At 37.4% G+C, this 227204-nt stretch overlaps 1 protein-coding gene and 1 pseudogene across 2 annotated transcripts; one reads left to right on the top strand and one right to left on the bottom strand.

Moving 5' to 3' along the window:
* The first annotated feature begins 51863 nt into the window (after window positions 1-51863).
* Window positions 51864-167478, top strand: C6 (complement C6). Of its 2 annotated transcripts, none has more exons than XM_003274387.3 (18): window positions 51864-52139; window positions 105376-105538; window positions 106916-107072; window positions 108895-109039; window positions 112853-112994; window positions 122538-122676; window positions 127196-127396; window positions 132036-132276; window positions 136421-136543; window positions 147429-147595; window positions 148938-149163; window positions 150056-150227; window positions 150524-150635; window positions 154155-154287; window positions 155277-155465; window positions 159581-159671; window positions 160124-160365; window positions 166617-167388. In XM_003274387.3, exons 1-18 carry the CDS (start codon window positions 52133-52135, stop codon window positions 166796-166798), a joined length of 2832 nt encoding a protein of 943 aa, XP_003274435.1. In that variant the 5' UTR covers window positions 51864-52132; the 3' UTR covers window positions 166799-167388. The 2 variants fall into 2 exon arrangements, with proteins under 2 accessions (XP_003274435.1, XP_003274434.1); XM_003274386.3 differs by lacking the exon at window positions 51864-52139 and adding an exon at window positions 95078-95233 and having other exon boundaries at window positions 166617-167478.
* A 43001-nt stretch (window positions 167479-210479) lies between these two features.
* On the bottom strand, window positions 210480-210623 carry LOC115835796 (annotated as a pseudogene).
* Between the last annotated feature and the right edge of the window lie 16581 nt (window positions 210624-227204).

The following is a 227204-nucleotide window of genomic DNA, read 5'->3' as shown; positions in this document are numbered from 1 at the left end:
TTATATTAGGGTTTCCACCATAAAAATATATATGTATATGATCTACCAATAAAGTCAATGCTGTGAGTCCTTCAATTATATAAAAGTTAGGTATCGGATGTCCAATACACTTCACTTCTGATATTATGAGAAAGGCCCATATCAATGTAGCAATATTATAGTAACATAGTATATTAATATAAAACACAATTTCTTTTCTTTTTTTTTTTTGTTAAAAGCTTTGGGTGAAGGAAATCTATCTACTTTTATTGAGCCTGCATGGTACCTAATACATGAGACATTATTTCAGAAGTGGAATTGCCTTTGTATTTCACCAAGTAAACCCCACCTGCTGGGGTTTAAATGATGCTTAAAACAAAATTTAAGCATTGTAATATTATTATAAAAATAGTCAAGCAAATAAATATGGTCCAAGATTATCTTTGGGGCTGAGCACGGACATAAATCCCCCCAAAGACTCTACTAATACACATTAGTAGATTCATGACACAGGAGGATTTCTATTTATAAAGCTGTAATGATTGCTGCATTCAAGAAGTAGTGTATGTCTGCAAATAATAATCCACATAACTATATTTGTGTGTCCTTAACATAATATTGTTATAGCTTCATCAGAGCTCTTATTCATTTATTTTGTCATTCAGCAAACATTTGCCTACTTTGTGGCAGCCTCCCCACTAAATACCATAAAACATTTCTAAAAAGTTTCCTAGGAAAATGGACAATGTACATCTTTGGTAGTCTCTCACTTGAGCTAACAAGTGGCACTATTTTTTCTCCAAGCAAAGCGTTCATTCTCAATGACATTTTCAAAGTAATATCCCCAGATAATAAAGTGGTTTGAACACAGTTATTCCTGAAAGCCTGAGAAGAAAGGGACAACTTCTAAAATAAGTATAATTGGAAATAGGTTGGTCATGACCACAGGCAATGAAGAGTAGACTCTTGTTCTCTCCCTGACACAAACTTTGCCACTATGTACAGGGCACTGTGTGCAAGCTGGTGGCCACTTCCTAGCTGTAGCTTTAAAACAGAAAAAGCAGAGCTCTATCCCTTTTCCTTTCTCCCTTCACCTCCAGACTTCAGAAGAAACTGCCTTTGCTCCACAGAAGAGGCTGATAGCACCACTGAGATACTAACAAGTAGGCTTCTGCATCTCAGGTAAGCTGACCCCATAAATAAAAGAGGTATCTCCTCCATGTAAGGTAAAAATATGCTTCCTACATCAAAGAGGTAAAAACATCATCTGGAATTGAAGGAGATAATTCTTTTCAGGAGGAAAAAAATACTGTAGCACAGTAAGAGGTTTCATCATCGGCTCTCGACGTGTGGTTCAATGTATGTTCTTAGCAATAAGCCATAATAATGGCTGCACTGGAATTAAGTAGCAAGAAGTGAATCTAAATGTGATGGGCACTGCTACCATATTCACTCTTCAATCCTGTGGACAGAATTATTCCTGGAAACATCTGGAGCTGTGAGGCAAAGGTGAACCACATTAAACTCTAACAAGTGGGCCTTAGTGCCATAGTGACAGGGAGAGGAGGTGTTTGAGAACACCAATGCTGGCAGCTCCCGAAGCACCTCTTGGCAGAACCCTTATTCTCTATTCGCACTTACTTCTTCACAGCTTGACCTCCTGGAGTTATACTGAGAAACAAGAAAAAATCTTTTGCCTCAACAAAACTACCCAGCTGTTATTAAATTGTGCTCTTTCATTTCAGAAAAAAAAAATGTGCCTGTAGACTGGTTTCTACATTGTATGGGGATAAGGCAGAACATTTTAATTTAGAACCAATAATCCTTTTCTCTTACGACTATAAGAATATTAGCCTTCGATTTAAGCACTGAAGGTAAAATATTCTTGTATTCCTAGGACATAGCAGGTATTAAAACATGTTTGGAAACAATGAAATCAAAGTGAGGCTGATTGTGACCCAATCAAACTGTGGACAGTTGCTTGATGAGGGTCACATACATGCTAAGTATTGATAGGTGGTAATGAGGGTTCCAAAAACCATAAGGCAGTATTCCTACCTCTTGTATTCCTCGGAGAAATACTGAGAAAATGAGGAGAATTTGGGGGAAAATACACTGCGTAGTGTTCTCTATAAGAGTAAAAGACCCTGTCTCTTAGGCTTTAAAGTGAACTCTAAATCTTTTTGAAGAATATTCAACCATGGGAACTTGGCTTATCTATTCTAAAAAGAGTGAAAAAGAGTTGGGGAGGAGGTTACATTTTGAGCTTCAACAAAATGTCCTGTTAAATTTTCCCAAAATCCCTATAAATTTTTCATTCACTCATACATACATGTGGAGTTGCATAAACTATTAACTAAAATTCCACAGATTCCTGCTCCCACAAAAGACTGCTGCTCACATACCCTTTTGGAAAACTACCTCTTACCCCATGCTCTTCTGAGTGCCCAGAAGATACTAGGTTGTTGCAAAAATAATTTCCATTTTTGCCATTATTTCCTGTTGGATTCATATTAAACTCCACTACTTCTGGCTACTGCCTGTGCTTCTTTCTCATCTTGATGCCCACTGCAGTCTCTGGTCTCTGCCTTTTCTCTGCCAGACCCAGCAATCTGCCCAGTTACCACTGCTTATCCACAGCTGGGCATCCTACAAAGGTGGAGTCTTCTGGGACTAAAGGGGTGGCTGGACTATGGCCAAGTAAAGCTAGGTGAGGAAATGCTTCTCCTCGCTTTATGTTACATTCTAACAGACGGGCTCAGATATAGGGCTCTTATGTTCTAATAATTACCCAAGATCAGAGGAGTGGAGGCTCCTTTCTTTTTTTTTTTTTGAGATGAGAGTCTCCATCTGTTCCTTAGGCTGGAGTCCAGTGCAGTGGTGCAATCATGGCTTACTGCAGCCTCAAGCCCCTGGGCTCAAGTGATCCTCCCACCTCGGCCTACCTAGTAGCTGGGACTGTAGGCATGCGCCACCATTCCCAGCTAATTTTTTTAAATTTTTGGTAGGGGCAGGGTCTCACTATGTTGCCCAGGCTGGTCTTGAACTCCTGGTCCCAAGTGATCCTCCTGCCTCACCTTTCCCAAGTGCTGGGATTGCAGGCATATCATTTTTACACCTGGTTCTCTCTCTCTCCCTCCCTCTCTCCCACTACCTATCCCCCTCCCCCTTCCCTCTCTCGCGACTATGGCGTGGAGACAGAAATGAATTCCAGTGACAACCACTGTGCTATTCTCAAAATTGCTACTCCCCTTTGAGGACCAGAGCTTTCTTCTTGGTCAAATTTATCTTCCTGGCTTCTCATTCTCTCAAGACATTATCCTAGTTGATTTCTTAATTTTTATAAAAATAGGGCTCTGAGAGACCCACCCTCCCAGCTCTGTTATTTAGAATCATTCTAGAACCCCATGTGTGTGTGGTCTAAAAGAACCAGCAGCTCCTGCTAGCAGCCATCTCCACACAGACAGGCAAACGATAAAATTGAGTAGCGGGCTTTGTGTTTGGGTTCCAAGTTTTTCCTTAGTAGAATTCTTCCTTCCCCTGTTTACCCCAAACAAAACTTATTCTCTCACACACACACACACACAAAATGATGAGTTCATTTACAATGAAGTATTTAATGTGGCTTAAAATAGCAGCTTTTCAATTTTTTTTTACTATAAAGGAGTGTTTACAGAAAAATGAAATCACAAAGCAATAGATTACAGGATGGCTGTCATAGAGGAAGGCCAGTGGCTTTGTGTGCCCTTTCCCTAGCTTTCCTGAGAGGCTCTATGGAAACTCCTAGGACTGTTCAGAGCAGCACTTCTCAAACTTTATTGTGCAAACAACTACATAGTGATCTTCATAAAGGATCAGATTCTGATTCAGCATGTCAGAGACCGGCCCCAGATTCTGCCTTTCTAACAAGGTCCCAATGATACTGAGGCTACTATCACAGGCATCCCACTGTCCGTAGCTAGGCTATGGAGTCCAGCTTCAAAAAACCTGCTTCATAATCTCAAATGTTCATGAGATTTGCTTTGCAGATGAATAAATGACCAGATCTCTAATTATAAAAGCAATTTGAATGCAAGAATTATTGTGGGGGAGAGAGCTATAATAATTAAAAACCCTTTTGTTTCCCAGTCCTAGTCAAACCAAAACCACCAGTAATTACTTGAAGTCTAACAAAATCAGGTTTATTTACCCACTGCAAAGTTCATCTCACCAAAGAAAAATATAGGTTGTTACAGAGTTCTGTGTAAGAGTGGAGTTTAGATGAAATTTAAACAAAACAGTATTTTGATAGACTCAAAGCAAAGTAGGGCTTTGTAAAGTCTAGTGGAGTCTAGACTGCAAAGCGGACTCAGAGTCCTGTTTCCTTTCACCCTACAAAGTGATATAGCTATGGAATGTTGTGTGCAGAAACTCATTATCGAAAGCTCTGCTCCTAGGCTGTGAATTGAGGCTGCTTCTCTGCGTCAAAGTGACTTAAATCCCACATGCACAAGTGCAATGCTTTACTTTTCCTGATAGAATTTAAAACAGCCATACTCATTCCAGAAGGGGGTTGTATTGACACCTTAGAGCTGCAGTGTGTCCTCGTGTGAGTGTCTCTTTCCTTGCAGGGTTGGCTTTATTTATATCTTTCTGTTATTCCAACCTGATAAATGGCCATGCAGATTATACTTTCTCAGTTCCAATCTAATTTTAACCTGATCACTTTGCAAATGACAGAAACCCAACTAAAATCATTTTAACCAAAAACATGAGGTAGGGAGACACTTTTCAAACTAATTGGAACTGAAAAAGCTTTGGGGATAACTGGATCTGGGGTCTCAAACAATATCATCCGGGCTTGAGTTTTCTCCATCTGTTTTATTTTCCTCTGTCTGCATTGACTATCCTTAAGGAGGATCTTTCCATACTGAGTCAAGATGACCAAAGATACGTTTTCCTAATAGTTTCAACCTAGAAACATACTGAGTTTCATTGATCTGATTTGGGCCTGAAGGCAATTGCCCAAACAAGCACAGGGTACGAGAATAGAATGAACTGATTGGCTGGGCCTTTGCCAGCCCCATCCTTATGAGTGAACTGCAAATGAGGAAGAGGGGGCTTAGAAGAAAAACCTAAGTTCTGCCACTACAAGCTGTTAGAAGGTGCTCTAGTCAGGCACAAATAGGAGATGTCATCTACATAAGTTTCCCAATACCTCTGAAACCATGCCATGTAGGTGGGCATTGCCTTTATTTACTCATTAGGGTGGCCTTGATGGTTTTGACTTCAGTTCCGAATCCCAGAGGAGATTAAAAAGTAAAAACTAACATTAAGTCGAATTTTAATTCTTACTTTTTGATTTTTTCTTTTGCTTTTTAATTTTAAATTATGTCAAACTTACAGAGAAGTTGCAAAAATATTAGAGAAAACATCCATATATATTTTCCTTGGAGTCACTTTTTAGTTAATATTTTTTCAATGTTAACTTATCATCTGGAAAATAGTGTGCTTTTAAGTAATTATTCACATTTCAGAAAGAAATTTTTAATTAAGAGGTCAGAATTGAAAAGTTTAAAAACGTATATCCCCACAGTCATTCATATAATAAAGTAGGTCTTCATTCAAAATTCACATTATACTAAATAAAGCACCACAGAGAATATAAAAATAAACCCAATGGTTTCTATAAAAAGAGGGGAAAAGAAAGTTTCTATGATGTATAATATGTGAGAAGGTATTAAGTGTGCTGTTTAGTCTGAATAAGATGCAGGCTAGAATTGTCACTGTGGAGGAAATAACAGGCAATTCTTCTGAGACAACTTTCAGAAGAAGGTGCTAATGTGGTCAAATTAATGGTTCAACAGTGGGGGAAAATTACAGCCGTGGTAGCACCAAATTATTTCCTCCCCAATCAATACAAGTTGCAGGAGATCCCAACGTGAACAGCTCAGTTCTTGGGGTCTGTATTAGTCTGTTTTCACATTGCTGATAAAGACATACCTGAGATCGGGTAATTTATACAGAAAAAGAGGTTTAACGGACTCAGTTCCACGTGGCTGGGGAGGCCTCACAATCATGGCAGAAGGTGAAAGGTATGTCTCACCTGACAGCAGACAAGAGAAGAGAGCTTGTGCAGGAAGACTCCCGTTTTTAAAACCATCAGGTCTCATGGGACTTACTTACTATCATGAGAATAGTATGGGAAAGACCTGCCCCCATGATTAAATTATCTCCACCGGGTTCCTCCCACAACACATGGGAATTGTGGAAGTTACAATGCAAGATGAATTTGTAACTCATTCACAGCCAAACCATGTCAGGGTCACTATTGACCTGATGAGTTACAAGAGAATTGTAACTCATTCACAGCCAAAACATATCAGGGTCACTATTAAAATAGTTAGCAGAACCACATCTACCTGATATCTGAGATAAGGTATATCTGAATTAGGAAAGTGGATGAAATATAGTGTGGGGTGTGTGTGTGTGTGGGTGTGTGTGTGTGTGTGTGTGTGTTAATATTTAGGTGCTTCATAGGATTTTCTGCAGGATTTTCTCTTAAAAGATACTTTTTTTAATCTAATTCAGATGCCCCCATCTAATAAGGCCTTCCACAAGGCCACATTCCCAAATTCTGGTCACTATTTCAGCAGTTACAATTTCTTATGGAGTTATAAGAAAAAGACCTTCTTAATCAAAAGTACATAATATAAGAATAAGTTTTTAAACTAATACTGAAAATTCAAAATAAGATCAGCAGCCCTATGAGAACAAGAATGTTCTTGTCTTATTTACCTGTGAATCCCCAATACTTCGTATGGTAATTGCACATTAGTTCCCCAAGGCTTCCATAACAAATTGGATAGTTTAAAAGAACAAAAACGTATTCTCTCACTGTCCTGAATACTGAAAGTCTGAAATCAAAGTGTCAACAGTACTGGTTATTTCTGGAGGCCCAAAGGAAGAAAACCATCCCATGCTTCTCCTCCAGCTTTTGGTGGTTGTTGGCAATTCTCAGCATCCCTTGGCTTGTCAATGCATAATTCCAATCTCTGCTGCCATCATTACATCATCCCCTTGGTGTTTATCTCTGTGTCCTCTAATTTTCTTATAAGGGCACCAGTCATTGGATATAGGGCCCACCCTAATGCAGTATGACTTCATCTTAACTAATTACATCTGTAAAAATCCTACAGTCCTCCCTTATTTACCATTTCACTTTCTGAGGTTTCAGTTACCCACAGTCAACTGTGGTCTGGAAATATTACACAGAAAATTCCAGAAATAAATAATTCATATGTTTTGAATTTCCTGCCATTCTGAGTAGCATAAGGAATCTCACTCTGTCCCAATCTGATCGGTTATCAGATCGACTTTCTCGGTATCACAGTGCTTATGTTCAAGTTATTTCTTGTTTTATTTAAAAATGGCCCCAAAGCACAAGCATAGGGATGCTGATGATTCATATATGCCAACGAGAAGCCATAAAGTGCTTCCTTTAAGCAAAAAGGAGAAAATTTTTAAGAAAAATAAGTTGTATGATGGGGTTGCTAAGATCTATGGCAAGAATGCATCTCCTATCCATGAAATCATAAAGAAGGAAAAATAAATTTATGTGTAGTATGTAGAGTGTTCAGTACTATTCCTGGTCTCAGGCATCCATTGGGTGTCTTGGAATATATCTCCCACGGGTAAGGGGAAACTACTGTATTTCCATACCAGGTCACATTCTGAGATTCAGGGTATGCAAGGATTTGGAGGGATACTGTTCAGACCACTAAAAATTGGTATACATCCTAAGGAAATGCTGAAATATTCACCACGTGTTACAAAATAATATATATATCATCCATCTTTCTTTTGATAGATCCTTCTACAATTCAGTAGGTTAGTTGTTCAGTGAACTTAATTTAAATCAAAATAGCATGAAATAGAATTTAAATTATTAGTACATAAAAATTCATTTGAAATATTTTTTCTTATAATGCTGACAATATAAAAAGAAATACAAGTCCTGGACTTCAGAAACATTCTCACATTTTTAAGTAACTTTAAAAAATAATGGTTTGGTATACTCTGCTCAAATAGTCTATTTTTTCTACAACTTCTCTTCATTGCATTTTTCCGTAGACCTCTTTTCAGGTAGAATGATTACATGATCAATAATCCTTCTTTAAATAAATTTTACCATTTTTCAAAACATTGCACTTCAAGAGATATAACAGAATGAACCCTGTGTTAACAAATTTAAAAGTGACATTTAAACAGAACATATTTGCTCTCTCATTGTCTCATATAGCACCAGATAGACTCTCTAGTGTTTCTGTTAGAAACAAACAGGAGACAGAAACCACACTAATTTGAACAGGTAAAGTTTAATATGTAATTATTAACTGTAACAGAGGATTGAAGAAATGGAATATTGGCTACTGTCGGGAACAGGCCCCCCAAAATCTGGCCTTAAACTGGCTCCAAAACTGGCCATAAACAAAATCTCTGCAGCACTGTGACATATTCATGATGGCCATGACAACCACGCTGAAAGGTTGTGGGTTTACTGGAATGACGGCAAGGAACACCTGGCCCACCCAGGGAAGAAAACCGCTTAAAGGCAGTCTTAAGCCACAAGCAATAGCATGAGCGATCTGTGCCTTAAGGACATGCTCCTGCTACAGAAAACTAGCCAAACCCCTCCCTTTATTTCGGCCCATCCCTTTATTTCCAATAAGGAATACTTTTAGTAAATCTATAATCTATAGAAACAATGCTTATTACTGGCTTGCTGTTAATAAATACTTGGGTAAATCTCTGTTCGAGGCTATCAGCTCTGAAAGCTGTGAGAACCCTGATTTCCCACTCCACACCCCTATATTTCTGTGTGTGTGTGCCTTTAATTCCTCTAGCGCCACTGGGTTAGGGTCTCCCTGACCGAGCTGGTCTCGGCAGGCTACCATGAAGTAAGGAGAACTATAAGGAATATAAAAATAGCAGAAATAAGGAGCAATACCCACCCTTAGGGCTTAAGTAGAGCATCCAAGTAAGAACTTCCCAAAGGGTTGAGATTCATACTTCACTGGGGAGGGCAAAACAATAGCTCACTGGATGTCAGAAAAGGTGCTGAGATGCTGTGCCATTGGAGCCTGATGGCAGTCTGCTCTCCAAAGAAAACCATCCAGAGGGAGAGGTAACGTCTCAGAATTTGTTGCAGTGTTGCACAAGAGGGTTCAGGGAAAACTGCGCACAGAGATGTGCCCCTTCACAAGTGCCTTGCTGAAAAAAACATCTAAGGGGCTCCATGGGGCAGCTGTTGGTCAATGAGTGCTTCTGGGCACCGTGTACTGCAGGAGCTGGGCACTGCAGGAGCTGGGCATTGAGAGGCCCAGTACTAGAGAAACCATGCTGCAGGATCCTGGCAGGAGGAACAAACTGGGACCAGGAAGAACATGACGCTTTCTTCCTCTAAACTCCCTCCAAGTCCTCCACTGGTAAAGCCTAACATGGAGCCAGATAACAAAAAAAAACCTATTTAAAGTCTATATTATCAGAAAGCAGGCACTAAAATACGAATTTGGAGCTGAGGCAATAAACTGATAATTGGCACATCTGGTTAACCAATTTTCTTACTTTGTAAACTGAGTTCAATCATGTATTGCTTAATGAGGTATTCTAGACCGCTAGGACACGAACTTTTGTGGAGACAAGAGAGTTTCTCTAAATTATACAAGTGCTAAGGGACCACTAAAATACTGGAGGCTAAATATGTCACCTGATATGTTCTATTTGTGTAACACTTAAACATAGTGACCTTCAATGCTTAGCCTGTTACAATGCTTTTTATGTTTATTATGAATAAAATTGAAACCATCATTACATAGAATTATTATTTTTATTTTAAAAGTCTTATTAATATTATATCTAAATTATTCTTTTTTACTTCATGCTTTTCCTGCCATTTATTTTTACATTGCTGTTTTCTGACAAACATTAACAGTAGAGGACCTAAACTCCAGGCAGAGTTTATCAAATATCTTTTATGTATTTGTGCTTTCCTTATATTTTCTAATTTATTTATCAAAAATTTACACTTTAAGCTTGAATATTATCATCTCTATGTTACAAATAAGGAAATCAAGACTTAGACAAGTTCAATAACTTGACCAAGTCCATACAAGCTAATAAATCATTGAATCAGGATGCGGGCATGTCTAGATCAATGACTCATCAGTACTCCATAATGGCCCCTGAAGAAAATAATGTCAATGATTAGAAGAAAATTATAAAGTAGCTGTGTCATTGCTACTATTTGCTTTCCTTCCCTTCCCTTCATTTATAATTGCAGAGGACATCATTACTTCTGGAATCATTAGAATAGCTAAGGAAGATCAATAATGACTATTTTTAATAACATATATCATAATTTATGATTCTTATGTAAGCTTATGGGATCTAATTTTACTCATTTTTTTCATTTCACCTTCTTGTTTCCACATTCCCTTTTGCTCAGAAAGCGATGTTAATAAGCCTTCTGCTATCACTATCTAACTCACAGGGACCCACTGTTAACATCCAAGAGAGGGAAGAACAAAGAATAAGTTTGTTGCCAACCCTTGTGGTTATTTCCATAGAGACTTAATAAACCGATCAATAAAAGGCAATTTAGAGAAATAAAGAAGCTGTGTAAACAAATGTCTTGTTGATCAGTGAACATTAATGTATCTTCTCATTCAATAATTTGCTTTAGAATCCACCTAAGAAATATTGCACCCTATCTTTTAATGCTTAGGATATTTGATTATTTGACAAAAGAAACACATAATCTATGCATTGGTTAACATGTTTCATATATCTAATTCAAAGTTTATCACAAAAGCTCACCACCTCAGTTTCAATAATTTCTATAAATAATCCACTAACAAAGTACTTATTTAATGTATTTATTTATGTGATAGGCTGGGGATACAACTATGAATAAGGCACACCAAACTCACAGCTCTCCTGCAGCTTAAAGTTTAGTGAAGGAGACAGGCAATAAACAAAATAAATAAGTAGATTTATGGCATTTTAGAAAGTGATATGGGAAAAATAAAGCAGTGAAAGGGGATAGGGAACTACAATTTTAAAAGAGAGTGAGAAAACATCTCACTGAGAAGATGGCATTTGAAAAAAGAACACCTTTGTTCAAAGCTGAAGTGAGCCATACCAACACCTGGAGAAGAACACTCCAGGGAGAGTTTATCCAACATCTCTTATATATCTCTGAGATCCCAATGTGTCTTGTTCCTGCTCTGTGTGGGCTCTGATTGATTTCACTTCTTTTATTCTGCCCCAGGGCTTCCCGTTGATACTACTATAGACTCGTGGGCACTTAAACCCACACGTGTGCAAGTTGGAAGGGCATGGAAGTGCAAGTTGGAAGTTTATCCACATGGATAAACTTCAACCAACGCAAGAGAAGATCATCTGGATAAGCTCTTCTTCCTTTGTGTTCCCCAGGAACACTCAAGGTTGCTCAAGAGTGTATTCCAGTGAACTGAGCAGCTAACTGCAGTAACTGGAAGCAGGCTCAATAACGTGTCCTTGCCCTGGTTCTTCCTCCTTCCCTGCATCACTCTTGTTGCCCTTCTCACCTGTGCCTTGGGATTGAACTCCCTGAAAACATCACATAAGCTCTATGCCTCCATTTCTGGGCAGCACATGCTGAGGCACAAATTGGAAAACAGGTGCAAAAGCCTCAGATGGATGTGTGTTTGGCACACTAAAGAACAGCAAGAAGGCCACTGTAGTAAGATCAAATGGAGCAAGGGGGTTGATATAATAGAATTTTGTCCAGAGGTGATGGAGGACCCATCATGTAGGGCCTTATAGACCTTAACAGAACTTTGTCTTTGGTTCTATTTGAGATGAGAAGTTGTTGACATCATCTGCATTATGATTTAACAGGATGACTCCGGGCACTGTGTTATCAAGAGACTGAAGGGGACAAGAGTAGAAACGGATAACCAGTTTGGAGTCTACTGTAGCAGTTCTGGTAACAGATGATGACGTCGGCCAGTAACAGCAGAAGTGAAAAGATGTGGTAGATTATGGGTATATTGTGAGGGTAAATCTATTTGAACTTTTTTATGGTGTGAGAAGGAAAGGAGAAGCATGGACGACTCTAAGGAAAACTTGATTTGATGTGAGCTAAAAGGGAGAAGAAAAGTAAAAAGCAGGTAAAGTTCAGAGACCCGCTCTAGACATGATAAATTAAATGTACCCATGAAACTCCAAGGGCAGATGTCAAGAGAGCAGTTGCATGTATGTGTCTGGATTTCATGAGAAAGATCCAGATTGATAATCATTAATGTGTTATTAGGATTTAAAACCAAGAGATTCAGTAAGATTACCAAGGAAATGAGTGTAACTACAGAAAAGAAGAAGATCATGTACTGAGCCGAGGAACACTCCAATATTAAAACGAGGGAGGTAGAGTGGAATCAGTAAAGACTAAGGAATGGTCAATAAGGAGGATGAAAACCAGGAGAGAGTGGTGTCTTGAAAGCCCAGTGAAAAAAGCACTTCAAAAAGAAAGTAAATATGTGATTTATCAGGTTGAATGCTGCTGAAAGGACAAATAAAATGAGGACTGAGAATTTGACCTTTGGCTTTAGTAACTTGAAATCATTGTTGACAAGAGCACCTTTACTAAAATGATAGAAACAGAGACATAATTTGAGTGGGTTTAAAAGAGAATGAGAAAGGAGGAACTAGAAGTACAGACTATATGCCATATTTTTGAGGGGTTTTGTGATAGAGGAGAGCAAAGAAATGGAGTGATAGGCTACAGGGAAAAATAGGGTAAAGAGAGGGTTTATTTGAGATTATTAAAATAATAGCATATACGTAGATGAGTGAAAATAATTCAACTGGAGAAAAAAATTGATGATGCAAGAGAGGAGCATTTCTGGGGTAATATTCCTGAGAATGTGAGAAGGCTGGAATCTGATAAACAATTGAAGAGGTTGTCCTTACTAGGAACACGGACACCTCATCTACAGCAAAAGGAAAGTGAGTATAAGGGTGAGGATGCCAGTTGGCGGATAGATGTGGTGTGAGAACTTGTGGACCTCTTCTGATTGCCACAGTTTGCTCAGTGAAATTAAAAGCAAATTTATCAGCTGAGAGGGGATGAGGGAATTGTTGCTGAAGGTAAGCAGAGGGCTAAAAGGGTATTAGTCATCTATCATCCTTTTTGTTTTCTAGTTTTCATTCATTCTAAGATACCTACCCCCATCTCATTTACCCCAATTACCGATGCTGAATGGTAACCAGAGTAGGAGAATTCAGGGAGTGATATCACAATGAATAGGACCTGGTTATGCAAATGACTGCCCAGTCAATTCTACTATGTCCCATGGGGCCACCCGGGATGGGGCTAAAAGTAGGCTCTGTTCCTTTCACTTAAAAGCTTTGTAGAAGATGGGCATAGTGGCCTATGCCTATAATACTGTAAGTCTGAGGCAGGTGGGTCACTTGAGCCCAGGAGTTTGAGACCAGCCTGGGCAACATAGCAAGACCCCATCTCAGAAAAAAAATCTTTGGGACCAGCTAATCCATCTTTTTGTCCAATCCCAGCAGCTCAATAGACACCAGATCAGGTCTACGGGTGAGGGGTGGGATGAGGCCTCTTTTGTTGCTTGGAATGTCTGCTTCAGAAAAAGCTGAACCAGTTTACTCTGGTAGGCATCCAGGAATTTCGGACACTGTGATGATGGAGGATGCATCCAAAGTCATCTTCCTTCCTTCCAAGCATCTACCAGATAAACATGAGTTAGAATATATATGCCCTAGGAAATTCTAAGAATTGAAAAAATATCGCTCGCTTTTTTCCCTTCCTCCGCCCTCTATTTTTTATTATATTCTTTCCCAGATACATAATCAGACTCTCCTTTGCATATGCAAGAAAAAGGCCTGAATTGGGAACTACACTTTACCTTCTGTTGTGAAAAAAGTAAATCATAGTATTTAGAATGCCTTCCCTATATAAAGTGTATAAATTTTATACATGCATTATTTCATTTAATAGTCACAAAAACTTTACCAAAATTGGACACTAGAACTGTAGCTAGTATCCAATTTTGGTAAAGTTTTTGTGACTATTAAATGAAATAATTGGATGTGTTATTTTGTATGACTGTTAACTAATTATTTTGTATAATTGTATACTAAGTATCCAATTTTATAAATAAAGAAACTGAGTTTTTGAGATTTTAAATTATCTATTCAAGTTTACATGAGCAAAAGATGGCTTTAACCCAGGATTTGACTACAGATCCCATGATCTTTGTACTAGACTCCATTATAATTGCCCATCTTTCTCTCAGCCATTTATCTCCCTCCCACTATATTAAATCAATAAGATTCTAGATGACCTTAGTTAACCTAAGCTTACAATATTGAACTAGAAATTGATCAACTGTGGCCATATAGCATATTAAAGAAGGATTCTAAAGCTTTTAGTCAGTCTAAACAGACTCTTCATCAGTAAAAATAGAGAAATAGTATTTTTTACTAGTTACTAATATGTTTAAAGAAGATTTAAATTTCCCTAAGTTATAGAATTCCGGAGAATCTGTAACCCAATATTCAAATAGAAAAGTAATTTCTTTAATTTCCAATACCTTAGAAATTAAAGAAGGTTACCAAGGGCCCCACAGACCAGAAAAACCAAGGTAAATGAGTTTAGGTAAAGAAAAAAGAAGTAAAAAAATCAAGGGATGGTGTGTGGAATGAGAAACTGACATTTATCAAGCTTTCTGGTTATTTTGAACACGTTATTTATTTCAACCTTGATAACCATGCAATAAAAGAAGCAAGGCCTCCTAAAGGATAACAATGTTCTCAGCATTACAAAATCTCTAAGTAGAATTTAAACCCAGGACTGCCTGACGCCAAAGCTCATGATCTTTACACTAAATATAGTAGTTGTAACAAAGAAAAAAAGTTATTTTATTTTTTCAAGACTCCTGAAATACTTACCAATAGCAAAATGGTTACAATAAATATATTTAAACCAAAAACACAAAGTGGCCTGAAACAGGTCAGACCATATGAAGTGTGTACCACCCTCTTTCTGCAACTGCTCTCAGCCATCTTTATTGATTTGATTTGATTGCTCTGCATTTTCCATTGAAGCTGCTTAGTGGTGGCTCTCAGTGATTAGCTAAAACATGTGTCTGCACAATAACATACAAACATAGTTACTGCAGCACCTAAACAAAAGGGCAAGGTACGACTTTTCAATGATATGCCAACCTCAGCAATTAACTAACACAAGTTCATAATCACAATATCTCTTCTTATTTTGAGAAAACCGTGATAGAACCTACTGTTTTCCTACACATGCTGTTTTCAAGTGTGAAGAGCTTTCACCAAGGCAAGCAAAAGGAAAGCAATTTTACCAAAAAGAATAACCTGTAATATGTTTTACCTGTTATTGATGGCAGCAGTGGCCCATCCAGAGTGGCTGCTGCAAAGATGCCGGCTGCAGCCATGTAGGTGCAGCTGGGGCTGCACATGCCACGGAGCTAGTGGGAGCCTCGCCCCTTACTGAGTTGGGGGGCAGGCGCCCCACACTCCTGGGAGCAACTGCAGCACCCAGCCGAGGCTCCGCATGGGGGCATTCTTGCCTTCTTGGGAGCTCAGGAAGCGCCCCTGTCCCCCACAGGCTCAGAAGTACCTGCTCCCACTCCTTGGCCTCTCCCTACTCCCAGCACCTGCTCCTGGGTGGAGCAAAGTTGTAGCTGAGCCCAGGTGTTGTCACTACCCGACTAGGTGTGTACACACTCCCAGTGGCACTGACAGGCCAGCCCCCTGCCACCTTGGCTCCCTCCAGACTTTGGGTGCTGATGAGCATGGCAGGGAGACTGAGCAGGGGTGAGGGTGGCTCAGCAAAAGCCCACAGGCACCCCTGAGCCACAAACAGCCTGGGCACTGTGACATTGTGATGATGTTGATGGCAGCAGGAGGCAGACAGGCTTCTCAGCAGAAAGGGGTGGGTCCGGGTGAAATTCCACTTTCTATTTAGAAACGTATTCATTTAGTCATTCATCCATCACATATTTATAGAGTATCTACCATATTCTAATCACTAGACTAAGTAGAAAATAGAAGGATAAATAAAGCATAGTTTCTGGCCTTGAGGAGTTGGAATTTAAGGGGAAAACAGGCTATATCATAACCAGAGATAATAAGATCTCAAGAGGTCAAAGATGTTTACTTCTTCTTTCTAGGTATAACTTTGAAATTAAATTCTTGAAGTCCTAAAAATGAATATTTCATAATAAATCTTGGAAAACCTATCTAAACTATAATGTGACAGAGCTCTAAAGGACAGTCCTCCTTTGCTTAGGTTACTTTGCCATTCAGATGGTACTCCCTTAATAAGTTATACCTCCTCGAGAAGAATCAAATAGACGCAATAAAAAATGATAAAGGGGATATCAGCACCGATCCCACAGAAATACAAAATACCATCAGAGAATACTACAAACACCTCTATGCAAATAAACTAGAAAATCTAGAACAAATGGATAAATTCCTCGACACATACACCCTTAAGACTAAACCAGGAAGAAGTTGAATCTCTGAATAGACCAATAACAGGCTCTGAAATTGTGGCAATAATCAATAGCTTACCAACCAAAAAGAGTCCAGGACCTGATGGATTCACAGCCGAATTCTACCAGAGGTACAAGGAGGAACTGGTACCATTCCTTCTGAAACTATTCCAATCGATAGAAAAAGAGGGAATCCTCCCTAACACATTTTATGAAGCCAGCATCGTCCTGATACCAAAACCTGGCAGAGACATAACCAAAAAAGAGAATTTCAGACCAATATCCTTGGTGAACATTGATGCAAAAATCCTCAATAAAATACTGGCAAACCGAATCCAGCAGCACATCAAAAAGCTTATCCACCATGATCAAGTGGGCTTCATCCCTGGGATGCAAGGCTGGTTCAACATACGCAAATCAATAAATGTAATCCAACATATAAACAGAACCAAAGACAAAAACCACATGATTATCTCAATAGATGCAGAAAAGGCCTTTGACAAAATTCAACAACCCTTCATGCTAAAAACTCTCAATAAATTAGGTATTGATGGGACGTATCTCAAAATAATAAGAGCTATCTACGACAAACCCACAGCCAATATCATACTGAATGGGCAAAAACTGGGATGCCCTCTCTCACCGCTCCTGTTCAACATAGTGCTGGAAGTTCTGGCCAGAGCAATCAGGCAGGAGAAGGAAATAAAAGGTATTCAATTAGGAAAAGAGGAAGTCAAATTGTCCCTGTTTGCAGATGACATGATTGTATATCTAGAAAACCCCATTGTCTCAGCCCAAAATCTCCTTAAGCTGATTAGCAACTTCAGCGAAGTCTCAGGATACCAAATTAATGTACAAAATCACAAGCATTCTTGTACACCAATAACAGACAAACAGAGAGCCAAATCATGAGTGAACTCCCATTCACAATTGCTTCAAAGAGAATAAAATACCTAGGAATCCAACTTACAAGGGATGTGAAGGACCTCTTCAAGGAGAACTACAAACCACTGCTCAATGAAATAAAAGAGGATACAAACAAATGGAAGAACATTCCATGCTCATGGGTTGGAAGAATCAATATCGTGAAAATGGCCATACTGCCCAAGGTAATTTATAGATTCAATGCCATCCCCATCAAGCTACCAATGACTTTCTTCACAGAATTGGAAAAAACTACTTAAAGTTCATATGGAACCAAAAAAGAGCCCGCATCGCCAAGTCAATCCTAAGCCAAAAGAACAAAGCTGGAGGCATCACGCTACCTGACTTTAAACTATACTACAAGGCTACAGTAACCAAAACAGCATGGTACTGGTACCACAACAGAGACATAGATCAATGGAACAGAACAGAGCCCTCAGAAATGATGCCGCATAGCTACAACTATCTGATCTTTGACAAACCTGACAAAAACAAGAAATGGGGAAAGGATTCCCTATTTAATAAATGGTGCTGGGAAAACTGGCTAGCCATATGTAGAAAGCTGCAACTGGATCCCTTCCTTACACCTTATACAAAAATTAATTCAAGATGGATTAAAGACTTATATGTTAGACCTAAAACCATTAAAATCCTACAAGAAAACCTAGGCAATACCATTCAGGACATAGGCGTGGGCAAGGACTTCATGTCTAAAACACCAAAAGCAATGGCAACAAAAGCCAAAATCGACAAATGGGATCTCATTAAAATAAAGAGCTTCTGCACAGCAAAAGAAACTATCATCAGAATGAACAGGCAACCTACAGAATGGGAGAAAATTTTTGCAACCTACTCATCTGACAAAGGGCTAATATCGAGAATCTATAATGAACTCAAACAAATTTACAAGAAAAAACAAACAACCCCATCAAAAAGTGGGCAGAGGACATGAACAGACACTTCTCAAAAGAAGACATGTATGCAGCCAGAAAACACATGAAGAAATGCTCATCATCACTGGCCATCAGAGAAATGCAAATCAAAACCACAGTGAGATACCATCTCACACCAGTTAGAATGGCCATCATTAAAAATCAGGAAACAACAGGTGCTGGAGAGGATGTGGAGAAATAGGAACACTTTTACACTGTTGGTGGACTGTAAACTAGTTCAACCATTGTGGAAGTCAGTGTGGCGATTCCTCAGGGATCTCGAACTAGAAATACCATTTGACCCAGCCATCCCATTACTGGGTATATACCAAAGGACTATAAATCATGCTGCTATAAAGACACATGCACACGTATGTTTATTGCGGCACTATTCACAATAGCAAAGAGTTGGAACCAACCCAAATGTCCAACAACGATAGACTGGATTAAGAAATGTGGCACATATACACATGGAATACTATGCAGCCATAAAAATGATGAGTTCGTGTCCTTTGTAGGACATGGATGAAACTGGAAACATCATTCTCAGTAAACTATCGCAAGGAAAAAAAAACACCGCATGTTCTCACTCATAGGTGGAATTGAACAATGAGAACTCATGGACACAGAAGGGAACATACATCCGGGACTGTTGTGGGGGGGGGAGGGGGAGGGACAGCATTAGGAGATACACTAATGCTAAATGACGATTAATGGTGCAGGAAATCAACATGGCACATGGATACATATGTAAAACCTGCACATTGTGCACATGTACCTAAAACCCTAAAGTATAATAAAAAAAATATATATATATATGTGAAAGTTATGAGTTGTAGGTGAATGCACATACAAAAGAAGTACCTAACTTAATCTAGGGGTCGTAATAGGTTTCTAGAAGAATTGGTGATTTAGTTGAGTTGTAGAGGATATGCAGGTACTGGCCAGGCAAAGAGGAAGGAAGGTTCAGGAAGAGCATGGGGAGCAGCCTAGATAGAGGCATGAAATGCTTGTATATCAGGAACAGTTTCAGTGAGGCTAATGAAAACAGAGGCTGGAGGAGGCTGAGATGAAACTGAAGAGGTTATGCAAAGTCATGTGGACTATGAGAAGCATTTTGGACTTTATTTTAAAGACAATCAGATGCCATTAAAGGATTTTAAGTAAGAGAGGGAAGCAATCATATTTGTTTGTTAAAAGATTTACTAGGATGCTATGTGGAGAATAAATTGGAGGAAGCAAATAAAAGGACTTTGCAAGAATTCAGGAGAGAGACAATGATGGTTTGGATTAGAATAATGACAATGGGGGTGAAGAAAAATGGATGGGTTTGAAAACACAGGATTTAATGGTAGACTGAATATCGGGGGGTGGTCACGAAGAAAAAGGATTTAAAGGTATTCTCAAGTTTCTAATTAGAAAAGAATCAAGAAATTGTTATGCTAAATATAAAAATGGAAGACATTCCAGAATACACACATTCAGAAAGACGGATCATTGGTTCACATTTTGAACATAATGAGTTTTAGATACTTGTGTGATGGGATAGTCTTGAGTAGGCAGCTGCGTGAACTGGCTGAAGACACAAATTGAAGAACAACATGAAAATCTCCAGATCTATTTAGAAACAGAGTCTGGATTGAAACAAAGCTATCTCTCAATTATTAAATGTTGAATTAAATGATGACTGCAGGACACAAACATGACCAAAGTAGGTATCATTACACATCTCCGTAGTAACAAATATTCTCCTTCAACTGGGCCTCCAGGTTAACTGGCCTAACAAACTTTAATCCTCCATCATCTAAGTGCCTTTCTAAGAAATGATAAAGGCTAAAATTTTAAGTTTGAAAGGAAATATTAATAAGTGAAAATATTATAATATAGGTAAAACAGAAATCAGAAGATAATATCAAAAAAGATAGTTCATCAAATGTAAATTCTGAACACTGACCAAGATAGTATACAGGTAATTAAAAATAATACCTGCAGCACATCATGCTCATGAGTAATCAAAGGCAATAATGCATAGATGACATACACTTAATTATTGGACAGTACAAGTAAAAAAAATCAAGATATGCTCAAATGCATGGTGTAGGTTATTTGTTCAATCAACAAACACTTTGTTGAGGAACGATCATTTGACAGACTCTGTTGTGTGCTGGGGATATAAAGATATACAACTTGATTTTCATTATGGAAAGTCAAGTTTTAGGGAAGAAAACAGATGAACATGAAGCTGTTACAAAGCACGTGTGCTAGAGATAAATATGCAGTTTCATGGGAACATATACATTGAATCAATTAAATTGGTTGGAGGTGATGACATTTAAGTTTGATACTCAATGATTAATGTGTCAAATAGAAAATAGTGGAAGTGTTTTCAAGATATGATATGACACAGCATGGCACAATGATGAAAGAATGAAAGATTGTGGTGGGCTATGTGGCTGCTATACAGGTGTATGGTAAGAATTGGTGGAAGGAGAGTCTGGAACGGTGGGTTGGGGTTTTGTGTATTGTGCCATGGGTTTTATTCTGCATGTAATGGGAGAGTACCTAATTCATTTCCAAGAAGGTGGTAAATCATGTTCCAGTGTAAGGCCCAGGTTTGGATACTGGTGAAGCAGAGTGGTTATCTGAGCATTCATAAGACTAGTAGAAACCATGTTTAAAAGAGAACACAACTGCCCAACCTTAAGATAGCTAAATCTGTCAAGGGTGAGGGATAAAAGGGAAGAGTATCACAAGGCAAATGGTTGCAGGAATGATTGGATAACAGAAGCAAGGGGAGAATAAAAATCAACAATTCTAAGGCCTAAAAGACCGAAGATTTGTTTAGTTGGCCTCTGGCTAGGATATGGATGAGTTGGCCTGGTTAAAAGACATAGAGGTAGGGGATCTCTCACACAGCGAGACATTGACAGTTGTCAAGCCAGGGGCTAACATAATCAGATTGGTATTTCAGAAATATTACAGCCAAGCATGGTGGCTCATGCCTGTAATCCCAGGATTTTGGGAGGCCGAGGCAAGTGGATCACTTGAGGTCAGGAGTTCGAGACCAGCCTGGCCAACATGGTGAAACCCCATCTCTATAAAAATAAAAATATCAGCCAGGTGTGGTGGTGCATGCCTGTAATTTCAGCTACTCGGGAGGCTGGCGCAGTAGAATCGCTTGAAACCGGGAGGTGGAGGTTGCAGTGGGCGGAGGTTGCACCACTGCACTCCAGCCTGGGTGACACAGCGAGACTCCGTCTCAAAAAAAAAAGAAAAATTGCAACTAAGGTATGTTGAAAGATGGCATGAACAGGGGTCAGGCAGGCATTCTTTTGGGAAAGTGCAATTAAGAGAGAGCTGATGACAGTTTCAGCTAGATCAATGACCAAGAACTGGAGTAGTCTGATGAGGAAGGGGAAAGATAATATGCCAGAGTGGTCAGGCAAGACTTGTTAGGGTTATTTGCAGAATCAAATTTAGCTTGATAGTGAGGAATGGGGAAGAGACTTCACACTGGAGGAAGGGCAGCAGAACGTTTTACAGAGTAACAGATTTGGCAGACTCATGAGCCTAACTCTGTCTGGCATTTTTATATTCATATCTGGTTCCTGGTGTAAGCTCCATATCCCGGAAAGATTTTGCAAGAGGACCGCAGCACTACATTGGTCACTATTAAGAGTCTAATGGCTTTCTGCATCAGTCACCTCTAGAAAAGCCCGTGGTGGAAGCTAATATAGTAAAAGTTAGTCTGTCAGATTACATAGGATTCTACTGAGAAATTTCCAAGGGTCCTCATGAATCCATTCCTAACATATCCACAGAATATGAATCATCCTCAAAGGTGGCTAACCTTTGACACAGAATTATGCACTATGTTGTAGTGAAAAGAGCTTGAACTTTGACCATATATTTGCTAAATGATTGATGAAAATTACCTTGTAATAGGAAAAGATGGCTGTTTGTCAAAAGGAAAAAATGGTATGGCTTAAGTATCTGCAGACTGAGCTGCACTAGCTTCAACCAAGACTTTCTGCAGACTGGTCACTGCTTTTTAATGTTTCCATTGACGTCAGATAATGTCTAGTGCAACCAGCTATTTTTATATATCAATTGTAAATGCAGCAGCTATCTCTCCTCTGAATTAGATCACAGAGCAGCAATGAAATGCATGCCTCAGTCATAAGGTAGATGAACAGGCACTTCTAGACTATATTAGAGAGAATATGAGTTCTCCTCACTCTGCCCTAGAGCAATGGTTGCAGTTGTCAATTGTACAAATCACTAGGTGCTTTTTCTTGCAGTGTTTGTAAGAAAGGAATAAAAGGAATATTTTGCTTTGTTGATCCAAGAGTAAGTGCAAGAATTCTGGGCACAGTACACGAAGCAAGCCAAACTTTGAGAGAGCAGCAGAATCGTCAATGCTAGACAAGGATAGAAATGAACATAAAATCATTGATGCCCATTTCCCAATCTTAATGCTGATTCCTTTGATGAAAAGGAAAGTGGATGACCAGATTCAAGGACAAGAGATCATCTGAGCACTCAGAGGCACCTTCTGTGACTTTTGAGACTGTAGTTGCTGAAGAATTTCTCCAACTGGTTATATTCTGATGCAAATGCTCCCAAAAATGCCTGCTAATGTTACCAGATAGGAATCCCTAACCAGTAAACCTTATGTATAAGCACATAGCAGCGTAAGAACTATTACACAGAATCTCCATAGTAGCGTTGAACATATTTTCATGTGCCTTCATATTTTGATAAGAAACAAAGCCAACAAATAGTCAAATACCACATGATCCATGTTTAAGAAAAGTATCTTAACCATGATGAGAAAAGTCATGTAGTGTATTTTTAGATCCACTATATAAAACCCCCTTCATAAATCCCCCTATATAAAATCAGGTTTTTTGTACATACAATTTTGTTTTTTGCAGAAGGTGGAAACTCACTTTTTTGTAGAAATTGGCGATGAGAAGAGTAGGAATAAACATTCAAATTCAAAACCATCAAGTTTTTGTGACTCGATGTTGTTTTCCCAGAGTACATACATTTCAATAAGACCCTTTGTTTGCTGGGCTATACGACTGCACTTTATCAATTCTGAACTTTAAATTGCAGACGATAATATCAGCTCCCAAATATCAGACATCATGATGAATTGGCTTTTCAACTTGTCAAGCCATTCCCTTTTCTTGCTTCCAAAATGTCAAACGCAAAGGTTCCTGATAACAAAGTTGTGCAAAGCATGTTTTTTGTTGTTGTTGTTGTTGTTTTAGCAATCATAATAATGGAAATTCTTTCAGAGTTTGTTTTATATGTAAAAGCTGTGTTTTTATTGATATTCTAATTGTGCAGATTCCCTCACCTTTTAAATAAATTAATTAAATTGAACCCCCCTCATACAGCACATTTGAAATGATTGATTTTATCACCCCTCTAGTGCTAAAATGTATGTTTAAAAAAATGTTAAGTGCTTAATTAATCTCTTTTTTTAAATTTGTCTTTTATTCCAGATACAGATATTTTGCCCTTTTGGAAACTGAAGATAAAATAGAACAAGAAAAGAATTTTAAGATATGTTAATCTAGCAAAACTAACATAAGAATGGCCACCTTGAATTTCATGAAATGTTGCCACAGAGCAATACTAAAAACTGAATGATTATGCCTTTTTCCGTATTTTAATTAAAGCTGAAATGAAAATACTCACTGTTGGAAAGTAAAGAAATTAAGCCATAGATTGATTGACGGCTTGGCTGATTATTTAGAAACGTATTCATTTAGTCATTCATCCATCACATATTTATAGAGTATCTACCATATTCTAATCACTAGACTAAGTAGAAAATAGAAGGATAAATAAAGCATAGTTTCTGGCCTTGAGGAGTTGGAATTTAAGGGGAAAACAGGCTATATCATAACCAGAGATAATAAGATCTCAAGAGGTCAAAGATGTTTACTTCTTCTTTCTAGGTATAACTTTGAAATTAAATTCTTGAAGTCCTAAAAATGAATATTTCATAATAAATCTTGGAAAACCTATCTAAACTATAATGTGACAGAGCTCTAAAGGACAGTCCTCCTTTGCTTAGGTTACTTTGCCATTCAGATGGTACTCCCTTAATAAGTTATACCTCCTCGAGAAGAATCAAATAGACGCAATAAAAAATGATAAAGGGGATATCAGTACCAATCCCACAGAAATACAAAATACCATCAGAGAATACTACAAACACCTCTATGCAAATAAACTAGAAAATCTAGAACAAATGGATAAATTCCTCGACACATACACCCTTAAGACTAAACCAGGAAGAAGTTGAATCTCTGAATAGACCAATAACAGGCTCTGAAATTGTGGCAATAATCAATAGCTTACCAACCAAAAAGAGTCCAGGACCTGATGGATTCACAGCTGAATTCTACCAGAGGTACAAGGAGGAACTGGTACCATTCCTTCTGAAACTATTCCAATCAATAGAAAAAGAGAGAATCCTCCCTAACTCATTTCATGAGGCCAGCATCATCCTGATATCAAAGCCGGGAAGAGACACAACCAAAAAAGAGAATTTTAGACCAATATCCTTGATGAACATTGATGCAAAAATCCTCAATAAAATACAGGCCAACCAAATCCAGCAGCACATCAAAAAGCTTATCCACCATGATCAAGTGGGCTTCATCCCTGGGATGCAAGGCTGGTTCAACATACGCAAATCAATAAATGTAATCCAGCATATAAACAGAACCAAAGACAAAAATCACATGATTATCTCAATAGATGCAGAAAAGGCCTTTGACAAAATTCAACAACACTTCATGCTAAAGACTCTCAATAAATTAGGTATTGATAGGACGTATCTCAAAATAATAAGAGCTATCTATGACAAACCCACAGCCAATATCATAATGAATGGGCAAAAACTGGAAGCATTCCCTTTGAAAACTGGCACAAGACAGGGATGCCCTCTCTCACCACTCCTATTCAACATAGTGTTGGAAGTTCTGGCCAGGGCAATCAGGCAGGAGAAGGAAATAAAGGGTATTCAATTAGGAAAAGAGGAAGTCAAATTGTCCCTGTTTGCAGATGACATGATTGTATATCTAGAAAACCCCATTGTCTCAGCCCAAAATCTCCTTAAGCTGATAAGCAACTTCAGCAAAGTCTCAGGATAAAAAATCAACGTACAAAAATCACAAGCATTCTTATACACCAATAACAGACAGAGAGTCAAATCATGAGTGAACTCCCATTCACAATTGCTTCAAAGAGAATAAAATTCCTAGGAATCCAACTTACAAGGGATGTGAAGGATCCCTTCAAGGAGAACTACAAACCACTGTTCAGTGAAATAAAAGAGGATGCAAACAAATAGAAGAACATTCCATGCTCATGAGTAGGAAAAATCAATATCATGAAAATGGTCATACTGCCCAAGGTAATTTATAGATTCAATGCCATCCCCATCAAGCTACCAATGACTTTCTTCACAGAATTGGAAAAAACTACTTTAAAGTTCATATGGAACCAAAAAAGAGCCCGCATCGGCAAGTCAATCCTAAGCCAAAAGAACAAAGCTGGAGGCATCACGCTACCTGACTTCAAACTATACTACAAGGCTACAGTACCCAAAACAGCATGATACTGGTACCAAAACAGAGATATAGATCAATGGAACAGAACAGAGCCCTCAGAAACAATGCCACATATCTACAACCAGCTGATCTTTGACAAACCTGACAAAAACAAGCAATGGGGAAAGGATTTCCTATTTAATAAATGGTGCTGGGAAAACTGGCTGGCCATATGTAGAAAGCTGAAACTGGATCCCTTCCTTACACCTTATACAAAAATTAATTCAATATGGATTAAAGACTTACATGTTAGACCTAAAACCATAAAAACTCCAGAAGAAAACCTAGGCAATACCATTCAGGACATAGGCATGGGAAAGGACTTCATATCTAAAACACCAAAAGCAATGGAAACCAAAGCCAAAATTGACAAATGGGATCTAATTAAACTAAAGAGCTTCTGCACAGCAAAAGAAACTGCCATCAGAGTGAACAGGCAACCTACAGAGTGGGAGAAAATTTTTGCAACCTACTCATCTGACAAAGGGCTAATATCCAGAATCTACAATGAACTCAAACAAATTTACAAGAAAAAAACAAACAACCCCATCAAAAAGTGGGTGAAGGACACGAACAGACACTTCTCAAAAGAAGACATTTATGCAGCCAAAAAACACATGAAAAAATGCTCATCGTCACTGGCCATCAGAGAAATGCAAATCAAAACCACAATGAGATACCATCTCACACCAGTTAGAATGGCCATCATTCAAAAGTCAGGAAACAACAGGTGCTGGAGAGGATGTGGAGAAATAGGAACACTTTTACACTGTTGGTGGGACTGTAAACTAGTTCAACCATTGTGGAAGTCAGTGTGGCGATTCCTCAGGGATCTAGAACTAGAAATACCATTTGACCCAGCCATCCCATTACTGGGTATATACCCAAAGGATTATAAACCATGCTGCTATAAAGACACATGCACACATATGTTTGTTGCTGCACTATTCACAATAGCAAAGACTTGGAACCAACCCAAATGTCCAACAACAATAGACTGGATTAAGAAAATGTGGCACATATACACCATGGAATACTATGCAGCCATAAAAAATGATGAGTTCATGTCCTTTGTAGGGACATGGATGAAACTGGAAAACATCATTCTCAGTAAACTATCGCAAGGACAAAAAACCAAACACCGCATGTTCTCACTCATAGGTGGGAATTGAACAATGAGAACACATGGACACAGGAAGGGGAACATCACACTCCAGGGACTGTTATCGGGTGGGGGGAGAGGGGAGGGATAGCATTAGGAGATATACCTAATGTTAAATGACGAGTTGCTGGGTGCAGCACACCAACATGGCACATGTATACATATGTAACAAACCTGTATATTGTGCACATGTACCCTAAAAAAGTATAATAATAAAGTAAAATTTAAAAAAAAATTAAAATTAAAATTAAAAAAAAGAATTAGTTGGCAAAAAAAAAGTTATACCTCCTGTATTTTAATGTATGTCTAGTAACACCAGGCAGGGCACAATACCCTAATATATTCCATAATACAAATAAATAGGGACATCTAACAGTCACCCTCATTCAAACTATTGTATGTATTGCTCCATTTTCAGCAGATTATTTTTCTGTTTTCTTTTTATCTCTCAAGAAAATGAGTTGGCATTCTGGCCAGTTCTAATGCTCTGGAGCTTCTCTCTTATTCAAAGCATGTAACTCTCAAAAATCTTTCCTCCGTATTGGCAAACGAAGAGAATAAATATAGTCATATTATACATGCATAAAACATCTTTGGAAGAACACACAAAAAAACTGGTAATATCAGTTGCCTCCAAGATTGGGATTGGGTGGTTTAAGAGGCAGTGATTATAGGAGCACTTTTATTGTGTATCTTTGTAAGTATTGAAAACATTTGAAAATATGCATTGATTACCATTTAAACACACACACACACACACACACGCTTCAAAATCAGAAACATCTCAGGCCCACTAAACAATAGATTCCCATTTAGTTTCAAGCTCCTTCATAGATCTAGCTCTCCCCTACACCAGAGGTCCTGAAATTCTCAGTTATTTTCTCTCTTTAGTCAAGCCAGTATTCTCTTCTTTACGCTATTTCATTCTACTGCACCATCTTTCTTAATGTGTCAAATGCCTATAATCTCTAGCTTTCCATTTGCCCCACCCCTACCAAACTCCCTCTCTCCTTACGCCCAAGGTAGTTCAAATGCTCTGGGAATCTGCCTTTTGTTAAGCAAATCAGGGAAGCACTATTTTTGAGAACTGCTGGTGATATATAAACAATGACTTCTCCTACCCTGTAATACTGCCCCTGCCCTCCATATAGAAATCAATTGCTCTTATAGAATAAATCGAAATCCAAGTGGACATATGAAAGACTTATTAAAGCTGATCTATCCTTATCTGGCTGTCTCCACACTGACCTGTGATCTCAGGTGAAGCCACATCTGTGAGTCTCTCAGGTGCAAGGATGAGTTAAAAACACATATCATCTTCAGGGTGAAAGTGGTCAGCCTCTCTCATCTACCCCCAAGATGTCAGTAAGGAAGGATGCTTTCTTCTTGCTAGTTAAGACTTCTTGAGGCTACATAATTTATTACCCATCCCAGAAAACCAGTGAGTAACCTAAGAAAGTATTTTTTTTCCCTTTCTTACATTAAAAAAAAAGTAGCTACTTTTTCTGTCTTGAGTTCCTTTTATAGAGAATCTGACTACCCTCGCCTAATTGAGACCAGGGACTTGACTATTACATCTAAAATGACATTTTAAATGAAACATTAGTCATATATATAAGGACAGAAGTGTCTTTCTTTTAAATGATACTCTATTTTGAGTGAGTGCCAGAGATAGTGAATCTAGAATATGGGGCAAAATCTACTGTAATAATCTTCAGAAAAGAGAAAATATCACTGCTTAATAGGACTTATGACTGTGCCACCCTTATAGATTTCATTCTAAAAGAAAATGAATCCATGTTTTGCTTTCCTTTTAAAGAGCACTGGGAAGTGCCTTTTATCATAATTTAGTCTGCTGTTAGGAAATTAGAGACAATATAACTGTATCACTAACCTGGGTCTGGCATATTTAAGATTTAAAACTCTTAACAGGACATACAGTAGGGAGTTTATATATAATGTCTTGAACCAGTATTTTAAATTGTGTAATGTGTATTTTATGTCTTGTTTTCCACATATACTACATGTTCCTTGAGGAAGGGAGCCAAATCTAATTTAATCTACAGCATCTGTCTCGGTGTCCAACATATAACAAATTTTCAAGAAATGGTGGTTAAATAATTTGAGAAACTATAGGGAGGTAACAAAACACAGCCTGGAGGAGAAATATTTGGACCCATTGGAATAAGCCATTTTCAATTAAGGAATAATATTGTACAAGGAAAATCAACTGAGTGCAAAAAATAACTAGGCAGTTTGCTTTATTTACAGAGGAAAATATTCAATCTACCTACTTTTAAAAGTGAAATTGGTCATTTATTGAATATGTGTAATAAATTCTAAGGAAAAGGAAAGTACTATAGTTCTTAAATCATAACTTAAAGCAAGGTATCTAAAGAGGCAGAAGAATAATAAAGGTAGAAGAGGGAGAAAAAGAAGGCGGGTTAAGAGAGGAAGTTAGTGAAGAGAGTAAAAGATGAGATTTGCAAGGCAGAAGTGAAGATACAGAGGGGAAGACATTTTCAAGATGTTGGCTGGTTGTAAGTTTTTATTGTTCATTTGGGTTGTGAAGCTCAGAATAAATTATCATTAGTCAGATCAGCTTAGTCAGATATTAGATACTTTAAAAGATAGTTATCACCTTTCCCTCTCGCTACATTAGTTAATTGACTGTGGTCAGTGCTCACCTGGCTGATTCTTAAATGGCTAGCTGCTGCATTTTCAAAACTGAATTACAGTAACAGAGAACTAGCTAGTCCAGTGTTCCTACAAAATCACCTCAAGAACTGACACGTCCTGAGAACCAGCCCACCATGACTCCTGACTTAGGCTCAGTCCAAATCCAGATTCTGGAGGTCTCTGTATTCAAATTAAAACTACTCTGCACCAGAAGAATAAACAGACTCAACATTTCTCTCAATGAGAAAAGCAGTATCGATTGAAGATTGTTTAATAACAATACCTAACACTTATTAAATAACTACCCTGCACTTATTTGCAGGCACTGTGATTTGTCTTTCACATTCATAATCTAATTTCAGCCTCCTAAGGGCTCTCATTTTCACTGCTAAAATCCGAAAAGCAGCCATAGATCAAAGGTAGTTCAATGTAGGAATGACATCAACAAAACCTGGCTGCCTGTGATAACAACAAAGGTTTAATTGACTCACAGTTTAGCATGGCTGGGGGGGACTCATAAAACTCACAATCATGGCGGAAGGGGAAGCGAACACGTCCTTCCTCACAGGCGGCAGCAAGAAGCGCCGAATAAGGTGGATGCGGGGAAGCCCCTTATAAAAACATCAGATCTCGTGAGAACTCACGATCAGAAGAACGGCAGCATCGGAGTAACTGCCCTCATGATCCAATTACTTCCCACAGGGTCCCTCTCACGACACGTGAGGATTTTATGGAAACTACAAGATGAGATTTGGATGGGGACACAGCCAAACCGTATAAGAAGGGATTAGTAAAAGCAGAAATGAGAATAAAGCTGCCAAGAAAATGTCTCCAATGGTGTGGTGGCTAAAGGACATTTTATCCAAAATGTGTCTACTGTTTAAAATTGTCCGTGTACATGTGATGTACTTTTCTACTCTGATCTATTTCAGGAAAGTCCTTGACCCACAGATTACCTTGTATGGAAGTTTTCTGGTTTTGTTATAGATTTTCTTTTGATTTGCATTTTTATGTGTATGGAAAATAAGAAAAATATCCAGGTCTTACCTCAGCCTCCACACAGTATGGAAGAAGAACAACATGAGCAAGTTAATTTATAAAAATAGACAACTTGGGCCAGGCATGGTGGCTCACCCCTGTAATCCCAGCACTTTGGGAGGACAAGGAGGGCAGATCACCTGAGGTCGGGAGTTCGAGACCAGCCTGACCAACATGGAGCAACCCTGTCTCTACTAAAAATACAAAATCAGCGAGGCGTAGTGGCACATGCCTGTAATCCCAGCTACTCGGGAGGCTGAGGCAGGAGAATCGCTTGAACCCGGGAGGCGGAGATTGCAGTGAGCTGAGATCACAACATTGTACTTCAGCCTGGGCGACAAGACTGAAACTCTGTCTCAAAAAAAAAAAATACAACAACAACAAAAAAAACAGACAATTTGTACAAGCAGGTGTTCAGAACCAGAGGTGACCATAAGAACCTGAGTCCCTCTGAAGCTCATGGTAATCTTGGAAAGGGCTCTGGTCTTCCGCAGTCCAGACAATGGGGCTCAAATCAATCTTCATTAGACCTAAAGGGTTAGGGGGAACTCCTGACATCTCGATTACCTATTTGCTTTGGACAAAGCACTTTCTCCACAATTAAATTATTACAGAAACCACAGGCAAAAGTTTTGTGTAGCTATTGCCTCTTAGAAGGCCAAAAGAATATAGGACTATGCATCAATTACATCTCATGGGTAAGAACTGGATTTATGTTTTCCTTATTAGAGCTTCATGTTTTAAAAGCTGGTTGGTCCCTAGGGAAGTGAACTAGAGCCAACGTGTTAAATATGTAATTATTTCTCTGGAGCTTCAGCATTTACTTCTCCTGGAGAAATGCCCAAGATCTGAGCTAAGTAAAATAGTATAGATGCACCAATATTTTGTGGCCACAGGACTCTGTTCTCTTGCCTCTGGTAACGCATTTCTATAAATACCATATTTGAATTTTCTGTAAAACTATCATTAAAGACATCCATTTTGTTATTCCCTGTCTGTGACTGTGACTACCAGTTGCTTCTGAAGTATTTTTACTATTACACATTACTATCCAGAAAAAGACTACTTTTCCCAGCCAAGCCTATACCCTTACATGATGTGGCCACATGACCAAATTCTAACTAATAAAATAGAAGCATAAGTGTTGCATACAACTCCTGGAAAATTTTCTTAAATGGGAAGGGACAAATAACTTTTGGAGTTTCCTTCCTCTTGCTGACCACCTGAAACTCAGATGTGATGGTCAGAATTCAGCAGCCATCTTGGACTGCTGGATACTGTGAGGATGAAAGCCACAAATCTTGAAGACGATGGATCCGAAAATAGGAGCCTGGGTCTGTGATGACACCATGAAGAATCCTGAGGCACACTGGGATTCCCTATATCTGACCTTCTTTTACATGAAGTAAATAGCTGCTACTTTGTTTAAATCATTTTTATTTGGGGTTTTCCTGTTATATGCAGCAAATTTAACATCTCTCTGTCTCTTATATAAGTTTCTTATAAGATTTAATAGTAGGAAAGAGAACGTTTTCCCTAATAGATTTATTTCATATCTCACTGCCTTTGGTTTTTTGGCCTTGTCTATGATGAAGAACAGAATTAAATATAGTGGTTGGCTGCATTAATGACACTTGCCCTAGTCTGCTGCTATAGTGATTTTCATCTCTTACCTCTACTGCCAGCCTGACTCACTTCCACATCTTCTGACAGTGTACTTTCACTTGAATAATCCAGTTACATATTTTATAAGCTTCCTGAAAAGTGTTTTTAAAAAATATCATCCCAGGATTTTGTATGATCTACTGGTTAGATGACTTATTGCATTTCAGAAAAAAAAAAATTATACAGGAAGAGGGAACAGTGATTTAAATCACTGATATTTAAATTCTAAAACAATTTGATTTTCCTCAGCTGAAAGATATATTCTCTCTGCCTACCAAACAAATCAAAGCCCAGCGAGACCCATCCACATTTACAAAAACAATTCAGACTATAAATAAATACAGTTCTTCTGCTATTGCTTCCTTTGTTTACACAGAACTTAGGAACCCGAGACTTGGCTATTTGCAGGTACTAAATTAATTGGTGTTGAATAATAAATTTTTATCATAACAACTACTAAGGGGCCGAGCTGGATCCAAATCGAGTCTATGTACATCCAAAGGCTCTGCTCTCTGTCCTGTACTGACTCATATCCACAGAAAATAATTATTTGTAAGGTAAGGTCTTGTAAGGTAAAGGGGGGCAATCTGCTAACAGTCACCGTCTACTTTACTTTTGAAAGATTTTTTTAATAGAAAGGGCAGATAATAGAAAATAAACCTATACACATTCCACAGGTGTGTCCCTGTATCTGGTCTGAGATTCTGGCATCTTGAAGCCATTGACTTCACAGCCACACCCCTTCTCCCTTTTCTCCTCTTGCTTCCTCTGAGATGCTATAGAAACATCTCAGATCCACAGGGACTTGCTACAGGTAAAAATACAAGGGAGAGAAGTGTGGAGTGATTTTCACCACATTATACAAGTAAATGCAGGAAACAGAAATTTCATTTTCACTGGAATATAGGTATGACTGACCTCTTTTGTGGGTAAAGTTGTGCTCACAGAATATGGTTTTGGTAAACCTGCCATCAATAGGAGGATAACGTTTTATTTCCTTCGGGCAATCTCCTATTTAAACATGAAAATTTTCTTAAGCAGATTATTTGGAAAAGATAACTCAGTAACAGCAACATTTGGGCCTATTTTTTTCCTAAGAAATATCCTGAAATAACCTTTTAAGAACCTAGACTGAAAGCTCAACTTCCCCCAGACACAGGTTCCTGTTTCCAGAATTGTATTGGTCCTCCTCTGTCCGCTCCTCTGCCAGCAAGTGCATTAGGGTAGTGATGTCGTATTTGTATTCATCATTATCCTCACTGTTGCCTCTTCGAGGGCAGGGAGGGTAGCACAGGGAAAGGAATACATATAATGGGATTCAATAAAGGCTGAAATGAGACAAGTTTCTAATCTAAGTTTTTGCCAGTTTCCTGTTCTTCACAGTATGAGAGACTTGCTCATACTCACAATCTATTCTTTTACTTGAAGATTTACAACACCCTTCTCTATTCTCTCCAGGTCACTCATGTGTGTTTAATTATGTTATTCTTTCATAGCTTGATGTGGTTCTTGGTCTCCTGTGCTGCTTTCCTTCCTTTGAATGACTGACAAACTAACTCACTCTTTCATTGACAAACTAAAAGCAATTCCAACAGCAATGAAAACGGGTCATGCAAATTAAAATGTCACGTAAGATTCAGTAGGCGGGCATGAACAGCCATCTCCCACAAGACCTGGTCTCATCACTGAATGCTCAGGACCTAAAAACTGACTCTACAATGAAGTTGACTTCCTGTTCCATGGCAAGTGTAAGGCATGAGTTTTTGTTAATCATTCTTATTAAGAAAGATTAATCTGTCTAATTGGTTCCTAAAAGAATTCAACACAATAAAATATAATAAATAGAAAAAAAAAACACTGGGCACATATTTCTTCAAACTCCAGAGAGTATTTCAAGATTGCAGGTAGAGTATTCTGCATAGCCCCTGGAGCATACTAGGTTCTCAACTTTAGGTGGAGTCACTTTCTATATGATAATGGAGTTGTTATATTTAGTCATTACAGTAAATAAAGAAGTATTGATGATAAAAAAAAAGTTATTTTATTTAACCAAGCTTGAAAAGTGGTTTTGATAGCATCTTAAAATCAGGTGGGATAAAAAAAAAGTTATAATACGGAAGGGCCAGGCTGAGGAGTAAGTTAAATTCAATTCTAAATTGAATAAGGCACAGCTAGGTAGATATCTATTTTTAAGAAACTTTACCTGATAACAATTTATCTATATTATACTATTTGGACATTCAAGGTACTGAGGTAGAAACTCTGTGGAAATGGTGAGGCATAAGATCTAGATTCTATTCTAAAAAATCTTGAGTTATAAGCTTCTTTAAAAAAAAAAACAATAAACCAGCAGTATAAGACAAAATATAAAAGCAAACTTGCGGGAAGAGTCACAGAGCTCTTTATTGGTCAGAAGCAGAAAAGGTTTCCTCTCACAGCAAAAACCTACAAATTACCTAGGAAGTTTAAATAATTCTACCTAACTTAAGCTAAAGCTTCTACGAATCCATCTATCCTCTGCCTCGTGTTTCAGTTCCTACTTCCATCCTCAAACCCAATCTTACTCCCTTGCCCCTCTTGCTGGACAAACCATATCTCCTCTTCCAATTTTACCATCCAGAAGTTAGTGGATAACAGAGTAAAAAAAAAATCCTATCTGAGACTAAATTTGCAGCCTAGTATAGAAGGTGTGTGTCACAGAATCTGAGACAGCACATGGAGATTAACATATGGGAAGTTTATTAGGGAATGTCCCCATGACCGATACCTGTGGGAAGGGAGAAGGAAGCACTATCGGACAGAGGGAGAACGTGGGCTGTGGTGTGTTCTAATGGAGACCCCAGCCAACCACGTGGGAAGCTCCACATTTAACTGATAATCCTTAAGAGTTGCCTCAAGCTGGGTCAAGAGGCCCAGGCTGTTACATGCTCAAGGCCACCTAGTCAGTAGAGCAACCTGACCTGAGAAAAGGATGTAACCTTGGGGGTGGTTAGCTCTCTTCAGCCAAGCAATCATAAAATATAACAGAGAGCACTCCATAACCAGGCGAATAAATTTTTCAGTGCTGGAAGGGAGATCAGTGTGGCAGTAACCAGCTTCCACCTCAGTTACACATTTTTTCCATTTAAGTTTTCCAAAGTCAGTTGGCATTTTTAGAGTTGTCCTTTCTCACTGTATGTACATACTCAACATGTCTCCTGATTAATATTATACTAGTCAATTGTAAGTTAAGAAAATTACTGTAACTTTGTAGATGATAAAACTTGAAAGCATCAAATTAGTCATTATGTTCATACATCTTCTTTTAAACAAAATAGCTCTCTCTTCCCTCTTGCCCAGCTGTTCTCAAGTAATTTGCAGTTCATAAAAGGTTAACGGAGATAAAAGAAAAAAACAATGCACAGATGTCTCTCTGATTTCCTTTATTGTGTTCCTCTGGGAAGTGTTATGGAAATCGCTCCTTAGCTTTGCCTGGGTTTGTTGAGGAAGTTGATAGTAATGGAAACAAACAGGTGTGTGCAGACAAAAAGCAATCCTATTCTTCTCGTCAAAGAAAGTGATTGGAGGTGCTACATGAAGATGCCATCAGAAGTTGGACTTCTGGAAAATGGTTTCACAGATCATTTAACTGGACCACATAAGCAACCATTTGTTTCACAGAACGTGCAAAAATATGATAGTAGCTGGCTGAGTTTCTCACTTGATAACTTTATTCATTCACCAGCAAACTTCTGCATACCCAGTAAGAATCTTGGAGATGAAGCAGTAAACATAACTGATTCAACTCCTGCTTTCTTGGAGAGTGCTGAAGAGTGAGGGTAAATAAACATTTTAAACAAGAAAACACAATAAATTGTAAAGTGTCACAGAAGAAAAAGCAGGGCTTCTAATATGAACTAATGTATCCCTATAGGTTTCTAATATGAACCAGTATGAACTAAGGAATTCTTGTAGGTTTCCAAAAGGAAGTGATGTTTAAGTTAAAACCCCAAAAATGAATAGTATTTAGACTTTCAAATGGGTCAGGGAAACAGATCTAAGTAAAGGGGACAACATGAGCAGAGGTCCAGAGGAAAAAATGTCATGCTTGAGAAAACAATCAAAAGAACATTGTATGTTAAAGAAAAATAGTAAGAGGGGAGGAGTTGAAGGTCAAGAAAGGGGATAGAAGGACCAAATCATGGAGGACAATATAAATCACATTCGAGAGCTTGGACTTTATTGTGATGGCACAGAAAACTCATTGAAAGAGTTAAAGCAGAGAAATAAATAATTTAATTTTATAAAAATGACTTTGGTGGCAATATAAAGAGTAGATTGAGGGGGAGCAAGACTTTGGGCAGTAACCAGGAAAAGAGGGAAGAGATGATGGACTTTACTAGGATAGCAGAAATGGACATGGAGTAATGGTTATATTTAAAAGATATTTAGCAACTAGAATCATCAAACCTTAATGACTGATTCAATGATGAAGGGAAAGGTAGGAGGAGTCAGGGAGCACTCCCGGGTCTCTGATTTGGGCAGTTTGAAACAGATTGTTGCCATTTACTGTGTCCAAAAAGGCTGGAAGGAGAAAAGAATCAGGATGCTGAAGAGTTCACTTTTGCACATTTGAGGTTGACATACCTTTGAGCCACCAGGGGATAAAAATTCAGTAGCAACTGGACTTTGTTTTGGGGGCTCCCGGGGCTACAGATGCACATTAAAGTCATGTGAAAGAATGAGATTGCCCAGGGAAAGTTTGAAGACCAAAAGGATTGGAGACTTAGGACAGAGCCATGAGGAAAATCCATGTTTCAGGGTTGGGTAGTGAAAAAAAGTCACAGATGCATCTGAGAAAGAGCATAAAAGAGGTAGAAAGAAACAAGGTGAATTTGTCTAGCAGAGATTGTTCACCGAGCACCAACGTGCTTACTTTTCTTTCTAGACTGTATTTCCCAGCCTCCCAGGCAGTCAGGTATTGCCATACAATTGAATCCTAACTAATGGAATGAGAGCAATAGTGATAAAAGCCACTCTCAAAGCTGATACGTAAGATCTTCCCATAACAATTTCTCTCTTCTCCATCTAGTCAGTTCATGTCAGCCTCCAAAAGAAGCCAGAAAACTTCCCCATCCCCTGGGGAAAAACAATATTGGACTTAACATCAGTGAGAAATTAACTTTTATTATGTTAAGCCAGCAAGTGCAGCCACCTTCACGTACACAATGTTAAATCACAGAAACCAAGAGAAGAGACTGTTTCAAAAAGGAGTATTCAGCAATGTCAAAAGTCTGCTTAGAAGTCAAACAACTGCTGAAAAGGGTCTCTTACACTTAGCATGGTCTTGCATGTATCAATATTTCATTCGGAGGTTTCCTCTTCTGCAACTAAAGAGTTTAGAATAAACCTAAACATTTCTACAATCTTGATGGTAGCGATTGTTTTAAGGCTCTTTCTGCACTCATAAATCAATTTGACTATCCTGACAAACTTTGGGTATAGGCTGTTTACAATGTCATTTTTCAGTCAAACAAGATCTCTGAGATTGGTTGCACAATTGGACTTTGATTTGTTGACTTGGTCCTCAGTCTTCAACTGACTAAGTAGATTATTTGACTCTCTTAATTTGTATTAAGAAACAAAGCCTGTCTAATCAGAAAAAAACTTGGGATCTATAGTAACTAATCAATCAATGGCTTTTTTTGCCTGGCTGCAACAACTATACCTATTGTAAATTCTCTGGATTTTCTCAATCAGTGATTTAGACCCAAATTTTTTTTTTTTTTTTTTTTTTTCGAGATGGAGTCTCGCTCTGTCGCCCAGGCTGGAGTGCAGTGGCGCAATCTCGGCTCACTGCAAGCTCCGCCTCCCGGGTTCACGCCATTCTCCTGCCTCAGCCTCTCCAAGTAGCTGGAACTACAGGCGCCCGCCACCATGCCCGGCTAATTTTTTTTTTGTATTTTTTAGTAGAGACGGAGTTTCACCGTGGTCTCAATCTCCTGACCTCGTGATCCACCCGCCTCAGCCTCCCAAAGTGCTGGGATTACAAGCGTGAGCCATTGCGCCCAGCCATGAAACCCAAATTTTACACACACAAAATTTTAGTGTCTGTAAAAGCCATAAGAACCTTGTAAAAAATGTTGAGGTAGGCCGAGCCTAGTGGCTCAGGCCTGTAATCCCAGGCGTGAGGATTACTTTGGGAGGCCGAGGCAGGCAGATCACAAGGTCAGGAGATCAAGACCATCCTGGCTAACACGGTGAAACCCCATCTCTACTAAAAATACAAAAAATTAGCCGGGCATGGTGGCATACGCCTGTGGTCCCAGCTACTTGGGAGACTGGGGCAAGAGAATTGCTTGAACTCGGGAGGCAGAAGGCAGAAGTTGCCGTGAGCCAAGATCACGCTACTGCATTCCAGCCTGGGTGACAGAGTGAGACTCCGTTTAAAAAAAAAAAAAAAAGTTCACATCTAGACCCCCACATCCAAATATTGTAATTTAGTAAATAGGACGGTGGTTTAAGAATTTATGTTTTTTAACAAGCACTTCAGGTGATTCTGATAGATATAATTCTTAGCCTACATTTTGCTAAACACTAATCTGTAACTACTGGGATGCCTTAAAGTCCAAATTTGTTCTCAAAAGAAGAGTGTAGCTAACCCTCAGGTTCTTGGCAGTATAACTAACACTCAGGTACTTGGCACCAAATGGAAAATTTAAAAATAAATCAAAAAAGCATTTTGTTACAAAGAATGGAAGGGGGAATTATAAAATACAATGTCATACTTTTCTTTCTTTATAAATTTACATGCATTATTTTCCTATTTTTATGTATTCTCACTTCATTATGAAATGTCAAATAAAATGGTAATTCAATGATGGAATTTTCTCTTTCCAGAGTCACAGAATACAATCAGAGTGATATGGTAAACTCTTGTCATTCTTTGTTGCATTATGAACTCATTATGGAAACAAGAATGGTTTTCAACAATCTTCAGATTCACAGAAAGGCAGCTGAGGATAATATAACCTACCACATTCTGCTTGCTGGTGTCTGAAGCTTGTACCATAGACAGCTCACACACAATGCTTATTTACCATTAAAATTTTATTTACTCACATTAAATCAATTTCTGAAAGAATTTCTTTATAAGCAGCAATTTCTCATGTAAAGAAGTAAGCAAGTGAGCCTTTTAGAAGCTTATATACAAGAGATTTATGCGGTCTCCATATTCCATGTCTGGCCTGACTTTGTGCTTAACCAATCTCAGTAGGTAATCTAACTTAGGAGTTAAAAAGGAAGGAAGAAAGGGAGGGAGGAAAGGGAGATGCAGTTAATAAACTTTAAGTTATCATAATAACCAGTTTTAGAGATATGAATTTGTGCAATCACTGTAGTTCATCACACATAGCATTACTTCATGTGGAATATCTACTGACAACTTGATGAAAAGTTTGAAAAGAGGAATATGTGGCCGGGCACGGTGGCTCACGCTTGTAATCCCAGCACTTTGGGAGGCCGAGGCGGGCGGATCACGAGGTTGGGAGATCGAGACCACGGTGAAACCCTGTCTCTACTAAAAATACAAAAAAATTAGCCGGGCGTGGTGGTGGGCGCCTGTAGTCCCAGCTACTCGGAGAGGCTGAGGCAGGAGAATGGCATGAACCTGGGAGGCGGGGCTTGCAGTGAGCCGAGATTGCACCACTGCACTCCAGCCTGGGCGACAGAGCGAGACTCCATCTCAAAAAAAAAAAAAAAAAAAGAAAAGAGGAATATGTGCCTCACTGAGTTAAAAACGAAATGGCTTGTGCATTTAAACACATGTGGCAAAGCTTAAAAACCAGTTTTCATCAAATGAGGTTGTATGCTACCTTCTACATAGCCTCATTCTTTTTTGTTGTTGTTGCTGTTGTTTCATATCCTTTTTTTTTTTTAATTATACTTTAGGTTTTAGGGTACATGTGCACAATGTGCAGGTTTGTTACATATGTATCCATGTGCCATGTTGGTTTGCTGCACCCATTAACTCGTCATTTAGCATTAGGTATATCTCCAGATGCTGTCCCTCCCCACTCCCCCCACCCCACAACAGTCCCTGGAGGGTGATGTTCCCCTTCCTGTGTCCATGAGTTCTCATTGTTCAATTCCCACCTATGAGTGAGAACATGCGGTGTTTGGTTTTTTGTCCTTGCGATAGTTTACTGAGAATGATGTTTTCCAGTTTCATCCATGTCCCTACAAAGGACATGAACTCATCATTTTTTATGGCTGCATAGTATTCCATGGTGTATATGTGCCACATTTTCTTAATCCAGTCTATCATTGTTGGACATTTGGGTTGGTTCCAAGTCTTTGCTATTGTGAATAGTGCCGCAACAAACATATGTGTGCATGTGTCTTTATAGCAGCATGATTTATAATCCTTTGGGTATATACCCAGTAATGGGATGGTTGAGTCAAATGGTATTTCTAGTTCTAGATCCCTGAGGAATCGCCACACTGACTTCCACAAAGGTTGAACATGTTTACAGTCCCACCAACAGTGTAAAAGTGTTCCTATTTCTCCACATCCTCTCCAGCACCTGTTGTGTCCTGACTTTTTAATGATGGCCATTCTAACTGGTGTGAGATGGTATCTCATTGTGGTTTTGATTTGCATTTCTCTGATGGCCAGTGATGATGAGCATTTTTTCATGTGTTTTTTGGCTGCATAAATGTCTTCTTTTGAGAAGTATCTGTTCATGTCCTTCGCCCACTTTTTGATGGGGTTGTTTGTTTTTTTCTTGTAAATTTGTTTGAGTTCATTGTAGATTCTGGATATTAGCCCTTTGTCAGATGAGTAGCTTGCAAAAATTTCCTCCCATTCTGTAGGTTGCCTGTCCACTCTGATGGTAGTTTCTTTTGCTGCGCAGAAGCTCTTTAGTTCAATTAGATCCCATTTGTCAATTTTAGCTTTTGTTGCCATTGCATAGCCTCATTCTAATGAAACCTTATTTCCCAGCAAACTCACCATTTAAGAGACCCCTCCCTTGGGCATAACTTAAAGAATAGGACCTCCTCCTCCTACCCATCCAGATTCACATTCTTTTAAAACATTCATCCTGTTGCTGTTCATTTATTCTCCCTTGCCTTATTTTGTCCATTTGTAAAAAAGAAGATAGTAATAGAACCAACCTCATTACGTTGTTCTGAGGATTAAATAGGTGAATGTATATAAAATATTTTGAAAAATGTCTGGCATTTAGTAAAGGTTAAGCAAATGTTTAAGAAAAATTCTTGACACAGGTGTTTCTGCCATATCACTATATATATATATGCATTCTCACATTTTTCAAAATCATACATTAAACATAATAGGGTTCATGGAGAAAAACAGTGTCAGAAACAGACCCCTCAAAACCTACAGCACTTTTTGACCAGGGCACTGACAAAAGCAGTAACAATCCTAAAGCGAATACTAGCAGAGTTAAATCTCCACTTGCCTTTGCCCTAGAACCTGAATCATTTTACCTTCCAGTGTCTAAAGCTTTCTTCTTGGAAATGGAGGGCTTTAAAAATAGTTGCTTTAATACAAGCCAGTTACATCCAAAATAAAAATGTGATTCAGGAATGTATTTTGTTGTTGTTGTCATTTTGTTTTAACACAGGGAAATGTCTTTCCAGGTTCTAATCTTCACTTACACTACCCTCAGATAGTTTAGCATAGTGGACAGCACAGCAGTTCTTAAGGCCATTAACCAGCTACTATCCTGGACTAAACAGAAGACATTTTGAGATTTTTCAACTATTTTTTTTAAGATCTGCAAATATCGTTACAGTTTTATTTTATTTAACTGTGAGGAAACTTACCCTTGATCATGTCAAATGATGGACATACTGGGAAAAATCATGTTTGGCTCAATTTGTCTGCCCTGTTGTGCTAACATAATTTGCCTAATTACCAATTGCATGTGAGTTAATTTTCATTTTAAAATACTTGTTGTAGCAAAGCAGACTGTAGATGTAATTTTAAAAATCCAGAGGATTTCAGAATTGTGGCTTGATAAACAGTATCTTATAGGTTCAATTCCCTCCAAATGGTCTTTTCAAAAGTCAGTAACTTTTGACTAGCCCAGTTATTAAAGGCTAACAAACCCTGATGAGTTAGAAGTTTGGAATACTGTGTGCACTGGTGCACCCTGGTGGTAAGCAAAGGGCAGTCAGACTCCAGGTACTCGGCTAATGTATGAACTAGGGAAAGTAACTCTGTGGTTTCAAGTGCTGTTATATCTCAGCCAGTAATAAACAAAACTCAACTCTGATCTTCCTCAAAGGACATTCTTTTGTTGTTGTTGTTTTCCTTCCTTTGGTCATTGCTCATTGCTTGATTTTTTTCCCCCTTTTCTAATTTCTTCTTCTAAACTGTATTGGAAAAGAAGTAAAGATTTCTACTGTTGCTCTAAAGTCAAGAACTGTTTTTCTCAAAGATTTTAGGCCTTGGATGCTTTGAAGGGTGGATGTGATATGACAACAGGCAGCGGGTCTCAAGCAGCTTTTGGACCCCCTTAAAGATACCTGCTGCTCCCATGGATTACTTGTTGCACCCGTTCTTCCTGCTATTCCGTATCACCAGAAAAAAGAGAATCCAAGGACAGCTGTGGATACGGTATCAACAGCTATCCCATCAACAAGGAAATTCTTGTTATATTTTAGGCATTTGTTCTACTAGATATACCACCACAGCCTACCTTAAGCACCCTCCAGAACCATAGTCTGAAGAGCCCAAGGGTAAGAAAATCACAATGCAAAACCTAGCTTACTTCACTCCAGCTTTCCACAGCCTCGTGCTACACTATTTTCTTTAAAAAAGTGAAGTGTTCTGAGGTCCCATGTCCAATATTTCAATGCATGAACACTACTTAGACTAAAGTGAGGACTTGCTGAGTTTTATTGGATTGTTTCTGTTTTTCGTTTTTAAATTAGAGATGAAATCTCACTATGTTGCCCAGGCTGGTCTTGAACTCCTGGCCTCAAGCAAGCCATTACACCCAGCCCTTGCTGAGTTTTAAGTAGATTAAGTCAATGGAACATTACCAGCATTAGCTGTGATCATGATAAAAGAGAAAGCAACACATCTCAGAAGAATGGAGAGCTCAAATCATTCCTCAAACTACGAGGACTTGAGTGGAAGAAAGGGAAAGCCAGCTCATCATAACATAGTTAGAGAGAGGTGGCCCATTTGAACGTGCTTTGAATTTCCTCATCCTTGCAACCATTCCCCATCACCTTAGTCAATAGGAAATCATCAGTATACATTATACTTTATTTGCCTTATTTCAGAGACACTCCATGTAGACTCAGAGCTCCTAATGATAGTGTCTGGATTCTGACATCAGGTTACCTGAGAAGCACTCTTTCTAAAGTCAGAAATAACTGTCAGAGCCAATGGATGAAACCAAGTCCCCATCTGGCTGATGTCTCTGCTACCTTTGGCCTGACTGTGTAATCTCACACCCTTCTCCCAGATATGATCTTCTTCTCATGGATCTTTTATTGGCTCTGTCTCACTCTAATGTTTACTCTGATCTCATGGTCCTTCATTTCTGCCTTTCTCAGCATGTCAGTTCCATTTTCCTATCCACAGACTCAGCAAGTCTATAGAGCTTCTGCTGCCCACTTGCTTGTGGTCCTGGCTTGCCATGACACCAGAACTGACCTCATGCCTACATAACCATTTAATTCAGCATACTCTATTACCAGGTACAGTCACTGACCTTATCTAGTAAGGCAAATGCCCGAGAAGGAGAAACTGCTTGGTCACATTCAAGCCAAAAGATGGACTAGCTGCAGGCCACGTCTAATCAGTTGGAGGTGGTGGTGGGCATGCTACCCACTTACTAGGCTCTGTAGGGAGCACTGGGTAAACATTAATTGACTGGCGGCTCATGGCATGCATTCTTCACTCTTCGCCCACAACTGTTGTAGTCCATTATTTATCTCTTATTATTCCCCTGCCCTCCTGTCAATTCTTTGCTATATTCACAATAGAAGTTTTGCCATTTTTGCCTTACTTTTTCATGCTTTTACAGATGTCATTCTCTCTGCCTGAAATGTCTCTATTGTTTTTTTGTCTGCGAAATTTATCTGGCAAGACCCAACTTTACCTTCTGTGGGATAACTTCCCCTACTGTTGTAGGCACTAAGTTCTCATTCACCTTTGCATTTACTTCAATTGTATACTTATTGTACCCTGGGGACACTGTGTATTAATATATTTTTCTTCTGTAATAGAATTCATATTCTTTGATGTACGTGAGTATCTCTTAGTAATCATACCCTTTTTTTCAGTGCCTAGGACTGTATCAGGAACGCAGGGATTCAATAAAGATTGCCTGAAAGAATCCATACACAAGTGAGTTAGGAGTTTAAAATGAAAATGGAAATATCAAATCAAGGATAAGGAAAAGGGGAAGAAAGGCACTGAAACAACTTACACACAACAGTCATTCTTTCAGGATTCTTTTGGCCAGATAAATGCCTGTACTAAGACAAATTGTTACTGCTTCAATTGGCTTCTCTGTAAAAGGTAGGGCTACATTTATGGGGAAAGAAATTGATACTGTAGCTTATGCACCATAAATCACATTACAATTAACTTCCTTTCTGTAAAATAAAGAAGCTAGCTATAGCTTTTCTTAATGCTGATATCCTGGACATATTCTTAACATAGCAAAGCTTGCAATTAGCATTATTAAATCTTTCTAACTTGTATTTATTTGGGATAAGAATAGGGGGTCAGCAAAATTTTACTTATAGAAAATTAGAATTATTTTCTAATTTCCTAATATAGAAAAATAGAAAAGTAAAATTATATACTTGTTCAATAAAGAAGTGTTCCAGTTATTTATTGTTTCATAATAAACTATCCCAAAAACTAAGTGATCTAAAACAATAATCTTTTATTATATCTCAATATTTTATCTGACTTTAATTCAAGTGGGACTCAGCTGTATAATTCTTCTGCTCCTTGAGGCGTTTGACTGTGGTCACTTTGTGATATTTAGCTAGATGCGCTGTTCTGGAGGGTTCGAGACAGGTTTCTTCGCATTCCAAGAGCCAGGGTGGGGGTGGCTGGAAGGTTGGGCTAAGATGGGCCTCTCTCTTCTCCATGTAGTCTAAGTACCTCTTCAGCACTGAAGGTGAACTTTATATATGGTGGCTCTGGCCTCCAAGAGACCAAGGTGAAAGCTGTTATACTCCCAAAGGTCAGGACCAGAACTGATATAGTGTCAGTACTCTATTGGTTAAAGCAGTGGCAGGGTGGGATTCAAGGATGTACCGGAATAAGCTTCATCTCTTGGTGAGGGAATAGCATGTAATATAGGCACAGGAGAAAGAAAGGCAGCCATCTTGGGATGGCTACCACGGAGATATAATTTTATTACTTTTAAGAAGATAAGAGTAATTTGATTCATGTTTCAATCAATCAATAAATAGTTACTAAATGTTTTTTGTGTGCCTTACTCTCTGCTCAGTTCTATTGGTCATGCCTTGAAGTCCTCAGAAGGCCTGTTTTTATAAGTAAATGTTATTACCGATGATACATTTTAGAAAACATCACAATTTGGCCTTAAGAAGAAATCAGCTGTCTCTGCATTGGGTATCAGAAGAGGGAGAAGTTTTATTCTAGCTATGTGTGTAACTTTGAGTAGTTTAGCAGATATTTTCAGGTTTCTGTTTATCTGCAAAATTTACTTAACTAATCTTTATTTAGTAAACACTCTATATCTTTACTGGTATAAGCACTGATGATACAAAGAAACATGGACTATTTATGTCCTCAAAAGCTTTCAAGGAAGGGACACATTCACAAATAATCTTGATATACAGCAATGTGCTGAACATTGAAGGTTTCTTTCATATCTAAAGTGATGTGACTATGAGTTTTAATTAGCTCATAAATAATTCATATTTAAATGAGTGTCTTTGAAGAACTTATTAATATTTTCTTAAGAATTTAAAATATGCATCCGTACAATTTGTTTATATTATTACTTTGACCACATTTTAATCTGTTCTTAAAGAGTCATAAAACTCTGGAACTGAAAGTGACTAGGAAGATAAGATAATCAACCCTTTTTTTATGGACAAGGAATCTGGGACACAAAGAGGCTAAGGGACTTGTTTACTTCACAGGGCAGGCCAGGCCAGCATGTTCTGCATCTCACAGATCTGCCTGCCTATGAAGACATTTTGGTACAGCATCTCTTTGCCCACTGAGGTGCTAAAACCCAGAGCCTTGTAAGTATTATTGTACTTTGTTTATCTTCTCCAAAATTCCTGTGCTATTTTAATGAAGAGAACATCTTAGTCTCTCTCCTTCACAAATTTTGGAAATTAAGCTGTGACATGTTGACATATACTTCTTTGGCCACGGAGAAAAGTCCCTAACTATATACATGCTAAGCATACCACCACAAATTCTATTTGTTCTGTAATTCCTAACTGGAGATTAGCATAGAAAACACAGTTGTTCACAAACCTAAAAATGTCTTCATTACTCAAACCACAGTATTATCTTTATTTTGTAATACCCATAAGCAACAGGACATGTACTAGAGACATGGTTTCTATGAGCCTCTCTTTTCTTTCTCTGAACTTTCAGGGAGAAATATAGATTTCCAAAATATTGGTATGGGGAGGAATCCTTAAATGCCTCTAAATTAATCTCCATGTTTTGCAGATATGGAAGCTGAAGCCAGACGATAGTTTTTTTTTCTAAGTTTCCATAGATAATGACCAGAGCTTAAATCAGAGTTCAGCTTTTTGGTTCCTAGGTAGTGCCCATGTCTAAATGAAAGAGCTTTGCTAGAGCATCCTAAGAAAACTGTATTCTCATTTTGGATGTATGCAAAAATGAGATTAAAGTCATTCTCTTCCAAAGGGAAGGAATGCTAGTATTTGCCATATATCAGGGAACAGCTTCCAATCCCTCTGTGCCTCTTATTTATAAGGACGTTTTCTTCTCGAGTGATTCACTTGGTTTACAAAGGTATGCTCTGGATAATAGGTAAACTTTCCACTTGTCTTAAAAAGGTAAGACAAAGGGAGTGAGATTTCCATTTTTGCTTCAATAATTTATTGCTGATATCAAAATTGTTTGCTCTAAAAGTTCCTTTAGCCATTGTTTTCTGCCCACAGATGATTTCCTCATATTTTTCCAAATTAAGGAATTGTTGATATTATCTTTTAATAATAAATATTTGTGCAAACCAGATCTTCCTTTAACTTCAGCCAAGACTAGTGTGGACATGCTGTAAACCAAAGCAAAAACTAGTGGGAGATAGCCACTCATTGCAGCAGTTGTGACTACGTTTGTGCTCAGTGGTTGCATATGTGGTCTTTCTGTTATTTCTCTTTATTTAGGTGTAAGAGACCATTACATCTTCCTAAGTCTTCTTCTCTTGTTCATTCTTCTTCCTAAACATTTAACTCTTATCTTACCGTGATCTTTCTGACATTTTGTTTCTTGCAAGTATCAGTACAAATCTATTAAAAGACAGAACAATATTTAGGCACCACAAATGTTTATAGGATAAAAACAAATCATCTAAGAGAAGAAGTAAATATTTCACTTTTATTCTCTATGTATTGATGTTATATAGACATAGCTTGACTCTGTGTATTTTGAGTTAGATAGAAAACATTTTATTATTTAAAACATAGGATCCCAGTGAGTAGAGCTGATCTCTTCTGACCTAATCATGAAGGAAACATCTACATGTTTTAAAAAATATCCTGATTCTGACTCTTAGACATAAATGCTCTTGGATGAAACCTGGCCATTGGGGCACAAACCCCTGAAGCTCTCACTCACTCTTGTTGGTGAGATTTTCCAAGATTTCCCTCTGTTACTAATGTAGCCTAAAGTCATATCTTTAAGACAGCTTTTAAAAAATTAAGCAAAAGGCTAGCCTAAAGAACATAGGCAAACAGAGGTCAGACTTAGCCTTTCGGCAGGCTGAGAAATCTCCATTTGGTTGTGGAAGCAGGCTTAATGAAAAGATAGCCATTAATTAAATAAACCAGACACTGCAGTTTGGCCAGAGGAGGCAATATAGGCACCAGCACACTAGCCAACTTTTAGACCTTCCTAGGACAGAATTACATATATTCTAATGACTTGGTTTGGTTGAACCTATGATAGGCACTTCCTGAGAAAGAACTTCAGAGTCTGTGCCCCTGAACCATCAATCTCATCCTGCTTTTTGGCTTTATCTAGGAGGCTGAAGCTTACTGTAACATCTTGGTTGCATCCTACTCTTCCACAGTAACATGAGGAAAGAAAGTACTATCCCAATCTCTAGGTTTTAGGAGATAAATAACACAGAACAGTTCTTTTGGCTCTTTTTTAAAATAACTTTTCTTGCTGGCTCCAACTCCAATCCCATCCCCAGTACCTCAATGCCAGCCCAGGGAAGTCAGGACCACGCCACTCTGGGTCCTGTCTTCTGTCCACTACCCTCTTCAAGGTATACATGGATACTATGAAAAGCTTTGAAAGCTGTTTTTTTTCTATTATCTCATCCCTAGCACAGCTGTGATATCTCACTGGACTCTGGCCTAATGGTTTTTATGGAGTCAGATAATTATTCATAGGACTTATCTTCATTGAACACATGCTGGGGAGAAAAATAATAGCAGCATACAGGAAACATTATCTGCTTCAGATTCAAAAATTGGCTTCCAACTATTTTATTCTGGTTCATGTTATGAAAGAGGAATAAATAGTTTGCTTTCTGTTGCTATTAATGCTTTTGCTGAACCCTATCCCATAACTTAACAATCATACATCAGAAAAAGCAGGTATTTCATGCTACTTATGGGTGATGGGAACCATCTATTAATATACTGCATCTGTTGGTCCTTATTGAGACCAGTGGCACCTATTTCTGCCATGATATTGAGGGAAGAGAGTACAGTCTATATTTGAGCTTAAGTGCTCTGGTTCCAGTGACCTCTATGAAAACATAAGAATGTCACCTAGATGGGGAGACACACACACCAACTTATTGATGCTCCCGAAGAGTACTTTAACAGGTTTTGTTAATATTTGGTAGACTGAATCTAAAGCCATAAAGAGAAGCAAGATTGTCTGACAGCGGAGGAAATCAGGAAAGATTTCTAAGCAGGTCAGATCTTGTATGTTGTAAAAATAAGGACACTATACACTCAACAGCTGTCATACATACTCTGAGTACTAAGGGGATGTTTAGAGAGAAACAACTGAGAGGTATAGGAGGAGGGGAACCCTAGGCAAAGTTGAGAGTGATGGCGGTGAGGAGAGATAAGGTAAGATGGGACCAAAAGCAAATCTTGGCTGAAGCTTAACCTTGTCTGACCTTGAATTTTGAGGAAATCAAATGACCTTAGGAAGGAGTAGACATTGTTCAAATAAATTACGTGAAATTTGTATTTACAGTTTTTTAAAAAGTCAAATAATCTTAAAAATAGCAATATCTTTCATCCAATCTACCTTAAGTTTTTATTCATCTTTCTCACATGGAACAGTGAACTATCTATCAGCCTATAAACTAGCTGCACGTGGTCACTTGTTCTATTGGTCACTGCAAAAACTGTAAATGTTGGGGAACAAATTCCATGAGATAGTCATGGCTTATTTCTAAGTTTGGTCACTTGACACCCTTGTAAATGACATCATGCTTCAATTCAATCCCAAAAACGAAGACAAAAAATTACCTTTTTTGTCTTTACATATACTCATGTTACAATAGCTTTCTTCCTTAGGTTTTAGTGAAGAAAAAATGAAAACACTTTAGTCAAAATAAAAAAATAAAACTAGTTATTTTACTACCTGATCTATGAGTAAAGAATCAAATACATTGAAAATCCCTCCGTTTGAAGGAACGCTTTTCAGATAGTGGGTAAAACTAATTTGTTTTGCAGCCTTCACCTTGTACTGGATGTTCAAACATATTACCTAGTTAATTAAATCTCTTCATAATATGATAATGCTTGTTTGCACACTGACTCCAAACAGCAGTCACGTATGAAGTTTGTCGTAACCAAATGGATTACAGAACACAGAAAAGCAAAATTTCTAATAATCTCAATTTTTCTAAATCAAAGAGTGCCTCTCCATGTTTTCTAAGTAATGGAAACAAAAGAAAAGGTTGAATTTCACCGCAAAATTGGGAAATCAGTTATACAAGCCCTATCCATACAGATATACACAGTCTTAAAAATGAGACTTTTAAGATATCTTTTGAGTTATCCCAGAAGACACAAACTTCCTGCTCACTATGCACACCTAAAGGACCTCAAAGAGGAAGAAATAGTGAGATAAAAAGTCCTTTCTGTGGAGGCAGGAAGGAGGAAGCAGCATGTACAATAAAAAGGCACAATGGTTTCAGGTGTTAAATTCCTCCTTGATCCTCATACCACAATACAAATCTGAGCTTTTGCTCCATTTTAAATTACTTAAAGCAGTGCCTACCATCTTGGAGTGTGACTGTAGCCTTTACAAATTGTTTGCTATAATTTTATCCCTCTTTATTTTATCTTTTTATTTTCCCTCTCCTCCCTGCCCACCTTAATTCTCAATTCCAGTTTTGTAGAAAATACTTTAGGAAAAGTGGATTTTGAGAGTAAAGAAGAAAGGAAAGAAGGAAAGAGACAGAAAAAGAAAGAAAAAGAAGAAAAAAGAGAAAGAATTTTCTTGCTCATTCATATATACACAGGATTTTTTTTTTGCCAGCAGTTTATTCTCCAAAGGAATGTGTCTTGCTTATTATATAATTCAGTATATTTTATTCAACAGAATGTTTTTTATTCATTTTCTGTGTAATCTAGAAACCTGTCAAAAACATAGAATTTGAAAGTATTTTGAAGGCAGAAAAAAATCACCAAATTCTGATGTACTGACATTGCTATTTAAAAAAGAAAATCAATCTCATTAAAAATGAAGTGAAAGATAATAATTTTGGATTGATAAGTGACAATTAAATAAGTTTTAAACTACTGTTTTTATTATTGGAAAATTTTAATTGTAAGATTGATTTTAAATATTTGAGATGCAACTCCAATCTTTCTGAATTTGTGATTTTTAAAAATTGAAATAGAAAGTTTTTGCAATGTTTAATTTGTGTAAAAAAGCACTAAAAGATAAAAATAAGCAGGAGATGGAGGTAAGAAGATAAAACAGAACAACACAGTTGTGTCTGGATTTGCATTGAGTCTCTATTGCAATTTCTTTTAAAAAGGAAACTAAAATGTAGAGATTCTCAATCCGGTTTAGCATACATAGGAGTTTCTCCGTCAGATATACTCGTCTCTCTTAATTTTGTATGTCGTCAACATAACATTCATTGAATTTTATTCTGAAACTGAGTCTTAAAAACTGAAATACTTCTAAAGAGAAATGTTTCTAGCTTAAATATTTTAGCATATAATAAGATTCCTGCTGAGAGCTCATAATAAAAATATGAAACTAGTTACTCTGGACTTGGATTTTGATATGCCAGAAGTATCTGCTGGTATTTCTTCAAGTCATAGATGCATAGTAAGTTTTCTACTTTTTTCTTCTTTTTTTTAATTGGTGGGCATGCATATGAGGTTGGTGCTTCTTGAAATGGCTGGTTAAAAGATTTCCAGATGAAAGTTTACAAAGGCAGTAGTTTAGTTTTATAGAGTATGGTTTTGGGGCCGGGCGCGGTGGCTCACGCCTGTAATCCCAGCACTTTGGAAGGCCGAGGCAGGCGGATCACGAGGTCAGGAGATCGAGACCATCCTGGCTAACACAGTGAAACCCTGTCTCTACTAAAAATACAAAAAAATTAGCCAGGCGCGGTGGCGGGCACCTGTAGTTCCAGCTATTTGGGAGGCTGAGGCAGGAGAATGGCGTGAACCCGGTAGGCGGAGCTTGCAGTGAGCCAAGATTGCGCCACTGCACTCCAGCCTGGGCGACAGAGCCAGACTCTGTCTCCAAAAAAAAAAAAAACAAACAAAAAAAAGAATATGACTTTGGGTACATTTGTGATGGTGCTTTTTATAATATGTGATTGCTGTGTTACAATGTCTTTGTGAAGTCAATGGAGATTTCACATTTGGAAAACAAACCTTTGTGTAGTATCTTGTCATTACTAATTGAAGTGTAATTTTGTCAAATCTAACTTGTTCATGTTTTCATTTTCATTCATTCTGTTTCTCCTTACTCACAGTATCCATCTATAGGACTGGTGTGTTTAAGACTAGAGAAGTTGCAGGCTTTTTTTTTTTTTTTTTTTTTGAGACGGAGTTTTGCTCTTGTTGCCCAGGCTGGAGTGCAATGGCGCCATCTCGGCTTACCACAACCTCCACCTCCCAGGTTCAAGTGATTCTCCTGCCTCAGACTCCTGAGTAGCTGGAATTTACAGGCATGTGCCACCATGCCCAGCTAATTTTTTTTTTTTTTTGTATTTTTAGTAGAGACGGGGTTTCTCCGTGTTGGTCAGGCTGGTCTCGAACTCCCAACCTCAGGTCATCCGCCCGCCTCGGCCTCTCAAAGTGCTGGGATTACAGGCATGAGCCACTGTGCCAGTAGTTGCAGCATTTTTATTTGTTTGTTTGTTTGGGAGGGGGTTTATTTGTTTGTTTTTACTGAACAATTCTGGATTTACTGAAGAGAAGGGATCTGAAAGCATTAATTACAAGTTTTGATATAATGTGTTTGAAACTCTGTGCCTCCAATATTTGCAGTATGTCCTTTTTCTGAAGAAAGTTATATAACTAAGTCACAAAGCTGGCGTGTGTGTGTGTGTGTGTGGTGTGTGTGTGTGTGTGTTCAAGTTACTACTTCATTTGCCCAGGCAAATGAAAATTTAAAAAATAATCAACTTGTGTTTTATACCTTATAATAAGCTTGTAGTGGACGAAAAGCAAAATATTCATCCGAATTACTTTTGAGGAAAAAAATTAAACTATAGGAAGCTTTGGCTGCAATTCATGAATAACCTAGAAATCATTATCCATAACTGGATAATAAGTAGATACATTGAATAAAATAGTTCTTCTCCTCAGAGGTGTTTAGATTTCCAGCTGGGAGTGGTTTGTTCTCTATAGGACATTTGCAAATGTGTGGGGACAGCCCAGGCTTTTAGTGGGTTCAGGCCAGACATGCCAAATAATCCTCAATTTCTATGAGACATTCTGGTTTAAGGAAGAACTGACGCATCATAATGCCAATAGCACCCCTATTGAAAGCTGATGGTGTCCCTATTCTTATTAGGTACAACATTTGGGAGATATTAGAAAAACATAATGGATAATTTTATTCCTTTTAAGTACAGCCTTAGGCCAATAAAATGAACTAATTAGGCAACAGAAACCTCCTCTTCCTAAAATTAGAGTTAAGGCCCACTTATAAGCAATTGGTAATTTAAATTCTCAATATTTATGCCAAGGGGTTACTGGGTTTTTTTAAGGTGGTAATGTGCCGAAAACAGTTTAAATCTTGTTGCAGGAAAATAGTGCTATTATCTCAGAAAACAAGAGGTTTTTTTTTTTTGTAATTTCAGGGGCTCAAAATTGGGACAACTATGCAGTTTTTAATGGCATTGGACCTGACCTGAAAAATAGAATTTAAAATTGAAATTAACATTTGTCAAGAGCCTGGACATCATTGCTTATATTAACAATGGAATAAAATACAAGATATTCTAGAAACCCATATACATTCACCAAGGAATACAAAGTAAAATAAGCCACGTATTTAGTTCACACTTTGCCAGCTATTTTTACTCTTTGCTTCTCCATTAAGAAGAACTAAGTTTAGATTTATACATTTTTTATAATTTCATCAAACATTTGATTTAATCATTTTGAATTTGAATAAGTAAATGTTTTCAAGTACATTAGAACAAGATCCCCTAAAGGCAACACCAATTTATTACATTCTCTTTTTTAAAGCTTTTAAAATGAAACTTCTCATCTGTGACAGTGACCCAGAGTACAGTTCATTATTAATGAACTTAAAACCCATAAACATGTTAGTTGATCTCACTGTATATGTGATATGGTTTGGTTCTGTGTCCCCACCCAAATCTCACCTTGAATTGTAATCCTCATAATCCCCACATGTCAAGGGTGGGACCAGATGAAGGTAATTGGACCATGGGGTGGTTCCCCAACGCTGTTCTCGTGATAATAAGTGAATCTCATGAGATCTGATGCTTTTGTAAGTGTCTGGCATTTCCCCTGCTTGCACTCATTCTCTCTCCTGCCACTCTGTGAAGAGGTGCTTTCCGCCATGATTGTTAAGTCTCCTAAGGTCTCCCCAGCTATGTGATACTGTGATTCAATTAACCTCTTTTCTTTATAAATTACCCAGTCTCAGGTATTTCTTCATAGCAGCGTGAGAATGGGCTAATACAATACGTATAGATGTGGTTACTTTCATTCAACAGGTCTTTCCCTCTAAGACCTGTTCAATATAAGTAAATTCTTTGAAGCTTTGAAAAATATTTTTTGGACTCAAACAGCATCAAAACACTTAAATGACTGGGTTCCAAGATCTGACATTTAGAAAAGGGCAGGTCTGCCTTCCAGTTGGAAACTTTTTCTGTTAACATATAACCTTCATATTTTCATTTAAATGTGGTTGTCTCATATTTCAGCTAATAAAATCATTAAACCAAATCATGAAATTACTACAGTGTAGATACTTCAGCCAAAAAAAAAAAAATTGAGTAAGTGTCAGAATCCTTCTTCACTTCATATAGAATAAAGAAGTTTATAAAATTTGACTTCACAAGTCACCTTGGATTTTCAGATCTGTATAGCAATGCAATAATAATGACTTTCAAATGTGTTTTATGTTTCCTTTCCTGATAATACATTAACAGGAGCCTTAAGTCAACATTTAGATAATACCAAGACTATGTTATCATAGAATAATAAGAAAAATTAAAGCAATTTAATTTTTGCTTGTGAAGACTGTGCCTGGTGGGTTTTTTCTTTGTTATTGTTTTTTTTTTTTCTTTCTTTTTTTATTTTTTTGAGATGGAGTCTCGCTCTGTCGCCCAGGCTGGAGTGCAGTGGTGCAATCTCAGCTCACTGCAAGCTCCGCCTCCCAGGTTCATGCCATTCTCCTGCCTCAGCCTCCCATGTTATTGTTTTTAAGTCGTAAAAAGTAAAGTTTTATGATTGGGTAGGAAAAAATGAGTTAATTATGTAAAAATATTTTTTTCTATGTGAAATTTTAAATTTGATTTAAAAAATTTATGCTGATGGTTGTTAAGCTTATTTCTTTCTTTTAAGTAAATAATATCAAATACATACATGTAGATGGGAACAATCCAGAAAAGCAAGAAAATTTGATAATTAGCCAAAAAATTAAAAGGAAATATGTCAGTGGTATCTTCCTAATTCAGCATGAGGGGGCTGAGAGGTAGTATATATGTCAGCCTTAGATGGGAGAATAGACTGTTAACAACAGGGAGGGCAGAGTATGTGCCTGCAAAAGCAGGTAGGTGAGTAGATGTGATATAGTTGTTTGTGGCTTTCTATTCTGATAGCTTCTATTTTCATAGTGGTAACCCTTCCTTAAACCTAAAGAAGCCTGAAGCCTACTCCCAAACACTTTACTCATCAAGTGCAGTAACCGTTCAACCCAGCAGTCCTATTGCTGGGTATGTACCCAAAAAAATATAAATAATTCTACCAGAAAGATACATGTACTCATATGTTCATCACAGCACTACTCATAATAGCAAGACATGGGATCTATCTAGATGCCCATTAACAGCGGACTGGATAAAGAAAATGTGGTATACATACACCACGGAAAGCTATGCAGCCATGAAAAAAATGAAATAATGTCCTTGGCAGCAACATGAATGCAGCTGGAGGTCATTATCCTAAGTGAATTAATGCAGGAACAGAAAACCAAATACTACATGTTTTGATTTATAAGTGGGAGCTAAACATTGCTTACACGTGGACACAAAGATGGGAACAATAGATACCAGGGCCTACTTGAGCAAGGAGGGTGGGAGGAGTGTAAAGGTCAAAAAACTACCTATGTTTACTACCTGGGTGACAAAATCATCTGTACACCGAACCCCTGTGAAATGCAATTTACCGATGTAACAAACCTGAACATGTAATCCCTGAACCTAAAATAAAAGTTGAAAAATAATAAATAAATAAATAAAACTTGGAAGTACTCTCTGTAGTTTTTTTAGTGTAAACAAAGATGAAAGCCTCATCCAAATAGCAGAAAGCCTACCTCATTCAGAAAACAAAACAACCCCACTGGACTTGGGGATGGGAAGTGGGTATGGGAACCTCCCACTGATACTGCACCATGAGGCAATTGTTCCTTTACCCATTTGTAAAATGTATTCCCTTTTATCAAGGACCTGGCTGGCCTTCAATCTCTCTAATAAGAGACTCAGCATGCTTGTAAGGTACAGATGTTCCAGAAAAAAAGAAGGTTGGCTTGGAATACGGTGCAGTTGGCAACATTACTGAGGTCATTAGAGGCAGGCTATAGTAACATAAAACCAGGCAAGCTTTTTTTTTTTTTTTTTTTTTTTTTTGAGACGGAGTCTCGCTCTGTCGCCAGGTGGAGTGCAGTGCACAATCCGCTCACTGCAACTCCGCCTCCCGGTCACGCCATCTCCTGCCTCAGCCTCTCCGATAGCTGGACTACAGCGCCCCCACCCCGGCTAATTTTTTTTTTTAGAGACGGTTTCACCATGTCTCATCTCCTGACCTCGTGATCCGCCCACCTCGCCTCCCAAGTCTGGATTACAACGTAGCCACCACCCCCAAAACCAGGCAAGCTTTATGCCAGAGAACTTAAATCCAACATTGAGAAACCTCTGTGTGATACAAAGATTAGCTGTTATCAAACCACAAAATTCTCTCAGCAGCAGGGCCCTCTGATTTCAGTAACTGAAAAGGTGACGTTAAGGGAAGCTTAGCAGTCTGGGTGGTGCAGTCCAGCCTGAGGCCTGTAGAATCTAAGACTCTTAACCCCAAATTACATCTAACATGACATTTGCTCTCACTGCACAGCAACCTTATGATACTAACTTGTCAAAAGTTGGGAATGTAACCCCATTCTTCCTTTCTGTTAGCACAACTCCACTCACAGATGCTTAGACATCTTTTCACAATGATTTTGCCTTACCTGGGAAGTACTCCCTCTGCAGAGGCTGAACTATAAAGATAGGCTCTTTACAGTAATATAATTTCCTCATTGGACCACAGGTCAACTCCTGACCAAGCTGGCCACTCCTATTCCCTTCTCTGGGAATTAAGAATTGGAACTGCCAATTTGTTTTTACTTTTGGCAGACCTATAGCATGTAAATTCAGTTGTGAAACATTGTCTTCCCTTCATAGACTACAAACATCGAAAGCCAATCAGAGCAGGTGCAAGAATGCATATGGTAGGCAGAGAGAAGTGGAGATGTGTTCAGGCTTCACAGTTTCCTATTTCCTGATTAGAGTCCCTTCCCGAGGCTTGGCTTCATGACTGTCATTGATTCCATATGACACACTTGTACTGCTATATACATATAAGTAATCCCTTGTCTCTGTTACTTGCAGCCCAAAGAGTCCAATTTCCCTTCTACCAAGAATATGAAAGAATGAAAGTGGATCTTGTGTAACCATGTTAAGACTCTTATCATTTTTTTTAACGGAATCTCACTCTGTCTCCCAGGCTGGAGTGCAGTGGCACAATCTCGGCTCACTGCAGCCTCCGCCTCCCAGGTTTAAGTAATTCTCATGCCTCAGTCTCCCAAGTAGCTGGGATTACAGGCACCCACCACCATGCCTGGCTAATTTTTGTATTTTTAGTAGAGACAGGGTTTCACCATGTTGGTCAGGCTGGTCTTGAACTTCTGCCTCAAGTGATCTGCCCACCTCGGCCTCCCAAAGTGCTGGAATTACAGAGATGAGCCACCATGCCTGGCCAAGACTCTTATCCTTTTTTAAAGGTAATTTCTAGTTGGCCCCTCAAAGCATTTATTCTCTGGGAAGTTGATGTGGATGACCAGGAATCAGACATGAGCACCTATGCATTATACTCTGAGTCTTCACCAGTTTCTTGCAAAATTAAAGTGACACAATCCCTCTATACCTGTCTACTCATTTGCAAAATTATCTAGGAAACTAAAACGCTTTCACTCAGATCCATAGTAGCAGAAGTCACATAAACTCTTGCAGGACTAGTCACTGTGTGCTTCCTGTAAATCTTGCTTTCTGGATTGCAACTGTTCCTCAGTTAAAATTCCATAAAGATAAAATGTTGTCAATTTGATTAAAGTCTATTCCAACACTGTATTATGATTTCCTTGCTATAGGGAATTACTTAACATTTACATTAAGCTGAAATGCACAGTGGTAATCTCTGATCTATCAGATAATAATTAGAATAATTGTGAAGGTTCTGTAAACGGAGTTATCAAGGTTCTCTTCACTCTCCACTTGGTAGCTATATAATGAGGCTGGTGATATAATCTATAAGTAATATTTTAATTAAACCTAAGAAATGGAGGCTATAGATGTAGGTACTTCTGTAGAAACTCTGTTTTACTAGCTAAGGAGAAGACAAAAATTATAAAACTATTCTTTCTCTTTTTTTTCTTTTTTGAGATGGAGTCTTGCTCTGTTGCCCAGGCTGGAGTACAGTGGTGCAATCTCAGCTCACTGCAAGCTCCACCTCCTGGGTTCACGCCATTCTCCTGCCTCAGCCTCCCAAGTAGTTGGGACTACAGGCACCCACCACCACACCCGGCTAATTTAATTTTTTGTATTTTAAGTAGAGATGGGGTTTCACCGTGTTAGCCAGGATGGTCTTGATCTCCTGACCTCGTGATCCACCTGCCTTGGCCTCCCAAAGTGCTGGGATTATAGGCGTGAGCCACCACGCCTGGCCAAAACTATTCTTTCTTTTCTATGTAATAATTGTTTCTTATATATATATATTGCAGTCAGGGACTTACTTTTATACATAAGTCATTCCTAGAAACATGTGCTATTAATAAATAAGGCCAACTGTGTGAAATTTGCCCATATTTGCAACTTTTAAGGTTGGGATCTATACTTAGAGAACTTGGAATGTTATAAAATCCTAAATTACACATTGCCTTTTGGGCATAATTATCAATATATTTTTTCACTGTTGCATACAATGTACTTTTTACAACTCAAAAATACCTTTAGGAAGCACTATCAATTTAATTACAACTTTGGAGAAATTACAATAAAAATACTGTATTTTTAAAAAACACTTTCTTTATTGTTGATGTTGATATAAACAATAGCACAAATTATCGGTACAATTACATTCCACTCTGGATCAAGAAAGCGTAACAAGGACGATCCAAAATAACCTAAAAACAAGCTAAATAAAACAATGGTTTTTCAGCCATTGGACCCTACACACTATAGAGCAGTGATTCCTGGGAGAGAGAAAACAAATTAGGTGGGTCCTACAATTGCCCTAGTTTACAGCCTTGATAAAATTTTTAGGCCTCTAGAAAAGGAGGAAAATCCCAAGTGAAGCCTGGGAGTCTCCCAGAGTTAAGAAAACAGAGTTGGGACTGTAAGGACATACAGCCAACTAGAGTTCACAGGGCAGGGAACAAAAAGGAGAGAGCTACACAGAGAGACAGTTACGAGATAAAAATTTGGTTAGGGCCCTCCTCCAGCCTCTGGGTGAATATCAGTCAGCTCACAGGTATGAGGAAACCATCTGAGGCCCAGCAAAGAACCACCCAAGAGGTTGGATTACAGGTTGGTTACAGAGCTCAAACAAGGTTGGAGATGTTTATATTCCTACCAGCCATAAAGGAAAAACCCCATGCATAACATAAATGAAGAAAAGTACACGAAGGGACTTCATAATCAAATGCTTAAAACAATTACCTGTCACTCTTAACATATAATCAGATTTCAGTTCAAGCCCATGCCTTCTTCCCCTCTTCAAAAATATTTGAAGAAGTTTATTCTAAGCCAAATATGACTCAAATATGACTGACCATGGCCTGGAACACAGCCTCAAGAAGTCCTTAGAACATACGCCCAAGGTGGTTGAGTTACAGCTTGGTTTTATACATTTTAAGGAAACAAAAGTTATAGGCAAAGACATAAATCAATAAATGTGAGGTATATATTGGTTCAGCCCACTCACATGCCAACGGTGGAGTCAAAGATTTTCTGACTGGCAATTGGTTGAAAAAGTTAAGATAAGGGGGGTTGTGGAAGCCAACGTTCTTGTTATGTAGATGAAACCTCCAGGTAGCAAGCTTCATAAAGAATAGATGGTAAATGTCTCTCATCAGAACTTAAAAAGTATCAAACTCTTAAATTTCCCCTGAATCAGGAAAAGACCTGGAAAGGGAAGGAGACTCTCTACAGAAGGTAAAATTCTCCCAAAAGAGATGGTTTTGCAGGGCCATTTCAAAATATATGAAAGAATTACATTTTGGGGTAAAATACTTTTCTTCAGGACCTACTATCTGTCATTAGATGCTATCTATATCAGAATCAGGTTGGAGTTGGGTATCTTACTGCTACAAAGAGTCTGTCTTGTAGGTCTTATGGTCTCTATTTTAATGTTAGTGCTGGTCAGTTGTGCCTCAACTCCAAAGGGAGGGGGTATAATGAGGCATATCTGACCTCCCCTCCCAACATGGCCTGAACTAATTTTTCTTTGAGATACTCTTGGCCAAGGAGGGGGCCATCCATGCAGACTGGTGGAAGGCTAAGAATTTAATTTTCGGCTTACATCTTGTTTCCGGAATCCCTACCAGCCAAATGAGGTTAACATATTTCTCTGAATACACAACGCTCATGCTTTCCAATGCTTTAGGGATGTCTATTTATATTAGTTAAAATAGGGCCAAATTTGAAAGTCAACCACAGAATATTTGCAAACCACCTTTAAATGGTCTTAGGTATCTGAATTTGCATATTACCTTAACAAATCTGTGCACACACATGTGGCCCAAGCATCTAGAAAAGACAGCCACACTATAAAATCTTTTGCCATAAGGTTTACTTAGGATATGGATTTAGCTTCTTGCCTCTCTCCTTGAGTTTCATGCATTTACAGCCCCTTTATTTCCCAAGCTCATCTTTTTCCTTAGCAGAGACTTTACTTGCTCTTTGCTTCACGTTTCTAACCACAGATAAAATTTGCATTTCCCATATACCCAGCCTTGATGCAGAGACTCCAGCACAGTAAAATCCCTAAACTACCTAGTATCCCAGAATGAAAGGAAGGCGCACACAGCCTAGTCTGTCCTACATTGCAGCTTCAAGAAGAGCATTTGCAAAAATATATTTTGTCTTTGCCTAGCATTTGTCATTGTTTTAGCTGTCTAGCATCAGAACCCTTTTCTTAACTTGGGAGAAACTTCTTAGTGTAAGCATAAAGCTGAAAATTCGAACACCTAGGTCCTTGACCTAAGATTCCGCTGTTCCAAACTTTTCTTCTAGGGCAAGGGACACAAAGAGGAGGATATCAGGAAGAATTCTCTTTGGTCATGACTACAGGGTTGGTGGCAACAAGATCAAGTTTTCAAGGACAATATGCCTGCCACACTAATAACAGCAATAGCATTCAATATCTAGTGCCAGTGGTGCCCGTGATCCAACCTATTGCATCTGGTACTTGGTAGAAAAAAATATATATATGGTTCTGGGATGATTTCGGGTAGAATTTCAGGCTGCCCCTTTCCAGATTTTTCAGCCCACCTGTTGTTTATTTGGACTACTCAACCTTTTCATAAATAAGTTCCTTTTGGCCTGAATCAGCTATTGTCAATTTATTTAAGAACTTGCATGTAAACCTGATTCAATACATAATAACTAAAATACTTATGCTAGAGGCAGGAGAATAATATACAAGACGGACCTAGAGTTTCAATTCAAAACTCAGAGGTTCTAAATTTTATTATGGTTCTCCCCACTCAAGATGGGTGATTTGTGGCCAGTAATAAATCATCTCTGAGCTTCAAGGTCTTCAGATATAAAGTAGAGAAGACAATCTGATCAAATGATTGACAAATAAAATAATGTGTCAAATTATTTTCTTTATACCAAATTGAGATCTTGAAAGGGTTTAAACATAGAATCTTTTCACGTTACACTAAAATTATTTCTGGGAAGGTGACATCTCTTTCCTACTAAATAATAAACTACTATATTAGTCAGCTTCTGAGGTAGCAAGAAAAAACTACACAATCTCAGTGGCTTACAACAGCAAATATTTGTTCCTTGCTCACAAGTCTGAAGGTTTACTGTGGCTTACCCGGGCTCACCTGGGGTCATCTGGGTTCAAGCTTGGGTATACTCTATGTGATCTCATGCTGGGTCCCAGCTAGAGGACCAGTGGCTCTCGGGGGCCACTTTGTATAGTGTGTATAGTGGATAATAGGAATGCGAGAAGCCAAATCAAACTCTGCCAGGACATTTAAATCCTGCTCATATATGATGTACTTCAGGTCAGTTCACATTCCATTGACTAGGCCCAACATGAATGGGACAGAGAAGATAAGAGACAATAACTTTCATTTTTTTCATCTCAGGGTCTAAAATATAACTGGGTACAAATTGAGTGTTTAAAGGATATTTGTGGAGTGGAATCATTAATTCTAGGACCACAGATAGACAACAGCTCTAAAAACGTTCTTAGAAATCATCCAATCCATGCAGGTAATTTTAAAGGATGGAAAGCTGAGACCCACAAGGTTATGTGACATACACAAATTCCTGCAGAGTTTGGTGCCACTATTGGGCAACATAACTTCAGGTTTCTCCTCAAGCCTAGGGTGAGAGTGGAGGTGGAATTTTCCATTCTGGAATATATAGTCTAGTCTGTTAAATAGGGTGTGATGCTGAAAAGCCGGAGCCACATATTAAATTCCCCCGATATCATTAACTATGGATAATTTGTCCCTGGTTAAAAGCTGTTGACCACAAGGTGAGAAGGAATTGACTCTGTGCATGCAGCTGAAAAAGTCCAAATCTAATCCCACCTAAAGAATGTGGAGCATATAATTATCTCCATTTAAGAGGGTAGTACATTATTTATGAAAAGCTGTCCATCCGTGTTTTTCTTTCTTCTTTCTTTTTCTTTTTTTAAACATGACTCTTTGAAACACATTTTTGTCAGTTTTCTTATGAGTACTCTTGTAAGTTAGTCATTCTGTCCATAGTATGGATTGGATCTGAAATGAGCCTATTTGCTCTAAGAACTCAAAGTTAATGAGGAATAATCAATATCCATGGCTTTATTCAGTTCTGACTCCTGGCTTTCAGATAAAATACACTTTTTACACAATGTAAAATTTCAGCTCATCAGCAAGGGAGAGCTCAAATAAAGCTGAAGGTATGATAGATTGAGCTATGAAAACAATTTAGCCAATATTCAAAACACATCTGGCTAACATTAATCCCTAACATTAATTGCTCTTATGCTTTGCTGGAGGTTATAGCAGAAAGATTATGGATGAAAGAAAATCTCCTCTGTGGCTCTCAAAATTAGAGCTTTAAAATTAAAGTTGATTTACTACATCAAAGTAAGGTAGAGGTTGGATATCTATAGGAGCAAATACAAATATAATAGTTCTACTATCATTTTCAGTATTTACAAGCATTTAAATTGTTATTATTTTAACTATTGGGAAAAAAAGAAATACTCAGGTATTATTGTTATGTTTTTAAAAACTTGAACTGACTTTTTTTAAAAAGTAATTTCAACTTGTATCTTAGATTCAGGGAAGGCATGTGCAGTTTTGTTACCTGGGTAAGGGGTACAATTGATCCCATCACCCAAGTACTGAGCATGGTACCAACAGTTTTTCAACCCTTGTCCTGCTACTTCCGTCTCCCTTCTAGTAGTTCCCCAGTGTCTATTATTTCCATCTTTATATAGGTAAGTACCCAATGATTAGCTACTACTTAGAAGTGAGAATATGCAGTATTTAGTTTTCTACTACTGCATTAAACTTCTTAGAATAATGACCTCTAGCTGTATCTATGTTGCTGAAAAGAATGTGATTTTGTTCTTTTTTATGGCTATATAGTATTCCACAGTGTATATATACCAATCCACCATTGATGACCACCTAGATTTGTTCCATATCTTTGCTATTGTGAACAGCACTGCAACAAACATGTGAGTACATGTGCCTTTTTAGTAGAATGATTTATCTTCTTTGGCTATATACCCAGTAATGGGATTGCTGGGTAATGGTAGTTCTGTTTTGAGTTCTTTGAGAAATCTCCAAACTGCTTTCCACTGTAGCTGAACTACTTACATTCCCACCAGTAGTGTATAAGCAACCACTTTCTCCACAGCTTCTCCAGCATCTGTTGATTTTTGATTTTTTAATAGTAACCATTTTGACTGGTATGAGATGGTATCTCACTGTGGTTTTGATTTGCATTTGTCTGATCATTAGTGATGTGGAACATTTTTTCATAAGTTTGTTGGCCACTTGCATGTCTTCTTTTGAGAAGTGTCTGTTCATGTTTTTGCCCATTTCTTAATGAGGTTATTTGTTCTTTGCTCCTTCAATTGTGTAAGTTCCTAATGGATTCTGGATATTACACCTTTGTCAGATGTGTAGTTTGCAAATACTTACTCCCATTCTGTAGATTATCTGGTTGCTCTGTTGATAGCTTCTTTTGCTGTGCAGAAGCTCTTTAGTTTAATTAAGTCCCATTTGTCAATTTTTGTTTCCGTTGCAATTGCTTTTGAGGGCTTAATCATAAATTCTTTCGCAAGGCTGATGTCCAGAATGGTATTTCCTAGGTTTTCTTCTAGGATTCTCACAGTTTGAGTTGTTACATTTAAAATTTTAATCTAACTTGAGTTAATTTTTGTGTATGGTGAAAGATACAGGTCCAGTTTCATTATTCTGCATATGCTAGCCAGCTTTCTCAGCATCATTTATTGAATAGGGAGTCCTTCCCTCATTGCTTATTTTTGTCAACATTGTTGAAGATTAAATAGCTATAGGCATGCAAGCTGGGTTCTCTGTTCTGTTCCATTGGTCTATGTGTCTGTTTTTGTACCAGTACCATGCTTTTCTGGTTACTGTAGGTTTATAGTATAATCTGAAGTTGGGTAATATAATACCTCCAGCTTTGTTCTTTTTGCTTATTCTGGCTCTTTTTTCATTTGAATATATGAGGATAAAATACTTGTACATTTGTTTGTGTCTTTGATCTCTTTCAGCAGTATTTTGTTTTCACTTGTACAAGTTTTCCTTGTAGAGATCTTTCACTTTCTTGGTTAGATATATTTTTTTTTTTTTTTTTGAGATGGAGTCTCACTCTGTCACCCAGGCTGGAGTACAGTAGCACGATCTCGGCTCACTGCAAGCTCCGCCTCCCAGGTTCATGCCATTCTCCTCCCTCAGCCTCCCAAGTAGCTGGGACTACAGGCACCCGCCACCACACACAGCTAATTTTTTTGTATTTTTATTAGAGACAGGGTTTCACCATGTTAGACAGAATGATCTCAATCTCCTGACCTCATGATCCACCCAAATTGGTCAGATATATTTCTAAATATTTTATTTTATTTTTACTTTTTTGTGGCTATTGTAAATTAGATTGCATTCTCGATTTTGTCCTCAGCTTGAACATTATTAATGTATAGTAATGTTATTTATTTTTGTACGTTGGTTGTGTACCCTAAAATTTTACTGACATCATTCCAGGAGACTTTTGGAGGAGTTGTTAGGGTTTTCTAGGTATAGAATCATATTGTCAATTAGGAGAGACAGTTTGACTTCTTCTTTTCCTATATGGATGCCTTTTGTTTTTTTTTCCTTTGCCTGATTGCTCTGGCTAGGACTTCCTTGAATTGGCTTATTTAGAGAGGTAGAATCACCATAAACATAGCATAATCTAGGCCTAATACTGTGCCCAGTCAGCCTAGTACTTTATATGGCATGTAGGCAGAAGGAAAGACATGTTTTCTCACATTTCATCTAAGTAATGATCAGAGTATAATATCTAACCAAAATTTTTATTATTAATACTTAACTGATATCTGTCATTATTGCACATATTTAACTCTTTCTGAATCTGATTTTATAAGCATATTAATTTATTATGTTACTTCTAGAGGTAAATTTTTTGGTTGAATTACTCCCCAGAAAGTAAAGACGGATTGCTCTTATTTATCTCAAATTTTCCTTTTCTAGCTCAAACATATAGTCATCATTTTAGTCCTCATCAAATAAGTTTGTTTGTCTTGTCCTCTTCTCAATCAAATAGGAATTGCATTTAGCTGCTGGGAGTAGACATCCAACAACAATAGTATAAACACATAAGAATGTCTTTTTCTCACAAAGAAACAGCCTAGAGTTAGGCTGCTCTGGACTGGTTTATGGGCTCCACAGCATCTCCAGGCTTTTTCAAAAACTCTTAGTTAGATGCACCCTGGCCCAATGAGTCACCTATGACTGAGCTGTCATGCTGATGCAGCTAATATTGCTTTAAGTGGTATGACTAATTTTTTTTTGCACCTGAAGATTACTTTGGACACTCTCTGCCTGCACATATGGCAGAGAAGCTTTTATCAGATCAGCACTCCCACTAAGAATAATTAGAATAGTTGGATGCAATTTCAAAAACATCTGTGTGAAGGCATCAGTGAGGACGTGAAAGACCAAGATCCTAGAGAGAAGCAAAGTACAGAAATGAGCCCAGCATTAGGCCTAGCTTTTAACCTGGAGGCATCTGTTGATTTACAAGCAATGGCCTAGAAACTGAGAGATCTAACAGCAAAGAAGCCAAGAGGCATGGAATCCAAGAGAAACGTAGTACCAAGATACTAAGAGAGTAGCAGACTTTTAGACCGGGACTAAAATTTGGAGTTCATGGCTTACCGAAAAGGAGGCCCTGGTAAACATCATAGGAGTCAGGTTTAACCTTGTCAAAGACTAATTCTTCAACTCATCTCTACCTTCGAGGGTATTAAGATGATCTACCTCTACTCTAAATGCCTTCCTAAAGGGAAGGAAACCTAAAGGGAAGGAAACCTTCTTCAGAGGGATAATTTCCTATTCATTTTAGGAGGCCAGAATAATTGTGACATCCAAACTAAAATGGCATTACTTTTAAAAAAGGAAAATCATAGGCCAACATCTCTCATGAATAAATATCTCAAAACTCCTAAAGAAAATATCATCAAACAAGGATTTTCAGTAGTTTAAAAAGATAATACATGACAACAAACCTGGGTTTACTCCAGGTTTCCAAGTTTTAAATTCCAAGATTTAAAAAAAAACAATCAATGTAATTTCCTATATTAATACAATAAAGAGACAACAATATGATTATCTCAACTGATGAAGGAAAAGCATTTGATAGAACTCAATAACTGATTGTGATTTTTTTTGAAAGCCACTTTGCAAATTAAGGTACAGAAATTGAAATGTTAACTAAAAACTTACCCATAGGAAAAAAATCTCAAGGCCCAGATGGCTTTACTAGTGAATCTTGTTAATTTTTTTTTTCTTTTTGAGATGGAACTCCACTCTTTTTGCCCAGGCTAGAGTGCAATGGTGCTATCTCAGCTCACTGCAGTCTCCACCCGTGAGTTCGAGTGATTCTCCTGCCTCAGCCTCCCAAGTAGCTGGGATTACAGGTGTCTGCCACCACACCCAGCTAATTTTGTATTTTTCATAGGAATGGGGTTTCACCATGTTAGTCAGGCTAATCACAAACTCCTGACCTCAGGTGATCTGCCCATCTCGGCCTCCCAAAGTGCTGGGATTACAGGCGTGAGCCACCACGCATGGCCATTAAATTTTTAAGGAAGAAAAAATGCCAATGTTACATGAACTCTTTCAGAAAAGTAGGGAAAGTGGAAAAACTTCACAACTTATTTTATGTGATCAGCATTACTGTGATACCAATATGAGAAAAGATACTGCAATAAAAGAAAATCACAGACCACTAATGAAAATAGATACAAAAATAATTATAAAAAATGTTAACAAATAGAATTCAGCAAAACACAAAAAGGAAAATAAACCATGACCAAGTGCAATAAATCCTAGGAATGTGAGGTTAGTTTGACATTATAAAATCAATCAACATGATTCACCATTTTAACTGAAAAAATGAGGACCATACAATCATTTCATTAGATGCAGACAAAGCACGTAGAAAAATTCATTGCTAATTCATAACTCATTCATGATTTAAAACTCTCAGAAAATTAAGAAGATAAGGTAATATCCTGAACCCTTTTTACATTCACTCATTGAATTTTGTGATATTAACTAAAGTGTAGTACGTAGAAGAGAATCATATTTAAAGGAAAAAAATGTGTTTGACTTTTAATACCTTGGCTTTGAAGTGCTCTTCCCCTGGGGACATCTAAGAACAATTTCCAAGGGGGACAGTGGTTGACAGTTCTGGAGGTCCTGGACAAGGCATAGATTAGAATTATAAATTTGGGAGCCATGTCTGTGCAGGTAGTTATTGAAGCAATAGTTGCAGATTAGGTTGCATAGAAGCTACATAGCAAGGTATTTATTAGTATAGGCTTTGAAATCTCACTGCTTGAGTTAGACCCAGTCTTTACCATTTGTGAGTTATGATCCTGGGCATGAAATTCAACTTATCACTTTTTCTCTGTATGCCTACCATTATGATACACCATAAAGATGTTATAAGAATTAACAGAATTTTATGCATAAAATATTTAGAGCATGTCCTGGAACTTACTAAACACCATAAAAATTTTAGCTTTTGCTGCTGTTATTGTTGTTTCGAAAGAAAGAAAGAAGAGAGGAACTTATACTAAGTTATTTAGTTTAGAACATTCATATTTACAATGTTGCTTTTGCAACTTTATTATAAAACTGTTTATTTTTCATACATTAAGTTCAAAAGTATCTTTTTCTATAGTTGTGACTTCCTGTTAATTTAGATTATGTTTTCTCAAAAGCAGGTCCTGAGTTAAAGAGATAAATGCAGTTTACATGGATAGTGATCCAAGAATCAATGGTATAGAATGGAAAGTGATAAGGCTGGGAAAGAAATGAAGACAATATTGTGTGTTATGACCTTGGTTTTTAGTGTAGGCAAATGTGACTTAATTCCACATTTAGAAGACAATGTAGAACACATCTCAGAGTTACTCCAACTGAGGAAAGAGAAAGTGAGAATATTTTTCTACCAACTCCCCAACTGTCCAAGTTTGAGTGCTACTGTAGCATCATTAACTCTCTGTTATTTCTGGATTGCCTTTTACCTATGCTAAGAGTTTCCCCAAGGCTATTAAAAAGCCCTCAGGCAGAGAGTAGCAGAGATTTCATTAAGTAGGCTTTGGTGTGTAGAAGTGAGAGCTAAGGAGATATGACAGACCACCTACAGCTATTGCTACATCCACACTCTAGGAAGGATATACTAAGTAATAACAGTCATGTCTAGTTTACTAACTAGTCTCATTGTTCCCAAAGAAACTTTATAAATCAAAAAGAACTTTAAAAAAATGTGTAAAGCAGCTAGATTCAAGAAATTCTGCTCAAAAAGCCTAATGTATTATTATGAAGCACTACACAAGCTTAAAGAGCCTAGAATAAAAATTTTTTAACATAACAAATCACTAAGTAAACAGTTACTTGCAATGCCTGTAATGGCACAAAATAATAGAAAACAATGTTCTCACAAATCATGAGATATATGTGTCAACATAAAAATCACACAATAAAAATGTTTAATTGATAATTTATAATGGTATAAATGTGTGCAGGTAAAGTGATGTTATGATTTATGAATACAATGTGGAACAATTAAATCAACCTAGTTAATCAATCTAGTTGACATGTCATCATCTCAAATAGTTAACTTTTTTTGTGATGAGAACATTTGAAACTTAGTCTCTTGGCAATTTTGGAATGCACAATACCCTATTATTCACTATATTCACCAAGCTGTACAATAGAACTCAAAAGAAAAGAACATTTCTCCCATCTGAGATGTTGTATACTTTACGCATTATCTTCCATTCCTCCTCCCATCCTCAGTCTCTGCAACCACCATTCTACTCTCTGCTTCTATGACTTCCATTGTTTTAGATTCCACATGTAAGTTAAACCACACAGTATTTTTTTTTTACTGTACTTGGCTTATTTCATTTAGCATAATGTTTTTCAATTCCGTTTATGTTGTAAATGATAGAATTTCCTTCTTTATTAAGGCTCAATAGTATTCCATTGAGTATACATACATTTTTTTAATCCATTCATCTGTTGACGTACCATTCTGGAGGTGACAGGAAAGCATAAATGTGGGATTTCTAAGGTTGTTGCAAACATGAGAGAATTGAAAGAAAAATTTTGGCTAGAAATTTATTTTGAAATGAAACATAATTTATATAAAGATGTTTGAAAACAATTTCTTAATTAAGAAAACATTCCCCTTATAAGTGTGTGCTAACTACAGAGAAATCAAAACTCAAATGTATTCTAAAATGTAACTTTTGCTAGAACTCAGATGTACCCTGTTTAGTCTGTTTTCATACTGCTATAAAGAACTGCCCAAGACTGGATAATTTATAAAGGAAAGAGGTTTAACTGACTCACAGTTCCACATTGCTGGGGAGGCCTCAGGAAACTTACAATCATGGCAGAAGGCAAAGAAGAGGCAGACACCTTCTTCACAGGACAGCAGGATGGAGTGAGTACAAGCAGGGAAAATGCCAGACACTTAGAAGATGATCAGATCTCGCGAGACCCATTCACTATCATGAGAACACGATGGGGGAAACCACCCCCATGAGCCAATTACCTCTACCCTTGGCCCAACCCTTGACACATGGGGATTATGGTGATTACAATTCAAGATGAGATTTTGGGTGGGAGGACACAGCCAAACCATATCATATTCCAAAAATGTAACTTTATTTTCTCCAAGTTTTTCTTTCCTTCCTGCTCCTATCCCAATTAATGAGGAAAAAAGTCTTAAACTTTTCAATTAATATTATTCAAGGTAACTACTTAATGAGCTCAAACGTAAGCTCCCTATTAGGACTATTTTTCTCTTGCTATAGGTTTTTTTATTTTACCTTCTCCTTTTCAAGATTCATCCAAATACTCATGGAAGAGGTATGATGGGGATACTGGTCCACCAGCTGTCGTTTCAAACTATGCTGGCTGCTATTGTGAATGTTCTGTCCTACCTAAGTACCAAGCATCCTCAAACAATATCCATCTTGAACCAGTCTTTCTATCTCGTCTTTTGAAGCTTTATATGTAGTAGCATCCACTTTGAAACCCATGTTTCCTATCATATCATCTAGTTAAGGTCTCTTCTGTTCCATGAATTTTCTCACAATTTTTTGCCACCCCATATAGCACACTGAGCTTGTGGAAACCACAAGTAGGCTTTATGAAGTTTAAAATATTACCCCATATCCTTTCACTTCCTCCAACATTGTTGCTTTCTTGCTCTCCAACCATGTTGCTTGTGGTGCCATTCTGAATTCATGGTTTCTCTGCAAGACCTGTAAACTCTTTATGTCCAGGGAATCACAGTTCAATGTACAATATTTTTTGATTCCTCCAAATTTATTTGGATAGGTTTTACTATCTCCCAGGGGCTCAACCCTGGTAAAGAGAATGAATCCAAGATCCAGTGGTGTGCTAGCACCAGCTTATATAAGCTCATAAAATTTTATTGTTAGAATCTTCCCACCCACTACCTGCTGTTATCACTGCCAGAAAGCTGTAGCATGAGCTCCACAGAGCCTGAGAGCCACTTGCCTAGATTGGCTGCCACTGGCAGAACCCCACCCCGCCTCTAGCAGCAAGGTTGCCACACACTTGCATACATGCTAAGGATAGCCTGCTGCTGCTGGGGCATGCCAACCAGGGCCTGGGAATTGCCCCAATTTGCCCACCACAGCCTATTCCTATGCATGCCACTGGGGGCCTCAGGACAGGCATACCTGGTCTGGCACCACCACCACTCCCGCAAGCATGCTGCCCAGGGACCTGGGGAGTTGTCCTGCCCTGTAAGTCACCCCCGGTGCACACACATAGCATCAGGGGCTCTAATTACAGCCCAGTAATGCCTGTCATCCAAGCACTCAATCTGGAGACCTAAGGACTTCCTTACTGTGCCCACTACACCTTACACCCATGCACACTATGGAGGGGGGACCTAAAGAGAAGCCCACCTCACCTGGTATTCCCTACCTAGCCACTAAGGGACCTGGGGTATCACCCCACCCCGTCGGTCACTCTGGGCACATGTGTGCACCACCAGGAGCCCTAACCACAAGCCCAGAAAACCTGCTGCTGGCACTCAAGCATGCTGCCTGAAAGCCTGAGGATTGCCTCACTCTGTCCACCACTGTCGGTATCTGTGTAGTCCTCCCAGGGGCCTGAAGATGGGTCAGCCCAGCCTGCTGCCACCACCAACATCAGCATTGATATGTGCCACCTGGGGGCATAGGGAATGGCCCACCTGGCCCATCACAGCCACCATTAATACCAGGGAATGCTGCCTGAAAGCCCAAGAGTTATCCCACCACCCTACTGCTGTGGCTCATACTGTGCATGCTGCTCAGGGGCCCAAGGACTCACCCATCTGCTTTATCCACAGCTGCTCCTACTGGCACCCAAGCAAGCCACCTGGAGGCTCAAGAATTGGCGTGCCTAAACCTGCTAACACCATTGGCTGTGTATACTGCTCAGGGGTCCAAGAACAGGCGCTCTTGGCCCACCAGTAGCACCTATGGGGCAACAAGACTGGACTGGTGTCCCTGTTTCGAGCAAAACCTCACCAGAGCTTCCACTAACAATGCAGCCTGACCAATGAAGATCCATGGCATAGAAAACCTATTTAACATAATAATAGCTAATAACCTCCTCAAGCCTAGCAAGAGATTTAGAAATCCAGATATAGGAAGCTCAAAGATCCTCCCTGACACATTATAGTCAAACTGTCAAAAGTCAAAGACGAAAAAAGAATTCTAAAAACATCAAGAGAAAAGTGTCTAGTCACATATAAGAGAACCCCCACAGACTAACAGCAGATTTCTCAACAGAAACCCTACAGGCCAGGAGAGAATGGGATGATATATACAAAGTGATGAAAGAAAAATTGCCACACAAGGACACTGTATCCAGCAAAGTTACCTTTCACAAATGAAAGAGAAATAAAGCCTTTCCTAGACAAGCAAAAACTGAGGGAATTTATCACCACTAAACCAGATCTGAAAGATATGCTTCAGGGAATCCAACACCCAGAAGTGAAAGGAAGATATCTGCTATTATCAAAACACAGAACAATAAAACGTACTGATATGTGGGAGCTAAAAATCATTAAACTTACAGAGAGACATAAAATAATGATAGCTACTAGAGGCTCAGAAAGGAGTGGAGGTGTTTTGAGCGGTGGGGGATGGGGAGAATGGGTATAGACATACAGTTAGATAGAATAAGTTCTAATGTTTGATAGCATAGTAGGGTGACTACAGTTAACAACAATGTATTGTGTATTTCAGAATAGTTAGAGGAGATTACTTGAAACGTTCCTAACACATAGAAATGATAAATGCTCAGCCAGGCACGGTGGCTCACGCCTGTAACCCCAGCACTTTGGGAGGCTGAGGCAGGTGGATCACCTGAGGTCAGGAGTTCAAGACCGGGCTGGCCAATATGGCAAAATCCCATCTCTACTAAAACTACAAAAATTAGCTGGGCATGGTGGCACGGGCCTGTAATCCCAGCTCATGGGGAGGCTGAAGCAGGAGAATCGCTTGAACCTGGGAGGCGGAGGTGCAGTGAGCCAAGATCGTGCCATTTGCACTCCAGCCTGAGCGACAGAGCAAGAATCCATCTCAAAAAAAAAAAGAAAAGAAAAGAAATTATAAATGAGCCAGATGATGAATATCCAAAATACCCTGACTTGATAATTACACATTCTATGCATGTAACAAAATGTTACATTTACCCCATAAGTATGTACAAACATTATGTATCAATAAAAATTCAAAGAAGTTGACTTTTAGATGTTTAGGAATGTTGTTAGCCTGCTGTTAAACACATAAGTTATTTTAAATTAAATTATATGAACGTACATTTAAATTAATTACATTAAAAACAAAGGTAACAAAAACTCTAATTCACCATATTCTAATAATTTTAATACATTTTTACTAATTTTTACTAACAAAATAGGTTTTACTAGTATCTATGCCCTTCAGGTTATTTGTGTATATTTTATCTTTCTAATTCTACATTCAATGACATCAGGCTGGTAACTTGAAATTATTCATGATGTGAGCTATTACACCATAAAAATTATCAAATGCTGCAATTGTTAATCATTTGTCAGCACAACACTGCTCATGTCTCACCTCTTCTCCATCACTTCCTGAACACTTTGTCTCTTCTCTTCCTCTTTTCTCCAGTGGTCTAAGGGTTTTATTACTTTTGCTTCTGGTGTGAATAGACTTGCCCCATATTCTCCTCTTCACCTGGGTTAAAAGAAGGCAATAATGCCATTTATTATTTATTAATAAAGAATGAGAATGTAGAACTTGGACTTTCAAAAATATTATCCTCATTGTTTGGCTGTTAACTTGCTTTCCAAATCTCATCTTCACAGTGAATAGAAGAACAAATCTCAGCCAAGATTCCAAATCATCTCAAACTCCAAATTAATAAAGTCTCATTAGTAAGGAATTATTATAGCAACAGGTAACAATAAATTATCTACCTCGTATTCTGAGTAATTCACATTTACAAATGTGCCTTCATATTTTATCACCTTGGCATTATTGGTTGCTCATAACTTTCTTAGTTTCTCATGATTATAAAGCTGATTTGATTTAACAAGTTACTAGTGAACATGACTAATTGTATTCCCTTATAGTCACCGTAGTACAGCAATCTCAAGGCAGAGGGTTTTCTGCTCTTCTGTTTTCCCAAACTGTACAGAGGAACTAGGCAATTGATTCATTAGTCATTAGTAATCATTTATAAAATTGGAGAAACTACAGAGCAATGATATTTTTATTTTTGTCCAGCTTCTACACTCAGTGCTAGTTCAATCACTTTCTAGATTAAATCTCTATTTTCTTACTCTATTGATTAAATGGCTACTTTGCCAGATAGGATTTACAAGACCAAGCATGTGGGAAATATATTTATTGCCAAATTATCTGACAAAATGATTTCCATTCCCTAAGTCATGCAACATCTTCCAAGCAAAAAAAACAGGTGGAATAACAAAGTATCCCACATTGGAATATTCTAGGATTTTCCCATGAACATTATTGGAAAGTGGAATTTCTATTATTGTTACAGGGAATTTGCTTCACCTGGAAGTTATTGATATTGATGCATTGCAATTACATAGTGTTTTCTACTTTTCTCCTTCAAAAGTAGTAATGTGAGATCCACCTGGAAAGAGTGATCCCTGCGGGAAAGAATTCTGTAGGTAATATTATATAACTTGTTTTGTAAATTCTGGCTACCAAAACCTTGACTACAGTTAAGCAAAGTTCACTCATCTAGGTATCATATATAGCAATACTTTGAAGGTTTTTATTTTAATATTAGAGATTTACTATGGAAACAGAAATAGTTGTGGAAATCATTTAAGCAATATTTGATACTATTAATGCTGTCATATATTTATTATGACCAAACGAAAATAATAAAAACTTTTATGAAAGAAATAAATAAACTGTAAATATAGAGATAGATGGAGTTCTCATATAGCCTGCCAATAATTTAACGTGGCTAGAGCAAATGATCAGGTCTCATTTGGATTTTGCTGTTTGTCTCAGTGTTCTTCTTTCTCTTTTTTTTTTTTTTTTTGTGAGACGGAGTCTCGCTCTGTCGCCCAGGCTGGAGTGCAGTGGCGCAAACTCGGCTCACTGCAAGCTCCGCCTCCCGGGTTCACGCCATTCTCCTGCCTCAGCCTCTCCGAGTAGCTGGGACCACAGGCGCCCGCCACCACGCCCAGCTAATTTTTTGTATTTTTAGTAGAGACGGGGTTTCACTGTGCTCTCAATCTCCTGACCTCGTGATCCGCCCGCCTCGGCCTCCCAAAGTGCTGGGATTACAAGCGTGAGCCACTGCGCCCGGCCTCTTCTTTCAAATCTTCTAAGATTGGATAGCTCTTTTTTATTCTCAGCTCTTATTAATAACTACAATTATTTTTTTGCTCATGCACTAACTTGCGGCAACTGAGTGCTTATTACAAGTCTACAAATGTGTCTGCCTCCTTCCAAAATGCTGTACAAAAAGCTTATTGCCTACTCTGCTGTTAATGAGAATAGCTGCATCTTGTTTTAGCTTTATTTTGTTTTCCTACACAATTGCTCCTGACAGTCTTCCCTTTGCCATCATGTAAATATTCTATATGTGAAGAGCCTCTCTTTCTATAGTGAAAAAGAATTATGCCTTCCTTAGAGTTCTAAAGTGAACATGGATTTTACATCATATAGCCCATTTACACTTTTTGTAGACTATCCATCAAGAAACAATGGTAACAATAGTTTAAGACATTATTGTTTAAACCATTTCATATCCTATATCTTTTGTGCCACAAGATCCATGAAGATCAGTGGTCTCATTTACTTTTGAAAATGACCAGAATGAGTAGTTAGAGCAGTTATCATTTCCCTATTTTACAGATAAGAAAACTGACTGCTAAAAATGTTAATTAAAATTTCCAAGATCAAATAATTGGTGACTGAGCTGATATTAGAAACAAAACCTTATATGAATAAATGTTTATAATATGTTGTCAAATTAATTTTTAAATACAGAAAATATAGTACACATGAAAATTATATACATAATAGAATATTAATTGAAAATATATGCATACAAAGCAGAAATAATGCTAATGCAGCAGATTCTATAAATATAAAATATCTGTTATGTTTAAGGCTGTAATAGATACTGGGTCTACAGAAAGAGTAGACATGGTCCTTGCCACAGTAAAACTAATAATGTAATGAGAGATATAAGTACTAATAAAATAAACACAAAAAGAAACATGACAACACAATATGAGAAAAAAGAACAAAAAATAAGGTGCTATGAATAGCATCAAATTAATATGAGAGTTGATTTGACTCTGAGGAAGTTAATTGAGACTGAAAACAGAAAAATAATCAGGAATTAATCAAGAGAGGATAATGAAGCAAAAAAGATCATGAATGACTTAAATTTTTTTTTTACTTTTCTGTGTTTCCAAGAAAATACACATAACTTTACTAACCAGAAACAATGCATAGCTGCATTTTAAAAAACAACCTTGACTTCTGATTCTGACAGGATACTTATTAGTACTAACAAACTTCCTAGCAAAAGCAACCATAAAAGCTAAAATTAAAAAGAGAATAGCCAAGGCAAAAATACTTTACTAATCAAGAAACCAGAGAAAGAAAAATCCATGTGGTTAAGACAAATTCTCTGCCACTTTTCTTTTAAGGGATTTACTAACTGATAATTGAAGTAGGCCAAAAGATTTAGCACAGAGCAGCAGATCAGAGCTTTCCACTATCTCAGAGTAGTGTAGTAGGAAACAGAAGTAAGTAAAGACTACTAAGTTGGCCACAACTCAAGGGACAGGCAGAGGGGGAAACATACAAAGAAGTAAACTCAATATTTGATTCAGCTTTTTATTGTCAAATATTTCCTCCTTCCTGAAGGGTTAAGAAACACTTAAGAAACAAAGCAGAAAACAATATATAACAAAGCTAAGAAGAATTTTTGAAAATCTCATAGTTCTAGGGATACAACAAAGATAGCTATGAATTAGGAGTCCTAACAAGATCGACAAACTTTTGAGATTCTTAAAAGGTAAAATCTGAAGAAGACAGAAAAAACAGATATAGTCATCTCCACAGACACTAAACTTCAGCACAAATTATCCCAATCACTGAGTAAAGCAGTATTATTATCTGTCACTACTCTAACTGTGCCAGAAAAAAAAAAAACTGTATTAAAGAAAGTGTATTAAAGAAATTCTTATATTAAAGGAATTTATTAATTAAGAACATGTGATTTTTTTCACGCACAATGTCTATCATTTTTTTAAAAATTACCAGGCAAGACAGGACACAGAACCAAATGTCAAACAAGAGGGAAATAACATGTTAGAAACAGAATCATAGGTACACCACTTACTTTAAAATAAGTCTGATTAGTACATTAAAAAAAAAAATGTCAAAATGGAGAATTTTACCAGAGGATCAGAATTTATTTTTAAAAAGAATAAAACAAACCCCAAAATGAAACATATAACCTATTAAAAACAAAGTAGATGGTTTTAACCGTATATTAGCTTAGATATTATATGTATTACGATTACACAAGATATATGGAAGAAGCAAAAGTGTAGTTTTTGTATTTGAACAAAGTTAAGCTGTTATCAGTTAAAAATGGACTGGTTTTAACTTTAAGACGAATTCTGTAACTTTAACTGTAACTGTTAAGATGAATTCTGTGAGCTTCATGGTAACCATAAAGCAAAGCCATATAGTATGTACATTAAAAAGAAATGAAACATGCCACCATAAAAAAATCATAAATATCACAAAGTAAGACAGTAAGAGAAAGAATGAAACAAAAAAACCCTACAAAATAAGAAGCAATTTTAAAAATGAAACAAGTAAGTCCTTATCTTTCAATAATTACTTTAAACACAAACGGATTAAATTCTTCAATTAAAAGATTAGCTAAGTGGATAAAAAATAAATACATTTTAAGAAAACAAGATCCAACTGTAGGCTGTCTACAAGAGAGTCACTTTAGCTTTAAAGATACGCATAGATTGAAAGTGAAAGAATAGAAAAAGATACTCCATGCAAATGGTAAACAAAAGAGAGCAGGAATGGCTATACTTAGATGAGACTAAATAGAATTTATTATATGATAAAGTTGTTAATCCATCAAAAAGATATAACAATAGTATATATATATATGGAAAGAATATTGGGGGAACCAGCCCCCAGTATTTCAATGTAGGTTCTTTTCTATTTTCCCTAAGTGTCGGCCGGTCTGAGAAATAAAGAGAAAGAGTACAAAGAGGGGAATTTTACAGCTAGGCCTCCAGGGGTGACATCACATATTGGTAGGACCATGATGACGATCCCGAGCCACAAAACCAGCAAGTTTTTATTAGGGATTTTAAAAGGGGAGGGGTTGTACAAACAGAAAGTAGGTCACAAGGATCACATGCTTCAAAGGGCAATAAAGATCACAAGGCAAAGGCAAAATTAGAATTACTGATGAGGGTCTATGTCCCGCTGTGCACATATTGTCTTGATAAACATTTTAACAAGAAACAGAGTTCGAGAGCAGAGAACCAGTCTGACTAGAATTTACCAGGCTGGAATTTCCCAATCCTAGTAAGCCTGAGGGTACTACAGGAGACCAGGGCATATTTAAGTCCTTATCTCAACCACATAAGATAGACGCTCCCAGAGTGGCCAATTATAGACTTCCCCCCAGGAATGCATTCCTTCCCCAGGGTATTAATTATTAATATTCCTTGCTGGGAAAAGAATTCAGTGATATCTCTCCTACTCACACGTCTGTTTATAGGCTCTCTGCAAGAAGAAAAATATTGCTCTATTCTGCCCAACCCCCCAGGCAGTCAGACCTTATGGTTATCTTCCGTGTTATTCTGTTCTTTTCAAGGTGCACTGATTTCATATTGTTCAAACATACATGTTTTACAATCAGTTTGTACAATAGTGGTCCTGAGGTGACGTACATTCTCAGATTATGAAGATAACGTGATTATGAGATTAAAGTAAAGACAGACATAAGAAATTGTAAGAGTATTATTAGGGAAGTCATAAATGTCCATGAAATCTTCACAATTTATGTTCAGAGATTGCAGTAAAGACAGGCATAAGAAATTATAAAAGTATTAATTTGGGGAACTGATGAAAGTCCATGAAACCTTCACAATTTATGTTCTTCTGCCTCGGCTCCAGCTGGTTCCTCCATTCGGGGTCCCTGACTTCCCACAACAAAAGAACATCGAGCACCAAAATATATCAAGCAAATATTAACAGAACTGAAAGAATAAACTGCAATTCAATAATAGTATTGAACTTTAATACCCCACTGTTAACAATAACTACATTATCCAGATAGAAAATCAATAAGGAAGCTGAAGATTTGAATAACACTACAGATTAAATGGACCTAAAAGGCATATACAAAACATTCCATCCAACAGCAACAAAATACACAGTCTTCTAAAGCAAACACTGAACGTTATTGAGAATAGATCACGTTAGGCCACAAAAAATAGTCTTATAACATTAAAAAAAAACTGAAATCAAATTGCACCATCTTTTCTGATCACAATAATATGAAACTAGAAATCAATAACAGGAGGAAAATTTGAAAATTTATAAATATGTGTAAATAAAACACAGTTCTGAACAACTGACAGGTCAAAGAAGAAATCAAAAAGAAAAGCTAAAAATATATTGACACAATGAGAATGGTAACATAACATACTGAAACTTATGGATGCAGCCAAAAAAAAGTTCTGAATGAAGTTTATAGAGATAAACACCTACATTAAAACAAAAAGAAAGATCACACATAAACAAACTCCACCTCAAGAAACAAGAAAAAGAAAAACTACACCCAAACTTAGCAGAAGAAAGAAAATAACAAATATCAGAGGAGAAATAAATGAAATAGAAAATAGAAAAAAAATTAACATGATCAATAAAATTAAGAGTTGATTTTTTTTTCTTTTTGATGGAGTCGTGCTCTGTCACCCAAGCTGGAGTGCAGTGGCACTATCTTGGCTCACTGCAACCTCCGCCTCCCGAGTTCAAGTGATTCTTCTGCCTCAGCCTCCCAAATAGCTGGGAATTCTCCCTGACTCATTCTACAATGTAGGCATTAGCCTAAGTGCAAAATCAGACAGACACAACAAAAAAAAGAAAACTACAGGCCAATATTCCTGTGGAACATAGGTGCAAAAGCCTTCCATAAAATACCTGCAAACTGAATTCAACAGTATGTTTAAACAATCATTCACCATGATCAAGTGGAAGTTATCCATGGGATGCGAGGATGATTTACCATATGGAAGTTAATAAATGTAAAATAAATGTACATTAACATAAGGAAAAACAAAAACCATATTATCATCTCAATAGATGCAGAAAAAAACATTTGTCAAAATTTAACATCTTTTCATGGTAAAAAGTGTCAATGAATTAGGTATATAAAGAATGCACCTCAACACAGTAAAGGCCATATGTGACAAACCCACAGCTAAAATCATACTCAACAGTGAAAGATTGAAAGCTTTTTCTCAACAATTAGGAATAAGACAGAAATGCCCACTTTCTTCTTCTATTCAGTGTAGTACTGGAAGTCTTAGCCAGAGCAATTAAGCAAGAGAAAGAAATAAGACATCCAAATGGGAAAGGAAGGTAAACTGTCTCTGCTTGCAGATGACACAATCTTATATGTAGAAAACCCTAAAGACTGCACTTAAAATATTATTAGAACTAATAAACAAATTTGGTGAAGTGGCAGGATATAAAATCAACATTTAAAATATCATAGTACTTCCATACACCAATGACAAATATCCAAAAAAGAAATCAAGAAAATAATCCCATTTACAAAAGCTACCACAAAAAAAGGAATGAAGTTAACCAAGGAGGTAAAAAAGCTGTATACTGTAAACTATACATTAATGCTGAAAAAATCGAAGAAGACACAAGTAAATGGAAATATATCCCATGTTATAAATTGGAAGAATTAATATTGTTAAAATGTCCATGCTGCCAAAATCGATCTACAGATTCAATGCAATCTGTATTAAAATCATAATGGCATTCTTCACAGAAAACAGTAAAAAAATCCTAAAATTTGTAAGGAACCAAAAACACCTCAAATAGCAAAGTAATCTTTAGCCAAAAGAGCAAAGCTGGAGGCATCACAGTACCTGACCTCAAAATACACTACAAAGTGATCGTATTTCAAACAGAATGGCACAAGCATAAAAACAAACCCATAGACCAATGGGACAAAATAGAGAACCTAGAAATAAATCCATACATTTGAGGTCAATTGATTTTCACAAAGATGCCAAGATCACACAATGGGGAAAGGACAGTCTCTTAAATAAATAGTGTTGGAAAAGATGGATATCCACATGAAAAGAAATAAATTAGACCCTTATCTCACATTGTATACAAAAATCAACTGAAAAGTTATCAAAGACACATAAGATTTAAAACTATTGGAAAAAAACTCTGAAAGTGTAAAACTACTGGAAGAAATCATGGGGTAAGTTCCATGACATTGGTCTGGGCAATGATTTTTTTGGATGTGACCCCAATAGCACAGGCAACAAAAGCAAAGATAGGTAAATGAGATTACATCCAACTATAAATCTCCTGCACAGTCAAGATAACAATCAATAGAGTGAACAGATAACCACAGAATTGGAGAAAGTATTTTTAAAACATACCTCTGATGAAGAGTTTATATGCAAAATGTATAAAAAACCTCAAACAACCCAATAGTTAGAAAAAAAAACAATTAAAAAATGGGCAAAAGATCTGAACAGACATTTCTCGAAAGAAGACATACAAATGACCAACAGGAATTTGAAAAACTGCCCAACATCACTAATCATTAGGGAAATACAAGTTAAAATCATCATGAGGTATCGCCACACACCTGTTAAATTGACGATTATCAAAAAGATAAAAGATGACAAGTTTTGATGAGAATATGGAGGAAAGAAAACTCTTACACACTGTCAGTGGGAATATTAATTAGTACAGACATTATAGAAAACAGTATGGAGGTTCTTCAAAGGATTAAAAATGGAAATCCATATGATCCAGCATTCTCATTATTGAGTATACATCCAAAGGAAATAAAATTAGTATGTCAAAGAGATATCTGTACTCCTATGTTCACTGTGGCATTATTTACAATAGCCAAGATATGGAATCAACCTAAGTGTCCATTGACAGATGAATGGATAAAGAAAATGTGGTATATATACACAAAGGAATACTATTTAGCCTTAAAACATGATCAAATCCCATCTTTTGAGGCAACATGGATGAACCTGGAGGACACTACACTAAATAAAATAAGACAGGCAAAGAAAGACAAACATTGTGTGATCTCACTTATGTGGGGAATCTAAAAAGGTAGAACCCATAGAAACAGCAACTAGAATGGTGGTTAGCAGGGGCTGCAGGAGAGAGGTGATAGGAATGGGGAGATGTTGTTCATGAGACATAAAATTTCAGCTAGACAGGAGGAATAAGTTCAGGAGATCTACTGTATAGCATGGAGACTATAGTTACTCACAATGTACTCTACAGTTGAAAACTGCTGAGAGCACATTTAGTGTTCTCACCGCAAAAAACAAAATGGTAAGTATGTGAGGTAATAGATATGTTAATTAGCTTGATTTAGCCATTGCACAATGTGTACATATATCAAAACATCATGTTGTGCACTACAAACATAGACAAATATGTACAATTTTTGTCAATTAAAGAAAATTATAATAAATTTATTGACATTATTTCCAGGTGTGATACTGACAAACCCAAAGTAAAGAATATTCTAAACATAATTTGCTTTTATTGTTCAAAACTGTCAATATCTAGAATGACAATGAAAATTTAGGCACTGCTGTCTATATGAAAGAGAGAGAGATATGACAACTAAATGAAATGTGATCTTGGGCTGGATCCTGTACTGGAGAAGGAAAATAAAGAATATTATTGAAACATTGTTGAAATATTAACAAAATAAACCTTATATTAAATAAAAGTACTGTATCTGTTGCCAACTTTTCTAAATTTGATTACTATACTTGGTTTAAAAGTAGATTGCATAAATAAACTGTGAATTTCCTTCAATGACATATATTTTTGCTGTCTTTCATACATCTAAGCCTAACGGAACAGTTTTTATTAAAATAAACTGCTTCTCATCCACCTCCAACTTAACCAGTTAGAAAAGATTAAGCCGATACAATCACACAAATGGCCAATTAAGCATATTCCATGATGACAAGAAAAGGTATTTCAATTTATCCTTTACTGTGGAGTAGGGTTATGAAGGTACCATGTCCAAGCCAGCTTGAGAGTTTTGCTTGGTACCCTGGGACCTGAGATTGCCCAGCCACCCAGCCTATTGTGTAATTGTTGTTCCCCATTGGTTTTCTCTTAAATTACTCCAGAGAGAAGAGCAGAAAAAGCATTTTTATTCAAGTACAGATTTATTCAACCATCTAGTCCTTGGAAAATAATGAAATCATCACAGTTTTGTTTCTCTAATTATCTGGTGCTTTCTTTGTTTCCTGCCTCCCCTGACATATATTGCCCCAGTGCCCAGTGTGGTAACAATACCTGTTAATCTCTAAATGTTAGCTATAGAAGAAACCATAGAAACCAAGCTTTTGTTTATTACAGTGGTACCTGAAGTAAGTTCAGCTCCAGGCTGAATACAAATCTATCCCTCACAATAACATAAATTACATAATTTAGATCTGTGATCAAAACAAATTGGAAGGTTTCATTTACAATAGAAATTCCAGAGAATTTAAGCATGTTAAAGTTTAAAATGGGAGAGGGGATAGAGAAAGTTTCTGGTTAAATGAACACAGCTAGGAGATTAAATTTATTCCCATTTAAAAGACCAAATGAATTTCTATTGAATGTAGTAATTAGCCATGTGGACTTATTTCATTACTCTTTCAATACAAGAGAAAAGAAATAAAATGCTATAAACCCGAAGGACAAGGAGAATAGAGGAGATCCCACTAAACATAATATTTTAACAAAATTTGGAAAACAGAAAGTAGTAAAAATACTACCTGACTCATAAGAGCAGGGGAAGCTATATGCAAAAAGGCATCAGAAATAGTAAATATATAGAGATTCATATAAATAAACTACTATTCTTTTAATTTCTTCAAAATAATGCAATAGTTTAAATTAAATCTTCAAGCTTTTTTCCATTATTTCCCCCCAAGGAAACTTGTTAGAAACCTTTCACTGTAATTATTCATTCCTTCCTTGACATTTTTATACCCAAGTTATGCTGTGCTCTTGTTTATATGTTATAGATGTATCTGTGCTTTATACATTAAAATAAAAAATATAAAACTTTTTTGTTTAATGCAAATTTCACAATGACTAAATTTTACAAGTTAAATGTAACATTTAAAAAATTAAAAAGCTATTAGCATATAACAACTTTGTAATTGCATGATTATTGCAAATTTTAATATAATTTATTTACTTATATAATTATGAAAGTTAGCAACATATATAAATACACAGTAATAATTTTCAAAACTACTAACTTTGAGCAAAAGTAAAATAATTACAAAATTACATTTCTTAAAGTTTATTTTTAGTGAACTTAACTTTTTATTTTTATTTTTTTTGAGATGGAGTCTCGCTCTGTCACCCAGGCAACAGAGCAATGGCATGATCTCGGCTCACTGCAACCTCTGCCTCCTGGGTTCAAGCAATTCTCCTGCCTCAGCCTCCCAAGTAACTGAGATTACAGGTGCCCACCACCATGCCCAGCTAATTGTTTTTTGTATTTTTTAGTAGAGACGGGGTTTCACCATGCTGGTCAGGCTGGTCTCGAACTCCTGACCTGAGGTGATCCACCTGCCTCGGCCTCCCAAAGTGCTGGGATTACAGGCGTGAGCCACCGCGCTGGCCAGTGAACTTAACTTTTAACTACTGCTTAATATAAGAAAATAACTTTTAACTTAACTAGATGCCAGATATCCATTTACATATTGTTGATACTTTTTTGTTTTCAGCACCTGTATAATGATGGATTGAATAACTTTTATAGACTTGAATAACTCTTTCGAATAACTATTGAATAATTATTCCAAATAACTATTGAATAACTATTAAAACACTATTTTTAGTTAATTCTCAAAGCCCTAGTCATACAACAAAACAATGAGGATCAAACATAAACAACATCCATAAGGTTGCCAATGGCAGCCAATAAACTTGAGTAGGCCACTTCTCGCAATCTATTAAGGAAAAAAAGCCATCTACTCTCTGTAGCACTGATCTTATATGCATTTTGTGTATCTTCCCTGAGCCCAATGTCAGTGCTGCTCATGGGATACCCACGAAAACGACACAGGAGAAATTAAATTCTAAAGAATGTGATTGCGTCAGATAGGGTGAGCTTTACAGGGCTATACACCATTGTAGTAACTGAGGATGTTTCACCAACCCCATGAACAATCAATTTTCATCCTTTTGGAGGGAAATATCATCCCTGTTGAGAATGTATAGCTTAAAGCAAAAATCATGACAGTGTATTGTAGAGTTTTCATGAAAACTATAGCATAAAGGCCTGGGGTCAGGATAAATGCAATTACATAATAGCAAGTACTATGAAATATGGAGATGAAAACCAACAACAGCAAAAAAATGAAACAGCTCTAATTTGAAAGTGACTGGTACTAGAAAGAAAACTGCAGGGCTGGGACAGGGTGGAGTAGTGGCTTTGGTTTGCTGCTTTAAGTCTTGTGTTTCTATTTTTTTTAGCTACATAAATAGATTAGTTTTAAAAGATAACATTTTAATGAAATATTAAAATTAAACTGCCAAGAATGTATGTTAGATACTTGCTCTTTTTTTTAAATCTGTTCATACATTGGGCACACATGGACATAAAGATGGGACATTGGGGCCTATTGGGTCGGGGAGAAGGAGTAGGGAAAGGGCTGGAAAACTACCCATTGAGTATTATGATCACTACCTAAATAATGAAATCATTTGTACCCCAAACCTCAATATTACAGAATATACATGTATACCCCCTGAATCTAAAATAAAAGTTGAAATCATTTTTTAAAAAATTAGCAATCCCAAGAATGTATATAAATGACCAACAGGCACATGAAAAGAGGCTCAACATCATTAATCACCAGAGAAATGTAAACCAAAATGAGATATGACTGCACCCTCACTCATATGGTTATAATAAAAAAGATGGGTGTAAAAATAAATAAATAAAAAATAAATCTGGTTTATATAAAGACCTTCTTTCTGATTACACACAAAACGTTAGTAAGTCTGTTGAAGGAAAGTAAGCAAAACAGGATGGTTCGAGGGAGCCAGGGAATACTGGAAGATAATAAAGAACAAGGTAAAGCAAGTTCCACCAGAGAGCAGAAGACCTCAAATTCCTCTCCTACCATTTATTTGTTGCATTAATTTGACTAATTGCTTAAGTACCCAGGCCTTAGATTCTCCTTTTTAAATAATACATTATCTGCATAAAAATGAGGGCTGTCCAGGGAAGTTTTCAAAGTCTTTTTAGGCTTGAAGAAAATAATTATTTAATTTCTACTCTTTACCTATTGGCCTCCACTCTACTTACTAAGCTCTTTTTTATCTAATAGATCTCAGCTTAGATGTTTGTACTCCATCCTTTCCTGACCTCCATGTCTATTCCATATACTTTCTCACAGTACTCTATAATTTTTATGGCACTTATCAAATTTGTTATTATATACTTTTTGTGTGTGTTTATTTAATAATGTCAGTTTTACCTAATATACTGTAACTACACTTATGAGAGGAAGGATTATATTTGTTTTATTCACAATTATATTAGGGTTTTGACTGAACCTAAAAAATAGGCTTTCAAAACACATCTAGTTTGAAGGTGGGTTGGGAAATAGTTTGGGTTCATTTTCAGCTCTCTTAAGTTCAAATTCTGACAGATTGGTAAGAAAAAGTAGCTTTTTATCATAAAAAGAATAAACACAGCTAAATGGCCAGGCTCATTTTTGCAAGTGTTTGAAAAACATGGCAAGAAATCAGGAAATCATTTGTCCTTGTATTACACACTACCCCAGGTCAGTAGATGTTGACATTTTGTTACTGTGAGACTATTTGTCGTCATCATTAATAAAAAATACAACTATTCATCAGTTTGATTATTTTAAAAAATGACCTCCTCAAACACTTTTCAATTTTTTCCTGCTCTTTCATTTCCCTCTTTACTTTGGCCACACTCCTGATAATATGTAGAAAGATGATTGGAAACTGCTGTCTTCCCATGCAGGATTCAATACACAGAGCATGTGATGTTAATGGGATTGTCAGGCGTTCAAGCATTTGACTGAGACAATCTTTCTCCTGGAAGAACTTTTAAAAATTGATATTTATTTGTGTGATTCATGTCTCAAAGAGTGGCCTGTTCTATCACTCACTGCCTTTCTCCCTTAGATGTTAAAACTTGGAGTTGCTTACATGGCAACACAGCATGTCTTTCTTTGCCTTGTAACTATGAACTTAGCTAAGATATCAATAACCTCTGACCTGGAATTATTTCTTCCTTCTTTTCATCATGCTTTAGGTATTGCCCTGTGCCCAGAGGATCACATCACTGCTATCATTAGTTTTTCAATAGTTTCCCACAACATCAGAACCCAGAATAAAAATTTTCCCTCAAAGCACTTTGTCAGAGTTATTTCAAGGACTTCACATGCTCCTTCATTGCTTGCATTGCCTCATTTATTAGCTACTTACACCCCAGAGAACAAAGGGTCCTCAATACAGCCCTCCCAAAGCTCTCTCAACAGCTTTATCTGACCACAGAAAGGCCTTTCTTTCTCAGTCTCCCCACTTCCATCCTACAGACAAATCTAGATGACCCTACCTAAAAGAAGATGTCCAGATTTGGAAGCATGATTTCCAGCTTCCTTTTTCTATACCACCCTAGGAGGTAAAGAATCTTGGTAAATATTCAACTAATTTATTAATTTCTAAAATTGCTGGAGATTGTGTAACGTAATTGTGCATCAGGCTCGGGGCTGACATCAGCCAGCACGCATGGCTTGAATAAACTGGACAGCATCCATTCTGATTAAGCAGTGCCACTTGTGAAATTGTTGGAGTATCTTTTTTGAAATTGTTTGCAATTGTTTGAAAATCATAAAATACATCCTAGTTAGGATAACTTCTTTGCAAGTAATAAAAATGTATTCAAAGTATAGTTTACTAGAAGGAAAAGGTGGACCTTATGAAATACAAGAGAAGGAAGTACAGCTGAGCTTCACAGGGACAGTATTTACATTCTCTAAGGCCCTATGTTCTCACGCTTACATTTCTTCAAGTCCTTACCTCATTCTTTTTTCTCTCTACAGAAGCATTCTCTTCTCCCTGCACGCGGCTTAAGCAAGCTTCACATTCTATTTAACTAGGATATCTAAGTCCCACTCCCCAACCCTGGCACATGAAATCCGAATGACCCATACCCAGTCCTGGCCTATCCCTTTTGTCCGAGGGGCAGAATCATGAGATCTGAAACCAGCTCAGTGGGTCCTACAGGATTAAATTTTCTGAGATCGGGCTGGACAGATTTTCTTCAAGAAAGCATAGACCCAGGAAAAAAAGAGGCAGAAAGAATGACCTGCATTTTAAGAAGACACAATAGTTGAATAAACATTAAAGAAATATTTCTTAAAAACCATATAACTCATTCATTTATTTTGTTTTCTCTTTCCTGTCTTTATGGAGATTGTAAATTTTACAAAGGAAGAGTTTTTTTTCTGTTTTGTTTACTGTTCGAGTGCCTAGAACAGTTCCTTGCAGTAAATTTTTGCAAAATTCGTGAATAAAAACCTTTGGATAATGACAACAGTGGTAATTACAGCGAATATGATGAAAAGATAAGAGAATAAATGACTGCATAAACAAGGGAAGTTACGATTTCTGTGAATAGATGGATTTCTTATAATTTTTAGTACTTCTTAACATTCTTTTTCTTTTCTATCCAACTGCTATTACTATGAGGTGAAGTTCTTGAATCTTGAAAGAACTAACCAAAAGTATTCATCTTTGTATCCTAAGTCCCAGCATAATGCCTGGTATATAATCAGTAAATATTTGTGAATTGAGTGAAATGGATGAATCAAGATACTGTTCCTCTTATGGCACTTTGAAGAGTGCTTTGCAAACCATAAAATGCTACCAAAATATTAGATTGTGATTTTCATTATAGTAGTGCTTTAGAAAAAGTATCTTAGTAACAGTATTCAAGATGTTTGGGACAACTGGAGGAAAATAAACAAACTAGAAAGCTGACCCAAGAGTCTAGGTACAATTTTTCTGACTTCAATAGGCTTTTTTTTTCTGCCTTTTCCCACAAACCTCTAAATTGGAATCCAACCTAAGTTTCTCTATAATCCTAGAAGGGGCAAAACTTGGCAGAAGTTTGGCTTTATTGTCTCAAACTAGATTTCTATTACTATGTTAGACCAATTTTAGATTTGGAGACTAAATCATAGCTCACTTTCTTTCCATTCCACAGAATCACCAAAGAGTTTATTCCGTTTTATATCATCATTATGCATTGTTCAACAATTCAACAAACACATAAATAAAAGCAATTCTTAGAGCATTTTGCTATATGAAAGATGGTTACCTCTTATTGCCAAACACATGAGAATCTACATAGCAGAATTTAGCTAAGGGCACATTTGTAGAGGCATATTCAGCAATTTTCTCACAAACTCGTTGTGTGTAGACAACTCAATTCAATCAACATTGATTTAACTTTTATGTTTATCAAATATAAAGATAAATATTATTCAGGCTCAGTATAAAGGAACTTTGAATCTATTAAGTGGACTAAGAGTGGGCAATAATAAAGCACACAATGATCATAATATCCGGCAATAGTAAGTGAGTTCCATATGAAAGGTAAAAAGAGATTCATACGTTTAAAGGGTGGAGGAATCATGTAGCATCTGATCTAAAGTGTGAAAATGATTGTGAAATATAGGAAAACTTTAAGAAGGAAATACATTTGGAATGGCCCCCAAAGAAGAGGTACACAATACACTACATTTGGGATTGGGGAAGAAAAAGTTTCAAGGGAAAAATATAAGAGCTAGAGAAACCATAGGCCATTTTGAGGATCAGCAAGTTATCCAATTTGGCTAGATGGTGGACTATGCAAAATGAAGGAGAGAAAATGAGTCTAAAGGGTAATATAGAATAAAGTTGCTTAAAGTTTCCAATATTAGGGACTGGGACTCTGTAGCTAATTTGGTGGTTTCCTTAAAAGAATAACACTGAGATTTTGAATAGGGTTGTGCTACTGACAGGTGAACTCTAGAATATCCTTGCAGAGTAGATTAGAAGAAATTACAAGAGAAGTTCTAAAGCTCAGAGACCAGCTAAGCCACTGATGCAATCTTCAAGGTATGGTTTCATAAGGGCTAGAAGTAGAACTGTAGCCATAGACATGATGGCAAGGTGGAAAAATGAGGAATGCATAGAAGAGATACTTCAAAGATAAAAGCTAAATAAAAGATAAAATTGCTTCATATATTTAGCATCTAAAAGGATAGGAGGAGTCAGGGAGTGAGGATGTGATCTCTGTGATATGATGTTTCTATTATCTGTGTGAACATTAGAATACTAAGACAGGTGGACTAGGAAGCAATCAATACAAAGGTGATCAATAACCCCATGGAAGTAGATGAAATCTCAAATGAAAGAAAAGGGGTGAGGATAAAATCCTAGTTAGGTGTAGGAAGAGAATCATAGAGGAAGACAGAAGAGAAATTTCCTAAGTGTTCAGAGAAATACATGTATTATATTTTGTCCAGGAAGCCAATAGTGGATTTAGAAGAGGTCATTCAGTTTGGTAATTAGGAGGTTAATGGTGGTCATTGAGAGAATAGTTGGTGTAGGTTGGTTGTAATTATCACATAGATTTCAAAGAGTGAAGTGAATGAGGAGTAGATGGCAAAACATCAAATGCAGTCAATTTAGACTATCTTTCTAATAATTTTAGTAGGAAAGAGAAGGCACAAAGAGTGTGGAAGCCTGAGGTCCAAAATACCTTCTGTTTCCTCCATATTTGAGAGTTTTGATCTATGATTCCCCAATTGAAATAGTTAAATTTGCCATTTCACTTTATCTACTCACATATTAACTGACAAAGCACACTCTGAAGAGTTTTTGAAATAGATGGGGTCATTAGCCTTGGTTCTAATGAGAAATTATAGTAGTTTTGCTATAATGATAAGTTGGCATGTGAATACTTAGCATGTGAAAAAGCCTTCAGATAGCAGCTTCCATTGTTCATTATTTTATATTTGTGGTTATTTTCTTGGCAGAAAATACCATTTGGCTATGAATCTATTATCATCAAAAGAGGAATAATGGTTTTTAATAGAATATATATTCTCCTTCTGGTAAAATGATAATTGCTCCATCGTAACTCTCCATGTCCTGGCCCTCATTTTCTCCTGCACCCTTCTGGTTTTCTACAATTATATGCTTTCTACTGGTCAGTCAATAGCAACTATCTACCTTATGAAAATAGGAGATTTTGTGTGAGAAGGTCTTCTGTGTCACCAGCCAAAACTTTGGAAGGCCTGCAGTTGCTGAAGCAACTCAGCCAGTGCCAGTAGACTTCATAGCAGACTTTGTTTTTCAGCAGCACACATCTATATTGTTTAGAGAACACCTATATTCTTTGCATGCAGAGTCAGACCTGAGCACAACTGCACACAAGTATTCAATTCCTAGCTCTGAAACAATCACCTACTCATCAGTCCCAAGTAGACTACTTCCACTTCCCAAAGCCACTGGACACTGTGTTGTATGTATCAGACCAGAAATATCTCCCTCTGGGTTGCAACTTTTCCTATAAGGGCCGGACGGTAAATATTTTAGGATTTCAGGCTAGAGAGTCTCTGTTGCCAGCTCCTTAACTCTACCATTGTAGCACAAAAGCAACCATAAACAATGGCCAATTGTGTGACTTTATTCCTATAAAATGTTATTTACAAAAACAGGCATCAGGCTAGTTTACCAATCCCTGGTCTAGAAAAAGGACTCATGAGTGGAATATGTCATTTAACCTTCCAAAAGAACCCAAGATGGAGAACCCAAGTACATTGTTGAAAAGATTCTAGATTCTTAGTTGGTGCTGGGTCAATTCTAGTGTTCGGATCACAGACATTTGCATTCCATCTCAAGGATTTCCCCTTACCATCCTTAACTCTCTCCACCTGTGTTTTTCCAGTGCCACAGCATACAATCTTACTTCTCTGTCCTCCTCATAGCCCACATCACAAATAAAGTCCTCTTTAAGCTCATCCTACTGGCACCTAACTTTGCATCTCTCTCTATTATGACTTCCAGTATTTGCCTTTAGCTCCAAACACCTTGAACTCAGGACAAATGAATTTTATTTTAGGGCCTCAAAGACCAATTAAAGAAAGAAGTATGCAAATTAAATGACATATATTCTTGTCCAGTCATATTTCTTTTCCTATTTATCTTCTCAGGTAATCAAGGGCGAAGCTGTTATCCCAGCCCCAAACTAGCTTCAACACTGGTCTGCAGCACACCACTCTACTTTCCTCTTTAGGCTCAAATTTCAATCTTTAAAATCTCAATATAGTATAAGAGAGAGAAAAAAGACTGGAAATCAGATCATCTGTATTCTGGTTCTGACTTACTCTGGCCTTGGGAAAGTTACTACCATGTATGTTAAACTATGTGACCTTTGAGTGGTGGGTTCCCAGCTGGGCTTCAAGTAATCTTTAGACTTGCTGAGATCATCATTTCCCACCATGCGATAAAAATTTTACCTGTCTAAAGAATATTTGTTTTAGTTGTTTTCTACTGCTTTGAAAAAAGTTTGAAAAACACTTGTTTTACAAATGAGGGACCAGTGTTCCAATGAGGTATAGTGATTTATTGAAGCTCACATAGCTGGTAGCTGCTTAGTGCAGAAATAAGACTAGAATATGTATCCCCATTCTCAGTCCCTATAGTTTTTTTCTTTTCTATTGCACTGTTTTGTTCTGCTTCACCTTAGGATGAAATCCATTTTAGTCAATCTCAAGTTAAATTGCAACCATTTCAGAGAAGCATAATCATCATTACATATAAAGAGCCCATTTCATCATTGCTATTTTAATTCTTTCCAAATTAAATTTTCTGTTTGGTTTTGCTGGTATATAGAAACACTTTTTCCTATAATAAACTTGTGTCAATAAATCATACTAAATTCATTTATTAATTCTAATGTTTGTAGATTCTTTTGAATTTTCTACATACACAATCACATTGTCTACAAATAACATTTCTTAAATAGTTACCAATAAATATTCTATAATCAAAAGCTAAGAATCTATACATTGCTAAGGGGGGCAGCAATTTTAAGCAATTAATCTAAAGCATTCTTTAAAATGGAAAGAGAGATTTCTATGCAGTAGCAATAGCTACTACAGTAGCCCTTGAATTGAAAACTCACTGAAAATTCCGGACTCTGTGTAACATCCAACACCCAGAGTTTCAGGGTTACTACTGATTGGTGTAATCATTTGCAAAGTTCAAGTTCCAGAGAACATTTACTTTGACAACACTCTAGGTGCTGCTAGGCTCTGGGATATGACAGCATTGCCCCGTGTTAGCTAGCAATAAGAAAAGAAGCTTTGTTTGGATTAACATATATACCCTCTTCATTGTGCATACCTATTTTTTCCTCAATAATTTGCAGGTTAGGTCCGAGGACACCACAAACTCTGCTTAAAGGTGAGTAATATGATGATTTCATTTTCAATCTTAATATTTCAAAATTGTTAATCATGTTTCCAACAAAATTACCATTTCATGCATAAAAATACGTAACTCAGACTATAACCATTTCTTTGATTTTCTTTTTTATAATTGCTTTGTTTAAATCTGAAAAGAACCAGAGGTCATGTTTTTTAAACAAATGTCATTCCAGAGGACATTTGAGATCAAGTTTCTCTATGAGTTAAATTAGTTAAAAGTAAAGCAAACATACTCTTTAGCCAAGGTCAGTCATGCACCTGGACTACCCAGCTTACCTTGCCGATATAAAGGTAGAAAGATAGAAAGGCTCATTTCTTCAGCCTCTGGGCATGCACAGAAAAAAATAATAAGAAATAAGAAATTCAGTAAGTTTACATGGAGATGTAAAGGAAGAACCTATAGCTGGGGATAAACTAGAGCATCCTCAGAAATCTTTTGGGTAAGAAATGCTGAACTGCCTTGCAGACAAATGGTTCATGTGAGTAAAATACATTAGAAAGTGACAGGTTAGAATAAGATGGGCTTCATTTTAATTGAAATTCTCTAAATGCTCATAAAGCTATCATCAATGGTTCAATGGGATCACTGATTTTCAGAAAACTCAAGAGGGGTTGGCAACTATGAGAAAACTGAAGAATTTCTGCTCTTCTACTATGGCACTGAAGTGGAAGATTTTTTATGTATCTTCCTCTATTCACCGAACATTCTTTTATTCTATGTTTGTATGAAAATTGTACAGTAATGGGTAAAATGCCTGCATGTAATTTTAGATACCTCCAGAATGCCTAGAGACGTGGAAATTAATAAATAAGAAACCTTATAATACGATATGCCAGGCCATCATAACAAAAAAATTCAGAGAAGTAATTATTTTTATTTGAATAAAAATTGTTGCTGGGTTGGTGGCTCATGCTTGTAATCCCAGCACTTCGGGAGGCCGAGGCAGGTGAATCACGAGGTCAGGAGTTCAAGACCAGCCTGGCCAAAATGGTGAAACCCCGAGTCCACTAAAAATACAAAAATTAGCTGGGTGTGGTGGCAGGCTCCTGTAATCCCAGCTACTCGGGAGGCTGAGGCAGAGAATTGCTTGAACCCAGGAGGCTGAGGTTATTGTGAGCTGAGATCCTGCCACTGCAGTCCAGCCTGGGTGACATAACGAAACTCTATCTCAAAAAAATAAATAAAAATAAAATTGTTTTAACATAAAACAATTTGTATTCCTAACAATAGAATATTAAAAAAGAAAAGCTACCAGTTAGCTCTTTCATCAGTACCTCATCAAATAAGTTTTAATGTTACCATCTTAATTCATATCAGGCTCCATATTGCCTCAGAACAGTTATAGCTTAAAGAGTGATCAGAATATTTTATAAGGGTTCTGTTTCTGCAGTTTTTGATGTTAATTGGAATAAAACTCACCCATACCTTTCAAGCTTTTGGAAGTTAAAAGATAGTGTCTGCTGAGAACTGAGAACTAGTAATCTTCTGCAATTTAACTTCTCCAAATTATTTACATGAAAATTTCACAGAAGCTTTAGGAATTTGTTTTCTCTACAATTGAGAGAAATATTCTGGAAGATATCTGTCTTGTCCAACATCTAATAAGGAAAAAAAATAAACAACAAAGTATCTATTTAGTTTTTCTTGCTGAAAAGATCCCTGTATGAGAAGATTCCAATTTTGGCAGTGGGGTGCAAGGGTGAAGGGTATAGGAGAGTGGCTTCTCTAGTCTATCTAGTAGTGGTTGAAAGGAAAGCTTCACATTATTTGGGAGCCTCAGTTCCCAAATGTTTGGGACTCACATTATATTATATGTCTGATCACAACTTAAATTCTATCTGGCTACTCTTGTCCCAATACCCTGTGGTTCTGTGTTGCTGAGGAAAACCAGGAAAAGCGAGTTACTTACAGACGAACTAGAATCAGCTTGCAAGTGGAGTGGTAAAAAAAAGCCCCTCATTTTTTTTATTATACTTTAAGTTCTAGGGTACATGTGCACAACATGCAGGTTTGTTACATATGTATACATGTGCCATGTTGGTGTGCTGCACCCATTAACTCGTCATTTAACATTGGGTATATCTCCTAATGCTTTCCCTCCCCCCTCTCCCCACCCCACAACAGGCCCCACTGTGTGATGTTCCCCACCCTGTGTCCAGGTGTTCTCATTGTTCAATTCCCACCTATGAGTGAGAACATGCCGTGTTTGGTTTTCAGTCCTTGCGATAGTTTGCTCAGAATGATGGTTTCCAGTTTCATCCATGTCCCTACAAAGGACATGAACTCATGATTTTTTATGGCTACATAGTATTCCATGGTGTATATGTGCCACATTGTCTTAATCCAGTCTATCATTGATGGACATTTGGGTTGGTTCCAAGTCTTTGCTATTGTGAATAGTGCTGCAATAAACATGTGTGTATGTGTCTTTATAGCAGCATAATTTATAATCCTTTGGGTATATACCCAGTAATGGGATGGCTGGGTCAGATTGTATTTCTAGTTCTAGATCCTGGAGGAATCACCACACTGTCTTCCACCATGGTTGAACTAGTTTACAGTCCCACCAACAGTGTAAAAGTGTTCCTATTTCTCCACATCCTCTCCAGCACCTGTTGTTTCCTGACTTTTTAATGATAGCTATTGTAACTGGTGTGAGATGGTGTCTCATTGTGGTTTTGACTGGCATTTCTCTGATGGCCAGCGATGATGAGCATTTTTTCATGTCTCTGTTGGCTGCATAAATATCTTCTTTTGAGAAGACATTTCTCAAATGTCAAGTGTCTGTTCATATCCTTTGCCCACTTTTTGATGGGGTTGTTTGATTTATTCTTGTAAATTTGAGTTCTTTGTAGATTCTGGATATTAGCCCTTTGTCAGATGGGTAGATTGTAAAGATTTTCTCCCATTCTGTAGTTTGCCTGTTCACTCTGATGGTAGTTTCTTTTGCTGTGCAGAAACTCTTTAGTTTAATTAGATCCCATTTGTCAATTTTGGCTTTTGTTGCCATTGTTTTTGGTGTTTTAGTCATGAAGTCCTTGCCCATGCCTATGGCCTGAATGGTATTGCCTAGGTTTTCTTCTAGGGTTTTTATGGTTTTAGGTTTAGCATTTAAGTCTTTAATCCATCTTGAAATAATTTTTGTATAAGGTTCAAGGAAGGGATCCAGTTTCAGCTTTCTACATATGGCTAGCCAGTTTTCCCAACATCATTTATTAAATAAAGAATCCTTTCCCCATTGCTTGTTTTTGTCAGATTTGTCAAAGATCAGATGGCTGTAGATGTGTGGTATTATTTCTGAGGGCTCTGTTCTGTTCCATTGTTCTATCTCTGTTTTGGTATCAGTACCATGCTGTTTTGGTTACTGTAGCCTTGTAGTATAGTTTGAAGTCAGGTAGCTTGATGCCTCCAGCTGTGTTCTTTTGGCTTTGGATTGTCTTGGCAATGTGGGTTCTTTTTGGTACCATATGAGCTTTAAAGTAGTTTTTTCCAATTCTGTGAAGAAAGTCATTGATAGCTTGATGGGGATGGCATTGAATCTATAAATTACCTTGTGCAGTATGGCCATTTTCACGATATTGATTCTTCCTATCCATGAGCATGGAATGTTCTTCCATTTGTTTGTGTCCTCTTTTATTTCATTGAGCAGTGGTTTGTAGTTCTCCTTGAAGAGATCCTTCACATCCCTTGTAAGTTGGATTCCTAGGTATTTTATTCTCTTTGAAGCAATTGTGAATGGGAGTTCACCATGATTTGGCTCTCTGTTTGTCTATTATTGGTGTATAGGAATGCTTGTGATTTTTGCACATTGATTTTGTATCCTGAGACTTTGCTGAAGTTGCTAATCAGCTTAAGGAGATTTGGGGCTGAGATGATGAGATTTTCTAAATATACAATCATGTCATCTGCAAACAGAGACACTTTCATTTCCTCTTTTCCTAATCGAATGACCTTTATTTCCTTCTCCTGCCTGATTGCCCTGGCCAGAACTTCCAACACGATGTTGAACAGGGGTGGTGATAGAGGGAATCCTTTTCTTGTGCCAGTTTTCAAAGGGAATGCTTCCAGTTTTTGCCCATTCAGTATGATACTGGCTGTGGATTTGTCATAAATAGCTCTTATTATTTTGAGACACATCCCATCAATACCTAGTTTATTGAGAGTTTTTAGCATGAAGGGCTGTTGAATTTTGTTGAAGGCCTTTTCTGCATCTATTGAGATAATCATGTGGTTTTTGTCTTTGGTTCTGTTTCTATGATGGATTACGTTTATTGGTTTGCATAAGTTGAACCAGACTTGCATCCCAGGGGTGAAGCCAACCTGATTGTGGTGGATAAGCTTTTTGATGTGCTGCTGGATTTGGTTTGCCAGTATTTTATTGAGGATTTTTGCATTGATGTTCATCAGGGATATTGGTCTAAAATTCTCTTTTTTTGTGTGTCTCTACCAGGCTTTGGTATCAAGATGATGCTGGGCTCATAAAATGAGTTAGGGAGGATTCCCTCTTTTTCTATTCATTGGAATAGTTTCAGAAGGAATGGTACCAGCTCCTCCTTGTACCTCTGGTAGAATTCGGCTGTGAACCCATCTGGTCCTGGACTTTTTTTGGTTGGTAAGCTATTAATTATTGCTGCAATTTCAGAGCCTGTTATTGGTTTATTCCGGGATTCAACTTCTTCCTGGTTTACTCTTGGGAGGGTGTATGTGTCCAGGAATTTATCCATTTCTTCTAGATTTTCTAGTTTATTTGTGTAGAGGTGTTTATAGTATTCCCTGATGGTAGTTTGTATTTCTGTGGGATTGGTGGTGATATCCCCTTCATCATTTTTTATTGCATCTATTTGATTATTCTCTCTTTTCTTCTTTATTAGTCTTGCTAGTGGTCTATCAGTTTTGTTGATCTTTTCAAAAAACCAGCTCCTGGATTCATTGATTTTTTGAAGGGCTTTTTTGTCTCTATATCCTTCAGTTCTGCTCTGATCTGAGTTATTTCTTGCCTTCTGCTAGCTTTTGAATGTGTTTGCTCTTGCTTCTCTGGGTCTTTTAATTGTGATGTTAAAGTGTCAATTTTAGATCTTTCCTGCTTCCTCTTGCGGGCATTTAGTGCTATAAATTTCCCTCTACACACTGCTTTGAATGTGTCCCAGAGATTCTTGTATGTTGTGTCTTTGCTCTCACTGGTTTCAAAGAACATCTTTATTTTTGCCTTCATTTCGTTATGTACCCAGTAGTCATTCAGGAGCAGGTTCTTCAGTTTCCATGTAGTTGAGCAGTTTTGAGTGAGTTTCTTAATCCTGAGTTCTAGTTTGATTGCACTGTGATCTGAGAGACAGTTTGTTATAATTTCTGTTCTTCTACATTTGCTGAGGAGTGCTTTACTTCCAACTATGTGGTCAATTTTGGAATAAGTGCAATGTGGTGCTGAGAAGAATGTATATTCTGTTGATTCGTGGTGGAGAGTTCTGTAGATGTCTATTAGGTCTGCTTGGTGCAGAGCTGAGTTCAATTCCTGGATATCCTTGTTAACTTTCTGTCTTGTTGATCTGTCTCATGTTGACAGTGGGATGTTAAAATCTCCCATTATTATTGTGTGGGAGTCTAAGTCTCTTTGTAAATATCTAAGGACTTGCTTTATGAAACTGAGTGCTCCTATATTGGGTGCATATATATTTAGGATAGTTAGTTCTTCTTGTTGAATTGATCCCTTTACCATTATGTAATGGCCTTCTTTGTCTCTTTTGATCTTTGTTGGTTTAAAGTCTGTTTTATCAGAGACTAGGACTGCAACCCCTGCCTTTTTTTGTTTTCTGTTTGCTTGATAGATCTTCCTCCATCCCTTTATTTTGAGCCTATGTGTGTCTCTGCATGTGAGATGGGTCTCCTGAATACAGCATGCTGATGGGTCTTGACTCTTTATCCAATTTGCCAGTCTATGTCTTTTAATTGGAGCATTTAGCCCATTTACATTTAAGGTTAATATTGTTATGTGTGAATTTGATCCTGTCATTATGATGTTAGCTGGTTTTTTTTCCCATTAGTTAATGCAGTTTCTTCCTAGCATCGATGGTCTTTACAATTTGGCATGTTTTTGCGGTGGCTGGTACCAGTTGTTCCTTTCTATGTTTAATGCTTCCTTCAGGAGCTCTTGTTAGGCAGGCCTGGTAGTGACAAACATCTCTCAGCATTTCCTTTTCTGTAAAGTATTTTATTTTTCCTTCACTTATGAAGCTTAGTTTGGCTGGATATGAAATTCTGGGTTGAAAATTCTTTTCTTTAAGAATGTTGAATATTGGCCCTTACTCTCTTCTGGCTTGTAGAGTTTCTGCTGAGAGATCTGCTGCTAGTCTGATGGGCTTCCCTTTGCGGGTAGCCTGACCTTTCTCTCTGGCTGCCCTTAACATTTTTTCCTTCATTTCAACTTTGGTGTATCTGACAATTATGTGTCTTGGAGTTGCTCTTCTCGAGGAGCATCTTTGTGGCATTCTCTGTATTTCCTGAAGTTGAATGTTGGCCTGCCTTTCTAGGTTGGGGAAGTTCTCCTGGATAATATCCTGCAGAGTGTTTTCCAACTTGGTTCCATTCTCCCTGTCACTTTCAGGTACACCAATCAGACGTAGATTTGGTCTTTTCATATAGTCCCATATTTCTTGGAGGCTTTGTTCATTTCTTTTTACTCTTTTTTCTCTAAACTTCTCTTCCCACTTCATTTCATTCATTTGATCTTCAATCACTGAAACCCTTTCTTCCATGTGATTGAATCGGCTACTGAAGCTTGTGCATGCGTCATGTAGTTCTCGTGCCATGGTTTTCAGCTCCATCAGGTCATTTAAGGTCTTCTCTATGCTGTTTATTCTAGTTAGCCATTCATCTAATCTTTTTTCAAGGTTTCTAGCCTCTTTGCAATGGATTCAAACATCCTCCTTTAGCTCAGAGAAGTCTGTTATTACCGATCATCTGAAGCCTTCTTCTCTCAGCTGGTCAAAGTCATTCTCTGTCCAGCTTTGTTCCGTTGCATGCAAGGAGCTGCATTCCTTTGGAGGAAAAGAGGTGTTCTGATTTTTAGAATTTTCAGCTTTTCTGCTCTGGTTTCTCCCCATCTTTGTGGTTTTATCTACCTTTGGTCTTTGATGTTGGTGACATACAGATGGGGTTTTGGTGTGGATGTCCTTTATGTTTGTTAGTTTTCTTTCTAACAGTCAGGACCCTCAGATGCAGGTCTGTTGGAGTTTGCTGGAGGTCCACTCCTGACCCTGTTTGCCTGAGTATTACCAGCGGAGGCTGTAGAACAGCACATACTGCAGAACAGCAAATGTTGCTGCCTGATCCTTCCTCTGGAAGCTTCGTCTCAGAGGGGCACCCAGCTGTATGAGGTGTCAATTGGCCCCTACTGGGAGGTGTCTCCCAGTTAGGCTACTCAGGGTTCAGGGACCCACTTGAGGAGGCAGTCTGTCCGTTCTCAGATCTCAAACTCCGTGCTGGGAGAACCACTACTCTTTTCAAGGCTGTCAGACAGGGACGTTTAGGTCTGCAGAAGTTTCTGCTGCCTTTTGGTCAGCTATGCCCTGCCCCCAGAGGTGGAGTCTACAAAGGCAGGCAGGCCTCCTTGAACTGTGGTGGGCTCCACCCAGTACGAGATTCCCGGCCCCTTTGTTTACCTACTCAAGCCTCAGCAAAGGTGGGCGCCCCTCCCCCAGCCTCACTGTGCCGTGCAGTTCGATCTCAGACTGCTGTGCTAGCAGTAAGAGCGGCTCCGTGGGTGTGGGACCCTCCGAGCCAGGCGCAGGATATAATCTCCTGGTGTGCCATTTGCTAAGACCGTTGGAAAAGCACCATATTAGGGTGGGAGTGTCCTGATTTTCCAGGTACTGTCTGTCATGGCTTCCCTTGGCTAGAAAAGGGAATTCCCCACTCCCTTGCACATCCCAGGTGAGGTGATGCCCCGCCCTTCTTCAGCTCACACTCCGTGGACTGCACCCACTGTCTGACAAGCCCCAGTGAGATGAACCCAGTACCTCAGTTGGAAATGCAGAAACCACCCATCTTCTGTGTCACTCACACTGGGAGCTGTAGACTGGAAATGTTCCTATTTGGCCATCTTGAATAATGCCCAAAAGCCCCTCATTTTTATGACTGAAATAGTCTAGGGCTGTAGTAGCATATCTATGAGTTGGAGTAAAAAGCTTGGGTAAAAAGCATAGGTAGTATTTTCAGTTTCTTTCTACCCTCCCAGACAGTGATAAAGGCTTCTATTTCTTTGTGTCTCATTCAATGCCTAGCAGCATACAATGAATACCCAAATGTGTGTTCATTCCATTTTAAATTGAAAGACATATTCAGCCATACGTCAATGGATTTGGTTACTTCTATTCTGGCATTTTTCTTTGAGCTTATAGAAGAGTTTAAAAAGCTTACTGATAATCCCAGCACTTTGGGAGGCCAAGGTGGCCTGATCACGAGGTCAGGAGATCGAGATCATCCTGGCTATCACAGTGAAACCCCGTCTCTACTAAAAATACAAAACATTAGCTGGGTGTGGTGGTGAGCACCTGTAGTCCCACCTCCTTGGGAGGCTGAGGCAGGAGAATGGCGTGAACCTGGGGGGCAGAGCTTGCAATGAGCTGAGATCACACCACTGCACTCCAGCCTGGGCGACAGAGTGAGGCTCCATTTCAAAAAAAAAAAAAAAAAAAAAAAAAAAAAAAAAAAAAGCTTACTGATTTATTAACAAGAAATACCCTAGTTTCTGAATATACTGAAGAAACAATTTTTATATCTGATCTCAAGCTCTTGGCTTAAACCAAGATTTATCAAATGATGAACCCCATTTATTTTTACTGAAGTAACTTTTTATCAAAACTAAGAAATGTAAACTAACCACATTGAAATATAATCAGAAACTCATCCTCTGAGACATGAGAGAGCCATATTTTAGCAGGGCAATTTGGAAATATCTATTAAAAATGTGTGACCAACAGCTACTGTTAAATTTGTAGCATTCTTAAAAGTTAATACTAATTTGAAAAGCTGGTATTTAGTAAGTGATGATTCTATGCCAATAATTGTTCTAAGCAGTTTTCATAAACCTTTTTACTGAATCCTAACAAAAGCTTTATGAGATAGGTATTACTCTTATTTTATAGATAGTGAAACTGAGACAGAAAAATTAGGTGAATGGCATTTAACTTTTTAAAGTAAAAGTTACTACTATATTAATTACAGCAGAATTATTGATATATACATATATTAATAATGTTGCATGTTTCATTAGGGATATAACGATCAAACTGGCAATAACAGGGGGTGGGTATGGTTTTGCAAATAACTCATGGATCTTCAAGACCATAAGTGGGAACCACTGGTCAAAGATTTTTCTGCTCAATCTGTTGTGGCCTGAGTGGTGGAGCTCCAGGCATCTTGATGCTCCAGTAACACAGTACTTAGGATTGTTAGAAACTCAGTGAAGGGCTACACCTCATTCAAGAACCAGGGTTCGTGAGCTCCTACTTGACCTGCAGCCTCAGCACTATTGCACTGCTTTGAGCCTCATTGTATCTCCATAAAATGAAGGAGTTTGACCTGGAGGTTTCAAAGATCCTTACCAGCTCTTATTTCTCTGACTTTATATGGAGTCAGTGAACGTTCTCTTTAGCAGGTTTCCAGCATGTCAGGAAATGAAAAAGAGCTTCCAGAAGAATGATCCAAACTTCTTTCCCAGTCCCAGAAAAGTAGGAACAGCTGAAATGTACTTGAGGCTATTGCTCACACAAAAGGAGCAGGTGTTTTGAGAAGGATAAGATTGTATAAGTCTAAAATACTTTTTGGAATGAAATGGATTACAAATACATGCTACATACTTTGTCTTGTAGCCTATCACTAACAGTTTGAAGAAACTTACTAGTACTGGAGGTTGTGCCTATGGTAATCTCCACCCTAAAAATCTTTAAAAATAGGATTTGTACTCATGAGCATGTGAATTTGTAGGTGTTGACTTGCCTTAAGGAAGGCAGAAAAATGCATATATTTTCTAAAATCACATTTGAATCTATGACTCAGGATGACTTGTGAAGGTTTACCCTCAAAAAAGCGTTTGATATGTGGTATATATTCTTTCATTTTAGGGCCTGGAGGCTCTCAAGGCATGGCCAGACGCTCCGTCTTGTACTTCATCCTGCTGAGTGCTCTGATCAACAAGGGCCAAGCCTGCTTCTGTGATCACTACCCATGGACTCAGTGGTCCAGCTGCTCAAAAACTTGCAATTCTGGAACCCAGAGCAGACACAGGTGGGTGTGAGCTTTGTGGCTTTTCTTTGTGCCCTGGAAGGATTCAAGGACGAAGTCAGCAACATCAGGAGTGCCACACTAAGCAATGGGAAAATATATATATATATCAAAGTAAGAACTTACAAATTTGGATGAAATTTGAAGTCTTTCTCTTATGAGGTTGAAAGGAAGTCTACTTTTGTTCTCTCTACAAGAACAAGAGGTTTCAAAGAAATTTAATTAAGAATCTGTGCAACACTTTCAGTTGACTATTTAACTTGCTTAGAATCACTACCCAAGCTTTTTTTCAATCAGCATACAACTCTGCTTGCCTACAGTTAGTTAATTATAGAGAATTTTCTACTCATTAAATCCAGTCTAACAGGACCTCAATTGAGCAGAACTGCTAGCTATTAGCTTGATTGTTGGCATATACAAAATGGCAACACAAAAACTGTTCTTTCTTGATAACATTTAATAATTCAGTCTTTTCACCACTTCAGACTTCTCGTCCCCCACAGTTTCTTTAACTCTGTTAAATGTTTCTGTACCATGGAAATGCTCACATGTTAGGGGAGAAAAGCATATATTTAATGTGTTTTAACCATTACAGAATTTTTTACGATCCTTATTTTAGAAAACTATGTTTACATATGTAGTGTGAATCTCATTAAAATTACCAATTGACTTCCCCAATAAACCATCTACTACATATGTGAAAACAGATTTGTTTACAATATTCCTCTAATCAAGAGTCCTTCAGTAGCTTCCTGCTGCCTACAAAGAACAGCAAATATTCCTGGCCAGTCACACAAGCTCCTGCCTGAAGAGCTACCTGGACATGCTCTCTTCTGCCTCAAATCTTTGCACATGTCGCTTCCTCCAAATTCCCTTCCCTCTGTTACCTGAAGAATTCATGTGAATTATTCGGGATGTTTCTCTCATGTCACTTTCTCTTTGAATCTTTAGCCCCACAGCACCCTGTGTTGTCCTCCTCCAAGTAATTTGCAGGATCTTTCTCTCCTTTCATCTTTCCTTGCCTTCCAGTCCATTCGAGGAGCTCCAGCATGGCTGGCTTCATGGTGTAACATGTGCAGTCACACAGGCCCCATACTTAGAAGGGCTTCATGCTTGGCTTAATGATCTGCCACTGCTGTCTTGAAGTTCTTAGTTTTGAGCAAGAGGTTTCCCATTTTCATTTTATGCTGAGCCTCACAAAGTATGTCCTGAGTTCTATTAAGTGGTGAGAACTGCATATATGCCAACCTGCCTAATTTTTCCATGAAAATTTTCTTTCTTTTCTATTTATTGTAGTTAATGCTCAATGATACTTTGATTATGGGGCAGGATGTATAGTGAATACACTCATTCTAAGCAACTTCTTCTTCATGGTTACAGACAAATAGTAGTAGATAAGTACTACCAGGAAAACTTTTGTGAACAGATTTGCAGCAAGCAGGAGACTAGAGAATGTAACTGGCAAAGATGCCCCATCAACTGCCTCCTGGGAGATTTTGGACCATGGTCAGACTGTGACCCTTGTGTTGAAAAACAGGTAGGCAACCATGGGCATTTCCAGGAAATACGAATCACAATAGAGGGCTCTGATTCCCTGACAGGCTTAACAGCATAGTAAAGCTGAATTACTTCAATTACTGAAAATCAACTGTCCCAGCTTCCAATGAGGGAAAATTCCATTTATCACTTTTGTTGGGGGGGAAAGGGGGTTTATTTTATGTATTTTACTGTCTTAAGAACACAAAAAGGAAATTTTGCTCCCATTATTGGTATTGTACTTACCCAGTTCTGAATTCCACTGCCTGGGCCTTCTGAGAATTCTGAAAGCAAAAGTGTATACAGATTGAGTAATCCTTATCCAAAATGTTGGAATCAGAAGTGTTTTGGATTTTGGATGTTCTGTGGATTCTGAAATATTTGCATACACATAATGTAGTAGCTTGGGGATGGGACACAGTCTAAACATGAAATTCTTTTATGTTTCATATACACCTTATACATATAGCCTGAAGATAATTTATACAATATTTTTAATAATTTTGTTCATGAAACAAATTTATGATAAGTATTTACATATACAGTACTCCACTGTGGCATCATGTTGGCACTCAAAATTTTTATTTTCTCTTTTTTTTTATTATTATACTTTAGGTTTTAGGGTACATGTGCACAATGTGCAGGTTTGTTACATATGTATCCATGTGCCATGTTGTTTTGCTGCACCCATTAACTCATCATTTAGCATTAGGTATATCTCCTAATGCTGTCCCTCCCCCTCCCCCCACCCCACAACAGTCCCCGGAGTGTGATGTTCCCCTTCCTGAAATTTTTAGATTTTGGAGCATTTTGGATTTTTGGTTTTCAAACTAGGTATGCTCAACTCTTACTAAAAAACAAACAAACAAACAAACAAAAAAACAGGGTTTCAGTCCAAGGTTGTAAACCAGACAGAAATGAGGGAAATGAATCAAAACCTTCACTCCTTCACTCCTTGCCCTTCCTCTACATTCCCTCTCCTCACGGCAGCCTCTCAATTTGTTTATTGTTCCCAGTTGGAATATTTACCCACCACAAACTCATTCCTGTAAGGGCATCGGCCAATGTGAACCACAGTCAGGGCCGGGCTGAGCATTCACACAGCAGGGAAGAAAAAGAAACTCATTTGTGGAACAGCTACTTTCTGAGGGGAAAGTCATCTTATTCAAACTTCACATCATATTGTGTTTCTCTACCCATTTTACAGATGAGAAAGTTATTGCTCATTTGGGGTTAAGTAATTTGCCCAAGAATACACCCATTAATTAATAAATTGAATTTTTCTGACTTCAAAGTCAGTACTTTTTAGTCCTACCATATTTCTATTCTCCCTTGACTCACCGTTTTACTACTCGCCATTTAAAATCTTTTTAAAGTGTAGACTACATTAGCATTGGTTTTCACAGGGACTGTCTTATGCAAAAGAACCTCAAAATTATTTCACATTTGTCCCTTCACACTATCTTTAAGATATAGAAAGGCTACTGTTATGGCCTGGAGGAATTTACTGTACTCAAGAGACTCTCAGCAAACATTTACACATTTTATTTTGAAAACGTATAAACCATATGGTTTCAGAGTTATAAGAAGCCTTAGAAACCTTTTTAACCCACTTCCTCATTTTGCTGGTTGGGAAACAGAGGCCTACAGAAGTGATTATTTCCCTAAGGGAGCATAAAAATGGAATTGGAAGAATCATTAGTAAAATTTAAGAAATATTACCATAGGAAAAAATCACTATTGTGATTGAGAAACCGTTTTCTTAGATACATTTTGACCTTGACCCTGCCTCAGAGTTATATTTTTCTCTTCTTTCCTTTCAGTCTAAAGTTAGATCTGTCTTGCGTCCCAGTCAGTTTGGGGGACAGCCATGCACTGAGCCTCTGGTAGCCTTTCAACCATGCATTCCATCTAAGCTCTGCAAAATTGAAGAGGCTGACTGCAAGAATAAATTTCGCTGTGACAGTGGTAATGTATTTTTGTAAAATGTTCAGTCCCCACTAAAAATAACCTGACTTGACTAAATCAAAGTTACTCCAATTGACTAACAGTAGAATCCATCACAGAGAAATCCCACCACATTTTAAGCAGAGTGGAATGGGAGTGTTATGCTGCCAGTTCCCAAGATATTCTACTGTAAAATTATGGCTTTTCAGTTATACCATTTTGACCACTTACCTGATCTGCACAAATCTATAATCAGGATAATTTTAAAAGAAATGACATATTTTAAAAAAAAGAGTAAACAAAAAAAAAAGATTTTTAATATAATTTATTATGACAAGAATATTAAGATACCATGTTGGAAGATGACTAGAGATGATGTAGAAAACTTTCTTGACCGGCTCTAAAATTAATTCCAAAAGAGTAAGTCAAAAGCACATGCACAAATGAGCATGGCTATGTTTCAATAAAATTTTCTTTACAAAAACAGGTGGCCATGGTTCAGGTCAGTTTTAGCCCACAGGCCATAGTTCATTGACCTCCTATCTAAACAGTCAACTTAAAGTTACAATAAAATTAAATTTCAGATGAATGAAGTCTCTATCATTTCTGTGAACTCTGACATATCCTGAAAAGTAAAGTATTTATAACTAGATAGCAAATTTCCAATTCCATAGAAAATTGACCCAAGACCTTGGAACCCAAGTTTTCCCCTCTTACTCCCTGCCTCCTGCCTTCAGCTTTGCCAGCTTTTTCTGAATGTCAGACAGGAATGCTGCGGTGAGGGTTTTCCCCTATCCACCTCCACCCCAAACCTGGAATATGAGAGCAGGATGTGGGTAGGAAGATATACTTTGTGTCTATATAAATAAGGTCGTGTCACAAATTGACAAAAGAGGGAATCAGAGCAAAATCCAAATGACAATGACTGAGGATAATACAGACCTGATCATTATATCCAGAGTATCAAAATCAAGATCTAGAACTGAAGTATAACTATTTGAAGCTTGAAAGATGGCTTTTACTACATATAAGCAAAAAAGACTCTTATTCAGTAGATGATAAATCTATGAAAAATTACAAAGGAGCTGCATTCAGGCCAAAAATACTCAAAGTTTGAGAAGCCTTGAGATGCATCCATTGGTCACCAATTTATAATGAACAATTTTAGAAAGGTTAGCAGTGTAAGCACAGCTGATCGCCAGTTCATCAACAGTTATGTCCATAACCATTGATTTTCAAATAACTGTATTATGAAGATGTGTCTATAATGGTTGGTAAGCGGCTGCTACTCCGTACTCCCTGAGTAACCCATGCCCTGCTTCCCAGAGCCCAAAATCCCTAGATCTTTTCATGATCCAGGAACTGATTGGTAAATCCTTGTCACAGATATAGTTGGTATCCATTCTGACTGAGTGATGCCATAGCCTTTTGGTTGTTAAATATTCCATTGAAGATGGTATACTATTTTGCTCTCCTAAAAGCATCTACTAATGCCACTGTCAATGGGAATAAGAGGTTTATGAATGATTGTTTTTCTGACTCAAGATGATACTTGGCCCTCAATTAACAAAGAACTATCTCTCCTAAAAAGATTGACCATCTTGCCTTTCCTCCATTATGACTGATGTTCAGAGTCTCCCAAGAGTCACCAAGACTAAATGGATTATTTTGATGTATACGTGGATTTTTAAGAATTACTCATTATGTTAATTCCCATGCAATATACCAACTCTTCTTTCAGAGTCCTAATTTTAAGCATAAAAGACTAGAGAATTTGCAGCTGGTTTTAAAAAATAATACAGTATTGCAGTGACATACATTGCTTCCAATGGATAGGAAAAATGTGCAATTTCTAAATGATTGCATGGTTCCAAGTGTAAATGTATGCATGCCTGTGCTGGCTAAGCCTGCTGACTTCTGCAAATCCTGCAACATTCAAACTGTCCTTTAATTTCTCATTCCTTCTTTGGTATAGAATATATTTATGGCTTACAATATCTTTCCCCTTATGCTTTCTATTCCACAGAGTTTTTATGGCCTGGAACCATTCTCACCCAAGTCACATCAGGCCTATTCCTAAACATCCCTCAAGAGGTATCCTCTTCCCTTCATCCCTGCCCTTGCTAATGGACTCTCTAAGATATCTCTATAAGTACGAAATGGATAGAATTTCTTGTATTCTCACAAATCTGGTACCCTGCTCACAAAGCTATGCTAATGAGGACTATACTCTACATGCGTATCCCTCCTTCTGTCTAATAAAGTGTGATTTTAGTGTATCCATATCAAAAATAAACCTTTGCTTAAATTTGTAAGTGCTAGGTTCAAAACTTTTAAAAAAATGTAATATGTATAGATTCATATTTTAATAAATAGCCTCTCTATTTCAAACTAAAATGCCCATTCTGTTCTGTCCTGAAAACAACACAAAACAAAAAAACTAGGAATGCACTGTTTAAAAATAGAGCATCTTTCAGGTTAAGTCATGGGATGAACAGACATTCAATTCAATCTGCATTTTCAGTCCTGTGTGATTATGGTGCTCGTAGCTATAATTCTTTATAATAATAGTCCTGACATAATGCAAGATGGAAGATGTAATTATTTTAATTACACTCTACCTTCTAAGTGAAGATTATTAACCAAAAAAGTTGAAACCAAGTGCTTTCTTGGGAACCCACTATTAATTAAAAAAAATTAATTCAACAGAATGCCCAATTTTCCCGAGAATTTCAGTCAAAACAGTCATGCATAATTGTAGTGAGATGCTAATCACATCTTAAAATAATCAAGTAAAACCTTTAGTCTTTGTCAGTTGGACCTGTACATACTGGTACAGATGCCAACATCATTGACTACAGGCAAGAAGGTAAAAGGCAGGAGAGGAGATATCTGTCATTGCACATAGGTATTTCAATTTCTATAATATATAGTTATACACTGATTCTAAGGATCCTTATGAAATTCAGTAAGTCAAAAACGGAAGGTAATTATTTGGGTACATGGAATTTGTACCATTTTCTAAATTTGCTCCCTCAACTTGCTACTGTAGTATCTAGACACTTGACTTGTCCAAAAAATAGATATAGCAAATTATATGCAGGAAAACAATTATATACAATAATTATATATAGTAAAATAGATAGTAGATATATTTAATAAAATCTGTACTAATTATATATGGTAAAATATATGATTCTAAGTGTGCAATTTTGCTTTCACAAATTATACAATCATGTAAACAACAGTATGTCAAGATATAGAAAATTCCCATGAACCCAAAAAGCTCCCTCCTTCTCCTTTCTAGTTAATTCCTCCTCCTTCTCCCTGGACATCATATAAAGGAATCACATGACATGACTCATGTGTCTGGCTTTTTTCACCCAACATAAAATTTGAGAGATCCAACCATGTTATTGTGTGTGACTATGCATCTGTGTGTGTGTCTATAAAGTTACAGGTTTTTAAATAAAAACAGTGACCTTGAGTCTCCCATCCTAGATCAAAACAAAATTCTGAACCTCCTGTTAATTTTCTCCTACTGAACATGATCTATATAGCGGCTCACTATAATGGGAGTGATATTCTAGGATTACTTCTCTTTTTAAAGACAATCAGCCCATGGCAACTAAATAATTCTGTGGTGACCCTTGTAATCTTACAAGTGGAAATTTATCAGTTTATCACTCCTACGTGCTCCTAAAACTCTGTCAAAAACAGTGAAGACTTGCCTTCAACTTTACCTTGAAATTTAAAGCATTTGTGTTTCAAATTAATAAATACTTTCTAAAATGATAATTTGTTGCATTGATGTTGTTTGCTTTTCTTGACTAGGCCGCTGCATTGCCACAAAGTTAGAATGCAATGGAGAAAATGACTGTGGAGACAATTCAGATGAAAGGGACTGTGGGAGGACAAAGGCAGTATGCGCACGGAAGTATAATCCCATCCCTAGTGTACAGTTGATGGGCAATGGGTATGTAACGTCTTTTTATCATCTTGGGGAGAACAGGTATCAGAACAAATGAGTCAGAAGGAGCATTGAGATGCATCATTGTCCATCTTCCTCATTAATTTCTTACTACTCCTACCAGCCCTATCTCTGATACTTAGCTACCATGTTCAGGAAGTATGTGGCCATGATCCTCACTCCTGAGAAGTAAAAGTTAGCATTTTCACATATAGTTTGTGCCAGGCAATGCTATGGGCCCTTCATAAACATGGCTCGTTTTATTTCTCATACATCTCTAAGAAAGTTTTGGAATGGATTAGAGTAGACTGGTCTAAGCCCATCAAGCTGGGAGGTGCCAGGGTGGGGTCCTGGAGGTAGGCCTTGAATGGGTGAGTAACCACTCAGAAATGTCAGGAGCAAATGGAGAAAGAGGATGTGATAAAAGTATGCCTCTGGGTGGGTTGAAAGCCAAAACACTAGAGAAAGAAAACCAGTCTTCCAGCATAAGAAGCAAACCCAGAGTCAACCAATGTGTGATAAAGCCAAAAGGAAAGTTAAGCAAATACAGAAAAAAAGGGAGGGCTAAGCAACAAGGGTGTGAAAACGTAAGCGAGTAAGAGGTGAAGTGAATATAGCTAGGTATTCTCTCCCATAGGCTGTGTGACGTGTGGGTAGGTCAGTAGAGCCTAATGGCAGAAGCCAGACCTATATTACCATCCAGTCTCAGCTTACAAACTGAGAAACGAGTCCCAGAAAGCTTAAATAACCTGACCAAGTCTACCAACTAGCAAATGGTGGAACCAGGATTCAAATCCAGACTTCAAAACCCAGGCTTTTTCCACGATTTCATGCTGATTCAAGACTATATCCACCTTACAAATGAGACACCCTGGAAGAAACCTCAGGCGATCACATGGCTCTTTCTTCTAGTGTTCTTACTACAGGAATACCCAATCATGAGCACACTGGGGGTTTTACCAGGGGTTCTAAATTCATTAGACTGAATCTGTGTTTTGGATGATGTTAGGAAATAAATATAAGAGAAGGCTATGAAAACAGAAAAACTGAGCCTTAATTTGAAGCATAAGAAAAATCAGTAAAGATAATCTCCTATACTCTCCCCTTTACATAATAAAGAAACCCCTCTTAAATTTGTGGCCAGAAGGCAGATAGTTTGCTATCAATTTCTATTGCTTCATATTGGACTTTAAAAAATTAGATTCTTCACTAAATGCTGCCAGAGTTGCATAATATGAAACCTCAAGGCACGAAAGACAAACAGCCACAATTGCAAATACAACCTTATCTGATTTAGAATAAAACCCAGAAAATATTGAACCAAACCCAAGGACACCAGTAAAATGGAAAAACCATTAGTCTGAAAGTAAGAGGAGCTGGGTTCTAAATAACTCAGCTGGTTCTAATGTAGAACCAGAACCAGTTCTACATTACCTCACTACACCACAGCTGAGTTATTTAACAACTCTGGGCCTCGGTTTCCTCATCTATATGTTGGATGACTATAAACTGATATGAGGTTCTGTCCTAAGAATTTCTAATTAGTGCTGATTTCGATGAAAGTGCTTCAACAACATGTTCTTATCCATGTGCAGAAATTGTTTCCTTCTCTTGGTTTGCCTACAAGAAAAAGTCAGCCAAAAACTCCCACTGATAATCACATTTTCTAATGTTCTGATTGATGAAGGGTGACATTACAAAATCACCTTTTGTTCAGTTGATCTAGACTCTAGAGTTACAGATGGGGAGGACCACATGCTATGTGTACTTTGGCGAAAGGACCATGTGGCCCTCTGCCAACCAGAGCTGTTGTCCCAATGATTCTGAGAAATGAGCAAAGCCCGCTGGCTGAGGACAACCAGTCCTCTCCTTGCCTCCCCAGGGACTGAGAGTTTTGAGAATTGCTTACTGTAATCTTGTTCTAATCTGCTGGCCTTAGAATCTCTGCCTCTCCTCTGTAACCTGCTACCCAACATATTTCTAACCACAAAAAAAAAAAAATAGCTTCTTGAGTGGCTGTCCTTCTTTTTAATAGATATTTCTCCAAGAAAAATTTTAACAAGAGATATAAAAATTTCTACATTGCCAACATCAGTCACTGGGTCCTAAATATGAAGCAAGAATCAGGCAATAATAGCATGCTATTTGCTTTTACTCAGGCTTATCTATACACACACAGTTGAAAGGACACATTCATCTATGTGGCAAAATAGTGAGATATGTGAGTAGGGATCACACACATATATATGTGAAAATTCATGCATACACACAAATATATATTTTTTATTTATATATTGCTAGTTATATTCAAAAAGTTACAAAGTATGACACATTAGATCAAAGCACTTTAGAAACAATGCTGTATGTGAAACACTAAACTATTTTAAGTCAATATCAACATCTGAGAGGGGGAAGGAAAGAATAGGACTGAAAATTTCTTCATAGCTGGCTTAGCTCCTAAAAGACTTCTCAGGCATGGTCTGCTGGAAATACCTCCATAAAATCCTATCTTCAGGTTCTCCACAAATAGCCGTCACCTTCACAGATTCCTCGTGACCTGAGAGCCACTTTTCTCAAGCCCTTTTTTGCTTGTGACAAACATAAGTACATAGTGTAAAGCAGTGTAAGGTCAATAGTTTTTTAGTCCTCACTGTTATGCTTTCAGCTATTTGAATATAATATGCATCTTAGACAACCCACAGAATTCACTCATTTTAAAAAACAGCCTTATTGAGATGTAATTTGCATGCCATACAATTCACCCATTGAAAGTGTCTAATTGAATCGTCTTTAGCATATTCACAGACTTATATAACCACCACCATGATATAATTTTAGAATGTTTTCAACACACCCAAAATAAAACCTTTGTACATATTAGATATCAAGCTTCATTTCTTTCCCCCTTCTACCTGACTCCTAACCCTAGGAAACCATTAATTCACTTTCTGTTCATGTAAATTTGTGTATTCTAGCCATTTCATAAAAATGAAATTCTACAATATGCAGCCTGTGTCTGCCTTTTTGCACTTAGCATAATGTTTCTAAGATTCATCCCAATACTCACAATTGGTACTACAGAAATACAAAGGATCGTTAAAGACTATTATAAACAGCAATATGCCAACAAACTTGAAAATCTAAAAGAAATGGATAAATTCCTGGATACAAAAAAAACTTACCAAGATTGAATCAAGAAGAAATAGAAAACAGACCAATTGTGAGTAATGAGATTAAATCAATAAAAAAAGTCTCCCAACAAAGAAAAGCCCAGGACCGGATGGCTTCACTGCTGAATTCTACCAAACTTTGTAAGAACTAATATCAATTATTATCAAGCTATCCCAAAAAATCGAAAGGAAACTTTTCCAAACTCATTCTACAAGACTACTATAACCCTGATACCAAAACCAGATAAAGATGAAACAACAACAACAACAAATCTACTACAGATCAATATCCCTGATGCAAAAATCCTCATCAAAATACTAGCAAACAGAACCCCACAGTACATCCCAGATATCTACTATAATTAAGTAGTATTTAATCCAAAGATGCAAGGATGGTTCAAAATACGCAAATCAATGTCATCACATCAACAGAGAGAACAAAACATATGATCACCTCAATAGTTGTGGAAAAAGTATTTGATAAAATTCAACATCCTTTCATGATAAAAACTCTCAAAAATTAGAAATAGAAGAAACTTAACACAAAAAAGGCCATATATGGCAAACCGACAGCTAGCATCATACTGGATAGAGAAAAGTTGAAAACTTTTCCTCCAAGGACTGGAATAAGACAAGGATACCTGCTCTCACCACTGTTATTCAGCATAGTACTGTAAGTCCTGGCTGGAGCAATAGGCAAGGAAAAGAAATAAATGGATCCAAACTGGAAAGGAGTAAGTCAAATTGTCACTGTTTGTAGATGACATTATCTTTCACAGAGCGAAACCTAAAGACTCCACCAAAAAAAAAGGCCCTAGAAATGATAAATGAATTCAGTAAAGTTGCAGGATACAAAATCAATATACAAAAATCTCTAGCATTTCTATATATTATCACGAGCTAGAGGGAAAAGAAATCAAGAGAGCTATCTATAAGAGCTACAAAAAAATACCTAGGAATAAATTTAACCAAGGAGATGAAAGATCTCTGCAAGGAAAACTATAAAACACTGACGAAAGAACTTGAAGAGGACACAAAAGAAATGGGAAGGCATCCTGTTTTTATGAATTGGAATATTACTGTTGTTAAAGTGACTCAGCTGCCCAAAGCAATCTACAAATTCAAGGTAATCCCTGTTAAAACACCAATAGCATGCTTTACAGAAATAGAAACAAAGCTCTAAAATTCATATGGAACCACAAAAAAACCTTAATAGCCAAAGCAATCTTGAGCAAAAAGAACAGGCCGGGAGTGCTGGCTCATGCCTGTGCCAGCACTTTGGGAGGCCAAGGCGGGTGGATCACGAGTTCAGGAATTCAAGACCAGTCTGGCCAACATAGTGAAACCGTATCTCTACTAAAAATACAAAAGTTAGCCAGGCGTGATGGTGGGCGCCTGTAGGCCCAGCTACTTGGGAGGCTGAGGCAAGAGAATCACTTGAACCCAGGAGGTGGAGGTTGCAGTGAGCAGAGATCGCGCCACTGCACTCCAGCCTGGGCAATACACTGAGACCCTGCAAAAAAAAAAAAAAAAAAAAAAAAAAGCCAAAGGCATCACACCACTACATTTCAAAATATACATGTTACATGTGTTACATGTTACAAAGCTATGGTAACCCAAGCAGCACATTATTGGCATAAAAACAGACACATAGACCAATGGAACCAAATACAGAACCCAGAAACAAAATCATGTATTTACAACCAACTGATTTTTGACAAAGGTGCCAAGATCATGCACTGGGGAAACAAGAGTCTCTTTAATTAATGGTGCTGGAAAAACTGGATATCCATATGCAGAAGAATGAAACTGGACCCCCACCACTCATGCTATACAAAAATCAACTCCAAATAGCTTAAAGACTTACATGTAAAATTCCAGAACTATTAAACTATTAGAGAAAAATATAGGGGAAAACCCTTAGAACGTTGATGTGAGAAAACATTTTATGAAAAAGACCTCAAAAGCAGAAGCAACAAAAGCAAAAATAGACAAATGGGATTATATCAAACTAAAAAGCTTTTTTGTACAGTAGAGAAAACAGTAACAGAGTGAAAAGACAACATACAGAGTGGAAAAAAAGTATTTGCCAACTATTCATCTGACAAGGAGTTAATATCCAGGATATATAAGGAACTCAACTCAACAGCAAAAATAAATAAATAATCCAATTTAACGGATTAAGCTCACCAGTGAACTTAATAAGACATTTACCAAAAGGAGACAACAAATATATTTTAAAATGTTCGACATCACTATTCATCGGGAAAATGAAAATCAAACTACACTGAGGTATCATCTCACCACAGTTGAAATGACTATTATCAAAAAGACAAAAAAATAACAAATGCTGGAAAGGATGTGGAGAAAAGGAAGCTCCTACACTGTTGGTGAGAATGTAAACTAATATAGCTCTTATGGAGACCAGTATGGAGATTCCTCAAAAAACTACAAACAGCACTGCCATATGATCCAGCAATCCCACTACTGAGCATACATCCAAAGCAAAAGAAATCGGTATACTGAACAGATATCTGCACCCCCATGTTTATTTGCAGCACTGTTCACAATAACCAAGATATGGAATCAGTCTGTGTCCATCAACAGATGAATGGATAAAGAAAACATGGTACACGTACAAAATGGAATACTATTCAGCCATAAAATAGAATGAAACCTTGTCACTGGAGAAACATGGATGAGCCTGGAGGATATTAAGTGAAATAAGCCAGAAACAAAAACATAAATACTACATGTTCTCACTCACATGCAGAAGCTTAAAAAGTTAATCTCATACAAGTAGAGTAGAATAAGGGTTACAAGAGACTGGAAAGAGTAGGGAAAGGGGAGGATAGGATGAGATTGGTTAAAGGTTACAAAATTACAGCTAGATAACAGGAATAAGTTCTAGTGTTCTATAGCATTGCGGGTCACTATAATTAACAATAATTTAGTACATATTTTCAAATACAAAGAAGAGAGAATTTTGAACGTTCCCAACATGTTTGAGGTGAGGAATATGCTAATTACCCTGATTTTATTACTATACATTGTATGTATCTAAACATCACTACGTACCCCATAAATATGTACAATTATGTGACAATTTTTAAAAACATAATTTTAAAAATCACCCATATAAAGCATATGTTAATACTTCATTCCATTGTATGAGAGAATAATAACCCATTGTATCATTCTATCACATTGTGTTGATTCATTCATCAGCTAATGAACATTTGGTTTGTTCCTACTTTGACCAGTATGAGTAATGCTGCTATGAACATTCATGTACAAGTTTTTGCATTGATACATATTTTCAATTCTCTTTCATATATACTTAGGAATGGAATTGCAGGATCTTATGGTAAATATATGTTTAATTTTTGAAGAACTCCCAACTATTTTTCAAAACAGCTGCACCATTTTTCATTTCCCCCAGTTACATATGATTGAAAATCAACTGCTCCACACCTTCATCAAAACTGTTTCTGTTCATCTTTTGGTTAAAGCTATTCTAATGGCTATGAACTGGTATCTCATTGCAGGTTTGATTTGTATTTCCTAATGAGTAATAACATTGAGCATTTTTTCACATGCTTATTAGTAATTTCCATATTTTTCTAAGAAATATATATTTAGATACTCAAATTATTTGCTCATTGTTTAATTGAGTAATTTGGTTTTTTTATTTAGTTCCAAGCATTTCTTGTATATTCTGGGTGTAAGTTCCTCATTAGATATGTGATTTCGAAATATTTTCTCCCATTATATGAGTTGTATTTTCACTTTTTTGTTGGTGTCCTTTAAAGCACTAAAGTTTTTAATTCTGGTGGAGTTCAATATATTTATTCCTTCTTTTGTTGAATGTGTTTTTAATGTCATATCTAAGAAGGCTTTACCTTACCAGAGTTCACAAATATTTAGTCCTATATTGTCTTCTAAAAGTTCTATAGTTTTCACTCTTAAATTTGGGTTCTATTATCTATTTTTATTAATTTTTTTGCATTATGTGAGAAAGGGGCCCAATTTCATTCATTTGCAGTATAACTATTAGGTCGTTACAGCACCATTCATTTAGGACTATTTTCCCCCATTGAACTGTCTTGGCACCCTTGTTGAAAATCAATTGACGATAGATGTACGGGTTTCTTTCTAGATGCATTTCTGTTCCATTGGTCTATATGTCTGTCTATCCTCATGCCACTACTACTACACTGTCTTGATTACCCTAATTTTGAAGTAAATTGTGTATCAGGAAGGTAATTCCTTGAACTTTGTCCTTCTTTCTCAAGATTTTCTTGGCCATTCTGGGTCTTTTGAATTTTAGAATTGGCTTGTGAATTTTTACCAAAAAAACGCAGCTGATATTTTGATAACGATAGTCTTGAATCTATAGATCAATTTGGGAAGTACTGCTATCTTAACAACACAAATTCTGCCAATCCATTAATATGGAATATCTTTCTATTCATTGAGATTTCACTTAATATCTTTCAACATTGTTTATACTTTTCAGTATATGAGTCTTAGACTTCTTCTGTTAAATAAATACCTGAGGATTTTATTCTTTGAGAGGCTATTGTAAATGGAATTGTTTCTTTAATTTTATTTTTGGATTGTTCATTGCTATTTGTATGGAAATACATTTGATTTTTGTTTGTTGATTTTGTTTCTGCAAGCAATTACTTTTGAACTTAGTATGCAATCTTTTAATAAAATTAAAATATACTTTCCCTGGTGGAAAAAATGGGAGAGTTAGTATGTATTGCTTCCTCTCATAGGGCAGGCCAGGCCTGTGCTAATCACTATTAATTTCCACAACTACTATAAAAAAGCAATTAGCTCCATTTTCAAGTGAAGAAACCATTTCAGAAACTGAAAAGCTGTGTGTGTGTGTGTCTGTGTACTTTTACATGAACACAATTTTATTGGTAGAGAATTGACAAGTATTTATATTAGCCTTACTTTCTTTTCAATATTCTAACATCACTTTACAACTTTCAAACTATCCTTGCTCCTCTTTGATCGAAAAATATTGTGTCCATCGGTTAGAAGTGCCTGAGTAATTGATCGAATTTTCTACTTTAAATCCAAATGTCTAATAGATCGCAAAAGCCTCGCATAGTGAACTGCTTCTTGATTCCCTCACAAATGAATGAGTCTATTTATCTTTTTTTCAGATCTTTGTGATAGTTACAAAACTTAATATTTCAGCTCTGGTAAAGGTGGTGCCTTTCAGGTACATTTTGTCTTGTGAGTTAATGCCATAGAAGTACAAGGGAAACAGACATGTAAGTGGTCGATGACATTCTTGAGGATGTTTAGAGCTCCCTTGAGCCCTCACAACTATCAGAAGGGATGGGTGTACTGAAGGGTCATGAGAAGGGAAGGGTATTGGTGCTATTCCTTCTGCTACATGGAATTTTCCAGTGATATTCTGTAGAACTACACTACATGTTCTATGAAAGACAAGGTTATTTGGTCAAATGTATTTGGAGACTGACAATTTATATTTTTAAGGCTGTGACATGACCTGTAGAAAACAATTTTTATAATCTATGTAATACAGCATTACCAAACTGTTTGACAAAAAGAAAACACTTTTTTCACAGAATACATATCAATATCTCTTAGAATTTGGAAAAGTATTAGCATCTTGGAGAAGTTTTTTTATCTATAACAAAATAACCTCTTAAATACTTGATTTATGCTAAGCTAATTTATCTCTATGTGCCTCAATGTCCTCATTTGTAAAACAGGTATAATAATTATATCTACATCATATGGTTATAATAAATATGTTACTATTAGTAAAGCACTTAACCAAGTTAATATTTGTAAATCACTTACTATTGCTTGGCTTATAGTAAGTAGTATATAAGCATTTGTTAAATAAAACATATTTTAAATATTATAGTCAGTTATTAGTAAAACTATAATATTATTACAATTGCATTAAAATATTGCTGTTACTATTTTATTATGAGCTATTAGAATTCCACTCAGAAAGAAGTGGACCTGGAATAGCATTTATTATATAATAACTTATTTCATAATCTGCTTCCAAACTTTGCACTGGCTTTGTAAGTCATAAAAAATTATAAATCCAGATTTTATTGTATGTTGAAAGCCAAGAACAATTAAGTAAGTGGAATAGGAGAACCTAATAGAGCCAGAGAAGCTGAGTTTGGGCTTTCCAGCTTCTTTGCATGCCTCACCATGGACTAGGAAAAAAAAGCGGAGGTGTGGGGGGTTCCTTCAAGTCATTTGTCTTGAGTCAAAAAGGTTTAGAAGAGGAATTCCTTTCATATAACTAAGGTAAATTTTCAAGATTGCTCTACATCTATTGAATTCCTGAAAATTACTTTGTTTCTAGGTTTCATCTTCTGGCAGGAGAGCCCAGAGGAGAAGTCCTTGATAACTCTTTCACTGGAGGAATATGTAAAACTGTCAAAAGCAGTAGGACAAGTAATCCATACCGTGTTCCGGCCAATCTGGAAAATGTCAGCTTTGAGGTATGACAGCCTAGCACGGTGGCAACTCCAGCACTGTCAGTGATTATAAGCTAAATTTCTCATGCAAAATTAGTGATGAATGAAGGGACAGAATGAAAAGGTGGTGAACAATTTTAATCACCTGTTATGTGTTTGTATTTTATCCATGCACACACAATGAGGCCAGTGTTATCATCAATTTACAGATGAAAAAACTAAAGTAACTAATTTTCCAGAAGTCAAACAGCTAGCAAGAAGTGAATTCAAGATTCAAGGCCAGGTTTTCCTGATTCGAGTCCATGCTTTCTCCAGTGAATATTCAGCTCTAAAATAGCTCCACAAAGATAAAGAGTTTGATTTCTTCAGAATTTTCTCCTAACCTAGTTAGTGCTCTTAGATAACCATGAAATATAGACTTTTTTTTAAAGTGCCAGGCTCATAAGAAAAATCATGATGAGTCAGTCTAATGAGATAGTTCTGCTTACTTTTCTTCCTATTTTATTAGTTGGTTTGGTTTATTTGTTTCTTTTAGTAAATTATAATAAGCAGCATACTACCTACTCTCAGAATGTAACCGATGCTTTATACATAAGTGTTCTACTCGTTGCACTAAAGTGAGTAATCTGCTTCTTTTAAATTGTGATAAGAACAGAAAATACACGGTTTTAATGGTGACGTTCATGCATAGAAATTTGACAAGCTAGAGAGAATTTCAGAGTTGTAATTATTTCTGAGAACCACTTTATGGGTAATATGAGTTCAGCAAAAAGTCATTTAATCCTTCCTTTAAAAAGACCTTTATATACATATAAATATAGGCATTTTCCAATTCGATTCACTCAATTTAAAACCATCTAATATATGCTAATAGGTGGGGAATGTCTTTGGGAACTAACCGTCAAATTTGAATACCTCTGGGAAGACTGATAATACTGCTCTTAAGATGTATTGTATTTGAACAGGCTTTGTAGACAGAGCTAAAACCTAAACATTTATATCGTTCTGATGGAAGTTGCTTTCCAGTTCCAAAACAACCAATCCACAAGTTTACTTTCAAAATACGGTCATTTCACAAAAGCATATTGCCTATATTTTCAGCAAACATCTATTTCATGTAGTTTTACAAGTAACAAATTAAAGGAAGTATATGAGACTGGAGCAAATTGAGGCTTAGATAACACTTCATACTTATACGATACTTTAGAGGCTTCAAAGTACTTTCGTATATTGCTTTACTTGATTCCCGTAACGACCTCCCCAGAAAGGTAGAAAATTGTTTACATCCACATTACTAACAGAAAATTTAGGCTTAGTAGGGTGTGGTGGCTCACATCTGTAATCTCAACACTTTGGGAGGCCAAGGGGGTGCAGATCACTTGGGTGTCAGGAGTTCAAGACCACTCGGCAACATGATGAAACCCTGTCTCTACTAAAAATACAAAACTTAGCTGGACGTGGTGGTGCACACCTGTAGTCCCAGCTACTCAGGAGTCTGAGGCATGAGAATTGCTTGAACCCAGGAGGTAGAGGCTGCAGTGAGCCGAGATCACACCACTGCACTCCAGCCTGGGCGACAGAGTGAGACTCTCTCTCAAAAAAAAAAAAAAAGAAAAGAAAATTTAGGCTTATTGAAGTTAAACAACTTTCTCAGAGTTATACAGCAAATAAATGGCACAGAAAAATAAGAACTCCTGGCTTCTGGCTCTTATAGTCGGGGGCGGCCTATGTTAGATGAGACATTTGTAGTTTATCAAGAAAGACAGTAAAAATCCAGGCAGTGGGTTAAAAGTCTGAGCACCTTCATAAACTATCAGTTAAAATGTATCCCCCATGAAGTTAGACAATGATGTGCTGGAGCCAGCTCTTTGAGTTCACAAGAGTCAACGGTTAACTTTTCAGGAAGTTTGGAATCCAATTGTGAAACACAGACTTTTTTTTTCTTTTTCAACTTTCATTTTAGATTCAGGGAATACATGTGCAAGTTTGTCACCTGGCTTTATTGTGTGATGCTGAGGTTGGGGGTACAAATGATCCCTTTACCCAGGTATTGAGCAGAGTACCCAACAGTTTTTCAACTTTTGCCCTTCTCCCTCCCTTCCCCCTCTAGTAGACCCCAGTGTCTGTTGTTGCCATCTTTACGTCCATGAGTACCCGATGTTTAGCTCTCACTTATAAGGGAAAACATGTAGTATTTGTTTTTCTGTTCCTGTGTTAATTTGCTTAGGATAATGGTCTCCAGCTGTATCCATGTTGCTGCAAAGGACATGATTTCATTCTTTTTTATGGCTGCTAGTATTCCATGGCACATATGTACCACATTATCTTTATCCAATCCACTGCTGATTGGCACCTAGGTTAATTCTATGTCTTTGCTATTGTGAATAGTACTGCGATAAACATGCAAGTGCATGTGTCTTTTTGGTAGAACAATTTGTTTTCTTTTGGATATGTACCCAGGAATGAGATTGCTGGGTCAAATGGTGGTTCTGTTTTAAGTTCTTTGAGAAATATCCAAACTGCTTTTCACAGTGGCTGAACTAATTTACATTCCCACCAACAGTGTATTAGCATTCCTTTTCTCCACAGCCTTGCCAACATCTGTTGTTTTTTTGACTTTTTAATACTAGTCATCCTGACTGGTGTGAGCTGGCATCTCATTGTGGCTTTGATTTGCATTTCTCTGATGATTATTGATGATGAGCATTTTTTCATATATTTGTTGGTCAAAACACAGCCATTATTAAATATCAAATATATTATCTCACAGGTAAACACATTAAAAACAAAGATTATAATTACTCAAAATTGGTCACTTTTCAATTATTTGGCTGCATTTTACCATTATCCATGCTTTTGGGGTTATTTACATCTATTGGATCTGCATTATGAAAATACTTTGTAATTTGCCACTGTGCATCTCTTCCCAATATGAATTCAGGGCATCACATAGGTAGCTTGAAATCAGCCATGGTAGGAATATATACACAGTGGAAAAGGAAAATGCTATAGTAAATCAGGGCTTTCTTCCCCTTCCCAGAGAGCTAGTTGTTAAACATTTACTAACAGATCACCGGGATAACCCACAAAGCTTGATAACGCAAGCCAGAATAACAAGTTATATGAGGAAATACAGCCTGAAAATTCTTTTACAGCAGATTAAACTCATTTCCTTATCAATGTAGCTCTAAGACTTGTCCAACCTTATGAAGCTACCTGAGCTAATCTTTAACTCTATGCCATAGTGGTATGGTTGAAGTCATAGTGATATATGGCTGAAGTCATAGTGATATTGCTGAAGAAGGTCATAGTGGTATCTCTTCAAACAAAAATTTGGGAATGACTAGAGTCGAGGTCACGAGCTATTGGTTTTCTTTTAACTGATCTCTGTATAACTTCATTCTTTAGGCATGCTTTTAGCAGACAGTTATGCAAACCTAAGCTATACCTTATTGAAAACAATAGAGGAGGAGAAATTCAGCAGGCATCTCGCTTCCCTTCTTTTGTAGTTTTGTAGCTTATGAAGATAGATGAAATAATGGGCTGGCTGGTACACAAAGATTAAAGAGGCTCATGAAGGGAAGAGAAGGCAACTGGGCAGGGAGTTAGAAGACCTTAGAAAAACTACAGGACAGATGATGGAATATAGACACCAGACATAGCATTTTAATCAAGACAAGGTAGGTTACACTGCAATATCAATACTAAGATATCAGTGTCTTAAAACAGTGTCACTCATACTGTACGTTCCACTGATAATAGTCACTTAGAAAGCAAGGGACTTAAGGGATTCTGCTCTGACACATCCTGACTGGTGTGATGATGAATTGCAAAAAAAAAAATAAAAAGCGGGGGGGAAGTGACATATTGCCCATCAACTCTTAAAGTGACAGATACCATTTATATTTACATTTTATTGGCCAAAGAGAGTAGGGAAATGCATGCTTTTTATGTGCCCAGAAAGAGACTAGAGTAGTTGTAAACAGCGTAATGACTAACACAAAGGTCAATCAAGAGTTGATCAGCACTGGGGGCTTGGTAGCAGGCAATGGGAACCCAACCTCAGAAACTGATCCTGAAGTCGGATTCATCTCTTGAAAAAGTATAAAACAAGGTGGGACTTGGTTATAAAGAACAAGCCCAGTTGTCAGAACTGAAAAGTATCTTAGACTGCACACTGCATCAAAATCACAGACATGCTAAAAATAACCTTCATTGTTTATCACCCTGTTAAGTCTCAGCTTAGGTGGCATTTCCTTGAGGGAGGGTTTCCTGATATTGCCTCTCAGGGTCTTATATTTCCTGTGGGATTCCACTGGTCACACAATACTTACCTCATTAAGTGTTGGTGATTATCTCTCTCTAACTAAACTATTAACCCCTCAGTGCAGGAAATGACACTATTCTTTGTTCTCTAGCAAAATGTGTCATCAATAAATACTGGCTGAGTGCATAAATAAATAAATCATCATTTCGTTAGATATCCACAAGTCACTCCAGTATTTCCTAAATAATGTTTTATTTTACATGGATTTTTCTCTAGGTACAAACTGCAGAAGATGACTTGAAAACAGATTTCTACAAGGATTTAACTTCTCTTGGACACAGTGAAAATCAACACGGTTCATACTCAAGTCAGGACGGGAGCTCTTTCAGCGTACCAATTTTTTATTCCTCAAAGAGAAGTGAAAATATCAACCATAATTCTGCCTTCAAACAAGCCATTCAAGCCTCTCACAAAAAGGTATCAAAAATGGTTTCCAACCTTTTATTCTTTCTTGAAAATTAACACTAATTCCAGTAATCATGCAATAAGAAGGGGAGAGTTTTGATATTGTACCAGTATGACTTCCAATACAGATTTAAATAATTTTCCTATTTTTGTTATATCTCACTTCAAAAGTTATAGAAATATTATGTATATTAATGGTTCCATTTTGCATGCATTTGACTGTTATTGTTATGTTTTTTATCTTCACTTTTTCATATTGTTTTAGGTGTGCTTCTTATAAACTCCATATAACAGAACTTTGGCCTTTCATGTAATATGACAATCTGTATTTTATATTTTTGTTATATTTTATATACATATTTGTACAGATGCATATATTTGTACACATATACAAATACATATATAAAATATAACAAAATGTGTATTTTGCTACATTTATGTAAACACACACACATTTACCTATCTCCATTTTTTTCCTCTTATATTCCTTTTCTTGAGATCCCTGTTCTCATTCAGTTGCCTTTTTTGTTTTTTTTTTTTATTTTCCTCATATAGGACACTTGCAAGGTAGATTTGCTAAATCTTTTGTATCTAACATTGACTGCCTTTTCCCTGAGCAATAAATATAAAGAATATCCTGACTGTATCATAATCTTCTTCTCTTGATAGTAGATGTTATTCAACTGTCTTCTAATTTCCATTGCTGTATAAGAAAAATCACATTCACAGCAAATTTTTTCATTTTCTTTTCCCTGCTTGAAAAGTTACAATTTTTTTTTGCACTTGGAACTTAGGGTATGTCTAAGTATTGGACTTTTCCTGTTAATCTTGCCAGGGACTTAGAGAACCCTTTTAATATACAAAGCTACAGCTTCCCCTGTTAATTATTCTTCGTATGTTCCTTTTTCTCCTATTGTTTTCATTTTAAATCTCTTAGATATGTCTCACAGTGCTTAAATGATTTAGAAGACAGATTTCTATCTGAAATTTTTAGACATTTACAAAGATATTTTAAAATACTCTCTATTGCTCACTACAACCACCACTCTAAGTAGCATTTGCTCTTTCCCAAGAGATGAATGAGGAGAATGAGCCCTGAATCATGGAACTACAGAGGGAGGAGATAGAGGTACCAATGTTAGAGTTAATGAGATCAGCAACTGGAGGCCACCATATTACGGTTGCTCCTACTTTTATCGTATTGCTCTTCTACTTTTATTTAGTCAACCATTTATGCACTTACATAAATATAAGACCTAAAGCACTGTATGGATAATTTTCCCAAGTATTTCATTTATCCTCAAAAAAATTGTAAGAGATTATCAGAGTCAATATTTAAACATCATTTTGCAGATGAATAGATTGAAATTCATATATGCATTGTTAATTCAATAAACATTTATCAAATACCTACCATGAGTCAGGCACTAACTAAAGTCCAAGAAGCTGAGTGACTTCCAGTGATCTTACAGTAAATAAATGCTAGAGTTGGGAACTGAAATCAGTTTGTCTTATTTTTGCTTACTTTTCTTATTCATTGCATAACACTTCAAGATATTCGACTCTTTATTCATTCATTTATTTATTCATAATTTTAGCAAAATACGGAAACAATACAGTTCTGGTGATATGGACATGTAAAAATGACAATGAAATAGATTCATTTTATGTGTAAATTATATATAACATATATATTTTATATATATATATAAAATTTAGTTTAGAATGGGCTGTGGGTCCTATAGTGCCCTCCAAACTTAACAAAATATCTTTGTAAGACAAGATAGTATCAGAATTTCTTGTAAGTAAAAATACACATCTCTAGCACTTTCCTTAATCTACTGATTCAGAATACCTGGGATTGGGCGTGGGAATATGGCCTTTATTATTTTTGGCTTCCTAGCTCAGTATAATATAGCATGCAGGATTGGAAATAACTGCTTATAAACATAGTCAAAGATGAATGGAGATAGACATGTTTGTATGAGACATAGGTACAGTCCTATGTCTTGCTTCACATATGTGATTTATATGTATTTCAAATATGCTAGAGAACATTTGTAAAACCCTTATATGTAGATAAACAGCTATTGTTTGATCTCCTAATAGTCTGTCCCAAAGTGAAAAAATTTAGAGCTATTTACAATATCAGGTTGGAACATATTAAACTACTGTTATTCAACCATTTTTGATTTACAAAATTTTTAGCATCGCCGGGGATGGTGGCTCATGCCTGTAATCCTAGCACTTTGGGAGGCCAAGGCGGGCAGATTGCCTGAGCTCAGGAGTTCAAGACTAGCCTGGGCAACACGGTGAAACTTCATCTCTACTAAAATACAAAAACTTAGCCAGGCGTGGCGATGTGTGCCTGTGATCCCAGCTACTCAGGAGGCTGACACAGGAGAATCACTTGAACCAGGGAGGCAGAGGTTGCAGTGAGCTGAGATCGCACCACTTTACTCCAGCCTGGGCGACAGAGCAACAACAACAACAAAAAAATTGTTAGCCTCATGTAGTTTAATCCAACATCATTACTGTCATCTTTGATTAGGTCTGAACAGAATTAAGGAATTTCAGTCTAAATAGGAAATGAGGCTGGGCGCAGTGGCTCATGCCTGTAATCCCAGTGCTTTGGGGGACTGAGGTAGGCAGATCACCTGAGGTCAGGAGTTTGAGGCCAGCCTGACCAACATAATGAAACCCTGTATCTACTAAAAATACAAAAATTTGCCAGATATGGTGGGGGCCTGTGGTCCCAGCTACTTGAGAGGCTGAGGCAGGAGAATCGCTTGAACCCAGGAGGCAAAAGTTGCAATGAGCCAAGATGGCACCACTGCACTCAAGCCTGGGTGACAGAGCTAGACTCCATCTCACAAAAAAAAAAAGAAAGAAAGAAAAAGAAAAAGAAAAAGAAAAAAGAAAATACTACCGAAGCCTCTCTTAGTCTTCAAGTAGAGAAAACAAGATACCACAAAACTGAAAATCAATCCAAGCCTTTCAGTAGAGCATAAAGCTTTAGTTGTTTCGTCAATCACAGATCAAACGAGACATTTGTTGGACAAACAGTCTGTTTCCAAGCAAAATACCAGGTAACTCAGTCAGGTTCAGTACTTTCCTGATATACTTTACAAAACTGAAACCACAACAATATTATTAAATAAAGCAAGACCTCACACATTGTTGAAATAGATTATATGTGGTTTAATAACCTATAGTAATGTATTTTTTAATCTAAAATAGCCAGTTTCAGGTATCATGAACCAGCAAGTAGAACACCATGGAGGTGATTGTGGTGCTAAGTTGAGCTACCAAAGTTTAACTTGTATTTTCCATGACTGAGAACTTAAAGCAACCTGGAAATTTTGAACCTTCCAGAACGGGCACTTCAGATACTCAGGGAGTGAGTGTGCTTTTTATTAAAAGTACAAGGGCTCTCCAACTTTTGAAAACTATGGTTCTATGACAAAATTCAAGTATTAAACTTAAAAATAGAATTAATGAGCACTTCCTAAAATGGAAGTTCCACAAAGGCACAAACTTTGTCTGCCTTCTTCACTTCTGTATCTACAGCATCTCAGATAGGTAGGCAATAAATGTATAGCAGGCCAGAAGGTAGAATGAAGGAAGAGAGGGACAGGGAAAAGGAAAGAGAGAAGGAAGATTAGTGCTGATTCTTTTTCAATCCTTGGGATTATTTTTTTTCTTTTGTGTCAGCAGCCACCTTGAGCCATACTTATAGCAAAGACGAATATGGTTAATAATTAACAGTTATAATACATTATTTTGCTAAAATATGGTCCTTACTCTGTTACTATTATTACAATTTGTTAAAATTTAGAGATCAGATAAAGTATATAAAAATTTTTTAAAACAATATACATAAATACACTTATAAACCTCAGTGGCTATGTAGAAAAATCATCTGAGGAAATGAGATTTTAAGCATAATATCGACCAGCTAATTCTCAATTAAACTGACACAAAAAGAAATGGTAAATAAATAAGTTTGTAAACAAAATAATCTCATATATTTCTGCATATGGGTAGAGGAGAGAGAATATAAATAATTTTACTTAATTTCACCCACTAAGTAATTTAGAATCAGCATTTTGGAGTTGAAAGGAGGTGTGAAGTGTTACCAGGTGCAAGCCCTCATCTTACCATTTGACAACTGAAGTCTAGAGAATCGAAACGCTTTTTCCAGAATGACAAAGCTGTAACTTGAATCTCACTTGCATAACCTCCATCTCAGTTGCATAACTTCCAGTTCAAAATGCACACAATTCTTTTTCAATTATTCACATTAGCAAATATTCTAAATAAAAACTCAGTAGAAATGCAGCCATGATTGGCAATCAGGAGAGAAAGATGACTTTTTTGATCACTGATTTCTTCTTTCTTAGAGAACACGTGTCCCCATTACACAGTTTACATTATTGAGATAATCTTATCTGTTTTGCACATTGGACATTGGTATTGGCAAGCAAAATGAAAATTATAATTTCGTATGTGAGAACATGCAATAGAGAGGGAGAATTATTGTAATACTATGGTGGGAATGAAACTAATGATAAATCAATGACATTTAAATGCTTGGTACTTCAAACTTTCATTACCTTTAATCATCTTTTTACTTCTTTCTTCCATTTAGGATTCTAGTTTTATTAGGATCCATAAAGTGATGAAAGTCTTAAACTTCACAACGAAAGCTAAAGATCTGCACCCTTCTGATGTCTTTTTGAAAGCGCTTAACCATTTGCCTCTAGAATACAACTCTGCTTTGTACAGCCGAATATTTGATGACTTTGGGACTCATTACTTCACCTCTGGCTCCCTGGGAGGAATGTATGACCTCCTTTATCAGTTTAGCAGTGAGGAACTAAAGAACTCAGGTAACTTTCTTCAGTCTTCACTCTTTTTAACTGGTATGATAGCATGTGGTACATTTTTCTCTTACTCTATCATTTTAATTATTCTGCTTTGACTTTATTTAGATCCTGCTTTATTTCCAAAATGATATGAAGAATGATAAAAAAACATACACATTCAAATAAATAAAACAAAAATAGAAAACTAAGACCAAAAAATAAAGAAAAATAAGTATGCTTAACCACTGTGACTTTAGGTATCATATTTGTCTCTAAATTTCCTAACATCTGGGAACATCATAAGCTTACACAGTAGTGGTTACCCAAAGAGGAAGATGCATGCCAATATCTCAAGGGAAACAAAAGTTTGTACTGGCACTAAATTCTAAAATATAATTTATGAATAACATTTTTATAGGATATAATTTCATAAAGCAATACCTTATAATGAATTAAATAGCAATTTTTTCTTGTAATAATTTTAACTAAAAGCCAAGATGAAACATATGATGAAAGAAAACTTAGAAACTTGACAAGCGACTAAGCTAGAGTGGGCCAGATGAGCACCTACTGGCAATGAAACCTGAAACTAAATGCAAAAGATTTGTGTTATTGTAGGCTTTCCACACTGCCTGCATGCTTTATGTTTCCTTTCAGTTATCTTTTCCACTGGAGCAACTCTTGCATGTGAATTTGATGTCTTCTGCTACTGCAAATACTATCAACACTAATGCTGAGCAAAAGTAATTAGGGGAAATCTCTGCTCTTTGACTTGGTTTTGTCTCACCCTCAGATGAAATTATTCTGGTCACTTCTGCTATAGCCCAGACAATAATTTCCCACTTGATGAGTATAATCCTCGTGCATTCAGAGCAGAGCCCCTAGATGCTTAGGGATCAGGTCAGTTAAGAACTGAGTGAATCTTTAATCAACTATTCATCCTTTAAAGAGTCAAAGCCCCATAACCAAAATGAAGAGTGATGAGTTATACTTTCCTACAGAAACCTTCTCACATTCCATCTCTTTCTCTGTAGAGGTGGAGACTGACAGTTACATATAACGAAGGAAGGAAAAGGAGTTTGGGATGTGATAGGAAATTCAAAATAAATACCCATGCATATCCATATATACATGCACGCACACAGTACATACATACACACACATACACTGTATATATGTATTGACAGTGTGTCTATATATGCATATGTATGTGTGTGTATATATTCAGTAAGATGTATTCTGGATGTGAGGATGATCTAGCTGTGACATCTGTCACTTCATTGATCGCCAGGGTTGATTTGGCTGATCTGGCTGGCTAGGTGGGTGTCCCCTTCCTCCCTCACCACTTTATGTGTGTCCCTCCAAAGCTGCATGCTCAGTCAAAGAGGATGACCACCTCCAACAGAGGAGGACTGGTCTTAGGTTAAGGGTATATGAGTAGCTGCACTCCCCCGCTGGAACATCCAAACAAGCTCTCAGTAAGATGTATTCGATATTCTTATACTCAATAAGTTTATATGTAATAATTTATCTGTAAAATTTTAATTGTGGTTAAAATGAAGCACACCCAGGCAGAAATGACTTCTCAAGAAAATGAAGTTCTCCAGTTCATGTGCTTACCTGGCTTTCCCAACTCTCTAGATAAATATATATTCTGGCCTCTTCCCTTTTCTTTCCTCCTATTCTGTCTCCCTTTACCTCAGCATAACATGAAACTGAAGTATAGATTTAATTTTTGTATGCTTTATCCAATAAGAATTATATCACCTGTTGTTAATTTCTGAAAAATGACTTGAATATTTCATAGTACTTTCTTTCCCTCAAGAAAAAGAAAACAAAATTAAATTGCCTTTTATTTGCATGCATTGATTTATTTCTCTATTGTTCAATGTCCCATAGTCAAGTTAAAACCTTGAATAAAAGTTGGCATTGCTTCAGTATGCAAGGTGAAAAGAGTTTCATAAACACAGTGAAAACATCAAACAATAAAAATATCATAATTTGCAAGAGGATAATTTTAAACTCCTTTTGTTGGGAAGTCATCTTCTACACTGAATTGGAGGTTAAAAATTATTCACCACACTACTTACTAATACGAAATTTTCAACTAACACTCTTGTCTTTTACGCATCAGGGTAGCTAAAGACATTACTGAAATACTCATTCCTGCACCCCACAGCAGAGGAACACTCAGGTTTAAGAGACTAGGTACTGCAGTATCAAGTAGCTTGTTAGTTCATATAGATAGAGGTCCAGCAGCAAAAAACTGGACATACTGCAGGGAAGAAAAAGGTTGCACAGAAATTCATTGATAAAGTCCAGATATTTTAATCACTGCATGACCAATGTCATAAAAAATATTCATCATTCAAATCTTCAAAGATTTCATCTGTAGCCCTCAAAAATGAAATTAAGTTTATAGTTAATTCATTATGTTATAGTTAATTAACTGGACACATCCAATTTAATTATTACTTATAAATAATAAGAACCTAAAGAATGATTAAGAAAAGGAGTCATGCACTATAAATACATTACCTTCCTAGTATGGCCTAAATATTTGACTAACCCACTTATAAAAACAATCCTACTAGAAGAAAAATGAATTATATTTGTTCAACCAGACTGAAACAACCATCTTTTTGTTAGGGTTGAATATGCAAACTAAACATGAGGGCTTCAAACCAAGAATTTTTTACTCCCAAATAACAATGCATCGCTTCAAAACTGTCACAAAAAATGAGGTAGACAGGCCCAGTTCACATCTACCCAGCCTATTTCTCAGCGATCTATGCCTTCAGATTTCCATTTCAATATCACACCTAATCAGAACCTCAAGCTCTAAAAACACCCATCCCTGCCTATTATGACCTGCAACTCCAAATACTAGTATTTGATAACGTACTTTGCTTTTAGGTGCTTAAGAGCTTATATTAACAGCTTTACTTCTCACGTGCTCGTATTCTGCAAGGCAAATTTTAACTAAACATCAAAAGACCTGGATTTTAGTTTTGATGTTTCCAGCAGTGAGTCAGGTGCCTTGGGAAGCTGTTAAGAAAAAGAAAATGTTGATTTCCCTCAATTACCCCAGTAGTACTCAGCCTACAAAAATACTAGATCTGTTTCCCTGCACTCTTCCACTAACACACAGATTCTGAGGCCATTGAGAATGATCACAGGACTGTGGTGGGAGTGGTTCAGATGCCCAAATCTTCAACAAATCATGCTAGAGAGTTTGATAAAGGAGAATAATGAGGACTAAAGGTATTAAAACCAGATGGCTGAGCCTCAGAGCATCAAGGTTTTCACAGGTTATAAGACCATGGGGAGTCATCCAATGAAAGCAGCAGTGAGAAACTAGGAAGATATCATTCCCAATTCCCATACATGAATGGGGTGAGAATATTGCCTTTTGAACTTCTGCTGGAGATGACAGTGGAAACAGTATCAAGTGCAGGCTTGAATTAACATGGAGAGATAGAATAGCCAAGGAGGAGTTTGAAAATAATTCATAGGTCAGGAAGTCAGAATTTCTGAGACTACAATAAAAAGGATTTGAAGGTAGGGGCTGAGTGCGCAGGTGAGTTAAGGAGAAGAAGCCCAGAGAGGTATGAGAATGAGTGTTCAGGGAAGAAGCATGGCCAAGAAGATTTGCATTTTAGGTGACAAACAGGGAAGCAATTGAAGTGGACTCAGGTCTCACAGAATCAGCAGTGGCCCAGAAAGTAGGTCTTAGAGTAGAGAACAGATCAGAGCATGTCATAATCTTTTGATTTGCAGGGCTACGCAGTGCAGTGGCCAATAGAAAGGGAAAGCCTAGAGCTCCATTGTGTTGAGTGGCAACAAGTGGCAGGCTACAGGGACAGGACATCACCATCCCCATGGGAAGGGCCACAATGGCTCATATGTGCTTCTGAGGGTCAGTGTTGAAAGGGGAGATGATGGGCACTCACGGGACTCTTCTTTTCAGGACCATCTCTGGGCCCATGCAGGATTGGTAAAGCTATAGGTAAAGCTAACTTGAGCTGTCACTTAAGTTTATGGGGATTGGGGAAGAGAGGGGCTAATATAAAGTATCTGTAGATCCAAAGTGACCAGAGCATCATGTTCCTTTTTGAATTGTCAATGGTGCATTCTCAGTGGTTTTTGTTTGCACTTCATCTCCTAGGTTTAACCGAGGAAGAAGCCAAACACTGTGTCCGGATTGAAACAAAGAAACGTGTTTTATTTGTTAAGAAAACAAAAGTGGAACATAGGTGCACCACCAACAAGCTGTCAGAGAAACATGAAGGTAACAGTACTCTCTCTTAGCAGCTTATCTGGTGTGCCCTGAGCCTGGCTGTCATTTACAGACCATATTGGATGTGACTGTGCTATTTTTAGCTTTTCATTTATTTCATTTCTCTGCCTTGGAACCCTGTGTGTTGGAAGAGGGGATACAAATAAAATACCGTTAGAATTACCTAAAAAGGAAATTGTTAAGGTTTTCTTTATCTCATACTTAGGTTGTTTAATGAATAATTTATTGATTTTGCTCATGGACAGAACTCAATATTAGGCATTGTGAAGTGCATACGGCTGTGAACCAGGACCTTACAAAGTAAAGAAACATATCAACATCTATTAAAAATACAGACTGGCAAGGGTGTAAGAGAGGTATAGTTTCTAAAAGGCTATAAAGGACTATGGGCAGAAGAAAATCCTGGGATTGAAATACATCAGATTTTGTGAAAAGAATTATTTTGGGGCCATGCATTAAAAATGGCTGAAGACTTTGGCAAATGGAAAGAGTGAGAAAGAAAATCTAGGCAAAAGAATACTGAAAAAAGAGGATACAAGTTATGTTTTGCAGAATGATCTTACTCCTTCCCAATTTTAGCCACTGCTTTCACTCTTCTATCCCAATCCCCAATCCCAATAGGCTTTCACTCTTCTATCCCAGTCCCCAGCCCAGACATCCCTTCTGAACTCCAGACACCTACTGTCCACTAAACATCTCTACCAGAAAGTCTCTAGGCAACAATGCTTCAGGTATTCTCTCCCTGCTGCTGTTGGTTCTCACTCATATCTAATAGCATAGCCTTTACTTTATAGCCTAATAGGACTGTTGTGAAGACTAAGTGACATGATGTTTATAAGGAGCCTTGCAGAGTGACCAGCAGTGGTTGGCTCCTTTCACCTTTCCTCTCCTTCAGCAGTCCCAGGCTTCATGATGGCATCACCATCAACTAAGTCAGCCAAGCGAGAAACCTGGCTGTTGTCTTGGATTCTACCCTTTTTCTATATCTAATAAGTAACCATGCACAATTCATTCTACCTCCTGAATGTCTCTGCAAGTTGTCTTCCTCTTTTTATTTCCATGGATATAAAACCTTCCATGGAAGGCAAAACCTCCATTCAGTATTTCCAACCTGGATTATTTCAAAAGCCCCCTAAGTGGTCTTCCTGCTTGTAGTCTGTTTTATTCCAGTCTACTCTACAAGTTTTAATGAGAGGAATCTTCTCTATGGAAAATCTTATTCATGAAACCTTCATACTTGGAACATGTCAGGTTTCACATGGCCTTAAGCATAAGTTCCTGTCCTTCTCTGCACAGCTAAACTTTATGCAGCCTCCTAAACAAGTCATGCTCTCTCCTATGCCTTGCCATTACAAATAACTCCTTCCTCTCTGTAAAATTCTGTTTCCTTATTTTGCTTGACTACTTAGAATAAAGGGAAGCAGAATCACAGACATTCCCAAATTTGAAGCTTACCTTCTCATGGAGAAGACAGACGAGAAACAAATAAAATATAATATTTACTATAATAATAAATAGACAATTTTAAATATAGTATCAGAACAGGTAGATGGTCTACATACACATGACTGTTATGCATAAGCAAATTGAGAAGAACCAGCTTGACAACTGCACATTCCTTATAGCAAAGAAGAAAAAGAGGGCACAAAGGCATATAGCATGCAAAGCAAATAATCTGGTAATATTAACCAAAATATAAATACAGATTCTATATCAGTTTATCACGTAGTAGAATAATTTAATAAGAATATGAGTTCAATAAATCAAGAACTCAGAGATAGACAGATTAAATACAAGAATTAATTAAAACAGATTTCAAAGCTATGGTACAAAAACAAACATTGAGAAACATAATCATTATAATTATAAATAAATTGTACAATGCAAGGACAAAATATAATTCTTTAAAAATAAAATTAATAAAATTAATCACATACAAGAAAGATATCAAGTAATCTCAACACGGAAAAACATTTAGATATTAAAGAAAATTTGATGGAAATGGAATGACAAATGTAATTTAATATGTGAAAATTAGTATCCGTGAAAAAGAGATCCCAGTAAATGAAATAGAAAAACTGTATTTTTAAAAAATGCTATATAAGAATATGTCTCTGAAATAAAGGAAGAATTTTTTCTAGATTATATACATTGGAAATATTGTTCAAATATGCAACTTCAAGACAAATTCTAGAAATACATTATTAAGTACTACTGGGAAAAAACTACTCAACTATAAAATCCATGCAACAAAGAGATGAATAAAAAGCCAATTGGAATAATTCAGATGTTCAAAGCTAGGATATTTTAATGGAACTTAACATAGCTTTCTGATACTGTTTGGATTTGTATCCCCTCCCATATCTCATTTCGAATTGTAATCCCCAATGTTGGAGGAGGGGTCTGGTGGGAGGTGACTGGATCACTGGGACAGACTTCTTCCCTGCTGTTCTCGTGATAATGAGTTCTTACGAGATCTGGTTGTTTAAAAGTATGCAGCACTTTCCCCTTCACCCTCCTCCTACTACTCCAGTCATGTAGGACGTGACTCCTTCCTCTTCCCCTTCTGCCATGATTGCAAGTTTCCTGAGGCCTCCCCTGCCAGGCTTCCTGTACAGCCTGTGGAATGGTGACCCAATTAAACCTCTTTTCTTTATAAATTACCCAGTCTCAGGTAGTTCTTTATTGCAATGAAAGAATGAACTAATATACTCTCAAATTCCTATTTCTTCTAAGTGGTAAAAAGTATAAAATTGCCAGTGTAATGTAACCCAGCCGTCTGGGTTTCAGCTTTCAATTTTCAGTCAAACTCAGGATTCCCTCAGCTTTCTCCTTTGCTGCTTGTCAGGGATAATTTAAGAGCGCATGTGTGTGTGTGCCTGTGTGTGGGGGGGGGTATGTGTGTGTGTACGCATGCACATGCATACGCATATGCATATGTGTTGGGGAAGTGTGGTCCGATAGTATCCTAGAGTCACAGGGAGAATGAGACCTTTGTTAGCATGTTTCTCTTTGCCTTGGCTAGCCTCATCTGATACGTCATTTGCCTCCTCTGGTTCTCACAATTATGCACTGGCACCTATTGCCAATGTCGATGGTCCTGCCTTGGCTTTTGGTTACTAGATCCGTATCCTTTGAATCTGCCTCACAAAAAGGCCAGGCTATTTTTTGTCTACCACTCTTTCTCAAGACTTCCTCACCTTCTTCAGGCTTTAGGGAACCCCTGTCTGTTTTCTCTACATCACAGTGAAATGTGAGGGCCTTGAGACTACTAAGGAACTACTTGCTTGGGTGCCATGTTGGATACAAAAGATTCTCTACAAGGCTTGCCATTCCCATCCTACTACTTGAGAAGATTAAATGTACATGACAGGACTTCAAAAAGTTCACAGGGAACTGGAAGCAAAAGATAAAAATAGAAAATACAAACTTTATTTATCAACATAAGTTTCATCAAGTTCAAGACACATTTGTTAGTGATGATGCCAGCCATTTAGTCCATCTGTAAAGAACTGAGGGTCCTAGGAATTTAACTGTGTCAATGCAATCTTCTTCACATTAATAACTGAAAAAAGGGTGCCCTTTAAAGATATTTTTAAGATTAGAAAACAAAGAAGTCGGAGTCAAAGAAAGACTGTAAGGTGAATAATAATTTCTCATCTAAAAAATTGCCCTTGTTTGATTAGAGGAATGAGTAGGAGCATTGTCACAGTAGAGAAGATGCCTCTGGTAAAGCTTTCCTGGGCATTTTTCTGCTAAAAGTTTGGCTGTCTCAAAATACTCTCATAAGAAGATGTTATTATTCTTTGACCCTCCAGAAAATCAACAAGCAAAATGCCTTGAGCATCCCACAAAACTATTTCCATGACCTTTGCTCTTGACTAGGTCATTTTTGCTCTGGCTGGCCCACTTCCACCTCTTGGTAGCCATTACTTTGATTGTGCTTTGTCTTCAGGACCATAGGAGTAAATCCATTTTTCATCTCCTGTGTACATTTCTTTTTTAAAAGTGCTTGAGGATCTGATCCTACATGTTTAAAATTTTTATTGAAAGCTCTGCTCTTGTCTGCAGCTGATCTGGAGACAATAGTTTTGGCAGCTATTGAGTGGAAAGTTTGCTCATCTTTAATTTTTCAGTTATGATTGTGTAAACTAAACTAATTAAGATTTCTACAGTTTTGGCTCTTGTTCCCACTGTTAATCATCAGTCCTCTTCAATTAGGGCAGGAATAAGGTAAATTTTTTCCTCACAAGTTCATGTAGATGGTCTACTGCTAGGAGTTTTCTCTTCAACATTATTTCTTCCCTTCCTAAAATGAGTTATGAATCTGTAAACTGATTATTGCCTTGAAGTATTGTCCCCATAAACTTTTCCTAAGGCATCAGTGATTTCACCATTCTTCCACCCAAGCTTTACCATAAATTTGATGTTTGGTCTTACTTCTATTTTAGCAAATTTCAAGTTGCTCTGATAGGGACTGTTTTCAAACTGATGTCTTATCCCTCTTTGTGCCTCAAACTTGATCCTATTCAGCTATGTTATGATAAGTTAGTATGAGTTTATTTTTGTGCAAAAATATTTGAAAGCCATGCATTGTTTTTTTCATAATACACATTTCCCATTAACTTATTGAAGAGCCTCTTATGAGCTTCTATCAAACTTCTACTTGTCAAACTATTATTTCCAAGATTTTCCCCAAAGTGGTAGAATCTTAGGCCTACACTAAGGAATCCATCAAGTCTATATTTTAGTTACCACATGTCCAATATTCCCCCATTCTCCCAGCTGCTCAAAATCTTTTCTACTTTTGAGAAGGAAAATGGCTATTGTATACATTTTTTATCATTCTGTGGTTGATGTTGTAAATTCTGTGATTCTGAATCCTAAAATGTTTGGCTCTTGATATTTTAGTTCAAGCATTAAGAACTCAAGAATTATTTTTCTCTCTCAAGAGCCTGGCCCTTGACATTAAAAACAGTAGCCTTCAAATCTATGATTTTTGCTAGATTTATAAAAGTATACTTGAGATCTCGAAGACAAAATTTTACTCTTTTTCTCTCTTGACTCTCTCCAGCCTGAGGCTGTATATATAGAAAGCCCATGATTCAGCTTCAATTATGAGGGAAATAATAGAGATAAATAAAATATAAAAACACATAAAAAATAATATTAAAACATTAATCCAACAGATAAATATAGAGCCCAGGAGTAAAGAAACAGTGAGCAAAGATGAAGCAACGAGAACTGGATTCATTTACTGTATAAAACTAAGACTACACTGACTTCCACAATGGTTGAACTAGTTTACAGTCCCACCAGCAGTGTAAAAGTGTTCCTATTTCTCCGCATCCTGCTATAAAGACACATGCACACGTATGTTTATTGCGGCACTATTCACAATAGCAAAGAGTTGGAACCAACCCAAATGTCCAACAATGATAGACTGGATTAAGAAAATGTGGCACATATACACCATGGAATACTATGCAGCCATAAAAAATGATGAGTTCATGTCCTTTGTAGGGACATGGATGAAACTGGAAAACATCATTCTCAGTAAACTATCGCAAGGACAAAAACCAAACACCGCATGTTCTCACTCATAGGTGGGAATTGAACAATGAGAACTCATGGACACAGGAAGGGGAACATCACACTCCGGGAACGGTTGTGGGGTTGGGGGAGGGGGGAGGGACAGCATTAGGAGATATACCTAATGCTAAATGACGAGTTAATGGGTGCAGGAAATCAACATGGCACATGGATACATATGTAACAAACCTGCACATTGTGCACATGTACCCTAAAACCTAAAGTATAATAAAAAAAAAAAACTAAGACTAAACAACAAGGGGAATAATTATTGTGTTTTTCTGCATTGCTTAAGTGTTTAATATGCTAAAGATGTAATAGCTATTTTGAAGCAACAAAATCTTGAAATTGTAATTTTTAGCAGATAGTCCAAGAAATCTTACCTGATTACCATCTCTATTGTTGTTCATAATTAAGGTTAGGTGCCCTCCTAGACGTACTCACTGCAACCTGCATTCACAACATCATAGCATTCATCACACTGTATTATGTTTACTTTCTATTTCCTCCACAGTATGCAAATTCAGGACAGTGACATGGTCTTTATGTCCTCAATACTTCGTACCATGTTTAGCACATTAGAAATGTTTAATGGATGTGCTCATTGAACACATGAATGCTTGCAAGAATAAATGAATGGGTAATTAACATTTATTGAACTCTTGCTATGCTCCAGGCACTGTCCTAAGTGTTTTGTGTGTGTTAACTTCTAATTCTCACAACAACTCCATGAGACTGGTACAATTATTACCCCCATTTTATAGATGAGGAAACAGAGGCATAGAGAGGAAAAGAATGAATGTGTAAATGAATAAATGAGCATTTCTATTTAGCTTGAGCATAAATTTGTGAAATGAAGCTGAGAATGTAGGTTTGGTCCATATAAAACAGGGCTTGTATGCCTTACTAAAAAAATTAGACTTAATCCTATTAAATATTGTCACTATCCCACATATGATCTACAGAATGTTAATAGGTGCTGCATGTGAAAAGGGAGTTCCATCTTTAAATTGAAAAACTTTTGAGTGTGACAGTGTTTAAGAGAAATTCTCAGCTTTTAAAATTATAAAGAACATTGTAATTTTTTAAGAAGCTGATATACTTTGCAGTTTTCCCCTAAAATACCTTGCCAAGAAATTCACAGACTTACTATCGAGCAGAACACTTTACTGGATTGATTCAGTGGGAAAGCAGTAAAAATTATTAAGTAGGAAAGTAAAATGTTATTTATAGAAATTATTTCTTGCTGTGATGTATTAAGTTCATTGCATGTCAACTGAGTTTTCAGGCTAGACTATATTCAAGTGTTGGCTCCACTGTTGATTGGCTATGTAATCAACATCAAGAGTTTAATCTTTCTTCTTGTAAGTAAAATAAAAATAATAATAGTATTTACTTATGCTTATTGTGAGAATTAAATAAATAATCCATATAAGTTGATGAGGACAAAGCCTAGGCTATACTAAAGATTCAACTCGTGTCTGCTATAATTATTTTGTAGTTGCAGAAGTGACATGTACTAAAGACATATAATATAGGAAAATTGTAGTTGAAATTGTAAAATAAGCAAAAATATAGAATAAGCACTTCACAAAAGAACATATTTTAAAAACAATAAACATGAAAAGATGATAAAGATGACTGGCAATCAAAAGGATAAAATTAAAATCATAAAATACCACCTCATGCAAATGGTGAAAAAATTTGAATTAACAAGTATCGGCAGCAGAACTTCACAACCTGCCATACACTGCTGGTGGGAGTACAAATGGGTAATATCATTTTGGAAACTATTTGGCAATATCTACTAAAGTGAAACATAAGTGCACACACACACATTTATGACTTAGGAACTCTACTAATAGGTATGCACCAACAAAAATATGCACAAACATGGAGCAAAAATAAGAAAAGCCGCATTGTTCATTTATTGGTTACAACTCAAATGTCTATCAAGAGTAAAATGAACAAATTATGATATGAATTAACTACTACTACAAACAAGATAGATGAATGTCACAAACATAAAACTGAGCAAAAGAAACCAGGCACAAAACAGTACATGTTTTATAACCTTACATATAAAGTTAAAAATATGTAAAGTTAATCTATAGCAATAATAACACAATTGGTGTTTGCATTTGGGGATGGAATAATGACTGGATAAAAGCATGAAGGAGGCTTTTGGGTGTTGCTAGAGTTCTATTTCTAGGAGCAGGCAGTGATTTTATGGGTGTGCTCACTTTTTACAAATTAATTGAGCTGTATGCTTAATGATTTTACTTCAGTATAAAAATTTACTTAAAATATGAGAAAATACTAGACTGGAATCAGGGCAAATTAGGAAACTGAGTTAATGTAGAGGAATTGACATGAGAAAATATCAAATATGGACCCCAGTTTTCAGCCTGTAGGAACAAGAGGACATTGCAAAGTTAAGAGACTACTGCAATAGGCTGCATACTGGTTTTTCAATTACCCACTGCTACCCAGATGACACAATACTGCTAATATTCCTAAATCATTTTAAATCCCCACCTCAAAACCTTGCATTGTTTCTAGGGAATGCAATTGTTTCTAAACCTGAAGAATGAAGTCTAATTTCCTTGACTTTACATCCAGACTCTCTCCGTTCTGCTGTTCTTCCCCCTCCCTGGACCTTCCACTTCAACTCAAACTGATGCCTATATGGGCTGTCTCCAGAGCATGGCACATCTGCCCTGACTCCAGGTCCTTGCCCATGGTGTGCCCATGGCTTAGAAGGCCATTGTCTCCCTAATATTAGGGCCATGATCTCCCTAATAGGTCTCACTTTTCCTTCCAGGAATATGTCAGTCTTCCTTCAGAGTGCCATCCTCCCTAATTGCCAAAGACGACAGAATTATTTCATTTTCCTAACTCAGTAATTGTTCATTGTTTTTACCATTGAGTAATACTCAGCAAAAACTCTTTTATTGGTCCTTTTAATTTCCTTTCTTTTCTTCCATTTTCCCTCCCTCTCTCCCTCCCTCCCCCCTTTCTACCTTCCTTCCTTTCTTCTTTTGTTATTTCTCCATAGTCTTGCTAGCATATTTATATAGCTATTCCATATACTCACTGAGAGTCTGAGTTCTTAACACGATATTTTATATTTATCTGGGCCTGACATACAGAAGATTCTCAACAAATGTTTATTGATGACAATTTGCCTAAAGTCAAAGACACAGACACATTGAAGAGCAAAACACATACAAGAACATAGATTTGCCTGTTTCTAACCCTGAACTATTTCAATTAAATCATTGGACTTCAGACTTCTCAAATCTGTAATTATATCATTAAAATTTTTGAGGATATATCACTAATATATATATGTTTACTAAAGAATTGTATAAATGTATTATTCAAAAATGTGCATTAAAATATGTAAATGTAAAAAATGGAAATTGTTTTTTAAATAGCGTATATGAAACAAACAGAACTTTTCTCTTCCTCATAGTAGTGGCTGCACACACTTAAAAACAAAGTTCAGGCCGGGCGCAGTGGCTCACGCCTGTAATCCCAGCACTTTGGGAGGCCAGGGCGGGCAGATCACAAGATTAGGAGACCAAGACCATCCTGGCCCACATGGTGAAACCCCGTCTCTACTGAAAATACAAAAATTAGCTGGGCCTGGTGGCGCATGCCTGTAATCCCATCTACTCGGGAGGCTGAGGCAGGAGAATCACTTGAACCCAGGAGGCAGAGGCTGCAGTGAGCTAAGATGGCGCCAATGCACTCCAGCCTTCCAGCCTGGGTGACAGAGCAAGACCTCTGTCTCAAAAAAAAAAAAAAAAAAAAAAAAAAAAAACAAAGTTCATTAATAAATTCATATATTAAAAAAGTTTCTTGAAATTTTTGACATGTTTTTGGTCAGCTTTGGTGTTCATCTTATGATGTGGCTTCTGAGAAGATTGTATAAGTAGAAATATTCATTCTGTCTTTTACTAGTTTTTTTTTCTTTTGTTTGCATTATTGGCATTATCTTCAATCTGCATTTTCTTTCTGGAATCTTTTTAAGGCACTTGTTCACTTGTAAGAGTAAGCTAATGGAACAGTAAACAGAGTTACTCTTTCTTCAGGAACCCATGCCCCTCACAGGTAACATTTACCAGTGTCAATCCATTTATGAAATACATGGTATCAATCTAAATATGAAATAACATGACAAAGCCACTGTCAGTCTGTACATGATATATTGGCAAACTCTAATTTGGCTTCTACTTTTCTATGAAAAATAAATACAGAAACCTCTAAAATTTTCATTGTATATCTTTGTATTGTTACGCCTTATACCTGTGTTTTGTTATGCACTTCACTCTAAAAGCAGCCATACTACTTTCTTCATGGGAAGACAATTTCATGCATTTCCTAATCATTCTAGACTATCTTACTATAGAATTTCTAAACAGTGGGGGCATAGCTAATTCTTACTGACAAACACCAAATTAATGCCACTAACTATCACTCATATCACTAGCCTTCTTTTTATTTGCTACTATTTCTTACGGCAATTCCTTATTACTAAGTCTCTATCCCTGTTAGTTAAAGTTACCACTTGGTTAGTGGAAATTGTCATGGAAATTTGTATGAAAGGGTTGTGCTATATATTTTAACAGTAAATCTCATTGTGTCTAAAGAAACATTGTGCCATCTCTTAACCTGATGGTTTTTTTTTTTTTCTGTGTTAGTTGTGCTTTCACCTCTGTCTTTAAATATAAAATCATTCCATCATTTTTTCCCCGTAATTGGAAGTTTCACCACGACAGTCAATTGACTGGCTATCAGAAGTCATGTGACTTATCTTAGTCTGGGCACCCAAAACATATGCTAACATAAATCAGAAGCAGGGCGGTTGACATTAAAGAGTAAGGTGCAGAGTAGTCAAGGACTGGGCTGTATTTGCATCCTAGTCCTGTCTCTTAGTAACCATGTGTTCCAGGACAAATTACTTTCGGCTTCAATGTTTATAATAACACCTACTTCTCAGGGTTGTCATGAGCATTATATAAGGTGTGTGTAAAGTGCCTGGCATCTACCAGATGCTTAATAAATGGTAGCTGTTAGTACTGTTATTATTATTTCTATTATTAAACTCCCTACAGAGAGGAGGAGTGTTCTCTTGCTTTTTCACTTAGCTTACTTAATGGAGCTACATACTGTACCATCTACTTCTCCCTTCTGTACAAATAGGCTGTTGTGTTTTTTTTTAGAATAGGAATTTGCAGTAAAATTAAATGGAGATTTTTATTGAAACACCTTGCAGGTTCATTTATACAGGGAGCAGAGAAATCCATATCCCTGATTCGAGGTGGAAGGAGTGAATATGCAGCAGCTTTGGCATGGGAGAAAGGGAGCTCTGGTCTGGAGGAGAAGACATTTTCTGAGTGGTTAGAATCAGTGAAGGAAAATCCTGCTGTGATTGACTTTGAGGTAAGAGTAAAAATTATTCCAGGTAAGAGATCTAAAGTAGTTCTCTAACAGCCCAAATTGCACATCACACAATTTATTTTCCACTTTCTTCTCAGACAATGAAAGAAATGCTTTTCTTTAGTATTCATGCACAATGTACCTTTTCTTAAATGTTAAATTGCATGTCTAATGCTTTTGCTATTCAAACAAGCATTCAACAGTACAGTATTTAGAATTCCTAGCATGCATGAAACACCAGGAAATGGAATTTAGTGAATAAAAATGCTCAAACTTGCCTTGAGTAGTACTTTTTATTTTTTCATGTATACAATAAATCTGGTTTTTGTGTTCTTCTTGCAACTCTTTATTTGATGAATACTCCTAAGTCTTCATTTGTAGCTCTGTGAGATAAATGAGATTTTAGATCCATTTGACTTCCTGTTTCTATTACTATTGATTGAATTTACCAGTTTTGTATTTGTTGTAATTACATTAAAAGGTGATATTTATTATTTATGGAATACTTTACCCACGTATCAGCCATATGCCATTTAGAACCTGTTTTCCCCCAAACATATCCATATTTTTAAAAGGCCTCCAAAGAAGCTATTATGTTCATTTCATTTAAATGAAGATAAAAGATTTCAATCATTATGAAAATAGAATCATTTGCATGCAGCGTGAAGATGTATTGAGCTCTACAAGTTATGGGAGAAAAATGAGACCCAGCTGCCCCTCCGGGTACTTCCAAGTCATATTGCACTAGATGGTTATTTCTTTGAGGTTTTATGATGTTAATAAAATGAGCACTGATTTATCATTAGCCTATTATTTGTTACTGTAATTCTTCCATTCACCCTACTGGCAAGTTTATTTCTTCATTTTCTCCCACTCCACATTTTCTCATCTAACTCCAACAAAAGCCAAAACAGTCCCTGGAAAAAAAGAACATGGAAAGCTTCTCTTACCCTCTCTAAATTTTTTGCTGCTTGAATCAAATTTAATGAGGTTTCAGCAGAGCAGTAAAGAGTTGCCTAACTCTTGGTCACCTATCTCAGTGCTTTGATGCATGCATAGAATACTTAATAAATAACGTGACATATAACTAAGTAAGCAACACCTCCCATGTGGCTTCCTTCACAGTAAAATTCTAGGGAAGGTAAGTGCTGTATATATTACACCTGTCCACAGGTAGAAGGCTTTTGCCTACTGGTTCAACAGGTGCAATACTATATTCTGCAATAATCCCTTTGAAGTGTAGAATTTTCGGGCTTTCTCTCTCATTTCATGAAAGCTGGGCAGTAACAGCAACCTATTACCAAAGGGGATGTGACTGGACCTCCTCTCTCCCATTTGCTCCTAGCTTGCCCCCATCACGGACTTGGTAAGAAACATCCCCTGTGCAGTGACAAAACGGAACAACCTCAGGAAAGCTTTCCAAGAGTATGCAGCCAAGTTCGATCCTTGTCAGTGTGCTCCATGCCCTAATAATGGCCGACCCACCCTCTCAGGGACTGAATGTCTGTGTGTATGTCAGAGTGGCACCTATGGTGAGAACTGTGAGAGACGGTCTCCAGATTATAAATCCAGTAAGTATCAGGAATCTATTGTGAGGTAGATAAGTTTTCCCCTCCAAAGAGTATTCTAAGTTGGTCAATTAAAAAGAAACAAAACTTCTATTAGCAGCCTCCACCTTGTACAGGCTCAGAGGGAAGATAAACCTGCAAAAAGTGTGAGTCTCAGCTGTAACCTACCAACTATGTGACCTTGGGAAAGTTACCCAGTTTCCCTATGCCTCAATCTGTTCATCCATAAAATGAAGATAACACCAGTATCTATCTAAGGAATATGAATATATTATATATGTATTTATATATCAAGAATACATGTACAATGCTCATAACATAAAAAATCAAACATAACATCAAATAAAATATACGATTCTGATATTATAAGCCTCTTATGTATTGTAATATAGAAGGAGGATGGCTTTGTAATAAAAAATAAATTAAGCCACAACCAAAGTTTTCATACAGGACTAAGTAATGTTCATAGTTACCTCAAATCCTCCTTAGAAACAGGGTAAGGCATGGGAGTAAGAATGTATCCTACTACCTTTAAAAATGTAATTTAATATGCATTCCGTTAAGAAGATGTTTATGTTTATACATATATGAGTGCACATTTTTAAAAGGCCTCCAAAGCCAAGAATACAGAGGCTTGTTAACAGTTTAAAATAATTCATAATTATTGCCATTTGTTGCCATTTTATTTAGGCTTATGGGAACAAAGTCTAAAAGGAAATCAGGCAATGTATCAGGCCCCTTGCACAGGTAATTTCTTTTAATCCTTAGAAGAACCCTATCATATCCCACAAAGGAAGTTACTCAGCAAAAAAGTGAGGAAACCAGGTTGGCCTCGCTTCAAAACCCAAATTCAGCTGCACCATGATCCACGGGAGTGAGTCTTCCTGTGTTCCAGATGCAGTAGATGGACACTGGGGTTGCTGGTCTTCCTGGAGTACCTGTGATGCTACTTATAAGAGATCGAGAACCCGAGAATGCAATAATCCTGCCCCCCAACAAGGAGGGAAACGCTGTGAGGGGGAGAAGCGACAAGAGGAAGACTGCACATTTTCAATCATGGAAAACAAGTAAGGCCGGGTTAGGGAAAAGAATGGGTCATTTTGCCCTAACTCTCAACAACATTGAGAGTTCAAATCGTTATTAGTCTACCGCTAAGTAACGAAATAATTAGAACTTTACCTATGCCAACACAGAATATTAATGAGCCACTGGGTCTACTGCTGTGCCTTTTTCTGTGTGCAATGTTTTCTATTTAATACATATATGTATGCAATGTGTACATATGTATACACATAAGCATATACACACATGTAAATGTGTGTACATACATACATATACACGCATATTTATGGTTCCCTTTTAGTGGACAACCATGTATCAATGATGACGAAGAAATGAAAGAGGTCGATCTTCCTGAGATGGAAGCAGATTCCGGGTGTCCTCAGCCAGTTCCTCCAGAAAATGGATTTATCCGGGTCAGCATCCCAAACCTCACTTTTGGTTTGTAGTTTTAAAAACCTCGAAAAGTATAGCTTGTCTTTTAATTAGAGTTACTGTTTTCCTATTCGAATAACCTCCTGTTGACTTTAAAAGTACAAAATAATATTTAGAAACACTTTGCCACTCTTTCATCTTGAATTTCCTGGAGATGTCTTCATAGCCAGTTGTTAGGCTAAAGGAGAGCAGATTACTTGGGTTTCTTGGAAAGATAATAGAACTTCAGTATAATATGAGATCGTATGACTTGTGAGAATTTGCAAGTAAGATCTGGCTATTTCAGAGTCTGAGCAAACTGATACCCTTACCTAAGGAATGTTTAGAGAAACACACTAGACTGGCTATAATCATGGAGGTGTTTATTCTGTATTGTTTTATTAGGTTAGAAACCTGTAGAACTCTTAAGCAGTCAAAACCATTTTCACATACTTTAAGTTTCAACTTTTTTTTACTAAGCCACAATATGTTTCTACGATTTTTTTAAAATCTGAATACTTTTTGTCAGACAGATCTATGCCTTTAGACATAAATTTTTCAGGTGATACATGATATCTAAAAGTGATCACAGAAGGCATGTTCCCTATTTCATTTTACGTTTCTTAAACTTAGTAATATCTTTACATTAATCTTTTCCCAACTGTATCACACTTATGATAAAAGATCAACAACACTCAATTCTCTAAGGCCAGCAAATAGTTTTATTCATGGAGTGTAGTCTGGGCTAATATATCTTCCATATTCACTTATCTTCTGCCCATGCATGAGGACTATACCTTAAAGTTTATGGGGAGGAAATATTTCAGAGGAAGGTAATTTTAATTAGTCTTTACTCTAGAAAATAGGTTCTCAAACTCAACAATGCGCCAAAGGACCTGTTAAAACACAGATCATTGGGTCTCACTTCTCGAGTTTCTGATCCAGAAGGTTTTGGGAAGGGCTCAGAAATATCCATTGCTAATACATTCCTAGGTAATATGGATGCGGCTGGTTTAGGAGCCACACTTTGGGAACCAATTCTCTTGAACAAGAGCCATCAATCTATGGCCCAAAGGCCAAATTTGACCTGCCACTTAAAAAAAATAAAGTTTTATTTTTATTGGAACACAACCACATTCATATGTTTACATATCATCTATGGCTACTTTCATACAATAATGGCAGAGGTGAATAATTTCAACAGACGCCATATGGCCTACATATGACTATCCAGGCCACTTATAGAAAAAGCTTGCTGGCCCCTGCCCTAGGACATTATCCTTAAAATCACATATTGGCAGATCCAGATACCAAAATAACTTTTAATCTATTTCTTCTGGCTGCATACAAAGACCATTAAAATTATTGACATTCTCATTTTAAAAACACACAAAGGCTTTCAACAGTGATGCATTATTCTTCTAACTCATTTTATAAGGTTAGATTATATATTCCCATTTTCATGGATAAATTCATTTCTTATTTTATTTTGCTCTTTACTAAAGGCCTGGTCTCTGTCTGGCAATAGTTTTTACTCAAATATAATAAAATTTTATTTTTTCCTAATAGGCATCTTCTGGAATTTCTAGTGGCAAAATGCCCCTTGTATAGATTCAAATAGAGGCAGATATGCCTAATTCCAGGCTACAGTAATGATGTTATCGCACACAAGTGTATTTATTTAATGAGTAACAGACAAGTCCAACCTCTGTAGGCAAGTGACAGGGACTTTTGGCAAGGTTTTTTTGTTTAGTCAGTCTACTAGATGTACTTCCCTAAGTTTGATTATTGCAACATACACTTATATGTTACAGATTCATAAGAAACAAGAAATACAAACAAAAGTTTAAGGCAATAACTTCTTTCAGAAGAAATGCAAGAAAAAATGTGCAGCCTTTGAATAAAACATCCAAATCATTAGTCCATTTCCCTTGGAAACAAAGCCTTATCAGTAATAACCAGTAGGATGGTAGTTTTTGTATCGAGAAAATTAAGAATCTTCTAGGAGACAAGTTTAACCATATGGCCAAGTAACAACATAAGCTGACAATTAAGCTTTCACCACTCTCAAAGTTCCCAACTTCAATTCTCAGAGAACAACTGCTTAGTCAATTCTTGGTACTCTTGCCCCTCTCGGTAAAGGAAAATTGTATTGCATTACTAGCTCCTTAAGAAGGATAATGTTTTGTATTCTTTCAGCAAAGAATTAAGGCCTGTGTAAAGATTTATGAGACAGAGATCTGGTTGCGGAGTTGCCACTAAAGGATCAGGGGTGGGGCTGATAAACGTGATAAACATTATAAAAATAGAGCTTTGCATGAGATTCCCTCAGAACTGAAAGGACGTTGTACCTCATGATACTAGGGAAATCAAAGATTTTTGCAAAGGATGTTCTATTTGAGCTGGGTCTTGGGAGAAGGGAAGAGAGAAGGTGTTGAGGATACAAGAAACAGCCAAGTGGAGACATGGAGGCATGAAAAAGAAGTTTATGTTCAAATGGCAAGGTTTTCTTTTGCTAGAGTATAGGTTTTATGGGAGGAAATGGCAGGAGGTGAGGGTGGTAAAGTAACTTAAAATAAATATTCCAAACTAAGAAGTGTAAGACCCACTTTACCTTGAAAATTGTAGTGAACCACCCCCACCCCCCAGCAACATGATAGTAGTTGTACAATCCATTAATTGGGAAAATATATAATGACCAATGGGTTACTAGGAATTGAGTAACATTTTTAAATGATCTGCACTCAGTCACAATAGCAACTGCATATGTTTGCATTATATGTAAGATATATTATTTATTCAGTTTATAGTCACTACATGGTGAGTATATGGTTTTTCTATTCTAGCAATAGTAGGACATCCCATATATAAAGTTTTTTGGTTTCTTCTATTTTTTTTTTGTTTTGGGTTTTTTTTGTTTGTTTTTTGGTTTTTGTTTTGAGACAGGATTTCACTCTGTTTCCCACGCTGAAGTACAATGGAACAATCATGGCTCACCACAGCGTCAACCTTCTGAGCTCAAGCAATCCTCCCATGTCAGCCTCCCAAGTAGCTGGAACCACAGGCCATGCCACCACTTCTGGCTACTTTTTTGTATTTTTGTGGAGACACGGTTTTGCCATGTTGCCCCAGCTGGTCTCGAACTCCTGGACTCAAGTGATCCACCTGCCTCAGCTTCTCAAAGTGTTGGGATTATAGTCATGAGCCACCATTCCCAGCAGGGGAGCAAGTTTTCAAGTTAAAAAAACAAACAAACAAAACCCTAATCAATTTAGGGAGATGGATTAGAAGAGTGACCAGTTATAAAGTTGCCCTAGTAAGAAACGATAAATATCATGAAGAAAAACAATGATGGCAACAGGAAGCAGAGAATTTTAACAGGTTTTTAGAAGTAGAAATTGAGAGGACTTGGTGACTGAGTAGATCCAGAAGTGAAGGATAGAAAGGATCAGTGTGAGTCTAAAGAGTTTAGAGAGTGTTATTCATAGCATTAATAATTTCTGGTTTCTGCTTTAATTAAGAATGAAAAGAAACTATACTCGGTTGGAGAAGATGTTGAAATTTCATGCCTTACTGGCTTTGAAACTGTTGGATACCAGTACTTCAGATGCTTACCAGACGGGACCTGGAGACAAGGGGATGTGGAATGCCAACGTGAGAACTGGGCAAACAATTTTGCTTGATTACTTTACAGAATGAATATGCCCAATATAAAAACAGTAAAATCACATCCTTTGATCAATACATTTTACTAGTTTTTAGTAACTCTGGTGAAAGATTTTGTGAAGCAGAAAATAAATAGAAGGGCTCATTTGCTAAAACTGGATTTCCAGATATCTCCATATTTCAGTGTTCCTGCTCCTACCTATTACTGTCACACACACAGGTCTGTGAAGTATGCACTTCAAAAGAAATCCAGGAAGTCTGCAAGCTGTATCTAACTACAGACATCTGCCTTGCCGAATGTTCAAATTGACACAAAATGCTGAGTCTCAAGAAGATGATATTTACACTCTTTATGTATCAGAAATGGGAATTTGTGTAAGATGGGATTTTGTGTAAGATGGGATTTTGTGTAAGATGTAGTTTTCACCAAGACACTACTCCTTGGCGCGTGTTCACATTCTTTGTTGAGAAAGAGCGAATGAGCTTTAGGCTCTGCACATATCTGTGCTAGAGTAAAGTAAAAAACAAGATTCAAATAAGGCTTGAATGGGACTCCAAAGACTTACTGTGGGAGACCATGAAGCAGAGTTGAGACCAGTGTCAATTAGAATGCCCATCACTCTGCATCACTCACAGCGTGGTAACTTCCATTTGGAGAAATCCACTAGGGATAAGAGAAAAGAAAGTGTTTCTTGAAAGGAAAAGGTCCCAATGATTTCATAAAAGTTAGATGTGTCTGGAACCAGTTCTTTAGCAAGGGAACCTCAGATAATGAAACTAAAGGGAATTTTTCAATGAAGGGTCTGAGGGAAAGCCCGGGATTCTTATCCCCCAGGTTTTCTGATCAAAAGGAGGCACCAAAGCTGAACAGATGCAGTAAATCTCATCAAAATCACCTCTTTGGTTGCATAAAATTTGCCTAAATTTGTTGTTTATTCTGCTCCACTAAACACATACGAAATATTGCTCTCTTGCAGGGACAGAGTGCATCAAGCCAGTTGTGCAGGAAGTCCTGACAATTACACCATTTCAAAGATTGTATAGAATTGGTGAATCCATTGAGCTAACTTGCCCTAAAGGCTTTGTTATTGCTGGGCCATCAAGGTACACATGCCAGGGGAATTCCTGGACACCACCCATTTCAAACTCTCTCACCTGTGAAAAAGGTGAGTAGCAGCTCAGTGTTCTGGGGTCTGATAGGTGGTGCACCCTGAGATTGGTAGTATAGCCTCTACAGCCATTCTATTTCTTAAGCACTGAGAGGCTAAAAAAGATGCAAGTTCAGACAGTGTGAGTCAAACAGGAACTATGCAATAGCTCTGCTAATTCCCTAAGCTCATTGCCATCCTGCCTCCTTTATTCTCTTCTGGGCTTTTATAACATGTGAAAGAAAGGGAGAAAGTTAACCTTTTGAATAACCTTAAATAAAATTATCAGTAAAGCGATCTCATGGAAATTAGTGACAACTTCAGGTAAGTATTGTGTCTTGGTTTCACTAGACTCCTGATCATAATAATAAATTACAAGGAACGTAAGAGTCAGTGGAATGAATGTATGTGGAAGCCGTAGACTTCAGAAAGTTAGGATCTTTTAGGCACCATAGGCAGTATCCTCATAAGGGCATTCGCATGCATGTGCACACACGTGCCCTTAGATTAGAAATTAAAATTATAATCCAAACTGAGAAATACAAAATGTTCCAAAGCTAGATAAAGGAAATACATAGCCTATTTCATATGCTTTCTCTCCAATAATATTGACAGAAAGACCAATTAGGGGAGTCACAGAAAGAGAAAGACAATCATAAATAAAACCCGACACTGTGAGGTAAAGACACTTTCAGGCAGGGAAACATTATTAATTCTTTCAATGTGAAAAAGTTCTGCTTCATGAAGATGTGAGATGCTACACAGTTACTTTTTTCTTTCCCCCCAGACCTGAACTCCTCCTTTTTAGCCCTTCAGAGGATCCTCTTGCCCTGAGCACTTTACAGACCGGAGTATTGTTGCTCCTGTGCTGGGAGGTGTGGGCAGCTGAGTCCCAGCACTGCTTCAACCTGAGGCTGATTGGAAGAGCAGATTCCTTGCATAAGATCATTGACAATTTCAAACCTGTAGTGATAGAGCAAGGCTCTGTGCCACTTGAAAACTGAATTGATTCGTTTTGGAAACAATGTATACCTTGCTGCTCCTCCCAGGCCTAAATGTAGAATTATAAAGGCGAAAGAGGCATAGGTAAACAATATCACCACAACGTAAACCATAGTAGCTAAAGCCTTACCGGAAGGATAGGTCTCCAAGTTCATGAGAGTTCTGGGCCAAGTTTCACCAGATAGAATGGCGGTAATAGAAAGAAATGAAAACAACTGTGAATAGGAAACCTAGGAATTTTTTACATCTTTATTTTTGCTTCTAACATGAGCCACCTTTCCTTATCAAACCTTCTACTTGATAAGCTAAGCGGAGGAAGAGTGAGCTGAGCCTCCAGTCCTGCCTTGACAATTAACTTGCTCACCAGGTCATTTTGGTTCTGGGGATGCCTGAATAGTCAGATCCGGATCAAAAAAGTGTGTTTCATTCAATAGACTGAGGAGTTCAGCTTCAGGTCCAGGTTCTCTAGGTGGGCCTCAACATGAGCAAAGAAACCAAGGTTCCCTCTTCCATAAATACACCCCCAGTGTCACTCCCTCTATTTTCATCCCCCTCCCTCGCTGACATGCTATTCAGTTCCTCATCTTGGTTCAAGTGTAATTTCCTTATGAATCCTTCCTTAATCTTCCCAGTTGGAGTCTTTATAGTATGTGGTCTCCTGAAACCATGTTCCCTTTCTTCAGAATACTTGTCTCAGTCCTTAATTCTAAATCCATTATTATAATTATTTGATTAACATCTGTTTTCTCTTTCTTTTTTCCTCTCCTTTCCTCTCCTCTCCTCCACCTTCTTCCTTCCGTCCTTCCCTTCTTTTTCTTTTCCCATCATAATGTTCTAGTGCCTAGAATGTCATGCAGGGATTAATACCTACATTTAGGAGCTGCATTTCTCCATTGATTCTTGTAAGAAAATCTGACTTTCAAGCCATTCACATCCATATTGCTAAATCTAATGGATTTTTTTTTTTTCCTTATCTTCTTTGGCCTCTCAGCAGCCTTCAGCAATGTTGACCTTCTGCACATATGTTCTTTCCTTGGCTTCATATTCTTGTTTAGCTCTGACATTTCTGGCTGTTGCCGTCTATTTTTGGTAGGCTCCTGCCAGTGCTTGGACATTAATCACTGGAGTTTCCCAAGTTTTGGACCTGTCCCCTCGCCTCACACTGCACTTTCCTACTGAAGAATCTTACCCACACGCATAGCTTCAGTGACTCCCCCATAGACTAATAACAGATTTAAGTCTTTAGCACAGACTTCGCCACTGAGATTTAGACATGAATATCTAAATTCCTATATATCTACGTTTTTCAGATGTCTTAAAGATACCATAAATTCAACATCTACAGAGGGGAACTCTTAATTCATCACCCTTCCTTCCTAAAACTAAGCATTTTCTAATATTTTCTATTTCAGGTAAGGCACCAATGTATATTCTTTTTTTTTTTTTTTTTTTTTGAGACGGAGTCTCGCTCTGTCACCCAGGCTGGAGTGCAGTGGCGCAATCTCGGCTCACTGCAAGCTCCGCCTCCCGGGTTCATGCTATTCTCCTGCCTCAGCCTCTCCGAGTAGCTGGGACTACAGGCGCCCACCACCAAGCCCGGCTAATTTTTTTTTTGTATTTTTAGTAGAGACGGGGTTTCACCGTGGTCTCGATCTCCTGACCTCGTGATCCGCCCCCCTCGGCCTCCCAAAGTGCTGGGATTACAAGCGTGAGCCACCGCGCCCAGCCATGTATATTCTTTTATGCAAATCAGAAGCCTAAGAATCATATAATTGACAGCTCTAATAACTTACGCATAATAGGTAATATCACTTGTTTTACCTGCTAGCTGTGTCTCAAGTTTATCCACTTTTCTCCATTTCCACCTCTGGAACCTTGGTCCAAATTATCATCCTCTTTCACCTGAACTACCACAATAACCTCATAGATTAGCTCCCTGGAGCCCTATTGACCACCATGCCTCTTCAAATCCATTCTCTGCACAGAAGCCAGAATTAATTTCTTTTTTTCAAAATCGAGGGCTGATTTTGTTACACCACTCCCTGCTTAAAACCCATCAGAGACTGTCTACTCTTTATAAAATGAAGACAAAACCCTTCAAAGACCCTATTAGTCCCCCATACAGCCTACCAGACACCTACCTCTCTGGCCACAGCTTGTTCCATCCTCTTGTTTTTCAGCACTTCAACCACACTGGGTTCTCTCAGTTCCAGGAAACTCTCATGCTGCCTCCGTTTTTTTTTTTTTTTAGATGGAGTCTCACTCTGTTGCCCAGGCTAGGATGCAGTGGCACAATCTCGGCTCACTGCAACCTCTGTCTCCCAGGTTCAAGTGACTCTTTTGCCTCAGCCTCCTGAGTAGCTGAGACTACAGGCGTGTGCCACCATGCCCCGCTGATTTTGGTATTTTTAGTATAGATGGGGTTTTGCCATATTGACCAGGCTTGTCTCAAACTCCTGACCTTGTGATCTGCCCGCCTCAGCCTCCCAAAGTGCTGGGATTACAAGCGTGAGCCACTATGCCCAGCCACTGCCTCCCATTTGAACTTTTCCATACCTTATGTTTCCTCTGCATTGAACAGCCTCACTTTTCTTTCTTCATTTTACCTTTTCTAATCTTTTAGCTACATCAATTTTTTATTATATGATCTCTTTAATAGCACTAAGAAAGGCAACAATTATATATATATTATATATATATATATATATATTAGTGTGCTCATTTGATTAATGTCTGTCTGCACCTATAAGACTATAAGCTTGGTGAGCACAGGATCTGGGTCAGTTTATGCTCAATCTACTGTCTCCAGAACCTTACAGAGTGATGGGAATATCATGCATACTCAATAAATATTTGAAAAACAAATGAACAAAAATTTCAACGGTTCCATTTTCTTTAGTTATCTGAACATAATAGCAATTTTAGGTTGGAAAATGATACCTCATGTGCACTGGAAAGGACCTTTCAGATGGAATATTTAATGACCATGTATTTAGAGAAGCCAAAATGAATGCTCTAACTCCAAGAGATAAATATGAATTCTTTACCACTGCCTCTTCTCTGAATTCAAGCTTGTCACTTAGAATCCATACTGTGCACTGTTCTTTTCTCCTTTTTTTCTTTTGTTTCAGATACTCTAACAAAATTAAAAGGCCATTGTCAGCCAGGACAGAAACAGTCAGGATCTGGATGCATTTGTATGTCTCCAGAAGAAGACTGTAGGTAAGAGATACCCTACAGACTGTGTCTGGAAATTGGGAAAACCAGTCTAGTGTAACCAACTTGATGGAAGAGCTGAGCTTTTTGAAGCACAGACATGAAATAAATGAATTTTCCACATAACTGACATTCCTGTGCTCTGCTGAATTCCTCCTTCCCCATTGGGTAGCAAGTTTCTTAATTATCTCTCAGCCCAGTTCCCTGTTTAAAATCAGATTGTTTATTAAAACAGCCTCATTTTGATTTTAAAGACTTAACTTCTGCACATGTAAAAACTTTAAACTCAGTTATATCAACAGCTTCCTTTTCCTCTTACTCAAGCCCAGGGCTTGGAGTGGGGTGGGGAAAACAGGCAAAAGAAAACTGGTTGGTGAGTGAACACGCTACATTGGCTACATGCCCCCTGTTTTTTTCTGATCTTCATGTGGAAATGCTTGCTTTCCCCTCTTGGGCAGCCATTATTCAGAAGATCTCTGTGTGTTTGACACAGACTCCAACGATTACTTTACTTCACCCGCCTGTAAGTTTCTGGCTGAGAAATGTTTAAATAATCAGCAACTCCATTTTCTACATATTGGTTCCTGCCAAGATGGCCGCCAGTTAGAATGGGGTCTTGAAAGGACAAGACTTTCATCCAACAGCACAAAGAAAGAATCCTGTGGCTATGACACCTGCTACGACTGGGAAAAGTGTTCAGGTAAGTTCCAGTGGTGACTATACTAAATGCTCTCACTTAACCTTCATCTCAGCTTGTACATCATCTTTCTTAAAAATAACCTATCCTTAATCAAAAATGATTTCATTGTAAAAAAAAATTTATAAAATGATTTAGACAGAAAGGAAAATTATAATCACCCACAAGTAGAAATAACTACTGTAGTAATGTGGGTGTATATCTTGCCAATCTTTTCTCTATGCATATGTAATCAGTACCACCCTTAGGCCCCAGTGGGAAGAGCACCTGTCCTGATCTCATGTTTCAGGCATCCCTCAGAGTCCCAGCTTTGGAAGGCCTTCACCAGAATTGTCTAAGTTTCCTTCTAGTGTTTGGGACTGTCTGAGGCCAATAGTGCTGTCCAGGTAGGACTGGATTTTGCATTGCCAAAGCATCTTCCTGAAATTTCTTTAAGTCTTCTTTCTGTGCCTGGGTCAAGCCAAGGCTGACAATACTATTCAAGTAGGACACCCTGAGCCCAGACAGCATCCCACATGAACGCAGGCACCGTTATACTTTCCAGCTCTGTACTGCTTCTCCACCCCACCACACATGGGGTCAGCCAGATGCCCCAAAGTGCTCTGGGGCTCATGCCTGTGGAGTCACCTCTGGCCCAGACTAGACCCTCATTCTCAGAAAACAGCTTGGTGAACAAATTGCTCCTGCTAGCCAGCAGGGCATTCTTGCTCAAGATTGCTTGAAATTAGAAAGCCAGTATGATGCTGACACTCTAATTTGGGGTGACTCCAATAGTTTATAGATAAGCACCCCATAAAAAAAATTTGCCCCTGGGTCTCAAACATCTCAGGAGTGGCCCTGCATATACCACAAATTTTTAAAATATAAAATTGGATCATACTCTACATGTTATTCTATATATTGCTGTTTTTTCACTTACTATGTCATGGAACTGTTTTCATATCAACATATATTATTCAGCCGCATAATTCTCAATGTCTGCAAAAGTCTATATGGGTATTCTAAGATTTATTTAACCAACCTCTGGTTAGGCATTTAAATTTTTTCTCCTGTATTTTGCTATCATAAATAGTGCCATCATACCTAAATCGATCACAAATAAATCTGTGATCTAAGATTACATCCTTCAGATATAGCTTAGAAAGGGACATTTCTAGGTAAATATTATTTTTAAATATTAATTTTTTATTGATACAATATGTTGGCTCCCTATCCAGAAATGTTTTTGCCATATTATATTTCCTAGAACATGTAGTAAAGACTGCTTCCCCACACTCTCACCAAACCTTGGAGTTATCACTCCTTTGTATCTCTGCCAATTTAATACTTAAGGAGTAGCATTCTATTTCCATTTTCCCTAAGTTTAGTGGCCATAGACATTACATTTGTGAATTATTTCGAGGCAGGGACTTCACAGCAGTACATTCGCTCCAAGATGAAGTTTGACCCTGAAATAACCCAACTAAGCTTTATATCTTTTTCAAAAGACGGATTGGAGATTACAACAGAACCCAAACAGTTAGAGCTATTTCCTTTGTGGAATATTTTCCAAAAAAATTATCTTAAATTGGAGCATAAAGTATGCAAAGGAATCTTTGCTGAAACCACCTTACTTTTGCAAAAAGAAAGACAAAACCATATTGTTCCTCTTGACTCTTTTTTGACTTTGTGGCCCAGTGTTCTTCAGCTCAGTCCTGGAAAGGGGAGAGGTCTTAATACTCAAAACCAGGTCTTTCCCAATCCACTTAAAGTTGATTATCAAGCTTCAGCTCCCTTGACAGGCCACAAGATTGAAACATGACAGAAGGTGGACATAGCTGGCATCTGATGGTGACAACTCAGGATGCCAGTATCTGGGGTTTTCAACTTTCATGCCATGTCTAAACAAGGCAATTCTATATAAGATACAGAAAACTAGGGCCTGATATGCACGTTGCTTAATTCTAATCACTATTAAATAACTTTCTAGGCAAAAACTCTACTATTCATTTTTTTTGATGCTTGATCAACACCATTACTCAACTGACGTCTCTTGCAAACAATAATTTGTGATAGAAAAGAGCTGAAAGTATTCTGCAACATCATTTTTATTTTAAATATAAACTTTTTATCTGAGAAATGTAGTGTAAGAACATTATTGTCAAAAATACATAGAGAAAATAAAATTTGGTCAGCAGGGAAGGTAAGAACTGTTCCCTGACTGTACTGTAATAGATAGGTCAGGCATTTGGGGCTGTATTTAGTGTTACCTTCCATTCTTCCTTATTTATCATAGAGAAGCAGTCTTCAGAGAACTCTTCTATTGGAAATAATGTATTTTTTTTGCTACCTTCCCTTTTTTTGCTATCTTCCCACAAATTTTTTTTTCAAATCTGCATGAGTGAAAAATAACAGTTTACAATTTTATCAAAATACCTGTCTTTACTATTACCCCTTTGCTGTACACATATCTAAATCCTCACATACTTGAGGAGTCTGTTTTTAAAAAAAAGTACTAAAAACTATGAAATTAACAGAATGCTCTGGGTAGTCAAACTAACACATGAACATTTCTTAATAGAAGATATATTTAGGCAATTTAAAATATTTTTTGGTTCTGCACACAATCAGGAAACTCAAAGCATTTTTTTCCTCTAAAGATATGATCTTTCTGTGCTAGCTTTCTTTAATTGGTGAGCAAAAGTAAATGTCACAGAGGGTTCTGTTTGGATTAGCACTATAGAAAAGTATCAATATACAAATGATAGCATTTATGAAGACAGAGAAAGCTAAAAATGTACTTTATACCCAGGCCACTCATGGGAAGTTGGAATATTAGTAATTTTCAGTTCAATTGAATGTCACTTTGATTAAACTGTGTTCTTGATTACATTGTGCTCTTAGTTACTCTTTTCCTTCTCTATCTAAAACGAAATTTTAAAAAACTTTAAAATAGAACTTCAAAGTAATATGAAGATCACCTTTCAAAAGTTACAACATGAGTGAAATCCCCCAGAAGCCTATTTTATAGATATTAAGTATTTTTCTGAATTTCAGAAATATCTACCACCAACCAACAGGAAGGGGAAATTTATTCAGCCAACATCCATTTAGCAGCCAATGTGTAAGTCACTGTTCAAGGCATAATGATGGTTTTAAGATGAGGCACCCTTTTTACCCCTCAAATTTTTGGAGGAGTAACATTAGACAATAATTACATGAATCACTTTAGTGCAAGTCAGGATGTGATAAGACCATTAAGAGAGAGAAATATCTTCTGGTCTGGAAGGGTTTCTTAAGCATAGAAGTGTGAAGACTGAGTGTTGAAGGACGAATTAGTAGAGGTGGTGGGAAGGGTCTTTTGGTGCTGGTAGTTCTGAAAATAATTAGGCAAAGAACATTTAAGCTATATCCATACTAAAAGGGTAATGACCATGGCCCTTCCAAAAACCTAAGGAACTGATGTCCTAACCAGAGGTGGAATAGTCCCCTGTCTTTCACCAAACTCCATCTCTTCCAACAATAGACAAGAACATTCTTTCCAACAATGAACAAGAATCTTCTCTAGCTGGTTGACAGAGAGCATAGTAAGGAAATGCATGCTTTTCCATAAAATGTTTCCTACCAAGGGCAAGATGCCCAGGCATGTGGTGCATATGAGTATCTCCCTACTTCCTTTCCCTATTTTTCACCATCAGTTGAGACACATGGGAAAGAATTGATATCTGCCTAAAATAAGCTATTCATTCATGACCTCATTGCTAATACTCACGCTGACTCAGGTATTTTGGCAACATGAATTATTCTAGATCCATTAAATAAATTTCTTTTTTGTACACTTATACCTGCACCCACAATTCGGAATTTCAAATCGGTTGATCCAGAAGAATTAATTGAGTGCCTTGTTAAAAGCTGATAGGACACATGAGCCACACTGCTCTCCAAAAAAGCACTTATCATTGTCTTGGGGAAAAGACATATGAAAAGCTAACTGATAAGAATGCATACAAAAATGTCAGATATGGTACTGACAAGTTTACACTACTAAAATTTGGCTAAATAAAAGATCTGCTTTAGTTAAACCGTCGTGGAAAGCAGTGTGGCGATTCCTCAAAGAACTTAAAACAGAATTCCTTGAAGGACTTAAAACATAATTACCATTTGACCCAGCAATCCCATTACTGGGTATATACCCAAAGGGATATAAATCATTCTATCATAGAGATACATACACATGTATTTTATTGTTGTACCATTTACATTATCAAAGGCATAGACTCAACCTAAATACCCATCAACGATAAACTGGATAAAGAAAATGTGGTGCAAATATATCATGGAATACTATGCAGCCATAAAAAACGATGAGATCATGTCCTTTGCAGCAACATGGATGGAGCTGGAGGCCATTATCCTAAGCAAACTAATACAAGAACAGAAAACCAAATACCACATGTTCTTACTTGTAAGCAGGGGCTAAACAACGAGAACATATGGACACAAAGAAATAACAGACACCAGAGCTGACTTGAGGGTGGATAGTGGGAGGAGGGAGAGGATTAAAAAACTACCCATCAGGCACTGTGCTTATTACCTGGGTAATGAAATAATCTGTACACCAAACCCATATGGCATGCAATTTACCTATATAACAAACTTAACACATGCATCCCTGAAACTAAAATAAAAGTTAAGAACAAGAAAAAAGAGAAAATCTGGTCAGACATTGTGGTCCACGCCTATAATCCCAGCACTTTGGGACACGAAGGCAGGAGGATCAGTTGAGCTCAGGAGTTTGAGCCTAGCCTGGGCAACATAATGAAACGCTGTCTCTACGAAGAGTGGTAGATTAGCTGAGCATGGTTGGGTGCACCTGTAGTCCCAGCTACTTGGGTGGCTAAGGTGGGAGGATCTCTTGAACCTAGGAGGTCGAGGGCACAGTGAGCCATGATTGTGCCATTGCACTGCAGCCTGGGAGACAGAGTAAGACCCTGTCTCAAAAAAAAAGAAAAGAACAGATCAAAAGATCAGAATATGGTCATGTTGCTATGAAATGCTTCATTGAGGAGGCAAGACTTGTAGAAACTGGACATGTGGGGAGAAGTGGGAAAGAGCACATCAGTCTGGCAAAAGAGGCAGATGACATAGGAGAAAGGACAAAAACTGGAGCACCTTTGGGGTCTTTTTGGGGAAACAGACAGTTAATCTACTTGAAATGGAGAAAGTAAAAAAGATAATGTTGAAAATGGAAGTTGAGGCCAAACTGTGGAAGACCTTCACCTTTGACTAAAACGTACATGTAGAATATATGAGCCTATAAACCTTCGTTCAAAATTAATTTAATATACTCAGCTTTGGTAACTTTATCCCTAAATGATTGTTTTAAACCTATTTCATGAACATAAGACTTAAATGAATTATGAAGTGCTTTGGTGATTCCAAAGGCAGGCCTCATAGGAGAATCATTCAATTTAACTGCCTATTAAAAATACAGATCCCCAGGCATAACCCAATAATATTCTAGAAAGAAAGAAACAAATGTGATATAGAGTTATGTTAAAGAGCTGGGGCCTGTGAGTCATGTATTATTTAAATCCTGCTTCTACCATTTACTAATTGTGTGGCCATGGGCAAAGGGCTTACATTATTTGAGCTCGGTGTCCTCTTCTGTAGAATTAGTATGATAGCCTATTCATATGTTTGTTGTAACGGTTCAAAAAAATAAAGCATGTAAAATGCTTAGAATATTGTGTGGCTTCACAGTACCTGCTTTACAAATGATAACTATAAATGTACTTAGGCAATGCCAATGTTAAAAATAAAAATAAAAAAAAACAGAAAGGACAGGCTGAAGACATTGGAGAAATGGATTGATAGGACTAGTGCCTGATTGAATGTAGGCAGTGAGTGAGAGGGAGGTGCCAGAGATAGCGCAAATCCTCACTGGATGTGGACAGTGAGACAGGGGGAAGTGCCAGAAACAGGCCAACTCTTTAAGCTTACTGGCTTACTAGTGCCCTCTAGTCTCTTATATACAGATATCTTTATTCAATCACAGTTGGGTCTTTGGGGTCATTGTCTTTGGTGGGTTGTTTTGTTGTTTTTGTTTTGTTTTGTTTTTAATTTTTATTTTTGGCTTTCTCATTCATTAGAGATAGCTTTAGACCAAACTTAATTTAACACCCTCAAGGAGCTCACCACCCTGGGGATGATTTAGATAAAACCAAACCCTAATGTACTGTGGTGAGTCACACTGTCTCTCTCTCTCGTTACAGCCTCCACTTCCAAATGTGTCTGCCTATTGCCCCCACAGTGCTTCAAGGGTGGAAACCAACTCTACTGTGTCAAAATGGGATCATCAACAAGTGAGAAAACATTGAACATCTGTGAAGTGGGAGCTATAAGATGTGCAAACAGGAAGATGGAAATACTGCATCCTGGAAAGTGTTTGGCCTAGCACAACTACTGCTAGGCCCAGCACAATTAACAGATTTACCATCCAGAAGAATCAACTCCTACAAATGAGAATTCTTGCACAAACAGCAGACTGGCATGCCCAAAGTTACTGACAAAAATTATTTTCTGTTAGTTTGAGATCATTATTCTCCCCTGACTCTCCTGTTTGGGCATGTCTTATTCAGTTCCAGCTCATGAAGCCCTGTAGCATACTCCTAGGTACCAACTTCCACAGCAGTCTGGTAAATTCTCCTGTTAACATTGCACAAAAATAATGTGACTTCTGAGGCCCTTATGTAGCCTGTGACATTAAGCATTCTCACAATTAGAAATAAGAATAAAACCCATAATTTTCTTCAATGAGTTAATAAACAGAAATCTCCAGAACCTCTGAAACACATTCTTGAAGCCCAACTTTCGTATCTTCATTCAACAAATAATTTCTGAGTGTGTATACAGGATGTCAAGTACTGACCAAAGTCCTGGGAACTCGGCAGATAATAAAACAGACAAAAGCCTTTGACTTCATGAAGCATACATTCATTCAGGGGTAGACACACAAAAAATGAAATAAACAAGGTAAAATATGTAGCATGTTTGATGGTGATAACTGTTTTGGAGAAAATACAACACGGAAGGGTGAGTCCCATCCTTAATTATCATCTTATGCAAGGAAATATTCCGTAACAATAAACATCACTGTAAGGATGATTGAGCTCCTGTGGAAATTATCTTGTTTAAAGTTGTTAAGAATAAACTTCTGGAGTTCTATTCTCTCAGAAAGTAGAAATGAGATTCCCTTTGCCTCAACTAAAATGCATCATAAAGTGTGTGATGGATGGAAAATTGTCAGAGAATTTTGAAGGAATAATTTTTTAAGGTAAGTCACATCTTTTCATTAGGCCATACAAAGCAAAAACCAGTTTACTAGAGAGGCTAGGGTGTCAATTTGAATTGGAGAAGAGAGGCATCTTTGGAGCAGCAGTTCTCAAATATTAGGGTGCATTAGAATCACCTAGAGGGTGTGTGTGTTCAGATAGATGCCTGGAACCACCCCAGTTTCTAATTCAGTAGTTCTAGGATGGGGCCTGAGAATGTGTGTTTCTAACAGCATTCCAGGTGGTACTGCTTATGATCATCAGGACATCACATTTTGAGCATACCGAATTTAGAGATGGAGTCATCACACAGCTAACTCTGATTAAGTAATTGATCTCAAAACCATAGCCAACCTCCAAGCAGGTGAGTGGAAGCAGATTCCCTTCCAGCAAAACTCACTGGGATCCCCACCTCTTGGAAGGAGGCTGTGAGCCACAGCTACCTGCCAACCCCATCCCCAGACCTTAGACATGCAGCTCCTCCTCCATCTCATTGATCATAGGATGTCCGCAAAATCTAACATATATCATAATATTAAAGGAGAAGAAGGGGGAATGAAAACACCTATAAACAAAAGAACATTTTCCTGGTGTAACAGAGTTTGACCATGACCTTTTCTTTTCCCAGGAGTCAGTAACCCATCTATTTCCCAGTCATACCACCCCACTCCCTTCTCACTCTAAGTGGTACAGGCCACTCCTGTAAGCATCATAAGCCTTCAGCACACCCGAGACATCAGCTGAGAGCAAAGAGGTATTAAATACTCCCACATCCTAAGGAGAGCCCCTAACAATTAAATCAATAAACTTTCCCTAGGATTGAATTGGCTCTGTTTGACCCAACTCTCATGCCAGTTCTACAACTTTCCAGGCTATAAAATGGGACTAGATGAGTAGGGAAGGCAGCCACAGGAATGCGGCGTTCACAGTGGAAGTCCTGTTCTTCTCCTAAGTCCATTCTCTCCCTTTGGTGAGGAGGAGGAAGATGCTGAAAATGTCCACTGAAGCCAGGCAACCAAAGTCCCAAGACAATTAGTTGTAGGGTGTGATGAAACCACCTTTGCTAAAATTGTAACAGTGAGAAAACTATGTCTGTGAGAGAGATCTGATCTAACCAAGCCCCATCTTGCCTTTAGCCTTCAAACTACTCTTAATTATTCCTGGGCTTGGGCCAAGCTAACTTTGGGATAATAGCCCCTCCCCCAAACTCAACAGCCTTTGTAAAGCTAATGAGAGACCACCACACTAGGAGGATGAGAGGAACCTGAATTCTGCTAAGGTGTGGACATACATGATTACCCACACATTATTCCAGATGCACAAGATGTACAACTTCCGCCAATTACTCCTGCAAATAACATCACTATTGTAGAACCTAAGATTGGCCTTTTGAGATGTCTTTTCAGGTTTTTTGCATCTGATGACCAATGGCTCCACCTGGATCCACCAACTGCTCCTGTGGCCCCATCCAAAAGTGACTCAGTGAACAAGGGGACCATTTCCCACACTCCTATAATTGCACTCCCAACCAATCAGCAGCAAGTACCCATTGCCTAGCCATCCTCCCTCTTCCCCCAAACTATCTTTGAAAAATCCAAGCCTTTGAAGTTTTAGAGAGACTGATTTGAGTAATAATAAAACTCAGGTCTTTCATTCAGCTGGCTCTGTGTGAATTAAGCTTCTTCTCTATTGCAATCCCCCTGTCTTGATAAATCAGCTCTCCCTGGGCAGTGGGCAAAATGAACTCATTGGGCAGTTACAGTGGGGTTACCTACAACATGGATATATGGTGCTGACCTAGCTTGCTGGAGGCTGTGGAATCTTATAGCTGCCACTTAGCACCTGGAAGGTGCTAATCCACACTGGGGCGGTTCTCCCTTACATGAGCTAAGACCACTTCCTGCCTAGCAAGTGCTGAAGGCAGGATGCTTACAAGAGTGGCTTGCCCCTCTCTCATAGTTGCAGTCTGACTAGGGAGAAGATGGATACAACCCTTTTCTCCATCTGCATCCCATGGCACAGGGAAGTAATAAAACTTGGTGGCTCCTGTGGAGCACAGAGAAGAGGAAAGGCCAGCACTGGCACTGGAGCGAAGAAGGAGATGAAATGAAAATCAGATATGAGATCGGAGACTTAAACTGCACCAACTTTCAAAAAACAGAAAGTGACTAGAAATCTGTCCGATCTGTGCCAGAGCTAAGGAGAATGGAATTTGGCAGACCCTAGTGAAAGCTGGAGCTGCCATAACAAAGTCATACAAACAGAAACTTTTTGTCTCACAATTCTGGTGGCTAGAAACCTGAAACCAAGATGCTGGCAGGGCCATGTTTCCTCTGAAACCTGTAGAAGATAATCCTTCCTTGCCTCTTCCAGCTTCTGGTGTTTGCCAGCAATTTTTGCCATTCCTTGGCTTATGGATGCATCACTGCAGTTTCTGCCTTCATCACCACGTGGCTGTCTTTGTTGTCTTCCTTCTGTCAATATCTGCCCAAATTTCCATTGTCTTATAAGGATGCTAATCTTGTTAAACTAGGCCCAGCCTAAATGAGGCAGGAGAGTAGGGTCTGGAGGTAAGGAACATAAGGCCAATTCATGATTTACGCTGACTTCCTAGAATTAAATCAAATGGAAACACTTCAGCTATGACAGGAAATAGCCTCTGCATTTACCTAGCGTGTACACAGAGTGAATGACTTTGTAACTTTACTTCATCCTCTTTATTTCCACAGGGCATACACCAAGTAACCAATGGAAACCTCTAGAGGGTATTTAAACCCCAGAAAATTCTGTAATGGGGCTCTTGATTAGTTGGTCTTTTTACCACTTCAGCTACCTTTGTTTCAAAGAATTTTTTGAGTGCACTAATCCATTAAAGTTTGCATTAGGCTGATTTGCATACCATTTGCCAGCTGAATTTTTACACTTTGATGTTAATATTAAGATAGCAATTTAGTACAATAAGTGTTAAGAGCTAGTGACAAAATTATCAACAGGAAGTGAAGAACAAAACTGAAACATATTAAATATCTGGTATTTGGACCTCCAGTCTCCAATTCTGTCCTAGAAGATTAAATAAATTCCAGATCAAAGGTAAAAGCTTTATCTCTTTGGCTATTAGAGATGAATACTAAGTCTTCGTGTTTGCAGCTTAAGTAACTGGAAATCAATTCAGCTCTTTTTTAAATATGGATTTGAATTGTTGATGGTTCTGCAATATATTGACAAAATAAGTGAGACCCCAGCATAAAGAACTTTATGAATAGACATGTTATGTATTTCTGATGTCCTGGAAGCAAAGACACAAAAACAATTCTAAGACTATGATTTTAAAATTCCAGTCCTCTATCTGCCAATCAAGCTTAATCAAAGGTTTCCTCTTTTGAGCAGTCTTCAATAAAGCTCACTAAATTTTAGAATATGTTACGTTTTTTCCCTTTCTACCAAAGCCTTCAACTCCTACAATCTACATTTTGTAGTTTTAAAGATTGAGCTCCTCTGTTATTTCCAAAAGACCACATATAAGCTATCCCTAAACCACATTCCTTCCTGAAATCTAATTCTGAGTAACAGGAATCTGACAGATCATGATGTTTCTGATTGGTGTTGGGTACAAAACTACCCCAAAACTTGATTAATTGGATTCTAAATGGCTGGCTCTCTCCAAGGTCACCTTCATTCTTTTGGACATCATGTGTGGAATTAATTAGGCATTGAGCTTCTAACCAAACAAATAGCCTGCAAAATTATAGTTGTATCCAGTCCATTTACGAACATAAGAGAGGCCACTGCTACCCTATTTGTCTTCTTGACAAGTTCTAGCTGCACAGTTTCAGTTCCAAGTGTCAAATATCAGTTAACAGAGGTGTGTGTCACCAATCAAGGGACTCCAAGGAACAGATGGCACACCGAAAGTCATGCTCACAAAGATTTATATAGAAAGATGCTCATCACAACATTATTTATAATAGGAAAAAATGACAGACCCTAACTGTCCAATAATAAATTATGGCCCCTCAATATAAAGGAAAGTATGAGGTCAGTGACAAGCATCTTTTTAAAATGATATTAAGGGACATAAATAAAAAGTGAAAGACCAGACTACAAAACTGTACATTGTTACAGCTATGAAAATTGTGTGTATATATAAATGGCTTTAGAAACAATGATTGGGAAAACAGTATCTACTCTTGGAATTTGGAGTGACTTTTATTTATATATCTTCTGTATTTCAAGATTTTCTTCAATCGGCATGCAATTTTTTATAGTTGTGTATGAAAAGTCATTTTAAAACTTTTTCTCTTCTACACAAGTGAGAAGGGTAGATAGTTAATTCTGCTTGTATGGACACATTGATGGCTTATATAGTAGAGATTTCCCTGGTCTGAACTTGACCACATGGGGAGGTTTGGCAGCTTTCAGCGAAACCTGTGAACCTCATATGCATCATTCATTCATTCACAAACACTTACTGAATACCTGCTAAGTCCCAGGAGTTAGGGCTATAATCATGCAGAGGTTTTGGAGGCACTTAGAGTATGATGAAAAGATTATAAAGGTATACTTAAAACAGTATCACATAAAGTAGAAAGCAATGAGTTACTGTTAAAATAACTGTAGGTACAGATGATGTCTTAAAGGAATAAATTTTAAAAACTAGACAGTTAATAAAATCAAGCCTAAATCTTCAAAGTTTGATAGCAGTTGGAGACACTTAGTAGCTGTTTAAATTTGGACAAGTCTCTCCAAGACTCAGTTTCCTCTCATGAAAGATGAAGATAACACCAGTTAACTCACTCCATTTGTTCTGAGGATTGAGTGGAGTAAAAAAGTATTATGTATATAAAATATCTGTATATGTCACAATTACCACTGGAGAGCCTAGAATGAGAAGTGCATTTACTACTTGGGTGTTGTTTATTGTTATTATTATTGACAAAAACATTGGAGACTAGTGGCTGCAGTTCGCACTTTATTTTCTATTACACGACACATTTCCTCTACTGCCAATCTTGCTATTGAAACCTGATCTATTAAGGACCCCATGGTGGATTGCTCAGGTGAGAGAAATAGCTGGAATATTCAGAATCCATATCAAACGAAGCAGGTAAAATGTGGTTGTTCACTGTACTCATGTATCAACAAGAGAAGTAAAAGTTTTGAGTTCTTTTTAGAGTATTCATCGTGTATGCCAGATAAATGGATGTGTACCGATGTTTGCAAATGAAAACAAAATGGGGAAAAAAATAAAAATCAATGATGTCAAAGCATTGTGGACAGCAGACTCATGGAGAATAGAAAATGAGGAAGAAATTAGATGGAGTAATTGGAAATATACTCCAAGGATTACTTGCTTGCTATCACCTTCTCCCTGTCCCATAGGCAAGGACATCATCTATTTTTAGAAGAGTCTCCATTTTACTAAAACATGGCCCTTAACATGAGGGTAAGGTAACATCACAGTTCAAAGCCGTGAGACTAGAAACTGTTGTCCTTCATGAAGCTGTATTTCTAATAATGCCAGCTTCTAGAGAAGTACCCTAACTGAATAATTTTCATTTTGTTTATTACAACTGAAAACTAATTGTTGGGCCATGTCTACCCTTCTGTTGAAATGTAGTGATGTACACTGGTACATCCCTGCAATAGTCAAAAATTCTGCTCACCAATATTGGTGACTCTCCATCTCCCAGGAACCAGGTTGGATCACACTTCTGGCTCTTGTGGGTAGGAGTGCTATGCAATTGGTACAGATCGATGAAGTGGGGAGCTTCTTGGTCAAGCATTTAATTGCTGGCATGAAGATTCCTCCAGTTTGCCTTTCTCTATGGCACATTTGAGATAGTGACTTCATCAGCCTGAGTTCCTGAGTCACTAATAGGAACAGAGCCCATTATACTCCATTGAATTTCTATGGGTATGTGGCTTGAGCAAAAAACAAACCTTTCTTGTTTTATGCCACTGATATATTGGGATAGTTTTTCTTTATATCATTACTTAGCCTACCTGTCTGATATTAACTATAATGTAACAAATGACATGATGCCATTAAAAGCTGATCTCTTTCACTTCCCCAAATTACATTCCAGAACAATTTCACATTTCTCCAAGCGTTACCGAGTTAATAAGTAAGAATTGCCATTGATTTGAACATGGCCTATAATCACTAATATACTTGGGTGGAAAAATTCATAAACAAATTAAAATTTGAAGAGGAAAATGATAATGTTTAGTTTTAAAATACATTCTGAATTGTATCTATTATTTTCTAGGGAAATTGAATAGGAAACATTAAAGTTGCAAAGACAAAATAAATCCTTCTATATAGACTTTTCTTGCTAGGACTAAAAGAAACATAAATGCAAAAAAAAGGTGAACACTTTCCTAAGAAACACTTTATTATATTTGAATAACTTCGTGGTATCTTGGAAATGTTTATTATTTTTAAAAGCATTTCAAAGTTGATTGAACCTGCTTCATATTTCTTGATTACCAAATCATCTTCATTATATTTCAAACCAATTGCTTGTCAAAAATGCATTATAAAGAACTTCAGGGCTGGGCGCGGTGACTCACACCTGTAATCCCAGCACTTGGGGAGGCCGAGGCTGGTGGATCACGAGGTCAGGAGATCAAGACCATCCTGGCCAACACGGTGAAACCCCGTCCCAACTAAAAATACAAAAAATTAGCCGAGCATGGTGGTGGGCACCTGTAGTCCCAGATACTTGGGAGGCTGAGGCAGGAGAATGGCGTGAACCCAGGAGGTGGAGCTTGCATTGAGCCTAGATCGTGCCACTGCACTCCAGCCTGGGCAAAGAACGAGACTCTGTTTCAAAAAAAAAAAGGACTTCAGGAATTTACAAATGATGCCAATATTTATATTCCAATTTCTAATGCTTGAATAAAACATAAAATCTAGTTCATGTATTTTGTAGCAGGTTCTATTTACTGCCCCATCTCTCCCAAAACTCATTCAGCTGCCTCTGAATGGGTGATATTTCAGGAGATGTTAGTCCCAATCTCAACCGCAGCCCCAAAAAGTGAATTCCAATTGGTTTAAGGCAGTCAGTGGGGTCCCATTTCCCTTCCCATGTGGGTTAGACACATGCATGGCAAGTCTACCGAATGAGAGATGAGAAACATCTTCTGGAGGACTTCTGAGAAGGATTTTTCTTACTCTTCAATGGTTCAGAGGAAGAAATCATCTCTTTTTCTAAATGTTACCATATCTGAATATGATGCTGGCAGCTGCTTCAGCCTTCTTATTACCATGAAATTTCCAGTTGTGGTCTGGCCAACACATGGAGGAGGTTTCAGGAGAAACATGGGAAGAACTGAACCATTGATGAAATCACTGAGCTACTGAATTAACCAGCTCTGGAATGTTCATGCTTCTTGTCTTTTTGTTATAAAATAATAAATTTTCTTCTTCATTGTTTAAGCGATTTTTGAGTTGAGTTTTCTGCTACTTGTAGCCAAACATACGGTGATTCAGAAATTAATCATGTACTTTTCTATTCAACAAATGGTGCTGGGATAATTGTCAAGCCACATGTAGAAGAATGAAACTGGATCCTTGTCTTTCACCTCATACAAAAATCAACTCAAGATGGATCAAGTACTTAAATCTAAAACTTGAAACTATGAAAACTCTAGAAAATAACATTAGAAAAACCCTCCTAGACATTGGCTTAAGCAGACTTCATGACCAAGAAACCAAAAGCAAATGCAACAAAAACAAAGATAAATAGATGGGACTTAATTAAACTAAAAAGCTTCTGTGCCGCAAAAGGAATGGTCAGCAGAGTAAATAGACAACCCACAGAGCAGGAGAAAATCTTCACAATCTATACATCTGACAAAGGACTAATATCCAGAATCTACAAATAACTCAAACAAATTAGCAAGAAAAAAAACAATCTCATCAAAAAGTGGGCTAAGGACGTGAGTAGATAATTCTCAAAAGAAGATATAAATAGCCAACAAACCTATGAAAAAATGCTCAACGTCAGTAATAATCAGGGAAATGCAAATCAAAACCACAATGTGATACCACCTTACTCCTGCAAGAATGGCCATAATTTAAAAATTTTAAAATAACAGATTTTGGCAGGGATATGATGAAAAGGGAATACTTCTACACCGCTGGTGGGAATGTAAATTAGTACAACCACTATGGAAAACAGTGTGGAGATTCCTTAAAGAACTAAAAGTAGAACTATCATTTGATCCAGCAATCCCACTACCAGGTATTTACCCAGAGGAAAGGAAGTCATTACACAAAAAAGATACTTGCACACACTTTTATAGCAGCACAATTTGCAATTGCAAAAATATGGAGCCAGCCCAAATGCCCATCAATCAACAAGTGGATAAAGAAATTGTGAGATATATATCTATCTCATGGAATACTACTCAGCCATAAAAAGAAATGAAATAATGGCATTCACAGCAACCTGGTTGGAGTTGGAGACCATTATTCTAAGTGAAATAACTCAGGAATGAAAAATCAAACATTGTATGTTCTCACTTACAAGTGGAAACTAAGCTATGAAGATACAAAGGCATAAGACTGATGCAATGAACTTTGGAGACTCAGGGGGAAAGGGTCGGAGGGGGGTGAGGGATAAAAAGACTACAAATTGGGTACAGTGTATATTACTCAGGTGATGGATGCACCAAAATCTCAGAAATCACCACTAAAGAACTTATTCATGTAACCAAAACCACCTGTTCCTCAAAAACCGATGGAAATAAAAAATATAAATAAATAAATCCGTAAATACATAAATAGGGGTAATGATAAAAGTTTTAAAAAGAAATTAATCATTTTCTTGAGGTTTGTACTTTCATGATGTTGATAGATGAATAACAAGTTTTTCTCTTAAAATGACTATAATTTGTGTTAAAAAAAATTTGAAGGATTCTCTCTGGTGGTTGAAGATACTTATCTAGTATCAAACAAAAAGAAGAAAAATCTTCAGAAATAGAACTTAGTAAGGAAACATTTTAATTTTGTAATGAATTTCTCCATTATTTCTCAGAAAGCCAGTCACCTCTAAGGCTTCCAAAATAACTGTAATCAATTATAGGCCTTTTGAGTACTCAGTACCATGTTTATTTCTCTGAGGAGGAAGACCTAATGCTTACTAAGCCACTATTTATGTCAAACTCATCATGTAATTATCTTATTTAGCCCTTGATGCAACTCTAAAAGACGTAGGTGTTATTGGCCTCATGTAGAGTTGAAGAACCTGAGGATTTGGTAACCAGAGTTACCTGCCAAATGTCATATATCTCATAAGAGGCAGAGACAGAATTCAGACCTGGTCAGCCTGACTGAAGAATCTGGGAACTGACTGTATTGTATCAAAGTTAAATTAACTGATTTTATAATTATGCTGTTGATTTCAGTGGTTACAAAGCTGGCTGTGAATTATCACTCTTCCCATTGAGATGTGGGCTGTGATTCTCCTCCCCCTTGAATTTGACAGGCTTGTTACTGCTTTGACTAATAGAGTACAGCAAAAGTGACACTGTGTGACTTCTGAAGCTGTCAAAAAAGGCCTTGAAGCTTTCACCTGATTTACAGAAACATTTGCTCTTGATGCTTTGAACTGCCATGATAGAAATTCAATGACCCTTATGTCACATACCATGAGAAAACAAAAGACACATGAAGAAGCCACATGTAGAGGTTCTGGCAAGAGGTATAGCTTAGCCCAGATTTTGACAGATCCAAATCGACACACCAGGAATGTGAATGAAGAAGGCTTCAGATATCTCCAGATTCCGTATGTTTAAAACACCTCCTGAGGTTTAAGTCTTCCAAGTTGAGGCTCCAGACAGCATAAAGCAGAGAAAAGCCATCTCAACTGTCCTCACTCCAAATTCCTGATCCATGGACTCCATAAGAAAAAAAAGTAACTGTTATTTTACACAATTCACTTTGGATTAATTTATTGTACAGCAATAAACGACCAAAATAGTTATGTAAGAGAATGTCTCTACTCTTAGAAAATATACACTGGGCCAGGTGCGGTGGCTCAAGCCTGTAATCCCAGCACTTTGGGAGGCTGAGGCGGACGGATCACGAGGTCAGGAGATTGAGACCATCCTGGCTAACACGGTGAAACCCCGTCTCTACTAAAAATACAAAAAAAATTAGCCGGGAGTGGTGGTGAGTGCCTGCAGTCCCAGCTACTCGGGAGGCTGAGGCAGGAGAATGGCGTGAACCCGGGAGGCGGAGCTTGCAGTGAGCCGAGATTGCACCACTGCACTCCAGCCTGGGCGACAGAGCAAGACTCCGTCTCAAAAAAAGAAAAAAGAAAAAGAAAATATACACTGAAGTGTATAGGAATAAAAGAATATAATGTTAACATTTCACTCTCAAGTGACTCAGAGAAGATAGTATAATACACATATATAACACAATTTTATACATATAAGTACATACATAGCCAATACTCTGGCCATGTAAGGTTTTATATATATATATATGTGTGTGTGTGTGTGTGTGTGTGTGTGTGTGTGTGTGTATAAAATAGAGAGAGAGAGAGAGAAGAAGGAAGAAGAAAGAAAAAGAAATAAAGAGAAAAAAGTAGAAGTAGAGGAAGAAGGAGAAGAAGAAAAGGAAGAAGGAGAAGGAGGAGAAGGAGAAGAAATTTGGCAAAATGTAAATAATTGATGAATCTGAGTGAATATATATGGAGTTCTTTGTATTATTCTTGAGACTTTTCTGTAGGTTCAACATTATTTTAAAACAAATTTAAAAAGAGAACCCATGGACTTTTCACTGTAACATGAATGAGACATCATACCTGTGTAAAAACCATTGCCAACAACCCAATGCAGTATCTAGTTTTCTGCTAAGCTACATGGTACAGACCATATCACTTCATTTATACACATCAATATTCATCTGGGAAGGATATACTGAGAAGTAAAATAGAGTTCCTCTCCATTTCAAAATGAAGGAAAAGAATCACAACAGCATTATGATTTTACCTGGAATACAAGACATATTTTAACATGTACTCGTTTGCAATCTGAAAGTTGGCTTTTCAGCTGTAAGAAAACTGTGGTTTCCCCTTCAAAACACCTGTTTGTGTAATTATTTAAAAGACAAGAGGCACCCAAAAAGCTGGGTAGAGTCGATGGCTCTTCAGAAAAGTAATCAGTTGGACAAGTTTTATAATCTTGCAAATTCAAAAAGCTAGGTGAGAGCAAATTGGAAAAAAAATACAATAAAAAGTCCCTTCGGAACTGGGTTTCATTAAACTATGAACAAGAATTGTTTTGTATTCTTTGCCTGGCTGCACATGAAAGCTGACAGCAGCTGATCATGCTACACTGAACATTGGTAATCACAGCACAATTGGTCACAAGCCTGTCTTAGGGAGCCTGAGCAGACAGAGGTTAACAGCAGAGCTATGAGGCTGAATTCTCTGTTATGGAGTGGCTGTCTTAGGTGATCAATATGCCATTTTACTCACAAATAGAAACTTCTTTTTCAGATTGTTGTGACTTTTTGCTCTTAGTTCTAAACAATGCCTTTGATCTTTGGAGGACTTTATTGTTTGCCTCCTTTCTCAAAGAGTAACTAGGCAGGAATAAAAAAGGAAGGCTAAGGCTGAGCTCAAGGCCCTCTGCCAATGCAAAGTCACCAAAATTAATAACCATAGGACATGCTTTCATGGAACTGTGGGCAACTGAACTGAGAGTAACTAAGGAGTTCGCTTCCGGGCCCTCAGCTACTGGAAACCATGCCCTTAGCACCACAAGGCTGACCACTGACTAACACTAAGAAATTCCTAATTGTGCCTTTGTTTTTGCCTGGTGCATTTCCTATTGCTGCTGTAACAAATTAGCACAAACTCAATTGCTTAAAACAACAGACGTTTATTATCTTATGGTTCTGGCAGGGGCAGGAGTTCAAAGTGGCTCTCATTGAGCTAAAAGCAATGTGCCAGCAAGATTACAATCTTTCTGGAAGTTCTATGGGAGAACCTTTTTTGTTGTCACTTCCAGCTTCTTGAGGCCTCCTGTATTCCTTTTCTCATGGCCCCCTTTCCCTATCTTCAAACCCAGGAATTACATCCTTCCAACTCTGCTTCTGTCATGTCTCTCCCTCTATCTCTCATGCTATTTCCTCTTCCCACTTTCCCTTATAAGAACCTTTGTGATTACACTAGGCCCACTCAGATAATCAAAGATAATCACACTATTCCAAATCCTTAACTTAATCACATCTGTAAAATCTTTGCTCTTATAAGGTAATATATTCTCAAGTTTGGGATACTAGGACTTGGATATTTTGTGGGATCATTATTCTGCATACCATATCTGCATTAGATTTAGGGTCTCCATGAAATTAGGAGACTTTTTTTAAAAAAATTGATTATAAATGATTTTACAAAGCAAAATACCAAGTATCAAATATCAAAATATCAAATATCTGCTAATACTAAGGGTACCCTAACCTCTTTGCTTCTGACCCCAAAGGATGTTTCCAGAGCTACCAGAATTTTCCAAAATACTTGGACTTTGAATATTGCCAGGACTATCTTCCCATCTCATATTTCCGTTTTCTTATGCATTCTTTATTCTCTGACTCCACAAACTAGCTTTACTTCATAGTAGAAAATGTGGCAGCCAGAATTTAACAAAAGAATAAGGGGAAAAACTTTGGCTTTCTGATCTCAAGTTAAAAACCTCAAAGAAGACTCATTAGTTCTACTTCAATGAGTGGTTTACTCCTAGACCAGTCAACTCTGGTCATAGGGCAAGTTCAGGTAAGAGCAAAGCAGCTCTGGCACTAGTCCTCTGGCAGCGTGTATGGGAGGCAGGTGATGGGGGGGGGATGTCCAATTCCCTTGAGATTGGTTACTGTAACACATATAGCAGTGCAATACAACAACCACACTTCAAACTTTCCATTGACCTGCCAGACAATGAAAGGTCTTGAATTGGGGTAATGATACCCCCTTCAGGAAATGAGGACATTTGTTACAACAATAAGAGATCTCCTGGTAGTGGTCCCCAAACCTGGTGATCATCAAAATCATTTAGAGAGCTTTTAAAAAATATTTATTTTCAAATCCCACCCCACACCTACTAAAACAAAATCTCTAGAACTTGGATAATAGCACACAGTTGCTAAAAACCCAATCAAGAAAACTTTTTCAGATCTAGGCTGAGGCAAGCAATGTATATCAAGAATCACGCTGCCTGCCTGCTCCGAATTCTTGAATGCTGGCCCTAGTCCAAACTCTAATTCCTCATCCATTTTCTTACACCCACCTTACAGCTTTGCTACCTTTCCTAAATCAGTGCCAATGCAATCAGATTACATGGTTACCAGTACTTCTTACTGAAAGTGTGTTCCTTTAACCATCATGTTTGAGTCCTCTAGCTTGACCAACTGCGTTGGCCAACTCTAACTCTAGCTTTAAGCTCAGGAATCACAGGAATTCACCTCCACTTGTAAGTGAAGTGTTTCATTTTTGCCTATTATCTCTATACTGTTTATTACTTTAAAACAGTGAGAAATAGAGCCAAATTAAGAAGAGAAAATTAAGGAGAATGGGTAAAATGAGAATATTGTGATGAACTGGTGTGTCATATTAAGGGCTATGCAATTTATTCTGTAAGTCAGTATTTTTCAAAAGATAGAGCCAAGATCACCTGTACCAAAATCACCTCAGATAGTGCTACTAAAAGAGAACTCTCTGTACATTATTTATTATGGTGTCCAACAAGATAATAACATAGCACTAGAATGTAAATCATCAAACTACTTCCTTCATCCACAAAATCTTGCTGCAAGAAAAATAGTTGGCTAAATTTAGCAATGTAATTAATGATAAAGTTTATATACATTCTATTACAAGTTCATCATCCCATGAAAACCAGCAAAAATCTGTTCTTACACAAGCACTTTAAGTATACTTAACCTAAGGTACTACTTAAACAACAGCAACAAAAATAGTAGTAATAATAATAATTTACTTAACATTTATTATATGACTGGCATGGTTCCAAGCACTTTAAATTAAATGTATAAATTAATACATTTGAACCTGGCTAAAATCCTATGATTTTTTAATTACCCATCAGTAACATTTTCTTCATTTTTAAAGACAAAAAAAACTGAAACAAAAATAACTCCAATAATTTGTTCAAGGGCACACAGGGATATGGATATCCATCACTCTTATTAGAAATCTCACGCTTGTAATCCCAGCACTTTGGGAGGCCGAGGCGGGCGGATCACGAGGTCAGGAGATCAAGACCACCACGGTGAAACCCCGTCTCTACTAAAAATACAAAAAATTAGCCGGGCGTGGTGGCGGGCACCTGTAGTCCCAGCTACTCGGAGAGGCTGAGGCAGGAGAATGGCGTGTACCCGAGAGGCGGAGCTTGCAGTGAGCCGAGATCGCGCCACTGCACTCCAGCCTAGGAGACTGAGCGAGACTCTGTCTCAAAAAAAAGAAATCTAATGAACCCAAATCTCTTAGTTTAACACTCAAGAACTCTTATTCTAACTAGATCTCTCAGTCCTCATCTCTATAAAAGGAGTCCTTGGATATGTTAAAGCAGGGAATAAGAGAATTTAGATTTTAGATTAGAAAGTTAACGCTTAGCCTAATATGAAAGGCCAGCTTGAGGCAAGAAAGACTGGAGATAAGGAGACCTGTTTAAAGAGTCCTTGAGGACAAGAGGGTCTCACCAAGGCAGGAGAAATCAAAAGGAAAGGACAAATATCAGAGATGCGCTGAAGACAGAATTCAGCTGAATAATTAAGCACCTGCTGTGTCAGGCGCAGCATTAAGTATTCCACATATGTAACCCAGACATAACTAGATTCCATATGGACACTCTAGGTGGGTGCATCTTGCAGCAGAAAACAGCATATTATCATATCCCCCAAAATGTTACTCAGTAATAAGGATTTTACTGAAGATTTTACAGAGCTTCAGGTGTTATGCCTTAATTCATACATTCTAGAAGGACTGACTGCCAATTATTCCTGCACCTTTCATAAAAGTAGGTGCTGCTTCCACTTGGCAGCAGTCTCAATCACTGCTGGCTGGGCTTCCAACAGTTGTGCTCCTGCACTTCCACATTCATGGTGGCAATGCAAAATGAATGCAGAGGGTCAATTTTCAACAGGCTCCAGGGGAGCACCATTCCTAACTGAGGAGTAGACAAGTATATCATGTCTTTTTCTTGGACACAATCTGGTTCCTGGCTACTGTTTCATCTAAGTTTTGGAATTTGTTTTTCACATCTCAGCACGGATACCACAACTGGGTGGTTGTGGGAGATTTTGCAAGTATTCATGATTGGCCTCATACTACTATTTGAGCCCTGTACTTTCATTTATAACAAAAACTGAAGATGCCATTAAAAATCAGTTGATTTCCATCTCAGGTTGTGTCAGGGGGTGACATCATGTAAAGAAACAAGCAAGACTGTCTGGTGAATGATCACAGAGGCTCAGATTCTCTGGTAACACACTGATCTAGACAGGGAAAATTTATCTTCCCGCAAGAAGCCCTCATTTAACTTCTTCCAAGGGTGACAAGTATTACTCTCAGACATGTTGACACGTACCAGTGGGGCACTTAAGCCCCAGTAGTAAATTACCTGCATACAGGATTGTTCTCATGAAAGTGCAGAGTGGGGACAGGAGAGTTAAAGGAGGGTAGGGAGGGTTCTTCTAGAGCAAACCTACTAGCTCCCTTGCCTCACCCCCACACACCTCCTCTGCTGAGCTTTTGCTGGTAAGTTTGCCAATAAAACTTGTCCATTAATCCAATAATGTGAGACATTATCTATTTGTCTTTAATATTGCCATACCAAGAAAAATATCTTTTTTCATATATTCCGTATTTTATTTGATCTATGTATTAACCATTTTATAGGTAAAGTTCTAAGAAGATAAATAACTTTTCCAAGCACATAAGTGGCCTGATTGAGATGCTAGCATAGGTCTGTTAGGCTTTGGAAAATGGGAAGAACTGAGGATGATTTCAAAATGTCTTGTTTCAGTATCTAGGACAATGATTCTAATGGAAATACAGATTGTAGAAAGAGAATGGTCTTAGGGTAATAAAATGAATTTAGTTTAAGTTATTTTAAGTGTCATGTATAATGGGAGATTGTAAGGTTTACAAATCATATCTCCTAAAATTGATCACAATATAAATGAGAAAAACAGCTATGTTTAAATCTTGTTATACCTCAAAATAACTGGCACAGAGCTATTTACACAACAAGCAATCAAAATATATTTAATTGATTAAGGTAAAAGCAGATAAATAAAGAAAATATTGTATTAGAAATATTTGGTTGAAAGTCATTTACCAGTTTAAAAAAAAAAAAACTATGTAAGTAGGGCTGGGTGCAGTGGCATATGCATGTAGTCCCAAGCACCTGTGGAAGCTGAGGTGGGAGGATCACTTGAGCCCAGGAGTTCCAGGCCAGCCTGGGCATCATAGCAAGACGCTATCTCTAAAACGACAGACAAATAAAAACTATATAAGTAAATAATTTTCCTAAGAGAATGAAGCCCAATTTTGTTTTTTGAATTATTTATTCACTAATTCATTTCAGCATTTCTTTCTTTGTTTCATTGAGAGGTTACTAAAAGCATTATTAGGGACACATATGATTCTTAATCTCATAGAGCATAAACTATCATGGAGAAGATAAAAAATAAATTATTAATTATTAATCAGTTATTCCAAACTGTGATGAGCGCTATGAAGAAAAAAAAAAAAGCAGAATGCTGTGATAGAGAATAATGGGAAGGAATGATGACTGAAAACCTTTAAATAGTGGTCAGAAAACATGTCGCTGAGAAGAAGGCATCCAAGCTGAGAACGAAGAAGTGGAGGAAGCCAAACACCAGAAGTTTTACGGAGAGGGTGCCACATAGCATGAACAGCACATGTGGAGACCCCAAAGTAAAAAAGAGTCTGGGGCTTTTCCAAGAAATAAGGCTAATTTAACTTCTGCTGTCCATAGGTTGAAGGACAATGTGCCACTAAAAACAGAAAGTCAGAAAAATTTAAAAATCACATTTTTAAGGCACAAGAGGACTGTAGAAGCCACAAGGACTAAAGGGAATACATTTCAGAGAAGGAGCCTTCAAGAGGTGAGCTAAGTTTCTGCCACTGTCCTCCTGGGGCATAGGTTGTCTTGGACACAGGCTAGAGGATACAAATCAAGAACACAGGTAGCGTTCCACTGCTGGGGGACAGACTAGCTGTTAGAGTAGGTAGATAGGCAGATATGAGCCAGTCAGGATAGGGCCCCAAAGAATGTCCGGGGGCTGAAGGGTGACTGCCAAGCAATGGTCAGGTAGCTGACGACAGGGAGGAGAAAATTTCCTAAAAAACAGGAGACACCTTGAACTTGTGAGCAACGACTTCCCGATATGAACTTAAAATGGCAGACATTCACCTTCCTCTGGGACATGTCCAGGCATGCACATGTCTGTAAGGAGCAAACTGGCGGAGTTTGACCCATGTATGACCTTCCTCTGGGGGCGCTACACTGGTATGGGAAAATTGGCCTAAGAGAGCAAGCCCATAACTTCAACTACCAAAGGGTGCAAGCAGCCCCTGCCAGATACTGAGGCAACACTGTTCTTGCCGCCAGTGGCCAACAGCCTGCCTGGAGGAGGGATGACTGGAAGAGTCTGGGGAAAAAAGCCAGTAAATAGTAAATCCATAAGAGCCCCGAGCTAACAATCAGGCTGGGCGCTCAATCTTTTGAGCTGCACTCTTGGTTCCTTACAAGTGTACTTTTTTTTTTTTTTTTTTTTTGCTTCATTAAACTCTCGTTTATGCTTTAAATCTACTTCTGTCTCTTGGCCAAATTCTTTCTCCCAAGAAGAGAAGAATTGAGGACTGTGGACCCTGCATGGAGTCCCCAGTGGTAACAGAACCAGTGGGATCTTTGGTTGTGAAGAGCAGGAGGCAAAAACATTAAGCTGAAGCCTCAGAAAAGCAGACAGGGCTTTCCTGTACTTTCCTAGTGCTTAACAGCAAAAAGTCTGGGAGGATAATCACGAGAGTTGGAGGACTTCGGCCAGGCGCCGTAGCTCACACCTGCAATCTCAGCACTTTGGGAGGCCAAGAGGGGGCGGATCACCCGAGGTCAGACCCTGTCTCTATTAAAAATACAAAAATTACCTGGGTGTGGTAATGGGGGCCTGTAATCCCAGCTACTTGGGAGGCTCAGGTGTCTGAGGCAGGAGAATTGCTTGAACCCCAGGAGGTGGAGGATGCAGTGAGCTGAGATTGAGCCACTGCATTCTAGCCTGGGTGACAGAGGGAGACTTCGTCTCAAAAAAAAAAAAAAGAAAGAAAAAGAAAAAAAGTTAGAGCCCTGAGAGAGTGATGAAATAACTGGTGGTTTCCATTCACTTTTTCACAAGGGCATTTGCCAATATGGGAGTGTCAGTAACTCTAGAGGCTGAGAATCCAAGCTGGGTCCCCATCAAAGAGCTATTGCTGGGGACAGAAAAGCCAGCAGAGCTGGCAGTTCTACAGGGCAGGAGTGACCAAAATGGAGACTTCTGGGGCATCATTATAGAGTAAGTCATTTTCTTAAGACATCTGCCAATGCTGAAGGTACATGGGTAGGCTAAAGAGTGAAGTCAAAACCTCTCCGAGGGTCTAAAATTAGACAGTGCTGCTGGCTGCGGCACAACTCTGTAAATACACTAAAAACCACTGTACACTCAAAACAGGTGAATGGAATCGTTTGTAAATTATTTCTCAATAAAGTTGCTTTTTAAAAAATGTCTCAAAATCAGAGTGGAAATTCTTACCATGTGTCACCACTGAGGAGAAGAAATCCCAAAGACTCTTTGATGAAACACCCTGGAGGACCAAGCTCTAAGAACAAGGGCGAACTAGAAATATACTGCAACCCAGCCTCAATCCATCACAGTCCAGGTGATAGACTCCACACCCTATCTGCCCAGTGAAAGAAGAGTTGAAATTCCCTGGTGGGGGCCGGGCGCGGTGGCTCACGCTTGTAATCCCACCATTTTGGGAGGCCGAGGCAGGCGGATCACGAGGTCAGGAGATCGAGACCATGGTGAAACCCCGTCTCTACTAAAAATACAAAAAATTAGCCAGGCGTGGTGGCGGGCGCCTGTAGTCCCAACTACTTGGAGAGGCTGAGGCAGGAGAATGGCGTGAACCCAGGAGGCGGAGCTTGCAGTGAGCTGAGATCGCACCACTGCACTCCAGCCTGGGTGACAGAGCGAGACTCTGTCTCAAAAAAAAAAAAAAGAAAAAAGAAATTCCCTGGTGGGTAATAACATCAACTGGAACCTCTACTTTTTTTTTAAATATATAATACTTGACATTTAAAATTACTAGGCATGTAAAGAGACAGGAGCATATAAGAGTTATATAACCAATAACTAAGAGAAACAAATTGGACAATAAATGCAGACCATCTTGTCATGCAACTCAAATATTAGTTAAGAAACAGGGAATTGCCAGGGCAACGCGGTTGGCGGGCGCATGGTGCCTGTATACCTCCAGAGGTAGCAGGCTAGCACTGTCTGGTGTCTGCCTCGACGAGCTTAGGTGAGTGCCCCTGGGCACCTCCAGGGGGCCGAGGCCGAATGTGGTCCCTAGTGGTGGAAAGCGGGGACCTACCTGGGGTTCCAGCGCCTGGCCCATAGTCTTAGGTCCTGGATTCCCCCTTGGCCCCACAGCCTCATGGAAGCTGAGGCCCTGGGGGTCTGGCCTCTGTTGCATTATTATTTCTCTAGAACAATTTTCATTTTTAAATTTTGCAAAGTGCTCTTACCTGTGTGATCTTCTCTGGGTGTCTTTCTTTTTGTAGAGACGGGGGTGTCACTTTGTTGCCCAGGCTGGTCTCAAACTCCTGGCCTCAAGGGATCCTCCCTCCTTGGCCTCTCAAAGTGCTGGGATGACAGGTGCGAGCCACCGCAACTGGCTGCCTCTGAGTTTCCAGCCTCGTTGGCCTTCCAGCCCATTTAAGCTGTTGGGCCTAGACTCAGGAAAGGTTTGTTGAATGGGGAACAAAGAAGTGAATTCCTTCATTTTACAAACGTTTCCTAAGCAACCATTCACTGTTAGGTGCCGTGCCAGCACAGAAGAGACCTGGTGCCCAAAGCTTGGAGCCACCATACAAAGCAGTATGGAAGTACAGAGGAGAGAAAGAAAGCTTCCTTAGACCCATTGCTTGCTGTATTCTCCCTTGTACTTGCCTGACATGTACTGTATTTACTGGCTTGTTTATTGACTTCCCTACCAGGCACTCAACTTTATTCACTGCTCTGTATCCTTAGTGCCTAGAACAGTGCTTGGAACATGATTCATCGATTCCAGGCAAATCAGAGAAACAAGCATCATGAGCAGAAATATGTAGAATTTGCTCTTATGCTGAAGCATGATTGTTGTTTCAGAAGTCCAGCATTGCTGTGGGTATAGCTCAAGGGTAGAGCATTTGACTGCAGAAGTGCAGCATCGTGTACACTTAACAATAAAGAATATATTAAATTCTTTCCAAAATTGGCCAGGCATGGTGGCTCATGCCTGTAATCCTAGCACTTTGGGAGACCAAGGCGGGCAGATCATGACGTCAAGAGACGGAGACCATCCTGGCCAACATGGCGAAACCCCATCTCTACTAAAAATATAAAAATTAGCCGAGCGTGGTGGCACACGCCTGTAGTCCCAGTTACTCTTGAGGCTGAGGCAGGAGAATCGCTTGAACCGGGAGGCGGAGGTTACAGTGAGCTGAGATCGTGCCACTGCACTCCAGCCTGGCGACAGTATGAGACTCTGTAAAAAAAAAAAAAAAAAAAATTCTTTCCAAGATAAAAAAAAAAAAAAGAAAGAAATAGGACATTAAAATACCTATGATTATTATGTTCCAGACTATTTAAAAAAAAGAAGAAGAAGAAGGAAATAAGGCTAATGTAGCTAGACCATATAAGCAAGTGAGATACAAGACTAAAGAAATAGGCAAGAGTTGATCATGTAGAGCCTTCTAGGTCATGGTAAAAAATATATATATTTTTAATTCTAAGTCATGGTTTTAAGTAAGAAAGTAAAATAACCCAGTTTACATTTTAAAAAGCAGAATCAAGAAAACCATGTAAGGAGCTATAACTCTTATCCAAGTGAGAGATGATGGTAGCTTGGACTGGGATTGTTGTAGAGGATTCAAAATATATTTCGGAGGTAGAACCAACACGACTTTCTGTTGGATTGAATGTAATTGACTGGAAAAAGAAAGCCATCAAAGATAACTCTCAGGTTTCTGGTTAAGCAAGATGCAGTAGATTGGTAGTAAAATAGAATAGGAAGCAAAAGGAAAGTCCCACTGAAGTTCAGAGGTTTTCCTAAGATTACTAACTAGTTAGTAGCAAAACAAGGACTGAAGGCCAGGCGTGGTGGCACGTGCCTGTAATCCCAGCACTTCGGAAGGCCAAGGCAGGTGGATCACTTGAGGTTGGAAGTTCGAGACCAGCCTAGCCAATATGGTGAAATCCTGTCTCTACTAAAAATACAAAAATTAGCCAGGCATGGTGGCATGCACCTGTAGTCCCAGCTACTCAGGAGGCTGAGGCAGGAGGCTCACTTGTACCCAGGAAGCGGAGGTTACAGTGAGCCGAGTTCGTGCCATTGCATTTCAGCCTGGGCTTCGCACCAAGAATCTGTCTCAAAAAAAACAAACAAACAAACAAAAAAAAAAAACAAACAAACAAGGACTAGAATATAGGTCTCCTGACTCTTAGTCCAGTACTCTCTAGCATACTAAATTAACTTTTCTTTAGGAATTGTGTTCAGTAGTATTACATCTGTACATATTTTAAAGACAATACACACAAAAAATTTGTATTTAGAAGTCCAGTTTCCAAGAGTGGTCAATTAACTAATTCTGTGGCTTTCACCATAGGTAGCAAATGAAAATGTTTTCAGAGCTAGGAAACCTAAGATGGATAAAGATCAAGTTGTATGATGACAGAGAATGGGGCGGGGGCATCCTTTGATGAACCTGCAATGTATATACCATCAGGAGGCATCCAAATTCAATTTTTAAAATATTTTCAACCACTTTCTTGCTGAAACTAAAACAGATTATTACATAGAGTTTACCTGCTAATTAGATGCAAATATGCTTGGTACCATGTTATTTTATCTTTGAACATAAGCAAAAGATAGGCCATTCCTGTCTAGGTACTCTCTTTTTGCTTAACCACTTATTGAAAATGGCAATGTGTTTCTTTTTCCTTTTTTTTTTTTTTTTTTTTTGAGACAGAGCCTCACTCTGTCACCCAGGCTGGAGTACAGTGGCTCAATCTCAGCTCACTGCAACCTTCGCCTCAATGGTTCAAGCGATTCTCCAGCCTCAGCCTCCCTAGTAGCTGGGATTACAGGTGTGCACCATCACACCCAACTAATTTTTGTATTTTTAGTAGAGATGGGGTTTCTCCATGTTGGCCAATCTGGTCTCAAACTCCTGATCTCAGGTGATCCACCTGCCTTTGCCTCCCAAAGTGCTGGGATTATAGGCACGAGCCACCGCACCTGTCTGGCAATGTGTTTCTAATTACGTGAATATTTATATTTAAGATAGAAGTCCAAATTTGATTCCATAAACAAAGAACTAAAACAGGGCCAAGCCTAACTGAACTAGTGATCAAAATACATTGCAATGCAGGGATTATGATTAATACAACGCTTTACAACTAAAATCCAAATTAATTAATGGGATTATCTTGCCTGATACATTTATACTTCCCTAAAGATATAATGCTAGGAATCTTCAACCTCATCACAGAAGGAAGAAACAATAGAAAGAAGAAGAAAAGGATGAACACAAAGAAGAAGCTGCCAGCGATTTTATCATATGGATATTTAACAAGAAACCTTTGGGGAAAAAAATTGACACAGAAGAAACTATTTTACATCTATTCCATGAAATTACTTTTGCTTAAAGAAAATGTTTAATTGTTTATGTTTCAGCTGGGAAGCTATCCAGCTACAATATTTCTTAACAGTTTGTAATTTCTAAATATATTAATATGGAACCAAATTTAGCAGGGATCCATGTACTTGCCTTTGACAAAATATCTGGATTATATGCTTGATTCTTAATTTGTAATTTAGAAATTACAAAACTGTCAAGAAATATTTTAGCTGGATGGCTTCCCAACTGAATTTGGTAGTTTGCCCCCTTCTGCTTAGAAAAATATACGAATGTACACCAAAATTGTGTGCATATAGGAAATCAAACACTGACTTTACAATAATTCGTATAAAAAAATCTGAGACTCTCAGGTGATGACAAGCTTAGTGTGAACCAATACTGCAATAATTACCACTACTACTACTGTTACTACTTTTACCACTGATAATAGCAACATTTGATTCTAGTCAAAGTAGTATTATAAGATTGCCCATTACATAAACAACTTTATTATCTACCTATAGCAATGATAAAATATGTGCATATATTTTGGAAGTTGTATTTGTGCTTAAGATGATATTAACTAGACATTCATAAATCAGAAATAATGAAGTTGGGTTAGGACCCCAGACCTTGTGAGCTTCCAGATCAATCCAGAACAAATATGCAGGTGATCAATTTCTAGGTGGTTGATTAGAAACCATAAACCCCAAACACATTTTAGACATCAGGGTGAGTTTTGTAGCATGAATCCAGGGGTGACCGGGGCTCCTTGCCATGGCCAAAGTCTTTATAAAAAGGTCCATCCATGCTAGAGAGAGTATCAACATTTAAGATTCCAAACTTGGGTGAAGCAAACCTGCTAACTTAGGAAATGACTCTGATAATCCTTCAGGATCACACACCCATGACACCAAAATAAGGTCTGATTCCAAGCCAAGGATTTCAGCACAGTGGGCAAAGGCAGTTGTAACATACAAACATAGAGATATGTGTAGGGCAAAAGGAGGGAAAAATACATACAGGTGTACATAAACATACACATAAATTCTACACAAGATGAACTGGGAAACGAAAATTTCCAAGGGCATGAGAACAATGAGCATCATAAAGATCGAAAGACAGGTGAAATTACTCTAGAATAATAGCAAATATTAAAGCATTCTTCTAAGAGGGACTTTAAAATCCTTAGTTACGAGGAGGAGGAAAAGGAATATAATAAAAATGATAACAATATTGACACAAAATAATGGCAGCTAAGATATATTGAGTACTTTTGTCACTAAAGTTGACTGACTTATTTAATACAACAAATCACTGAGGAAAATACAAGGGGAAATGGCAATTTTTGCCTGAGCACCATTAAATCACTGAAACTCCACTTAGCTTCTCAATTCCTAGACACTGGCATTAGCAAACACCCTAAGAGAAAAAAAAAATGGTGCCAAATGCTGGAGATTCTTTTGTGAACTTCCCTTCACCCCCCTGAGTCTTACTCTCACTTCCAAAAGCAAAATCAATAATTATGGAGCAAAGACAGGAAGATATGAATCAAGAATAAGTAGAGCTAGAGGAAAACTAAAATCGTAGAAATGAAAAATACAATCACTGAAACAAGAAAGGTTAGGATTAAAATCCAACTGATGAGAGAGTTGGTGAACTGGAAGATAGTAGTTAGGAATGTACCCAGAACAAAATATAGAGGATAAAGAAAGAAAAAAATCTTAGAAGATACGAAATAAGGAGAATAGATTGAGAAACTGCAACATATACCTCATAATTGTTCCAAAATTAAAGAACAGAGAACATGGTTGAAAATTTTGCTGAATTAAAAACAGAAGTCATCAGGAGGAAAATTATTGGTGCACAACAGAACAAATTAAAGTAAATCCACACCACTGAGTTGTATTGTAATAAGAGTGATGTTTCCATAGAGCGGCACACTGCTCTGAGCGCCTCACATAGGAATCTGCTTCTGGCAACAGGTTTTTCAGATTATTCTTCCAACTGAGAACAACTCAGAAGTACGGAATTTTTTTTAGTTTATGTAAAAGCATAAGAAAAGTCCCAAGAAAGTGAAGATCTGGGGTACCACCGTCTAAGCAGAGGAAAGAGGCCCAGAGAGCTAAGCTCTTCCCCTTAAGGGAATTGCCAACTCTGAAAATGGCAGCTGAGGGCCGAGAAGCTGAGCGGAGCTTTACACCAATTTATGAGGCTACAAAAATTTGAGTTCAGTGATCACACACAAAGAGGATCCCTAAGAAATACCACATGGTTTTGATTGAAGTTTTATAGAGCTACACCCTAGGAATAATGCTGAACTAGAATTAAACCACATGTAGGTTCATCATGGTCAAGCAGTTAAAAACCAGACCGAAAAAAAAAAAAACAAAATAAAAAACAAAAACAAAAACTTGAAAGCTGTAAAGCAAAAAAAAAAAAAAAATCCCTTCAAAGGAACTAACCTTTTAATTAACAAATTAACCTCACAGCTGATTTCTAGACAGAAATAATAGAAGCCAAAGACAATAAAATTATATTTTGAAAGAACAGAAAGAAAACATCTGCTATATCAATTTCTATATACAGCAAAAATACCTTCCAAAAACAACCTGATAAAAATAAATTTTTAAAGAAAAACACAGAGAATTTTTCATGAACAAAGCTGCACTAAAATAACAAATGTCATTATGTAGATAGAAGGAAAATGATTCAAGTGGAAAGTCTAATTTGTGGGTAAGTGAACACAGACTGAATAAACAATATGTGGGGGGATATATCTTTGTGGGGATTAAAATAAAATATGAAGAAAAATAAAGACGGAATTAAATATATGAAAATGACACCACATAATTTGAGAAAAGGATAAATGCAGTTAAAGTGTTCTAAGGTCTTCACGTTGCCTAAAACATGTCCATGTATTAATTTATATTAGACTTTTATAACTCAGGATTGCAGACTGTAATCTCTGGATCAATAGTAACTAAACAATAGTAAAAACATATATAGTTATAACTTAATACTTCAAGTGTAAGGAATAAAATATAATTTAAAACAAGTCAAAAGGAGGAAAAAGAGATTAAGCATAGTTAAGACAACTGGAAGGCAAATATCAGGATAAAAAATATGTAACAGTAATTACATTCAATATAAAACAAATACATTTCATTAGTTTGGGCCCTCCATGAAGCAGGTACCAAGATGAAATGAGAGGTACAAAGCATTCATTGGCAAAAATAAAAAAATAAGAGAAAGCAGAAGTATACAGAAAGAGTCTCAGACCACCATGCAGGTCTGATACCTACAAAAAAATAGGAGGAAAGAAGGAGGATGGAGAGGGGAAAATGCCAGGTTGCAATGCAGCTCTAAGGAAGTGTCAACCAGTCTGATGTGGAGCCCCAGAGCAAAGATTGCCAGACATGGGAAAGAAAAAGCTTGGCTCTAGTACCCCTGCCATGCTTACTCATTGGTTGAGAACAACCTAGGTAAAGAATGACCTTGGGCTGAATGCAGCAGTAGATCCCAAAGCAGTTGGAGGCTGTCAGCTAACAACACTCCTTACAGTAGCTTCTCTCTTAAAAATATCTGTGCAACATACCTCATAGGTGTCACAGTCCACCCTTTGAGCTGTATGGATTCACATCTCCACACATGTTCACACAGCAACTTCTGTGGGCCTTCCTTCCTGAGGAAAACACAGAAAAGGAAAGTTAGTAAGACAAACTGTTTCCCCTGCCACTACAGTTGACCATGGGCTGCAACTGGTGCTCACTGTGTCCCTACTTCACTATCCATCCTCAATTCTCCTTACCCTCTGCTATCATTGCTGTGAGTTTTAATGCTTATCTGATAATATTACCCAAAGCCTCATTTCTGAAAGGTCTGAGACTCTGGTAATCAGACTCTCCTCAGGACAGGGTTGCTGCATTTGTGTATTCACAATTACAACTGGGGAAGAAAGTAACAAAATGGACCCACTTGGATCTCTTGGATTCCGTATTCCTTGGAATATCATATATTTGTGCCGTTTCCATTGTTAAAGCATCCCTACTTACATGATCCTGGGTATATCATTTTGATCTCTAAAGTCTTCATTCTGGATATACTACTTCTATTGTGCAATGGGCCACAGCTGGCTTCTCTGGTCTTATGATTTGGCAGGTCTGGCAGAACCCAGATTACAATAAGAAATTAGGGATGCATGGTCACTTGGTACCCATGATTAAGTATTCTACCAGGACTCAGTAGCACTCAAGGGGCTGTTTCTCAGAAAGTATATCATTCTGTACTGCATATGGCTTGGTCTTTCTCCAGAACAACAGAAGCCTGAATTGTAATTATTTCACTTGTGCTGGCCATAAATTCCATAATGAATCTTTTTTAAACATAGCATACTTCCAATAGCATAGTGTTGACTGGACCATATGGTGCAAGGGCAAGGGTGCTGTGTCATAGCTGATAGCCTTTTGTGTATACGGGCCAGGGCACAGTTTCCAGGTATAGAATATACTGCCTCTAGAACAAAAAGAGGACCATTAGGCATTGTGCAGCAATTTATCTTTTATTTTGGAAAAGATATCCTGACACACTCCTGAGTATGTGCCCTAAAAACTTTACCCATGTGTCAAGGCCATAAGTCTCCATAAATGTATCTTCCATCCTCTGGATTACCAAGACCTAGTTACCTCTTGCTTGTCTTGCCCAATCAGCATGATATCATCAGTGTAACAATGGGTCAGTGTGGTCTTCTGTGGGATACCGAGATGGTCCAGGTGGTTCCAATCTCCTTGAACTATGTTATGACAGAAAGTCATAGAGTTAGTATCTAAGGCGAAACTAAATTAATTGTTGTTCACATGGGTGCACATTGTTTCTATTCTACTGAGAATGGAAAAGAACACATTTACCAAATAAAGGACCACATAGTATGTCCCTGAGACATAATTGCTCTGCTCCACCAATGATACCATATCTGGCATGGCAACTGCAGTTGGGGCTGTCCCTTGGGTGACAGTGGAGGAGTGGATTCTTTAGCATCCATCTAATTTCTACAGGGGCCAGAGCAGCTAACCACATGGATATGATAGGAACCTCCACCCATGCATCTTTTAGATCTTTAAGTTTGACAGTAGTTTTCATACATACACACCAGAATAGTTTTACATTTAATATCTTCTCTGGCATTTGAGACAGTTTCAAGTCTTACATTTGTCCTTTCCCCACACAGTAGCTCTTAACCCACAAGCCAAAAACGCCATGTGAAGGTTTGTTGGCAACTATGGCAATCCCAATTATACACTAGTGACAAGGAATGGGCCCCTTATAAGGCAGGCTTTAGCCAGCACTCCATATTTTATCCAGCTCACCGGTGTCTCCACACTAAGAAGGAAGCTGCAGTGATCCTTCAAGTCTCAAGGTGTCAATGTCAACTCGGACTCCGTGTCCAGTAGTCCTCAAAAATATGTGGACATTGTCATTTCCCCTATGTACAGTATATAGTGACCCAAGTAAATGGCCCTAAGTCCATTTGTGGAAGACCTAGAGATATTTTTATGGTACTTACTTGCCATGGCACTGCAGGGTTTTTCTTCTTGATCTTGCCATCCCTAGATTTATTGAATTCCTAATTTGACAATTGGCTAACCATGGAAAAATCAGCTGAGCAAGGAATCATGTCGTTTTATTTGGCAGCCATTTCCCAGCCTTCAGTTCCTTTATTCTTGCCTTCTTCAGATGGTAAATGTAAGCAGTACCCCCTGTGGCTGTCCCCCTCATTGGCTGCCCCTCTGAGCCATACCCAATGTTCTGAATGAATAGAGTGTCCTCTGGGTCCTTCCATGTAAGGTGAGTCTTCTGGCCTCATAATATATCCACTCTAGCTGCTCATCTCTCAGCATTTTTGCTTCCTCTAAAATCTGCCTTAGCAACTCAAGCATTTCAGTTTCACTCAGCAGGACTATTACTTTTTCCAGGCTTCTAAGAACCATCCAAGCCGTTAAATTTACCCATCCCCTAGGGTCTCTGACAAGGTGTTAAATCCCATGTTTGAGAAAGTATTCATAAGTCAGTGAAGCCTTACTTTTGTTTTAAAAAAGATATCAAATACAAACCAAAGTATTTTCACCTGAAATGTATGATATCTGTGATTTTCTTTCAATATTCCAACAGAAAGCTAAATAAAATACAATGTTTATGCATGGAGAGTGCTGAATGAACTTAGAATATGAAAATGTTAGTAATCATTGAAACTGGTCGATAGACACATAAGAGTATGTATCTTCCCTCTTTTGTGTGTATATTTGAAAATATCCATAATGAAAAGATAAACAACAAAAAGATATTAGAAAGCTTCAAATATTTTATTTTCCTGTGGAGTTTCAATGTTGGATTTTTTTAATGGAAGGTAGAAAGAAAAGTTTAAATGTAATGAGACTGGGCAATGTAAGAGGAGAGCAAATAAAGAAGAGAAAGGAAAGAGGAAGAGAAAAAGAGGAGGAGGAGGAGGAAGGGGGAGAAAAAAAGGAACGCCCTGTATATAATAGGGTCTGGTGGAGATTAAAAACTTGTGTATAATTGAAATACCTCCTCTTCAACATTTTTTGTTTGCCTTCACTTTAGTTGAAACACCTTGTTCCCACGTAAGCAAGTTCCACTATTAAACTCAAGTGATAATATATCACTGCATTCATTTCCTTTCTTTAAGATACTTCAATCAAGTTTTCAAATGGTTATATAAGTAAAGTGAATTACGAGGCTGAGAGAGAAAAAGTAGCAAATAACTTTTGTAGATTTAGAAAAGAAGGCAAGTTTCAGAAACCACAAGTGATTTGTCCACATTGCTGAAATTAATAAGAATGAAGTTAATTTCCCAACACTTTGGGAGGCCCAGGCAGATGGGATTGCTTGAGGTCAGGAGTTTGAGACCAGCCTGGCCAACATGGTGAAGCCCCATCTCTACTAAAAATACAAAAATTAGCTGGTGTGGTGGTGCTGCCTGTAGTCCCAGCTACTCAGGAAGCTGAGGCAGGACAGTCACTTGAACCTGGGAGGTGGAGGTTGCAGTGAGCCGAGATTGTGCCACTGCACTCCAGCTTAGTCAACAGAGCAAGACTCCATCTCAAAAAAAAAAAAAAAAGAACTGAAGCTAACTTAAGACAACTACCAAAATAAAAATCTTTCCCATCTCTGTCCATCACTGTTTCTTTGGTGATTTATTTTTTCTCTAATAATTGGAAAACTATACCAGTAATATATGATAAGATTCATATTATGAAAGACTGTTCATTCTTCTCCATTTGCCTATTCTTCTCTCCGTAGATAGTGTCACAGAAGAGAGAAGATAATATGGGTATAGGTATAAACATGAGTAAAGATAAAAATAAGATAGACATGTAGATTATGTAGATATAAAGACAGATCTTTTTTACACACATAGGGCCATATTTTACATATTGGTCTGCAACCTGTTTATTCTATTAACAATAGGTCTTTGATATCTTGCCATATCAGTACATATATGTCTACTTCATGATATTTTATAATTATAACATGCTCTACTTAATGACTTTCCAACTGATGAATGTCATGGATTGACTTGCGTTTCCCTAAAAGATATATTAAAATCCTAACCTTCAGTATTGGTGAATGTGACCTCATTTTGATAGAGTATTTGCAGATGTAATTAAGTTACAATGAGGCATACTGAATTAAGTTGTGCTGAAATGGCTGGTGTCTTTATAAGAGACAGAGACACAGAGATACAGACACAGGAGAGAATACTAGGGATTGCTGACAAACCACCAGCAGCTTGGAATAGGCAAGAAAGGATTCTGTTCTAAAGGTTTCAAGAGGGAGTATGTCTTTGCTAATGCCTTGTTTTTTGACTTCTAGCCTCCAGAACTGTAGGATGATTAATTTTTGTTGTTTTAAGCTGCCATTTTGTGGTATGTTGTTATGGCAGCCTTAGGAAACTAATGCAGTGAATATTTAGATTATTTACAAATGTTTACACTGCAATACCATCTATGTGCACAGGGAATATCTCTCTTTAATACATCATCCAAACTCAATCAACCAACAATTTCAAAACATTCCAAGAGAGAAGATGTCCTAGGACTCAGGGGGATCTCACTTAAAATCATAGAGGAAAATTCATATAACTGTGATGGTCATTGTTATAATACTAAAAAAAGACACTTATGGTTTGAGGGATGTTCTGTATAGTATTTAAAGGAGGCACAATTATTTCACTGAGAAAAGATAGTTGTGTTCAATTACTGATAAATTTTTTTAAACAACTATACCCTGGAAAGACCTAGCCAGAGCAATCAGAGAACAGAAAGAAATAAAGGGCATCCAAATTGGAAAAGCAGAAGTCAAACTGTCACTGTTCATTGATGATATGATTGTATATCTAGAAAACCCTAAAGACTCAGCCAAAAAATTCAGATCTGACAAATGAATTCAGTAAAGTCTCAGGTTACAAAATCAATGTACACAAATCAGTAGCACTGCTGTACATCAACAATGACTAAGCTGAGAATTAAATCAAGGACTCAATCCCCTTTACAACAGCTGCATATATATATATATATGTATGTGTGCATGTGAGTAGGAGAAAATAATAAGTATATTCCTATAATATTTAGGAATATACTTAACCAAGGAGGTGAAAAATATCTACAAGGAAAACTACAAAACACTGCTGAAAGAAATCATAGACAACACAAATCAATGGAAACACATCCCATGCTCACGGATGGGAAGAATCAATATTGTGAAAATGACCATACTGCCCAAAGCAATCTACAGATTCCATGTCACTTCCATCAAAATGCCATCGTCATTCACAAAACTGGAAAAAAAAATCCTAAAATTCATATGGAACCAGAAAGGAGCCTGCATGCCAAAGCAATACTAAGCAAACAGAACAAAACTAGAGGCATCACATTACCTGACTATATGACAAGGATATCATCACCAGAACAGCATGGTACTGGTATTTATACAAAAAGGGACGTAGACTGCCCAGGTGTGGTGGCTCATGCCTATAATCCCAGCACTTCAGGAGGCCAAGGTGGGTGGATCATGAAGTCAGGAGTTCAAGACCATTCTGGCTAACATGGGGAAACCCCATCTCTACTAAAAAATACAAAAAAAAATTAGCCAGGCATGGTAGCAGGCACCTGTAGTCCCAGCTACTCGGAGAGGCTGAGGCAGGAGAATGGCATGAACCCAGCAGGTGGAGCTTGCAGTGAGCCGAGATTGCACCACTGCACTCCAGCCTGGGCAACAGAGCAAGACTCTGTCTCAAAAAAAAAAAAAAAAAAAAGTCATGTAGACCAATGGAATAGCATAGAGAACCCAGAAATAAAGCCGAATACTTACAGCCAACTGATCTTTGACAAAGCATATAAAAACATAAATTGAGGAAGAGGCACCCTATTTAATAAATGGTGCTTGGAAAACTGGCAAGCCACATGTAAAAGAATGAAACTGGATCCCCATCTCACCTCATACAAAAATCACCTCAAGATGGATCACAGACTTAAATCTAACACCTGAAACCATAACAATTCTAGAAGATAACATCAGAGAAACTCATCTGGACATTGGCTTAGGCAAAGGATTCATGACTAAGACACCAAAAGCAAATGCAACAAATACAAAAATAAATAAATGGGGCTAAAAAGCTTCTGCAGAGCAAAAAAAAAAAAAAAAAAATGTAGAGTAAGCAGACAACCCATAGAGTAGGAGAAAATATTCACAAACTACGCATTTGACAAAAGTCCAGTGTTCAGAATCTACAAGGAACTCAAACAAATCAACAAGAAAAAAACAAATAATCTCATCAAAAAATATGCAAAGGATGTGAATAGACATTTCTCAAAAGAAGGTATGCAAGCAGCCAACAACATTTCTTCTTGGCCTTTTGGCTAAGATCAAGTGTACAAACAGCCAACAAACATGAAAAAGTGGTCAACATCACTAATCAGGGAAATGCAAATTAAAAACACAATGAGATACACCTAACTCCTGAAAGAGTGGCCATAATTAAAATGTCAGAAAACAATAGATGTTGGCATGGATGTGATGCAAGTGGAACACTTTTACACTGTTTGCGGGAATGTAAATTAGTACATCCACTATGGAAAAAACTATGGCGATTCTTTAAAGAACTAAAATTAGAACTACCATTTGATCAGCAATCCCACTACTAATTATCTACCCATGGGAAAAGAAGTCATTATATGAAAAAGGCACATGCACATGCATGTTTATAGAAGCACAATTTGCAATTGCAAAGATATGGATCCAATCTAAGTTCTCATCAACCAACGAGCAGATAAAGAAAATGTGGTATGTATACACCACAGAACACCACTCAGCCATAAAAAGGAACAAAATAATGTCTTTCGCAGCAACTTAGATGGAGCTGCAGCCCATTATTCTAAGTGAAGTAACTCAGGAATGAAAAACCAAATATCATATGTTCTCACTTATAAGTGAAAGCTAAGCTATGAGGATGCAAAAGCACAATAATAATATAATAGACTTTGGGGACTTGGTTGGGGTAAGATTGGGAGGGGAGTGAGGAATAAAAGATTATATATTAGGTACAGTGTACACTGCTCAGGTGATGGGTGCATTAAAATCTCGGAAGTCATCACTAAAGAACTTATCCATGTAACCAAAAATGACCTGTACCCTCAAAACTTTTGAAATTCTTTTAAAAATTAAATTTTTAAGAGATACTCTGCAACTTCATTATACAAGAATGGTATAATACTATATGTCAAACTTGAACAATTTATGCAATCATCTTACAGAAAAACATTCTTATAAACTACAGATATTTAAATTATTTTCACTATAGTGTTTAGTATATATTTTTTATATAAATTGAATCACACTATGATATATTGTTCTGTGACTTTTTTTCACTTAATATGTTTGGAGTATTTTTCATGAAGGAATATGCAGAGAAGTCATATTTCTCTGTCTCTCTCTCTCTCTCTACTACACTGTTAGAAATTAAGAGGCAACCAACATTCAACATTTGGCTATTACAAATCATGCAGTATTGAGCATCACTGAACATAAATTTTCATCCAGAAGTATGTCTAAGCATCAGATTTCTAGAAGTGGGATTTCTATATCAAGTGAGATGATATACAAATCACAAATAAGCATACACATCATACATCATTAGGGAATAGCAAATTAAAACAACAGTGAGATACTGCTACACACCTTTTTAAATGGCTAAAATCCAAAACACTGAAAACATCAAATACTGACAAGGATATGAAACAATGGGAACTCTAATTCATTTACTGATGGAATCCAAAATGGTACAGCCAGTTTGGAAGACAGTCTGGCAGTTTCTTACAAAACTAAACATAGTCTTACCATACAATTCAGCAATTATGCTCTTTAGTATTTACCAAATGAGTTGAAAACGTATGTCCACACAAAAACCTGCACATGAATGTTTATAGCACTTTACTTATTATTGCCAAATCTTGTAAGCAATCAAGATGTCCTTCAATTGGTAAATGGATACAGAAACTGTAGTACATCTATACAATGAAATATTGTTCACCAATAAAAAGAAAAGAGCTCAAGTCATGAAAAGACACAGAGAAGCATTAAATGCATATTACTAAGTGAAATAAGCTAGTCTGAAACAGATACGTAATACATGATTCCAACTATATGACACTGTGAGAAAAGCACAGCTATGGAGACAGTAAAAAGATCAGCTGTTGCCAGGGAATTAGGGGGAGAGAGGGATGATTAGGTAGATAGAGCACAGAGGATTTTTAGGGCAGTAAAATTATCTTCTATGATACTGTAATGGCAGATACGTGATATTATACATTTGTTAAAACCCATATAACTATATAACACATAGAGTGAATCCTAATATAAACTGTGCACTTTAGTTAATGATAATGTATTAATACTGGTTCACCAATTGTAACAAGTATACCACACAAATGAAAGATAATGATAACAGGAAACTGGTGAGAGGGAAGATTATATGAGGACTCTGTACTTTCTACTCAATTTTTATGTAAATCTAAAACTGCTCTAAAAAATGCCCACTTTTCTATTCAACACCATGTTGGCTACTATATATATTTTTTTTACCTTTGTCAATCTGAGCGCAAAAAAACATCAATTACTATTTGGGTTGCATACTGTTTTTCAGAAAAACATTTAATATATACAAAAAGTAGTACTTATAAGTTATGGTCACATACTAACTTATTTTTCCATTTACATGCTATTAGAGAATAGCAAATATAATTGATGCTGCTTGGAAGAAGCAAAAATCTAAAAAGACCCTCAATAATCTGTCTCTGTCAACTTCTTACTAATGCTTCAATCAATAAATAATGGCACAGAAGTTCCAAGCAGATTAAAGGATTAAATGTATTTTTCATGATAGCTATAAAAAATACTGGAAATTAAGGGTGACAAATATTTTTAAGCATAAAATAAATGAAGAAATTACAAAGACAATGACCTTTTTTATTCCAAAAAATATATAATTTCTGCTCTTCAAAACAAATAAAAATCCCACCAAAATAAGAAGGTAAAGAACTGCCCAAATTGTTTTTGTGAACTTTCTAGGCTAGAGCCCACCACTTTCTTTCTCATTGAGCTTACTGGATTCTAACCACGCTTAATACACAGTATCAGAGAAACGTGCTAACACTTTGGAGGAATATAAACTCACAACCCAAAACAATAATAAATTTAAGGAGCACAACTTCTTCCAAAAAAAATTGATCAACATATACCATTGGAAATGAAATAAATATAATAACAGTCCGAGAATTTTTAAATAAGTATGATAAATATACAAAAGGAAATTAAGAAATTATGAGTAGGAAATAAAAGTAATGAACTTTTTAAATTAATAATTAAAGTTAGAAATACTAGATCAGAAAAAGGTAAATTGAAAAAACACAATCAATGAGATAAATACTAAAATGAATACACGTGAACAAAGAATTAATGAATTCATTCTAGCAATTCTAGAAATGTTCCTAATGAAATAGAAAGAAGAGAATAATGCAAAAATATAAAAAGAAAATTTAAGAAAAATGAAAATAAGATTACAATTGCCAGCATGTAGATAATAAAACTTCCAGAAGCAGACAAATATAAAAATAATGAGGAGGAGATACTTAGAAAATAATTGTTACCATCCTTCAGAGTCAAGTAAGATAAATACCTTCACATTGAAGGAATACAGAGAATACCCTACAGGAGAGACTAAAACTATATCTAGATGCAATATAGTAAATGTTAAGAATATAAAAAATAGGCCGGGTGTGGTGGCTCACACCTTTAATCCCAGCACTTTGGGAGGCCGAGGCAGGTGGATCACCTGAGGTCAGGAGTTCAAACCAGCCTGGCCAACATGGCGAAGCCCTGTTTCTACTAAACATACAAAAATTAGCGGGCTGTGGGGGTGCATGCCTGTAATCCCAGCTACTCAGGAGGCTGAGGCAGGAGAATCACTTGAACCTGGGAGGTGGAGGTAGCAGTGAGCCAAGATAGCCCCATTGCACTCCAGCCTGAGCAACAAGAGCCAAACTCCGTCCCCGCCCCACCCCCCAAAAAAAATATATAAAAAAGTAAAGAAAAAATAAAGCTTCAGGGAAGGAAGAGCAAATTCCCTACAAAGGAAAAAGAATCCGTTTTAATCAGACCCTCAAATAGCATCAATGGATGCAAGAAGAAAATGAAAGAACAGTTTTAAAATGTCAACAGGAAAGAACTTAAACCTTGAATTGTATACCCAGACAAATTGTCACTCAGATGTAAAGGTTTAATAAAAATATTCCTAGACATAAAAGGCCTTAGAAGATTTGTCACAAAAAGTCCGTTATTGGATAGTTTTGAGAAAAGCACTCAAATTATTAATAGGAAACAAACAAACACAGGAGATTCTGTAAGAGAAATTAAGGGTAATCAAACACATTTTCATAAATTTTATTGCTAAAAAATAAAGAAATCAATACAAAAAAATTACATATATCAAATAACCCATAAGAAGACATAACAAAAAAATCTAACTGTGAATGGCGGGGGCAGGTGAGAAAGAAATAAAGGGACAGGAGACATGCTGATACTCTGTTTTCTAGCAAAAGACATGATTTCAGGATGAGGAGAAATTACTTAATGGCTACCGTGTACATTATTCAGGTGATAAATTAAAGCCTTGACTTCATCACTACTTAATGTATCCATGTAACAATATTACACTTGCACCCCATAATTTTGATTTAAAAAAAAAAAAAAAGAAATGTTAAAAGTAAAAGAATAGAAAACTATCATGCAAATAGGGATATGTATAGTTAAATTTTTAAAAAAAAGATCATGGAGATGAGCTATTACATAATTATACAATGTTCAATTCACCAGGAAAATGTAGCACTTTAAAACATGTGTGCATCAAATAAAGTGACCTTAATATAAATAAAGCAAAAGTTGATAACATGTAGGGGGAATTTAGTAAATCATCTTTATAGTAGATGATTTTAATATATCTCAAAACTGTTGACAGGTGATGCAGAAAACAATTTGGAAGAGTTTTAGATGGTTTGAACACAAGTAAAGTATCATCATGAACATATTCTTATGTGACTCACAGTCCAGAAAGTAATCTTGAAGAGATCCTGGAGTTCATTTAGGGCATATGCATACCAATGCTGTTGACAGCAATCAGAGATCTTGTGATTCTCCCTTCCCTGATATGTTAAAGTACAGTTCCTTACGTAGCCACTCAAAAGGAAAGGGAGGAACTAAGCCCTCATGGCCATTTGACACAAAAGGTTTGTCCCTTCTCACATATATAGAAGTCTGCACTCAACTAAAGTACAGATTTTCCCAAACCATGCATACAACATTTACAAAATTTGACCATCTACTGAAACATATCAGTTCCCAACAAATTTTGATGAATAGATGCAATAAAAAGTGTGTTCTCCAACCATAATACATTTCAGATAGGAGCTAATAACAAAAATGATAAATTATGAATACCTGCATATTAGAAAATCTGTTAAAATATATTTTTAAATATCTCTTAGTTCAAGAAAGACACCATAATAAAAAATTTTAATTACTTACAAATGAATGATAATCAAAACTGATATTATCAAAATTTCTGGGAGGTAGTGACAGTGGTGCTTCATGTATTAGAATTATATTTTTAGATCATATACCTTTAAGGCTAGAGATTACAGAGCTAAAACAACAGAATAAATCTAAAAGAAGTAAAAAGATCATAAAGATGAGAAAAGATACAAATGAAATTTTTTAAAATATATAATGGAATCAACCAAATCAAATTCACAATTCTAATTAAGTAGACAATATTTTTGGTATGAATGGTCATGGAGGGAAAACAGAGAGACAAGAAATAATATTTTAAATGAAAAATGGAGCATAACTGTGAACACTGCAGAGACTGAAAAGAAAATGAGGGAATACAATTTAATGCTAACAAATTTGAAAGCTTAAGAATAATTAATAAATGCCTTTAAAAATTTAACAAAACTGACTAAAGGAGATGTAGAAAGATTGCATTTTCCTATAACTAGTAAAGGATATAAAGTAAAAATTTTAAAATTTCCTACAGAGAAAAAAGCAGGTCTAGATGGTCATACAGTTTATTCTGAAGCAGTGGTCCCCTACCTTTTTGGCAACAGGGACCAGTTTCATGGAAGGCAATTTTTCCACAGGATGGAGCAAGGAGGGGAAGAATGAAGGGGATGAGTGGATGGTTTGGGGATGAAACTGTTCCACCTCAGATCATCAGGCATTAGATTCTCTTAAGGAGCAAACAACCTAGATCCCTCCATGCAAGGTTCACAATAAGGCTCCTACTCCTATGAGAATCTAATGCTCCCGTTGATCTGACAGGAGGTGGGGCTCAGGCGATAATGCTTACTTACCCGGGGCTCACCTCCTCCTCACTGGTTCATGGTCCAGGGGGCTGAGGACCCATGTAATCTAAACAATTCTTCCAGAAAATAGTATTAGAGGAAACAGACTTCAGTTCACTTGTCAAGCCTTTAACAATAAGAGAAGACAAGATACAGCATATAAAAGAAAAATTGCAAGCTCATTATATCCATGATAAATATAGATGTAAAAACTATAATGAAAATACTAGCAAACCTTACTCAAAAGTGTATGAAAATGTATTATCCCCAAATTGTTTATCCCAGAATTACAAGCTGAGTTAATATTAGAAAATCTACAAATACCATTTTCTATCTATATGAGTAAATTGAGATCAATATTTTATTAAATTCAAAACCCATTCATGATAAAGCTCTGGCTCTTAGAAAACTAGAAATGGAAAGATAACTATTTTTTTTAACCTACAACAAGCATGATCTTATGTGAGGAAACATCAAAGGAGTTGCTATATGAGATCAGATGGTTTTATAAGTGTTTGGCAAGTTCCTTCTTCACTTGCTTCTCCTTGTAAAGAAGGTGCCCGCTTCCCCTTCACCTTCTGCCATGATTGTAATTTTCCCGAGGCCTCCACAGTCATGTGGAACTGTGAGTAAATTAAACATCTTTTGTTTATAAATTACCCAGTCTCAGGTAGAATATTTACAGCAGTATGAGAATGGACTAATACAGCCCTTCATAATATAGAAAAAAAATCAATAAATATCCAAGAAAATGCAAATCAAATCGCAATGAAAAATAAATGTACTCCCATACTATGAGGAAAAATAAAATCTGACAATACTAAGCATAAGAAGATAGCTACTGTTGGGTCCATTTATGTATGGCTGATGGAGTGTAATTATCATAAACACTTTGGAACATACTGTAGTATTGTACTGTATAGTTAAGCAGCCATATACTCTACAACTTAGCAATTCCACTTATAAGGGTATAACTAGGAGAAATTCCTGTACATTTTGCCTGCAGACATGAGAAAAAGTCCATATTATTTCTAGGTTGTAATAGTGAAAAACTAGAAATAACCAAAGTGTCACAAAAATTCTCATTGTAGAAAATATGGGTAAAAATAAAGAAGAAAATACAGGAATGTTATCTTCAGTATTTTTCCTATGTGTAAATACAATTTAATGGAATAATACTATAAATGCAGTTTTGTATTCTAACCTTTTGAGTTCACAAATGGGCTGATATTCAGCTGGAAGGCACAGTACAACCCTTTTAGTTTCCAAAATATCAAAATATTTCCACCGTGGTCAGAAATGGCTGTTGGCCCAAGTCTGCTCATTTGCCCCTAGGAAACTTGCCTCAGCTCCACTCCTGGACTTCCTTACATTTCAACCACTAGAGGAATATTTCTGACACTGTCCGAGGGTTCCAGATCTCTACTCCAGCATAATGGTCAGAATCGCATCTGATAAGTTGCACCTGTACCATACAAGTATACTATGCCCATGTAATGCATTTTTTAAATTATCACAATGCCTGTGTCATGGATATGCCATAATTTATTCAATTATGTTCTTATTATTGCACAATTAAGGTCTTAAATATATTTTCATTTTATAAATATCACTGTTACTGGTATCCTTGTTTCATTGTTTGTGAAATTGCAACTAGGTCACAAAAGGATGAATACTGCTAAAGCACTTGGTATATGCTGCCTAATTTCAACAATACTTTTAAAACACGGCATTTGTTTGACTTGAAAAATACTCTGTAAAGCAAAGGAACCTCCAAGTCCAAAAGGTCCTGAAAATGTAAGAGCACTCCACTATAAGAATTTTCACAACAACTTAAAGAAATATGTACTGGAATTTATTTAAAAAAACTTTCTTGTTAGATATTATTTCTTTCATCTGATACTCAAAACAATTCTGTGGAAGTGGTAAGACAGATATTTCCATTGCTAACTTGCTCAAAACCTATCAGTTAAGAATTTATACAGGAAGACTAAAATGAATCTTCTACATCCATGTGCATTTTCCCTATTTCATAGCTTTCAATTTGATTTAATACTGTATGTGCACATTAGTTAATAGTAACCCTTTTCAAATGAGTGTCACTAGAGGTTTATTCTCATCTTTCAGTTCAACTTTGACATTGCAGAAACAGCCACTAGGAGCTAGTACTGACTTTATCCAGATTGTACCCATAATATCCTCAAAGCTGGGTGACCTCTATTCCCTGCTCATAAATGCACTCCAGTTGCTGATGAGGTTAGACAAAATGTCATGGTTTATTTTTGTCTCTGACATAAGAGTTTTTATATCACTCCCACTCAACTTGTAGAAAACAAATAAAAATTGAGGTGCTCTAGGAAAGAAAAATATCTTGAATAGTCCTAAGGAACCCAAAAGAGGGTATATTTATTCCCAGAATTACTTGTTTCACTTTGAGTGGAAAATTCATTTGGTCTCATCTTTCCATTCTGCCTCATCTACACAAATTGGCATCCTTTGCAAAGCCTATATTATTCTGTAATAAAAGTATTCCTGAATTTTTTTTTGTTTGGGGGGAATTTGATGCATCCCTTGACAGCAAATCTGTTTCCATCCAGTTTTGTAATGTGAATTTAGTTTTAAACACATCCCCTTATGCACTCCCAGGGTGCAGCATCTCTCTGTTACTTTAGACTTCAATCTGCTGCAGGTTCAGAGAATGCTGTGGTTTGTCTGTGGTTCATGTTTACTTTTAGAGTTATATGACTTCCATTAGAAATCACAAATATATCTTAACTCAGTTTAGACTCGTGTTCTGACAAAAATGTTTATGCCAGGAGAGTTCCAATAAGCAGGTTTTGAAAGATAATTGAAGAAACTAATTTCCTAGGGAGGCATGATAGCCTTAGAATATGTTCATCCGCATCTCTCTGGTAGAATTTAAAGAGTCCTAGGTATTTGATTCATGTCACCAAACAATGTTAGGTGATGATTTATTTAAAGATAGAGATTGTTACATGAGTCTGATAAATAAAGAACAACCCCATAAAGAAAGATGTAAAGATAATTGAAAGAAAAAATGTTTGCAGCGGGAGAGACCCGCCATTCGTTAAGTGCCTGCTAGGCTCTAAATACTTCATGCAATCATAAAAAGTAGATATTACTACAATCCTCATTTTAGAGATGACAAAACTGATCGTATAAATAGCAGAGCCAAGATGTGAATCGAGGTCTGTTTGTTACAAAACCACCGATCTTTTCAGCTTTGTGTACTACAGTGCATATGTTGAATAAGCATGTGATCTGGCCTTAGTGGTAGGTTGCATTCATGCTCCCAACTCTTCACTGCTTCCTATGAAGATGCCCTTTGCCATGTAAATTCATAGGGCCCTGTCACTGTGGAAAGAGGTACCCCTCATATCTCAATTCTAGTTCCAGTATGTGACTTACTTTGGCCAGTGGGATATTAATAGGCATTATGTAAGCAGTGGCTTGAAGAGCATCTGCCTGATTGAACTTGTGCAACAGGGCAAGTCCAATCATGCAAATGAGCACCAGCACCATGAGAAAGACTCACTGGTCCAGAGAGAGGATGAAAAACACATGAATCGAATCCACCCAGCTTGCACCAGATGAGCCCAGTGAGTTGCAGGCACATGAGTGAACATAGCCATGACAACCAGAACCATCCAGCCACACCACTCCCAGTTCAGCCACTTTGGTCAACCTACAGATCTGTGAAAATAAATGCTATTGCTTCAAGCCACTGAGTTTTGAGATGATTTGTTATCAACAATTTCGTGGCAATCGCTGATGCGTATACCTCCTTATACCCTATACTGTAGGCACAAGGAATTAGGTTGTGATGCATGTTTTTCTTTTCTTTTTAATCCTACAGGTTGCAAAACTTACAAAAGATTGAATATTGTTTCTATATGCAGTTAAGGAAAATTTTTCAAAGAATTAATCCTAGAAGTGTTCCCTACACTTGATCTTAGCCAAAAGGCCAAGAAGCGATGAAGTGTTCCCTAAGAGTCTTTGAAATATTGAAATGGCCAGCCATAATACACAATTAAACAACTATGAAATAAAAAGTCCCATTTAAAGTTTATAAAGTTTTTTAATCTTCCTCGTTTTTCTTATTATTGCCCTTTTACTAACACTCAGGGCATGCTTCTATTTCATATACTCTTTAGTGGCTGCAGCCCACCTCTTAGAATAGGTCTTTGTGGCTATATATCAAACTTTTACCCATACTTGGAGACTTAGCTCCAATTTTCTCTCTTTAATAAATATTGCTATCAGCTAGTCTCCCTTTCTATCCTAATGACTTGTCACTAGCCAAAAATAATCTCTGTCACACAGTTTTTACATGGCAATTTATCTGCCCCTTTTTATAGGCTCTTAATCCTTTTCAGTAGAGTTTTGAGGTATTTTTGTGCATTCTAACCCATCTGCTATACAGTAGGTCACAAGCTGAATTTTGCCTCCAGAAGCCAGGATGAAAATGATGATTAAATAGAGCTGGCAAATGGCAATCAAGGGTGGTGGGGGTTCTAGTGAAACAAAACAGCATATCCCATCAGACGGGAGAAAACTGCACTGGGGTCCACCTAGTTTTTGTCAACAAGAGAGTATAACATCAGAGCTGACAAATCTTCCAATTTTTAAGAAGATTAAAAAATTCACATTTTTATGTAAAATTTCCCAACTTTATGTGAAAATATTCATCTTAAAATATTGCTATGGTAGATTTCGTTACTGTTTTGATTTCATTCTATCCCTGTAATAAAATTACATACCCACTTTCTCGAGGCAGAATACAATACCCTGCCCCACTAAGAAAGGCATTCACTATACATTGTACTCCAAGTCTAACCAGAGTTTTAAATGTGCCACCAGTAGTATCTGATCACAAAATGAGAGACACATGAAGCAGACCTGAACCCTGACCTGCAAGCAGAGTCACCTCAGCTGACCTGAAGACACAGGAGCAAAAAAGTTAAATATGTGTTGTGTGCCATTGAGATTTCCAGGGCTGTACTGTACACAACATTTTTGTGTCTAGAATCTGACTTTTAAAATTGGCCATACATTTTAAGAGAAAAGTTAAAGCACAAAACATTCTGGTAACCAAGTTTCACTCACAGCCTCTAGGTCTCAACCTCCATTACTGGGAGCTTTTTGAAGTGTGAAACAGGTTCACTGGGCACTGCTTACCAACTTGATTGAGGCTGAGGAGACAGAATACACTCACATGTAACAAGCTACATAAAGCAGCTTTATTACTTACAGATAGACTGCAAGAGGAAACAGAAGCCTAGGATTTCCCCCAAGGCTCAGAAAAGCTGCCCATAGCAGATGGATTCTCAACTGCACATGCCCCAGTTGTACCATAGATAACTGACCCCAAAAAACAGCCTGCCCCGGGTTTTAAACACCAAGGTCATGGAGCTCTCTGGGCTAAATCATTGAAGGATATCATGTTTCCAGCGGGAGACTGGAACAGAGCCTAGGCTAATCTGGCCAGCTTCTCCTTATCTCAGGATCTTACGTCTTCAGCACATTCTGCAGTTATTTTTGAGAACTACAAGCAAGAAAGTGGGGAGACATGGGTTGGCCCAAGGACACCTGGAGAACTGTCCTACATGAGAGGCATTCATAGTGAGTGTACTTCTATTTAATTTCCTTGTTTCTCATCTTTGCAATATCAAACTTTCTGTCCATTACAGGGAAAAAAAAAAAAACTAATGTTTTGCCTAAGAACTGCCACTTTACATCAAATCTATTCTTTTGAAAGATAAAAAACGTAATTTGCAGAGTCAGATTACGGGCAGATCAATCTTAAAACAATGCTGAGTCATCACTAGAGTAAACTAACTAGAGTTTCCACACACCATTACATACATAAACCCTACAACAGTAAATAGCACCCTTGAAGGGAAATTTGATAAGGCTCCTCTTCATCACCGTCTTACCTCTATTGAGTATTCTGAGACAAGTAGGAGCTATCTCATTTAGCAACAAGCTGACAATTCAAAGTTGGCTGCAATACTAATACTGGATAATTAAAAATGTTATCCATAAAGAAGTTTATTTCTCTCTCTAGAGGTTTTGTTTGGCTGTCCTGGTTGGTACGCGGACTCAGCAGTGTCTGAGACAGGTCTTCTACAGTACTTTTCTGCCACCCTAAATGACACCATTATTCTCAAGTCAAAATGACACACTACAATATCCACATTCCAGTCCACAAGGAGGTGAAAGGAAGCAGAGATCGGCCTCCTTTACTTGAATAGGCATTACCTTGAAGTTGTACACAGCAGCTCTGCTCACATCCTAAAGGCCAGAGCATTGTAACATGGTTCCTTGATGGCAAGGAAGGCTGGGAAATGTAGTTTTTATGGAAATGTTGCTACCCAGCTGAAGCTTTTCAATTACTATTGAAGCAGAGAATATATATTTAAGAGACAGTTAACAGTCTCTGTGTAACATTCAGATACACATTTTGACAACTTTTTAAACATTCGTTCTGCTTTGGTCAGTGCATGTTAATTCATAAGTAGATCTGTCTTTCTGTACATTTCTTTAATACAAATCACTTTTCTCCCTTACTTCCACTAAATAAATATGAAGAAAGAGGTTTTAAGAAATATATTTAAAATAGGACCATAATTTTAGTCTGCCTGAAATGGCCAGAGGATTTTTCTTGCTACCACAGGATCAATATTGGGTAAACTTCATTTTGAAATAAAAAATGTATGACTTTCACAAGTGACACTCAGGCAAGTGAACTGTATTTATTCACTACATGGTTAGTGGTCATCTATTTATTGAAGAACATCCATGGGCAAGTCATTTTGTGAGGCAGAGGGCATACAAATACATAGCAAGATGCACGTGATCCTTGTCTTCATGATATCAACCACATAATCAAAAATAGAAACATGATTACAAATGGAAGTAAGTGCAATTAAAGTTAATTCAGAGTGCTTGGCAGTATGTAGACAATGGGGATATGAAGATAAATGAGCCTTTAGAGACCACAAAAACTTCTCCTTTTGCACTCCAGCATTGACTCTAGCTCTCTTTGTGTATCTTTTGCATTGAGGGGAGACCTAAGGGATTCTCAAAAAATATGCCACTCAGAAAGTTAGCTTATTAGCTTCCAGACACCACAGAGTTACATCTGTTAAGAGTGATGTATTAATATAGCAATTAATTTTTACTCTAATATAGTTTTCTTCAAAAGAAAAAAGCTGAGTAGCCTGTATGAATAATAGAAAACAGCTCAAGGATGTGTTTGTTCCAAACCATGCTCTCTCCTTCTCTCCTGGAAGTCTTGTTGAACTGCCAAAATGATAATGGACTTCATTAAAAGTACTCCAACAATCAGTGCTCAGCAGAAATGAAGGAGTATGCTGGGAAATTGCCATTGCTGTGCCAAGATTCTGGGTCTAAAAAAAGAAACAGGTTTTCCTTTACAGGAGAGTAAGGTACAAAATGAAGTAGCAGCTCTAGATTATATGTTATCAAGGACTTTTTAGAGAACCATGGTTTCTGTTTTTAGGGTTTTTCATTGTACACACTAATATTTTTCTATTTTATTATCAATATCTTATGACTACTACCCTTACAAAATGCCACTGTATATCCCCTGCCTCCTGGAATAGTTGCCCCTTTCTGCACTGTTGCCTCCGCCATGACACGCACAGGCTCCAGGATGATATTCACTCAATTCTCATCTCGGCCTTTAGCCCACACAAGCATCTTGCTCCTGCTGTCCTCCTCAGTGTTCAGCAAAATCACATGACTTAAACAACCAAGAATTCCATGTTCTAACACACAATGAGCACCTGCTGGCCTCGATAAGGATAGTAGGAAGGGGGATTATCCCTGAAGTCAGGAGAACTTGGACAGTTTGCCAGGCTTCTGGGAACTTTGGTCTCCACAATAGTAAAACATAGTTAAGAATGACTGACCTCCTTTACCTTGTGAGGTTTTAATGAGACCAAGTATATGAAAGCACTTTGAAGATGACAGCGTATGCTATATAAGCCAAAGGAATGAGGATCAGGGTATTCCCTAAACACACTGGATATAGGATGTTTTAAAGATCCTGAAAATCTTGCTGTCTTTATGACTTCACCCCTCCCCCAAATCTCAATATAAACCAGCTTATCATAATACCTGCAATTTTCACTGTAACTGTTGTTGCTTTAGATTGGAATTTAGGTCTTCAAAAGTTTCTCTGAAAATACACATGTACCCAGTATTAATAACAACTGAAACTGGAGGGCAGATACAGAGAGAAATGTATCAGATTATTTCATTTTGTTCTTGCCATATGGAATATTGGATACCTTAGAAAATGGGACAACATGGGGAAAGCTGGACTGAATAAGGAAGTCTAGTTTCACTGAACTAATTATGTGCTAGGGTAGGACACAAGCAGGATGAAATTAGGATTCATCTCAAAAAGGAAATGTGGAGGCAAGTGTTACAGAGAAACTCCATCTACTTAACCACTTGACTCAAATCTAGACAATAAGGATTAAGTGTGGCTGTAAAAGTTAATTACCTTTCTTCCCCAGTCCCTCTTATCACATCCTCTGTGAGTCATGATTTCGTCCTTTATGAAATATAAATAGTAATGTTCACCTTTTAGGTTTATTGAAGGAATAAACATCAAAATAATAAAATGCACTAAGAGACAGTGTCTGGGATATAGTATGTGTTCAATAAATACTTTCCATGGACGCTTATTGTGTGAAGTTGTTATTAGGTGTGCAAAATAAAGAGTTGGCATAAAGGGGGGAACAACATTTAAATTCTTCTCTTGGTGGGACTTTTCCTCTCTTTTTTAAGTACTTCATATTCAAGGACAAATACAAAACAGAAGCAAGAGACTCTAAGAATTACCCAGGGGTGTTCAAAACTTAGAAGGCAGTGAGGCATGCAAGCATGAAAGACCACAGGACTTTGAGGACAGGGCTTGAAGGAAGGACTTAGAAAAAGAACAGTATGTTAGTGTTGTAAGGGGGTCACTGAGAACAGATAAAAGAGATAAAGCTGGGTGATTCAATCTTAAGTGGCTTCCAACCTCTCCATGAATGAGAATAACTTTTGAAGGAAAAGTTAAAAGAAGCAAAATTAGGCAAGATAGATGAGAGTAGTGAGCAAGTGCCTAGCCACGTTAATGGAAGTCCAAGCTTCAACTGGAGTTAAATCACATTTAGCTTAACTCCTATTTGGGATTTCTTGGGCTTCATGGATCTGGATGTTCATTTTCTTTAGATTTGGGGAGCTTTATTTAAACAGCTTCTGCCTCCTTTATTTTTCTCTGCCTCTTCTGCAACACCCATAATACGTATATTGGTTCATTTGATGGTGTCCCATCACAGGCCTTCCTTATTCTTTTCAATTTTTTCTTTTCATTTCTCTGAGTAATTTCAAATTCTTATGCTTTATCAAGTCTACTGTTGAAGCTCTCTATGAAATTTTTCATTTCATATATTGTATTCTTCAGCTCTAAAATTTCTGCTTTGTTTTTTATGATTTGTATCTCTTTATTGTACTTCTCATTTGTGTTTTGCTCTTCTGATTTTATTTAGTTGCTTATCTGTGTTCTCTTATATCTCACTAAAATGATTATTTTGAATTCTTTATCAGGTAGTTCACACATTTCCATTTTTAAGGTTATTGGAGCTTCATTTTATTCCTTTGGTGACATAATATTTCCCTGATTATTTGTGATCCTTGTGGCCATGCATTGGTGTCTGCACATTTGAGGAAACTGGTACTTATTCTGGTCTTCACAGATTGGCTTTGGCCAGCAAAGCCCTTCATCAGTCAGCCCATTCAGAGATCATGAGTAGGCTTGCTGTTGGAGCCTTCAGGCAGGCAGGACTGGTGCTTAAGTCTGCAGTGGATAATGATGTGCCTGGATTTGTGAGGCCCAGTCCGGAGTCTGAGTCTGTAGGTGTGGCCTGGAGCCTGAGACCACTGGGGCTGGTCTAGCACTGGAGAAGGCCTGGAAGCTCAATTCACAAGTGCCAACCTAAAATCTGAAGCCTTGAGCACAAGGCTGGTACTCAGTTTTATTGGGGCAGGCCTGGTGGTCAGGTCCACAACAAAGTCTGGTGCTCACTTCACTCTCCTACTCAGAAGCAGAGTATATCTTTCTCTGTGCTATGCTGGCTAGGCTGTGGGAAAGTGTGACATGTGTAATTTGAAACTGTCCTTCCTAATCTCTTCAATGATTTTGTTGTTCTTATTTCTGTATTATACCCAGGTGCTGTAATCTCTCACCTAAATACCTTAGCTCTTATGAAGGTATTTTTGCACATTGAGTTTTTCAAATTGATGTTTCTGCAAAGGGATGAGCACAAACAATCCTATTCTACCATCTTGCTGACATCACTAGGCTACATTTTTTTTTTATTATTATACTTTAAGTTCTGGGATAAATGTGCAGAACATGCAGGTTTGTTACAAAGGTATACATGTGCCATGGTGGTTTGCTGCACCCATCAACCCGTCATCTACATTAGGTATTTCTCCTAATGCTATACCTCCCCCAGCCACCCACCCCTTGACAGGCCCCGGTGTGTGATGTTCCGCTCCCTGTGTCCATGTGTTCTCATTGTTCAACTCACACTTATGAATGAGAACATGCAGTGTTTGGTTTTCTGTTCTTGTGTTAGTTGGCTGAGAATGATGGTTTCCAGCTTCATCCATGTCTCTGCAAAGGACATGAACTCATCCTTTTTCATGGCTGCATAGTATTCCATCGTATATATGTGCCACATTTTCTTTATCCAGTCTATCATTGATGGACATTTGGGTTGGTTCCAAGTCTTTGCTATTGTGAATAGTGCCACAATAAACATATGTGTGCATGTGTCTTTATAGTAGAATGATTTATAATTCTTTGGGTATATACCCAGTAATGGGATTGCTGGGTTAAATGTTATTTTTGGTTCTAGATTATTGAGGAATTGCCACACTGTCTTCCACAATGGTTGAACTAATTTACACTCCCACCAACAGCGTAAAAGTGTTCCTATTTCTCCACATCCTCTCCAACATCTGTTGTTTCCTGACATTTTAATGATCACCATTCTGACTGGCATGAGATGGCATCTCATTTTGGCTTTGATTTGCATTTTTCGAATAACCAGTGATGATAAGCTTTTTTTCATACGTTTGTAGGCCACATAAATGTCTTCTTTTGAGAAGTGTCTGTTCATATCCTTCCCACTTTTTGATGGGGTTGATTTTAATTGGATTGGTTGATTTTAATCTCTTTCACTCAAATATAAGTTAAGGAGGGTCTTATATTTTGGAAACTCAAGTAAAAAAATCTGTGAGTTAATTTGAGCATAGAAACACAATGTAATTGAACTGCAAAGAAATTTTAAAACCTTACATCTTAGGCTAAACTAAGAGAAATTTGATGTTCATATCAGTATGAAATATTCTGATCAGTTGTTGATAACACAGAGGGGCTTCTAAACACTATCAATCCTTCAGAAAAAGTGAGAAAGACAGTAAGAGACCTGGAAATCAAATTATTAAAGGAATTATTAAGAGATCATTTAGAAACCTTTTTCCTAGAAAATAAAAAATCTTTGAGGTGTAGAGGGTTTCTGAAAATCTTTTTAAATATCTTAAATACCACTATACAAAAGAGAGAACATGAATTTTTCCTACTACGAAGAACAGAAGCATGGCCAAAGATGTGATTTTCAAAACTAAAGAAATTGTCTCATAAGGCTGAACTTTCTAGTAATTTGAGTTGTGTCAAAATGGAATAGTCTTCCTGTGTACAAGTAGCAAAGTCTCTGTCCCTGGAAGTTTTTTAGCATAAGCCCAGTCACCATCTGCTAAGAATAGGACAGGGAATGGGGAAGGAAAAGGGAGTCTATAGTAGGAAAGAGGTTCCCTTGTATGAGCATCTGATTTTAGATTGAAAAATCCTCCAATTTTAAGGTCATTTCATCCATACATATTACTCCATATACCAAAAAAAAAGAGAGATTTCATAGTAATTAGCCTGATGATATTCCTGCAGTGGAGAAAGCTATATCCAACAACGAATTCAGCACAAATTGAAACAAAAAGGCCCCTGTGAGAATTGCTAATTCAATACCTAAATAAAACTGTATAAATTTAAAAGTGCATAGTACTTATTTAATAAATTTTTAAGTGACATTTCTTGACAGACAAGATAAATATTTAAGTGCCAACTTTACAACCACAAATCTGTCTAAATACTATAACTTTAGAATGAGATACTTTGCCAATTTATAATGCAAATAAGGTATACAGACATACACACATCCATGCATGCTTTTTAAGGAATTCCTTCTTAGATTGTGTCAATTTGTCTTTGTAAGTGTTTATAGCTGAATTGTACAGTATTGATGTCTTTAAGCTTACTTTTTTCTTTTCCTTGATACTGCTTTTTATTCTTATACTATGATTATTTCATTGCATCAAAAACTAATATGTTCCAAATAGCACAACTAAATTATTTAGATTGTATTGATTATTTAATTTGATGATGAGGGGGAAATTTTTTCACTCTTTACATAGAAATCAAATTAATAAAGTCCCAATTAAAAAATATATATTTAAAGAGATTTAAGAGACATATCGGCCGGGCGCAGTGGCTCACAGCTGTAATCCCAGCACTTTGGGAGGTCGAGGCGGGTGGATCATGAGGTCAGGAGATCAAGACCGTCCTGGCTAACACAGTGAAACCCCGTCTCTACTAAAAAATACAAAAAATTAGCCAGGCGTTGTGGCAGGCACCTGTAGTCTCAGCTACTCGGGAGGCTGAGGCAGGAGAATGGTGTGAACCCGGGAGGCAGAGCTTGCAGTGAGCCGAGATCACGCCCATGCACTCCAGCCTGGGTGACAGAGAGAGACTCCATCTCAAAAAAACAAAACAAAAAAAGAGACATATCAACTAATTGCAATAGATGAGTCATAACTTGATCTTACTTAAACAAACTCTAAGTATAATGATACTATGAGAAAACTGAGCTCTGACTAGGTCTTACTTTTTCTTGGCATACTCTTTTGAACCCTTACCTTTTAGGAAAAAAAATCTACAATATTTAGGAATGAATTATATAACATCTGGTATTTGCTTCAAAATAATATGCGAATGAAGGAAATAGGGATAGAAATAAAACATGATGAGCAATAACTTGATAATTATTAAAACTAGGATGTAAACATATACAATCATTCATTATGCAATTATCTGTATTTTATATATGTCTGATAATCTTCACATTTTAAAAATAAAGTTCAATCTCAATTAGACATTTGTCTCCCAAAGTCTTCAACCAGCAACCATCAAACTTTCTCATTTCACTGCATTTTTTTCCAAACTCCTATATTTTCCCAAATAATTCAGCTCTCATCTCACACTTACAATCCTCAAACAGAAAAACAAAAGCCTTGTTGCTAACCACCCCCAGCCCGGAAAGAGCACATTAAAGATTATCATTAATAATTATGCTTAGAGCCTATCCCTTGATATCTTGCTCCTCACACTAAAACATATGTTTCATCAGCTAGCCTATGCGTAGTTCTCCTTGTATATCATTATGCTAGGATTTTTTAAACAAAGAAAATGTGTTACCAAAAACTTTATTATCAAAACAGCATCAAAGTTATTGTGTGTGTGTGCATGCACATACTCGCAGGTATCGTGAATATATGCATCTGTACATCTTTGATCAAGAGGCCCAGAAGCTTAAATGAGAGTTGAAAAAATGAATACTTTTGAGAGCTTCTGAGTTAAATAAAATGATAATTCAACATGGAGTAAAACTAATAAATTAGGACAACGATATAAAGCATAGTCTCTATTTGAATTTGTCTTTTATAACCCAAACTAATTTTATCATCCTGCCTCTACTCTCATTCACTGTTCATGATTTACATATAGAAGACTGACTAACAGAAGAAAAATGTTATCAAACATGGGAAGTAAGTGGCTATTTCTGGCCCCCACAGATCTTTAGTCATAGTTGCAGATTTAGGCTTATGGCAATCTTGCATATCCTTAAATGTTGGGAACATGAAAGAATTATTATTCTAATAGATACCATAGATGCTCTATTTGAAAGATATTCACAGCCCTTTTCTTCCTTACCTTCCTCTATTGAGAAGCATTGAAACTACTAAAATACATGGTTTCCCAAACTACACTGCAGTGAAGAGTGGCTATGTGACCAAGTTCTTCCCAATAATATGTGAATGAAATTCACTGTGAATGTCTTCTCTTTCCAAATTGAAAATGTAAACTCCCACATGAAGAAAGTTTTGTATTTTACCTTCTTCCTGCCTGGAATGCAAACATGAGCTCTGGATATGTAGCAGTCATCTTGTAACTAAAGGTCAAATAACATGCTAAAGATAGTGAAAAAGAAAAAGAGCATAGATCTGTAACACATTACTGAAGAGCTGTTTTAGCCCTGGCTACCTGTCTCCAGGTGAGCTTTGTACAAGAGAACAAAAACATTATAGATTTAAGCAACTGTTGAGTGCTTTCTGGGTTTGTTTTTTGTTTGGGGGTTCATTATTTGGGGTTTTGGTGGGAGGGGAAGGGAAACATATTCCTAACTTACACGCTACTATTCCTGGGAGCAAAATAGGTAGCAGAAGTTCGTAAGACTTGAACAGCATAAATGCATACAAGAATCTTGGCAGACTTCTGATGCTGACAAAGATAAAGTAACAGGAACTGAATTTACCCTTCCACTGAAACAACTGAAAATAATAAAAGCAACCCAGATTCTTATAGTCTAAGAAATATCAGCTTTCAGACCCTGGACACCATTGATGCAGGAATTGATCTCTGAGAGACGGAAAAACTATGAGGTTAGCCCCAGTGATTGCCCAAGCTCACTTTCTGGAGAAAGTTTCTGAGTGCCAGCACAGGAAAAAGAAACCAGAAGGAGCCTGGAGGTATCCTTGAGTTGGAGAGATGGAGCTGGGAGTCTGGGAATGGCAAAGTGGATACAGTTTAAGCAGAAGAATACCGGACAGGAGAGAGGTGCATACAGAGAAAACTCTGAAGATCTCCAGAGTGTTCCCCTCCAGTCTTCAGTTGAGTACCTACTAGGATACGCATATAAGGAAAACTGAAGCTGGGAAACAAACCATGCAAAAAGAAAAGAATCAATAATCTCCAAAGTTCACACAGGTTTAGGAATAACCCATATTTTCAACCAGCCAGAGTGGAAAGCTTTATAATTCATGGGACATCAGATATACTCAAAAGAATATACCAAATTAGCTTTATATTAAGATTATCTGGTCCCTACATTTTACAAAACTTACAAGCAAGCTTTGAAATGATCAAATTGTTTCAAAATAACAAGTGAATCACAGAAAAAAGCTCAAGAGTATCTAACACCCAACAAAATAAAATTCACAATATCTACTATCTAATGGAGGGAAAGCATTCAAAAAAGCAGAAAATACAATCAACCATAATAAGAAAAAACAAATAGAAGCATATTAAGAAATGACACAGATAATAGAATTAATAGACAAGAACATTAAAACAGTCTTTATAACTCTATTGCAGATACTAAAGAAACTAGAGGAAAAATTGATCCAATTAGATAGAGACACAAAGGGCATATATAAGGTCTCCAAATAAAACTTCTAGAAATGGGCTGGGCGCGGTGGCTCACGCTTGTAATCCCAGCATTTTGGGAGGCCAAGGCAGGCGGATCACGAGGTCTGGAGATCGAGACCACGGTGAAACCCTGTCTCTACTAAAAAAATACAAAAAATTAGCCAGGCGTGGTGGTGGGCGCCTGTAGTCCCAGCTACTCGGAGAGGCTGAGGCAGGAGAATGGCGGGAACCCGGGAGGCGGAGCTTGCAGTGAGCCAAGACTGCGCCACTGCACTACAGCCTGGGCGACAGAGCGAGACTCCATCTCAAAAAAAAAAAAGAATGAAGATCTTCATGATGATCCACTTCCATTTAATAAATAGAAAATATATTTAAAAAAAAAAACTTCTAGAAATGAAAACAATTATGTGAAATAAAAAATACAGGCCAGGCACAACGGCTCACACCTGTAATCCCAGCACTTTGGGAGGCCGAGACAGGTGGATCACTTGATGTCAGGAGTTTGAGACCAGTCTAGCCAACATGGTGAAACCCCGCTGCTACTAAAAATATAAAAATTAGCCTGGCATGGTGGTGGGTGCCTGTAATCCCAGCTACTTGCAAGGCTGAGGCAGGAGAATCGCTTGAACCTAGGAGGTGTAGGCTGCAGTGAGCTGAGATACCCGCACCCCAGCCTGGGCAACAGAGTGAGACTCCATCTCAGGACAGAAAAACAAAAAATACACCAGGTGGTGCATCAGTTTAGACAATGCTGAAAGAAATATTGGAGACAAAGCAATAGAAAATATCCAAAATAAAATACAAAAGGATAAAAAAGAGATGAAAAATTAACAGAGCATCAGCGAGTTATAAGTCAACTTCAAGTGGCCTAATATATGTATCATTGGTGTCCCTGATGAAGTGAAGCAGAAGAAAGAACAAGAGATAATAAAATTGGAAACATACCGGCAAAAATATTTCCAAAATTTGATAAAAATTATAAATTAATATATTCAAGCAACTTAGTGAACTCCAAACAAAAGAAACATGAAGAAAAGTATACCAAGCTGCAACATAACCAAATTGCTTAAAATAAGTGATAAAAAGAACCTTAAAACTCAGCTAGAACAAAAACTACACATTATATACATAACACTTTCTCTTAAAATTAGCCCTATGTTAAGATTGTTTCCAACATTTTACAAAGCTTACAAGCATTTTCTTAAAATCAGAAATCATAATATTAAGACCTCAATGAGCAGAAAGTTGCTGGAATGATGTGGTCTCATTAGGCTGTTTTGGTATAATTATGTCAACAAGAGCAATAACAGCAAAAATGCCAGATAACAAATAATGCTAACTTGGTACAACGTATTTTCCTTGCATTATTCACTTAATCTATACAACTAACAATCTTACAGGTGATGTAACTAAGGCTCAGATGGATTAAATAATCTTACTGGTAAAAAATCTCTAATATTAATGGATGTATATCTACTTCCTCTTTTAGTAAGTACAAACTATGGAAATGAGTGCCAGGTTTGTCCTTCTAATCTTCTGTACTCATTTCTGTGCACTACAGAAGCAGATGAAGAGTTAAATATATGAATACTAGGGCCAGCAATGAAAGTTATGTTTTGTTTTAGATCTACTTTATTTTTTTATTTGCTTCTTTTCCAGAAAATATTCCTATCATATTTGGACGCTATTGGTAACCAGAAAATTTACTATTTGAAACTGTATCTAATATTTTACTATCACTTTTTGATTTAAATGTTTTTGAACAGTTTCACCTAATGAATTATTTCTATAAAATTTACTATTTCTAGGATTCTAAAGTCTCTAACTGTAACATGAGAATATTCACATTTTTATGGCACATCTAGAGGCCATTGAAACTACCAAAAGCATGAATCAAAAGTATGTTTTTAATCCTATAAAAGTAAACAAAAGACAACAGGAACATGTTTATTTCTTTTTTAAAAAAGGAAAAAAATTCAAAATGTAAGAGAATCATTCAGAGGCAATGAAATTGTATTTTAATCCTTAAAATATAATACTAATAACTTTTTCTTCTAAGATTACTTACTTGGGCAATTATGACATCCAAGTCATTCATTATAAGAAGCTGAGATAATGAAAGTATCCTCCTTTGAATTATTTAGCTGCCACAAAAAGTGAGTTCTTCAGTTAAAAAAAAAAAAAAAAGATGTCTCATGTCTCATTTCTCACTAACACGACCTACAGGTCCAGGAGCTGACAGTTAAAATCTAGTCCTAAAAGTTCTGGCCAAGGTATAATGAGCTCCGAAAAGCAGAAGGCCCCAATTACCAAGATGCCAAGCCACTAGGTAACGTCTTCAGAGGTAAAAGGCTCTGTTATTTCTCTCACTACCCCAAATTATAAAGATAGGCTGAGTTCTTTTCTCAGCAACTGTCAGTAACAAAGCTAGATATGCCTAACAAAAGAGGCTCTGAGAAATACCATACTAGTAAACTACTTATCCACAGGGAATTTAATTTTCTATCACTTGAGAGTGAAATCATTTTTTAAATCATTTGCAAATTCTAGAGGGATTAATTTTTTTTTTTTTTTGAGACAGGGTCTCGCTCTGTCTCCCTGGCTGAAGTGCAGTGATGCAATCACAGCTCACTGTAGCTTCTCTCCTGGACTCAAGTAATGTCCCCAACCCCCGCTCCCCACCCCACCCTGCGTTTGGTCTCAACCTCCTGAGTAGTTGGGATGACAGGCATGCACCACCATGGTGGGTGGGCTATTTTTTTTTTAATTATTTTTTTGGCGAGACGGGGTTTCACCATGTTACCCAGGCTGGTCTCAGACTCCTGGGTTCAAGTGATCCTCCAACCAAGGCTCCCCAAAGTGCTCGAGTTACAGGTATGAGTCACCATGCCTGGCCAAGATTATATTCTTAAGCTCTTTCTAAATTCCTAAAGGGATAACTTTCAAACCATTCTCTCAATTTTAAAGTGCAGCATGCTTGATGACATACAGAAAAGTAGCTATTGTTTACACTTTCATATTAGCAATTTATAGCTTATATCTCTCAAGGATTTTTAATCAAGAAACATTAACCAAAGCTTGGTCATTGTGTTAAGCTTTGAGGTGTATTATCCTGCCTTACCTTATTGTCTACAGCAATGGCTGCTGTGCATTCAGTCCTTAGAGAGTTCTCTAACCTCCAGTCCCTACATCACTGGCTGCTGCTGTCATTGCAAGGGAAAAGGAAATCTTCATGCTGGGTTTATATGGGGAAAGGTGTAAGAAAATTCCTTATTCACATAGGATTTGTTTTAGTCCATTTTGTGATGCTATAATAGAATGCCACAGACTGGATAATTTATAAAGAATATATACTTACTTCTTATTATCCTGGACACCTAGTTTAATACCAAAGTACCAGAATCTGGTGAGCATTCTTGCTGTATCATCCCATGGCAGGAAATAAAAGATCAAAAGAGCACACACATCCAAGAAAGATGAGAGGGGTTGGGAAAAGGGGAACAAACTCATCCTTTTCTTAGGAACCCACTCCCTTGGTAACCACATTAATCCATTCATGAGGTCAGAGATCTCATGACCTAGATAATCACCTCTTAAAAGTCCCATCTCACAACACTGTTGCATTGGGATGAAATTTCCAACACATAAACTTTGAGAGATGTATTCAAACCATGCATAGCAAGGTTCCAATATTTTAAAGTTTTATTTATAATTTTGCTGCTTTAGAATTAGAAACAGCATTGCAAATGTTTTTAGTGGTACAAAGAATGTGAAAACAAAGTTGCTTGGCAGAGGAAATGATCCTTAGGTCAACTAACCTTATCTCCTTTTTCATGTGTCAGTCCAGAGACTGGTGTATTAGTCCGTTCTCACACTGTGAATAAAGACATGCCTGAGACTGGGTAATTTATGAAGAAAAAGAGGTTTGACTGACTCACAGTTCCACGTGGCTGGGGAGGCCTGACAATCATGGCAGAAGGAGAAGGAGGAGCAAAGTCACATCTTACATGGTGGCAAGCAAGAGAGGATGTACAGGAGAACTTCCCTTTATAAAACCATCAGATCTAGTGAGACTTATTCACTATCATAAGAACAGCACAGGAAAGACCCACCCCATGATTCAATTACCTCTCACTGGATGCCTCTCACAACACATGGAATTTATGGAAGCTACAATTTAAAATGAGATTTTAGTGGGGCCACAGCCAAACCATATCAACTGGGTTGATTTTCCCACAGTAATAAAACTAGTTCGAAGCAGAATCTAAAGGCAATTCAAGTTTCTGAACTTGAAGTCTCATACTGTTTCTCCTCTTCTTTTTTATTTCGGATATGAAGGCTGCTCTATAAAAAGGATGTTGAATATATATTTTATCATAGTAACAGCTGAACATTATATATTTACAATAAAAAGCAACTGAAAACAATAACAGTCTAAATCTTGGTAAATCACAAGTTGAGAACCAAATCAAGAACTCAATTCCTTTTACAAAACAAAAAGAAAGAAAAAACCACCTTAGAATATACCTAACCAAGGATGTAAAATATCTCTACAAGGATAACTACAAAACACTGCTGAAAGAAATAGATGACACAAACAAATAAAAATCCATCCCATACTCATGGGTTACAAGAATCAGTATCATGAAAATATACATACTTCCCAAAGCAATCTGCAGATTCAGTGCAATTCCTTATCAAAATACCAACATCATTTTCCACAGAATTAGGAAAAAAATCATAAGATTCATATGGAGCCAAAAAAGAACCCAAATAGCCAAGGCAATTCTAACCAAAAAGAACAAATCTAGAGGCATCACATTACCTGATTTCAAATTATACTACAAGGCTATAGTATCAAAACAGCATGATACTTGTATAAAAGCAGATGCATAGACTAATGGAAGAGAATAGAGAAGCCAGAAATAAAGC

Source organism: Nomascus leucogenys, chromosome 6 (assembly GCF_006542625.1).
Source record: "Nomascus leucogenys isolate Asia chromosome 6, Asia_NLE_v1, whole genome shotgun sequence".
Lineage (NCBI taxonomy): Eukaryota > Metazoa > Chordata > Mammalia > Primates > Hylobatidae > Nomascus > Nomascus leucogenys.
The sequence above is the reverse complement of the archived record's forward strand: the minus strand, read 5'-3'. Positions and strand labels throughout refer to the sequence as shown.

What these genes read in the sequence shown, in the direction of transcription:
- C6 (XM_003274387.3), top strand. An exon ending in GGAACCCAGAGCAGACACAG is followed by an intron (nt 105,539 to 106,915) that starts GTGGGTGTGAGC and finishes TCATGGTTACAG; the next exon opens with ACAAATAGTAGTAGATAAGT. An exon ending in TAAATTTCGCTGTGACAGTG is followed by an intron (nt 109,040 to 112,852) that starts GTAATGTATTTT and finishes TTTCTTGACTAG; the next exon opens with GCCGCTGCATTGCCACAAAG.